This window comes from Scyliorhinus canicula, chromosome 3, assembly GCF_902713615.1.
Source record: "Scyliorhinus canicula chromosome 3, sScyCan1.1, whole genome shotgun sequence".
Taxonomy (NCBI): Eukaryota; Metazoa; Chordata; class Chondrichthyes; order Carcharhiniformes; family Scyliorhinidae; genus Scyliorhinus; species Scyliorhinus canicula.
In genome coordinates, this window is record NC_052148.1 from 189,423,604 (window position 1) to 189,679,580 (window position 255,977).

Sequence of the window (255,977 nt, forward strand, 5' to 3'; positions counted from 1 at the left end):
GAGTGTCAACCCACAACAGATTATGTACAGCAATCAGCAAGTTCAATATAACAGTGTTGGACCATCTCCTGTATCGGAAGCCTGTTTCTAGTTTCACTGCATCCAGTTGCAGTCAAAGTTGAACTAACTCACTTAACACATCACCCACCACCACCACCACTTATTAGGCCACTATGCTGGGATCATGAATATTCTGTCCATATCTTTTATAATCTGTACAAATCTGTCAATATGATATCCCTGTCCACACATTTTCTCACCATAATTTGTTTTTGTTGCATTTATACTCAGTAGTTCTGAAGTCATTAGGCGGCACGTATTTTGTAATTTTCAAAGACAATTCAACACATATAATTTTATACATTGTGAATATGATATTAAATAAATTGCAAAAGACCGCACAATTAATTTTTGTGAATGTTTATGTAAAAAATATATTTTTTTAATGTCATTGTTTTAGCTCAAGTTTTATTTAAGAATCAGACATTTAAGTCAGAAATTTAAGGGCAGCACTGTGGCGCAAGTGGGTAGCACTGCACCGAGGACCCAGGTTCGATCCTGTCTGCATGGGTCTCAGCCCAACAACCCACTGATTTGTCGGGTCGGTGGATTGGCCATGCTACCTTTCCCATTAATTGGAAAAAAGATAATTGGGTAAATTAAATTTATATTAAAAAAAAGAATCAGACTAAATGCTGAAATAATAGCACCGACAAGTGGGGAAACCCAGTCACCTGATCCAGTAAGTTATGGGGAGCCCACAATTCATGAATTCCCCACACCCTCTTGGGTTTTATCTCAATAACCTGTCAGAGATATCATTGCTTGATTTCCTCCATGGATGCCAGCGTAACTGATAGGTTGAACTACCAGTCAGGTAGAGAGCAGGTCAGTGAAGGCAACAACAACAAATCAGTATGCAATCAGATACTGGGAGTGGGAGTCAATTGGGTGCGGGAGGGGGGTGAATCGGGGATGAGAAGTTTTAGGGAACTCAAGGCCTCATGGTGGTGGAGAAAGTCTTGGGGAGGACTGCCAGTGCCCAATTGTGGACACCCTTCAGACAGGCACCTGGATCAAGAGGCAGGATGGGATACTATCTCCTGAATCCATCAAGCGCTTGGAAAATTTCCTGGACAAGGCAGCCAGGTTTGCCAATGTGTGGGTGTTAAATACCCTAAAATTGATTTGGGATCAGAACCCTGCTGTTATATCACGCTCTTTTGAGTATCCCCAAGGGATCAGTTTGGATCTGGCTGGAATTGAATTAAGGGAACTCAGAAGACAACTGAAAGCTTGAATTCTGACATTCCCAGACAGGGCACTTGTTCCCCAGCCTGTCAGCAACTCTCCCAGATAACCAAAATAAGTGCACAGTGGGAAAAGCTTTTTCATTGAAACTGACAGCCTGGAAAGCTTTGCTCAGTGCAACGGACGGGCTCCAGCCATGGCCAGGTGAGAGGCTCCTGCTTGACAGGGGATTGACAACCATCAGTCACTCTTCCCTGCAGCCAACTTTCAGTGTGGCATAATGGGAGGCAATAGCAGAAGCCATACCACCAACATCAGTTCCATCAGCAACAGCACCAGTTGCCTTGTCCTCAAACATCTTCCTCTCCACAGGGAAGATGGTCCATCTGGAAGGAGGTGTTATCCCCTCAACCAAGGGCCTACAGGCAGAAGACTAGTTATTCCAATATGTGTGAACACCAGTGCTTCAGGGGCCTCAGAGTCTCAGAGCAGGTCATTGCTAACATCTGCAGCTTCCTGGAACCAGCCACATTCTTGGTGGAACAAGTGCATGGAACAAGTGCACATGATTTGCCAGTGGCCGATAAAGTGACTCTAGCTGTTCAGATCGGGATTTGAGGTGTATTGATGTTTGGGAATGAGTGCAGCTGCTCGGTGTTTTAACCTGATGGATACTGTGCAGGAGGATGCTGAACAAGTCAGAGTGTGGGCTTGACACCTGTAGGCATTATGCTACTCACCTGTAATGCCCTCCTGAGGTCCTCGAACTTTTTGGTGCACTGTTGTGCTGACTTCCTCAAACACTTCAATCCACTCCTGCTTAGTTGGAGGGGTCATAGAGGTTAACAGCGCAGAAAAGGCCCTTTGGCCCATGCATTTGCACCAGTCAAAAACAACCACGTAAGTATTCTCATCCCAGTTTCCAGCACTTTGCCCATAGCCTCGTGGGCCTTGGCATTGTAAGTGCACATTTAAATATTCCTAAATGTTGTGAGGGTCTCTGCCCCCACCACCCTTTCAGGCAGTGAGTTCCAGACTCCCACCACACTCTGGGTGAAAACGCTTTTCCTCACATCCCCTCGAAACCTCCTGCCTCTTATGTTAAATCTGTGCCCCTAGTCATGGACCCTTCCACTTAAGAGGAAAGGTTTCTTCCTATCTACTCTATCTATACCCCTCATAATTTTATACATCTCAATCATGCCCCCTCAGTCTCCTCTGCTCCAATGAAAACAGCCCCATGGAGAATCTTGACTTCTACTTTCCTCGATTTGACCTATATTCCAGCCTAGAATACTTGCCGGCTGGATGCTTGGACTCGAACATCTAGCACTAAATTAAAACTGTCATCCAGTTGGAAACGAAGCAAAATCAAATGATAGTTTTGTTTGGAGAGACCACTCACTGAAGTCCCAGCCTAGGATGTCAATTTATGTTTACATCCAGGAGCAGGGGTTGAGCCCACAAGATTGTGCCTCAGAGGGTAGGTTGTTACCAATAAAGCCAAATTGGCATTCAGAGATTGCATTTTATATTTTCTGCTTATAAACATACTTCCATCCATTCTAATCCCATTACTCCAGGGAAGTAGCAAAATCTTTTTGGATTTAACAAACATAACAGGCATTATATTTGGTCCTACTTGAAATTATGGGCGCGATTCAGCCAAAACATTTCTAAATGTCATTTTATGTGACTTTGACCGGCTGTTTCTCGCTGGAGTTTTGGGTGAGATCCACACCGGTATTCACGTTGGGTGTGATCTAACCAAAAAATTCAGAGTCCATTCTGGGCAGGATTAGCAGGGTCACCCTGTTGCTATTTCGTGCCCTGGTGGAGAATGGCCCAGAGGCCGCACTTAGCCGAGCTCCTCAGTGCAGGATGCCATTTTTACCAAGATGCTAATGTGGCACTGCCACCTGGTTCCCAGATGCCAGGGAGAGAGCCGGGGGTCCTCGACCACCCAGAGGTCGCCAATGGCCTGGGAAACTCCCCAGGTGCCGTTAGGTGTGGACAAGTACTAAATGGCGCCCGGCCCAGGTCTCGCTGGGGAGGCCATTAGACCCCGGGTGCAGGGAGAATCTGGCGCAGACATATTTAAATGAGCCTAATGGCTCATTTAAATCTGCATATCTGCATCTTACCCAGTGAGGATGAGATCCAGATCGCGACATCTTGCGAGGCTCAGATGAATCTCGCGAGAGGTCTCATTGCGTCACCAAGGCGGGAGTGATGAGGCCAGTAAATCACGTCCTACATTTCCCAATGTTGTTCTCCTCCTCTCCTGATTTTATTGACTCATTGTACAGTTCCAGTTTTTCAGGATTTCCACACAGACAGATGCATTGCATCAAACATTACTACAGGAATCACCAAATGTTATTTACAAGGAGACCAGAGACAGGTACCACAGACACACAGATTCATAGAGGTTGATCTACTACATACTCAAACTCTGGTATCTTAACTACGTTTAGTTAAGATACCAGAGTTTGAGTATGTTCATCAATGAGGCAATGGTAAATGTTAATGAGCTACCTCATAGTGATCATGAATGTAATCCTGGCCTGACTGAGGAACCAAACAGGCTTCCAGCAGATCAGAAGGAAAGAAGGAGATGTATTCATACCTTAGGGTATTCCAAAACACAGTTTAACCAATGGATATTTTTTTGAAACGTAGTCCTTGTTGTAATGTGAGGAAACTTGGATGATTTTTCCCATCACTAACAGGTGCTTTTACGGCTTGTTCGACTGAGATCATCGAACTCAACATAATCAGAGGACCAAACGTTGGACCTTCCTAATCTGTACAGCTTCAGAGGCAGACGTTGCCAGTGGAAATGGAGAATCACCCAATCTTACAAATACCTGTTCATAACAGCATATTATGAGCAGAATCCTCTTGCAACAGTGAGTGTTGTGACAGCAGGACTGAAAGTGACTGGGATTTCCACTCAGAGGCCTGTCTGGTAATGTGCAGTTATGCTGTGGCCAGAAAATTAGCTCTGCACAGCCAATTGTATGAAATGAAAATGAAATGAAAATGAAAATCGCTTATTGTCACGAGTTGGCTTCAATGAAGTTACTGTGAAAAGCCCCTAGTCGCCACATTCCGGCGCCTGTCCGGGGAGGCTGGTACGGGAAGGGGTCAGGTAGAAAGTTGCTGAGCCAGTCTTACCTCATGGGGTCAATATTTAAACAGCACCGGGAGAGGTGCCTACTCCCTGCACACCAGCAACATCAGTCTGCCTGTCTTGAGAATAGCATTTTGATATTGAACTCGGGACAGCCTTTCCCACCTGCCACATTTGGATCCCTGGAGTTGCTGCCACTCCAATGCACCTGTGGATCCAAGTCACCTGCTGTCACCCCACTCAAAACTCCATTCAACTCCCCGCAGGTCCTCTTCAGGCCATTCGGGAATGGCTTGTGGTCCCGTTTCCCAGTGATGGCATCAGGAGAGCCTCCTGTCTGACCTTTGGTCTGGACATAGGTGGCAGTGGAGTTTGGCAAAACTGGATCCAGTGCTGCAAAAAGTCAACAACCTCCTAAAGGATAAATGGCATGGTTTAGGCACTACAAAGTGGCACTCATGATGGTGTCAAACAATTTGGATATGCAAGTGGAGACATATCCAGACAGCAGCTTGGGTTCTAGGCCTCAGCACCAAATGGAAGATGTGGACTGTATGTGTGGGTGCCAATTCATGCTGTGATAGTTGTACCAGTTGTAGGAGAGTGCATGTGTAGAACACCTGTTAGGTAGGTGACATCAGCTGCTAACGGCCTGCAAGTTCTTAAAGGAGTTTGCTGTCCATTCAGATAATACGCATTCCTTCTGTCTGTCTTTGGAACAAAAGAGTGCATAGCTTCAGGGAGTGTTCAAAGATCGGACAGACTCATATTTAGCCCTGCAGGGGAGGAGGTGGTTGACTAGGCCATGCAGCAGGACAGATGTTCAGTTGCAGATAGCAAGGCCGGAATGTCAAGTCAACCAAGTGATTATGTCTACAACCTGGTGTTGACTACTCTGCATACAGGAGGCAAACATGGCACAGTAGGCGAGGACAATGAGGGTGCACCTGCACTCCCTAGGCCTCGGAACACCATATGACAATTGCCAAGATTATTTCAGGTAATGGGGCATAGCACTCAGCAGACTCTCGCCATCTCAGCTGGAGATGTAGATTTCCTACGGGAGTAGGAAATGTAAAAACAAAATGACACAAATGTGGCATGGGTGTCCAATCATGCTATGACATTGTAAATTTGTGAGTAAGTATATAGTTTGGAGTGCTTTATTCATATGTGTTGAATGGTCATATTATTGAAACTTTTAATGGTTTTGATGCTTTTAAAGGTTTGGCAATTCATTGAAAATCAATGATGATTGATGTGGAGACAACGGACATACCTTTTATTGTTCAGTCTCAAACGTGGTGGAAAATCTGAGCTTTCTGACATTGTGAGTTTTACGTTTGTCAACCTTTGTTGGATCGGGGGCAGTGTGGAGTTGGAGCCTCACTGACAAGCCAGCTTATCCCCTTATCACCCCTCTGAAGCTGCTGTCTTTAGCAATGTCTGCAGCTGAGACAATTCTTATTTTACAGGTGACTGCATGGAGTTTTGAGCCAGGATTGGAGCAGATATGACTGAGTCATTTGCAATCTCCTTCCAAGTCAAAATGTGTAGGCTTGTTGATCCCAGGAGCCTAAAGGGTTCCCTGTTCATTGCCACAGATTGTAGGCCTATAGGTTGGTCTGGAGCGGGAATGCCGGAAGTGGGCGTACTTCAACAGTTGACATTTCTTGAGGCGGAAATCAAGAGATTCGGCAAGGGTCTCACTCTGGCTGAAATTGGGTTGTAATGACGGTCTCACGGTCCTGTATTTCTCATTGCCTCATTGTCCTGGCCTCTACAGCTGGAGCCGCACCGTGCATCACCTCAGGAGTTTCTGAATCATCCCCTTCATCATCATCTGAGGATGAATGCAGCTCTTCCATCTCTTTGGCTGGCAGTTCCTCTTCACTGTGCTGCACTGGTTTATGTAGGGTGCAGCAAACCACAATGATCTGAGATATTCTACGGTGCATACTGTTGCACTCCATCTGAGCAGTGCAGGTCGTGAAACCTCACCTTCAGCAGTCCAATGTTGCATGTTGCCCTTATTGGGACATGAGCAGCATGATAACTCTTCACTGCTGGGCTTTGTGTGTTCTGCACAGGTATCATGAGGCAGATCTTCTGAGGATGTCTCGTCACTCAGGAATCATCCCTGCATTTGCTGAATGAGAGCAAATAGCGTGAATGAGAATGAGAGCTCCCTGGAAGCAAGCACACAGTTGCAGGATTCATTTTTGATGATCATAGACCAGCTGTACATTGAAGGAACATAATCCCTTTCAACTTATGACCACTGCTGGCTGTTCCCAGGGAGCTCTTAGTACCTCATGTACTCCCTCCTTGACCTGGTCTCCAGCTACCATTTGCATCTGTCACACCTATGTATCTAGATATTCCCATTCTTGACACTGAAGCTGCATGCCACCACCCTGCACTCCCCTCGGTCACCTTTGATCTTACCTTCAACACCCTCAACCTTCACTCCATTAACCATTTGTGATCCTCGAGCCACCCACCATCACCCTTGATTCTATCGATCGATCTAGAGCTGCCCCATATCACCCTCAAGCTGGTCCATGCCACCATGAACCTGCCAGCTGAATCTCCACCCCTCCCTTCATCACCCTTGACCTGTCCTCAGTTACCACTATTCTCAACCTCACCATTGACCCGGCCTTAACCATTCTTGATCGCCACTCTATCATGCTTGAGCTACCTTCAATAGAGATTGACCTTTGTTCTGTCATTCAGCTCCCTCCCTCTGCTCCCTACCATTCTTCTTATGTCCACCACAATCTGACCTCCCTCACTAGGACAGCTATGTTCCGACCTCCTTGGACAGCTGCCACCCTCCCTCAGAAAGCCATGCCCTGACCTCCCATCACAGATGCCACCCTCCCTCGGAAAGCCATGCCCTGAACACCCAGCACAGATGCCACCCTTCCTCGGAAAACTATGCACAACTGCTTTGCACAGCTGCCATCCGTGCTCAATTAACCCACTCAGCCTCCTCTCCCCAGTCCAATATTGTTTTCTATACAAGAAAATCAGTTCCTACTCACTCCAAATCGATGAAGTCTATCTCGCCTGCTGCATTGTCTCCTTTAACCAGTTGCGAATCCGAAGCCATTTGTTTGCTGCTGATTTAATTGTAAAAATATAATCTTGCAACCTTGTGTTTTAGTGAGTACGCATATATAAAGGTTCCCTCTGGTTACCATTGGGAATTATAATCAACCTTGAATCCTCCAATTTCCAGGGCAGCACGGTGGCGCAGTGCATAGCACTGCTGCCTCACTGTGCCGAGGTCCCAGGTTCGATCCCGGCTCTGGGTTACTGTCCGTGTGGAGTTTGCCCATTCTCCCCGTGTTTGTGTGGGTTTCGCCCCCACAACCCAAAGATGTGCAGGATAGGTGGATTGCCCCTTAATTGGAAAAAACGAATTGGGTACTTCAAAATGAAAAAAGAAAATCCTCCAATTTCCTTCCCAATTTTCATCTCACCATCAGGAAGCTGCCATCTCACCTCCCGCACAATCAAGTGCCTGATCTCCCGCTCCTGGGATTTTCAATAGATTTTGCCCTTTGCTTTTTTAAGTGTCTCTGAGAATTGCAGTAATACAATCAAAAAATATTGATTCCTGTACAGCTTTCACCTATCAATATATTAACATCAAACATGTACAGGCTTGGGTATACTGAGTACTCTCCAATAAGAGAACATCGTAAAACAACCTTCCCGTGAGTCATGTAATCACACATAAATCTAACAAAATAAACTTAATTTTGGTGCATCATGCTTTGGCACCGTTTCACTGTCAGATATTTTTTTCCTCTTTGCGTCAATGTAAGTCTGGTTTGTTCTGGCAGTGGTATGTTAACCCTTATTAAGTAGCTCTTATTGAAAAATATTAACTAATACAGTATTCCTTTCCAATCATTTTCATGCATCACATTTACACGAACATAACAATACTGGCAATATCATTACACAATTTACTGGCAAAGAGACAATGGTTATCACACAAAATTATTAAACTTATTGGAACAAACTGCAATTTTTTCTTCATGACTTAGACCAGGCCTTTGAGGTTGGCCAATTGGAATATGAGTTCCTTGATTAGTGCACCAATCAGGGAACCTCTTCTTTGTACATAACAGGGAGTGTCAGATCCTCCGCACACCCAGTGTAGACAGCAAGCTGAATGCACATGGTCGTACTGCTGTTGGTTTTGTTAATAAAAGGGATTCCGTTGAAGGGACTTCGGCCTTGTGGACCTATTACAGTACATAATAGCAGTAAACTTGCACAAGGAAAGACACGTTACTTGTAAAATTAAGTGCTTTCTGAAATACATTCCCCTCCTTTACATTTCCATCATGAACTGTCTGCTCAAAAGAAACAATACAATCCTTCCAGTTCTCTGCTGCTGGAGGCACATAGGTTCAGAATGGCCCTGCCTAGAAGAAAAGCTAAAAACTTCCACGTCATTCCTCCTCTCACAATTTGGTTGAAAAGACCATCACTGTGAACTTTATACTTTCAGACACTTTTGAAACTAAAACACATGCAGCTTAAATATAATTTAACTAAAGTTACCGACGGGCAACTAGAGGTAGGCAATATAGTGGGGTGTTGCCCAAGTCTCCCTTATCCCAAGTGCAAATAAAGAGTTAAAAGTAGTCAGGAGTGAAATTTCTGTATGCCAGCAAATGTTCTTGTAAAGTCTTCTCCAGAGCAAGGACAGCTTTACTTACAATGGAATTTAGATCAAAAATCAAGTTAGGAGGAATTTCCTATTTAAAAATTCGACTAAAATCTCATGGTCCTTAAACTCATAATTTAAGTGTGACTCTTTGTCAGTATAATGGAATGATCTTTTCTGATGCTTGGTTGCTTCAGCCAGGTGAACCAATTGCTGTTTATTCTGTCGGAGCAGGATTCTGGAATCAATTCATCTCAAGCAATCTGTGTTGTTTGTTTCAGAGAGCTCTTGGAAATCTCCGTCTGCATGGTTGACATGGCAATTGCTTCATAGTCCTCCTCTCTGGGGCTACATTTGCAGTAATGGAGAATTGAACGCAAGTCCCTCTGAAAGTTTTTATTGAGGAACCCATAAAAGATGGGGTTTGTACAGGTTGACAGCATGGCTGCCAGATGACATATGGAGAAAACCAGGTTGTGATGGCAAATAGTAATGGCCTCATAGTTCCAATCAAAAACAGCATTGAAAATGTTGAGGGGCAGCCAGCAGACTGCAAATGCTACCACAATGGAGATTAGCATAATTGTGATTCTTCTGTTTTCATCTGCCCTGTATTTATTCTCTCTCATCTTGTCCATCATGTTGTTTCTCCTCCTTAGGCGTACATATATCTTTTGAAGGAAAAAAAAGCAAGATCATTTTCAGGTTATATTTAGACATTCATGCATGAGCTCATTGTAATACAATTTTCTTTTCTGGAAATCAGCTAAACTTACAGTAATCACAAAGCTCCCCCATCATTGGCTAATGTACTGCAAGCTAAGCCACACAGACTGGGTCATATCAAGCTATGGAAGGAAACATCAGCAAGGTTCTCCACTCCTGGTTACTATCCAACAATCTGTGCTGGATTCCAGTACTTCCCTGGAGCAGAGAAACTACGACATATTCTTCGCAGCCTTCAACTCGTCATCGATGAAGATGAACATCTTGCCAAAGTCATCCCCACACCCCCACTGCTTGCCTTCAAACAACTGTGCAACCTCAAACAAACAACTGTTGGCAGCAAACTACCCAGCCTTCAGAACAGCGACCACGACACCACACAACCTTGCCATGGCAATCTTTGCAAGACATGCCAGATCATCGACATTGGTACCACCATTACACGTGAGAACATGACCCACCAGGTATGTGGTACATACTCGTACGACTCGGCCAACATTGTCTACCTCATGCGCTGCAGAAAAGGATGTCCCGAAGTGTGGTACATTGGCGAGACCATGCAGATGCTGCGACAACGAATGAACGGACATCGCATGACAATCACCAGGCAGGAATGTTCCCTTCCAGTCAGGGAACACTTCAGCAGTCAAGGGCAGTCAGCTTCTGATCTTCGGGTAAGCGTTCTCTAAGGTGGCCTTCAGGACAGAATCAGCGCGACAACACAGAATCGCCGAGCAGAAACTTATAGCCAATTTCCGCTTTACTTACAATGGAATTTAGATCAAAAATCGGGATCTTGGATTCATGTCGCATTACATTCACTCTCCTACCAACTGTCCTGGCTTGAAACAATTCACACCTCTTTAACGTGTGATTATCCCTCTGTCCAGTTGCTCCATCTGGACCTGTAAAGACTTAATTAACTGCAAAGACTCGCATTCAAAGTAGCGTCTTGAATCTTTGACTTTGCCTATATATATGTTTCTGGAACCCACCTCTTCATTCACCTGAGGAAGAAGCAGTGTTCTGAAAGCTAGTGATTTGAAACAAACCTGTTGGACTTTAACCTGGTGTTGTAAGGCTTCTTAAAGGTTAAAGGAAATGGGCAAAATAAAGGCGGTGACTGTTCAGTGTGATCATCAACATCTAATAATGATACAATTCTTTTTTTTCCAACTAAGGGGCAATTTAGCGTGGCCAATTCACCTACCCAACCCATCCTTTTGGGTTGTGGGAGGTAAGACCCATGCAGACATGGGGAGAATGTGAAAACTTCATACGGAGAGTGAGCCAGCGCCATGAGCCAGCAATGCTAACCACAGCGTCACTGCCCAGACACAGGTCAAGTTACTGTCAGCAAAAGAAAACCCGTCACTGAGTAAAATCATCCCACCGAGTTTATAGTCTATGTCATAATAAGTGTAATGCTACATATATAAGCCATGCCTGACTATTAAACCAATCAGACTGTATTACCATATACTGCTGTTGCTTCAGGCAAATCATGTCCCAGAGGCCTGACCAATCAGGCCAGAATTAAGCAGCACCAGTGAGTTAAGCACATAGGTTAGATAGAACAGTACAACACAGAACAGGCCCTTCGGCCCTCGATGTTGTGCCGAGCAATGATCACCCTACTCAAACCCACGTATCCACCCTATACCCGTAACCCAACAACCCCCCCCCCCCCCTCTTAACCTTACTTTTTTAGGACACTACGGGCAATTTAGCATGGCCAATCCACCTAACCTGCACATCTTTGGACTGTGGGAGGAAACCGGAGCACCCGGAGGAAACCCACGCACACACGGGGAGGACGTGCAGACTCCACACAGACAGTGACCCAGCCGGGAATCGAACCTGGGACCCTGGAGCTGTGAAGCATTTATGCTAACCACCATGCTACCGTGCTGCCCTGGGTTGAACAACACCGCAAAAATCTACAATTTTATGGATTCTATGGTTCCATAAATACCTTGAACTGATTTATGTGACAATTAAAACAATTTAAGTTCACACTGCTTACTGCATTAATTAAATTGCTTGATCAGATTACACCTTGGAAACATCCCACATATGTGACCCAATATATTTTAAAGTATAAATTGTGTAAGGAAGCATAGAGGATAATCAGTTGAAATTAGTAACCATTGTTAAAATGGTACAAGGACTTGAAATCCTCTCCATTTCCTTGTCCATTTGTTTCATTATTTACTTTCTTTCTTCCTCTCTATGTTCCCTGTGGGATGAGGGTTCCCCTGATCTCTCTGTACGGTAACAATCTACATCTTCAAACCATAAGCATTTCCTTTTTGTGTGTTTAGGATGTCACTAGGATTGAATGATGTGGAGATGCCGGCGTTGGACTGGGGTGAGCACAGTAAGAAGTCTTACAACACCAGGTTAAAGTCCAACAGGTTTGTTTCAAACACGAGCTTTCGGAGCACGGCTCCTTCTTCAGGTGAATGGAAGCTCCTCTTCTTCAGGAGACGCGACAACGCAAAATTGCTGAGCAAAAACTTATAGCTAAGTTCCGCACGCATGAATGCGGACTCAACCGGGATCTGGGATTCATGTCGCATTACATTCGGCCCCCACCAACAAGCCTGGACTTGAAGAGGCCTACCGACTGAACTGGCTTGGGACAATTCACACCTCTTTAACCTGGAGTTACCTCTCTCTCTGCATCTTTGATGATTTGATTGCCTGCAGGTGCTCGCATTCCGGGGCATCTCTGACTGTGTCTATATAAACATTTCTGGAACAAGCCTTTCCATTCACCTGAAGAAGGAGCCGTGCTCCGAAAGCTCGTGTTTGAAACAAACCTGTTGGACTTTAACCTGGTGTTGTAAGACTTCTTACTAGGATTGAAAACCAGCAGAAATCTTCGCAAGCACGTTTATAACTGTGAGCAGAGTAATTCTTATCTCATTCCTTCTTTCCCTTGCCTGCATTTTCCATACCTCATTCATCACTTTCTCTCTCTTCATGCTGGAGGACGTTAGTACTGGGGAACACAATATTTGTCTGCTTGCAGACCACTGCAATCAAGCAGTCAGAGACAGTGGGAGATGGTCACAAAATAAAGTCATGAGACAGTCATGACACCTGATTGGATTTAATTTGATACTAGTTTCAAGACTGTACAATCCTACTGCATCACCGAGGTTCCTCTTGCTCTTCCCTTTTCATGGCTACTATTTATCTCTGTTTTCTGGCTGTTCTCTCATTTCTCTCATGCTTTGCTCTCCTCCTCCCTCTTCAATGCAGCCAGACTTGAGAACAGTAACCAATTGTCAAAGAACCCAGTGATTTGGCAGCATTCCATTATCAAACAGCCAATTCTCAATTGCTTTGTTCCACCCTCCAAACCTCTCATATAAATCACTGTCACAAGTTTAAGCATACTGAAAGATGCAGCTTTGACGTTGAGTTTTAGAAAACGTTTATTGCTGGATCATAAAAGCATATTTTGGAAACTTTTCCAAAAAAAATCAATGTTTCTCTTGTTCATTTTACTCAAAATATCTTGTTTATATAACTGTAAGATTAAGGCAAGCGACCACGAGGAAGCAATGTTAGATTGGAACAAAAAGGTTTCATAAGACTTACCTATGCTCACTACTCCCTGAAGGGTCTCCCAGCGCCCGTTGGGCCAAGGTTTTATGTCAAGGCTTCCCTGGTTAAGGATTTGACCCCCTCCCCCACCTCATCGGGGAAGATTGTATTCTGGGGAACCTAATGGTCCAAACCCCATGGCCTCCGGTTAAGTTATAACACCCCTCCCCCACCAAATCTGACACATCATCAATTTTGATGGCTGGAGGAGCCTGGTCCTTAGTCCATTTTGCCCTGGGCTGCCTTGTGGGCATCAATTGTGCTGGATCTGGAGGCCAGAAACGCAAGGAGACCGGCATTTTCAGGCTGAGAGGCGGTGATTACAGTCGGCTCCATGTCAGACTCCGAGGCTTCCCGCCTTACCCTGTTGTGGGGCGTGCACACCTCAGGAGATAGTAACAGCTGCTGTGTCGGTGAGGAGGCAGCACTGGCCTTGGAAAATCTGAACGACTTTTGAGTACCTCCTGGGCGTGGCTACAGAGGTGGTCCGTGACCTTTTGGCCCTTGTCTGGGGGGAGGGGAGGGATTCCCTAGGATATGTAAGACTATCTTACAGTAAGGACGGCATGTGGGAGGCCTGGCCTTACCGAACCTCCTATTCTACCACTGGGCAGCAAACGTGGTAAGGTGAGAGGGTGGCAGAAGGAGCCAGAAGCGGACTGGGTCTGGATGCGAGACTTTCTCCGTAAGGAGACAGGAATGTTCCCCCAGCTACCCGGACACACACTCTTGGATATAATGGTAGGGCTGGACTGGTGGGGTGGACGACAAATGTGGCGTCATTTGCAGATAACTTCGAGGAAAGGTCACGACCCTGTCATAATATACACACAGGTATATGATGGTGCACAGACAGGCAGTGATTGACACACAGGATGACCAGTGAACACAAAGAACACAGCAGCCAATCAATAGACAGCACACGACCACAATGAAGCCAGAGGGCACTAGTTTTCCTGCTCTCTCGGGATCCAGCCTCTGAGACAGTCAGTGCTCGTGAGCAGCAACTAGAACATACACCATGTGGTAGTAAGATAGCCTGGTCAGGTTAGCCTCAGGTCTCCAGTCAAGTCAGCATAGTGTCAACCCACAGTTAAAGTATGTATGATAGTTACAAGTTACGGGATCCTATACTCCAGCGGGTCATGCGACATCTCATGGATGATTGGAAAAAGGGGCAGTGCCCCCAGTTTTATAATGTAAAGGACGATCTAGCGGTAGTGGGCAGCATACTAATGAAGCTGGACAGGATAGTAATCCCACAGAGCATGCGAGAGCTTGTCCTCGGCCAAATCCACGAGGGTCAACTGGGGGTTGAAAAGTGTCGCCGTCGAGCCCGAGAGGCAGTATATTGGCCAGACATCAGCCAAGATATTGACAACACGGTCCTCAATTGCCCAAAGTGTCAAAGGTTCCAGCTGGCTCAGCCTAAAGAGACTCTACAGCCACATGAACTGGTGCCCTCCCCATGGTCAAAAGTTGGTGTTGACCTCTTTCATGCAAAGGGCTGAGACTATGTCCTCCTAGTGGACTACTTTTCCAACTACCCCGAGGTGGTCAGACTTACTGACCTCACGGCAGCAACGATAATCAAGGCATGCAAGGAGATTTTTGCCCGGCATGGCATTCCACTTACAGTTATGACTGATAATGGCCCTTGCTTCTTCAGCCAGGAGTGGACGGATTTTGCCCGACTGTACAATTTTATGCACATCACTTCAAGCCCCCACTACCCCAGTCGAATGGGAAGACTGAAAAGGGGGTCCACATCATTAAAAGACTGTTGTGCAAAGCTGCTGACGCGGGTTCGGATTTCAACCTGACGCTGTTAGCCTGGGAACCTGGCCTGTTCCCAGCGCAGCTCCTAATGAACCGCACGCTGCGAACGACGGTGCCGGCTATCTACATTCCGGACCTTGACAACTTCCCGGTCCTGCAGAGAATGCAACTGTCTCGGGCCCAATGCAAGTCGGCGTATAACGCCTACGCCACAGATCTCCCTGCTCTGGTCCCTGCTGGACAAGTTCGTGTTCAGCTACCTGACGGTGGCTGGTCAGTCACAGCTGTGGTGGTTAAGTAAGTGGCCCCGAGATTGTTCCTCGTTTGCATGCCTGATGGCTCCTTTCTTCGGCGTAATAGAACAAAGAACAAAGAAAATTACAGCACAGGAACAGGCCCTTCGGCCCTCCCAGCGTGCACCGATCCAAATCCTTTATCTAAACCTGTCTCCTATTTTCCAAGGTCTACTTCCCTCTTTTCCCGCCCGTTCATATATACCCGTCTAGATGCCTCGTAAATGATGCGATCGTGCCCACCTCTACCACCTCCGCTGGTAAAGCGTTTCAGGCACCCACCACCCTCTGCGTAAAAAACTTTCCACGCACATCTCCCTTAAACTTTCCCCCTCTCACTTTGAAATCGTGACCCCTTGTAACTGACACCCCCACTCTTGGAAAAAGCTTGTTGCTATCCACCCTGTCCATACCTCTCATAATTTTGTAGACCTCAACCTCCGTCTTTCCAATGAAAACAATCCTAATCTACTCAACCTTTCTTCATAGCTAGCCCCCTCCATACCAGCCAATATCCTAGTGAACCTCCTCTGCACCCTCTCCAAAGCATCCACATCCTTCTGGTGATGTGGCGACCAGAACTGCACGCAGTATTCCAAATGTGGCTTAACCAAAGTCCTATACAACTGTAACATGACCTGCCGACTCTTGTACTCAATACCCCGTCCGATGAAGAAAAGCATGCTGTATGCCTTCTTGACCACTCTATCAACCTGCATTGCCACCTTCAGGGTACAATGGACCTGAACTCCCAGATCTCTCTGTACATCAATTTTCCCCAGGACCCTTCCATTGACTATATCGTCCGCTCTTGAATTTGATATTCCAAAATGCATCACCTCACATTTGCCTGGATTGAACTCCATCTGCCATTTCTCTGCCCAAACCTCCAATCTATCTATATTTTGTTGTATTCTCTGACAGTCCTCCTCACTATCTGCACCTCCACTAATCTTTGTATCATCTGCAAACTTGCTAATCAGAACACCTATACCTTCCTCCAGGTCATTTATGTAGATCACAAACAACAGTGGTCCGAGCACTCTCCATTTTGAGACACTCCCTTCCACCACAACTCTCTGTCTCCTGTTACCCAGCCAGTTCTTTATCCATCTAGCTAGTACACCCTGAACCCCATACAACTTCACCTTTTCCAAAAACCTGCCATGGGAAACCTTATCAAACGCCTTACTAAAGTCCATGTATGTGACAGCTACAGCCCTTCCCTCATCAATTAACTTTGTCACTTCCTCAAATAATTCTATTAGGTTTGTAAGGCATGACCTTCCTGCACAAAACCATGCTGCCCATCACTGATAAGTCTATTTTCTTCCATATGTGAATAGATCCTAACCCTCAGTATCTTCTCCAACAGTTTGCCTACCACTGACGTCAAGCTCACAGGTCTGTAATTCCCTGGATTTTCCCTGCTACCCTTCTTAAACAAAGGGACAACATTAGCAATTCTCCAGTCCTCCGGTACCCTCACCCGTGCTCAAGGATGCTGTAAAGATATCTGTTAAGGCCCCAGCTATTTCGACCCTCGCTTCCCTCAGCAACCTGGGATAGATCCCATCCGGTCCTGGGGACTTGTCCACCTTAATGTCTTTTAGAATATCCAAAATTTCCCCCTTCTGTATGACAACTTGACCTAGAGTATTTAAACATCCATCCCTAGCCTCAACATCCATCTTGTCCCACTCCTTTGTGAATACCGATGCAAAGTACTCATTAAGAATCTCACCCATTTCCTCTGAGTCTACGCATAAATTCCCTCTTTTGTCTTTGAGTGGGCCAATCCTTTCTCTAGTTACCCTCTTGCTCCTTACATATGAATAAAAGGCTTTGGGATTTTCCTTAACCCTGTTAGCCAAAGATATTTCATGACCCTTTTTATCCCTCTTTATTGTGCGTTTGAGATTCATCCTACTTTCCCGATTCCTCCAAAGCTTCATCAGTTTTGAGTTGCCTCGATCTTATAAATGCTTCCTTTTTCATCTTAGCTAGTCTCACAGTTTCACCCGTCATCCATGGTTCCCTAATCTTGCCATTTCTATCTCTCATTTTCACAGGGACATGTCTGTCCTGCACTCTAATCAACCTTTCCTTGAAAGACTCCCACATTTCAAATGTGGATTTACCCTTAAACAGCTGCTCCCAATCCATATTCCCTAGCTCCTGCCGAATTTTGTTATACTCTGCCTTTCCCCAATTTAGCACTCTTCCTTTCGGACCACTCTTGTCCTTGTCCATGAGTATTCTAAAACTTACGGAATTGTGATCGCTATTCCCAAATTAATCACCGACTGAAACATCAACAACCTGGCCGGGATCATTCGCCAATACCAGGTCCAGTATGGCCCCCTCCCGAGTTGGACTATTTACATACTGCTCTAAAAAACGCTCCTGGATGCTCCTTACAAACTCTGCTCCATCTACGCCTCCAACACTACACGAATCCCATTCAATGTTGGGGAAGTTAAAATCTCCCATCACAACCACCCTATTACTCCGACATTTTTCTATAATCTGTCTGCATATTTGTACCTCTACTTCATGCTCGCTTTTGGGAGGCCTGTAGTAAAGTCCCAACAATGTTACTGCACCCTTCCTATTTCTTAGCTCCACCCATATTGCCTCAGTGCTCGAATCCTCCATCGTGCCCTCCTTAATCACAGCTGTGATATCATCTCTGACGAGTAATGCATCTCCTCCCCCCCTTCTACCTCCCTCTCTATTCCTCCTGAAGCATCTATACCCTGGGATATTTAGTTGCCAGTCCTGCCCTTGCCTCAACCAAGTCTCAGCAATACCAATAACATCATATTCCAAGGTACTAATCCAAGCCCTAAATTCATCTGCCTTACCTGCTACACTTCTCGCATTAAAACAAATGCACCTCAGACCACCTGTCCCTTTGCGTTCATCAACTCTTCCCTGTCTACTCTTCCCCCTAGTCACGTTGAGTTTATTATCTCATACCTTCCTGGCATTAGTTGCCGCTTCTTTACTGACCTCTAACTTCCTAATCTGGTTCCCATCCCCCTGCCACATTAATTTAAAACCTCCCCAACAGTGTTAGCAAAAGCACCCCCTAGGACATTGGTTGCAGTCCTGCCCAGGTGTAGACCATTCGGTTTGTAATGGTCCCACCGCCCCCAGAACCGGTTCCAATGTCCCAAAAATCTGAACCCCTCCCCCCTGCACCATCTCTCAAGCCACGTATTCATTCTGACTATTCTTGATTTCTACTCTGACTGTCCCGTGGCACTGGTAGTAATCCTGAGATTACTACCTTTGAGGTCCTACTTTTTAACTTATCTCCTAACTCCCTAAATTCTGATTGTAGGACCTCATCCCTTTTTTTACCTATATCGTTAGTGCCTATATGCACCACGACAACTGGCTGTTAACCTTCCCCCTTCAGTATGTCCTGCAGCCGATCAGAGACATCCCTGACCCGAGCACCCGGGAGGCAACATACCATTCGGGAGGCAACATACCATTCGGGAGTCTCGCTTTCGACCACAGAAACGCCTGTCTACTCCCCTTACAATTGAATCCCCTGTGACTATAGCCCTGCCAGTCTTTTTCCCGCCCTTCTGTGCAGCAGAGCCAGCCACGGTGCTATGAGCCTGGCTGCTACTGCCATCCCCAGATGAGACATCTCCCCCAACAGTATCCAAAACGGTATACCTGTTTTGGAGGGAGATGAATGCAGGGGACACCTGCACTGCCGTCCTGCTCTTTCTCTGCCTTTTGGTCACCCATTCCCTATCTCCCTCAGCAATCCTAACCTGCGGTGTGACCACCTCACTGAACATGCTACCCACGACCTCCTTAGGCGGGCACAGAGGCTACTTCCACGCCCGCCACCTGAACGTGATGTCCCGCCTCGCATGCTGGTTCCTCAGGATGCGCCCTTCCACGAGGCCACCGATCTGCCAGTTATTTTACCAACCTCTACATTGGCGGCAGTTCCACCTGTTCAAGTGCAGGCGGCCCCAGACCCACCCTTGAGGCTGTCAACCTGAATTTATAGACTGCATGTTGCATTACCTTGTGATCCGTTTATATATCTGTACATATTGTTTTTTTTCCCAATTTGTTATCTGCTCTCTATCTGCACTAGACACCTTCCCATGTAAATGCGTTAACATACTTCATATATAGTCAGGTCCCTGTACACACACACTCACTATTTATTGACCTGCACATTTTTTTAGAAGTAAAAAATAAAGGGGGGGAGATGTCATAATATACACACAGGTATATGATGGTGTGCAGACAGGCAGTGATTGACACACAGGATGACCAGTAAACACACAGAACACAGCAGCCAATCACCAGACAGAACACGACCACTATAAAGCCAGAGGGCACTAGTTTTCCCGCTTTCTCGGGATCCAGCCTCTGAGACAGTCAGAGCTCATGAGCAGCAACTAGAACATACACCATGTGGTAGTAAGATAGTCTGGTCAGGCTAGCCTCAGGTCTCCAGTCAAGTCAGCATAGTGTCAACCCACAGTTAAAGTGTGTATGATAGTTAAGAGTTCAATAAAATCGAGTTGCATTTCTTCAAGTGTTGGAAGCCTGTCTCTCTCGCTGCTATGGTAAACGCAGTCCTCGTAGACCCAGCTTACCCAACACATCAGACCCCACTGGACGAGGCCAGATGGAAACGGGGGGTGGAGTTGGGCATGGCGATATGGGGAGGACTCTGGATTGAGGCACTACACAAGATCAATTCCACCTTCTGCTGCGCTGGTCTTAGCCTGACGCAACTCAGGTGGTTCACAGAGCACACCTTACTGAGATATACATCAGCGGGTTTGCCCCAGAGGTGGAGGGTATGTACAAGCAGTGTCAGGGAGATCTGGCCCACCACACTCACATGTTCTGGTCTTGCCCCAGACTCTGGGCGGCCTTTAAGAGGCCATGTTCAAAGTTGTGGGGGTAGAGATGGAGCCGGGCCCTTCTGTGGCAGTCTTCGAAGTGTCAGAGCATCCAGTGCTCTGGACAGGGAATGGGCAAACGCTCTGGCCTTCACCTCACTGATCAACAGGCGGAAACGCCTGCTAACCTGGATGTCGGCAGTGCCACCCAGGGCCTCGGTGTGGCTCTCAGACCTGGCCGAATTCCTGAAGTTAGGGGTCCGAGAAATTTCATGACACTTGGAAGAAGTTCACGAACCTCTTTGAGGACTTGTTCACAACCAACAACTAATGAGGGTGGGGTGGGGCAGAAAGGGAAGGTGGGCCAGGAGCACCGCCGGGTCAGAAGGGAGCTTGCGTGCAGCAGATGAGAGACGGGGAAGGAGGCCATTAGTCGAGGGAGGGGGGACACACACAGACCCCCCCCCCCCCCCCACACACATGGAAAAAGGGGAGGCGGATTATCCTAACCTCCCACAAGAACACAATAGGGGATTAGGACTCCCTATATCAAAATGAGAGCACATATTTAAAAAATCAAGAGTTTTGACACTGGCTTTAAATATGAATGTAAATAACAGAATACATGCATGGGAATCTTGGTCATAGGCAAAGTGACAACAATTTTATAGATGTAAATGCAACTATTGTTGCCTAGTTTCTTTGTTTATATATTTGCCAATGGCACTGTCTTGTATATATATATATATATATATATATATATATATATATAAAAATAATAAATAAGGACATAAGAACTAGGAGCAGGAGTAGGCCACCTGGCCCCTCGAGCCTGCTCCACCATTCAATGAGATCATGGCTGATCTTTTGTGGACTCAGCTCCACTTTCCGGCCCAAACACCATAATTCTTAATCCCTTTATTCTTCAAAAAACTATCTATCTCTATCTTAAAAGCATTTAATGAAGGAGCCTCAACTGCTTCACTGGGCAAGGAATTCCATAGATTCACAACCTTTTGGGTGAAGAAGTTCCTCCTAAACTCAGTCCTAAATCTACTTCCCCGCATTTTGAGGCTATGCCCCCTTGTTCTGCTTTCACCCGCCAGTGGAAACAACCTGCCCGCTTCTATCCTATCTATTCCCTTCATAATTTTATGTGTTTCTATAAGATCCCCCCTCATCCTTCTAAATTCCAACATGTACAGTCCCAGTCTACTCAACCTCTCCTCATAATCCAACCCCTTCAGCTCTGGGATTAACCTAGTGAATCTCCTCTGCACACCCTGGAGGGCCAGTACGTCCTTTCTCAGGTAAGGAGACCAAAACTGAACACAATACTCCAGGTGTGGCCTCACTAACACCTTATACAATTGCAGCATAACCTCCCTAGTCTTAAACTCCATCCCTCTAGCAATGAAGGACAAAATTCCATTTGCCTTCTTAATCACCTGTTGCACCTATATAAATATTTAACTAAATTCCAGTCAAAACATTTTTTTGAAAAAGGAGCACTTTATGCCACCTACAAAAAGGGACACATGTTTTCATTGTTTAATTCCTACGGAACTAGTTCCTGTCGGCATTTGTCTCCTGGCTCTCTAAAGGTCCTGCAAGCTTTTGCTGACACACGCACCCCACCCTATTTCACCTCCTGACCTCTTCAGAGTTGGTCTGAATTGCTGAGGCACCAGTGGTGTCCACAGTTCACCAGGTCCATGCAGATGAAGACCAAGGCTTAATTCAAATCTGGGTCCAAATCATTGTCTCTGAACGTATCATACCACCATGTTGCAATGGAAACATCTGACAGTTGAATTTCTCTACTGGTGGTTTTATAAATCTCATTCATTCATGAGAGTTCTTAAAAAAGAATTGCACAGGATTAATTGTGATTACAAACTGAATTACTCCCCCCACTGAAATGATATAAATTGATTTTAGAAAGTGAAAAAAAAATAAAGATTACAGTAACTCTTGAGGTGAAGCTCTGGCTTCCCACTGATTCCTCAAGATGCAATTTACTTTTAAGCAACTAATTGAGTTATTTACTGCTTTCATGAACGCTTGAATAAAATTATTTACTTCTGTTTTTCAAGTTCATTTTCTCACAGTATTCTGTGACAGCACGGTTTCTAATTACATACTCCTCAGTTAATCGAATCTAAGCAAAATAATTTAAGTACTGTGCAGTATTCTATTAAACAAATTTCAATTTCAAAATGAAAAAAGAAATCAGTATTTTGTAAAATCAAAACATATCAAATTTGTCACTTACAATATTTTGGCACTGCAACTCTCCATTGCAAAAAAGCAGGAGCAGAGAATTTCCATTTTGCCGTGAAAGTCAAAGGTTTGTTGTTCTGTTTTTCTTTCTCATGCCACTCCAAGTCAAGAGAGTTGGCAGAGATTGTAATCAGTTCTGTTAGATATTCAAGTCTCAAGTCACAACAATTGTCTGCTACAGTGAATAAGGCAATCCAAATCAAATGAGTTTTTCTTGCTCATTCACTGCAATGTTAAACACAACAGTTCAAATTTACTGCAAGATTAAATTATATGTCAGATCGGATTATTAAAGAAAATGGAGAAAGGGTAAGGAAACTCATTAGAGTAGATGGCTCCCTCATGAGGAGCTCTTGTGCAGGCATAATGGGGAAAACAGTGTTACATTAACCCCTTGTGTATTTACAGTGATGCATATCACCACAATGGCGAACCCGCCCATTGCCTCCATGAGGATCCAGAGATGGGCTGCCTTGAATATTCTTTCGAACATCGCCCATGGACCCAGATAGCAAAGGCCGATGCACTGAGCCATTTGCCTTTATCAACTCGCACCACATCACCCTGTTCTCGCAAAGGTTCAATACATTTGTGTTGTAGGGAGGTCAGCATCAACAGCTACCAGGCGCGTTATGAGTGTTTTCATCCAAACTGTCTGAATTTAGTGTGGAGGATGGTATACTGCTATGGGGCCAAAGAGAAAATGCTGGAAAATCTCAGCAGGTCTGGCAGCATCTGTAGGGATAGAAAAGAGCTAACGTTTCGACTCCAGATGACCCTTTGTCAAAGCTTTGACAAACAGGGCCGAAGGGCCTGTTCTGTGCTGTACTGTTCTATGTTCTATGTTCAAGGTCGGATCATGCAAAAGCACCTTGATCATATTTGGTCCAGGCAACCACTTCTTCGAAAGCTTCATCGGGAACGCAATGCCTTCATTCCTCATGTGAAGCAGGCAGACAATTGGCTCTGAGGATCGGCATGGTGGCACAGTGGTTAGCACTGCTGTTCCACAGCTCCAGGGACCTGCATTCAATTCCAACCTTCGGCGGCCATCTGCGTGGAGTTTGCCCTTTCTCCCTGTGTCTGCGTGGATTTCCTCCAGGTGCTCCAGTTTCTACCCACAGTCCAAAGATGTGCAGGTTAGGTGGATTGATCATGATAAATTATCCCTTAGTGTCCAAAAGATCGGATGGGGTTGCTGGGTTACGGGAATTGGATGGTGGCGTGGGCTTAAGTAGGGTGCTCTTTCCCAGGGCAGTGCAGACTCAATGGGCCAAAAGGCCTCCTTCTGCAATGTAAATTCTATGATTCTATTCAGCCACTTCTGATGTTACAGCAGCCTGTCATGGGACCCCAAGATGGTCAAGACGCCAAGATGATTGAGGTAGTGGACACCGATTCAGAAATGGAAACTCAAGCATTGGAAATCTCTGATGGGGAGTTAATAGTTTGACAGCCACCGGAGAAGTAACCACCACGACATTCAAAGCGGAATTTCGCTTTCCAGGTTCACACTGCCCGATATGGCACCTTGGATGCGTAACATCCAGCCAGACGCAAAGAGAGTCCAGCACCCTCCTTCCCCACAGATGTCCGAGGATTCTTCAGATTTTGGGGGAAGGGGTGGGGTGGAGGGATGTTATAATCCGCAAGTATCTTACGGGATGGGAACAAATAAACTTACCCGTGAATCCTGTAGAAGACGAGCTCCCCTGTTAAGGGGTCGGGGAACTACTCGGTGTGGACTCCTTTGTGGCTTTATAAAATACAGTTGATTTTTTAAAATGGTGTGCCCTTTTATGCTGGATTTAAAAAAAATATATTTCTTTATTCTCCTTTTTTGCATTTACTCCCAAATTTACACCCACCAACAATAAACAATAATCAGTAACAAATATGTCAATCCCCATATCAATAACAACGATCCCATCCTCCCACTAAACCCAAAACATTCGCCCACATGTTCATATAAACAACTGACAAAAAGGAATCAGGAATCCCCCATAGCTCCCATTAACACCCATCGCCCCCCCCCCCCCCCCACCCCCCCCCAGCCCTCCCTCCCACCCCCCCCAACTAATGTTCAATGTTATCCAGTTCTTGGAAATGCATAATGAATAATGCTCATGAATTGTAGAACCCCTCTGTCCTGCCCCTCAGTTCAAACTTAACCTTCTCAAGAGTCAAGAATTCCAACAGATTTCCCCGCCATGCCAGGGCACAGGGTGGAGAGGTTGCTCGCCAACCCATCAGGATCCGTCTTCGGGCGATCAATGAGGCGAAGGCTACAACATGTCTCCGCACCCGTTTATGCTGGATATCTTTAATACCCTGAAAATGTCTGACAGAGCAACAAGGAAGGTAGAATTCATATTGCTTCATGCTCCTGGTGAAGCAGTGCATGCTGGGAGCATGCAAAAAGAAACATCTGTGATTATGGGTCACTTTAATCTGTATATAGATTGGGTGACTCAAATTAGTCACAGTACAATAGAGGAGTACTTTCTGGAGTGTATACAGGATGGTTTTCTGGACCAATATATTGAGGAACCAACAAGGGAACAGGCCATCTTGGACTGGGTGTTGTGCAATGAGAAAGGATTAGTTGGCAATCTAGTTGTGAGAGAACCCTTGGGGATGAGTGACCATAATATGGTAGAATTCTTTATCAAGGTGAAAAGTGAGGTAGTTGATTCGGAGACCAGGGTCCTGAACCCCAATAAAGGTAACTATGATGGTATGAGGCATAAGCTGGTTACGATGGACTGGGAAACATTACTGAAAGGAAGGACAGCGGATAGAGAATGGCAGGCATTCAAGGAACGAATCAGTAAACTCCAAAAGTTCTTGATTCTGATTTGGCACAAGAGTAGACAGGGCACTGTGGTCAAACCATGGCTTACAAGGGAAGTTAAAGATAGTATTTGATTCAAAGAAGAGTGTTACAAATTAGCAACAAAAAGCAATAGCCCAGAGGATTGGGAACAGTTTAAAACTTAGCAAAGGCAGACCAAGGGATTGATTAAGAAGGGGAAAATATAATTTCAAAATAAACTGGCGGGGGACATAAGAACTGACTGAAAGTATTTCTCGATATAGAAAGAGAAATAGATTGATAAAAACGAATGTCGACCCCTTACAGTCGGAAACGGGGAATTCATAACGGAAGAAAGAAATAACTGAGGAACTAAATTCATACTTTGCTTCTGTCTTCACAAAGGAAGACATGAATAATGTATCGGAAGTTCTGAGAAACACAAGTTTTAATGAGGAGCTGAAAGAAATTAGTATTAGTAAAAACAATGTTTCTTTTGGAAATTAATGGGATTGAGGGCGGACAAATCTCCAGGGCCTAATAATTTTCCTCCCAGAGTACTTGAGGAAGTGGCCCTAGAAATGGTAGATCCATTGGTGGTCATTTTCCAAAATTCTTTGGACACTGGAATGGTTCCTGCAGATTAGATGGTAGGGAATGTGACCCCACTGTTCAAAAAGGGAGGCAGAGAGAAAACAGGGAACTATGGACCAGTGTGCCTAATGTCGGTTGTAGGGAAGTTGCTGGTGTCATTATCAAGGATTTCATCGCACAGCATTTGGAAAGCAGTGGTGTAATCAGGCAAAGTCAGCATGGATTTACAAAAGGAAAATCATGCTTGACAAATCTACTAGAATTCTTTGCAGACGTAACTAGTAGAGTTGACCAGGGAGAACCGGTGGATGTGGTTTATTTAGACTTGCAGAAGGCTTTCGACAAGGTCTTGCATAGAAGATTAATGTGTAAAGTTAAAGTGCATGGGATTACAGGTAGTGGCTTGAGATGCATAGAAAGCTGGTTAGCAGACAGGAAGCAAAAAGTTGGAATAAATGTTTTTTTTCTGATTGGCAATCTGTGACTAGTGGGGTACCGCAGGGATCTGTGCCGGGACCCCAACTGTTCACGTTATATATTAATGATCTGGAGGAGGGAACTGAATTTATTATCTCCAAATTTGCAGATGATACAAAGGAGGGTGGGAGGGTGAGCTGTGAGGAAAATGCAGAGATGCTTCAGCAGGATTTGGACATGCTGAGTGAGTGGGCACACGCATGGCAGATGCAGTAAATTGTGGATAAATGTGAAGTTATCCGCTTCGGTAGCAAAAATAGGAAGGCAAATTATTATTTGAATGTGTGTAAATTGAGAGAGGTGGATACTCAGCGAGACCTTGGTGTCATTATGCATCTGTCAGTGAAAGTAAGCGCACAGGTACAGCAGGCAGTAAAGAAGGCAAATGGTACGTTGACCTTCACAGCGAGAGGATTTGATTCCAGGAATGGAGATAGAACATAGAACATAGAACAGTACAGCACAGAACAGGCCCTTCGGCCCTCGATGTTGTGCCGAGCAATGGTCACCCTACTCAAACCCACTTATCCACCCTATACCCGTAACCCAACAACCCCCCCCTTAACCTTACTTTTTAGGACACTACGGGCAATTTAGCATGGCCAATCCACCTAACCCGCACATCTTTGGACTGTGGGAGGAACCCGGAGCACCCGGAGGAAACCCACGCACACACGGGGAGGACGTGCAGATTCCACACAGACAGTGACCCAGCCGGGAACTGAACCTGGGACCCTGGAGCTGTGAAGCATTTATGCTAACCACCATGCTACCGTGCTGCCCACTATGTTTTACAGCAATTGTATAGTACATTGGTGAGGCCACACCTTGAGTATTGTGTACAGATTTGGTGTCCTCATCTGAGGAAAGATCATAGAATCATCGAATTTACAGTGCAGAAGGAGGCCATTCGGCCCATCGAGTCTGCACTGGCCCTTGGAAAGTGCATCCTACCCAAGCCCACAACTCCACCCTATCTCCGTGACGCCACCCAATCTTTTTTGGACACTAAGGGCAATTTAGCATGGCCAATCCACCTAACCTGCACATCTTTGGACTGTGGGAGGAAACTGGAGCACCCAGAGGAAACCCACGCAGACACAGGGAGAACGTGCAGACTCCTCACAGACAATGACCCAAGCCGGAAATCGAACCAGGGACCCTGGAGCTGTGAAGCAACTGTGATAACCACTGTACCGCTGTGCTGCCCTTAATGTTCTTGCTATGGAGGGAGTGCAACAAAGGTTTATCAGGCCGATTCCTGGGATGGTGGGACTGTCAGATGAGGAGAGACTAAAACAGTTAGGATTATATTCATAATAAGGGGAACTCACAGAAATTTAGAAAATTCTAATCGGATTAGACAGGGTAGATTAAGAAAAAATGTTTCCGATGGTGGGGGAGTCCAGAATTCGGGGTCATAGTTTGAGGATGAGGGGGTAAACCTTTTAGGATTGAGGTGAAGAGAAATTTCTTTACCCGGAGAGTAGTGACTCTGTGGAATTTGCTACCACAGAAAGTAGTTGACGCTAAAACGTTGTATAATTTCAAGAAGGAATTAGATATAGCTCTTGTGGCTAAAGGGATCAAGGGATATGGGGGGAAGGGGGAAGAGCAGTGAATATACTTGATATACCGTCAATTACCACGGGACGAGAATGGTAAAACAATCGAGGCTCTATTGCACAAGATGTTGTGCCTCCTGCAGCTGGAACCAGAATGGGAGCAGCGCAGGACAGCATACACTTTTATACGCTGCCTGCTGGGAGGAGCCGGCAGGCTGGGACTTACTGTGGTACCTGTAATACAGTGGCATTGCCATAATACATGCAATGTGTTACTAGTGGTGTTTACCACATTCACCCCCTGTTTAAAAAAAAGAGCCCGGCGGAGGTGAAGAAAAACAATGCAGATTGAGTCTGTCGGGGGCTCTGATCCTCTGCTGCAATCGCCTCAGCCCTGGTGGTGATGTGGGCGCCGTCGTGGTCACTTGCGACTCCGGGAGCGTGTTGTCCTCTTCTTCGTCACCCCTTCATCGATCCAGTGAGGGAACGGATCCTGCTGGGGTGGGGGCCGCGGTGAGGTCGCTGGTGGGAGATTGAATGGCGCAAGGGTGAATGAGGCAACCGGGGGGGGGGGGGGGGAAAGGAGCGGTATCAGGTTGGGGGTTGGGGGTGGGGACCCAGCGGGCGCCCGTTGGGTGTGCCATGTAGGCGTACTGCGCGTTTGCATGGTGGAGGTGGACTTTGTCAACCAAGGGATCCGACTTATGGCCCCGCACATGCTTCCAGAGGAGGATGGGTCCAGGAACTGTCAGCCATGTTGGGAGCGAGACCCCGGAGGTGGACTTCCTAGGGAAGGCAAACACACATTTGTGATGGGTCTCATTAGTAGTGGTGCACCGGAGCGACCAGATGGAGTGGAGCGTTTCGGGGAGGACCTCCTGCCAGCGGGAGACCGGGAGATTTCTAGACCGAAGGGCCAGCAGGACGGCCTTCCAGACCGTCCCATTCTCCCTCTCCACCTGCCCGTTTCCCCGGGATTGTAGCTTCTCGTCCTGCTCGAGGCGATGCCCTTGTTGAGCAGGAACTGACGCAGCTCATCACTCATGAAGGAGGATCCCCGATCGCTGTGGATATAGGTGGGGAAACCGAACAGAGTGAAGATGCTGTGCAGGGCTTTTATGACCGTGGCAGAAGTCATGTCGGGGCAGGGGATGGCGAAAGGGAACCGGGAGTACTCATCAATCACGTTGAGGAAGTACGCGTTGTGGTCGGTGGAGGGGAAGGGCCCTTTGAAGTCCATGCTGAGGCGCTCAAAGGGGCGGGAGGCCTTCACCAGGTGTGCTCTATCTGGCCGGTAGAAGTGCGGCTTGCACCCTGCGCAGACCTGACAGTCTCTGGTGACGGTCCTGATCTCCTCAATGGAGTGGGACAGGTTGCGGGCCTTGACAAAATGGAAGAACCGGGTGACCGCTAGATGGCAGAGGTCATAGTCTCCGGAGTTGGTCCACTTGTGCGCTGGCACATTTACCACGGGATAGGGCATCAGGGGGCCCATTGAGCTTCCCCAGGCGATACAAGATCTCATAGTTATAGGTGGAAAGCTCGATCCTCCACCTCAAGATCTTGTCATTCTTGATCTTGCCCCGTTGTCTATTGTTAAGCATGAGGGCAACCGACCGTTGGTCAGTGAGGAGAGTTAAGGCCTCCAATGTGGCACAGCTTCCACAGTGGCTTGGGCCTCCTTTTCGACAGAGGAGTGCCAAATTTCAGAGGCATGGAGGGTACGGGGAAAGAAAGCCTCGGGTCTGCCCGCCTGGTTGAGGGTAGCAGCTAGAGCTACGTCTGATGCATCGCTCTCCATCTGAAAGGGGAGGGTCTTGTCGACTGCGTGCATCGTGGCCTTGGCGATGTGCGCCTTGATGTGGTTGAAGGTCTGGCGGGTCTCAGCCGCCAGGAGAAAAACTGTGGACTTGATGAGTGGGCGGGCCTTGTCCGCATAATTAGTGACCCACTGGGCGTAATAGAAGAAAAACCCCAGGCATTGTTTCAGGGCTTTGGGGCAGTGGGGGAGAGGGAGCTCCAGGAGGGGGCGCATGCAGTCAGGGTCGGGCCCCAGGACTCCATTTTCCACTACGTAGCCAAGGATGGCTAAGCGGTTGGTGCGGAACACGCATTTCTCCTTACTGTAGGTGAGGTTAAGGAGTTTGGCAGTATGGAGGAATTTTTGGAGGTTTGCGTCGTGGTCCTACTGATCGTGGCCGCAGATGGTGACATTATCCAGATACGGGAACGTGGCCCACAGACCGTACTGGTCAACTATTCAGTCCATTTCTCACTGGAAGACCGAGACCCCATTGGTCTCGCCGAAGGGAACTCTAAGGAAATGATAGAGGCGGCCATCTGCTTCGAAGGCAGTGTATTGGCTGTCCTCCGGGCGGATGGGGAGCTGGTGGTAGGCGGACTTCAACTTTACTATGGAGAAGACCCGATACTGCGCAATCTGATAGACCACGTCAGGCGGGGCCTCACGGTAGCATGGTGGTTAGCATCAATGCTTCACAGCTCCAGGGTCCCAGGTTCGATTCCCGGCTGGGTCACTGTCTGTGTGGAGTCTGCACGTCCTCCCCGCGTGTGCGTGGGTTTCCTCCGGGTGCTCTGGTTTCCTCCCACAGTCCAAAGATGTGCGGGTTAGGTGGATTGGCCATGCTAAATTGCCCGTAGTGTAAGGTTAAGGGGGGGATTGTTGGGTTACGGGTATATGGGTTACGTGGGTTGAGTAGGGTGAGCATTGCTCGGCACAACATTGAGGGCCGAAGGGCCTGTTCTGTGCTGTACTGTTCTATGTTCTATGTTCTATATGCGTGGGAGGGGGTATGCGTCGAGCTGCATGTACCAGTTGATGGTCTGACTGTTGATGCTTCTCCCCAGTCTTCACTACCACCCCCTGAGCTCTCCAGGGGCTGTTACTGGCCTCAATGATCACCTCCCGCAGAAACCGTTGGACACCTGACTTGATAAAGGCCCTGTCGTGTGCACTGTACTATCTGCTCCTAGTGGCGACAGGCTTGCAGTCCAGGGTGAGGTTTGCAAACAGTGAAGGTGGATCGACCTTAAGGGTCGTGAGGCCGCAGACGGTGAGGGGGGGCAGGGGTCCGCCGAATTTCAAAGTAAGGCTTTGGAGGAGGCATTGAAAATCAAGACCTAGTAACAGACAATGCAGAGATGGGGGAAGACGTAGAGCCTGAAGTGGCTGAACTCTATGCACTGGACGGTGAGGATTGCGACACAGTACCTCCGGATTTCAACGGAATGGGATCCGGAGGCCAGGGAGATTTTCTGGGTGACGGAGAGTACCGGTCGGGAGCAGCGCCTTACCGTAGGGGGGTGGATGAAACTCTCTGTGCTCCCGGAGTCAAAGAAGCAGGTTGTCTCGTGCCCATTGATCTTTACCATCGTCGTAGCGGTTGCGAGGTTGCGGGGCCGAGAATGATCCAAAGTGATGGAGGCGAGCTGCGGAAGATGTTGGGAGGTCCCGGGCTGATCAGTGGTGGTGGTGGTATCAGCGGTCAGCGAACGGCCCGACGAGCAGGGGTCCTGAGGCGCGGTCCAAAATGGCACCGGAGATGGCAGCGCTACGGTGCGTACATGGCGGGCTGCGTCAAAGATGGCAGCGCCCACGGGCCTCACGTGGCTTGCGGTGGAGAAGATGGCAGCGCCCCTGGATCACACGTGAGGGGTGTACCAATGCCGGGCCTGGAAACAGAGGCAACCGACCGGGCCTGGCAAACGGAAACAAAGTGGCCCTTCTTCCTGCACCCGTTGCAGGTCGCGCTCCCCGCCGGGCAGCCCTGCCTGGGATGTTCGTTCTGGCCACAAAAATAACTTTTGGGCCGTCCAGAGTTGGCTGGCTGCTGCGTGGCGCAGGCTTGCGGTGTACTCGAGTCGGCAGCTGGTGGGGCCCACGAATCCCACGAGGGTGCCGAGCGGTCAGACGTGTAGGCCTCCAGATTACGGGAGGCCACTTTCAGGGAATTGGCAATCTGCACAGTTTCTGCAAGATCGAGCGTACCCCTTTCCAATAGCCGCTGGCGAACGTACGTAGACTTAACGCCCGTGACATAAGGGTCTCTGATTAATAGTTCGGTGTGTTGGACTGCCGAAACTGCCTGGCAGTCACAGTTCCTACTGAGAATCTGTAGAGCCCACAAGAAATTGTCCAGAGTTTCCCCCGGGAGTTGCCGTCTCGTGGCCAGGAGGTGCCTGGCGTACACTTGATTCACTGACTAAATGTACTGTCCCTTTAGTTGCGTCATCGCTTCTGTTTAGGTGGGCGCATCTCAGATGAGGGGAAAATTTCAGGGCTCACCCGTGAGTAGAGGACTTGGAGCTTCTGTGGGTCCGAGAGTTCTTCAGTGGCTGCTCTGAGGTAGCCTTCAAAGCAGGCTAGCCAGTGCTCGAACGCGGACGTGGCATCGGCTGCGTGAGGGCTCAGCTGCAGGCAATAGGCTTGATCAGGGGATGCATCTTTTATAATCTTGTGCAATAAACTGATGTACCATCAATTACCACAGGACGAGAATGGTGAAACAATTGAGGCTTTATTGCACAGGATGTGTGCCTCTTGCAGCTGGAACCAGAATGGGAGCAGCGCAGGAGAGCATACACTTTTATACGCCGCCTGCTGGGAGGAGCCAGCAGGCTGGGATTTACTGTGGTACCTGTAATACAGTGGCATTAATGTAATACATGCAATGTGTTATTTAGTGGTGTTTACCACAATTCTCAAAGCTGAGCTAGACAGATTCTGATTGACCAGGAGTCAAGGGGAACAGGCAAGAATGTGGAGTTAAGGCCACAATCAGATCAGCCATGATCTTATTGTCTGGCAAGTTAGAAACATTATTATTAACTTGTTAACTCTTTACATGCCAGCCAATATACATATCTTACATGGTAGAGCAGGCTTGATGGGCTGAATGGCCTGCTCCTGCTTCTATTTCTTATGGTCTTATGAAAGTTACAACAATCCCTTCTCTGTTCAAAATTTTTGTGAGAGTAGTATAAAAATACATTGCGGGAAAAACTGCACGAAAAACTGTTAAACTGGAGATTTTTGAGCAACAGGAGAGAATTTCTTCGATTTATGATGGTGTAAAATTTTCCATGATAGATGATATACAAGTGGTTATGGCATATCAGAAAATCCTATAACAAAGGACATGCCTATTTAAAGTATTTTGGAAGAAAATGCCAAATCGATATTTCGCCTTCCATAAATAAGTGGCTGTATTCTCTGAAAATGGGACTATGTCCCCACACCGGTGTAAAAACGGTGGGGTTTTACTCCCGAGATTCCTTGAAAAACATTAGACAAATTCAATGCCTGGCAGGGGGCTAGCAAGGACCCGGAGTGAATCTCGCAACTTTTGCTGCAGATGTGGGCCCCCGAACTTCCGGGTCAGAGGCTGCACATGCAGACTCGGACCGCTGAGCCAGACAAAAAAAATAAACCCCATGATCAGCCTCGAGCCTGCTCCGCCATTCAATGAGATCATGGCTGATCTTTTGTGGACTCAGCTCCACTTTCCGGCCCAAACACCATAACCCTTAATCCCTTTATTCTTCAAAAAACTATCTATCTTTACCTTAAAAACATGTAATGAAGGAGCCTCAACTGCTCCACTGGGCAAGGATTTCCATAGATTCACAACCCTTTGGGTGAAGAAGTTCCTCCTAAACTCAGTCCTAAATCTACTTCCCCTTATTTTGAGGCTATGTCCCCTAGTTCTGCTTTCACCCGCCAGTGGAAACAACCTGCCCGCATCTATCCTATCTATTCCCTTCATAATTTTAAATGTTTCTATAAGATCCCCCCTCATCCTTCTAAATTCCAATGAGTACAGTCCCAGTCTACTCAACCTCTCATAGAATCATAGAATGTACAGTGCAGAAGGAGGCCATTTGGCCCATCGAGTCTGCACCGGCTCTTGGAAAGAGCACCCTACCCAAGGTCAACACCTCCACCCTATCCCCATAACCCAGTAACACCACCCAACACTAAGGGCAATTTTGGACACTAAGGGCAATTTATCATGGCCAATCTACCTAACCTGCACATCTTTGGACTATGGGAGGAAACCGGAGCACCCGGAGGAAACCCACGCACACACGGGGAGGATGTACAGACTCCGCACAGACAGTGACCCAAGCCGCAATCTAACCTGGGACCCTGGAGCTGTGAAGCAATTGTGCTATCCACAATGCTACAGTGCTGCCCATAATCCTCATAATCCAACCCCTTCAGCTCTGGGATTAACCTAGTGAATCTCCTCTGCACACCCTCCAGTGCCAGTACGTCCTTTCTCAAGTAAGAAGACCAAAACTGAACACAATACTCCAGGTGTGGCCTCACTAACACCGTATACAATTGCAACATAACCTCCCTAGTCTTAAACTCCATCCCTCTAGCAATGAAGGACAAAATTCCATTTGCCTTCTTAATCACCTGTTGCACCTGTAAACCAACTTTCTGTAACTCATGCACTAGCACACCCAGGTCTCTCTGCACAGCGGCATGCTTTAATATTTTATCGTTTAAATAATAATCCCGTTTGCTGTTATTCCTACCAAAATGGATAACCTCACATTTGTCAACATTGTATTCCATCTGCCAGACCCGAGCCCATTCACTTAACCTATCCAAATCCCTCTGCAGACTTCCAGTATCCTCTGCACTTTTCGCTTTACCACTCATCTTAGTGTCATCTGCAAACTTGGACACGTTGCCCTTGGTCCCCAACTCCAATCAGCTAGGGTTGAGATTCCAACTCAGATTGGGAGCCAAATGCAACAATGTTATAGTTATCGACATGACTCTTTCACAAAATTCTTACTTTCAGTGTTATGATGATTTTTGAAAATGAGGTGAAGGCAATGAAGGGAAATTAGCATGGAAGTGTGACATGTATACAAACGGTGAAATTACCAGTATCCAATAGTGTCAAACTTGCACGTCCACTAGAATTATGTTAATAATAGTTAAACAACACAATCTTCAATTGGAATATAACTTATCAAGCTCAGCCTACTTAAAATTCTTGATTGGATACTGCCAACTCTTCAAGCGGTTTACTGTGTTCTGACAGCATACATAATAACTACCTGCTACTCTCTTCAAAAATTAATGGTGCTCTTTTAAAATTTGATCATTATTTTAAACATCGGGCTGCACATTATTGAAATACATCAATTGAACCAAAGGTTTGAAATGCAATCATGCAGGATTCAAAACCAAGGCGGCAACCGGGGGTGGGGGCAGGGATGGTGGGGCTGCCATTCCGTAGGACAGGGACTCACTTTAGGTATCTGGGGGTGCAGGTTGCCTGGGAGTGGGGAAGGCTTCGCAGATACAACATCACTAGTTTTGTGGGGAGAGTGAAATCTGACCTGGCGAGGTGGGATGGTCTCCCTCTGTCACTGGCGGGTCGCATGCAGGCGGTTAAAATGAATGTGTTGCCGCGATTTCTGTTTATTTTTCAATGCCTACCGATTTTCCTGCCAGTCTTTTTTCAGGGAGATTGAGGGGAGGATTACCTCGTTTATATGGGGAGGGAAGGTGGCCAGAGTGAGGAAGGTGCTGCTACAGAGGGGAAGGCAGGCAGGGGGTTTGGGTCTCCCGAACCTGATGTACTACTACTGGGCGGCGAATGCGGAGAAGGTACAGAGCTGGGTCAGAGGGGTTGATTCCCAGTGGGTCAGAATGGAGGAGAGTTCGTGCAGGGGGTCGGGGCTGAAGGCACTAGCAACAGCGCCGCTCCCGATAGCTCCGGGGAAATACTTAGGGAGTCCGGTAGTAATAGCTTCATTGAAAATCTGGAGGCAGTTTCGCCAACACTTCAGGTTGGGGGCAGGGTCGAGAGAAATGCTGATCCGGAAGAACCACAGATTTGAGCCAGGGAGGTGGGACGGAAGCTTTCGGAAATGGGAAGAGAAGGGGATTAAGACTCTAAAAGATTTGTTTCTTCGGGGTCGATTTGCAGGATTGAGGGAGCTGGAAGCGAAGTATGGGCTGGAGCAGGGAGAAGTGTTTAGGTACATGCAGGTTCGGGACTTACCGGAGGAACCGGCCTCCACGTTGTTGGAGGAGGTGCTAGCGGCAAGTGGACTGGAGAAGGGGACAGTGTCAGCGGTATACGGAGCTATGTTGGAAAAGGATAAGGCGCCACTGGAGGGGATCAAAGCGAAGTGGGAGGAAGAATTGGGAGGGGGTCTGGTGTGAGGTGCTCCGGAGAGTGAATGCCTCCACCTCGTGTGCGAGGTTGGGGCTGATACAGCTGAAGGTGGTGTACAGGGCACACCTCACGAGGGCAAGGATGAGCCGATTCTTTGAAGGGGTAGAAGATGTGTGTGAGCGTTGCAGGGGGGGGGGGGGGGGGGGGGGGGGGGGGGGGGGGAGCACTAATCACGTTCATATGTTTTGGTCCTGTCCAAAGCTTGGGGAGTTCGAGAAGGAGGTGTTGAGGGTAATTTCCAAGGTGGTGCATGTGAAGCTGGACCCGGGTCCCTGGGAGGCCATATTCGGGGTGTCGGATCAGCCAGGGTTGGAAATGGGTGCGGAGGCAGATATCATAGCCTTCGCCTCGTTTTTTTGCCTGAAGGCGGATCCTGCTGGGATGGAGAGCGGCATCTCCACCCTGTGCCCTGGCGTGGCGAGGGGACCTGTTGGAATTCTTGACCCTTGAGAAGGTTAAGTTTGAACTGAGGGGAAGCTCGGAGGGGTTCTACAAGTCATGGGCACTATTTATTATGCACTTTCAAGAACTTGATAACATCGAACATTAGTTGGGGGGGGGGGGAGGGTGGGGGGGGTACAGGGGGAGGGGGGCTGTGTATGTTGAAGATGGCTATGGGTAATCCCTGATTCCTTTTTTTTTTCTTTGTCATTTGTTTATGTTAACATGCGGGCTGATGTCTGGGCATGGTGGGAGGATGGGATCGTTGTTACTGTTATGGGGTTTGAGATATTTGTTGTTGGTTATTGATTGTTGTTGGGTGTAGATTCGGGAGAAAAATTGTGAAAAAGGATGAGAATAAAAAATTTTTTTTTTTAAAACCCAAGGCGGCTTTTGTCACAAGCAAATTGACCAGATTAACATAAAACCTAAATATTTTTTCCCACTTACTTTGAAGTAGCAGATGAATATAAAGCAGAGAGGAGCGAAGTACTGCATTACCAGGAGACATGTAGTGTAAACCAGCCTTTGATTTTCAGATGGCCACTGGTCAATGCACAAGTACTTTCCAGCAAATTCCTTTGAGTATTTCGGGTCATATTGGAACTGCTCATCGGTCAGGACGTGAAAAAGAGGGAAAGGCAGAGACGTGAGCAGTGCCAGTGCCCACATGATGGTAATGCTTAGATAAGCATGCTTGTTAGTTGGCCTCCAGCCTCGGGGGTTGATTATCAACTGGTGCCGCTCAACCGCAATCAGCACTAAGGAGAAGATGGAGACCGTGATGGAGATACACTGGATCATGGAATTTAGCTTGCACATGGCCTCCCCAAAGATCCAATGGTCCATAAAAGTGTAGACAAACGTGAAGGGCAGGGACATGACACTGATGAGCAGATCAGAGACGGATAGGTTGACAATCAGAATGTTTGTAACGTTATGCATTTCTTTCTGTTTCATGACAATGGTGATCAGTAGCAGATTGCCAAATACTCCGAGGATAATGATGGCACTATAAACCAATGCTAACACAAATATCATGGCAGTCGGAGAGTAGCACTGGTCATAATGGCCCAGGGTAAAATTTCTCTCAGAAAAGTTAAAGAGATTGGAAAGATTTCCGGCATAAATGAAAGCTATCCCATCCATTCTGTCTCCAGACAGTGTTCTCTTAGTGCAAGATGTTGCAGGATAGAATGTTTTGATTAAATAGACTTCTGGAGAGTGTTGGCTTCACATTTCACCTTACATCTGATCAGTAGATTCAATATTAATCACCGTTTCATGTTTTCCTTTTAAGTACGAATCTTCCTGCAATTGAAAAGAAATGTTACAATTACGGTGAACATAAAATACACAAATAAAATACACAATGCATTAAAAAACTACTGCTCTAACCACCTGGGAGCATGCTGAGAAAATGAAGTCAATGGGTTATTTAATTGCTTATCAAAATTTAATGCAACCAAATAGTTGGGACTGACATCTATATAGCCCATTTGTAGGAAAAAATTGGATAAAAACAAATTACTGCGGATGCTGGAATCTGAAACGAAAGAGAAAAAGAAAAAAGAAGAAAAAAAAAGAGAAAATCCTGGAAAATCTCAGCAGGTAGAACATAGAACAGTACAGCACAGAACAGGCCCTTCGGCCCTCGATGTTGTGCCGAACAATGATCACCCTACTCAAACCCACGTAACCCGTATACCCGTAACCCAACAATCCCCCCATTAACCTTACACTACGGGCAATTTAGCATGGCCAATCCACCTAACCTGCACATCTTTGGACTGTGGGAGGAAACCGGAGCACCCGGAGGAAACCCACGCACACACGGGGAGATCGTGCAGACTCCACACAGACAGTGACCCAGCCGGGCATCGAACCTGGGACCCTGGAGCTGTGAAGCATTGATGCTAACCACCATGCTACCGTGAGGCCCCATAGGTCTGGCAGGTAGGGCGAGAAGTAGCAGTTTCTCTCCTTCCAGATGCTGCCAGACCAGCTGAGGTTTTCCAGCATTTTCTCTTTCGTAGCCCATTTGTAGGTCTGTGGTTCTCATCAGATAACCAATCTTTCATACACCTGGCATCGCAAGTTAGATGTTAATCGGTAACAATGTTTTTGTGAACTGATGTTCTGGGACAATGTGGAGAATACCTGTGAATTTTTGTTCTTAAAGTTGAAAATCAAACCATTGTTTGCATCTGTGGAATTGGTCTATACAGGTGATTTAAACTTTAGCATGATCAAACACACCATCCTTAAATATCTCTCCTGTGTAGTGTAGTGAATCTGCCCTTTCTCGTTTCATTCTTACCGACCCAATCATCACAAGAGTATCTCCAGCAATAATTTCTCTGCATGATCCTGTGGCATTATCTTTAGCCAAGGAGCAATCCTGCACCCTTGACTGCCCCTCTTCTTCTTCATGCTGTACTTTGGCAATATCAGTCAAAGACATTGGGTTAACCTCTGTTAACAGTGACATCTACCTCTGCCTTTCCACCACTGCTTTCAGACCCCCAAATTCGTAGAATTTACAGTGCAGAAAGAGGCCATTCAGCCCATCGAGACTGTACCGGCCCTTGGAAAGAGCACCCTACTTAAGCCCCACAACTCCACCCTATCCCCTTAATCCACGTAACCCAATAACCTTTTTGGACACTAAGGACAATGTAGAATGGCCAATCCACCTAACCTGCACATCTTTGGTCTGTGAGAGGAAACCGGAGCACCCGGAGGAAACCCACGCAGACACGGGGAGAACGTGCAGACTCCACACAGACAGTGACCCATCAGGGAATCGAACCTGGGACAATTGGAGCCGTGAAGCAACTGTGCTAACCACTATGCTACCGTGCTGCCACCAGGACAGATGGGAAATTACCTTGGTACTGTCAAACTGCGCATCTTGGATGAGCTATCATCCCCTGCCCCACCCTTTTCACATTTGCCACCAACTATGTTCCCCATCCTGACCACCGTCTAAGTTTGAATCAGATTGTTTTCACCCTCCGGTGCTCTTCAATCCCAAGCTGAACCCTGACACCATAGCCTCTCATTCAAAAATATTATCTACTTCCACCTCAATAATATTGTCTGCCTCCATTCGTGTCTCTGCCTCTTTTCTGCCCAAACTCACATCCATATTGTTGCCACATCCAGACTATCTATTCCAATATTGTCCTATTGGCCTCTTATCTTACAATGCATTCTGTAAACCTCAACGTTTCCAAATCTCTATTGTCTATAAACTGTCCCACAATAGTCCCACTCATCCACCATTCTTCACATTCCGGAACTACATTAGTTCCTGGTCCCCAACATTGAATTTCTCATTCATGTGTTTAAATACTTACCTGGCCTTACATCTCTTTATCTCTGTAACCTCTTTATCCTATAATTCCTCTTGAATCCTCTGTTCCTCCAAATGTTGCCTCTTCTGTACCCCACAATTTGCCATGGTTTCAACTGTCCAGTTCCCCAACCCTTATCCTGCCTGAGGCCCAAGCAGAGTAACCTGCTGGGCTTCCCCCACTCCTGAACTCCTCCCTCATAATTGAGGCCAGGTGGGAAAGTATGAATAATTGGCCGCTTCAGGGCCTGACCTGGGGTGAGGGCTATAGGCCTCACCTACTAAAATGTAAAATTTAATGCAAGTCAGTGGATAGTCCACCCCCAGGGAATGTTATGCACCCCCGTTCCACCACCTCAAGCTAGTGGGAGACTGTAAAATTATGCCCATTATAACCTTGCAGTCTCGCAAACCAATCCAATATTACTCTTAACAATGTCTTTGCTTTCTTCCATAGCTCCATGTAACTTTGTATAATGGACTTGTTGCATATATTTCAGTACCATTTAATCATAATTTGTGTATATGCATTAATTTACTAAATGTACAATGGCTAAATCAGATAGGATGAAAGGATTATCAGTTAGTTAATCTGAATTATTACCAGAGGTTGTACACGTCTTTTGCAACTACTTCTTACAATTTTTAAAGAAACTGTAATAAATTTGAAATTTCTTTGGACTGTGTGTTCAATGGTTCAAATCTCACTCTATATTGGGAACAGCTATCTGGGGCACAATTCATCCAAAAAATGACTATGGATGCGATTTAACAGGAAACAAATCAGAGCCTGTTTTTCGGTGGGTTAAGCGAGTGTTTCTCTGCACTTGAGCTAGGCGCGCCAGTCCAGGAAGAGTATTCACAGATTGGGTTGGATATTTTGACCCCTCTCAGCATCCCCACTGTGGTCTCCAGACTTCCCCACAGCACCCAACTTACCTCTTCTGGGGTTCTTGAGCCCCTCCTCACCCCGCCTCTTAAGGGGAAGGCACCATGGGCCTGACCACTGGCCCGGACAACCTGGTACCCAGCCATCTTGGCGCTGCCAGCCAGGCGCCCTGGCACATTAGCAGCATCAGGTTGGCACTGCTAGGGTGCTCAGATGTCAGTGCCAAGCTGCCAGGCTGGCAGTGCCAAGGTTCCCAGGTGCCAGCAAGTGCCAGGATGCCACCTTGTCCAGAGCCTGACCACCCAGGGAACTCCAATGGCTTGGGAGATCCTCCCAGGTGTTGTTATGATTGGTCCATATTTGTGTGGACCATTACTAAATGGTGCCTGGTCGAGATTGTTTGGGAGGTCGTTAGTTCCGGGGCCCCAGGAGAATATAACGCAGACATATTTAAATGAGCTGAATGGGTTCTTGAGGAGTCCGATGCACTGCTCAATGACAGCCCAGGAAGCTGCATGAGCCTTGTTGTATCGGGTCTCGTCATTGGTCACTGGCCTCTGTATCGGTGTCATTAACCAGATCCTTACCAGGTCCTCAGCAGGTAGCCCTTATCCCCCAAGAGCCAACCAGCTATCCTGGGGTGGGCCTCGAAGAGGCTGGGGATGTCCGACTGCCCCATGATGTAGCTGTCATGTGCACCCTGGGAAGAGTGCACACACGTGCATTATCTTCATATGGTGTGTCATAATTTATACCAATATATCATGGTGCAGACACACACTGATGGACACACACAGGGACCAATCAACATGTACAAACACCGCAGCCAATCAGCAGTTAGAATACACACACTATAAAGGCAGAGGGCACCACGGTTCCCGTTCATTCTGGGTGCTGCCTCTGAGTATAACAGGAACTTATTCAGCCCAGCACGGACTCACACCACGTGCTGAGACAATCAACTGGTTCGGACAAGGCTTAGGTCTCTAGTTCAAGTTACCATTATTTCGACCCACAGTCATCGTGTGTTAGTTAGTTAGAAGTAGTTAATAAAATTGAGAAGTAGTTAATAAAATTGCCCTTAGTGTCCAAAATTGCCCTTAGTGTTGGGTGGGGTTACTGGGTTATGGGGACAGGGTGGGGGTGTTAATCTTGGGTAGGGTGCTCTTTCCAGGAGCTGGTGCAGACTTGCTGGGCCGAATGGCCTCCTTCTGCACTGTAAATTCTATGTAAAACACATCATGATACCAGCTCGCACTTCTGAGACCTACCCTTCAGTGATCTGCCTTCCACCAGTCTCTAGCCATCATCCGCCTCCCCACATTGCAGGGAACCTGGGCTCCAACTGGAAACTTTTCAAACAGCGCTTCCAGCTGTACCTTGAAGCCGGGGACCCGACGCTCCGGCGTGCGGCAACTGCGGCTCCGCCCACTTAAAGCGGCAATGTCCCGCAAAGTCCCGACGCTGCCTGCAGTGTGGCAAACGAGGTCACTACGCTGCAATGTGCAGATCTTCCATGCCTGCTGCTTTTCAAAGGTCCACCCAGCCCCACAGAGACGTCAAGGCTATCCAGCCTGCCATCAATGAACCTACTCTACACCTTGATTCCGACTATGCCTGCAATGACCCACAGGTCCTGTTCCAAATCGGCATCATTACTACCAACAGGATGTCCCCCAACCGTGGCACTGAACTCGTCCACATCCACAGCGTCAGCCAGGATGATCAGTGGTGTGCTACCCTTACGGTCCCCTGTCAGGTTCCACCCGGACACTGTCTAATCTCATTGTGTCATCTGATTTCCGCAAGCTCTGCATACAGCCTGCTGTCCTGCCATCCGCGTGTAAATTGCTGGACTACAATGGCAATGCCATTGCCGCCAGTGGCTCCTGCCACCTTGAGGTGACACATCGTGCTCACACAATCATTCTCCCATTCGAGATTGTTGCTGCCTCAAAAGCCTACTTGCTTGGTGCCCAGGCATGCAAGCTGCTCCACTTAGTGCAGAGAGTACACTCTCTCTCTTCAAGCGACACACCTGCATCCTCTGGCACAGACTTCAGGGCGCAGCTCGACTCCATCATCCAGCAATACCATGATGTTTTCGAAGGCATGGGCACGCTTCCTTACACGTACAAAATCTTACTCAAGCCCAACGTTCACGCACCTCGCAGAGTCCCAGCGCCACTCAAGGACCGCCTCAAGCTACAGCTCCAGGACCAAGGAGTCATCTCTAGGGTCACGGAACCCACAGACTGGGTAAGCTCCATGGTCTGTGTCAAGAAGCCGTCCGGCGAGCTGCGGATCTGTATTGATCCTAAAGATCTGAATCAGAATATCATGCGGGAGCACTACCCGATTCCGAAACGTGAGGAGCTCACGTCCAAGATGGCCCACGCCAAACTATTCTCAAAACTGGATGCCTCGAAGGGCATCTGGCAGATCCAACTAGACGAGTCAAGCAGGTAGCTGTGTACGTTCAACACACCCTTTGGCAGGTTCTGCTACAACCGGTTGCCATTCGGCATCATTTCTACGTCCAAAGTTTTCCACCGGATCATGGAGCAGATGATGGAGGGGATCGACGGCATCCGGGTATATGTAGACGATATTATCGTCTGGTCAACCACTCCGCAGGAACACATCGTCCGCCTTCAGCTGTTTTCAGGCGCATCCACGAACACGGCCTCCGCCTCAATAGGGCCAAGTGCTCCTTCGGACAGTCAAGTATCAAGTTTCTGGGGGATCACATCTCCCACCAGGGGGTGTATCCGGACGAGGACAAGATGCAGCAATCACGTCCATGAAGATGCCCGAGGACAAGAAAGCGGTTCTCCGGTTCCTGGGGGATAGTAGATCACAGATTTACAATGGCTCCCTGCTCACGAGCGTGAACAGCAGGAGCTGAAGGCCAAGCTTTCCACGGCCCCAGTGTTAGCTTTTCCCGACAAAAGAGACCACAATCTCTACTGATGCCAGTCAGTCGAGCATTGGTGCCGTGCTCCTGCAACGAGACGAGGCCTCGTCATGGGCCCCCGTTGCATATGCGTCGCGGGCGATGATTCCAACAGAGCAGCGCTATGCGCAAATCGAGAAAGAGTGTCTCGGCCTTCTCACCAGAGTCGTGAAGTTCCACGACTACGTCTATGGGCTTCCGCAGTTCACGGTTGAAACAGACCACTGCCCCCTTGTAAATATTATCAAGAAGGACCTGAATGATATGACGCCTCGCCTCCAGCGTATCCTACTCAAGCTGCGCAGGTACGACTTTGAACTGATCTATACCCCTGGCAAGGACCTTGCCGTTGCCGATGCTCTCTCACGGTCGTTCACAACTCCATGTGATCATGACGGCTTCATTTGCCAAATAGAGGCTCACATCCAGTTTGCAGCCTCTCGTTTGCCAGCTACGGATGCACGACTGATGCAAATTCGCCGCGAGACAGTGGCCGATCCACTTCTGCAGTGGGTGATGCGCCTAATGTCGGACGGGTGGCTCAAGAGCCAATGCCCGCAATTTTACAACATCCGCGATGACCTGGCGGTTGTCGACGGGGTGCTCCTGAAATTGGATCGCATCGTCGTCCCACAAAGCATGTGCCAGCTAGTGTTGGAGCAACTCCACGAAGGGCACTTAGGGATCGAGAAGGGCCACAGAGGCCGTCTACTGGCCGGGCATCAATGATGGCATCGCCAATGCAGTGCTCAACTGCTTCACCTGCCAGCGTTTTCAGCCCACCCAACCACAGGAGACCCTGATGCCCCATGAGCTCGTCACATCGCCTTGGACCAAAGTGGGCATCGACTTGTTCCATGCATTGGGCAGGGACTACGTCATCATCATCGACTACTTCTCCAGTTACCCGGAGGTCATCAGGCTGCACGATCTCACATCCTCGGTTGTGATCAGGGCGTGTAAGGAGACATTTGCCCAACATGGCATTCCGCTGACGGTCATGTCGGACAATGGTCCCTGTTTTGCGAGCCAGGAATGGGCTGGCTTCGCCCGACACTACAATTTCCAGCACATAATGTCCAGTCCCCTATACCCCCAATCCAATGGGAAGGCGGGAAAGGGGGTCCACATCGTTAAGCGGCTCCTCAGCAAGGCTGCCGACACCGGCTCAGATTTCCATCTTGCTCTGCTGGCCTATCGCTCCGCCCCGCTCTCCACCGGCCTGTCGCCTGCTCAGCTGCTAATGAACCGCACCCTCAGAACGACGGTGCCATCAATTCTCACTCCCAACCTCGATTATGTCCCCGTGCTCCACCGCATGCATATGTCTCGACTGCAGCAGAAAACGTCAAACGACTCACGGGCTGCTGACCTTCCTGACATCCATCCACGCGACAAGGTTCGCATCCACCTCCCGGATGGTGGCTGGTCTGCGCCTGCTAGCGTTCTAAAGCAGGTGGCCCCCCGCTCCTTCCTGGTCCGCTTACCGGATGGATCCATTCAGAGCCGCAACAGGCGTGCTCTTGATGGACACACACAGGGACCAATCAACATGTACAAACACCGCAGCCAATCACCAGTTAGAATATACACACTATAAAGGCAGAGGGCACCACGGTTCCTGCTCATTCTGGGTGCTGCCTCTGAGTGTAACAAGAACTCATCCAGCCCAGCACAGACTCTCACCACGTGCTGAGAGAATCAACTGGTTCGGACAAGGCTTACGTCTCTAGTTTGAGTTAGCATTATTCAGACCCACAGTCATCGTGTCTTAGCTAGTTAGAAGTAGTTAATAAAACTGAGTTGAACCTTCATCTGTGTTGGAAGTGTCTGTTCATCTCTCAAGCCTACACATCATGGTGGTCATACACAAGTTGGATGTTGAGGGAGTGGAAACCCTTCCTGTTGATGCCGGGCAGAAGGCGACAGGTGTGCCTTCAATTACCCCTTGGACCTGGGATATCTCGTCAATGGTGGAGAATCCTGCTGCCCGGTTATCTGGTTAGGCCTGGTCCATGTCAAAGTTTATATAGTTCGCTGCCCGGGCAAACAGGGCACCCGTGACTTCACAGATTCACTTGTGGGCTCTAGCTTGTGAGGTGCCACACAAGCCCCTGCTCGAGAGTGATCCTGAAGCATAGAAGCTCAGGGCTGCGGTGACCTTGACGGCAACCAGGAGCGGGTATCCTCCTCATGAGGAAATGACACAGGTGGCGCATCATCACCTTGTTGAGGCGGAGTCTCCAACGGCACACTCTGTTCATCAGCTGCTCGAAAGACCAATGACACCCGTCACCGGCCTCGCCAACTGGGACCCTTCCTGACCTGATTAGAGGCTGGAATCCTCAGGTGTGGTGCAGGGCCCAGTACTTGTGCTGCCACCTCGAGCCTCTGTCGATGATGCTGCCGCTGCCACCTGCAGCATCTGGCCTCTCAGCAGCACTTCATGAGCAGCTACCATAGGGTCCAAGATATCGTCCATTGAGTGTAATATCTGTAAGGAATTGGGAGAGGGTGAAAGACTGACAACCAGCAGTGTCCTCCATCCTGGGACCCTCCATGTCCCCCATAGCCACCACCCCCATTGCTTCCCCGTCCTCCATTCCCCAATTGCGCCGCATCCCCCCATTGCCCCCCCCCCCCTCCCCCCATATCCTCTGCCATTCGACACGCCTGCCTATGCACCCCCAACCGCTCACCGGAGCCCACACCCTGTACTCCAGACACCCCACATAATGGTACCTGGATCAGGTGCAGTCCCCTCCCAGTGCACACGCCCACACCCTGGCCATCAAAATGTCCCAGGTGCTGGGGCCCAGTCCCTGGGTGTTCGGATGTTGGCCGCTGTGTCCATGATGTTGCCTCCGGCAGTGTTCAGGCACAGTGTCCAGGCATCCCGGTCTGATTGGGATGCTAGGCAATAACCCCTACATGCTACATGGTACACCTACCCATGGGAACCCACTTGGGAGCTGTGAAGTTCTTACTTAACTGTGATTGCCAATTCCCAATAAGCAATAGCCATTAGCCTCGCAGCCAGAGGCCTCCGTGGTCAGTGGAAGTTCTGGATGGTCGGTGGGGCTGGAGTTGCCCCAGGAATGAGAACACACGATCCAGGGAGTGGCATGGCAGACCCATGGGTGCTGAGGTGCCCATCTCCACCCCACACCCCAAGCCGAGGCCATGGGCAGCCATCCGCTTTGCTCCACAATCCCCTCCAACAAAGGCGGCCCCGATCATGGCTGGCTTCCCAGGGGTTCCCCCACCCCACTGCAAGCACCGGGACAGCAAACCCAGTGCCCCGGGTTCATTGTCTGAGAGGGAAGATCGCTACTCACATCCTCTGGTCCCCACAGCAGCCCTTCCGCCAACTTCATGGGTGGGATTCTGTGATCCTGAGGCTATGTGTTGTCGCCGCCGCCGGAAACACCGTCGCCAGGGACGGGGCCAGCATGGCACTGGAGTAGCCCACGCTGCTCCAGCTGCTGATCCTGTCATGAACTGGGCGCCGCGGGATCCGTGCATGAGCAATGGCACCGGCACTAACGCGCACATGTGCAGTGGCACCAGCACCAACGCGCGCATGCGCAGTGGCTCCCTTTAATGCGCCAGCCCTGACGCATCATGTCGCAGGGCTACAGGGGCGGAAGAAAGGAGGCCCCCACCAGAGACACCAGCCCGCCGATCGGTGGTCCCCGATCGTGGGCCAGGCCACGTCGGAGGCCCCCACCTAGCGTTGGTTTGCTTTTTTAATGGCCTTGCTAACCTGTACTCAACTTTTAGTGAGTGGTGTATTTGTACTCTGAGATCCCTTTGTTACCTAGACATGCACCTCCCAAGTAATAAATGGCCTCCCTGTTCTTCCGACAAAAAATTACTGTCTCACATGTATCTGTATTAAACTTCACTTGCCAAGTATTTTTCCATTCTGCAAGTTTAATAATTTGCTGCAATCAACTTCAGCATTGACCAATCCCCATTCCCCACCTCCCCTGCCCCAACCCTAATTTGGTAACATCCACAAACTTTAAAATTGTTTGATTACAAAGTCCAGGGGCGGAATTCTCCGACCCCCGCAGGGTCGGGGAATCGCCTGGGGCCTTTGTAAATCCCGCCCCCGCCGTGGCCGGAATTCTCCGCCACCCGGGAATCGGCGGGGCGGGAATCACGGCGCGCCAGTCGGCGGGCCCCCTGAGGTTATTCTCCAGCCCGCGTTGGGCCGAATTCCCGTCGCTGACAGGCCTCTCCCGCCGGTGGGAATTGGAGCACCTCTGGTGCCAGTGGGAAAGGCGGTGCGAGCGTGCCCTGGGGTCCTGGGGGGGCGCGGGGCGATCGGACCCCGGGGGGTGCCCCCATGGTAGCCTGGCCTGCCATCGGGGCCCACCATGGTGGAGGCGGAAGAGACCCCCCCTACCGCGCATGCACCGGGATGATGTCAGAGACCGCTGACGCTTCGGCGCATGCACGGCCTCACGCCGGCCGGCGAACGCCTTTCGGCCCGCCGTTTGCGCCGGCTGGCGGGGCGGAAAGGCCGTTCGCGGTAGCCGACGGGGAGCCAAAGGCCACTCGTGCTGGTCGGCGGGGCGCCAACCCTTCCGCCGCGGGCCTAACCCGTAAAGGTGCTAGAATTCCGCACCTTTGGGGAGGCCCAACGCCGGAGTGGTTGGAGCCACTCCGGTATGCCGAGACTCCCCGCCCCGCCTGGTAGGGGAGAATACCGCCCCAGATCAGTAATGTAAATTATGAAAAGCAATTGTCCCAGCACGGATCCATTTGGAAGACCACTTCCCATCTTCTGCCACCCTGAATAACTACCCTTCATTCTCACTGCCTGCTTTCTGTCTGGATGCAAGTTAGGAATCTATCTGCCACATTTTAGAATAATCTCTATTGTCACAAGTAGGCTTACATTAAGACTGCAATGAAGTTATTGTGAAAAGCCCCTAGCCGCCACATTCCGGCGCCTGTTCGGGTACACAGAGGGAGAATTCAGAATATCCAAATTACCTAACAGCACGTCTTTCAGGATGTTTCCTGACCTCACATACTCTAACGTTATTCATTGGTTCATTACAGGACACCTCACAGAATGCCTTTTGAAAATCCCGATAAATTAAATCGACTGCATTCTCATTATCTGTTACACTCTCTGTCACCTCCTCGAAACAATTCAATTTGGCCAGCCAAGCAAGGTTTTTCCTTTGAAATCCATATTAACCATTCATTATTATATTTCTAATTTCCAGATATTCATCCATTCTCCTCTTTGGTAAAAATTCCATTACTTTTCCTACCACTGCTGTTAGCTGACTGGTCTGTAATTCCTGGACACAGTTTGACCCCTTTTTAAAAATAGGAATTATATTAGTTATCTGTATATCCACTGGCATGGCCCTACGTTTTTTTCTGACAATTTATTAAATAATTGTAATCCCTCTGTTATCTCTTCCCTAAATTATTTTAAAATACTTGGATGCAATCCATCCAGACCAGGGATTTTAAACAAAAACAGAAAATGCTGAACAATCTCAGCAGGTCTGACAGCATCTGTGGAGAGGAGGGAGCTTACGTGACTTTGACAACTTTTAACAAAGAGGCATCCAGACTCGAAATGTTAACTCAATTTTCTCTCCACAGATGCTGTTGGACCCACTGATTGGTCCAGTATTTTCAGTTTTTGTTTCTGATTCCAGCATCCACAGTAATTATCCTTTTTGTGTTTGTTTAGTTTATTCCATAAGTCTCCATATTTTCATTTAAAATGCACTAATCTCATAAGATACTGCAAAGGTAATGGGTCCTGACAACATTCCGGCAATATTACTGAAGATCTGTGCTCCAGAACTAGCCGTGCCCCAAGTACAACTACAACACTGGCATCTACTCGGCAATGTGCCACAATGTGGCGACTAGGGGCTTTTCACAGTGACTTCATTGCAGTGTTAATGTAAGCCTACTTGTAACAATAAACATTATTATTATATGGAAAAAGCAGAACAAATCCAACTCAACCACTTACTACCCCATCAATCATCAATCAGCAAAGTAATGGAAGGTTGATTGATAGTACTATCAAGCAACACTTACGTAGCAATACCTGCTCACTGATGTTCAGTTTGGGTTCCGCCAGGGCCACTCAGCTCCTGACTTCAATACAGCCTTGGTTCAAACATGGACAAAAAAACTTAATTCTAGAGGTGAGGTGAGAGTGACTGCCCTTGATATTAAGTAAGAAGTCTTACAACACCAGGTTAAAGTCCAACAGGTTTGTTTCAAACACGAGCTTTCGGAGCACTGCTGCTTCTGAAAGCTAGTGTTTGAAACAAACCTGTTGGACTTTAACCTGGTGTTGTAAGACTGCTAACTGTGCTCACCCCAGTCGAACGGCGGCATCTCCACATCTTGATATTAAGGCAACATTTGACCGAGTATGGCATCAAGGATCTCGAGCAAAACTGGAGTCAAGGGAATCTGTGGGAAAATTCTCCACTAGTCCATTTATATGTGAGACAAAAGAACATGCTGTGGTTGTTGGAGATCAATCATCTTAGTCCCAGGACATCACTGCAGGAGTTCCTCAGGGTAGTGTCCTCAGCCCAACCATCAGCCCAACCTTCAGCTGCTTCATCAATGACCTTCCCTCCATCATAAGGTCAGACGTATAGATGATTGCACAACCTTCAGCACCATTCGTAATTCTTCAGACACTGAAGCAACCTGTACCCTTATGCAGCAAGATGTGGAAAACATTCAGGTTTCAGCTGAAAAGTGGCAAATACCATTCCCACCACGCAAGTGCCAGGCAATGACCATCTCCAACAAGAGAGAATCTAACCATCTCCCCTTGATATTCAATGGCTTTACCATCGCTGAATCCCCCAATATCAACATCAGGGGGTGGGTTACCATTGTCCAGAAACTGAACGGGACTAGACAGAAAGTACTGTGAGTAACCCACATCTTGACTCCCCAAAGCCTGGCCACCATCTGCAAGAAACAAGTTAGGAGTGTGATGGAATACTTTCCAATTGCCTGGAAGAGGACCACATCAACAACAACTTCAACAGCACTTCAGAAGCTCATGACCATCCAGGAGAAAGCAGTGCCTCCACCCTACCAACACCCTGTACACCATCATAAACATTCACTCCCGACGCCACCAATGTACAATGACAGACACGTGTGTCATATACAAGATTCACTGCAACAACTTAGAACATAGAACAATACAGCACAGAACAGGCCCTTCGGCCCTCGATGTTGTGCCGAGCATTGTCCGAAACCAAGATCAAGCTATCCCATTCCCTGTCATTCTGGTGTTCTCCATGTCCCTATCCAATAATCGCTTGAAAGTTTCTAAAGTGTCCGACTCCACTATCACAGCAGGCAGTCCATTCCACACCCTAACCACTCTTTGAGTAAAGAACCTACCTCGGACATCCCTCCTATATCTCCCACCCTAAACCTTATAGTTATGCCCCCTTGTAACAGCTACATCCACCCTAGGAAATAGTCTCTGAACGTCTACTCTATCTATCGCCTCATCATCTTATAAACCTCTATTAAGTCGCCTCTCAGCCTCCTCCGCTCCAAAGAGAAAAGTCCGAGCTCCCTCAATCTTTCCTCATAAGACCTATCCTGCAAACCAGGCAGCATCCTGGTAAATCTCCTTTGCACCCTTTCCAATGCTTCCACATCCTTCCTATAGTGAGGTGACCAGAACTGCACACAATACTCCAAATGTGGTCTCACCAGGGTCATGTATAGTTGCAGCATAACCCCACGGCTCTTAAACTCAAGCCCCCTGTTAATAAACACTAACACACTATAGGCCTTCTTCATGGCTCTATCCACTTGAGTGGCAACCTTCAGAGATCTGTAGACATGAACCCCAAGATCTCTCTGTTCCTCCACATTCCTCAGAACCCTGCCATTGACCCTGTAATCTGCATTCAAATTTTTTCTGCCAAAATGAATCACCTCACACTTATCAGGGTTAAACTCCATCTGCCATTTTTCGCCCAGCTCTGCATCCTATCAATGTCTCTTTGCAGCTTACAACAGCTCTCAACCTCATCCACTACTCCACCAATCTTGGTGTCATCAGCAAATTTACTGGCCCACCCTTCAGGGCCCTCCTCCAAGTCATTGATAAAAATCACCAATAGCAGAGGGCCCAGAACTGATCCCTGTGGTACACCACTGGTAACTGGTCTCCAGTATGAACATTTTCCATCCATCACCACCCTCTGTCTTCTATGTGATAGCCAGTTACTTATCCAATTGCCAAATCTCCCTCTATCCCACACCTCCTTACTTTCTTCATAAGCCGACCATGGGGAACCTTATCAAACGCTTTACAAAAATCCATGTATACGACATCAACTGCTCTACCTTCATCTACACACTTAGTTACCTCCTCAAAGAATTCAATCAAATTTGTGAGGCAAGACTTACCCTTCACGAATCCATGTTGACTATCCCGGATTAAGCTGCATCTTTCAAAATGGTCATAAATCCTATCCTTCAGGACCTGTTCCATTAACTTACCGACCACTGAAGTAAGACTAACTGGCCTATAATTACCAGGGTCATTCCTATTCCCTTTCTTGAACAGAGGAACAACATTCACCATTTTCCAGTCCTCTGGCACTATCCCCATGGACAGTGAGGACCCAAAGATCAAGGCTCTGCAATCTCATCCCTTGCCTCCCAAAGAATCCTTGGATATATCCCATCTGGCCCAGGGGACTTGTCGACCCTAAGGTTTTTCAAAATTGCTAATACATCCTTCCTCAGAACATCTACCTCCTCCAGCCTACCTGCCTGCATTACACTCTCATCCTCAAAATCATGGCCTCTCTCCTTGGTGCACACTGAAGAAAAGTATTCATTCAATGCCTCTCCTGTCTCTTCTGACTCCATGCACAATTTCCCACTACTGTCCTTGACCAGCCCTACCCTCACCCTGATCATTCTTTTATTTCTCACATAAGAGTTTTCCTTGATCTGACCCTTAAAGGACTTCTCATGCCCCCCTCCTAGCTCTCCTAAGCCCTTTTGTTTTAGCTCATTCCTTGCTACCTTGTAACCCTCAAGCGACCCAACTAAACCTTGTTTTCTCAGCCTTGTTTTCTCATACATACGCTTCCTTTTTCCTCTTGACAAGACATTCAACCTCTTTTGTGAACCATGGTTCCCTCACACGGCCATTTCCTCCCTGCCTGACAGGGACATACCTATCAAGGACACTAAGTATTTGTTCCTTGAACAAGTTCCACTTTTCATTTGTGCCTTTCCCTGACAGTTTCTGTTCCCATCTTATGCTCCCTAATTCTTGCCTAATCGCCTAATAATTACCCCTTCCCCAATTATAAACCTTGCCCTACCGTATGGCCCTATCCCTCTCCATTGCAATAGTGAAAGACACCAAATTGTGGTCACTATCTCCAAAGTGTTCTCCCACAATCAAATCTAACACTTGGCCCGGTTCATTACCCAGTACCAAATCCAATGTGGCCCCCCACTCTTGTCGGCCTATCCACATATTGTGTCAGGAAACCCTCCTGCTTACACTGTACAAAAACTGCCCCATCCGAACTGCTCGACCTATAGAGTTTCCAATCAATATTTGGAAAGTTAAAGTCACCCACGACAACTACCCGGAGACCTCCACACCTATCCATAATCTGTTTTGCAATTTCTTCCTCCACATCTCTATTACTATTTGGGGGCCGATAGAAAGCTCCTAACAACGTGACCGCTCCTTTCCTATTTCTAACTTCGGCCCAGATTACCTCAGTCAGCAGACCCCCTTTGAACTGCCTTTCTGCAGCCGTTAAACTATCCTTGATTAACAATGCTACTCCTCCACTTCTTTTACCACCTTCCCTACTCTTACCGAAACATCTAAAACCCGGAACTTCCAACAACCATTCCTGTCCCTGTTCTAACCATGTCTCCGTAATGGCCACAACATCGTAGTCCCAAGTACCAATCCACACTCCAAGTTCACCTACCTTATACCAGATACTCCTTGCATTGAAGTAGACATACTTCAACCCACCTTTCTGTCTGCCGGTACACTCTTGCGACCTTGATACCCTCCTCAGTACCTCAGTACTATCAACACTGGCTTCTGGACGACAGCTCGTTTTCCCATCCCCCTGACAAATTAGTTTAAACCCCCCCCCCCCCCCCCCCCCCCCCCCCCGAAGAGCTGAAGCAAATTTCCCTCCCAGGATATTGGTACCCCTCTGGTTCAGGTGCAAACTGTCCTGTCTGTACAGGTCCCACTTTCCCCAGAATGTGCTCCATTATCCACGTAACTGAAACCCTCCCTCCTACACCATCCCTGCAGCCATGTGTTTATCTGCATTCTCTCCCTGTTCCTCAACTCGCTAGCACGTGGCACTGGCAACAAACCAGAGATGACAACAAACCAGAGATGACAACATGGTTTGTCCTGGCTCTCAGCTTCCACCCTAGCTCCCTAAATTCCTGTTTTAAATCCCCATCCCTTCTCTTACCTATGTTGTTGGTACCGATGTGTACCACAAATTGTGACTGTTCCCCCTCCCCCTTAAGGATTCTGAAAACACGGTCCAATACATCACAGATCCTGGCACCCGGGAGGCAACATACCATCCGTGAGTCTCTTTTGTTGCCATAACTAAATAACATAACTGTCCCTCTAACTATTGAGTCCCCAATAACTATTGCTCTCCTGCTCTCCCTCCTTCTCTTCTGAGCCACAGGGTCGGACTCAGTGCTGGAGATCCATTCATCATGGCTTACCCCTGGTCGGTCGTCCCCCTCAACAGTATCCAAAACGGTACACTTGTTACTGAGGGGAACGACCACAGAGAAACAGTTGAGGAACAGTGGAGATCCTTCCAAGCGATTTTTCACAGTGTTCAGCAAAGGGTTATACTAACAAAAAGGAAGGACGGTAGAAAGAGGAAAAATCGACTGTGGATATCTAAGGAAATAAGGGAGAGTATCAAATTGAAGGAAAAAAGCATACAAAGTGCCAAAGATTAGTGGGAGACTGGAGGATTGGGAAAAATAAAGAAGAGTATGATAGATTACGAGAGTAAACTTGCTCAGAATTTAAAAACAGATAGTAAAAGTTTCTACAAATATATAAAACAAAAAGAGTGGCTAATGTAAATCTTGGTCCTTTAGAAGATGAGAAGGGAGATTTAATAATGGGAGATGAGGAAAATGCTGAGGAACTGAACAGGTTTTTTGGGTCGGTCTTCACAATGGAAGACACAAATAACATGCCAGTGACTGATGGAAATGAGACTATGACAGGTGAGGACCTTGAGATGATTGTTATCACTGAGGAGGTAGTGATGGGCAAGCTAATGGGGCTAAAGGAAGACAAGTCTCCTGGCCCTGATGGAATGCATCCCAGAGTACTAAAAGAGATGGCTAGGGAAATTGCAAATGCACTTGTGATAATTTACCAAAATTCACTAGACTATGGGGTACTCCTGGCGGATTGGAAATTAGCAAACGTGACACCACTGTTAAAAAAAGGAGGTAGGCAGAAAATGGGTATTTATAGGCCAGTTAGCTTAATTTCGTTAGTAGAGAAGATGCTGGAATCTATCATCAAGGAGGAAATAGCGAGGCATCTGGATGGAAATTGCCCCATTGGACAGACGCAGCATGAGTTCATAAAGAGCAGGTCGTGCCTAACTAATTTAGTGGTGTTTTTTGAGGACATTACCAGTGCAGTAGACAATGGAGAGCCAATGGATGTGGTATATCTGGATTTCCAGAAAGCTTTTGACAAGGTGCCAACAAAAGGTTGCTGCATAAGATAAAGATGCATGGCGTTAAGGGTAAAGTAGTAGCATGGATAGTGGATTGGTTAATTAATAGAAAGCAAAGAGTGGGAATTAATGGGTGTTTCTCTGGTTGGCAATCAGTAGCTAGTGGTGTCCCTCAGGGATCAGTGTTGGGCCCACAATTGTCCACAATTTACATAGTTGGAGTTGGGGACCAATTGTAATGTGTCCAAGTTTGCAGACGACACTAAGGTGAGTAGTAAAGCAAAAAGTGCAGAGGATTCTGGGAGTCTGCAGATGGATTTGGATAGGTTAAGTGAATGGGCTAGGGTCTGGCAGATGGAATACAATGTTGACAAATGTGAGGTTATCCATTTTGGTAGGGATAACAGCAAAAGGGATTATTATTTAAATTATAAAATATTAAAACATACTGCTGTGCAGAGGGACCTGGGTGTGCTAGTGCATGAGTCGCAAAACGTTTACAGGTGCAACAGGTGATTAAGAAGGCAAATGGAATTTTGTCCTTCATTGCTTGAGGGATGGAGTTTAAGACTCGGGCGGTTATGCTGCAACTGTATAAGGTGTTAGTGAGGCCACACCTGGAATATTGTGTTCAGTTTTTGTCTCCTTACCTGAGAAAGGGAGAAAGGACGTACTGGCGCTGGAGGGTGTGCAGAGGAGATTTACTAGGTTAATCCCAGACCTGAGGGGGTTGGATTATGAGGGGTTGAGTAGACTGGGACTATTTTCGTTGGAATTTAGAAGGATGTAGCGGGGCGGGGGGGGGATCTTATAGAAACATGTAAAATTATGAAGGGACTGGATAGGATAGATGCGAGCAGGTTGTTTCCACTGGCGGATGAATGCAGAACTAGGGGGCAGAGCCTCAAAATAAGGGGAAGTAGATTTAGGACTGAGTTTAGGAGGAACTTCTTCACCCAAAGATTTGTGAATCTATGGAATTCCCTGCCCAGTGAAGCAGTAGAGGCTCCTTCAATAAATGTTTTCAAGATGAAATAGATAGTTTTTTGGAGAATAAAGGAATAAAGAGTTACGGTGCTTGGGTCGGAAAGTGGAGCTGAGTCCACAAAAGATCAGCCATGACCTCATTGAATGGCGGAGCAGGCTCGATGGGCCAGATGGCCTACTCCTGCTCCTAGTTCTTATGTTATGTTCTTTCCTTTTAGTGGACTGTAGTTTCCCTATTTAATTTTTAAAATAATCTTTATTGTCACAAGTAGGTTTACATTAACACAGCAATGAAGTTACTGTGAAAAGCCCCTAGTAGCCACATTTCGGTGCCTGTTCGGGTACACAGAAGGAGAATTCAGAATGTCCAAATTACCTAACAGCACGTCTTTCAGGACTTGTGGGAGGAGAACGGAACACCCGGAGGAAACTCACGCAGACACAGGGAGAATGTGCAGACTCCGCACAGATAGTTACCCAAGCCGGGACTCGAACCTGGGACCCTGGCGCTGTGAAACCATAGTGCTCACCACTATGCTACCGTGCTGCCCTTTCTCTTCAACCACCTCTTCTTTCAAATTATCAAGATAGTTGAGATCCACCATGATTATTATTCTCAATCCCCTATTTTGCCTGCATATGTCTTCCACCTCCCTTCCCCTACCAGGTTGTCTGTAGACTACAACTATTAGTGCTGTTGATCCTTTATTATATTTTATCTATCTATATGAATTCTATTTTTGTCTTGTTGACAGCTATTTTCACATTTCTACTGCCATTATGTTATCCTGAATAAGTGCAGCTAGCGTGGCTTTCTATCTATCTTTTCAAAGTATGATATAAGCTACAATGTTTAATTCCCCATCTAGATTTTTCTGTAACCATGTCCCAGTAATCTCGACCATGCCTATTTCCTTTCAGTGAAAGATTGCCTCCAGCTGCCCTGTTGTATTACACACACTATTGCTATAGAAACATTTAAAACTCATTAAGTGGGGCTTTCTCTCACTTTATGTTTAAGCATATTTTTAGACTTCCATTTTATAACTCTACTTACTCCCTTACTATCAAAGTCCTCCATAATTTAGTTTTTCCCGATGTCCTCCTGCTGATATTTCTTGCAGAACTGTCCCTCCTCCCCATTTACTAGTTTAAAACATTTGTCACCTGCCCATTTACCCTTTGTGCAAGACATGGGTCCCATGACATCAGTACAGCACCTTCCTGTCTTAGAACTGCTGCCAATGCCCCACGAAAAGGAACCCCTCTTTCCCACATCAGCTCTTCAGCCACGTTTACAAGGTTATCACACTCTCGTCAGATATATTAATCATTTCATATTGTGCTGTTGTCAAGTAATTGAGCATGTGTGAGACCCATACTTTGGTACAGCTTCATCATACATTCTGCATGCTAATCACTTCACAGGTAACAAATCACATTTGCACATATACCTGTAACCCAAAATTGTACCACACGTGCCATCTGAAGAAAAAACACTCCTGTGCTTTCAGGCGATCTGATACAAGGGTTGCGGTGCCTGGAGATATTTGCTCCTTTCCCCCGTATAGTCTGATATCTGGTAGCCGGGCAATCATGTACAGATTCTCATTGTTCATTGGCAAGGACATAAATACGTTGTTAGAGGAATCAATTTACTATTCCCAATGAGACTTTCCTGGATTTCACTAGAATATGTCAGTCTGATATCTTTTGGTGAATTGTGTCCAATTTAAGTTCAACCAAGACAAATTATTTTGAAAAACTCACATTTGGTGGTATAAGTAGGGAATCCTAAGTAAGGATGGTACAATGGTTAGCATTGCTGCCTCACAGCGCCAGGTTCAATTCCGACCTTGGGTAACTATCGGTGTGGAGTTTGTGAGTTCTCCCAGTGTCTGCGTGGGTTTCCTCCGGGTGTTCCGGTTTCCTCCCACAGTACAACAATGTGCAGTTTAGGTGAATTGGCCATGTTAAATTGTTCCTTAGTGTCCAAAGGTTTAGGTGAGGTTACGGGCAGGTGGGACTGGGTAGGCTGCTCTTTCGGAGGGTCAGTGCAGTCGATGGGCAGAATGGCTTCTTTCTGCACTGAAGAGATTCTATGATTCTATGATCTCATTTGCCTTATTTGTGAGCTCTGGAGGAACTTTAATGCTTAATATTATATTTTCACATCACCATTTCTAAAAAAAAATTTTAGATTAAATTTCTTTTACATTTTTAGCAGTTTTCAAAGTACTTTCCAAATCCACGATTTCTAAGATAACAACCATTTCCCTAATTCTAACATGTGAGAAATATTTCTAAGCTAATAAAGCTAATAAAGCTAATAAAACATGTGAGAAATATTTCTAAGCTAATATAGCACTCCCTATCTTAAATTATAATCCAACAAGCTTAATACTGAAAATAATGAAAGGGAATCATTTAACAACTTATAAAATGTAGCAGACAGTTCAAAGCAGTGTATCTTTGCTGACATTAACTTCAGAAAAAAAGCATAGAAATCATAGAATCAGAGAATCCCTACAGTCCAGAAGGAGGCCATTTGGCCCATCGAGTCTGCACCACCATTCTGAAAGAGCACTATACCTAGGCCCACCCTATCCCCATCACCCAACCTGCCCTTTTGGACACTAAAGGGCAATTTATCATGGCCAATCCACCTAACCTGCACATCTTTGAACTGTGGGAGGAAACCAGAGCACCCGGAGGAAACCTACGCAGACACGGGGAGAAAGTGCAAACTCCACACCGATAGTCACCCAAGGTCGATCCCTGGTGCTGTGAGGCAGTAGTGCTAACCACTATGCTACCGTGCTGCCCTTACAATCTACATACCTAGTATAAAGGCTATCTCATCTTAGCAGTGTGAACAAGTTACTGGTGTGGATATTATAATGTGTTCACGAGTTCCTTATAAAAGGTCTAATTTTTAGAAATATTTGTTCATGGGAAGTGGGCGTCGCTGGCTGGGTCAGCCTTTATTCTCCATCCCTGAGGGCATTTAACCATGTTGCTGTGGATCTGGAGTCACAATTACCGGCCTATTAGTCTACTCTCCATGATCAGCAAAGTGATGGAAGGAGTCATCAACAATGCTATCAAGCGACACTCACTCAGCAATAACCTGCTCACGGACGCTCAGTTTGGGTTCTGCCAGGGTCACTCAGCCCCTGACGTCATTACAGCCTTGGTTTAAACATGGACAAAAGAGCTGAATGTCAGAGGTGAGGTGAGAGTGACTGCCCTTGACATCAAGGCAGCATTTGACCGAGTGCGGCATCAAGGAACCCTAGCTAAACTGGAGTTAATGGGAATCAGGGGGAAAACTCTCCGCTGGTTGGAGTCATATCTGGCACAAAGGAAGATGGTTGTGGTGGCTGGCGGCAAATCATCTCAGCTCCCGGACATCACTGCAGGAGTTCCTCAGGGTAGTGACCTAGGCCCAACCAATTCAGCTGCTTCATCAATAACCTGTCTTCCATCATAAGGTCAGAAGTGGCGATGTTTGAGGATGACTGCACAATGTTCAGCACCATTCGCGACTCCTCAGATACTCGATCAGAGCATTTACAAATGCAACAAGACCAGGACAATATCCTGGATGGCAAGTGGTAAGTTACATTTGTTCCACACAAATGTCAGGCAATGATCATCTCCTACAAGAGAGGATCTAACCACCACCCTTTGACATTCAATGGCATTACCATCACTGAATCCCTCACAGTCAACTTCCTGGGGTTTACCCTTGATCAGAAATTGAACTGGACTAGCCACATTAATACTGTGGCTACCAGGGCAGCTCAAAGGCTAGGAATCCTATGATGAGTAACTCACCTCCTGATCCCTCAAAGCCTGTCCACCATCTACAAGGCACAAGTCAGGAGTGTAATAGAATATTCTCCACTTGCCCAGGTGAGTGCAGCTCCAACAACACTCAAGAAGCTCAACATCATCCAGGACAAAGCAGCTCGCTTAATTGCTCCACCTTCCACAAATATTCAAACCCTCCACCACCGATGAACAGTGGCAGCCGTGTGTACCATCTACAAGATGCACTGCAGTAACTCACCAAGGTTCCTTCGGCAGCACCTTCCAAACCCACAACCACTGCCGTCTAGAAGGACAAGAGCAGCTGATACCTGGGAACGCCACTACCTGGAGATTCCCTTCCAAATCACTCACCACCCTGACTTAGAAATATATCGCCGTTCCTTCACTGTTGCTGGGGCAATATTCAGGAACTCCTTCCCTAACAACATAATGTGTGTAACTACACCTCAAGGACTGCAGCGGTTCAGAAAGGCGACTCACCACAACGTTCTGAAAGGAAATTAGGGATGGGCAATAAATGCTGGCCTAACCAGCGAAGCCCACATCTCGTAAATTAATTTTTAAAAAACTGTGTCCTTCAGTTGAAATAGCAAGAGACAAAATCAAATAGTTTGATTTCAATTCAACGTTTTCAATTGTTGTAACCTTGAAAGGAATTAGCTATTCATTTTGACATGCTTCTTATTCAAATCTTTAGAATCTTTTTAGATTAAAAAAAAATTACAATATTTGGGTAATTTTTCTTCAATAATCTTTTTCCTGACCTCAGATTTTCAAAAGTAGAACATGGTAAAATTAGCTGTCACAATTTTCAGGTTAAAAAAAAATCCAAACTGCTCCCAACCAGAAAATCTCAGATTTACTTGCATTTAATCAGCAGCACAGTCTTGATTGAATTGATTTGAATGAATAGAACGTTTAGTGGTTCGATCTCCACATCTGAATTCCTGAAAGGATATTTTAGCACGTGAATCTCTGCGTTTGAGCTTGACTTTTAATATGTGTCATTAAAGTATTTATTAAACACGTAAAATACATTTATAGATTATAATGTTCATTGTTTACATGCATCAATCATCTCTCCCCCCAACATCAGCTTCCCTCAGCCAATGGTATACAACAGGGACAACTGAAGATACATCTACATCGACACACTGGGGTTTATCGAGCTGAATTCCAATTCTGGAATTCTTCCCTGAGGCCTAACAAAATCAGTTCCACAATTCTTCCTCTATCCGCATGCACATCAAACATATTACTGAAGACGGTGTATGAAGAGGTGGACAACTGTCCACATTGTAATGGTTACTTAAGAATCTAATCCTCAATATTAAAACAAATCAGTAGAAAAGTACATACTCTAATGGAAGATTGAAGAATCGGGGTGGGAGGTCAAGTAGTGATGCTGAAACTGAGGATTAAAAATATGGAGGTGCTTATACATAAGAAAATAGCCTTTTATGCTCAGAGTACAAGAGAAACCTCAAGGAAAGATGTGTGAGCTACACAATGGCAGCAAAAAGTCAACAGTAATTGGACAGGGGCATCTGATCACCATAGTATTGATTAAATATTAAAATAATTTTACAAAGAATTAGCTTCTAATTTCATCTTTCAGGGTACTTTAATTCTGTTATGTTACAAGGGGCAATCTATTTAAATGAGATCTGATCTCATTCGGAATTTCCGAGGAAGAATTGAATAAGCAGTTTTTAAAAAAAACAAGGAACAGGTACACATATAAAAGGTGCCAAGCGAAGTGTTTTAAGCCTGTCGATCACAATCCCTTTAATTCGTTGGGCACTGTCTTGCTGCTCATTCACACAAGATTTGCTGTTTGCTTCAGTTTTGATCTTTGTTAATTAAATCTCAGGATGTGCGGAATGCTTAGAAGTGAAGCAACGTTGATGTCCAGCTCATTAATAATAAATATAGAGATGAAAGGCTGTCATTAATACACTAACTGACTGAGTCCTTCTGTAGCTACAGTATTATTCGCTTGTTATGTGAGAAAGAATGTGATAAAACTCAAAATCTTATTAGGTTACCTCTGTCCATCGACCAATCCCCTCTCCGACCGCAGATATCACTTGATTCCTGTTGATCAATGATCCATCTCTCCAACACATTGTACCCGCACATTCAACCTGTTTGACTCCGACTTCTTTCTCTCCGGCTCATCCATCACTCTCTCTCTCTCTCCTCCCCCATCTCCCTTTGCTACAGCTCTCCTCGTCTCTTTTTTCTGTAACTGTGCCTCACCCGTGTTGGCTCAGCTGTCTTCCTCTCTGCTTGCTGTAGCTTTCACACTCTCCCTGGCTCATTTCGCCCTCTTCCCTCGCATGCCCCATCTCCGCGATCTCATCTTTGCTCAAACTCTCAATTCTATCGTTTTCAGTCCTCTCCCCATTTTCCTCTCACATTGGCCTTTTTTCGCCGAAATATCGATAATATTTGTTTAGAAGAATGGATAGATTACTATTTTAAAAAAAACTGACACAAACAGCTTTGCAGCAAGCACCAACGTCCCTGATAAGTCGTCATGATGAATGCTGGAAACTGCATTTTAAGGGGGAAATCAAATCTCTTTGATACTAACGTTCCTGCAATGGCTCAAACAAGGTGCATAAAAGTTGCGTCAACCTAACAATTAGAAAACAACTTTAAAACATGATCTCGTTTAATTATCTGATTCAGTAAACCGAGTGTTATTATTTCCTATATTAAGAAACACGGCTAAATAAAAGTGCTAAATAACTAAATAAAGGGACATGCCTGCAGAGAACAGCCGGCTATTTTACTTTCAATATCTATTCCTCTTGAAACGTATAAAAAGCAATAACTGTTCTCTCTAAAAGTTCGTGAGAGGTCCTCTAGGGTTGAAAGCTTCACTCACATCGACTGAGTTGTATTTTCTCTCGATTCAGGACTGGACACAAGTGGAAACATCAGGGAGGTAAGCTCACCTCTTGCCAACTCACCGCTCATACCCTCACCGAGAGCAAGGCTAAAAAGCAGCATCACACATTGCCATTTCTGACTGAGCCCCCCCCCCCCCCCCACCCCCAAAAAAACATATGGGGGCTGTTTCCTCTGCCAGAAAGCGAACCGTTGCCTTCCGAAAACATATTGCTGGGTGGACCAACACAATACTTACGTAAGATCCATCTCCCAAACCCAGCCGTGCCTCTTATGATAGCCAGACAGCACTCTGAACAGGACTCTGAGGATAAGCAGACTAAACCCACTGAAGGCTCAGAGAGTGCTGAAGATGCCTTTTGAACCCTGCTATTGAGTGAATAATTCATCAATGCGAGTTGCTCCCTTATTTCCTACAGCGGAGGCGGATCTTTTGAGATCAGCTCCTGTCAAATATCACTATCAAGGGTGGGGGCTCTAACATATATATCTATATATATTTATTAAATCCCACAGAAACCCAGTTAAACTGAGAGAAGACACGCAACTCCCGAGTACAAAATAGCCCCCCCCCCCCCCCCCCCAAAGTCCTGGAGCGGCTCCGGACTTACAGCAGCCTACCCACAATAAGTGGTCTTCTGGGTTGTTGCTGCCGCCTGCAGGATATGCTGCTGATATCAGCGGCTGCTCCGGTCCCTGTGGACTTCACTGAATGAGATCTGGCACTGTTGTCAAAAGACGAGCTTCAAAGACGCTAGAATCCAACTGCTCATTAAAAGCTGAGTGGGAGGATATTATTCAGCCGGTGACACTTCCTTACGATGCACGTGTCTCTCTATATCATTGCCACAGACATTCAATGCCTCGTTCCATGGAGTGAAACGGCCAGGATGATTTGATTTGAGTGGATAATGAAGAAGCTTCTTCTGCAGTTCTGAAATCAACAACGATACAAAGGGCGTGCGATCTAGCTTCAGCCTCTTCCCACCTAACTGAGTGTAAATCCAAGGCTAGTGAGACATTAAGGGGGAGATTTCGATTTGGAGGGAGCGACTCCACAGCTTCTGGGAAGGAAAGAAATTACCAAAGAGGACGGAGGTGGGAATCCCACTGGAGGACGAGGGGGTGGGAGGGAGGGAGCTGGGATGAATTCAATGAAGAGGACAGCGGGAAATAAACAGCCTTCCTCTGTGCCAGCATCTCACACTGAGAACAAGGACACCCACCGCCGAGTCACAGCCATCGAAATGGTCATTTCCACAGCTCTCCAAACTGAACCAAGTGAAGATTCGATGGACCGAATGGCCTAATTCTGCTCCTATGTCTTTTGGTTTGAGAAACTTCAGTAAATCAATCTGTAATCACCCCCCCCCCCCCCCCCCATGTGATCGAGGTGCTTAAATCCAGGAGCAAGGACATGTCGATGAATTCACGAAGAAATTGATCATTGTGCTTCGGATTTCAGGTACCCAATTTCCCATGTTGCTCTTTCCCTAACAATACATGCATGCGATCTTTAAACGTGCCCTGTGTGGGTACCGAGTCAATGCTGCATGGCCATGCGTTCAGCTCCCAGCTTGATTTCATTCATGTAAGAATGTATTAGTATTTCACCTGCTTTGTATCTCTTTGCTGTGAACCGGCTGTGCATGTATGTCTGCTCCGTGTAAAGACAGCAGCATTTAGGACGTTAGCTTCTGTTCGGATCACTCGACCTTATTCTCCATTAGCAAGCGTTTAGACTATTCCTGGAGCGGAGCAGGTTTACAATAAAGAATCCACGCAGTAACTGCATGCTTTTCGTGGTCACTTATCAGAAAAACACGAAAGAAAATGGCAAAAAAATCCTCCTTATTTCCGGAGTCAAGAATGCGTTCATTTATCGGCGTTTCACTTGCGGGGACCTATAAAAATGATAAGTTCGAGTGGAAATAAACATTGCTTTATATAATCGACCAGCTGCCCGGTTTGACCCAGTTACTGAACGATAAAACAAATACAGCTGCTTCCATAGTTGTCTAAGTTCTGCATGGTAACAACAAAAAAGTTTTAACATTTTACGTATTTGTCCAACAGCAGGATTTAGTTAAGGTCATAATTTTGTGCTGGGATTCTGCCATCAGATGCAAGTTAATGTGCCCAGTAAGAGAGGTTAACACAGGGACAAAACATTGCATAATCCAGATCAGTGTATAAGAAATAAATAAAAGTGCCAAATTCAACAATAATATACCTTTCTTAACAATGTTTGTGTTACCACTGCAGCTGACCAAATCACTTATTTAAATATTAACAATAGAACACAGAACATCATAGCATTTACAGTGCAGAAGGAGGCCATTCGGCCCATCTAGTCTGCACCGGCTCTTTTGAAAGAGCACCCTACCCAAGCCCAAACCTCCACCCTATCCCCTGAATCCAGTAACCTCGCCCACTGTTTTTGGACACTAGGGAAATTTAGCATGGCCAATCCACCTAACCGGCACATCTTTGGACTGTGGAAGGAAACTGGAGCATCCGGAGGAAAACCAAGCAGACATGGGGAGAATGTGCAGACTCTGCACAGACAGTGATCCAGACAGGGAATCGAGCCTGGGACCCTAGCGCTGTGAAGCCACAATGCTATCCGCGGTGCTACCATGCTGGTTTAGCTCACAAGGCTAAATCGCTGGCTTTTAAAGCAGACCAAGCAGGCCAGCAGCACGGTTCGATTCCCGTACCAGCCACCCCGGACAGGCGCCGGAATGTGGCGACTAGGGGCTTTTCACAGTAACTTCATTGAAGCCTACTCGTGACAATAAGCGATTTTCATTTTCATTTCATTTTTTTCATGCTGCCCTAATAGATTTTCTTTAAATGGTCAAGTGACAACGTAATTGGTCTCTGACCTTGGGAAACAACCAAAAACAAATCTGAAATGTATAGCCTCGCCCTCTTTAAAGAAGCAAAATAAATACATTCCCTCTGTAGTTATTCTGAAAGTATTCTCTTGGGGAAGTGTCTGGATCCCATGATTTCTCAGATGTGGGTCCCCAACGCCTGCTCAGCTGTCGGGGAGAATATATCCTGTTTAAATCAGCAGCTTCTACTCAGCATTGAAGGAAGGGCAGCAATTTGATAGGAATCGCCTGAAGCCATCCTCATTCACATCCTGAAGGGCATCTCTAGAGAGACACTGGCATTAATTGCCAGTGCATACTTACAGGCTGGGTATAATATGGGGAGGGGGAGGGGAGAGAAAAAGGACAAGGGAACTAAGAATAAAAAAATTGAGCAAAAGGATTGATAAAATCGCCTGCTTCTTTATATCACCTTTAAAAAACACAGAGCTGTTCTTTTTACGAGAACTTATTAAGTAGGCAGACAGTTCAAAGGGCACCAAAGATTTGTCATTAGTGACTTACTCATAGTTGAAGAATGGAGTGATGCAATTCTAAATTGTGTTTGTTAGATAAAGTAATTTTACAATTTTGATCAAGGTCCTTGGTTAGCATCCAGTGTTCCTATTTGGTTCCTTCACGTTACTGTGTTCAGTCTTCTGGCCGTGAAATACCATTATGACAAACATGCATCAGAACGATGAAAGATAACGAGAAAGCCTTGAAGCAAGTTTTTTTGCAGCAACAGACAGTTGACAAAATAAAGAGAATGTGAGAGGGACATGAAGATTTAAAGAGGGAGTGAAAGAGAACTGATCGGGAAGAGAATGAAAACTCTTGAAATAAATAAGTTTAAATATTAATCAAAGTTTTATCTGATACACATATTCCAAATGATAGATTGTGTGGCAAGTTGCTTTCAGTACACATCATTTTATTTTGTTGCTGGGCTACCCACTGTCTTTGAGGGTTTATCTAGTGAATCATAGAATCTCTACAGTGCAGAAGGAGGCCATTCAGCCTATTGAGTCTCCACCGCCCCTCTGAAAGAGCACTTTACCCAGGCCCACTCTGCCATCACCGTAACGTCAATAACCTACACAGCTTTGGACACTGAGGGGCAATTTAGCATGATCAATCTGCACATCTTTGGACTGTGGGAGGAAACTGGAGCACCCAGAGGAATCCCACGCAGACACAGGGGAAAGTGCAAAGTCCCCACAGATGGCCACCCAAGGCCGGAATCGAATCCGGGTACCTGGCGCTGTGAGGCAACAGTGCTGAGCACTGTGCCACTGTGCGGGTTATAGCTGAGTATAACCAGGAGTCTACACGTGTGATCCCAAATTAGTTAATCTCAGATGTAGCAATTCTACAGCTGATTTTGATGCAATGAGTTGGCGTGGAAATGCTTTCTCTTGTTTGATACACGATGACACCTGGAAGTGTATTTCTGTAAATGTCAAACAAGATTGAGATCTGGCAGTGCTATGACATCCGTCCATGGTAGAATAGACTGACTGGCATCACTCATTGTCAAGGCACAAATGTAGTACAGCCAGTTGGGTGTCATCCATTGGTAAGTCGATGAACCATAGGATCATACTCCCACAAGGAGTCCGCACCTCTACCATCAGGAGGAATTAGAGGGAGAAAATTGGTCGAGAAACAAATAGGAAAATAGATGCAACTGCATTATAATAGTATAATAATAACAACTTTATATTTGTATAGAACCTTTAACTTGGTACAATGTTATAAAAACTTCAGGGGAGCTTTGTCAAAAAATATTTGATATCAATCTGCATAACAAAGTATTAGGGAACGTGACCAAAAACCTGGTCAAAGAGGTAGATTTAATAAGAATCTTAAAGAAGAAAAGAGAGGCAGAGAGGTTTAGAGATGAAAATTCCAGAGCTAAAGGCCAGTCCACCAGTAATGGAGCAATTAGAATCAGGGATTCTTGAGGGATCAGAATTGGAGGTGTGTAGTTATCTCAGAGGGTTGAAGTGGTCACAGAGATCGGGAGGATAAGGATTCAAAAACAAGGATGGAAATTTTAAAATGGAAGCATTGCTTATCTGGGAACCAATTTTTTTAAATCTTTAAAATCAGTGGGAGAGGGGTTGATGGGTAATTGGGATTTGATGAACAAGTTATGACATGGGTCGCAAAACTTTGGATGACCTCAAGTTTATGAAAAATGGAAATTAGGAAGCCGATCAAAGTGCATTGGAATAGTCAAGCCTCAAGATAGGAAAGGCATGGAAGATAGTTTCTGCAGTAGATGATTTGAGACAAGAGGTTCAGTCAGGTGATGTTATGGAGGTGTAAATAGACCGTCTTAATGATGACACAGATAAGTCTCCAGAGGTTCATCTCTGGGCGAATTATGACATCACAATTGAAATTAGTTGAATTCAGCCACAGACCATTGCAAGGGAGAGGGGTGGAGTTAGTGTTTGGGAATGGAATTAATCGCAGGGACCAAATATTGAATATTATCAATTCATAATCTGATCAAATAGAAAAGGTCTGGTGATAGTAACAATCAGTTTAACTTGGTATGACTACATTACTACATTGGGTTTAAAGATAAATACTGCATTTCTTCCCTTTACACTTTCTAAATGTGACTTGAAACTCATTTCATAGTTGCCAAAACAAGAAGTTAATATTTCAAATGTTTGGCATTACTAAAGTAAATTAATTTGTTCTGTGCATTGAGGTGCAGTATATTTCTGCATCAGCATTGAACATACGGGAATAAACCTTGTTTCATTTAAATTGCTTCAGGAAGATTACATTAGTGCTCTGACCTTGCACATGATGCCATTTTTGCTTGTTCAATGAAATGAAATGAAATGAAAATTGCTTGTTGTCACGAGTAGGCTTCAATGAATGTTACTGTGAAAAGCCCCTAGTCGCCACATTCCGGCGCCTGTTCAGGGAGGCTGGTACAGGAATTGAACCGTGCTGCTGGCCTGCCTTGGTCTGCTTTAAAAGCCAGCGATTTAGCCCAGCATGCTAAACCAGCCCCTTTTTACTTGTTAAAGCAATTAAAAGGCTTGCCCCTAAATTTTGCACTTTTAATGAAAACAACAATATTGACGCTTGTTCCAGCTAATTAGGAGGGATTCTAGGGATCACAGCACAGGAAGAAATGGATAGCTGTGCAGAGTAACACAAACCATCAGGTCGGCAAGAAAACAGAACAGAGATTTGTATAAGTGAGAAGGTGAATGTAGAAAACTTCAGGTGCCCTGCATATGGCAAAAACACCTTCATGTGGCATTGAAGCCATGTGTTCAGCAGTAATGTTCACAAATACAGAATATCTGCATTTAAAGAAGGCAATATTTAAGGATGGTAACAATGTTCCAGTTTAAATGTGAACAGGCATTGTGAGTGGTTGTGTATTCAGGACTACTGGAATTTACTGCAATCTGCTATTAACATTTTTTAGTCTTCCATGCAAGCTATTTTTATTAAAATTCAGCAAGGGATATTTATAATTACATTACATATACATATTGCCATTAATCTACTGCAACTCCCATGGTACATTGGGTTTCCCACGGTTTCCCTGAACCAATCAGAATAAAAAGAACCTGAGGCATGCACACAGAGCACAGGGAATCAGCCAACCTTTACAAATTCTCAAAACATACATATGCTTAACAGCTTACTAAGTGAATCATTTGCATTATCCAGATGTTTATTCATTATAATGCATCCACTGGTTCAGAAGTGCAAAATTAACCTTCCCAGTAAAATTAATACCTCTTTATAGTACATGTGACTGCTCCAAGAGGAAATAAGCTGACAAAAAGTGCAATTAGGAGAAATCAGTCGATCCACAGACAAATCAGTGCTTTGTAACAAAAGGCACCAGTTTATGTTGCTGTATTGTAAAAGAATGACTCTTGTTTGTACTAAATCCCATGTTGCTGATGTGACTTCTGAACCAGTTCAAAAGAATCTTTTTTGACATTTCCTGGTGGAGAAAAAGTCATACGTTCAACAGAGAAAATTTCATTTCTCCAGCCCTATTCACCACCTCACAACACCTCCACGCACCTCCCCAGCCTATTGAGGATTTCAAATGCGGTCACTATTGTAATGTAGGAAGCACAACGGCCAATCTGCACACAGCAAGATCCCACAACTGAAAAAAATGGCTGTATTGGAATACGCAGTTATATTTAGGGGTAGCACAGGTGAGGGTTTCAGCAGTAGATTAGCTGAAGCAGGGGCAGAGGTGGGCAATGTGACAGATGAGGATGTCAGCTGACACCACAAGATTTTGTGTCTGATACTTCAACTACGTTTATCATATAATCCAAATCAATTTTTCCTCTGTCAAGTCTCAAAATCCTAGGTTCCTTGCTATTAAATTGCAAATTCCATTTCTTCATTTGGTGATTGAGTTTGTCAAGATGATTTTTCAATTTGGGGACATTGATATTCAGTATTTTCCATGAGTCCATAGCTTGTACATATTCATTCTCCGCCTGAGAATAAGTTTATAATAATGCAATACCAGCCCAAATGTCATATAGATGCAAACAAAATTATAGTGCTCAAATTTTCATTAAAATGAATATTTAATTCAGCTGCATGATAAATGACCTTAGATATGTTTCACAATGAGAAAAATAACTATCTTTAAGTTCAGTGTATGTATATTCCACAAATAATATTTATTGCAACATAATATGTGCTGGACCATACTTTTTCACACTAATTTCCCATAAAGCTGACAATCAAGCTACCAATTACATCATGTCACTTGACTTGCGCTTTGAATCTAAACATGAAGAATGAACACACTGAGCAATCCATGTTGACAGAGACAACTGCTTGCCACACAAATAATAGACCAGTTTCATTTGTTCACAAGTCAAATGAAAACATTGTACATCTTATAAGTGGCAATAGCTACTAAACATTGATTTCAAGTGCATATTTAATCGAACAGATTGCTTATCCTATAATTTATCCTGTACCCCAGTTTCATAAAGTATAATTCTGCATTTTCTATCATAGGATTTTAAACTAGGGCCAGGAGAAGGGATGGTTCATCACTCCAATCTACGATACCCAGTCCAAGATGGTCCAGCCAAATATGGGGCATCTACACATTTAAGATAGAAAATCAAATGGGTGATAGGAGAATTATGTTTTACACAATGGATTCTTATGATCTGTAGGGGTAATGGAAGCAGATTCATTTGTAGCTTTACAAAAATAAATTGGATATACATTGTAAAAATAAAAAAATAAATGCAGAGTCATTGAGAAAGACCAGGGAAGGGACATTATTTGAATTTCCAAAGTGCGCAGAGACACAATGGGCCCAAAAGGTTCCTCCTCTGCTGAAAACTCTATGACCACGTTTTGTAATCATAAATCATGCAACATAAAATTCTATTATCTCTTGGTTCATCTGGAATCTCAGTAATCCACACATCTCTGGCCACTGGACCAGAATCTGTAATGCAGCTTTGAGCTTCAAATCCCCCACACAATGAAATTGCTGATCCCACCAATTTTGTCGGGTGAAAGTGGAGCGGGAAGGTCAGATTTTGTAATGGGATTTCAGAGGCAGAGCTAAGACTGACTTCGTACTTGTGCAAGAGCAGAAACTATTGGCCACAATCTTAGTCACAAACATTGAATGCCAGAGAGAGGTCAACTTCTGAAAATGACAGCAAAAGCAAGTAGGATGTAGTGCAATGATGATTTAATCTAAAACAAAATGTATATTGTGGTCACAATTCAGCAAAAAAGTTTCAAAGTGCCCTTTTAATGGGGTGTTTCTTAGTGGTCACGTTGGCAAGATTGCGGCCTGTATTCAACGGCTCTCAGTCCCAAAAATGAGCCCCCACGTGAATCGCGACATGTCTGGTTCACTCGACGAGTGATTCGCTTGACTTGTGCCTGGCCGCTAACAAGGAGAGCTGGTTTGTATCTATTATGGTACTTGGGGTGAATGGGATCAGGGGTGAATGGGGAGAAAGCAGGATTAGGCTATTGAGTTGGATGATCAGCCATGATCATGAATGGCAGAGCAGGCTCGAAGGGTCAAAAGGCCTCCTCCTGCTCATATCTTCTATATATCTATGTATCTATGAAACACTCCCCCACCACTCACTCCCAGTCAACAAACAAGGATGGGAGTGTGCAGACCTCCTCCTCGCTTTGGGGATGCCAACCTGACTAGGCTTCTCAATGCTGTTGATGACAAGCAGGACACCCTGGGTGGGATTCTCCAATAATGGGGCTACGTCCCCACACCAGCATGAAAAGTGGCGCCAACCACTCCGGCGTCAACAGTCCCCGATAATGGAGAATGCTCCCCCTCCTAGGGGCTAGGTTGGTGCCAAAGTGGTGGCCGCAGCACCAGGCAGCGCGGAACGGCCGGCGCGAGTACGCGTATGCGCGCTACGGCCGGCGTAATGCCGTGCATGCGCTGGATGGCCAGGCATGATACCCTTCTCCGCGCCGGCCCTCGGGCAATATGCCAGAACCCTACAGGGGCCCGGCATGGAGGAACATAGGTTCCCACGGAAGCAGCCCGCCTGTCAATCGGTAGGCCCCGATCGTCTGCCAAGCCACCGTGGGACCCTCCCCCCGGGTCGGATTCTCCAGGACGGCCCCCGCAGACTCACCTTCCAGGTCCCGCCGTGTGGGACCTGAGTAACCCACGCCGGCGGGACAGTCTGAACTCGTCGGCCACTCAGCCCACTGGGGCCCGGAGAATCGCCGGGGGGCCGCTTTCGAACGGCCCCCAACCGGCGCGGCGGGAATCCTGCAGGCGCCCGAGAATCGGCGGGGGAGAATCGGGAATCCGGCGGCGGAGCGCGCTTCTCGCGTCCCCCCCGGGATTCTCCAATCCGGCGCGGGGTCAGAGAATCCCAACCCCTATTCCCCCGAGAGGGTCAGAGGACCAGCAGCAGGGTCAGCAATGCCACATGGAAGGCAGTGGCAGCTGCAGTGAGTGCGGGAAGCCTGACCAGGAAGACCGCCGTCCAATGTCACAAGAAGACAATAACAATAACAATAATAATCTTTATTATCAAAAGAAGTTACTGTGAAAACCCCCTACTCGCCACATTCCGGCAACTGTTTGGGTACACAGAGGGAGCATTCAGAATGTCCAAATTACCTAACAGCACTTCTTTCGGGACTTGTGGGATGAAACAGGAGCACCCGGAGGAAACCCACGCAGACACGGGGAGACAAATGACCTGCGATGAGCTGCAAGCGTAATTTGCCATCTCTCTCCTGGCATCAGTCCCGCTGACTACCCATCAAATTTGCAATACCCCCCCTCCTCCTCCCAATCAACTGGCTGACACCTCGCATCCTCTCAACATCCGATCTTCAAGCTTGTTCCTCTGAATCCCCTGTACCCACCAGCACAACCCCTTCAAGTCTAGGGGTGGTGGCCACACATGCCACCTGTTGTAGACCATCCGAACCATGAAGTGTGTGGCTCACAATGCCCTCTCGTTGCAGAAGATAGCCACACCCACTATGAGGAATGGGCCGTGGAGACCGCAGGTTTGACTGAGAAGAGAGCAGTCACTGACAGCGAGGTTGGCCTGCTCCAAGGTGAGGATCCACTATCTTTTCACCCAGATGACCTGAAGTGAGTTGTTGATATCTGACAAAATTATCCTTACCTTTCACTGACCACATTTCCATTGTCTTGCAGGATCGCCATCTGAGGAAGCCGGGACATCTGGAGACATACCAACCCCTGCCACTCAAAACAAAACCTCGGAGGTGAGTTCCGAGGAGAACATCGGTGATGCGTCACAGCTATCACCCGCACCTTCCACCAGCACAGACACACATACCACAATGGGCAACATTAGGGGGCAGGCTTCAGAGGCAATATCTGGTGAGCAACAAACAGTTGCTGATGCACAGCAGGTGGAGGAACAGACATCCAAGAGAGACAGCAGTTTTCTTCATCCCAGGACTCATCTAGGTCCCAGCCAGATGCCTTGCCTCTGGACAAGGTTCTCCCAGAACAGATGCACCTGAAAATGAAAATTGCTTATTGTCACAAGTTGGCTTCAAATGAATTTACTGTGTGTGGTGAATGTAATATATGAATGTATATATACTAATTCACACTGTTATTGTAAGCGCAAAAGCGCCATCCTACCACTAGGGGGAGTAGTACTGGGAGCACTTAGGAACTTGTACTGGGCTCCACCCTTGGTTCCGCCCACGACTCCTCCCCCTAGTGCAGCTGTATAAGTGTCCGTGTCCAGAGTCAGCCTGTGTCACTTCGAGTTCATCAACGGGTAACAGGCTGGCTCTGAAGTAAGTCGATTAAAGCCTAGATTCACATCGGAAACACGTGTCTGGTGAATTGATCGTTCCATCAATTTAATTGACTTAAGAACAGTAAGATCGATTATGGAATCGGCCCTCAAGCCTGGACGCCTGGAACTCAACCCGCAGGATGCAGAGGCTCCCATTGGATCCGGTGCTTCAAGGCCTAACTGGTCGAAGCAAGCAAAGCCAAAACTACAGAAGATCAGAAACTGAGTCTACTGCACGTGAAGGTGAGCCATAGAATCTCAATGCAACTAAACTCGGCCAGTTCATATACTGCGGCGCTAGCAGTTCTCGAAAAAATGTATGTAAGGCCAATTAATGAAGTTTACGCTCGCCATGTGTTTACAACTTGCCGTCAGCGGCCTACGGAATCACTCGCCGAATTCCTAAGAGAACTTAACAATTTGTCCAATGACTGTAATTACCAAGCGGTTACCGCGGCTGGACACAGGGAATTGGCGGTACGCGATGTTTTTGTAGCGGGCCTCAGATCTAACTATGTGCGCCAACGACTGCTGAAAAAGGGGGCCCAGGACTTCGAAACGACTGTGGAAGCTGCGACCACGATGGAGGTCTCCTTCCGCAGCCTTAACTCGTTCCCCGCGGACCCCGCGACCCCATCATGGGCCCCCGACCAGCGACTCCCCCAGGCCCATGCTACGCGGCCGCCCAGCCATCATGCTGCCCCAGCCAGCCACTCTGCTGCTCCAGCCAGCCACTACACTGCTCCAGCCTCCCATTTCTGCGGCCAGAACCAGCACCCGCGGCAGCACTACCCGGCCCGCAACGCGACCTGGGGCAGCTGCGGGCGAAAAGGGCATTACGCTAGAGTGTGCCTCGCAAAAAGGGCCCCAGCTTCCAACTCCCCAGCGACTCGCTGTAACCGCTCCCCGCACTCTCAGCCCCGCGGGGCCCGAAATGCTGCGGCCTATATAGAACAGTACAGCACAGAACAGGCCCTTCGGCCCTCAATGTTGTGCCGAGCCATGATCACCCTACTCAAACCCACGTATCCACCCTATACCCGTAACCCAACAACCCCCCCCCCCCATTATGCCGCGACTCCGCCCCCTCCAGCCACGTGCGATTCATGGGGGCTGCCATCTTGGAAAACCTCCACCACGTGGTCGGCCACGTGCGACTCATGGGGGCCGCAATCTTGGACGCCATCTTCCTCGCTGCCCGCCACGTGCGACTCATGGGGGCCGTCATTTTGGACGCCATCTTCCTCGCCACCTGCCACGTGCGATCCACGGGCCCGATCGGCATCTCCGCGCTCGGACAACTCTGCGGAGGAATTCGAACAAGACTACAAAACTCAGAGGGCAGTCATCATGGGGCCACTCCAGCACAGCTGATCGAGCCACCGACTACCCACAATTCAGCGTGGTCACCCTAGACCAATCACAACCGAAGAACCTACAAAACACGATGGCAGAGGTCCATATCAACAGGTACAAAACGCCATGCCTCTTCGACTCCGGGAGCACAGAGAGCTTCATACACCCAGACCTGGTAAGACGCTGTTTGCTCTCCATTTTCCACGTGCAGCAAACTATCGTGCACGCTTCAGGCTCCCACTTGGTCCAGATCCAGGGGCACACCGCCGCGACACTCACAATCTGAGGCGCTAATTACTCGAAGTTTAAACTCTACGTTTTGCCCGAACTCTGCGTACCACTCTTATTAGGCCTAGACTTCCAGTGTAACCTCAAGAGCCTCACCCTCAGCTTCGGAGGGCCCCTGCCCCCACTCACGATCTGCAGCCTCGCTACGCTGCGAATCCCTCCCCTCCTCTCTTTGCCAATCTCACTAAGGACTGTAAACCCGTAGCCACTCGTAGCAGGCGGTATAGCCTGCAGGACAGGGTATTTATCAGAGCAGAGGTCGGAAGGCTACTCAGTGAGGGGGTTATAGAGGCCAGCAATAGTCCCTGGAGAGCTCAGGTGGTGGTCGTTAAGACGGGGAAAAATTCCGTATGGTGGTCGACTACAGTCAGACTATAAATAGATTTACGCTCCTCGACGCGAATCCCCTCCCCAGGATGGCAGACATGGTAATTCAGATCGCCCAGTACCGACTCTTCTCCACAATGGATCTGAAGTCTGCATACCACCAGCTCCCAATCCGCCCGGAGGACCGCCACTACACGGCATTCGAGGCCGATGGCCGCCTCTTCCACTTCCTCCGGGTCCCCTTCGGCGTCACTAATGGGGTCTCGGTGTTCCAACGAGCAACGGACCGAATGGTGGACCAGTACAGGCTGCGGGCCACGTTTCCGTACTTGGACAATGTCACCATCTGCGGCAGGACCACGACGCCAACCTCCACCATTTTCTCCAGACGGCACAGAAACTCAACCTAACGTACAACAAGGAGAAATGCGTTTTCCGCACATCCAGACTAGCCATCCTCGGCTATGTCGTGGAAAACGGAGTCCTGGGGCCTGACCCGGACCGTATGCAGACATGGTAAATCAGATCGCCCAGTACCGGCTCTTCTCCACAGTGGATCTGAAGTCTCTAAGAACTCCCTCCCCCTCATTGTCCCAAGGCCCTCAAACGGAGCTTGGGATTTTTTTCTTACTACGCCCAGTGGGTCCCACATTATGCGGACAAAGCCCGCCCACTCTTTAGGACCACACGATTTCCCCTGTCAGCCGAGGCACGCCAGGCCTTCGATGGCATCAAGGAGGACATCGCCAAAGCGGCCATGCGGGTGGTGGATGAATCCACCCCATTCCAGGTAGAGAGCGACGCCTCAGAGGTAGCTCTAGCAGCCACACTAAATCAGGCAGGGAGACCAGTCGCATTTTTCTCCCGTACCCTCTCCGCTTCAGAACTCCGACACTCCTCAGTCGAGAAAGAAGCACAAGCCATTGTGGAGGCTATCTGTCACTGGAGGCACTACCTCGCAGGTAGGAGGTTCACCCTCATCACCGACCAAAGATCGGTTGCCTTCATGTTCGACAACTCGCAAAGGGGCAAAATAAAAAACAATAAAATTCTGAGGTGGAGGATCGAACTCTCCACCTACAATTACGATATCAAATATCGACCCGGGAAGCTCAACAAGCCTCCGGATGCCCTATCCCGCGGGACATGCGCCAGCGCGCAGATCGACCGATTAAAAAGTATCCACAATGACCTCTGCCACCCGGGGGTCACCCGGCTCGCCCACGACATCAGGGCCCGAAACCTGCCTTTCTCCAACAAGGAGGTAAAAGCGGTCACCAGGGACTGCCCGATCTGTGCGGAGTGCAAACCGCACTTCTATAGACCAGACAGGGCCCACCTGGTCAAGGCTTCTAGGCCCTTTGAACGCCTCGCGATTGATTTCAAAGGGCCACTCCCCTCAACTAACAAGAACATCTACTTCTTAAACGTAGTAGACGAGTCGTCCCGCTTTCCATTCGCTATCCCGTGCCCCGACATGACTCCCACACAGTCATTAGGGCCCTGCATAGCATCTTCACCCTGTTTGGTTTCCCCAGGTACGTACACAGCGACCGGGGTTCGTCCTTCATGAGCGACGAGCTGCGTCAGTACCTGCTTGAAAAGGGCATTGCCTCGAGCAGGACTACCAGCTACAACCCCAGAGGGAATGGGCAGGTGGAAAGGGAGAACGCGACGGTCTGGAAGACCGTCCTACTGACCCTCCGGTCTAGAAAGCTCCAAGTGTCCCAGTGGCAGGAAGTCCTCCCAGACGCGCTCCACACTATTAGGTCCCTCTTGTGTCCGGCGACCAACCAGACCCCTCACGAGAGGCTCTTCATTTTTTCCAGGGGCACTACCACGGGGGTCTCACTTCCGGTATGGCTGAGGACGCTGGGCCCCGTACTCCTGAGGAAACACGGCAGGGGGAACAAAACCGACCCCTTGTTGAAAAGGTGCGCCTGCTCCACTGCAACCCCCAGTACGCAGACCCGCCGGGTCCAGCAACCCCTCTGCCCCCACAGAAGGATCTCTCACCCTACACCCCATGCTGCCGCCCCCTTGCCCTCCCGAGCCCACGGGCTTGCTTCACCAGTTCCGTGCCCCCGCGCCGGCCAGCCCCCAGCGCCCGGTCGAACCAGGAGAGTATGAAGCTCGAATACAACCCTCCCTGGAGTCCGCCATTGTACCCCAACACACTACACCCGTCCAGCCACCGCAAGAGGCTGCAACCCCGGTGCTCCGCAGGTCTCAGCGGACAATCCGACCGCCGGACAAATTGACGTTATAGACTGGACTTGTTTTTTTTGCAGGGGGTGAATGTGGTGAATATAATATATGAATGTATATATACTAATTCACACTGTTATTGTAAGCGCAGTAGCGCCTTCCTACCACTAGGGGGAGTAGCGCTGGGAGCACTTAGGAACTTGTACTGGGCTCCACCCTTGGTTCCGCCCACAACTCCTCCCCCTAGTGCAGCTGTATAAGTATCCGTGTCCAGAGTCAGCCTGGGTCACTTCGAGTTCATCAACGGGTAACAGGCTGGCTCTGAAGTAAGTCGATTAAAGCCTAGATTCACATCGGAAACACGTGTCTGGTGAATTGATGGTTCCATCACTGTGAAAAGCCCCTAGTCGCCTCATTCCGGCGCCTGTCCGGGGAGGCTGGTACGGGAATCGAACCGTGCTGCTGGCCTGCTTGGTCTGCTTTAAAAGCCAGCGATTTAGCCCAGTGAGCTAAACCCACCGGTTTAATATACCAGAGCTGTGAAATTCAGGAAGGGGCATCGGCAACATTCCAGTAACTGCAAGGCCAATTGGGGGAAGTACAAAAACCTTCAGACACAGGAGATGCTGCAGACAATGTGTGGAACTCAGGCCAACACTGCAAGGGTGGCGACCACAGTGGAAAAACTGGAGCACAGGGTCAGCGCCTTGAGCGGTGGTGTCCAAGGCATGGCTCAGTCTGTGATGACTATAGCAGAGGGTCCCAGTTGATAAGGGACATGTCCCAGACAGAGGTGGGCATTGCCGAGGCGATCCAGAGAGGAGATGCTAGAGCCCAACCATCGGTCTTCTACCAAGGAGACTACGGCAGTCTCCTGTTCTTCTGAATCCCCTGTTCCTGACACCAGTGCATCTCAAGGGCACTGTGATGCCTGTGACACTGGTACTCAGCTGGGGCCCTCAGGCTCCAGGCCCACCAGAGGATGTCTGCCATGGTATCAAAGATCACAGTTAGGAAGAATTCCACAGTTCTGATGTGCATCCTGGGGACACACCTAGAAGACCACGGAAGATCAAGAAGTGTGTGGAGCACTAAGTGAACACTGGTGAGGTCACTATGTGCAGCAAGCCGAAATGGAAATCTGTCACTGTAAATTATTCATTATTAAAACATGTCACACCTCATACATCATAGAATCACATTATAGAATTTACAGTGCAGAAGGAGGCCATTTGGCCCATCGATTCTGCACCGGCCCTTGGGTACAGCACCCTACCTAAGTCCACACCTCCACCCTATCCCGGTAACCCAGTAATCCCACCTAACCTTTTTGGACACTCAGGGCAATTTAGCCAATCCACCTAACCTGCGCATCTTTGGACTGTGAGAGGAAACCGGAGCACCCGGAGGAAACCCACGCAGACATGGGAGATACAGACAGTGACCCAAGCCGGGAATCGAACCTGGTACCTTGGAGCTGTGAAGCAACCATGCTAATCACTGTGCTACCTTGTCACCCACATGTGAAGCCTCTGTCATGTTAATCTTCACAGCCGGCCTGCCTGCACTCCACCCCCGGGAACAATGGTCAAAGATCAAAAGCCCCCAATGCAGACTCCATCATGAGGATGGGTGTGAGCGCGCTATCAGATGAAAGACAGGAGTCAGACATTAGGCTTAGAGTGCTGGATAATTTAACTCAACTCAGTTCTCACTGTAACCATTCTCTTCGGAACCTAGGCTACTGTGAATCCTACTTGTTTCTACTTTGTTTTTCATGGTTAAGCCACGTAAGGTCAGAGCATAACCTTCTTTGAGAAATTCCCTCGTTTACCATACAGAGTTCAATTTATCAAGCATGGTGGCGCAATGGTTAAAACTGCCACTTCACGTGACCTGGGTTTGATTCCCGGCTTGGGTCACTGTCTGAGCGGAGTCTGAACGTTCTCCCCGCGTCTGTGTTGACTTCCTCCAGGTGCTCCGGTTTCCTCCCACAGTCCAAAGATGTGCTGGTTAGGTGGATTGGCTATGCTAAATTGTGCCTTAATGTCCAAAGGTTGGGGGGGCTTACAGGGTTGCAGGGGAGTGGGCCTAGGTTGGGTGCTCTTTCAGAGGTTCAGTGCAAACTGGATGGGCGAATGGCCTCCTTCTGCACTCTAAGGACTCTATCGCCCTACAATAGATTAGAACGGTGGAATTTAGATCAAGGCATGGATGGGTTTTCTGTAGAATTTGATGTTTTGTTCAGCTTGGGAGTCTTAGTTTTCTTGGCACCAGTGCTTATTGTCGGGATGTTCTAATTTAAGCTGGACACTTAAAAACAAATCTAACGTGCAGCCTAGTTGTTTTTATTAGGAGAATTTCTTAAATGAGTTGTTCCATTCCTCTGATTTGTTTTCTTATATTCTGTGTTAGGAATGTTGTAAAAGTCTGGAATGATTCATAGAACATTGTGCCTGAAGACCTACAGATCCACAGCAGGAAACAACATTTATTGCCACTCCAGAAGGCTCACTGGTATGGGGCAGAAGGCCATTTCATTCCACATGTCTACCCTGGAAATCATTAAACATTGCCAAAATAAGAAGACATAAACACCTGTGCCAAATTTACAAATTCAAACAAGTTGCTTAAACTTTTGGATGAGCTTTTCAACCGTTCAAAATTAAATTACTATGTTGTGGCAAATGTGATGTAACTGACTTGTGTTATAACTGACATATAACTTGTGTGCTATGTTGGTACTCAGTAGGCACTTGAAGTATTTTGTCTCATGTGCCCACTGTGCATGTTTACTGCTGAGACAGATTATGATTGCATCATGTCATTTGAGAATCTTACACTGCATTGGATTTTATTTAATAATGCAGGTGTTGTTGGCCAATGACAGCATGTTACAGGACTAATGACAATCCAGATCTTGCATGCTTTCCATTTTTTCCTGGGGCACAGTATCATCCTTCGTATTTTAACTGATTCTTCCTAATTATGCGCACCTTTCTTTTTAAAAACACCAGTTCTGAATATTTCGAAATTCAGCAGCCCAAAATGGATCTTGAAGGTAACAATAAAAGTAATGTCACTGTTACTTGGGATAATGGCGATAATACCACAGCATATGGATTTGGTTTCCCTTCTTGGGATGACTACAATGGAAGTATCCATGATATCAGATATTTACTGGTTGGAATTTATACATTTATTACCGTTCTAGGGCTTCTTGGCAACTTCTTTGTTGTATTTGCACTGTGTAAAAACCTAAAACAGAAATCAATGGTTAACTTTCTGATTGGAAATTTAGCCTTATCTGACATTTTAATTTTGTTGTTTTGTTCACCGTTTACACTGACTTATGTTCTTCTCGACCAATGGATCTTTGGGGAGATCATGTGTTATATAGTACCATTTGTTCAGTGTGTGTCGGTCATGGTTTCTATACTCATGCTAATGTCAATTGCCATGGTTCGGTATCACATGATAAACAATCCATTATCTAACCATTTTACCATAAATACGGGATATTTGGTAATGGGAACAGTGTGGATTATTGGATTTACTATTTGCTCACCATTACCTATCTTTCATAAAATCATAGACCTAAGCGAAACTGTTCACTTGGAGTCTTTAAAAAATAAATACTTATGTATCGAGTCATGGCCATCTGACACTTACAGAATTGCCTACACATTGTCCTTGTTAATCATTCAATATATTTTGCCAATAGTTTGTCTAACAATCAGCCATGCTAGTGTTTGCAGGAAGATAAGTGCCACTGTTCCCAGCAGACAAAGGAGATCCGAGGAGAATGAAATGATCAATTTAACTATACACCAGCCTGCTAATAAACAACTTCAAGCACAACACTCAAAGATGCAAGGATGGAACTATTCCTTTCTGAAAAAACACAAGAAGAGATATAGCAAGAAGTGTGCCAGTGTCATGCCTGTTGTGGCCAATGTCCACAAGAATGGCCAGTCTCGCAATGATCTCTTAGTAATCCATGGTTCAGAGAGTATCCAGCCTTTACCAACTTTATTTTTACCAGGTGTACCTGTCTGTTTTGAATTGAAAGCTACGGAACCTGAAGAGCACGCCGATTCACAAAATGTTTCAGTGACGCCAAAATCTATCACCAGGTTGAGGAAACGATCACGCATTGTTTTCTATAAACTCACCATAGTAATTGTTGCTTTTACTATCAGCTGGATGCCTCTGCACATTTTTCACCTTTTAACTGACTTCAACGCTAATCTGATTTCAAACAGGCACTTCAAGCTGGTGTATTGCATCTGTCACCTGCTGGGTTTGCTGTCCTGCTGCTTGAATCCTGTGCTATATGGGTTCTTGAACAACGGCATCAAATCTAGTTTACAATCCTTGGCCAAACGCTTTTGGGTAGAATAATACCGAGAGAGGACCATATCGGAGCTTGACAGCATGAAAAAAACAACTGGACAATTTTGTCAGCTTCCATGAGGCCGCTAGATTCGATGTGCCATTGTGATCAATATCTACTCCTGAATCTTTCAAACTCATTCAATAATGATCTACTCGAAAGGCATGCTTAGAAAAACTTCACTACCTTACCTCTTGCTGAATGAAATAGAACATAGAACATAGAACAGTACAGCACAGAACAGGCCCTTCGGCCCTCGATGTTGTGCCGAGCCATGATCACCCTACTCAAACCCACGTATCCACCCTATACCCGTAACCCAACAACCCCCCCACCCTTAACCTTACTTTTTAGGAAACTACGGGCAATTTAGCATGGCCAATCCACCTAACCCGCACATCTTTGGACTGTGGGAGGAAACCGGAGCACCCGGAGGAAACCCACGCACACACGGGGAGGACGTGCAGACTCCACACAGACAGTGACCCAGCCGGGAATCGAACCTGGGACCCTGGAGCTGTGAAGCATTTATGCTAACCACCATGCTACCGTGTTGCCCCTAAATCTCAGTAGAAAATAAAGTTTTTGCTGTGCAATATAGTGATGGTAAATAGAAAATAACAATTGTGTTTATATTAATTGGTATATACTTACAAACCATGGAAAAATGCTGGGCAGGATTCTCCGTTTCTGAGACTAAGCGTTGACGCCAGGGCAGAATTCACGGACTTTCACGACAGCAAAACTGGTGCCGCACCTGGATCAAATCAGCGACTGATCAAATCAGATCACCAGCGTCACATGGAACACAATCGATTCCAATGTAAAACGGTTCGGGATTCGCCAGGTCTGTGATTGACACTCGGGAGGTTGACAAGCTGCAGCCGCATATACACATTACGATCCCCACACACACTCTTCTCAGCCAACAAGATAGCACTGGTGGCACTGGAGCATGCCCATACAGCTGATGGGTTGGCTGGGACCAGCGGGCACCTGGAGGGGGGGGGGAACCTATATAACCTGTGGCCCTAAGTTCACAGTGAACTGTCAGTGGCATGCACAGCTGCAATATTGCCTTGCTGACTGCGGCAATAGTGTTCTGTACCCGTTCACCCCGACCCCACAGCCTACCTCCTGGCCACCCCTGCTACTCCCCTCGGCCCTGACAGAAGTTTCATGGCCAGCAGCGCAACTATGGCGATGCTGGAAGCTATCTTTACCACCTCTCTCTCCCTCAGCAGCCACAATTCCGGGCTAACGATTTTAAAAAGCACAAGTGAATCTCGCCATTGTGAACTCAGCCTATCGGAGGGGGAACATTGCGGAGGCTCCAGAGAATACCTGGTCTGGCCCACTAATGACATGCAAATGGTGTTTACTGTACTTCCGTTCCGGACCACATTGATACCACTGTCGAGGTGACGGAGACTTGCGATGATTTTGCCATCAGAACCTATTCTCCACCCAAACGCGTTTTGCGATTTTGGAGTCCGCCAACAGAGAATCCCACCTGCTACATTCTGAAAATGTATTGATATAGGAGAGGGGAATTTTTATTCACTGATTCAATCTCATGGATTAACATCATTTATATACACAATATATTCTTATATTTTGTGGGCTCTACCAAATTGATCACTGTTCTAGTTTTATTTAAGTCTCTGATGTCACCACCTACCTTTTCTCAAAAGTATATTTTGATTTCACACAATCTGAACCAAAGAGGAATCACTAACACAGACAATTCTACATCCCAAGCCTTGATGCACTGTCTTAACCTGAAAAGAGGCCATAAATTCAGACAGTACTTAATATATATCCCCTGCCACTAATTTATCATCAAATAAAATGGCCTCAATCAGCGTTTTAAATTGCTTTTTTGCAAATTAAAGCTTCCTCACCCAAATTAATTATTGAAAATATCTTGTATATAGCATCTAAATAATGTTTTGTATGCTGTTGAAATGTTTTGTGTATGACATGTAATGTACTTACTTAATAATAAATTCTAAAATGAGTACAGTATGAAAATTCATTCAGGAAAATATTTTGTTTATGCTTGTATACGTTGAAATGTACCATCAATCAAGTAAGTGATGGGATACGATTAAAATTATAGATTTATTTTTGGTTTCAACTCATTTCAATGAGAATAGAATTGGGAAATGATTTGTTGTCAATGTTTTCATCCCACTGATGTTTCACAATCTGTGATGACTTTGTCTCTCCAGCCAAATGCCTGTGAAGGGGAAAATATAGTTTTGATTGAACAAATAGTTTATTTTGCATAACTGTGTAACTCTGATTTAAAAAAAAACTATAATAATAATAATCTTTATTACTGTCACAAGTAGGCTTACATTGACACTGAAATGAAGTTGCTGCAAAAATCCCCTAGTCACCACATTCCAGCGCCTGTTCGAGCACACAGAGGGAGAATTCAGAATGTCTAAATCACCTCACAAGCACATCTTTTGGGGCTTGTGGGAGGAAACCGCAGCACCCGGAGGAAATTCACGCAGACATGGGGAGAACGTACAGATTCCACACAGACAGTGACCAAGCCAGGAATCGAAACCCAGTCCCTGGCGGGTTGAAGCAACAGTGCCAAATGTAGCTTTCTGGGCTGTCAGGTTTAAGCAACCATTGAAGGGGATATTGTTTATTAAGACCCATCACAATGAAATGTAGCATCTCAGCAATTCATCCAAAGGAGTACCAAATGACAAACTTCACATTCAAAACTGTCATGTGGCTTAGTTCTGATTGTGAAATAATGCAGAGAGCCAAATGATGAATTGAATTGAAGCAGGTTAAAATAAATATACAATTATTAAAACTTGGAAAATATTTAACAAAATGGGAACAGAATAAGGCATTCAAATTATTATATCCTTTTATATTTGTATAGGCATCACAGATGCATGTACTAGTTTAATAAATATGGATATCGTGATTTAATTCTCCAGCTTCCTTAACTTTGATGAATCATTAAGCGCCAAGTCCACATTCTCTGGTATGGGGCGAAATTCTCCGACCCCCAGCAGGGCCAGAGAATCGCCTGGGGGTGCCTAAAATCCCGCCCCCGCCGTTGCAGAGATTCTCCGCCACCCGGGAAGTGGCGGAGGCAGGAATCTCGCCCCGCCGATCAAAGAGGCCCCTGCGGCGATTCTCCGGCCCGGATGGGCCGAAGTCCCACCGCTGGGAGGCCTCTCCCACCGCCGAGGTTTAAACCACTTCTGGAACGGCGGGCTCAGCGGCGCGAGCAGGCCCTCGGGGTCCTGGGGGGGTAGGGGGGCGATCGAACCCCGGGGGCTGCCCCCACGGTGGCCTGGCCCACGATCGGGGCCCCCCGCTCAGACTGCGGGCCAGTGCCCTGGCTGCACTCTTCCTCCTTCGCGCGCCACGGCCTCCGCCGTGCCGGAAGCGGAAGAGAACCCCGCATCGCGCAGGCACCGGCAGTGACGTCAGCGGTCAGCTGCCGCTGACGTCACTGCCGGCGCATGTGCGGACCGGTGAAAGCCTTTCGGCCAGCCCAGCACCGGGGCGCCGGTTTTTTGTGCCAGTCTTCTGGTGCTAACCGCTCCGGCGCGGGGCTGGCCCCCAAAGGTGGGGAGAATTCCCCACCTTTGGGGAGACGCGACCCCTGAGTGGTTGGCGCTACTCCCCTACTCCGGGTCCCTCCGTCACGCCGGGTAGGGGAGAATGCCGCCCCGATCTTTACTCATATACTGAAGAGAGCATGAAATTACTGGCTGTTTTCTGTTTGGAGAAAATAAAAAGAACAAATAATGCGTGAAATATGCAAGTAATATGCATTCTTGTTGGCTTATCACTTAGATATTTCAGACATGATTTGTCTTTATTACATTCCAGCTTTTTGTTCTGCTAAACATGTTCCTGCGGGTTATTCTCCAGTGTGTCCTGCCAAGCAGAAGAGGTTTCAAAGTGAACAACTCACAAGTGAGAGTCAGATTTGTTACTGAAGTGTATCAAATGTCAGGAGGGTGTCAGCTTGCAGAAACAATTCTCTCACATTTAAATATTGTTTGGAAGTGTGCACATTATTTCTGTCATTCAATGAAGAGTGATATCATTTAAATCTATAGCGCGCATTCTTTTATCATGATATTGTGTGAATAAACTGAAAATTGATGACTTCTGTTTCTGAATTTTAATGTATCATATACTTTTCCTATGAATAGCATTTCGTGAATGATGTGAATGGGGAGAGGCCAGTTATCTCCAGTTGCAATCACGGTTCAAAAGAATGCATAGGGGGTAGGGATGGGGGTGGATGGAATCTCTTGTTCAAAGGCTTTAAGTGCCTGATCGAAGGACACAACTATGGGAAGTGGTTAACCACCAAAACCCCTGCTTTGCTGCATACCTCATTCCCCTCTCCCATGACCTCCACCATGTAAGCCATTTCTAACTATCATTCACCTGAGCTTCGGATCCCCTTGACCTTGGGTGTAATATTTGCAGCAGCCACCACACTCCCATTGTCGCTGCTGAGTAAAGAAGAGCTGGCCTCTGACACGCCAGCAGCTCTTGGCTGTGCAGGACTTGCACTCCTGGGATCTTTGATTCCCTAAATTGCCCCTTCGTGTCCAAGGACGTGCAGGTTAGGTGGGGTTACAGTGTTAGAATCATGGAATCCCTACAGTGCAGATGGAGATAATTTTGACTGGGTGCAGGAAGGTGGGATTAGAAATTATACCTGGGAGTCCACGGGCTGGCATAGACAAGATGGGTCGAATAGCCTCCTCTGTGATGTAACTTTTCTATGATGCTATTTGGCCCATCAAGTCTGCACCGACCATTCGAATGAGCACTCTGCCCGTTTACAAGTGTCCACCCCGCCCTATCCCCGTAATCCCATATCCTAACTGGCACATCCCTGGACATTAAGGGACAATTTAGCCATGGCCAATCCATCTAACCTCCACATCTTTCGACTGTGGGAGGAAACCCACGCAGACATGGAAAGAACGGACAAACTCCACACAGCCACCCAAAGTCAGAATTGAACCAGGATCCCTGCTGCTGTGAGGCAGCAGTGCTAACTACTGTGCCATCGTAGCCGGTTACAGGGATATGGTGGGGTAGTGGGCTTGGTGAAGGCTTGATGGGGCAGTGCGGTAGCATTGTGGTTAGCACAATTGCTTCACAGCTCCAGGGTCCCAGGAACGATTCCCGGCTTGGATCACTGTTTGTGCGGAGTCTGCACATTCTCCCGTGTGCATGGGTTTCCTCCGGGTGCTCCGGTTTCCTCCCACAGTCCAAAGATGTGCAGGTTAGGTGGATTGGCCATGCTAAATTGCCCTTAGTGTCCAAAATTGCCCTTAGTGTTGGGTGGGGTTGCTGGGCTATGGGGATAGGATGGGGTTGTGGGCTTGGGAAGGGTGCTCTTCCAAGAGCCGGTGCAGACTTGATGGACCGAATGGCCTCCTTCTGCAGTGTAAAATTCTATGAACACGATCTTCCTAGGCCCTCCCCGCTGATGTAATCAGGTTCATGACCAGAAAGGGCGGAAACTTGACTTGAATGCATGTGAATCTATTTGAATGTAATTAGCAAGTTTAAAGTCAGACGTTCCGGCCTCACTGAATCTTCCCGTCCACCAGTGGGCCGTCATGCGGGTGCAAATTACTACTGCTTTTTTTAAAAAGGGGACAAGGTGCCATGGACCCCGAGAGAGAGAAAGGAGATCAGATTCACTCTCCACCTTGTACAACAGTGCGCAAGAGGAATTAACCACTGGACAGCTGGGGAGGGGTGTCGTTCAAGGTTGGTGGGGTTTGGGCGGGGTCGGGCTGGGGGTGAGGGGCAGATCGTGGGTCTCCCCATGCTGGGAGTCACTATTAAGCCTGCTGATTGTCTGTTGTCAAACCCTCCACAGTACAGAGTGAGTGAAGGGTTCTTTGTTCACAACGATTACAGAGCAACGCTTTTTGCCTGAAATCCTTTTTACTGCCATGAATGAATCTTAAGCTGTTGTACCAAAGTGAGAATTAACTCACTGACAGCAGTTGCCAATAGCTTGGGTGTCTGGGCTGACTGAGGGAATGAGGTTCATGAAGTGGCGTGACAGAGAGTGATGAGACTGAAAGTTGCCAGTCTAAGGGGTTAGCTGGATGTGACCCCGAGGGAGTAGACAGGACAGCGATGATCAAGCTGGGGGGTGTGTAATCACCCAATTGATCTCCCCATGGGGTTCATGGAATACAAGCACCTCTGGTGAGGGGCAGAGGCCTAGCAGCTAGGGCTCGTGAACCAGATACTTTTTTTAAATAAATTTAGATTAGCCAATTATTTTTTCCAATTAAGGGGCAATTTTAGCGTGGCCAATCCACCTACTCTGCACATTTTTGGGTTGTGGGGGCGAAACCCACGCAGACACAGGGAGAATGTGCAAACTCCACATGGACAGTGACCCAGAGCCGGGATCGAACCTGGGACCTCAGCGCCGTGAGGCGGTTGTGCTAACCACTAGGCCACCGTGCTGCCCTGTGAACCAGATACTTATAAGCCGGCAAAGATGGGAACCGGCAAGATCGGTAGTCCTGGCCTGGATTTATGTGCTGTATGCTGAGTTGCAGTCTTTACTTTTGTTTGCTTAAATAAATCTTTGTTGTTTGACTTTCCTGGGACCCCTGGCAATATACTGGCAAAAAGGAAAAACCACAGCTGTGATTCTGGACATCCGGACCATGTTTGAATTCCTCAGCACAAGAGCTTGGTTAGAGCAGGTTTAAAAATGCCACTTTTTTGGAGACTTGAGGCTTTTGACACAGGTGTGGAAGATGGGGCCCAGTATGCTGAAAGGATGCGGTATTTTTTTCAGGCGACTGCAAGGGGCTGGTTTAGCTCACCAAGCTAAATCGCTGGCTTTTAAAGCAGACCAAGCAGGCCAGCAGCACGGTTCGATTCCCGTACCAGCCTCCCCGGACAGGCGCCGGAATGTGGCGACTAGGGGCTTTTCACAGTAACTTCATTGAAGCCTACTCGTGACAATAAGCGATTTTCATTTCATTTTCATTTCAAGTACAGGAGACAACCTTGACAGCCTGCGGAACCTCAACGTTTAGTGTCATCGAAAAGCTTTACCTACCTGGCATCCTCAGATTCAAAGACCTTTAATGAGCTGGTAACACTTATTGCAAAGCATTATGACCCCAAACCGTAGTTGATTGTACGGAGGTACAAGTTCAACACGGCTGGGCGAACCCCAGGAGCGTAGGTCATGGACGTGCCTATGTATTTGTTGAGCATTGTAATTATGGGCCTTCCCTTCCAGAGATGCTGCGGGACCACATCGTGTGTGGCATAAACAACATGGAGACCTAACGTAAGTTGTTGGCAGAACCTTCTTTGGACTTAAAAAAGGCCATAGAATTATCCTTCTAACATAAAAACATGGAGAAGAGAGTCCAGGAACTCCAGAGCTCTATGGATGTGAGGTAAATAAGACCATAAGATATAGGAGCAGAATTGGGCCATTTGATCATGGCTGATATGTTTCTCATTCCCATCTCCTGCCTTCTCCCCATAACCGCTGATCCCCTTATTAATTAAGAACCTATCTAACTCTGTCTTAAATACGCGCAGTGATTTGGCCTCCACAGCCTTCTGTGGCAAAGAGTTCCACAAATTCACCACCCTCTGGCTGAAGAAATTCCTTCTCCTCTCAGTTTTAAAGGATCGTCCCTTCAGTCTGAGACTGTGCTCTCAAATTCTAGTTTCTCCAACTGGTGAAACCATCTTCTACATGCCACTCTATCTAGGCCTCTCAGTATTCTGTAAGTTTCAATAAGATACACACCATCCTTCTAAACTCCAACGGCCCAGAGTCCTCAACCGTTCCTTATGCGACAAGTACATCATTCCAGGGATCATTCTTGTGAACCTCCTCAGGATCCTCTCCAAGGCCAGCACATCCTTCCTTAGATACCGGGCCCAAAACTGCTCACAATATTTCAAATAGGGTCTGACCAGACCCTTATACAGCCTCAACAGTACATCCCTGCTCTTGTATTCTAGCCCTCTCGACATGAATGTTAACATTGCATTTGCCTTCCTAACTGCCACTGAACCTGCAAGTTAACCTTAAACGAATCCTGAATAGGACTCTGAAGTCCCTTTATGCTTCAGATTTCTGTGCCTTCCCCTTTTAAAATAGTCTATGCTTTTATTCTTCAACCTTACACTTTTCCACATTGTATTCCAACTGTCACTTCTTTGCCCATGCTCCTAGCCTGTCCAAATGAAAATAATGAAATGAAAATCGCTTATTATCATAGAATTTACAGTGCAGAAGGAGGCCATTCGGCCCATCAAGTCTGCACCGGCTCCTGGAAAGAGCACCCTACCCAATGTCAACAACTCCACCCTATCCCCATAACCCAGTAACCCCACCCAACACTAAGGGCAATTTTGGACACTAAGGGAAATTTATCATGGCCAATCCACCTAACCTGCACATCTTTGGACTGTGGGAGGAAACGGGAGCACCCGGAGGAAACCCACGCACACACGGGGAGGATGTGCAGACTCCGCATAGACAGTGACCCAAGCCGGAATCGAACCTGGGACCCTGGAGCTGTGAAGCAATTATGCTATCCACAATGCTACTGTGCTGCTTATTGTCACGAGCAGGCTTCAATGAAGTTACTGTGAAAAGCCCCTAGTCGCCACATTCCGGCGCCTGTTCGGGGAGGCTGGTACGGGAATCGAACTGTGCTGCTGGCCTGTTTGGTCTGCTTTAAAGCCAGTGATTTAGCCCAGTGAGCTAAACCAGCCTCCCCATGTCCTCAACACTATCTGTCTCTCTGCATATCTTTGTATCATCTCCAAACTCAGCAACAATGCCCTCAGTTCCTTCTTTCAGATTGCGAATATATATCATGAATTATTGTGGTCCCAACACTGACTCCTGCGGAAAACCACGAGTCACCGGCTGCCATCCGGAAAAGGACCCCTTTATCCCCTCTCTCTGCCTTCTGCCAGTCAGCATATTCTCTATCCATGCCAGTACCTTGCACTAACACCATGGGCTCTTATCTAATTTAGCAGCCTTCTGTACAGCACCTTGTTAAAGACCATCTTAAAATCCAAATAGATCACGTCCACTGGTTCTCCCTTGCGAACGTCCTCCTTACCTCCTCAAAGAACTGTAACAGATTTATCAGGCATGACCTCCCCTTGACGAAGCCGTGCTGACTCAGCCCTATTTTTCCTGGACTTCCAAGTCCTTCATAATCTCATCCTTAATAACAGACTAAAATCTGAAGTCAGGCTAACGGCCTATAGTTTCCTGTCTTCTGCCTCCCTCCCTTCTTAAAATGGGTGTTACATCAGCCATGTTCCAGTCCCCTGCGACCCCCTCCAAACGACTACAGTGATTCCTGAAAGATCACCACCAATGCCTCCACAATTTCCTCAGTTATCACCTTCAGAACCCTGGGATGTAATCCATCCAGTGTTGGTGATTTATCCACCTTCAGACCTTACAGTTTCCCCAGCACCTTCTCCTTAGTGATGGCCACTTCATTCACCTCAGCCCCCTGATTCTCTTGAAGCTCTGGCATCCCACTGGTGTCTTCCATATTGAAGTACCTATTCAATTCCTCTGCCATTTCTTTGTTTCCTATTACTACTTCTCCAGCCTCATTTTCCAGTGGTCCAATGTCCAGTCTTGCCTCTCTCTTACCTTTTATATATTGAAAAATATTTTATTGTACTAGCTAGTTTACACACATATTTCATCTTCTCCTCCCATATTGCTTTTTTAGTTCTCTGCTTCCTTTTAAAGGTTTTGTATGCTTTTTCTTTTGCTTTTATCCTGTCCTTGACATCCCTTGTGAGCCATGGATGCCTTGTCCTCCCTCAGCATGTTTCCTCCTCCTTGGGATGAATTTCCGTTGTGCCTCCTGAATAACCCCCAAAACTCCTGTCATTACTATTCAATCATCTTTCCTGCGAGGCTCCTTTTCCAATCAGCTCTGGCCAGCTCCTTCCTCATGTCTTTGTAGTTACCTTTATTAAATTGTAAAACCTTTACATCTGATTGCAGCTTCTCCCTCTCAAACTGCAGGGTAAATTCTATCATATTGTGGTCACTGGCCCCTAAGGGTTCCTTCACTTTAAATTCCCTAATCAAGTCTGCCTCATTACACATCATCAAGTCCAGAATTGCCTGTTCCCTAATGGGCTCCACCACAAACTGCTCCAAAAAACCCATCTCGTAAACATTCGACAAATTGCTTTTCTTGGGATCTGCTACCAACCCCATTTTCTCAGTTCACCTGCACATTGAAGTTCCCCATGGTTATTGTAATATTATTGCCTTTTCTATCTCCTGATTTATTTTCTGCCCCACATCCTGACTACTGCTGGGGAGCCTGCACATAACTCCCATCAGGGAGTATATTCCTTGATTCCTTCACACTATCCAGACAGATTTTATGCCTTCTGACCCTATATTATTTCTTGCCATCAATTTAGTTTAATTTCTTACTGACAAGGCAACCCCACCACCTCGGCGCTTCTGCCTGTCCCGTCGAGAGGCAGTGTCAATGAACTGTGGTGAATGTATAAATACTGTGTTGCATTATACCATGCTATTAACCAATGGGCTCCATCTGTGGGCCACTGTGTGGCTTCACCCACAGGGGGAGATGTGGAGCATGTATGGGCTCCACCCATGGCTCCGCCCCTTATAGGAAGTATAAGAGCAGCTGACCTACGGGACCGCCTTCAGTATTGTACCAGTCACAGGCAGGCAAAGTTGTAAACTGATTAAAACCACTGTTTACTTCGACTCGAGTCTCCGAGTGAATTGATGGTCGCATCAATTTAATCAGCTTAAAGAACTACTATGGTGTCAGCCCTCAAACCGACAGACTGGAACTCGATCCACAGGCCGCGGAGGCAAAAGAAATTTTTTCACATTGGCTTCGGTGTTTCAAGGCCTACCTGGCCGTGTCACGGACGAACAGAAATTGAGTCTTCTCCATGCACGGGTGAGCCATCGCATTTCTGCCAACTCGACGAAGCTACCTCCTATACTGAGGCCCTCGCGATACTCGAACGCATCTACGTGCGGCCTGTGAATGAAGTCTACACGCGACATATCTTCACTACTCACCGCCAGCGCCCCGGGGAGTCGCTAGATTACTATCTGCGCAACCTCAAAGCCCTCGTGCGCAACTGTAACTATCAGGCCGTTACAGCCACTCAGCACATGGAACTCTCAGCTGATCACGCAACTCCCTCATGGGCCCCCGATCAGAGACTACCCCAGGCCCGCGTCGCTCGACGCATACGACCTGCATGGACAGTCATTGCGGGGTCGCCCCAGCACTGCCGACCACGCCGCTAACTACCCTCAACTCAGTGCAGTCACCTTGGACCAGTCGCGACTGAAACACCTCAGGAGCTCCATGATGGCCGTCCGGGTTAACGGATACAAGACACCTTGTCTGTTCAACTCCGGGAGCACCGAGAGCTTTGTCCATCCGGATCTGGTAAGACGCTGTTCGCTCCCGTTATTCCCGACGCAACAAACAATCTCCCTCGCCTCTGGGTCGCACTCAGTACAAATCCAAGGGTGCACTACTGCAACCTTAGCGATACAGGGCACCGAGTCTACTAATTTTCAATTGTACGTACTCCCAGACCTCTGCGCCCCTCTCCTCTTAGGACTCGATTTTCAGTGCAATCTCAGGAGCCTAACTCTTAGTTTTGGCAGACCCCTGCTCACCATATGCAGCCTCGCAACCCTAAAAATCGAGCCCCCTCCCCTCTTCGCTAACCTCACCGCGGACTGCAAGCCAGTAGCCACTCGAAGCAGGAAAGTGTGCAGGATAGGGCATTTATTAGGTCCGAGGTCTGGCGTCTCTTACGGGAAGGAGTCATAGAAGCCAGCAATAGCCCCTGGAGAGCTCAGGTGGTGGTCGTCAAGACCGGGGAAAAGTTCCGGATGGTGGTTGATTACAGCCAGACCATTAATCGGTTTACGCAACTTGATGCATACCCCCTTCCCCAGATGGCAGACATGGTGAATCAAATTGCGCACTACCGCGTGTTCTCCACGGTGGATCTGAAGTCTGCATACCACCAGCTCCCAATCCACCTGGAGGACCGCCACTACACAGCGTTTGAGGCAGATGGCCGACTCTTTCATTTCCTCCGGGTCCCCTTTGGCGTCACGAACGGGGTTTCGATGTTCCAACGAGCGATAGACCGAATAGTGGACCAGTACGGGCTGCGGGCCACGTTTCCGTACTTGGACAACGTCACCATCTGCGGCCATGATCAGCAAGATCACGACGCCAACCTCCATCGATTTCTCCAAACCGCCTAAAAACTTAACCTCACTTACAACAAGGAGAAATGCATTTTCCGCACTACCAGGTTAGCTATCCTTCTATGTCGTGGAAAACATGGTCCTAGGGCCCGACCCTGACCGTATGCGCCCCCTCCTACAACTCCCGCTCCCTCACTGTCCCAAGGCCCTCAAGAGGAGCCTTGGATTTTTTTCCTATTACACCCAGTGGGTCCCCCAGTATGCGGACAAAGCCCGCCCACTATTTAAGGCCACCCTTTTCCCACTGTCAGCCGAGGCTCGCCAGGCCTTCAACTGCATCAAGGTGGACATGTACAAAGCCACCATGAGTGCGGTGGACGAGTCTGTCCCCTTCCAGGTGGAGAGCGATGCATCAGAGGTCGCTCTCGCCGCCACCCTTAATCAAGCAGGTAGACCGGTAGCGTTTTTTTCACGCACCCTCACCACCTCTGAACTTCAACACTCCTCGGTGGAAAAAGAAGCCCAAGCCATTGTGGAAGCCGTGCGGTACTGGAGACACTACCTTGCTGGTAGGAGGTTTACCCTCATCACTGACCAAAGATCGGTTGCCTTCATGTTTGATAATTCGCAGCGGGGCAAGATCAAAAATGATAAGATCTTGAGGAGGAGGATCGAACTCTTCACCTATAATTATGATATAGTATATCGTCCTGGGAAGCTCAACGAGCCCCCAGATGCCCTGTCCGCACATGCGCCAGCGCACAAGATGACCGACTACAGAGCTCGCCCATTACATCAAGGCCCACAACCTGCCCTTTTCCACCGAGGAGGTCAAAGCTGTAACCAGGAATTGCCAAATCTGTGCGGAGTGTAAACTGCACTTCTATCGACCAGATGAGGCCCACCTGGTAAAGGCTTCCCGGCCCTTTGAACGCCTCAGTATTGATTTCAAAGGGCTCCTCCCTTCAAATAATCGCAATACCTATTTCCTTAACATTATAGATGAGTTCTCCCGTTTCCCGTTTACCATCCCATGCCCAGACATGACCACCCCCACTGTTATCAGAGCCCTGCACAGCGTCTTCACTCTGTTTGGTTTCCCCAATTATGTCCACAGTGACAGGGGCTTGTCCTTCATGAGTGACGAACTGTGTCAGTACCTGCTCAGTAAGGGCATCGCCTCGAGCAGGACTACCAGTTACAACCCCAGGGAGAAACGGGCAGGTGGAGAGGGAGAACGCGATGGTCTGGAAGACCGTCCTAGTGACCCTACAGTCCAGGAATCTCCCGGTTTCCCACTGGCAGGAGGTCCTCCCCGATGCGCTCCACGCATTAGGACCCTCCTTTTCACGGCCACAAACCAGACTCCTCATGCCCGCTTGTTTGTCTTCCCTAGGGGAACTACCACTGGGGCCTTGCTCAGGACCCATGTCTCTGAGATGCCCACAATTTAATGCTGTCCATGAGGCTTTGCGATTTATCTCCTTAGCCTTGGAGACCTCAGGTGAGTGCCGTTCAGCACTGGCCCCCACAAACAGGGACCAGACGGAATGGCACTCGTGGGGATCTCCCAGGGGATAGGAGGCCCCCAGCTGCATTGCCTTTGGCAGGATGGTTCCCTGGCAGTGCCAGCTTGGCATGCTGACAGATGACATTGCCATCTGGCATGTGCACTGCCAGGGTGCCAGGTTGACACCGCAAAGCTGGCATTTCTTTGCACGCGATTGGGTCGGGGTGCCCTGGGGTGGGGGGGGGGGGGGGGGGGGAACGGACGGCTGAGAATACCGGGGCCTGTCCTCCTTCAGAAACAGTTTTGGACCCATAAGACTGACCCCTGGTAGAGAGGGTCCAGCTCCTGCACTCGAACCCATACTATGCACATGTCGAACACCGCGATGGCTGGCAGGATACCGTCGCCCTCCGAGACCTGGCGCCCACAGGCTCCTCCACCTCTACCACTAATGTACCCCCCACACTATATCTCGGCCAACCCCCCGTGTCCTGCGCCCCCGCACCTATTTGGTTTCCGTGCTCCCTTCCACCCGGCACACCAGTCCGCAGGAACGAAGCTCCGGAAGAACCGCCCCCAGAGTCCACCCCCGGGCCCGCACCGGACCCACTTCCACAGCCACCCGAAATGGCTGCGACACCAGTGCTTCGTCGGTCACAGCGTATGGTCTGGGCGCCGGACCGACTGAATTTGTGAACCCGTCAGCCCCGCCGGACTTAATTTTTTTTACAGGGGGTGAATGTGGTGAATGTATAAATACTGTTAATTCACCAGTATACTGTGTTGCATTATACCATGCTATTAACCCTGTGGGCTCCATCTATGGGCCACTGTGTGACTTCACCCACAGGGGGAGATGTGGAGCATGTATGGACTCCACCCATGGCTCCGCCCTTTAGAGGAAGTATAAGAGCAGCTGACCTGCGGGACCGCCTTCAATATTGTACCGGTCGCAGGCAGGCAAAGTTGTAAACTGATTAAAACCACTGATACTTCGACTCGAGTCTCCGAGTGAATTGATGGTCGCATCAGAAACAAATGGCGAGTCAACGTGACTTGCGTTGCAGAAAAGGCCTCAATGGGGAACCTGCATCCGAGGCTGCACATAATCCTGTTTTGTACAATTGGGAGCTCCACCCGCCAGAGCTCCCCAATGCAGTGAGAGATCGGGATGCCATTCGTAAATGGCAGCCTGATATCTGAGGCCCCCCAAGCAATCCCCAACCTTTTCCCCAACCTGAATGCACTATAGGCAGGTCCCAATACGCCCCTACCCCCCCCCCCCCCCCCCCCCCCCCCCAGGGCACCCCGACCCAATCGCGTGCAAAGAAATGCCAGCTTGGCGGTGTCAACCTGGCACCCTGGCAGTGCCCATGCCAGATGGCAATGTCATCTGTCAGCGTGCCAAGCTGGCACTGCCAGGGAACCATCCTGTCAAAGGGCATGCAGCTGGAGGCCTCCTATCCCCTGGGAGATCCCCACGAGTGCCATTCCGTCTGGTCCCTGTTTGTGGGGGCCAGTGCTGAATGGCACTCACCTCAGGTCTCCAAGGCTAAGGAGATAAATCGCAAAGCCTCATGGACAGCATTAAATTGAAGGGGTTGATCTTAGATTCGGATAAGTGGTCGGCACAACATCGTGGGCTGAAGGGCCTGTACTGTGCTGGACTGTTCTATGTACCTCGGAAATCTACACATTAGTGTGTAGCTCTAATATGCAGATTTGCCAAAAAGTGATCCTGCCCACAGTGGGTGAGATTTACACTTCAACGTATCATGAGATCGCATTGGATGATGTGAGGCGTTGCGAGCTGGATCCCAGGAGCAGGGTCTCCCGGCTTTTATCGAGCATGCTGTGCCTCAGCAAGCTGCTTTTCTAGTGCAGCGTGGCCATTGGATCTCACCATTATCCTTGGATATTTAGATCCCAGTCCTGATCCCCTGATCCCATGTCTCTGAGATGCCCACAACATCGTACCCACCAATTTCAATGTGCGCAACAAGCTCATTTACCTTCTTTCGGAGACTGCGGGCATTTAGATACAACACCCTCTGACAGCATTGGGCAAATGGCATTGGGCGTCCCCCCATTCCAGCGTGTAATGCCCCCCAAGAGAAGACCCAGTTTCCATCCGAGGAAACTTGTGGTCAGACCCATTGATGAAGAGCCACTGCAGCCCGGCAAGACATCTCTCCTGAGCTCCAGGAGGAAGACTCACAATGGTGCTGCACTTGTGATCGCAGGGACCAGAAATACCAGAACTGTGAGCAAATGCATCACCCCAATAAGGGACACCTCTACCCAGAGCCAGGGCTTTATACTTGACACAACTTGATGGCTTGCAACTAAATTGCATTACAGCACCCAAGGTATCCTCCATCAAGATCACCATCCAGGTAAATGGCACCCACTAGAGGAGAAATAGACACACGAGCTGCAGTCTCAGACATTGGACAAGGAACATACCAGAAAGTCCATACAGAGATCCAACTCCACTGGTGGCTGCCCAGGAGTGTTAAGTGTTAAAGCATGACAGTAAAAAGCAAATGGGACGATGAGGCCTGAGTATGAACTGCACGTTTTAATGTAGCCTTTCCCTGCCTCAGAGAGTAGTTGTGTCCTCTAACATTCCTAAGAGTCTTGCTCATCCAACCAATTGTCCATCATCATTTGACCCTCACCAATGCCAGCTGCCCACAGCCTCACAGTTAAGGTGAGGGGTTGAAACCTTAAGTGCTTTCAACTGGTGGACAGTGCCCGTAGGCATGTTTTGCAATTCATGGGATTTTTCTCAGCCCCTTCCATGAATAAAGCTATTTCAATCACCCTTTTCAGTGCCAGCTCCGGTTCCGCCAGCAACCTCTTCTGAATAGCTGTGTTATTCCCACACACCAGCCAGTAACATTCATTCAAGGATGTCCCAAAATCACAATATTCTGCCAACTTCCTCAAGCTGGCCATAAAAACCGCAACGGTTTCACCTGGGGCCATCCCCATTGAATTGAGCTTGTACCACTGAAGGATAATAGAGTGTTTCGGGTGATAATGACCTCGGACTCAATCCATGACATCATTAAATGATTTGGAATCAGGGGCCTCAGGGTAGGTCAGGCTTCTGATTTCTCTGCCGTTCTGGCTGCCACAAGCTGTGAGCAAAATCATTTTTTGCCTTTCATCCCTTCTCTGCTGCTTGCTCTGAAAAAGTAACGCACAAGTTCCACATACGGGGCGGGATTCTCTCCTACCCGGCGGGGCGGGGGGTCCCGGCGGGATGGAGCGGCGTGAACCACTCCGGCGTTGGGCCGTCCCAAAGGTGCGGAATCCTCCGCACCTTTAGGGGCCAAGCCTTCACCTTTAGGGGCGAGGCCTGCACCGGAGTGGTTGGCGCGCCACCAGCCGGTGGGAAAGGCCTTTGACGCCATGCCAGCCGGGGTCGAAGGGACTCCGCAGGCCGGCGGAAGTCCACGCATGCGCAGGAGTGTCAGCGGCTGCTGATGTCATCCCCGCGCAAGTGCGGGGGGGTCACCTCCGCGTCGCCCATCACGGAGGTTGATGGCTGACGCGGAGGGGAAAGAGTGCCCCCACGGCATAGGCCCGTAGGGGCACCCCCCGGGGCCAGATCGGCACCACACCCCCTCCCCCCACAGGACCCCGGAGCCCGCCCGCGCCGCCTGGTCCCACCGGTAAGGGAGTTGGTTTTATTCACGCCAGAGTGACCGGCATTACGGCAGCGGAACAGATGTGGCCCATCGCGGGAGGGGGTCAGAGAATGCCGCCCAAGATGTGGAAAGATGTGCAGGTTAGGTGGATTGGCCATGCTAAATTGCCCTTAGTGACCAAAATGATTAGGAGGGGTTATTGAGTTACGGGGATAGGGTGGAAGTGAGGGCTTAAGTGGGTCGGTGCAGACTCGATGGGCTGAATGGCCTCCTTCTACACTGTATGTTCTATGTTCTATATTGCATCCAATCTTCCTCATCTGCATTGAAAGGCCTCATGATGGTGTTACCAAAAAGCCTCATGATGGTGTTCCTTCTGCCAGGCACTGGATAAAACTACCGTGCACCTCCTGCAATTGGGACCTTCTACCTCGTCGCCAATGTAGTAACAGGAACTCCAGGCACCATAAACAGTAACGGACAGTTTATTTAGAGCAATTTACAGAAGATATAAAGGAACATTACAACACCAGCCAGCAATGCCAACTTTTCTCCTTGACTGAATCTGTTCCGCTGGTTTTAAAGGCCCCAAGCCTGCTGGATTTGTGCTCCCTTTGCCCTTATTGACTGCTATCATGTGGCATCCGAGCTTTGTCGATACCTTGGTTGGGGAGGTTATATGACCCCCTACGTCTGCCACACCAGCTGGACTGCCACAGGCCCAGGGGGCTATCGATGGGACACATGTGGTCCCGCGAGCACTGTTGCATTAGGGAATGCCCTTTGTCAATCGCCACGGGTTCCATTCCCTGAATGGGAGTGTGCATGACAGTTTCATACTGGGGCGCACGCAGATTCCTGAAGCCTTGGAGGACCACTTCAGACTGCAGCGAAGTCTTGTGGTAGACGAGGAATACTCATTGAGGTCTTGGCTGATGACGCTAGTGTGGAGGCCTCAGACCGATACAGAGTCCCGGTGTAACGAAGCACACACTGCCAACTGGTCAGCTATAGAGTGGTGAATTGGGGTCCTGAGGATACGCTTCTGCTGCCTTGGTTGGTCTGGAGGTGCACTTCAATACAGCCCTCAGATGGTCTCCCACATCGTTTTCATGTGCTGTGCCCTCCACAACTTGGTGCGACAATGGGGCGGCATGCTGGAGGAGGACGAGGAGCAACTTGCCACTTCCTCTGATAAGGAGGAGGATGAGGAGGGAGTAAAGGGAAAAAACGAGGAGGACCCGGAGGAAGGAGAACAAGTGGTGGCCAGGGTGTGCCAGGGCAGGAGGACCAAGAATGCCCTCATTGCCTCCAGGTTCATCTATGAGGAGGCATGCTGTCCAGCAGCTCCACAACACCCTAACTGCAACCCCATCCACCCCAGAGGGTTCATTGACATTGCACCAGGGTGATAAGCCTGGGTTGTCTGTATGATGGAGTCGCAGGAGGGAGATGATGACTCGCGATGAGGAAAGCTGTGAAGCTCCTCAGGTTCTGCTTATGTCTGACTCATGTCTATTTGCTGACTGCACACTGATTCCTGGATTCATGCCTAAGTGAGCATTTGTCCCACAGATCCAAGGGGGGAGAAAGGGCAAGGTGAAAGGTTCACTGAATGGTGACAAGGCCATTCCAGGATGACTGTGACTGTGGGTCTCATCAGGTGTCACTGCTGGCACTGATTGGAGGGCCGGTAGAAGGAGCTGAGTTCAGATGGGGAGATGACCTTTCCCTGTGGGAGAGGCATCAAAGACAGAGATGTTAAGGTTTTGAAGAACAAAATATTTAATTTAGTGAGTAATGACAGTGATACTTTGATAATAATAATAATAAATAGAACATAGAAGATAGAACGATACAGCGCAGTACAGGCTCTTCGGCCCACGATGTTGCACCGACATGGGAAGTCAAAAACTAAAGGCCATCTAACCTACACTATGCCATTATCATCCATATGCTTATCCAATAAACTTTTAAATGCCCTCAATGTTGGCGAGTTCACTACTGTTGCAGGTAGGGCATTCCACGGCCTCACCACTCTTTGCGTAAGAAACCTACCTCTGACCTCTGTCCTATATCTATTACCCCTCAATTTAAGGCTATGTCCCCTCGTGCTAGCCACCTCCATCCGCGGGAGAAGGCTCTCACTGTCCACCCTATCTAACCCTCTGATCATTTTGTATGCCTCTATTAAGTCACCTCTTAACCTTCTTCTCTCTAACAAAAACAACCTCAAGTCCATCAGCCTTTCCTCATAAGATTTTCCCTCCATACCAGGCAACATCCTGGTAAATCTCCTCTGCACCCGTTCCAAAGCTTCCACGTCCTTCCTATAATGAGGCGACCAGAACTGTATGCAATACTCCAAATCCGGCTGTACCAGAGTTTTGTACAGCTGCAACACGACCTCATGGCTCCGGAACTCAATCCCTCTACCAATAAAGGCCAACACACCATAGGCCTTCTTCACAACCCTATCAACTTGGGTGGCAACTTTCAGGGATCTAGGTACATGGACACCGAGATCCCTCTGCTCATCCACACTACCAAGAATTTTACCATTAGCCAAATATTCCGCATTCCTGTTATTCTTTCCAAAGTGAATCACCTCACACTTCTCCACATTAAACTCCATTTGCCACCTCTCAGCCCAGCTCTGCAGCTTATCTATGTCCCTCTGTAACCTGCAACATCCTTCCGCACTGCCTACAACTCCACCGACTTTAGTGTCGTCTGCAAATTTACTCACCAAACCTTCTGTGCCCTCCTCTAGGTCATTTATAAAAATGACAAACAGCAACGGCCCCAGAACAGATCCTTGTGGTACGCCACTCGTAACTGAACTCCATTCTGAACATTTGCCATCAACCACCACCCTCTGTCTTCTTTCAACTAGCCAATTTCTGATCCACATCTCTAAATCACCCTCAATCACCAGCCTCCGTATTTTCTGCAATAGCCGACCGTGGGGAACCTTATCAAATGCTTTACTGAAATCCATATACACCACATCAACTGCTCTACCCTCGCCTACCCTCGCCACCTTCTCAAAGAACTCGATAAGGTTTGTGAGGCATGACCTGCCCTTCACAAAACCATGCTGACTATCCCTAATCATATTATTCCTTTAATCGTATCTCTTATAATCCTCTCCAAGACTTTACCCACAACAGACGTGAGGCTCACCGGCCTATAGTTACCGGGGTTATCTCTACTCCCCTTCTTGAACAAAGGGACCACATTTGCTATCCTCCAGTCCTCTGGCACTATTCCTGTAGCCAATGATGACCTAAAAATCAAAGCCAAAGGCTCAGCAATCTCTTCCCTGGCTTCCCAGAGAATCCTAGGATAAATCCCATCAGGCCCCGGGGACTTATCTATTTTCACCTTGTCCAGAATTGCCAACACTTCTTCCCTATGCACCTCAATGCCATCTATTCTAATAGCCTGGGTCTCAGCATTCTCCTCCACAACATTATCTTTTTCCTGAGTGAATACTGACGAAAAGTATTCATTTAGTATCTCGCTTATCTCCTCAGCCTCCACACACAACTTCCCACCACTGTCCTTGACTGGCCCTACTCTTACCCTAGTCATTCTTTTATTCCTGACATACCTATAGAAAGCTTTTGGGTTTTCCTTGATCCTACCTGCCAAAGACTTCTCATGTCCCCTCCTTGCTCGTCTTAGCTCTCTCTTTAGATCCTTCCTCGCTTCCTTGTAACTATCAAGCGCCCCAACTGAAAGTTCACACCTCATCCTCACATAGGCCTCCTTCTTCTTCCTCTTAACAAGAGATTCCACATCTTTGGTAAACCACTGTTCCCTCGCACTATCCCTTCCTCCCTGCCTGACTGGTACGTACTTATCAAGAACACGTTCCTTGAACAAGCTCCACATATCCAGTGTGCCCAACCCTTGCAGCCTACTTCTCCAACCTACACATCCTAAGTCATGTCTAATGGCATCATAATTGCCCTTCCCCCAGCTATAACTCTTGGTGTCACAAGTAGGCTTCAATGAAGTTACTGTGAAAAGCCCCTAGTTGCCACATTCCGGCGCATGTTCGGGGAGTCCTGTACGGGAATTGAACCCGCGCTGCTGCCTTGTTCTGCATTACAAGCCAGCTGTTTAGCCCACTGTGCTAAACCAGCACAAGATCTAACTACCAGTGCTTAGCTTGAGCCGTGTCAATTCCGTGCACCTATAACTCCTTAGTCTTATGACATACACCATTACGCCAAGTGAGTCCCCAGGCTGCACATCAGAGGTGGAGGCAGCCTGCCACCTTCCATGTTCTGAAGCCCGAGATGGTGGGAATCCTTTGGAGGTCCAGGACCTAGAGGGACACCGCCGACCTTCAGTTGTGATTGGTTTAGCCACATCACTCTGTTCTGCCTGCTACACCTGAGATGCGTGTGTGTCAGGAAGAGAAATTCAGAAAGGCTCGGGACAGCCAGTGGCTCGTTGGTGGAAGGCCCCAGGATGGGCTCCAGTGCTTCCTCCTGCCTCGGGGTGCATGTGGATGCATTTGTTACTCCATGCGATGCAGGGCCAGCTGAAGTGAGCTCCAATAGCCTGCATGTCACCTGGCACTGCCAGTCCTGGCTCCCCGCCATTGTCTGCACCATGGGGGTCGAGGCCCTCACTGATAGAGGTCTGTACTTGGACCAAGGTCTGGAGCCCTTCAGCAATGGATCTCTGTGTCTGGGCCATGCTCTAGAACCCCATCAGCCATTGTCCTCAGAGTCAGAGCAATGCCTTGGATTCTGCCACTCATGGCTTAATCATCCTGCTGTAATGCACCAGGGTTTAGAGAACCCCAAAATGTATCATGGAGTTCACCTGACCCATAACTTTTAATAGATTGTGGTATGGGGAGCGCACGGCCCACTCGACAGGTGTAGTAGAGCAGAAATGGAAAAGTATTTTTAAAATCAAAACAATGTTTATTCTATGAACTCAAGTAAATCTTTTTAAAATATACAGTGAACATCTTAGCAACCATCAATTCAAATACAACCCCAAAGAATACAACATTAAATAATCCTTAATAACTTCCCAAACAACATCCAGAAGACAAAAGAAACATCTTTTAACAGAAGCACATTAAGTTTACACTCATTACTGAGAACATTTATAATTCTGAATTCACCAAATGATCAAGAGATAGTCTTTTCATAGCAGAGAGATCAACAGTACACCTGTTCTGCCTGGCTTCAGTTCTAGCACTGAAAATGAAACTAAAACACACCCTGCAGCAAACAGCCTAAAACGAAACTAAAACGCTTGCAGACAGCCCAGCTCCACCCACCGTCTGACATCACTGCAGTGGTCAACACCCATTTCTTAAAGGCATTCTCACTACAGATATGTATATCCGCACCCATTTATAAACACCCATTTCTTAAAGGTACTCTCACATGACACCTCCCCCCAAGAAAAAAATATAAACCATCAACTTCAATATGGTTTAATTTTTCACTTTTTCACCATCCTTTAAGAACTGCACACTGTGACTATACTTTTTTGTTTAAAAAAAACACACAAGCAAACAGGTACAATTAGAAAGACCATTTTTCTTCTTCTCCCTCCAACTGAAATCCTTCCTGATTGACAGTCTCTTTGAACAAGATGGTCGCTGCATGATCCACCCATTTCTCTACACCTCGGCATTTCTCATTAAAGTCAGATACTTTAGTTCAATCTGATCGCAGAGTCCCTTGTAATTCTCCAACACAGGAGCATTGGTTATCACAGCTTCCAGGCCGTCAAATGCCTGTTGAAAGTCTGCTGTCCACTGACATTTTCAACGTTTCTTCAGCAAGTCCATCAGTTGAGCAATTGCGCTACAAAACCTTTGCACAAATGTTCGATCAAATCCACTCATGCCAAGAAATCGCATTATTTCCCTTCGTCTTGAGGGTATCGGAAACACCTCAAGGAAAGTAACTTAGGCTTTTCCAAATTCACTTTTGGCTAGGTTTATCACCAAACCCGCCTCCTGAAGTAGATCAAATAACTCCCTCAGATGTTTCAAATGTTCTGTCCATGTCTGGCTGAAAATTACCAGATCGTTGATGTATACCGCACAATTGAGTAATCCTGAAACAACTTTGTTAGTTAACCGTTGAAATATGGCTGATGCGTTTTTCATGCCAAATGGCATAACTTTGAATTGGTATATACCACCTGGAGTCACAAAAGCTGAAAACTCCTTTGCCCTTTTGGATACATGTTTGGAAATGAAAGCTGGTTGTCCCACTTTCTCAATGCAATCCTCCAAACGTGGGATAGGATAAGAGTCCGTTCTTGTAACTGCATTAACCTTTCTATAGTGCATACACAACCGTTGGGTACCGTCTGGTTTTGGTACAATCACTATGGGTGAGCTCCATTGGCTGCAACCCACTTCAATCATGCCATTTTTAAGTATGCTCTCAATCTCTTTGTTAACCTGTGCCAATTTTAAAGGGTTAACTCTGTATGGATGTTGTTTGATTGGAACAGCATTTCCCACATCTACATCATGTATAGCCATTTCAGTACTTCCCAATTTATCTCTACAAACTTGCCGACGTGATATCAATAACTCTTTCAGGTCAGTCCATTTTTCCTCTGGAAGGTACCTCAACAATTTATCCCAATTTTTAAGAACATCCTCGTTTTCCAATTTAATTTGAGGTATGTCAAATTCCAAGTCATCTGGAATTGGTTTGCCACTTTGAGTTAGAATCGTTAAAACCTCCTCCTTTTTCTCTCCTTGCCTTTCAAAGTACCTTTTAAACATATTCACATGAAACATTCGGTGAGTCTTCCTTCCATCTGGTGTTTTTACCACATAATTCACCTCACTTAATTTCCTTTCAACCTGATACGGTCCACAAAACCTAGCTTTTAAAGGCTCCTCTACCACTGGTAACAACACTAAAACTTTATCTCCACTGACAAAACTACGAACGTTGAATTTCTTGTCCGCTACCTGTTTCATCACATTTTGTGCAACTTTTAAATGTTGTCCAGCCAATTCACCTGCTCTTTTTAATCCTTCCCTAAAATTTGGCACGTAATTCAATAATGTAAGTTCTGATTTCTCAATCATTACCTCATGACCAAACATTAGTTCAAAAGGACTAATTTTGGTTGACTCATCAGGTGCATCCCTAATTGCAAACAGTACGAATGGAATTCCTTCATCCCAATCCTCTGGATAATCTTGCCAATACGCCCTCAACATTGTCTTTAATGTCTGATGCCACCTTTCTGATGCTCCCTGCGATTCTGAATGGTACGCAGTTGATTTAAATTGTTTTATTCCTCAGCTATCCGTAACTGCTTTGAAGAACCTTGAGGTAAAATTTGATCCTTGATCCAATTGTATTTCTGTGGGTAGTCCATATCTAGTAAAGAATTTAAGTAACTCCTCCACAATCTTTTTAGCTGTAATATTATGTACTGGAATGGCCTCTGGAAACCTAGTAGACACATCCATTATTGTCAAAAGATATTGATTCCCACTTTTTGTTTTAGGAAGCGGTCCTACGCAATCAATTAGGACCCATGTAAAAGGTTCCTCAAATGCCGGAATGGGCATTAAGGGCGCTGGTTTTATCACTGCTTGAGGTTTCCCTGTCACTGGACATGTGTGACATGATCGACAAAATTTAACTACATCTTTATGTAGTCCAGGCCAATAAAAATGTTTCTGGGTTTTAGCTTGGGTTTTCCTTATTCCCAAATGACCTCCCACTGGTACCGCATGTGCAACTCGCAACATCTCCTTTCTATACCCTGTCGGCAATACTACTTGATGAACTTCTGCCCACTTTTCATCCACCTGCATCTGTAAAGGTCTCCATTTTCTCATCAAGCCATCACTTTTATGGTGATAACATTCTGATATCCACTCAGATTCCTCTTCCGTGTATGCTTGCTGATAGATCCGTTTTATTGCTACATCTTTCTGTTGTAACTCCGCCAATTTTCCTGAACTAAAAATATCTGCCGCATCCTCCATCTGTTCTTGTTCTTTTTTGACAAACTGATCAAAAATTGTTTCTGATAAGTGCACTTCAACTTCATCTTCACTCTTTGATTTCTCCTCTTGTCCTAACCTGTGACTTTGTGACCTTGTTACTACACAATCCGGAAAAATTATTCTGAGGTACACTCTCCTTATTATCTCCCATCAGATCACCTTTGCCTCTACCACTTGAGTATTTCCCATGTCCCCTGTTTCTATCCCTCACAGGCTGAAACTGATGTTGGAAACCAAGTTTTGATTTGTGAACTAATTCATAATCATCTGCCATTTCTGCTGCTAATCTTGCAGTTTTAACCCTCTGTTCTTCCACATGAGTTCTCACTACATCAGGAATTAAATTTTTAAACTCCTCCAAAAGCATAATTTCTCTGAGAGCTTCATACATTTGGTCTATTTTCAAACCGTTATCCACCTATCAAAATTATTCTGTTTGAGCCTTTTAAATTCCATGTATAGAACATAGACATAGAACTATACAGCGCAGTACAGGCCCTTCGGCCCTCAATGTTGCACCGACATGGAAAAAACTAAAGGCCATCTAACCTACACTATGCCCTTATCATCCATATGCTTATCCAATAAACTTTTAAATGCCCTCAATGTTAGCGAGTTCACTACTGTTGCAGGTAGGGCATTCCACGGCCTCACCACTCTTTGCGTAAAAAACCCACCTCTGACCTCTGTCCTATATCTATTACCCCTCAATTTAAGGCTATGTCCCCTCGTGCTAGCCACCTCCATCCGCGGGAGAAGGCTCTCGCTGTCCACCCTATCTAACCCTCTGATCATTTTGTATGCCTCTATTAGGTCACCTCTTAACCTTCTTCTCTCTAACGAAAACAACCTCAAGTCCATCAGCCTTTCCTCATAAGATTTTCCCTCCATACCAGGCAATATCCTGGTAAATCTCCTCTGCACCTGTTCCAAAGCTTCCACGTCCTTCCTATAATGAGGCGATCAGAACTGTACGCAATACTCCAAATGCGGCCGTACCAGAGTTTTGTACAACTGCAACATGACCTCATGGCTCCAGAACTCAATCCCTCTACCAATAAAGGCCATCACACCATAGGCCTTCTTCACAACCCTATCAACCTGGGTGGCAACGTTCAGGGATCTATGTACATGGACACCGAGATCCCTCTGCTCATCCACACTACCAAGAATTTTACCATTAGCCAAATATTCCGCATTCCTGTTATTCTTTCCAAAGTGAATCACCTCACACTTCTCCACATTAAACTCCATTTGCCACCTCTCAGCCCAGCTCTGCAGCTTATCTATGTCCCTCTGTAACTTGCAACATCCTTCCGCACTGTCTACAACTCCACTGACTTTAGTGTCGTCTGCAAATTTACTCACCCATCCTTCTGCGCCCTCCTCTAGGTCATTTATAAAAATGACAAACAGCAACGGCCCCAGAACAGATCCTTGTGGTACGCCACTCGTAACTGAACTCCATTCTGAACATTTGCCATCAACCACCACCCTCTGTCTTCTTTCAACTAGCCAATTTCTGATCCACATCTCTAAATCACCCTCAATCCCCAGCCTCCGTATTTTCTGCAATAGCCAACCATGGGGAACCTTATCAAATGCTTTACTGAAATCCATATACACCACATCAACTGCTCTACCCTCGTCTACCTGTTCAGTCACCTTCTCAAAGAACTCGATAAGTTTGGGAGGCATGACCTGCCCTTCACAAAACCATGCTGACTATCCCTAATCATATTATTCCTATCTAGATGATTATAAATCGTATCTTTGATAATCCTCTCCAAGACTTTACCCACCACAGATGTTAGGCTCACCGGCCTATAGTTACCGGGGTTATCTCTACTCCCCTTCTTGAACAAAGGGACCACATTTGCTATCCTCCAGTCCTCTGGCACTATTCCTGTAGCCAATGATGACCTAAAAATCAAAGCCAAAGGCTCAGCAATCTCTTCCCTGGCTTCCCAGAGAATCCTAGGATAAATCCCATCAGGCCCTGGGGACTTATCTATTTTCACCTTGTCCAGAATTGCCAACACTTCTTCCCTACGCACCTCAATGCCATCTATTCTAATAGCCTGGGTCTCAGCATTCTCCTCCACAATATTATCTTTTTCCAAATTCTTACCTTAAATTTCTAAACCTTTGTAACCTTCAGGCACTAGCTCATACGTCTTTCACCTCTTCATACGTCCCAGATACCAACACCTCTAGCAAACACTTCACTAGCTCTACTTACCAGCTTTGTTTGAATCAGTAATACCCATATGTCCCGCGGCCATTTCATTTGTTTAGCCACCTTCTCAAATGAAATGAAAAAGGATTCTACCTCCTTCTCGTCAAACCTTGGCAATGCTTGGACATATTTAAATAGATTCCCACCAAGCATTCGATTTTGATGCTCTTTCTCACTATCCTCATCACTATCATCCAACTGTAAGTTTCACTTTAAGTCTGCCAATTTTATCTGACTGTCATGTTTCATGGCCATTTTCTGAAGTTCAAACTCTCGCTCTTTATCTTTTTCCCTCATCTGTATCTCCCTTTCTCTTTCTTCTTGTTCTGCTCGGCTATTCTTTCTTTTCTCCTTTCTTCTCTCTCCCTTTCTTTTTCCTCTCTCTCTCTCTTTCTTTTTCCTCTCTATCTCTTTCTTTTTCCTCTCTACCTCTTTCTCTCTCTCTTTCTTTTTCCTCTCTCTCGTATTCAAGCTGTTTTAATTCTTTCTCATGGTCCATTTGTTTTATTTGTAACTGAATTTTCCAATGAGTCAAACTGTATCTCAGGCAACTTTAAATGCTTAGCTGCCGCCATAATTACCTCACCTTTTGCATTTTGTCAGGTCATGTTAACTCTAATGTTTTTGCTAAATCTAACATCGAGTACTTTAGATGGATCCGTTTTTGTCCAATGTGTGCAGGAGGGTTTCCTGATGCAGTATGTAGATAGACCAACAAGAGGCAAGGCCGTATTGGATTTGGTACTGGGTAATGAACCAGGACAGGTGTTAGATTTGGAGGTAGGTGAGCATTTTGGTGATAGTGACCACAATTCGATTACGTTTACTTTAGCGATGGAAAGGGATAGGTATAAACCGCAGGGCAAAAGTTTTTGCTGGTGGAAAGGCAATTATGATGCGATGAGGCAAGACTTAGGATGCATCGCCTGGAGAGGAAAACTGCAGGGGATGGACACAATGGAAATGTGGAGCATGTTCAAGGAACAGCTACTGCGTGTCCTTGATAAGTATGTACCTGTTAGGCAGGGAGGAAGTGGTCGAGTGAGGGAACCATGGGTTACTAAAGCAGTTGAAGCACTTGTCAAGAGGAAGAAGGAGGCTTATGCGAAGATGAGACGTGATGGTTCAGTTGGGTCGCTTGAGAGTTACAAGTTAGCCAGGAAGGCTCTAAAGAGAGAGCTAAGAAGAGCCAAGCGAGGACATGAGAAGTCTTTGGCAGGTAGGATCAAGGATAACCCTAAAGCTTTCTATAGGTATGTCAGGAATAAATGAATGACTAAGGTAAGAGTAGGGCCAGTCAAGGACAGTAGTGGGAAGTTGTGCGTAGAGTCCGAGGAGATAAGAGAGATGCTAAATGAGTATTTTTCGTCAGTATTCACACAGGAAAAAGACAAAGTTGTCGAGGAGAATACTGAGATACAGGCTACTGGACTAGAAGGGCTTGAGGTTCATAAGGAGGAGGTGTTAGCGATTCTGGAAAGTGTGAAAATAGATAAGTCCCCTGAGCCGGATGGGATTTATCCTAGGATTCTCTGGGAAGCTAGGGAGGAGATTGCTGAGCCTTTGGCTTTGATCTTTAAGTCATCTTTGTCTACAGGAATAGTGCCAGAGGACTGGAGGATAGCAAATGTTGTCCCCTTGTACAAGAAGGGGAGTAGAGATAACCCCGGTAACTATAGACCAGTGAGCCTTACTTCTGTTGTGGGAAAAGTCTTGGAAAGGTTTATAAGAGATAGGATGTATAATCATCTGGAAAGGAATAATTTGATTAGAGATAGTCAACATGGTTTTGTGAAGGGTAGGTCGTGCCTCACAAACCTCATTGAGTTCTTCGAGAAGGTGACCAAACAGGTAGATGAGGGTAGAGCAGTTGATGTGGTGTATATGGATTTCAGTAAAGCGTTTGATAAGGTTCCCCACGGTAGGCTATTGCAGAAAATACAGAGGCATGGGATTCAGGGTGATTTAGCAGTTTGGATCAGAAATTGGCTAGCTGATAGAAGACAAAGAGTGGTGGTAGATGGGAAATGCTCTGACTGGTGTCCAGTTACTAGTGGTGTGCCACAAGGATCTGTTTTGGGGCCGTTGCTTTTTGTCATTTTTATAATTGACCTGGAGGAGGGCGTAGAAGGATGGGTGAGTAAATTTGCAGATGACACGAAGGTCGGTGGAGTTGTAGATAGTGCAGAAGGTTGTTACAAGTTACAGAGGGACATAGATAAGCTGCAGAGCTGGGCTGACTGGTGGCAAATGGAGTTTAATGCAGAAAAGTGTGAGGTGATTCATTTTGGAAGGAATAACAGGAAGGCAGAGTACTGGGCTAATGATATGATTCTTGGTAGTGTGGACGAGCAGAGAGATCTCGGTGTCCATGTCCATAGATCCCTGAACGTTGCCACCCAGGTTGAGAGGGTTGTTGAGAAGGCGTACAGTGTGTTAGCTTTTATTGGTCGAGGAATTGAGTTTCGGAGCCATGAGGTCATGTTGCAGTTGTACAAAACTCTGGTGCGGCCGCATTTGGAGTATTGTGTGCAGTTCTGGTCGCCACATTATAGGAAGGATGTGGAAGCAATGGAAAGGGTACAGAGGAGATTTACAAGAATGTTGCCTGGCAGTGAGGGAAGATCATATGAGGAAAGGCTGAAGGACTTGAGGCTGTTTTCGTTAGAGAGAAGAAGGTTAAGAGGGGACTTAATTGAGGCATACAAGATGATCAGAGGATTAGATAGGGTGGACATCGAGAGCCTTTTTCCTCGGATGGTGATGTCCAGCATGAGGGGACAAAGCTTTAAATTGAGGGGAGATAGATATAGGACAGATGTCAGAGGTAGGTTCTTTACTCAGAGAGTAGTAATGGCGTGGAATGCCCTGCCTGCAACAGTAGTGGACTCGACAACACTAAACGCATTCAAATGGTCATTGGATAGGCATATGGACGATAAGGGAATAGTGTAGAGGGACTTTAGAAGGGTATCACAGGACAGTGCAACATCGTGGGCTGAAGGGCATGTACTGTGCTGTAATGTTCTATGTTCTATGTCTGCTTTTTTCTCTGTCCGTAAGGTACTGCGTGAATCCGTCTCCACCCCCAAAACTTCATAGCCTATGAAAGAGCCATTGTCCACAACACACTCCTTACTTAATCTAGAATACCACACCTGATATGCAACCACAATATGCTCACTCCTCACTGTCTTTAAGTTCACGAAGCCAATCCAATAGATCAACTTGTATCCCCCTTGAGCCCCCAATTTGTTATGGGCCAGGGTTTAGAGAACCCCAAAGTGTATCATGGAGTTCACCTGATCCACAACTTTTAATAGATTGTGGTATGGGGAGCACACGGCCCACTCTACAGGTGTGGTAGAGCAGAAATGGAAAAGTATTTTTTAAATCGAAACAATGTTTATTCTATGAACTCAAGTTAACCTTTTTAAAACATACAGTGAACATCTTAGCAACCATCAATTCATATACAACCCCCAAAGAATACAACACTAAGTAATCATAGAATCATAGAATTTACAGTGCAGAAGGAGGCCATTCAGCCCATCGAGTCTGCACCGGCTCTTGGAAAGAGCACCCTACCAAAGGTCAACAACTCCACCCTATCCCCATAACCCACTAACCCCACCCAACACTAAGGGCAATTCTGGACTCTAAGGGCAATTTATCATGGCCAATCCACCTAACCTGCACATCTTTGGACTGTGGGAGGAAACCGGAGCACCCGGAGGAAACCCACGCACGGGGAGGATGTGCAGACTCCGCACAGACAGTGACCCAAGCTGGAGTCGAACCTGGGACCCTAGAGCTGTGAAGCGATTGTGCTATCCACAATGCTCCCAAACAACATCCAGAAGACAAAAGAAACATCTTTTCACAGAAGCACATTAGGTTTACATTCGCTGCTGAGAATATTTATAATTCTGAATTCACCAAATGATCAAGAGATAGTCTTTTCATGGCAGAGAGATCAAGAGTACACCTGCTCTCTTTGGCTTCAGCTCCAACATTGAAAAATTAACTAAAACACACCCTGCAGCAAACAGCCTAAAACGAAAGTAAAAAGCTGAACTACAGCCCAGCTCCACCCACTCTCTGACATCACTGCAGTAGTAAAAACCCATTTCTTAAAGGTACTCTCACTACAGATATTTATATCCACACCTATCTCTAAACACCCATTTCTTTAAGGTACTCTCACACGACACTGCCCCAGGCTTTCCACTGTGGAAGTCACCCTGGCAGTGTTGGCGTGGGTGCCATTCAACTCTGGCAACATCTCCTGCTCCTGAAGGCTTTGGAACTCTCCAATCGGTGTTGCAGTTGCAGGTTTGTCACTGACAACCCCTTTGGTGTTCCCAGCTCTGCCTTTTGCACCTCTAGCAGTTGAAGGAGGAATCCATCCACTTTCACGGCATGGCTGGAACACAGCTGAGTCCTGTGATCCAGCCGTCCTCTCCACCCGTCCAATCCCTGGGATATTCCCGTGTCCACCTGGTGTGCATCAGAAGCACTGTGGTTCTCACCAGACAGTGACCACAATGGGTTTCTCTCTCAGTCCTGGCTCATTTGGTGCTGCTCTTGCCTCTGGATGAGAATTCCCTGGGTTCAAATCCCACTCCGTAATAATCTATAATCTTTATTATTGTCACAAGTAGGTTTATATTAATGCTGCTATGAAGTTAGTGAAAATCCCCATAGTGGCCACACGCCGGCGCCTGTTTGTGTACACTGAGGGAGAATTCAGAATGCCCAATTCACCTAACCAGCTCATCTTTCGGGACTTGTGGGAGGAAACTGGAGTACCCGTAGGAAACCCACGCAAACACGGGGAGAACGTGCAGATTCTGCACAATCAGTGACCCATGCTGGAATTGAATCTGGAACCCTGGCGCTGTGAAGCAACAGTGCTGACCAGAGAGACTTTCCAAAAGATCTAGGCTGGTGCTTCAGTGTCAATATTGAGGGAGTGCCACATTGTTTGAGTTGCTGTCTTTCAGATGAAATCGTAAACGGGGAGCGGCTTGCTCTCTAAGAATGTTTTAAAAGCACCCATGGTATTGTTTCAAAGGAGAGTTTTCACTAACTCCTCAATCAAGTTCACGAGAACAGATGATCTTATCATACTGGCGTTGGTGGGAGCTAGCTGTGTGCATTCAGTCTGCTGCCTGATAGGCTGAGTGCTTCCAGTATCTCTGTTTCAGTCTTTGATTGTAATCATTTGCAGTTTGTTGCATTTGATGCATTTGCTCTAGTCACTTTTTTAAAACTGGTACATTTGTCACAATGAATCAAGGCACACTGCCGCTTTTCTATTTGTGTAATGAGACTGTGAAACGATTAAAAAATCTAATGAAACCAGGTTAAAAATTAATCATTTTAAGATCAGTTAAAATGGCTTTATCCATAAGACCATAAGACATAGGAGTGGAAGTAAGGCCATTCAGCCCATCGAGTCCACTCCGCCATTCAATCATGGCTGATGGGCATTTCAACTCCACCTACCAGCATTCTCCCCGTAGCCCTTAATTCCTCGCGACATCAAGAATTTATCTATCTCTGCCTTGAAGCCATTTAGCGTCCCGGCCTCCACTGCACTCCGTGGCAATGAATTCCACAGGCCCACCACTCTCTGGCTGAAGAAATGTCTCCGCATTTCTGTTCTGAATTTACCCCCTCTAATTCTAAGGCTGTGCCCACGGGTCCTCGTCTCCTCGCCTAACGGAAACAGTTTCTTTGCGTCCACCCTTTCTAAGCCATGTATTATCTTGTAAGTTTCTATTAGATCTCCCCTTAACCTTCTAAGCTCCAATGAATACAATCCCAGGATCCTCAGCCGTTCCTCATATGTTAGACACGCCATTCCAGGGATCATCCGTGTGAATCTCCGCTGGACACGCTCCAGTACCAGTATGTCCTTCCTGAGATGTGGGGCCCAAAACTGGACACAGTACTCCAAATGAGGCCTAACCAGAGCCTTATAAAGGCTCAGTAGCACATCGCTGCTTTTATATTCCAACCCTCTTGAGATAAATGACAACATTGCTTTCGCTTTCTTAATCACGGATTCAACCTGCATGTTTACCTTTAGGGAATCCTCGACTAGCACTCCCAGATCCCTTTGTACTTTGGCATTATGAATTTTCTCACCGTTTAGAAAGTAGTCTATGCTTGGATTCTTTTTTCCAAAGTGCAAGACCTCACATTTTCTCACGTTGAATTGCATCAGCCATTTCCTGCACCACTCTCCCAAACTGTCTAGATCCTTCTGCAGCCTCCCCACTTCCTCAGCACTACCTGCCTGACCACCTAACTTCGTATCATCGGCAAACTTCGCTAGAATGCCCCCAGTCCCTTCATCCAGATCATTAATATATATGGTGAACAGCTGTGGCCCCAACACTGAACCCTGTGGGACACCGCTGGTCACCGGTTGCCATTCCAAAAAATAACCTTTTATCCCAACTCTCTGCCTTCTGTCAGACAGCCAATCCTCAACCCATGCCAGTAGCTCACCTCGAACACCATGGGCCCTCACCTTACTCAGCAACCTCCTGTGTGGCACCTTATCAAAGGCCTTTTGGAAATCCAGATAGACCACATCCACTGGGTTTCCCTGGTCTAACCTACTTGTCACCTCCTCAAAGAATTCTAACAGGTTCGTCAGGCACGACCTCCCCTTACTAAATCCATGTTGACTTGTTCTAATCCGACCCTGCTCTGCCAAGAATTTAGAAATCTCATCCTTAACGATCGATTCTAGAATTTTACCAACAACCGAGGTTAGGCTAATTGGCCTATAATTTTCCATCTTTTGTCTTGATCCTTTCTTGAACAAGGGGGTTACAACAGCGATCTTCCAATCGTCCGGGACTTTTCCGGACTCCAGTGATTTTAAAAGATCTCAACCAACGCTTCCACTATTTCTTCAGCCACCTCCCTCAGAACTCTAGGATGTAGCCCATTGGGGCCAGGAGATTTGTCAATTTTAAGACCTTTTAGCTTTTTTAGCACCATCTCTTTTGTAATGGCAACCATACTCAACTCAGCCCCCTGACCCTTTATAATTTTGGGGATATTACTCATGTCTTCCACTCTGAAGACAGACGCAAAGTACTTATTAAGTTCTCCAGCCATTTCCTCGTCTCCCATCACTAGCCTTCCAGAATCAGTTTGAATTGGCCCAATGTCTACTTTGGCTTGTCGTTTGTTTCTTATGTATTGAAAGAAACTTTTACTATCATTTCTTATATTACTGGCTAGCCTGCCTTCATATTTGATCCTCTCCTTCCTTATTTGTCTCTTTGTTAACCTCTGTTTGTTTTTGTAGCCTTCCCAATCTTCTGATTTCCCAGTGCTTTTGGCCACTTTATAGGATCTCTCTTTTTCTTTGATACATTTCCTCACCTCCTTTGTCAGCCATGGCTGTCTAATCCCTCCCTGGATAATCTTTCTTTTCTTGGGGATGAACCTCTGTACAGTGTCCTCAATTATGCATACAAACTCCTGCCATTTTTGCTCTACTGTCTTCCCCACTAGGGTCTGCTTCCAGTCGATTTTCGCCAGTTCCTCTCTCATGCCCTCGTAATTACCTTTATTTAACTGTAACACCATTACATCCGATTTTGCCTTCTCTCTTTCAAACTGCAGACTGAACTCAACCATATTATGATCGCTGCTTCCTAAGTGTTCCCTTACTTTAAGATCTTTTATAAAATATGGTTCATTACATAGCACTAGGTCCAGAATAGCCTGCTCCCTTGTGGGCTCCATGACAAGCTGTTCCAAAAAGCCATCTTGTAAGCATTCCATGAATTCCTTTTCTTTGGATCCACTGGCTACGTTATTTACCCAATCCACCTGCATATTGAAGTCCCCCATGATCACCGTGACCTTGCCTTTCTGACATGCCTTTTCTATTTCCCGGTACATGTTGCGCCCCTGGTCCTGACCACTGTTAGGAGGTCTGTACATAACTCCCATTATGGTTTTTTTTGCCTTTGTGGTTCCTCAATTCTACCCACACAGACTCCACATCATCCGACCCTAAGTCGTTTAGTGCCATAGATTTAATTTTGTTCTTAACTAACAAGGCAACCCCACCCCCTCGGCCCACCTCCCTGTCTTTTCGATAGGTTGTATATCCTTGGATGTTTAACTGCCAGTCCTGAACCCCCTGCAGCCATGTCTCTGTGATGCCTACCACATCATAATCATTCACGATGATCTGTGCCATTAGTTCGTCTACTTTGTTACAAATGCTACGAGCATTCAGGTAAAGTGCCTTAATGCTAACTTTCTTATCATTACAGATATTGGAAGTCCTAAGATGTCCAAAGTTATTCTTCCTTTTTGTTGCATTCCTAGTCTGCCTCAAGCTTAAATCCACCTGCCTACATGTTATCCTCCTGCGTATCTTGCCATTTAACTCCATGCTCCCTGTCGCTTTCACTTTCCCTTCCCCCCAACTCAGAAGTTTAAAGTCCTACTGACCACCCTATTTATCCTCTTCGCTAGAACACTGGTTCCAGATCGGTTCAGGTGGAGACCATCCCAACGGTACAGATCCCCCCGGTTCCAAAACTGATGCCAATGTCCCATGAAGTGGAATCCCTCTTTCCCACACCAATCCCTTAGCCACGTGTTTACTTCCCTAATTTTCTTATCCCTATGCCAATTGGCACGTGGCTCGGGCAGTAATCCGGAGATTATGACCCTTGAGGACCTGTATTTCAATTTTCTTCCTAGTGCTTGATAGTCCCCGAACAGGTCCTCCACCCTAGCTTTACCTATGTTGTTAGTCCCAACGTGGACCACAACAACTGGATCCTCCCCCTCCCGCTCCAATATCCTTTCAAGCCGGTCAGAGATGTCCCGCACCCTGGCATCGGGCAGGCAACACACCATGCGAGATTCCCGATCCGGCTTGCATAGGATACTATCTGTCCCCCTAATTATAGAATCCCCTATAACAACTACTTGTCTTTTTACTCCCCCCTCTTGAATGGCCTTCTGCACCATGGTACCGTGGTCAGCTGGCTCATCCTGTCCAGAGCCCTTTTCCTCATCCATACAGGGAGCAAGAGTCTCATACCTGTTGGACAAGGTCAAGGGCTGAGGCTCCTGCACTCCTGAACTCAGGTTCCCCCTGCCTGCCTCACTTACAGTCACACTCTGATGTCCCTGATCACTTACTGAATGTGAATTACTTAATCTCAATGCATAATCTCCCAGGTGTGACTGCCTCCTGAAACAAAGTGTCCAGGTAACTCTCCCCCTCCCGGATGTGCCGCAGTGTTTGAAGCTCAGATTCCAGATCATCAATTCTGAGCCGGAGATCTTCCAGCAACCAACACTTGCTGCAGATGTGGTCATTGCCATTCACAAGGGGAACAGCCAGCTCCCACATCATACAGCTACAGCACGTCACCTGCCCAGCCATCTCTGATTAGTTAATTACTTTATTACTTTGAATAAATTTCAGTAAAAAAAACCTATTTAAATGATAGAATTATTGCATCCATCTTCTTAAAGTTTGTTTTATAGCTGATTATCATTCAAAAATAATCCCATCATAAATACCCTGTTCAATTATTTCTGAATTCATACAAAACTTCTGTATTTCTATCATAACTAAGTGTGTTGTACTTGGATGCAGAGTGTCATACATATGCGATAAATATGATTGTATTGAAGATCAATATATAGACAGTGTGCACAACGGCCTTTGGCGCCACGCCATCCTGGGCCGAAGGGACTTCGCCGGCCGGCGGAAGTCCGCGCATGCGCCGGAGCGTCAGCGGCTGCTGACGTCATCCCTGTGCATGCGCAGGGGAGGGGGTCACTTCCGCCTCACTTCCGCCTCTGCCACTGTGAAGGCCATGGCAAAGGCAGAAGCAAAAGAGTGCCCCCACGGCACAAAGGGTTCTCAGGGAAACGTGTCTGAGACTGAGAAACAAGACTGAAAAGTCTCCGCACCTTTAGGGACCAAGAAATTGTAATTTTTTTTGTTCTTTGGTGTCAGTTACAAGAGGTCACGATTTCAAGGTGAGAGGAGGAAAGTTTAAGGGAGATGTGCGTGGAAAGTTTTTTACGCAGAGGGTGGTGGATGCCTGGAACGCTTTACCAGCGGAGGTGGTAGAGACGGGCACGATAGCATCATTTAAGAGGCATCTAGACAGGTATATGAACGGGCGGCAACAGAGGGAAGTAGACCTTGGAAAATAGGAGACAGGTTTAGATAAAGGATCTGGATCGGTGCAGGCTGGGAGGGCCGAAGGGCCTGTTCCTGTGCTGTAATTTTCTTTGTTCTTTGTTAAGCCCTAACTTTGAGGGGCTAGGCCCGTGCTGGAGTGGTCGGCGCCCCGCCGGCCGGCGGGAACGGCCTTTGGCGCCACGCCATCCTGGGCCGAAGGGACTTCGCCGGCCGGCGGAAGTCCGCGCATGCGCCGGAGCGTCAGCGGCTGCTGACGTCATCCCTGTGCATGCGCAGGGGAGGGGGTCACGTCCGCCTCTGCCACTGTGAAGGCCATGGCAAAGGCAGAAGCAAAAGAGTGCCCCCACGGCACAGGCCCGCCGGCCGATCGGTGGGCCCTGATCGCGGGCCAGACTACCATGGGGGCACCCCCCCAGGGCCAGATTGCCCCGCCTGGTCCCGCCGGTAAGTTAGGTGGTTTGATTCATGCCGGCGGGACCGGCATGACAGCGGCGGGACTTCGGCCCATCGTGTGAATTCTCCCATCGAGTATCCGAACAGGTGCCAGAGTGTGGCAACTAAGAGATTTCATCAGTAACTTCATTGCAGTGTTAGTGCAAGCCTACTTGTGACAATAATAACGATTCTTTTTTTTAAAATGACCTTTGGTAGTACAGTATCATGCATATTAACATCCCAAACAGCATCAATCATATTACCGGTGCCCCCCACCCCCCAATGCAATATGAGGTAATGTTAAACAAAATTACATTTAACTTATTTTATGACTCCACTTAAAAGGTAAAATGCCATAACTGAGCATCAAATCAGATTGAATAAATATTGGTAAGTTAAAAAGAGCTATGACAAGAGATTATTCTTTTTATTTAAATTTGTAAACAAATTAAGCTGAAATATTCAGATTAGCTTAGAAGTGATGGATTCTTTCTCAATCAAATAAATTCAATAAACTCAAATAAATCCTTTGTTGTCTGTGACAGACTGAAGCTCTGGAGGAATGTAATGACTTGATACAAATCACAGGAACGTCAGTATGCAGTCGGATTTTAATCATTGAAACATCAGCAGACTCTGCCAAAATTACAGATGGCTTTGGCATTAAGGAAAAACATTTGTGAGTGATGGTAACATTTCCTTGCTTATATATAGATCAACAGCGGAGCCAATCACAGTATGAAAACACATTTTCAAACAACTGTCCAAGACTTGCTGATGATCAGTGAGCTTTCCAGCCATGCACAAACATTAATATGATCATTCTATTTTGAAAGGCTGTGAGAACACACTTTGCAGAGAAGGAGAGGTGATAATGTCATTGACAACATGCAGAGCTGTACACCCAGCTTCTTGAGTTGCTGTTTACATATGTTCACACTCTTTCCCAGGAGAATAATGTGAAGCACTGGGATGTTTCACAGCACAGTTAACAGTTTGACAGACCCCGACCGCTTTTATAGCAGCAATCTATAGCAGAGGGGACATGAGGAAGGACATTTTTTTTTACACAGAGGGTAGTGGGTGCCTTTAATTCACTGCCCGAGTTGGTGGTGGAGGCAGAAATCCTGAACTCTTTTTAGAAGAACATGGACCTGCACCTTAAGTGCTCTATGATACAGGACTATGGGCTGGGTGCAGGAAGGTGGGTTTAGAAAGGGTGTCTTCGGGCAGGCATGGACAAGATGGGCCGAATATTCTCCTTCTGTGCTGTAACTTATCTATGATACAATGATTCTATGAATTGGGTGCTTAGTTCTATACATCAAGAAGGTTTGACGTGCATCCATAACTCCTATGATGAGTGGTTCACATTATTAATAATAATAATAATTATCGCTTATTGTCACAAGTAGGCTGACGGTGTGGGGCTGCCCACAACGGGAAACCCCATTGGTCAGCTGGCTAGACGGAGAATCCCAGGGATGGGCCGGAGAAATCTGGTGCGGCGGGAAGGAGAATCGCACCCCATATCAATATTTGCTGCCCAGTCGTAAAGTAATAGATTAGTTAGCGCCAAACCCCACCGACTGCCTATCCCTTTTCAAAAAGTGTCCTATGAACCCGAGGATTCTTACCAGCCCAAACAAAAAGCACATATCAATAATTAACGCTGCAAAAGAAAGCCTTGGGAAGAAAGACTGGGAGACACTGGAACAAAAGCAAAACCCTCGGAAGAATATTCATCTTCACCGTCTGTACCCTTCCCGCTAAGGTCAAAGGGCATCTCACTGATTCAAATCGGCTTTCGCCTCATCCACCAGACTAGAAAAGTTAACGTTATGGAGCAAGGCCCAGTCATGGACCACCCGGGTTCCCAGATACCGGAAGCTAGTCCTAGCCGGACAAAACAACAATCTCCCCAAATCAGTTCCCTTGTGGCCATTAGTTTTGACAGAAAGTACATTTTGCTTACCATTAGTTCTTGGCCACTGTCTAGACGAGGCTCTGCCAGAATCCTATCTGTCAAAAGATAGTCTGCGACTCCACATTATGCATCCTTGTTCACATGACAATTCATTACAATGCTTGTGGAATGGTTTCAGTTCCCTTTCTCCACACTGATCAAAGTCTGTCCAACCATTCTGAGTTCCAGTCACGACTTCACTTGGTATGATTGGAAAGTCAGCATTTATTACACCTGTTGTGAAGATTGCACCTTCACAGCCTCCATCTGAGTCCTGATGCGATAAATGCGACAGTGCATTAATGATAGCATTTTCTTTCAAACTGCGCTATTTGATGTTGTGGTGGTACCATGCGAGCAATGTAATCACTGCTATATCCCTGACAATAACATTTGTCAGTATTGCAGACTATGGCTCCAGAATAGATACTAAAGGTTTATGATCTGTTGCCAGAGTGAAGTTTCGACCTTGCAAAAGTTGCAAAATATTTTGATTTGGAATATAATTCCAAAGTCTTTCTTTTCTATCTGTCTGCAGTTGCATTCACACTTGGTTACTCGGCTGCATGAGATGAATGTCATGGGCGGATTTCCGTTGGTGGCATGTGGGGAGAGGTTTTACACTGGGTAGCTCCCACAAAGGTACTTGTTTTTTGGCCCTTTTTGCCCAGTTCCTGGGGTGTTTTGCTGGCTAAACACTTCCCATCTGAAATTATAAGGAGCCTATTTCTGAAAAATGTCAAGAAAGGCTGGAGGAAATAAACCTGCAGACAGAAATTCGTTGAATAGCTCAGGGGCTTTGCGAGGCTCCTCAGTAGAGAAGGTGGCGGCAGGGACTCCAGTGGTTTGGGCCACTCCAATCACGACAGACATGTTGACTGGGCTACTGGCAACTGAGTTTAATAAGCATTTCGAGAGGCAATAGAGAGTGATGTCTGAAACCCTTAGATGGTTGATCGAGGAGGTGCTGGGTCCTGTCTGAGAAAGTTGGAAAAACTTTGGAGATGATGAAGGGGCATGGCGAGGTGTTGAAGGAGATGGCTCTGTTGAGCCACAGCTAGCAAATTTCCTTGCTGGAGGCTAAGATCTCGTTGGCTGCAGAAAAAATAAGAGTCTGAGGGCAAAGGTCAACGATCCTGAGATCCGTCCAGGAAATAAAACCTCATAGTCGTGGGGTTGTCGGAGGGTGTGGAGGGCCTGAATCCTAATGCATGTTTCTCGCACATGTTCGGGAAGACGATGGAGGAGGGTGGACTTGCATCCCCTCCAGAGCTAGATAGGGTGCATTGCACACTTTGGCAGAAGCCTCAGGCGAATGAACCACCATGGGCAGTTGTTGTATGATTTCATAGCTTCCAGGGGAAGGAACAGGTCCTGAAGTGGGCCAAGGACCAACGTGATTTGAGGTGAGAAGAGAGCCTCATTAGAATTTATCAAGATAGCGGAGCGGACCTTGCGAGGAGGCGGGAGGCCTTCAATAAGGCTAAGGCCATATTGTACAAGAATGAAGTGCAGTTTGGACTGGTGCATTTGGTGACACTGGCGGGTTACTTATGAGTCAAATTTCTATTATTTCAATAATTGGGAGGAGCCTGATGTTTTTGTTAAAGACCATACACTTGGATCAAGTTAATCTGGGACATTGATGTTTGTTGTTGGGAAGTGGTTTTGGGTTATTTTGTATATATTTGTTATTCTTTGTTTTTGGGATGAAATGGGGGTGTTTTGCACATGTTATATGATTGCGGATGTGGGGTTCACTGTTCTTTGGGGCATTGTTTAAGTCAGTGTTTTTCAAACTTTTTTTTTCCAGGAACCCTTTTTTACCAACTGGCCGACCTTCGTGACCCATGCCGGCCAAACATCCCGACCCACTCTGGCTGACCTACCCAGCCCACGCTGGCCGACCTTCACGACCCATGCCGGCCGACCTTCGCGACCCACAGCAGCTGATCTACGTGACCCACGCCGGCCGACCTTCGCGACACACCTTTTCGCTCATCATTTTAAAAAATATTTTTATTTAGATATTTGCAAGTTTTTATAATAATAACAATAACAGCGACATAAACATAGTACAATAACCATTTCCACCCCCATCACAATCATCACACACCCCAACCATAAAACAACAATCTGCACCCCCCCCCCCCCCCCCCCCCACCCCGCCCCTTTGGCATTCTGCTTCTGCTGACATTTAAATTTTCCCCGAGAAAGTCGACGAACGGCTGCCACGGTTGGTGAATCCAACCATTGACCCTCTTAAGACTGAGACTTGAGGCTGAGAAACCCAGCCATGTCACTAACCCAGGTGTCTACACTCGGGGGCTTTGAGTCCCTCCACCTTAACAAGATCCGTCTCCGAGCTACCAGGGAGGCAAAGGCAAGACATCGGCCTCTTTCACCCCCTGACCTCCCGGCTCTTCCGACACTCCAAAGATCGCCACCTCCGGACTCAGGCACGTCCAAAACAGGTGGACATGATTTGATGCGCTTCCTGCGCATCTCGCACACCTGTCCTCCACCCCAAATAACTTGCTCATCCAGGCCGCCATCATGTGTGCCCGGTGGACTATCTTGAATTGTATCAGGCTAGGCCTGACACATGATGAGGATGTATTAACCCTGCTTCAGGCATCCGCCCACAGACCCGCCTCTATCTCTCCTCCTTGCTCATCTTCCCACTTGCCCTTAAGCTCCTCCACCGGAGTTTCCTCCAATTCCAAAAGTTCCTGGTAGATATCTGATACCTTCTCCTCTCCCGCCCAGGTACTCTATCCTGTATCTCCCGTGGCGGTAGCAGCAGAAAGGCCGGAACCTACTTTCTCAGGAAGTCTCGCACCTGCAGATCCCTAAATCCATTCCCTGCTGGCAATTCAAATTTATCCTCCAAAGCTTTCAAGCTGGGCAAGCTTCCATCTAATAAATAGATCCTCCATCCTCCTAATTCCTGCCCTTTGCCATTTCTGGAACCCACCATCCAGCCTACCCGGTGCAAACCGATGATTATTATAAATTGGGGTCCAAACCGATGCTCCTTCCACTCTCTTATATCTCCTCCACTGCCCCCAGATTCTCAGAGCCCTCACCAAACCCAAACCTTCCCAGCGCCTCCCACAGGTGCAGGTCCATTCCACCCGATCAAAAGCCTTCTCCGCATCCATCGCTACCACCACCTCCATCTCCCCTCTTTCTGAGGGCATCATAATAACATTTAAAAGCTTTCGAACATTGGCCGCGAGTTGCCTGCCCTTTACAAATCCCGTCTGGTCTTCCCCTTGTGGACAGTATCTTAGCCAGCAGTTTGGCATCCACATTCAATAGAGAAATTGGCCTGTATGACCCACATTGTTCCGGACCATTCTCCCGTTTCAGGATCAATTAAATCGAGGTCTGTGGTGTTGTTGGGGGGAGCACCCCCTTCTCTCTTGCTTCATTAAAGCTTCATTGAGCTTCATTGAGCAGTGGGCTCAATATCTCTGAATACGTCTTATAGAATTCCACCGGATAGCCATCCTGCCCCGGGGCCTTGCCCGACTGCATGCCCTCCAGCCCCTCAATTATTTCCTCAACTTCAATTGGGGCTCCCAGCCCTTCCACCAGATCCTCATCCACCCTCGGGAACCTCAACTGACCCAAAAACTGCCTCATCCCCTCCATCCCAGCCAGGGGTTCCGACTCGTATAATTTACTGTAAAAGTCCTTAAACACATCATTCAGCCCCACTGGGTCCAGGACAGTATTACCGTCTCTACTCTTTACCTATCTCCCTAGCCGCTGCTCTTTTCCTGAGCTGGTGCGCCAACATTCTGCTTGCCTTTTCCCTGCACTCATAAATCGCTCCCCTTGCATTCCTCAACTGTTCCACCATTTCCCTGTAGTCAACAGCCCAAACTCCACCTGTAACCTCCGCCGCTCCCTCAATAGTCCCGTGTCCGGGGCCTTTGAGTATCTCCTGTCCACCTGGAGTATCTCCTCAACTAACTGATTATCATAGATTATCATAGAATTTACAGTGCAGAAGGAGACCATTCGGCCCATCGAGTCTGCACCGGATAGAGCACCCTACCCAAGGTCAACGCCTCCTCCCTATCCCCATAACCCAGCAACTCCACCCAACACCAAGGGCAATTTTGGACACTAAGGGCAATTTATCATGGCCAATCTACCTAACCTGCACATCTTTGGACTGTGGGAGGAAACCGGAGCCCCTGGAGGAAACCCACGCACACACGGGGAGGATGTGCAGACTCCCCACAGACAATGACCCAAGCCGGAATTGAACCTGTGATCCTGGAGCTGTGAAGCAATTGCGCTATCCACAATGCTACCCTGCTGCATAATCAATTACGACGAGATGAGAGTAGAGAGTAATCGAGGCTTTATTACGCAGAGATTTGCAGCCTCCCACAGCTGCTGCCGAAATGGCTGCAGCTTGGAGAGCCCACACATTTATACTCCACCCACTGGGCGGAGCCAGCAGGCAGGCATCTACCCCCGTATCTGTAGTACAGTGGCATTACCGTAATACCCTCGTATGCAGTATATACAATACAACAGTGGTGACCACCACATTCAACCCCTGTTAAAAAAATGTCCAGTGGGGGTGGTGGAAACTATTTACATACAGGTTGTTTTAAAAAAAAATACAGGTCGTTTAAATGTTAAGAACGAGGTCACAAATTTAGACGGTCGGGCGCGTTGGTCCGTCGTTGAGAGCGACGAAGTTGATTCAGGATGATTCAGGCATCATCGGTTCAGTCGTCGGGGACTCCAGGAGTGTGTCAAACTCATCTTCATCCATGGGTGGGACCAAGGGGAGGGCGGATCGTCCTGGAGCGGGGGCTGAGGTGGGGTGCATCGGGGGGAGGGAGGGTGGCGCCGGGGCAGAGGGGGGGTGTGTGGGGACCCAGCTGGTGCCATTTCCCGGAGGGAGACTATGTCTTGGCGGCCGTCGGCGTTCCTACGTAGGCGTACTGCGGGTTCGCGTGGAGTAGCTGTACCCTCTCAACCAACGGGTCCGCCTTGTGGAGCTACACATGCTTGTGGAGGAGAACGTGTCCTGGAGCTGCCAGCCATGTTGGGAGCGAAACCCCAGAGATGGACTTCCTAGGGAAGACAAAGAGACGTTCATGGGGAGTTTCGTTAGTCGCAGTACACAGGAGCAACCGAATGGAGCGTCGGGGAGGACCTACTGCCAGCGGGAGGCCGGGGGATTTCTGGGCCGTAGGGCCAGCTGGATGGCCTTCCAGACCGTCCCATTCTCCCGCTCCATCTGCCCATTTCCCCAGGGGTTGCAGCTGGTTGTCCTGCTCGAGGCGATGCCCCTGTTTAGCAGGTACTGGCGCAGGTCATCGCTCATAAATGAGGATCGCCAGTCGCTGTGGACGTAGGCGGGGAAACCGAACAGAGCGAAGATAGCGTTGAGGGCTTTGATGCCGGTGGCAGACGTCATGTCAGGGCATGGGATAGCGAAGGAGAATCTCCAGTACTCATCGACCACACTGAGGAAGTACGTGTTGCGGTCGGTGTAGGGGAGGGGCCCTTTGAAGGCCACGCTGAGGCGTTCAAAGGGGCGGAAGGCCTTCACCAGGCACGCACGGTCTGGCCGGTAGAAGTGCGGTTTACACTCTGCGCAGACCTGGCAGTCTCTGGTGATAGCCCTGACTTCCTCGATGGAGTAGGGCAGATTGCGTGCCTTTATGAAGTGATAAAAGTGGGTGACCCCTGGGTGACAGAGATCGTCATGCAGGGTGCATAGTTGGTCCACTTGCGCGCTGGCACATGTACCTCGGGATAGGGCATCGGGGGCTGGTTGAGCTTACCGGGGCGATACAAAATCTCATAATTGTAGATGGAGAGCTCGATTCTCCACCACAAGGTTTTATCATTTTTGATCTTACCCGGCTGTGTGTTGTTAAACATGAAGGCAACCGACCGTTGGTCAGTGAGAAGAGTGAATCTCCTGCCGGCCAGGTAATGCCTCCAGTGCCGCACAGCTTCTACGATGGCTCGGGCCTCCCTTTCGACAGAGTAGTGCTGAATTTCGGAGGCATGGAGGGTGCGGGACAAGAATGCCACGGGCCTGCCTGCCTGGTTGAGGGTGGTGGCCAAAGCGACGTCTGGTGCATCGCACTCGACATGGAAGGGTAGCGTCTCATCGACCACGTGCATCGCAGCCTTGGCGATGTCGGCCTTAATACGGTTGAAGGCCTGGTGAGCCTCGGCCGTTAGTGGGAAAACAGTGTAGTGAATGAGTGGGCGGGCCTTGTCCGCATAGTTTGGGACCCACTGGGCGTAGTACGAGAAGAACCCCAGGGGGAGGGGGAGTTCCATGAGGGGGCACACGCGATCGGAGTCGGGCCCCAGAACTCCGTTCTGGACCACATAGCTGAGGATGGCTAATCGGTCCGTGCTGAACACACTTCTTCTTGTTGTAGGTTAGGTTGAGGAGTTTGGCGGTGTGGAGGAATACAGAAAGGTTGGCGTCGTTGTCCTGCTGGTTGTGGCCGCAGATGGTGACGTTATCCAGGTACGGGAAAGTGGCCTGCAGTCAGTACCGGTCAACCATTCGGTCCATCTCCCGTTGGAAGACCAAGACCCCGCTAGTGACGCCGCAGGGAACCCTAAGGAAATGGTAAAGGCGGCCGTCTGCTTCGAACACAGTGTATGGTCGGTCCGCCTTGCGAATGGGGAGCTGGCGGGAGGCAGATTTCAGGTCCACTGTCGAGAAGATCGGTACTGTACAATCTGATTCACCATATTGATGCGACCATCGATTACCATAATACCCTCGTATGCAGTATACACAATACAACAGTGGTGACTACCACACTAACCTATCCCTCTCAGCCCATTCCGCCTTTTCTCTGTGGGCCCTTATCGAGATTAATTCCCCTCTGACCACTGCCTTCGAAGCTTCCCAAACCGTCACTGCAGAGACCACCCCATATAACTTGTTTCCAGGTAGTTTTGGATGGACTTGTTCACCCACCCACAGATCGCTTTGTCTGCGAGCAACCCCACATCCAGTCTCCATAGAGGGCGTTTTCATCTTTCCAAACTAAACCATAGATCCACCCAGTGTGGGGCATGATCCGACACTGCGTTTGCCAAGTACTCAGTATCCACCACCCCTGGCAATTGAGCCGTGCTCAGAACAAAAAAGTCCATGTGGACAGATATCGAAAGCTCCTTCCTACCATTCTAAACGGCAGCTCTCCCAGTCTCCTCTCCTGCCTTCTTGCCTGGATCACGAACATCTCGCTTTTCCCCATGTTCAATTTATACCGCGAAAAATTACCAAATTCCCCAAGGAACTCTCCCCCCACCCCCCGCTGACTAGCCATCACCCTTTTTAGGCCAGCCTCCAGCTCGCGCTCCCGGCTTCCTCGAGCCCCCCTTGGGTATTCGCTGTCCCCGACCTCCCATTTGTCCCCTAGTAAAAGTTCTTCCTCTGTCAGCAAAGCAGCTTCCCGCCCCGTCCCTCCCCCCCCGGTAATAGCCTTTTCGCTTACCTTTAATGTGACAGGAGAACCTATTTGATCTTCACAATCTCACTTGCTTTGTCATTTAATTTTACATTTTTGCTAAGGACTACCGCTGGTGATTTAAGTTCTCGCTGCATCCTTTGAAAGAAAACAAGAGGTTTGTCTTCGAAATCGCCATGCTCAGTCTTCAAATGCCTCTGAAGTTTTGGGGGTTTTAAAATGTAAGTTGCCATTACTTCACTGTATAGAACACACATGGGTTTTGCACCCTAATGGCAAAATTAACAAGGTCATACCTCAAGAAATCATCTTTCTATGGCTTTGTTCCCGATTTTAGTTTCTTCTTAATGAATTGTTCACTAGAGGCCCAGGAGTGCTGGATACAGTTCACGTCAGCACTGCTTCGTTCTGCTGTGGATTCTCCTGTAAAGTTCCCTCCAGCTCCTTCATGAGAATCTGGCCTGTTTGTGTCTCGGTCCCTCTCTTACTTATTACAAAATAATCCATCTTCAGTTCTTCACACGGTCCTGTTGCTTGCTTGCTGGCAGCTACAAAATGGAGGAATCTCTCCTCCGTGATTTTGTGCCAAAAGCTCAGACCAACAGGACAAGTTTACATGCCGTGGCGTGCTTTCTGCCGCCGCTTCTGGCACGAAGACTCCATCGTCATTCGCATTTAAAAGCCGGTTGCGGCCGGCATTCACAAAAGCTGGTCTCAGCCGTTTAACGTTTCTCCCTCAATCGGGAACACCATGACCCATCGTTCCAGTAACCTCGCAGCACCCACCCGCGACCCACCCGCAGGTTGTGACCCCGTGTTTGAAAAACCCTGGTTTAAGATATTACAGTTGGAAATATATGGCTCCCAGTGGGAATTTGGTCATTGTTGGATCTTGTTTTTTGTAACTGGTCGGGTAGTTTATTGAAGGGAGGTTCGCAGGTATGGAGGAGTTATTGGAGAAGTTCCAATTCCCGAGATCAAACGTACTTAAGTATTTACAGGGTCGCAAGGTGGTTCCTTCACTTCCCCTGGCACCGTCACCCTCACTCTTGCTTCGGGCCGCGTCTAGAACGATACAGCGCAGTACAGGCCCTTCGGCCCTCGATGTTGCACCGACATGGAAAAAAAACTAAAGGCCATCTAACCTACACTATGCCATTATCATCCATATGCTTATCCAATAAATTTTTAAATGCCCTCAATGTTGGCGAGTTCACTACTGTTGCAGGTAGGGCATTCCACAGCCTCACCACTCTTTGCGTAAAAAACCCACCTCTGACCTCTGTCCTATATCTATTACCCCTCAATTTAAGGCTATGTCCCCTCGTGCTAGCCACCTCCATCCGCGGGAGAAGGCTCTCGCTGTCCACCCTATCTAACCCTCTGATCAATTTGTATGCCTCTATTAAGTCACCTCTTAACCTTCTTCTCTCTAACGAAAACAACCTCAAGTCCATCAGCCTTTCCTCATAAGATTTTCCCTCCATACCAGGCAACATCCTGGTAAATCTCCTCTGCACCCGTTCCAAAGCTTCCACGTCCTTCCTATAATGAGGCGACCAGAACTGTATGCAATACTCCAAATGCGGCCATACTAGAGTTTTGTACAACTGCAACATGACCTCATGGCTCCGGAACTCAATCCCTCTACCAATAAAGGCCAACACACCATAGGCCAAGTTGGGCGAGGGGAGGATTTCAGATATCTATTGCTGGATCCTGTTGATGGAGCAGGCTTCATTCGAGGAAGTAAAGAGAAAGTGGAAGGGTGAACTAGGTCTGGTTTTTGATAAGGGTTGTGGAGTGAAGCTCTTCACAGGGGCAACTCCACTTCCCCTTGTGCTAGTCTCAGCTTGCTGCAGTTCAAGATGGTGCACTGGGCACATTTGACCAGGGCGAGGATGAGTGGTTTCTTCTCGGCGGTGGAGAATAAACGCAAGCGTTGTGCTCAGGGACCGGCGAATCATAAGCACATGTTTTGGTCTTGCCCTAAACTTGTGAGCTTGTCATTCTTCTTTTTTTAGCACCATGTCGGGGATTATGGGTATTCAGCTGGAGCTGTTGGTGTTTAATATTAGTGTATCAGACTAATTGGTGCTGCAGATGGGCGTGAAGGCGGATGCCCTCACCTTCACCTCGTTAATAAGCCAGAGGTGAGTTCTGCTCAGGTGGAGGTCCTCGGTACTGTCCAGTACCTTTGGCCTGGCTAAATGATCTGATCGAAATTTTGTATCTTGAGGAGGTCAAGGATGTCATCAGGGGGTCAGTGGAAGAATTCTACTTGAGATGGCAGCTTTTCATTTCCTTTTTCAGGGAGTTGGTCACTGCCAGTTGCTGGATGCGGCACAGCAGTACAGTGGTTAATGCTACTTCCTCACACCACCAGGGCCTGGGTTCAATTTCTGCTTTGGGTGACTGTCTGTGTGGAGTATGCATTTTCTCACCGTGTCTGCGTGGCTTTCGTCCAGGTTTCCTCCCACAGTCCAAATAAAGCAGGTTAGGTGGATTAGCCATGCTAAATTGCCCCAGATGTGCAGGTTGATGTGTTAGGCAGCTTGGTTTGACGTTGACTGCAACTGGATGCAGGGAAGCTAGAAACAAACGTCTGACACAGGAGATGATCCAACACGGTTTTATTTAACTATGGACTGCTGTACATGTTCAGCTGTGGGTTGACACTCTTACTAAACTAACTGGTGACATCTTACTGGCTTGACCAGACTTACTAGCTACCGCATGGTGATAGCGCTCACTAGCTTGTGCACTCTGACTATCTCAGTAGCTGGGTCCTGAGAGAGGGAGAGTCTTGATGCCTATGGGCTTTATCATGGTGGTGTCCTGTCTGGTGATTGGTTGATCTGTGTTGTGTGTTCATTGGTCATCCTGTGTGTCAATCACTGCCTGTCTGCATCTCATTATATACATGAGTGGATATTACGACACAGGTTAGGTGGGGTTATGTGGATAGGTTGGGACAGCGGGCCTAGGTAAGGTGTTCTTTCAGAGAGTCGGTGCAGACTCGATGGGCCAAATGATCTCCTGCATTGTCGGAATTCTACGGTTCTAGGAGGGGGTATGGGTTTTTTCAAGTTTTGGTTTGTCTAGAGGGTTGGGTTTGGGGGAGGTTGAAATGGTGTTTGCTGTATGTTATTGCTTTGCTTGTTATAATGATGAACTTTTCTGAATAAAAATATTTTTTTAAATATTGATTTGTTGACGTATCGCATTGAATTTGGCAAATTTAAGGGATTTACCCTCATATTGGACATTGATTCCCTTTGTCCACATGTTTCCAACTGTATCAGTTAGGGGTATGGCACTAAACCTTCTCTTTTACATTACTAATTATAAAGGAATAATCTGCACTTTGATGCATTGTTCATTTCCCAAAACCTTTGTACATTTCATTGATTGTTATTTGCATGAATACAGTAGAGCCCTAGCTCCTGTTGACTTAAGCAATTTGGATTCACTTCAAGATGGGCGGCATGGTAGCCTAGTGGTTAGCATTGTTGCTTCACAGCGCCAAGGTCTCAGATTCGATTCCCCGCTGGGTCACTGTCTGTGCAGAGTCTGCACGTTCTCCCTGTGTCTGAGTGGGTTTCCTCCGGGATCTCCGGTTTCCTCCCACAATTCCTGAAAAACGGGGGGCTGGGTTCTCCCAAAATGGGACTGTATTCCCACGCCGGTTTAAAAACGCTGGAGTCTTACTCCAGAGATACCTGGAAAACAGATCAGCTAATTCAATTCCCTGCAGGGGGCTAGTAGGCACCCGGAATAATTCTTGCAGCTTTAACTGCGGATACGGGCCCCAGTACCTCCGGTTTGGACTCCCTGTATGTGCACGGTGACGGCCTTGCCGAGCTCCATGGCGGTTTCAGACCGCGGAGGCAGACAGAAAACTTAGAACGCCCCCCCCCCGATCGGCCGCGCCCCCGATCATCTAACTGCACGGATATAACCCCTGGCCACCGCTAAGGCCTCCCCACACCCCACCAAGACAGCCGTGGACTGAGTCTGCAGCCGCCTCGTGAACATCTCGACTGGCAATGGCAGGTCTGTCCCACGGCGTCGGGAACTTGGCCATCGGGAGCAGAGGATCGCTGGACTGCCCTCTGTCCCCCCACCGCGCGGCGTACTCCGCATTCACACAGATTATCGGGTCCTGGAGAATCGCCGGACCGGCTCTGGGCCCGATTTCGGGGTGAAAGTGGATTCTCCGCCCCTACGCCAAAATCACGTTCAGTGCGGGAGCGGAGAATCCAGACTTGCAGTTAGGTGATTTGGGCATTCTGAATTCTCCCTCCCTGTACCCGAACAGGTGACTTGGGGCTTTTCACATTAACTTCATTGCAGTGTTAATCTAAGCCTACTTGTGACAATAAAGATTATTATTGTTAAGATTATCATAGATTATCATAGAATTTACAGTGCAGAAGGAGGCCATTCGGCCCATCGAGTCTGCACCGGCTCTTGGAAAGAGCACCTTACCCAAGGTCAACACCTCCACTCTATCCCCATAACTCAGTAACCCCACCCAACACTAAGGGCAATTTTGGACACTAAGGGCAATTTATCATGGCCAATCCACCTAACCTGCACATCTTTGGACTGTGGGAGGAAACCGGAGCACCCGGAGGAAACCCACGCAGACACGGGGAGGATGTGCAGACTCCGCACAAACAGTGACCCAAGCCGGAATCGAACCTGGGACCCTGGAGCTGTGAAGCAATTGTGCTATCTACAATGCTGCTGTACTGCCCATTATGAGTTCCATTCTTGTGAAATTGCTGTTTTCCATTACCCGAGGAATCATTTTGGCCTTTGCTCAGCAAGTAGTTGCTATATGGCCTACCTTTTGACAATTAAAATATGTGACATCACTATCTGGACTGCCATGTGGTTGTTATCATAATGATAACAAGTCACTAAATTTCTATCACCAACATTCTTATAATCATGAATCACCAACTTTGCAGAAGCTGTGCACGCCACTTGCATGGAATAAAACTTCTCAACATTCTTCGGCAGGATAGGTGGATTGGCCATGCTAAATTGCCCTTAGTGTCCAAAAGGTTAGGTGGGGTTACTGGGTTACGGGGACAGGGTGGAGGTGTAGGCTTAAGTAGGGTGTTCTTAGGGCAGCAAGGTGGCGCAGTGGTTAGCATTGTTGCCTCACTGCGTCGGGGGCCTAGGTTCGATCCCGACACTGGGTCACCGTTCGTGTGGAGTTTGCACATTCTTCTTGTGTTTGCATGGGTTTCTCCCCCACAAACCAAATATGTGCAAGGTAGGTGGATTGGCCACACTAAATTGCCCCTCAATTAGAAAAAATGAATTGGGTATTCTACATTTATAAAATACAAGTAGGGTGTTCTTTCCAACGGCCGTGCAGACTCGATGGGCCAAATGGCCTCCTTCTGCACTGTAAATTCTATGATTCTGTGCCATCGCCAAGCATTCTTACACTGTAAGCACAAAGATTTTGGACGTTTAGTAACTTGGATTGAATTCTTTCATTAACCATTCTATACATAAATCTGTCTTAGAACATAGAACAAACAGTGCAGAACGAGATGTACGAGTGCTGCCTGCATGGTAATGCTGTCTTGTAATGCATAGTTTAAGAATGTGTTAGTTGCAATGTAATGATAAATTCTCGACTGTCGCAATGTATTCACCAACTATTTTGGTACATTTATGATTCAAATTTTGAAGTTTTCTGCTATCTCTAATGGCTTTGAGTTGAAGTGTTCCTCAAGTTTGGTGATAGAACAAAACAAAGAAAATTACAACACAAGAACTGGCCCTTCGGCCCTCCAAGCCCGCACCGACTATGCTGCCCATCTGAACGAAAACCTCTACACTTCATGGGTCCGTATCCCTCTATTCCCATCCTATTCATGTATTTTTCAAGATGCCTCTTAAATGTCATTATCGTAGCTGTTTCCAATACCTCCCCGGCAGCTCCCACCACCCTCTGAGTAAAAAACATGCCTCGTACATCTCCTTTAAACCTTGCTCCTCGCACCTTAAACCTATGCACCCTAGTAATTAGCATTTCCGCCCTGGGAAAAAGCTTCTGACTATCCACTCTATCCATGCCTCTCATAACCTTCTCGACTTCTAGACTTCTATCAGGTCGTCCCTCAACCCCTGTTATCCCAGTGAGAACAAACCAAGTTTCTTCAACCTCTCCTCATATCTAATGCCCTCCATACCAGGCAACATCCTGGTAAATCTCTTCTGCACCCTCTCCAAAGCCTCCACGTCCTTTTGGTAACGTGGCGACCAGAATTGAACACTATACTCCAAGTGTGGCCTAACTAAGGTTCTATAAAGCTGCAACATCACTTGCCAATTTTTAAACTCAGTGCCCCGGCCATTGAAGGCAAGCATGCCGTATGCCTTCTTCACTACCTTCTCCGTCTGCGTTGCCACTTTCAGTGACCTGTGTACCTGTACACGCAGATCCCTCTGCCTGTCAATATTCTTAAGGGTTCTGCCAATTACTGTATATTTCCCATCTGTATTAGACCTTCCACAATGCATTACCTCACATTTGTCCAGATTAAACTCCATGGTGATTGTTTTGAATGGCACATCTTTTCCTCGATAGGAGCATGAAGTTTTGCGAGCTTGCGATGGACTTCAGAGTCACTCTTATGAGCAAAAATGTCCATTCTTTCAATAGATGAACGGAATGGTTCTCTAACTTTCTCATATATTCTTCGCCTTCTGCTGTATATCATCCCATATCAAATGCAACAGTGACACATTAACTCTTCACTCTGGCTGTCTGAAATAGTTAGTGGGGTGGACTCTGCGCCACCCGCCAATGGGAGTAGGGTTCCCAATGCGGCGGAGAAGCGAGTCTCGGGCTAAAATCAGAAGTGGCGCCTGTTCCGATGCTTCAGACCACCACTAGCAGCGGCAGCGAGCAACACGCCCTGCGTCGGATGGAGGATGCAAATGGATCAGTTGCAAATCAGTTCAAATGACCAATTTGCAACTGATCAACAGGCTGGAAGCTCGATTAAACAGCCTCCGTGATGCTGTGGCCGTCTTGGCCGGGATTCATGCGGGCGTAGATTTTAAAGCTTGGTTCTGATTTGGTGGACACAAGGGTGGGTCAAGTGGCAAGTATGTAACATAGATGCGCCCAAAGTTCATCTGATGGCCTCCCTCCCCCTCACTATGAAAATCCTATCTAACACCCACCCCCAGCACTCCCAGCCCCTCATCAGATCCTCAACAGAGACCCCCATCACATCCCCCCATCAGATCTCCTCATATCAGAGATCCCCCATCAGATCTCCTCATATCAGAGAACCCCACATCAGAGGGCCCCATGTCAGAGACCCCCATCAGAGACTCCAGTATCAGAGACCCCCTATCAGAGGCCCTCTCAACAGTGATTACCTCCTAACAGTAATTCCCCCCATCAGTAATTCCCCCATCAGTGATCTCCCCATCAGTGATCTCCCGATCAGTGATCCCCCATCAGTGATCTCCCCCATCAGTAATCCCCACATCAGTAATCCCCCATTCAGTGTTCCCCCCATCAGTGTTCCCCCCATCAGTGATCCCCCATCAGTGATCCCCATCAGTGATCCCCCATCAGTGATCCCCCCATCAGTAATTCCCCCATCAGTGATCCCCCATCAGTGATCCCCCATCAGTGATCCCCCATCAGTGATCCCCCCATCAGTGATCCCCCATCAGTGATCCACCATCAGTAATCCCCCCATCAGTGATCCCCATCAGTGATCCCCCCATCAGTGATCCCCCATCAGTGATCCCCCATCAGTGATCCCCCCATCAGTGATCCCCATCAGTGATCCCCCCATCAGTGATCCCCATCAGTGATCCCCCCATCAGTGATCCCCCCATCAGTGATCCCCCATCAGTGATCCCCATCAGTGATCCCCCCATCAGTGATCCCCCATCAGTGATCCCCATCAGTGATCCCCATCAGTGATCCCCCCATCAGTGATCCCCCCATCAGTGATCCCCCCATCAGTGATCTCCCCCATCAGTGTTCCCCCATCAGTGATCTCCCCCATCACTGATCTCCCCCATCAGTGATCCCCATCAGTGATCCCCCCATCAGTGATCCCCCCCATCAGTGATCCCCCCCATCAGTAATTCCCCATCAGTGATCCCCCCATCAGTGATCCCCCCATCAGTGATCCCCCATCAGTGATCCCCCCATCAGTGATCCCCCCATCAGTAATTCCCCCATCAGTGATCCCCCATCAGTGATCCCCCCATCAGTAATTCCCCCATCAGTGATCCCCCCCATCAGTAATTCCCCCATCAGTGATCCCCCCCATCAGTAATTCCCCCCATCAGTGTTCCCCCATCAGTGATCCCCCATCAGTGATCCCCCCCATCAGTGATCCCCCCCATCAGTGATCCCCCCCATCAGTAATCCCCCCATCAGTGATCCCCCCCATCAGTGATCCCCATCAGTGATCCCCCCATCAGTGATTCCCTCATCAGTGATCCCCCCATCAGTGATCCCCCATCAGTGATCTCCCCATCAGTGATCCCCCCATCAGTGATCTCCCACATCAGTGATCTCCCCCATCAGTCATCCCCCCCATCAGTGATAAAGAGCAGTCCACGCAGAAATAGTGAAAAATCATTGCCTCTTCATTTACAGTCCCATTGCATTTTGTGGAGGGGGGGGGGGGGGGGCACCAGGGATCTGGCCGACCACTCAAAATGGTGGTTCGATACCAGGATTGTGATGGAATCACGTGAGCTCCCTGCCACGCATACATTTACATGGAAAGGGAGATATATTTGCTCCTGGGCTCTGCTTCTAGTGCAGACCAGAGACGAGCCAACTCAGGTGGGGGCGCTTAGTCTCCCAAATGGAGAATCCTGCCCAGTGATGCAGAGGCTAAGTCAGCCTCGGCATAACAAACTCACCCAAGGCCAGCCTTAATTAGCAGTTGTATTAGATGGACACAAGGCCCCTGGAACTGCCCATTTGACTGGGTGTGGCCTCACAATATCAGGCTCAGCACAGCCCAACTGAAATTTCCACCATTGGTGCAAGTTGTTTACTGGGAGCCAACTGATCTTGTTTATCATGGTCGCCACTGCTATTTGCTGCCAATAGCGTTACATAGAACAGTACAGTACAGTACAGGCCCCTCAGCCCACGATGTTGTGCCGACCATTTATCCTATTCTAAGATCAACCTAACCTACACCCCTTCAATTTACTGCTGTCTATGTGCTTGTCTAATAGTCACTTAAATGTCCCCAATGACTCTGACTCCACCACCTCTGCTGGCAGTGCATTCCACACACCTACCACTCTGTGTAAAGAACCGACCTCTAACATCTCCCTATACCTTCCTCCAAACACCTTAAAATGATGTCCCCCTCGTGACAGCCATTTCCGCCCTGGGGAAAAGTCTCTGGTTATCCACTCTATCCATGCCTCTCATCACCTTTTACGCCTCCATCAAGTCATCTCTCTGCCTTCTTCGCTCCAGTGAGAAAAGCCCTAGCTCCCTCAACCTTTCTTCATAAGACATGCCCTCCAGTCCAGGCAGCATCCTGGTAAATCTCCTCTGTACCCTCTCCAAAGCATCCTCATCCTTCCTATAATGGGGCGACCAGAATTGGACACAATATTCCAAGTGTGGTCGAACTAGAGTTTTCAAACTGCAGCAAAACCTCACTGCTCTTAAACTCATCCCCCTGTTAATGAAAGCCAACACACCATATGCCTTCTTAACTACCCTATCAACCTGGGTGGCAACTTTGAGGAATCTATGTACTTGGACCCCAAGATCCCTCTGTTCCCCCACACTTCCAAGAATCTTGCCTTTAACCCTGTACTCAGCATTCAAATTCGACCTTCCAAAATGAATCACTTCACATTTATCAAGGTTGAACTCCATCTGCCACTTCTCAGCCCAGCTCTGCATCCTGTCAATGTCCTGTTGTAACCTGCAACAGCCCTCGACACTATCTACAACTCCACCAACCTTCGTGTCATCAGCAAACTTACTAACCCACCCTTCCACTTCCTCATCCAAGTCATTTATAAAAACCACAAAGAGCAGAGGTCCCAGAACAGATCCCTGCAGGACCACTGGTCACCGACCTCCAGGTGGAATACTTTCTGTCCACTACCACTGTCTTCTTTTGGCCAGCCAATTCTGTATCCAGACAGCCAGATTTCCTTGTATCCCATGCCCCCTAACTTTCTGAATGAGCCTACTATGGGGAACCTTATCAAATGCCTTACTGAAATCCATATACACCACATCCACTGCCCGACCTTCATCAATGTGCCTCATCACATCCTCAAAGAATTCAATGAGGCTTGTGAGGCATGACCTGCCCCTCACAAAGCCATGCTGACTATCTTTAATCAAACTATGTTTTTCTAAATAATCATAAATCCTATCTCTCAGAATCCTTTCCAATATTTTGCTCACCACAGATGTACGACTGATGGATCTGTAATTCCAGGGATTTCCCTATTCCCTTTCTTGAACAGGGGAACAACATTCGCCTCCCTCCAATCATCCAGTACTACTCCAGTGGAGAGTGAGAATGCAAAGATCATCGCCAACGGCGCAGCAATCTCCTCCCTCGCTTCCCGTAGTAACTTTGGGTATATTCAGTGAGGCCTAGGGGACTTATCTATCCTGATGCTTTTCAAAATTTCCAGAACATCCTCCTTCTTAACCTGGTTCACACTGTTCTCACGAGCAACAAGGTCCCTCTCTCGTGAATACTGAAGCAAAATATTCATTTAGTACCTCCCCTACTTCCTCAGTGTGGAAGGGAAATTAATGAGTTGGCAACTTAGAAGCATACTGGGAAATGCTTGACTATATAGTTTAACACTGTTTTTGAATGAAAATAGAACATAGAACATAGAACAGTACAGCACAGAACAGGCCCTTCGGCCCTCGATGTTGTGCCGAGCAATGATCACCCTAATTAAACCCACGATAAGTAGGTCAGGTAACAGAAACAAAACACTGCTTAATATTTTTGGTCTCGGCTTTTTATGATAACACATTGTCCTCTGAAAGATAACAAAATGTGTACTTAAGTTGTTTTCAGCCAAGGGAAAGAACATATGTACTACGTATTTCATCTAACGTACTTTACAAGGTCTATTTAATATAAACTTGGCTGTTTACTTCCAGCTGTTAGTTCAGACTGTAAAGATATGGGGCGGGATTCTGCGGAAATTGGTGGGGCGGGCAACAACGGGCACGAAGAAGTGGTGTGAACCACACCGGCGCCGGGCCGCCCCGGAGGTGTGGAATCCTCCGCACCTTCAGGGGCTAGGCTGGCGCCGGAGTGGTTTGTGCCGCGCCAGCTGGCGTGGAAGGTGCTTGGCGGTGAAGGGCCTCCGCTGGCCTACGCTTGTTGGCGCAGGCGTGGGAGCGCCAACATGTTCCGGCAGCAGAGCACCAGCACATGCGCAGAGGGGTTCGTCTCCACACCGGCAAAGGCCGACCGGTACAGCAGCCGGTGCGGAGTAATAGAGTGCCCCCACGGCACAGGCCCACCCACGGATTGGTGGGCCCCGACCGCGGGCCAAGCCACCGTGGGGGCACTGCCCTGAGGACCCCGTAGGCCAGCCGCAAAGCCAGGTCCCACCGGTAAGTACCAGCTCTAATTTATGCCGGCTGGACTGGCCTAAAATGGGCGGCCGCTCGGCCCATCACTGGCCGGAGAATTCGGGCGGCCCTGGGGCCCATAGCGTCGCACCGGTCCTCGCCATTCTCCAACGCGGGCGGCATGATTCACGTCAGTGGGGTTATTTGGGGGCCGGAGAATTTGGCAGCCAGCAGGGGTGGGATTCACGCCGACCCCCACAATTCTCCGACCCGGCGGGGGGGCGGTCAGAGAATCCCACCCATGTGAATCTCAGAGTGTGGTGCACTGGCTATGCAGCCAGAACACTCTCTCTCCACAAATGTATTTGTGTAAATAAATTTCCTTAAATTGAACCTCAAGGAATTTATCTTTGTTATAATTTCCACGACAAATTGGCGTAGTCGTTGCAGTTCCCCTAATTTAATGGGGCATAAACCCCGAAAGGACTCTATAAATAAGATTCTCTCAGCTGAAAAGGAGAGAGCCATAGCGCGACCCCAGCTGAAAGGGGGGGGGGGGGGGGGGGTGTGGCTCGCGCATGGCAATTTTGGACACTAAGGGCAATTTATCATGGCCAATCCACCTAACCTGCACATCTTTGGACTGTGGGAGGAAACCGGAGCACCCGGAGGAAACCCACGCACACACGGGGAGGATGTGCAAACTCCGCACAGACAGTGACCCAAGCCAGAATCGAACCTGGGACCCTGGAGCTGTGAAGCAATTGTGCTATCCACAATGCTACCGTGCTGCCCACGGTAAAAATTTCAAAAATTCAGTTACAAATTAAACAAATGGAACATGAGAAAGATAAAGCAGCTTGAATACGAAAGAGAGGAAAAAGAAAGAGAGCGGAAAAAGAAAGCGAAAGAGGGGAAAAAGAAAAGGAGATAGAAGAAAGAAGAAAAGAAAGAATAGCCCTCACAGAACAAAAAGAAAGAGAAAGGGAGATACAGATCAGGGAAAAAGATAAAGAGAGAGAGTTTGAACTTCAGAAAATGGCCATGAAACATGACAGTCAGTTAAAATTGGTAGACGTAAAGGGAAACGTACAGTTGGATGATAGTGATGAGGATAGTGAGAAGGAGCGCCAAATTCGAAGGCATGGTGAGGATCTATTTTAATATGTCCAAGCATTGCCAAGGTTTGACGAGACGGAGGTAGAAGCCTTTTTCATTTCTTTTGAGATGGTAGCTAAACAAGTGAAAAGGTGAAAAATGAAACCATCTTGAAGTTGATGGGGTTTTTTTTCTTGGGGGAACTGCAAGAAGTCTTACAAAAGATTAATGACCCTTGGGCACAACTATTAAAACACCTGATAGAGTCCAGACGAGAGAATATAGTGACCCATTGCTCATGAGGATGAGCAGGCATACAATTTACAAGCGTAATGTCATTTAGGAAAGCAGACATCATTGCATGTCACTCCTTTCTCTTCTTCGGTATTGTGGGATTCGGAATGTTAGCACAGTTGATCCATAGTCAGAAGGACCTTATTAGGATGGGTTTAACTTCAGAACCCCATTTAACATTGGCCGTAAGACATCCCGCTAAGGCAAAGCAAATAGGAGAACTGATCAAAGAGGCCAAAGGAAAAAGGTAATACATGGGATTTATATTGAAATGGACGGGCAAAATTGCCTGATAGAATTTTATGGCAAACAGGAGGGCAGAGTGACCTGGAAAGAGGAGTAATGGCCCACTGCATTTGAAAGACAACAACCTCCCCGAGAGAGCCATCATTTACTCCCTTCAATCCTGGCCCAGGTACTGGCACATCTATGGGCCCTACATAAAAATAATTTTGGAAAAGTATATTCTACCCCAGTGCATAGGGTGCAGTTACAGAAGAACATTGCCCTGCCCTGCTTAAAACTATATTGGTTGGCACTGGAAGCAGAAAAAGGGATAGAGGGAGTGATCAATGCACTATTACAGCGTGGGGTGCTGAAGAGAACACAAAGCCCCTGTAACACCCCTATATTCCAAAAGTAGGAAGACCCAATGAGTGGTGCTTTGCGCAAGATCTCGGAACCATCAATCAAATTGTTATCACTATTACTCGATTGGTGCCGGACGTAAATGTCTTTTTATTTTGTATACCACCAACAACAGATACTTTCTCAGCCTTTTTCTCCATACCATTGTACCCGGAAAGTCAATATCTATTTGCTTTAAATATCGGAATTAACAGTATTAAAAGAGACTTGGACGAGTGCCAGTTGTCTGCAGGCTCAACATTCCCTCAATATGATGACGATTTATTGATAGCCTCAGAGGGAAGGCTAGTTTGTCAACAGAATACCCTTTTGTTATTATCACATCTGGCAGAAAGAGAGCATAGGGTCTCAATGGACAAACTGCAATTCTGTCAGGAGACAGTTCAGTATTTGGGATTTCAGCTGCAGCAAGGACAGCAGAGGCTTGGGTCTGAAAGCGTACAGGCTGTAGCAAGGGTTCCAACCCCGCGCAAGGAAAAGGAGACCCTTACCTTCCTCAGCATGGTGGGCTATTGCAGGCAGTGGATACCAGACTATCGAGAGATGGACGCAGTGCTGTGCAAGGCTACCCTGCAGGACGCCCCTTCAGTTGTTACCTGGATCCCAGAGAGGGAGCAAGCATTTTGTAACTTGAAACAAACCTAGATTAGCACCCTTGCCTTGGGACTTCTTAATTTCAGCAAGCCCTTTACTCTTTATGTGAATGATGCAGGGGGATTTGCAACAGGGGTCCTGGTGCAAGAGCATGGAGGAGGGAAAAGACCCCTTGCCTAATTACTCGGTGGCCCTATATTAAAGGGTATGCCAAGTTGCTTAAGAGCAGTAGCAGCCACAGCCGCCAGAGTAGAAAAATCAGTTTTGCTGCTGCTTAATTCATCCGCATCGTAGCATTTTACTGCGGCTCGACGCACTGGGTACAAAGTAATTTTCTCTGAAACCAACTTTACCGACAAGCGAGCACCAGCTGTCAATCCTGCAACACTCTTGCCCGCTCCCTCGGAAGCAGAACATATGCATGATCATGGCTGTTTACAATTGGTTGAAGCCACCACAACCCCTCAACCTGATTTATTGAGTCACCCACGAAAAAATCCAGACATCATCTTTTACACCAATGGGTCCGTAAACCAACCAAATGACATGATCCTCCTGGCCGGCTATGCAATAGTAACTTCATTCAAGGTTGTGGAAGCTTTTGCTCTGCCTTCGGGAACGCCTGCTCAAGCGGCCCAATAGTTTGTATTCTCGCTAAAAATAAAACAGTCAACATTTATACTGATTCCCGATCCGCTTTGGGGTAGTACATGATTTTGTCCAATTATGGAAAAACAGGGGATTCGTAACTTCCTCCGACCTACCTATTAAACATGCTAATTTTGTTTTAAATTTACTAGATGCTGTTCAGCTGCCCAGCAAGATAGCCGTTTTAAAGTGTGAAGAGCATACTACCGCAGACGATGAAGTCTCATGTGGCAATAGATTTGCTGATAAAATAGCAAAAGAAGTGGCTCTCAACAGCAGCCACAACTTCAAGCTGCTGCAGTAGAACTGTCCACAATAACAGAACCAAAGTTAAAGCAGGCACAGGAGCAAGCCTCACCACAGGAGTTTCGCTCTTGGCTAAAAGCGGGTTGCTATCAAAACAATCATCAAATCTGGATCCACCCAGATACCAGCACAGTATGCCCAGATTTCTGTTTTTGCCATTATATCGCCTTGCCCATGGGAAGGCTCATGTGGGCAAAGGAGGGATGACACATTCCATATGTCAACAATGGCATATACCAGGTAGTACGGTAACAATTAAAAAAGTAGCCCGCACATGTACGAATTGTCAGAGGAATAATCGGGGTAAAAAAACACCCGCTGTCTTTGATCATCTACCACAGCCCGAAACGTCTTTTGAAAATTTGCAGATAGATTTTGCACACATGCTGATGGCTAAAGGATTCAAATACATGTTGGTGATAGTGGACATGTTTTCCTGCTGGGTAGAGGCTTTTGCAACCAAAAGAAATGGGGCGCGATTCTCCGCAAATGCGGCGAGTCGTAAAGGCTGCCGTGAAACTGGCCGTGTTTCACGGCAGCCTCCGCACCCCCTCCTGGGACCCGATTCTCCCCCCCCCCCCCCCGGGCGGGGCTAGCAGTGGGGACCCGTGAAGCACGGCATCGTGGGCTTAGCGACCGTCGCTAATTCCGCGCGTCAAGCGTCACTCCGGCTGACACGCACGATGGCGTCAGCAGCGCATGCACGGATTGGACGGCTCCAACCCGCGCATGCACGGGGCCGTCATCTCCCTCGGCCGCCCCACGGACTGATCCTGCGGGGCGGCGGAGGGAGAAAGAGTGCGTCCGTTACAGACGCACTGACCATCGATCGCGGGCCCATGCCCCCCTTGGCACGGCCGTGGTACTGCCGTGCCAATCGGGGCCCTGGATGCCCAGAACGGGCATGTTGCAGCTGTTTTTACGACGGCAGCAAGCAGGTGTGTTTGCTGCCGTAAAACGGTCGTAAAGGCCTGGGAACATGGCCCATCGGCCTGGGGAGAATCGCTGTTCGCCGTAAAAAACGGCAAGCAGCGATTCGTGTCGTGGGGCGTCCGTGGAGGGGGGTGAATAGCAGGAGGGCATGAAAAATGTCGGGGACGCCCTCCCGCTATTCTCCGACCCATCGTGGGCAGCGGAGAATCGCGCCCATGATGCTAGAACAGTTGTAAATATTCTGTTGATGGAAATAATACCTAGGTTTGGGATACAAATGGGTATTAACAATGACAGGGGAACTCATTTCACTAGCAAATTGACCAAAGCCCGAACAGAAGCCATGGCATTTGTTTGGAAATTGCACATACCATATCAGCCACAATCCTCAGGAATGGTGGAAAGGGCGGATGGAATAATTAAAGCAGCAGTTACAAAACTGTGTCAACGCAATGGACTGCTATGGCCAGATACCCTACCCATAGTAATGTATGCCCTGAGAAATCAGAGGAATTGTAATATGGGTTTAACCCCACCTGAGATATTAATGGAATGCCCCATGACAACTGGAATTAAACCCCCAATGACCCCAGCGGCAGTAGCCTTAATATGGGCAGACGAGGCATCACTAAAATATGCCCAGGACATGTGTGAAACCGCTGAAAACAAAAACATGAAAAGGTGCGACATGCTCAGATGCATCCAAAAGAGAGAAATACACACCCCTTTAAACCTGGAGATTAAGTATATGTGAAAGCACTAAACAAAGATTCTTTTTCTCCTCGGTGGAATGGACCCTACCAAGTGCTGCTAACAACCCGAATAGCCGTTAAAGTAAAGGAAAAGCCAGATTGGATCCACGCAACTCGTGTAAACTACATCATTCGGAACTTTGAGAGTACTAGCGAAACGCTGACCTGGAGAGAATGACGGTGCTACTGTTCATATGTATTATCATATTAATCCAACATCATGTAGAGGGTATACTGCGTACCTTAATACACATGTCTCACTCATACGCAGAGAGGGTAAATAAATTCAGTTGTTGGGTTTGTACACAAATTCCCAGATGCTCAGGGGAGGGCATCCTTGTGCGACCCATCCCATTCACCAGTAAAGAGATAGCAGAATGGGCTCTAAGAAAAAATAGTATAGGACATGGTGAAGATACGCAGAATATCTTAGATTGGAGATTAGCTGGATACGACATGAATAAGTTTGAGGAATGGTGGGGGCCTAGGTTTAATGTAACACGTCAACCGCCCAATTATACTGGAGTCCCAAAAGGAAGTATATGCTTTAAGAATCATCAAACATATGGGACCCACTCAGTCGGCACGAGTCAGTGTGATCAGACCTTGAATTGGCAACCCCCTATGTTCCACCTTCCAGCTAAAGGATTATTCATCTTTGATTGGTCAGGAGTTGAAAATCAAACTAGTGGAGGCTCCTGGGAAGGGGATCCGATTAGACTAATGAAATGAAATGAAATGAAAATCGCTTATTGTCACGAGTAGACGTCAATGAAGTTACTGTGAAAAGCCCCTAGTTGCCACATTCCGGCACCTGTTTGGAAAGGCTGGTATGGGAATCGAACCATGCTGCTGGCCTGCTTGGTCTGCTTTAAAAGCCAGCGATTTAGCCCAGTGAGCTAAACCAGCCCCTGGTTGACTGATAGTAAAGGAAACCTGACCACGTATTTTATCTGTGGCCATAAGGTTACCATAAAATTGGGAAGGCTCCTGCTATTTGGGATACGTAGTCCCTTATGTGCATCACGTTCCGCAATTGCAGACCATCCCCATCACAGGACGACACAAAGTATTATGACATGGGCACAAATGCTGGGAATAATGATCCCACCATTAGGAATAGCCACTAATGCATACAAACTACGCGAATTACGCGACATCCTTGAGCAGGTAGCTATTGACACTGCAGAAACTGAGATAGTTGCTATAAGAGCAGTTGCCCTGCAGAATAGAATGGCCCTTGATTTCTTGTTAGCTGAAAAGGGAGGTACTTGTGCCCTGATTGGAAGTGACTATTGCACATCCATCCCTGATAACTCAAGAGAAAATTGATAACCTGGTGGATCGCATTCGTAGAGAGATAACAAGATTACATGAAAATAAGAGATGGGACTTTGGCTTTGAATGGTAGGATCGTTAGGACAGAGGATTGTGTTCTGGATTATAATCACCATTGTAATCTTGATTGTCGTATGGTTACTGTTTTAATGTTGCGCAATATATTTTTATTGTACTAACACGGGATCAGCCCGAGCCACGTTGCCTCCTTGCTACCAGGCTCATAACACGCAGGGAACTGTCATACGTCCGTTCCCCTTACAGTATAAACCATCCTTCTCTACGGATGACACGATAATTTACCAAAAGGTGTTGATCAAAGATCAACAAGGAGTGAACTGTGGAAGGGATATAAATGAGTTGCCAACTTAGAAGCATGCTGGGAAATGCTTGAATATATAATTTAACACTGCTTTTGAACGAAAATAAGTAGGTCAGGTCACATAAACGAAATACTGCTTAAGATTTTGGTCTCAGCTTTATTATGATAACACATTTTCCTCTGAAAGATAACAAAATGTGTACTCGTGGTGTTTTTAGCCAAGGGCAAGAACATACGTACTACGTATTTCATCTTAAGTACTTTCCAAGGTCTATTAAATATAAACATGCCTGTTTACTTCTAGCTGTTATTTGAGACTATAAAGATATGCTTCCTTCAATCGAAGAGTGCGGTGCACTGGCTATGCAGCCGGAACACTCGTTCTCCGCAAATATATTTGTGTCAATAAATTGCCTTAAATCGAACCTCGAAGAATTTGTCTTTATTATAATTTCCACAACACTCAGACTCAAGGCACAAGTTCCCTTCACTATCTTTGATTGGCCCTACTTTCACTCAGATCATCCTCTTATTTCTCACAGAAGAGTAGAACGCCTTGGGGTTTTCCCTCATCCTTCCCACCAGGGCTTTTACATGCCCCCTTCTAATTCTCCTAAGTCCATTTTTGTGTTCCTTCCTGGCTGCCTTGTAACCCTCTTGAGCCGTGCCAGATCCTTGCTTCCTCAATCTTACGTCAGCTTCCGTCTTCCTCTTGACTAGAAGTTCCACTTCTCTTGTCATCCAAGGCTCCTTCACCTTACCATTCCATCCTCGTCTCAGTGGGACATAACTATGCAGCACTTGCAGCAAGTGCTCCTTAAACAAATCCCACATTACTGTTGTGAATTTCCCCAAGAACAATTGTTCCCACTTTATGCTCCTCAGCTCCTGATGGCAGTATAATTTCCCCTCCCCCACTTAAATACCTTCCCATAGGAAATGAAAATGAAATGAAAATCGCTTATTGTCACAAGTAGGCTTCAATGAAGTTACTGTGAAAAGCCCCTAGTCACCACATTCCGGCGCCTGTTCGGGGAGGCTGGTACGGGAATTGAACCGTGCTGCTGGCCTGCCTTGGTCTGCTTTAAAAGCCAGCTATTTAGCCCAGTGCGCTAAACCAGCCCCTCTGTTTGTTCCTATCCCTCTCCATGACTATGTATGGTAAAGGTCAAGGAGTTGTGGTCACTGTCACCGAAATGCTCTCCCACCGAGACATCTGACACCTGGCCTGGTTTGTTGCCGAGCACCAATTCCAATATGGCCTCCCTCCCTAGTCAGCCTATCTACATATTGAGTCAGGAATCCTTCCAGAACACACCTGACAAAATCTGCTCCATCCAAACCATTTGCACTAAGGAGGTTCCAGTCAATATTAGGGAAGTTGAAGTCACCCATGACAACAACTCTGTACTTGCGTTGTACTTTCTTTCCATCTCAACACCAAAACCTATGGGAAAGCAGTTGCAAAGAAAAACAGACACCAAGATGGCCAGTACATGCGTTGCACACAGTATGTGCTCATTGCATATAGGGTGTATTACAATGACTTGTAATTTGTTTGCTTGTAAACTTTAACTTATTCAACTGAAATGTGTGAGGAAAACAATACATTTTAAAATTTCTTATTACAACATCACAAACATGGCAGCACGGTAGCATGGTGGTTAGCATAAATGCTTCACAGCTCCAGGGTCCCAGGTTCGATTCCCGGCTGGGTCACTGTCTGTGCGGAGTCTGCATGTCCTCCCCGTGTGTGCGTGGGTTTCCTCCGGGTGCTCCGGTTTCCTCCCACAGTCCAAAGATGTGCGGGTTAGGTGGATTGGCCATGCTAAATTGCCCGTAGTGTCCTAAAAAGTAAGGTTAAGGGGGGGTTGTTGGGTTACGGGTATAGGGTGGATATGTGGGTTTGAGTAGGGTGATCATTGCTCGGCACAACATCGAGGGCCAAAGGGCCTGTTCTGTGCTGTACTGTTCTATGTTCTATTCCGTTTGAAAGTCTTTGGACTATATGGCAACGAGCAATATTTACAAGCCCTCTACTCATCATAGGATTGTAGTTTTCTATCTGATGTGAAGTCGCTCGAATAAAACAACTTTCAGTTTTGAAATGTTTAGAGGTCATTTTAAAATATTGCTTTTTTCTGCAAATGGCATTGCTGAACACAATCTGGAACCAATTTGGAGAATGAAGATATATGAACCACTCATCATATTTGGCTGGGGCAGGCTGCCAGGCCACATTGAGTCTTCTTCAGACGTCAGTTCTGGAAAGGCCAATCCAGCATTTATATTGATGAAAGTTAAATTGAATGGGCAGTACAGTGTGACAAGACATCTGTTTCATAATTCTCATAACGTAAGTCAATAGCTTCTGAGTTGCAGATCTAAAACATGAAATTCGAGGGTGATTCATTACATACACGTCAATATTTGCCTAGCCGTTAGTATTTGTAGCACCTTACCCCACTGGGTGTTTGAAAAGAATACTTTAAATCTGTTTCATCAAATAAATATCCATCAAATTTCTGGATAATGTATCTTTCAGTGTACTTAAAATTTATCTGACTCTTCGTGCCAATGAGATCATAGAATTTACAGTGCAGAAGGAGGCCATTCGGCCCATCGAGTCTGCACCGGCTCCTGGAAAGAGCACCCTACCCAAGGTTAACACCTCCACCCCATCCCCATAACCCAGTAACCCCACCCAACACTAAGGGCAATTTATCATGGCCAATCCACCTAACCCGCACATCTTTGGACTGTGGGAGGAAACCGGAGCACCCGGAGGAAACCCACGCACACACGTGGAGGATGTGCAGACTCCGCACAGGCAGTGACCCAAGCTGGAATCGAACCTGGGACCTTGGCTATCCACAATGCTACCGTGCTGCGTGAGTATCTTAAAAATAATTTTCTTATGATTTGACATGAACTCAATGAAAATGTAATGTCATTGTAACTGCTACAAAAAATAACGAATATCTTTAGTGAAAATTGCATTTCCCAAACTGGAACGTGCCAAAAATAAAAAGCAACATACTGTTTGGAAGAGTGAGTCCCGACAATTTTGAGCTGTTCGGAAAAATTCAAATCATGGAGTTGGATTGGATTGGATTGGATTTGTTTATTGTCACGTGTACCGAGGTACAGTGAAAAGTATTTTTCTGCAAGCAGCTCAACAGATCATTCAGTACATGGGAAGAAAAGGGAATTAAACAGAATTCAAGAAAATACATGAGAATACATAATAGGGCAACACAAGATATACGATGTACTACATAAGCATTGGCATCGGATGAAGCAGACATGGGTGTAGTGTTAATGAGGACAGTCCATAAAAGGGTCATTTAGGAGTCTGGTGACAGTGGGGAAGAAGCTGTTTTTGAGTCTGTTCGTCCGTGTTCTCAGACTTCTGAATCTCCTGCCCGATGGAAGAAGTTGGAAAAGTGAGTAAGCCGGGTGGGAGGGATCCTTGATTATGCTGCCTGCTTTCCCCCGGCAGCGGGAGGTGTAGATGGAATCAATGGATGGGAGGCAGGTTCGTGTGATGGACTGGGCGGTATTCACGACTCTCTGAAGTTCCTTGCGGTCCTGGGCCGAGCAGTTGCCATACCAGGCTGTGATGCAGCCCGAGAGGATGCTCTCTATAGTGCATCTGTAAAAGTTGGTAAGAGTTAATGTGGACATGCCAAATTTCCTTAGTTTCCTGAGGAAGTAAAGGCGCTGTTGTGCTTTCTTGGTGATAGCGTCGACATGAGTGGACCAGGATAGATTTTTGGTGATGTGCACCCCTAGGAATTTGAAACTGCTCACCATCTCTACCTCGGCTCCGTTGATGCTGACAGGGGTGTGTACAGTACTATGCTTCCTGAAGTCGATGACCAGCTCTTTAGTTTTGCTGGCATTAAGGGAGAGATTGTTGTCGTTGCACCACTCCACTAAGTTCTCTATCTCCCTCCTGTATTCAGACTCGTCGTTGTTCGAGATCCGGCCCACTATGGTCGTATCGTCAGCAAACTTGTAGATGGAGTTGGAACCAAGTTTTGCCATGCAGTCGTGTGTGTACAGGGAGTAGAGTAGGAGGCTAAGTACGCAGCCTTGCGGGGCACCGGTGTTGAGGACTATTGTGGAGGAGGTGTTGGTGTTCATTCTTACTGACTGTGGTCTGTTGGTCAGAAAGTCAAGGATCCAGTTGCAGAGCGGAGAGCCAAGTCCTAGGTTTTGGAGCTTTGATATGAGCTTGGCTGGGATTATGGTGTTGAAGGCGGAGCTGTAGTCAATAAATAAGAGTCTGATGTAGGAGTCCTTGTTTTCGAGATGCTCTAGGGATGAGTGTAGGGCCAGGGAAATGGCGTCTGATGTGGACCGGTTGCGACGGTATGCAAATTGAAGTGGGTCAAGGCGTTCCGGGAGTATGGAGGTGATGCGCTTCATGATCAGCCTCTCAAAGCACTTCATTACCACTGACGTCAGGGCCACCGGGCGGTAGTCATTGAGGCACGTTGCCTGGTTCTTCTTTAGTACCGGTATGATGGTGGTCTTCTTGAAGCAGGTGGGGACCTCGGAGTGGAGTAGGGATAGGTTAAAGATGTCTGTGAAAACCTCTGCCAGCTGGTCCGCGCAGGTTCTGAGTGCACGACCAGGGATCCCGTCCGGGCCCATCGCCTTCCGTGGGTTCACTTTCAGGAAGGCCGATCTGACTTCGGAAACGGTGATGGTGGGTATGGGTGAATTATGGGTTGCTGGGGCACTCGATAGCGGGTTGTTGGTTACCTGCTCAAACCGAGCATAGAATGCATTAAGTTCATCGGGGAGGGGTGCACTGCTGCCAGAGATACTGCTCGGCTTCGCTTTGTAGCCCGTTATGTTGCTTAGTCCTTGCCACAACCGCCGAGAGTCTGTCTGTGACTCTAGCTTAGTTTGATATTCTCTCTTGGCATCTCGGATGGCTTTGCGGAGGTCGTACCTGGATTTCTTGTATAGGACAGGGTCGTCTGCCTTGAACGCCTCAGATCTGTCCTTCAGTAGGGAGTCAATCTCGCGGTTGAGCCATGGTTTCCGGTTGGGGAACGTACGTACTGCTTTCTTTGGCACGCAGTCGTCCACACATTTGCTGATGAAGTCTGTGACGGTGGTGACATACTCATTTAAGTTAGTCGCTGAGTTCTTAAATATGGACCAGTCCACTGTCTCCAAGCAGTCACGTAAGAGCTCTTCTGTCTCCTCAGACCAGCACTGCACAACCTTCTTAGCTGGATTCTCCCGCTTGAGTTTCTGCTTGTAAGCCGGGAGAAGGAGCACAGTCTTATGGTCTGATTTCCCAAAGTGCGGTCGGGGGATGGAACGGTAGGCGCCCTTGATTTTTGAGTAGCAGTGGTCAAGAGTGTTGTCGACCCGGGTGGTACAGGAGATGTGCTGGTGGAATTTTGGCAGTACACTCTTGAGGTTGGCTTTGTTGAAGTCTCCGGCCACAATGAACAGGGCCTCCGGGTGTTCTGTTTCATGGTTGTTTATGACTGTGTACAGTTCATCCAGCGCCTTCCTCACTTCTGCCTGGGGTGGGATGTAGACCGCTGTGATAATGGCTGAAGTGAACTCACGTGGAAGATAGTATGGGCGGCACTTTACGGTCAGGTATTCCAGGTCTGGGGAGCAGTAGGTCGCCAGGGTCACCACATCCAAGCACCAGGAGGAGTTGATGAGGAGGCAAACCCCTCCACCCTTCGCTTTGCCTGAAGATGCCGTGCGGTCTGCCCGGTGAATAGAGAAGCCTTCAGGTTGTATGGCACAGTCCGGTGAGGCGGGGGTGAGCCATGTCTCTGTGAAACAGAGCACACAGCAGTCTCTTACTTCCCTCTGAGAGGTAAGTCTGGCGTTAAGTTCATCCAGCTTGTTTTCAATCGCTTGGACGTTTGCTAGGAGTATGCTGGGGAGAGGGGTCTTGAAACCGCGTTCCTTCAGTCTAACCTGCAGACCGCTGCGTTTCCCTCGCTTTCTCGGTCGGCGGCTGCTGCTGGATGATCCTGGGATCCGATGAGAGACGTCAGCCCTTGTGGAAGGTAGGTGGTTGCGTCTGGCAGGGTCCAGGGCGCTGGCGGGATCCAGGGCGCTAGCGAGGTCCAGGGCGCTGTTTACATTTCCGGGGTCGCGTCTGGCAGGGCCCCGGGCGCTGGTTGAGGTAGAGGGGTTGCTGGGGGGGTGAGTCTGCGATCCGGATGGGTCCCGGCGTTCTGCGGGCGCGGGAATACCTTGCAGCGTGTTCGGGTCCTCGCGCGCGGTCTCCGTTGTTTCTGCGGTCCTGGGTCGTGGGCAGGGGCTTCCAGGGGCAGATTGGGCTGGGTCCCATGGTCTGTTCCCTTCCTGGGTGCTCCTGGGATCGGATCTTGAAGTCGGCACGGTGGGGCCTCCATGTGGATTTTTCTTTCTTCCATCACCAGGGAGGTCGGGTTGCTGGGCGGGCGTCTCCGGGTCGGGTCGCTGGGCGGGTCTCTCGGGGTCGCGCTGAGCCGTGTCTTGCCGTCGGGGGTCGGGTCGGGAGCTCCGGGGACAAGGCCGGGCGATCCGGGGGCTTGCGTCGGTTGTTAGGCCGGGTTTGGAGCTCCGAAGCCCGGGTCGGCTCCAAATCGAGGTCGGGGCTTCACTTCCGGTTTGGGCCCAATCTCCTTCCAGGTCACGGAGGTCAGGTCGGGTCGGGTCACAAGGTCTCCAAGGGACTCGGAGGATCTTCAGGCCTGCAAGACAGGATAAAAGACAGAGGTTAGTAATAATGTTAGCTTTAGAATTAATTTTTAAAAGGTTAGAACGAGTATAAATAAAGTTAAAAGTGGATCTGTTGGGGAGAGCCTGCAGAGAGTCGCCTCGCTCCGGCGCCATCATCTGGGAAGTTGTAGAATGGTTACAGCACAAAATGAGGCCATTCAACACATTGTGTCTGGCATTCTGAAGCAGCAATTCACTGAGTGCCATACCCCTGAGTTCCCTGTGGCCCTGCAACTTTTTCCTTTTCAGATAATATCACAATTACCTCCACCATATCCAGGCAATGCATCACAGATCCTAAGTGTTTCTTTGATTTGACTTGATTTGTTATTGTCACATGTATTAGTATACAGTGAAAAGCATTGTTTCTTGCATGCTATATAGACATCGCTTGCCATACATAGGGAATGAAGGAGAGGCTACAGAATATAATGTTCCCTGCATGAAAAAGATTTTCCTCACGTCACCATTGCTTCTTTTTCCAATTACCTTAAATCTGTGCCCTGTTCTCAATCTCTCCACTGATCCTCCCTATCAACTCTGTCCAGGCATGTCCATCATTTTGAATACCTCCATCAAATCTCACCTCTACCATCGCTCAACCTCCAGGCGACACGGTGACACACTGGTCAGCACTGCTGCCTCACAGCTCCAGGGATCCAGGTTACATTTTGGCTTCGGGTGACTGTCTGTGTAGAGTTTGCACATTCTCCCTGTGTCTGTGTAGGTTTCCTCCGGGTGCTCCAGTTTCCCCCCACAGTACAAAGATGTGCAGGTTAGGTGGATTGGCCTTGTTAAATTACCCATTTGTGACCAAAAGGTTAGTTGGGGTTACAGGGATGGGGTTGAGGCATGGGTTTAAGATGGTCTTTCCAAGGGTCAGTGCGGATTCGATGGGCTCAATGGTCTCCTTCTGCGCTGTAAATCCTATGATTCTCCAAGGAGAACAGTCCCAATTTTTCCAGTCTTTCCACATAACGGAAGTTCCTCATTCCTGAAAGCATATTGCACCTGTTCTGTATCCTCAGAATGAACGATATCTTACATATTTTATAAGGAGTCCACACCGAGTAGCTCAAAGATACTTTATTTTTTGGGCGGCATGCAGTGCAGTGGTTAGCACTGGGACTCCAGCGCTGAGGACCCGGGTGCGAATCCTGGTCCTGGGTCACTGTCCGTGTGGCGTTTGCATGTTCTCCCCATGTCTACGTGGGTTTCACCCCCACAACCCAAAGATTTGCACGTTAGGTGTATTGGCCACGCTAAATTGCTCCTTAATTGGAAAAGAAAATAATTGGGTACTTTAAATTTATTTAAAAAAAGAAACTTTGCTTATTTACAATGACTATTATATACATCACACGGTAGATCCCTACTGGGTCTCTCCCTTGCCGGTGCCGAACTGGCTGGCTTTCTATTTGGTACAACTATATATTGTTCAGAGGTCCCCTGCCCCCCTTACGGGCTGTATTCTGCAAGGTTCACGGGAAAGTTAATTGTTCCCACCTGTTATTGAAAATATGGAAAGATGTGTCATTTGAAACATGGAAGTCTGGCAATAACTGGTCTGAGAGAAACATGAGAGGATACAGGGAAAGATCCCACAAAGGGATACTAGCAGCTGCAAAAAGCAGGATTATAAAATGCAGATTCTTTCTCCCAAGCAGGACACACAGGATTTTTGTATGAAGCTAAAAACAATGTTTCACACCTTCATTGAAATTAACTATTTTAGTAAACAGCTGGAAATGAAAGGATGAGGTTCAGTTGAATTTGGTGACAATTCTAGGTGTGAAGTTCTGCTGATATCAAGTAAATTAAAGAAAACTGGAGACTATCAGTCTACGAGAAATATAATTTAAAGCCAAAATCAAAAATATGAGCTGGGGACACAATTGGAAAATAAAACTATAGAAATGACAGGAACCAAACCAAAATTCACGCCTCTATTGAAACCAAAGCATTTTTGAACATCACAAAGGAAACAATGTAATCAGAGACCTGAGAGGTGAGGTCATGTCAAAATGAATACTTAATTAGAATGTTTAGATCAAAGATACTTTTTACAATCAAAGTGAAATAAGTTACTTTACAATAAGGTCATAAAAACTTAACAACTGTTAGAAAGAGAATATAAACCCAGAGACCAGAGCAGGAACCACCAGAACCAGAACCAGAACTCAGAGAGAAGGAGAGAAGGAACAAGAGAAGCAAGCAGAGTCAGCTCGGTCATGGGAAAGATAGGACATAGCAGCCGTGCTAAAACAGCTAATACATCTAAGGGAGACTAGAATTTAAGGGGGAGGCAGAGTCAGCTCAGAGTCAGCTCAGAGATAGCCAGTAGAGCCAGCTCTCATAGTTCAGTACATGGAATCGACAAGACATAGCAACCGAGCTAACCAGCGAATACATCTAAAGACCAGACTTTAAAGAAGATTGATTGTCAAGTTGGGCCTGAAGGTCCCTTCAACCAACCAGAAGGATCCAGAAGTAAGATCTTTTTACCTTTCTGTAAAGAAAGTGATTGCAGTTTGAAAGAAAAAATATAATAATAAAATAACTTAATTTAACCTGAAACAGTGGTTATTCCTAAGTCTACTTTGCTTACTTAGCAATGCGGGACCCAGGACCGATGCTACTAAGTGGTAAGTAGATTAAATCTTCGGTGAAGGTATGGGTTATACCGGGGGATAACTTGAAAATATAGTTTGACCTGAATAGCACCCACCGAAGCCTGCATTGGAGTCAGGGAGTGAGAATCCCTGTTCACCATTTAGAATGTCGGCCCTTTTTGGTATAAGAATAGTGAGGAGTTTTCAACAACACACCCCGTAAGATACTTGTGGGGTATAACATCTCATCCTCATCGCCAGTTTTATGAGGCCACAAAGGAGTCCACACTCAAATAAACTTTGTTTACTTACAATAACTATTATATTTGAGATTATTCATGAAAGCCTGCCTTCTCAGCATTGCCCCTCACCTGAGGTGTGGTGATCTGCAGCTTAAACCACCACCAGTCAGTTCTCTCCCTCAAGGGGGAAAGAAATCTATGGCCAACTGGGACTATGGCAACTTTACCTTATATATATCACACGGTAGATCCCAACTGGGTCTCCTTGCTGGTGCCTAACTGGTTGGTTTTATATACCATATGACATACATATTCTGAAAGGATCACAAGAAGTTAAGTGGTCCCACCCCGTAAGGTGAGTTATAACAACATCCTAAAGTGTGTTGACACAATCGTTCAGTTTGAGGCCAAATCAGTTTCATATTGATTTAACCTACACTTCTTGCTTTTATATGCTATGCCCGATTGATAAAGCTCAGGGGGCCTCCTTGCACAGAGGGCAAGGCCCTGGGGGCCTCCAATGCCCCCTGGGAGATTCCCACAAGTAACGTTCTATCTGGCCCCCATTTGTGGAGACGAGCACTGAACAGCACTTGACTGAGGTCTCCAAGGCAAGGGGGTTACATACAACGCTTTGGGTAGATCACAATGGCCAGGATTCACATCACAACATCTTGCGAGATTGTATTAGATCTTGTGGGGCGCAGTGAGCCGGGTTGATCCCGCAAGTGGGATCTTCCGGCACCTACCAGTCGCATTGCGCCGCCCTGCCATTCGGGCGTAACAGGGTCGGTAGATCTCGTCCACAATGTTTTAGCTTCAACTGATTCCTGTGGTAAGAATTTCGCAGGCTAAGCATTCTCTGGGTGAAGAAATTCCCCCATCTCAGTCCTAAATCCATAGAATCCTTAGAATCCCTACAGTTCATAAGGAGGTCATCAAAGTTGCACAAGCCCTCCGAAAGAGCAATGTAACTAAGTGCATTTTTAAACATTTTTTAAAAATTAATTTACGGGATGTGGGCAACGCTGGTTAGGCCAGCATTTATTGCCTATCTCTAATTGCCCTTCAGAAGATGGTGGTGAGTTGCCTTCTTGAACCGCTGCAGTCCTTCAGGCGTAGGTACGCCCACAGTGCATTCGAGAGGGAGTACCTGGATTTTGTCACAGCGACAGTGGAGTAAATTGGATTCAGAGATAGAGAGACTGCAAGGGTCGAAACATCAGTTGGAAGTGGCTATGATATTTTAATGAATAGAAAGAAGCAAGAGGAATGTATAAGAACTTAACTAAGGCAGTGACAGAAATAGTTTTAAGTGGTTTGTTTAAGTTCAAAGGGGAATATATACAAGTTTTTCTGATTGGCAGGCAGTGACTAGTGGGGTACCGCAGGGATCTGTGCTTGGACTCCAACTGTTCACCTTATATATTAATGATCTGGAGGAGGGAACTAAATGAATCATCTCCAAATCTGAAGATGAAACAAAGTTAGGTGGGAGGGTGAGCAGTGAGGAAAATACAGAGATGCTTCAGTGTGATTTGGACAGGCTGAGTGAGTGGGCACATGCATTGCAGAGGTAGTCTAAATGTGGCTGAATGTGAAGTTATCCACTTCGGTTACAAAAATAGGAAGGCAAATTATTATTTGAATGGGTGCAAATTGTTTGTACATCAGTCGCTGAAAGTAAGTGCGCAGATACAGCAGGCAGTAAAGAAGGAGGCAAATGGTATGTTGCCGTTCATAGCGAGAAGACTTGGGTATAGGAATAGAGAGGTTTTACTGCAATTGTATAGGGCATTGGTGAGGCCACACCTGGAGTATTGTGTGCTGTTTTTGTATCCATATCTGAGGAAGGATGTACTTGCTTTGGAGGGAGTCCAGCAAAGGTTTATCAGGCTGATTAGTGGGATGGCGGGACTGATCAGAAACTAAATTGGTTAGGATTATCTTCATTGGAGTTTAGAAGAGTGAGAGGGGATCTCATAGAAACTCACAAAATTCTACCAGGAATAGACAGGGTAGATTCAGAAAGAATGTCCCCACTGGTGGGGTAGTCCAGAACTAGGGGTCATATTTGAGGATGAGGGGTAAACATTTTAGGACTGAGGTAAGGAGAAATTTCTTCATCCAGCAATTGGTGAATCTGTGGAATTTGCTACCACAGAAAGTAGTTGAGGCCAAAACGTTGAGTAATTTCAAGAGGGAATTAGATGTAGCTCTTGGAGCTAAAGGCATCAAGGGATATGGGGGAAGGGGGGATCAGGGTAATGAATTTGATGATCACAATCTGCAATTTAGCTCACTGGGCTAAATCGGTGGCTTTTAAAGCAGACCAAGCAGGCCAGCAGCACGGTTCGATTCCCGTACCAGCCTCCCCGGACAGGCGCTGGAATGTGGCGACTAGGGGCTTTTCACAGTAACTTCATTGAAGCCTACTCATGACAATAAGCGATTTTCCTTATCAATGAACGGCGGAGCCGGCTCGAAGGGCCGAATGGTCTCCTCCTGCTTCTATTTACTTTGTTTATAAGTTTTTATGTAAGTAAATGAGGCAAAGATATGAGAAGTTTACTTTTTTTAAATATAGGAGCTATAAAGTGAACGAAAGGAGTTGACCAATTCTGGCAAAAGGAATCTTCTGAGAGACTGTGTGAAACAAGAGATGATCGAAAGATCAAATGGAAAGAACACATTTACGAAAACACTGAGGTCGGTTTGAGATGGTAGCTGCTTAGATCTCTCTCAGAAGACAGCGAGCCACCTGGTCAGCTCTCCCAGAAGACATTGTGGACATTGGTGATATCTCCAAGCAGATAGTGTGGTGGCTGGTGATAGGTAAGAGAAGACACTGTGTAGACACAGCCAGATTTGGAGAACCAGTTTGCTGTCACCATCAGAAACCCCCCACAAGAGCAATAGGGCATTATGTAGTAATGACACTGGAATCCTATAGATTTAAAATTCTATAAGGACTGTTGTCATCAGAAAAAGGAAGGTTAACTCTTGAGTATAGTTTCAGCTCAGATCTTTTTGGAACTATTTAAAAGTTCTGTTAACTGTGTGAATCCATTCTTGTATTTAAGTTTTAAAAATGTATTTGATTTTCACTTTACTTTCTTGATGTTTACTTTAATATAAAATCATCACAGTTGGTTGGAGACATTTCCTGATTTCAGAAAACTGTCTCATAATCTACAAATTGCAAAACCTGTTTTGGCAGCTATTTCAAGTTTCTCTTTGGGATTTGGGCAGCACAGCATTTACCATTAGCTGTGTCTTAACACTTCTTCAAAGGCAATCCATTGCTTACATACAATTTTGCCTTTGAATCTTGAATTCCAATTTATCTGGGCCAGATCCACCTCAGTGAAGTTGGTTTTCCTTATTCTTTATTATTCTATTTCTAGATTATTCTTATTCTAGATTTCTCCTTTTCTATAGCCAACCTAATCCTAATGATATAATGATTACTGTCCCCTAGGTGTTTCCCTACTGGCACATGATGAACTTGACCCATCTCACTCCCAAAACCCAGGTCCATCAGTACTTCCTTTCTCTTTGAACGGGAAACATACTGATATAGAATTTTTTTCTAAACATACTCTAAAAAACTTTGCCCCTCTCTGCCATTTCTGCGACTATTATCCTAATCTATATTTAGATCATTAAAGTCCTCCGTTATAACTACTCTATGATTCTTGCATTTCTGTGTAATTTTCTTGCAAATTTCTTCCTCTACATTGTTCCTACTGATTGCCACTACACCAAGCAATGTAATTGTATCTTTATTTTCCTTAGCTCTAACTAAACAGGTTCTCCTCTTGACTCCTTTGTGATATCTTCTCTCTCCAGCACTGCAGTGTTCCCCTTAATCAATACTTAAGTTAAAAAGTAGGACCTCAAAGGTAGTAATCTCAGGATTGCTACCAGTGCCACGGGACAGTCAGAGTAGAAACTCAAGAATAGTCAGAATGAATACGTGGCTTGAGAGATGGTGCAGGAGGGAGGGGTTCAGATTTTTGGGACATTGGAACCGGTTCTGGGGGCGGTGGGACCATTACAAACCGGATGGTCTACACCTGGGCAGGACTGCAACCAATGTCCTAGGGGGTGCTTTTGCTAACACTGTTGGGGAGGTTTTAAATTAATGTGGCAGGGGGATGGGAACCAGATTAGGAAGTTAGAGGTCAGTAAAGAAGCAGCAACTAATGCCAGTAAGGTATGAGATAATAAACTCAACATGACTAGGGGGAAGAGTAGACAGGGAAGAGTTGATTAACGCAAAGGGACAGGTGGTCTGAGGTGCATTTGTTTTAATGCGAGAAGTGTAGCAGGTAAGGCAGATGAACTTAGGGCTTGGATCAGTACCTGGGAATATGATGTTATTGGTATTACTGAGACTTGGTTGAGGGAAGGGCAGGACTGGAAACTGAATATCCCAGGGTGTAGATGCTTCAGGAGGGATAGAGAGGGAGGTAGAAGGGGGGGAGGAGTTGCATTACTCATCAGAGATGATATCACAGCTGTGATTAAGGAGGGCACGATGGAGGATTCGAGCACTGAGGCAATATGGGTGGAGCTAAGAAATAGGAAGGGTGCAGTAATGTTGTTGGGACTTTACTACAGGCCTCCCAAAAGCGAGCATGAAGTAGAGGTACAGATTATAGAAAAATGTCGGAGCAATAGGGTGGTTGTGATGGGAGATTTTAACTTCCCCAACATTGAATGGGATTCGTGTAGTGTTGGAGGTGTAGATGGAGCAGAGTTTGTAAGGAGCATCCAGGAGAGTTTTTTTAGAGCAGTATGTAAATAGTCCAACTCGGGAGGGGGCCATACTGGACCTGGTATTGGTGAATGATCACAGCCAGGTGGTTGATGTTTCAGTCGGTGATTACATTGGGAATAGCGATCACAATTCCGTAAGTTTTAGAATACTCATGGACAAGGAAAAGTGTGGTCCAAAAGGAAGAGTGCTAAATTGGGGAAAGGCAGAGTATAACAAAATTCGGCAGGAACTAGGGAATGTGGATTGGGAGCAGCTGTTTAAGGGTAAATCCACATTTGAAATGTGGGAGTCTTTTAAGGAAAGGTTGATTAGAGTGCAGGACAGACATGTCCCTGTGAAAATGAGAGCTAGAAATGGCAAGATTAGGGAACCATGGATGACGGGTGAAATTGTGAGACTAGCTAAGATGAAAAAGGAAGCATTCATAAGATTGAGGCAACTCAAAACTGATGAAGCTTTGGAGGAATATCGGGAAAGTAGGACGAATCTCAAACGCGCAATAAAGAGGGCTAAAAGGGGTCATGAAATATCTTTGGCTAACAGGGTTAAGGAAAATCCCAAAGCCTTTTATTCGTAGTCATCCCCACACCCCCAATACTGGCCTTCAAACAACCGCGCAACCTCAAACAAACCATTGTTTGCAGCAAATGACCCAGCCTTCAGAACAGCGACCACGACACCACACAACCCTGTCAGGGCAATCTCTGCAAGACATGCCAGATCATCGACTTGGATACCACCATTACACGTGGTAACACCACCCACCAGGTACGCGGCACATACTCGTGCGACTCGACCAATGTAGTCTACCTCTTACGCTGCAGGAAAGGATGTCCCGAAGCGTGGTACATTGGCGAGACCATGCAGACGCTGCGACAACGAATGAATGGGCATCGTGCGACAATCACCAGGCAGGAATGTTCCCTTCCAGTCGGGGAACACTTCAGCAGTCAAGGGCATTCAGCCTCTGATCTCCGGGTAAGCGTTCTCCAAGGCGGTCTTCAGGACATGCGACAACGCAGAATTGCCGAGCAAAAACTTACAGCTAAGTTCCGCACACATGAGTGCAGCCTCAACAGGGATCTTGGATTCATGTCGCATTACATCCACCCCCCACTATCTGGCCTGGACTTGCAAAATCCTACCAACTGTTCTGGCTTGAGACAATTCACACCTCTTTAACCTGTGATTATCCCTCTCCCTGGATCTGTAATGATTTGATTACCTGCAAATGCTCGCATTCCAAGCAGTGTCCAGCATCTCTGACTTTGTCTATATAAATGTTTCTGGAACATACCTCGCCATTCACCTGAGGAAGGAGCTGCGCTCCGAAAGCTCGTGTTTGAAACAAACCTGTTGGACTTTAACCTGGTGTTGTAAGACTTCTTACTGTACAAAATTATGAGAGGTATGGACAGGGTGGATAGCAACAAGCTTTTCCCAAGAGTGGGGGTGTCAGTTACAAGGGGTCACGATTTCAAAGTGAGACGGGGAAAGTTTAAGGGAGATGTGCGTGGAAAGTTTTTTACGCAGAGTGTGGTGGGTGCCTGGAACGCTTTACCAGCGGAGGTGGTAGAGGCGGGCACGATAGCACATTTAAGAGGCATGCAGACGAGTATATGAACGGGCGGGAACAGAGGGAAGTAGACCTTGGAAAATAGGAGACAGGTTTAGATAAAGGATCTGGATCGGTGCAGGCTGGGAGGGCCGAAGGGCCTGTTCCTGTGCTGTAATTTTCTTTGTTCTTTGTTCATCCTCTTTCTTAAATTTTAAACAACCTGTGTGAAAATAGCTTCCACCACCCCCGCAGGACAGGGATTAGAACATAGAACATAGAACAGTACAGCACAGAACAGGCCCTTCGGCCCTCGATGTTGTGCCGAGCAATGATCACCCTACTCAAACCCACGTATCCACCCTATACCCGTAACCTAACAACCCCCCTTAACCTTACTTTTTAGGACACTACGGTCAATTTAGCATGGCCAATCCACCTAACCCGCACATCTTTGGACTGTGGGAGGAAACCGGAGCACCCGGAGGAAACCCACGCACACACGGGGAGGACGTGCAGACTCCGCACAGACAGTGACCCAGCCGGGAATCGAACCTGGGACCCTGGAGCTGTGAAGCATTTATGCTAACCACCATGCTACCGTGCTGCCCGTAAGATTCTGTCGAACCATTTCGGCAGCAGCTGCGGCAGGCTCCACATCTCTGCGTAATAAAGCCTCGATTACTCTCTACTCTCATCTTAATTGATAGTGCATCACACATACCACATATTCACATACATGTAGCGTAACCCTAATATAGGCTTTTATACTTCCCTTCTGATACTGAATTCCCCTAATAGCTTACTATTTCCTACTCTTGTCCTCTCTGTTTCCTCCAATATTTTTGACACCTTGGTGTTCCCATTTACTATTATCTCCTTGTTCCCAGAACCCTGCCAAGTTTGCTTAAATCCTCCCCAATAGCACTAACAGATCTTCTCACAAGGAAACTGTCCCTGACTCTGTTTAGATGCAACCCATCCAGCCAGCGATACTAATATAGGTTTACCATATTATGTGCTTGAACAGTGCTATACTAATCAAGCAAAATTCAAAACATTCGTCAATCTTAATTTATCAGACCAGATCATCAATGCTTCTGCTTTTAAAGAATAAAGCAAGATATTTCTTGTGTGTTCATAGAAGATCATAGATCGTAAATTTACATTGCAGAAGGAGGCCATTTGGCTCATTGAGTCTGAACTGGCCCTTGGAAAGAGCACTCTACTTAAGTCCATGCCTCCATCCTATCGCCGTAACCCCATCTAACCTTTTGGACACTAAGGGACAATTTAGCATGACCAATCCACCTAATTTGCACATCTTTGGACTGTAGTATTTACATACCCCAAATTTAATCTCTCCATTTCCTTAATTGTTCCATATTTAGTTGCACTATCTTACTTTGATCTATGCTGGAGCTTTGATGATGAAAATTCATCAACAATTATCACATATATTGATGCTTTGTCAAACTATATATTAAAATCCATAAGAACTAACTCAATAAGGCAACAATATATGAAGAAGCTGACGCATATAAATCAATGAGTCATAGTTGAAAACAAGCACTGTGAGGTAAATGAACAATCTTCCTCATATAGCATTTCCTAAGAGCTGCAGAAGAAATCTTTTGCAAAGTTACTTTCCAGAGGATTATTCCATGGATGAAATAAATTATTAACCACAGTGCAAATAACTGATTTTCCAAAAATTTCATCAACAAGCCTTCCTTAAGGAAGCCTATGTAGTAAGATCTTGATGTGCTAAAAAGAGTATTTTTTTAAAGAAAATATTTTATTAAAGCATTTATAATTTCCACAGTTTAACAAATTTAACAAGTTAACTTTCTAAACAACCTAGCGGCGCACATCACAATAACATACCAATCTACCCTTCCACCCTCACTCCTTACTACCCGTATATTAGATTCCCTGTCCTTATTTTACACTGATATGCTTCCCATTCTTTCCCCCCTTTTCCGCTCTCCACCCCTATCTGCTGACGTTCAGTTTTCCTTAAAGAAGTCGATGAATGGCTGCCACCTCCGCGGAACCCCCAAGGCGAACTTAATCTTCTCCAGACTGCGAAACCCTGCCATATCGCTGACCCACAATCCTGACTTTGGAGATTCCGAGTCTCTCCATCCCAGCAAAATCTGTCTCCGTGCCACCAGGGAGGAGAAGGCCAGGACATGGGCCTCCCTCCCCCTCCCCCCCCCCCCCCCCCAACCCGGGCCCCCGGACCTTCCGATACCCCAAGTATTGCCATTTCTGGACTCAGAGTCACCCTCCCTTCCAGGACCTCTGACATGACGTCCGCAAATCCCTGCCAGAATCCCCTCAACTTTGGACACGCCCAGGACATATGCACATTAGGGCACTTGAGAGTTACAAGTTAGCCAGGAAGGACCTAAAGGGAGAGTTAAGATGAGCGAGGAGAGGACACGAAAAGTCATTGGCGGATAGGATCAAGGAAAACCCTAAGGCTCTCTATAGGTATATCAGGAACAAAAGAATGACTAGAGCAAGATTAGGGCCAATCAAGGATAGTAGTGGAAAGTTGTGTGTGGAATCAGAGGAGAAAGGGGAAGCGTTAAATGGAAATTTGTCATCAGTGTTTACACTGGAGAAAGACAATGTTGTCGAGGAGAATACTCAGGTTCAGTCGACCAGGCTAGATGGAATTGAGGTTCACAAGGAGGAGGTGTTAGCAATTTTAGAAAGTGTAAAAATAGATAAGTCCCCTGGGCCTGATGGGATTTACCCTAGGATTCTCTGGGAAGCCAGGGAGGGGATTGCAGAGCCTTTGTCCTTGATCTTTATGTCGTCTTTGTTGACAAGAATAGTGCCAGAAGACTGGAGGATAGCAAATGTTGTCCCCTTGTTCAAGAAGGGGAGTAGAGACAACCCTGGTAATTATAGACCTGTGAGCCTTACTTCGGTTGTGGGTAAAATGTTGGAAAAGGTTATAAGAGATAGGGTTTATAATCATCTTGAAAAGAACAAGTTGATTAGTGATACTCAACACGGTTTTGTGAAGGGTAGGTCATGCCTCACAAACCTTATTGAGTTTTTTGAGACGGTGACCAAACAGGTGGATGAGGATAAAATGGTTGATGTGGTGTATATGGATTTCAGTAAGGCGTTTGGTAAGGTTCCCCACTGTAGGCTATTGCAGAAAATAAGGAAGTATGGGATTGAAGGTGATTTAGCGGTTTGGATCAGTAATTGGCTAGCTGAAAAAAGACAGAGGGTGGTGATTGATGGCAAATGTTCATCCTGGAGTTCAGTTACTAGTGGTGTACCGCAAGGATCTGTTTTGGGGCCACTGCTGTTTGTCATTTTTATAAATGACCTGGAAGAGGGTGCAGAAAGATGGGTTAGTAAATTTGCAGATGACACGAAGGTCGGTGGAGTTGTGGATAGTGCTGAAGGATGTTATAGGATACAGAGGGACATAGATAAGCTGCAGAGCTGGGCTGAGAGGTGGCAGATGGAGTTTAATGCGGAAAAGTGTGAGGTGGTTCACTTTGGAAGGAGTAACAGGAATGCAGAGTACTGGGCTAATGGCAAGATTCTTGGTAGTGTAGATGAACAGAGAGATCTCGGCATCCAGGTACATAAATCCCTGAAAGTTGCCACCCAGGTTAATAGGGCTGTTAAGAAGGAATATGGTGTGCTAGCCTTTATCAGTAGGGGGATTGAGTTTCGGAGCCACAAGGTCATGCTGAAGCTGTACATAACTCTGGTGCGGCCGCTCCTGGAGTACTGCGTGCAGTTCTGGTCACCACATTATAGGAGGGATGTTGAAGCTTTGGAAAGGGTTCAGAGGAAATTTACTAGGATGTTGCCTGGTATGGAGGGAAGGTCTTATGAGGAAAGGCTCAGGGACTTGAGGTTGTTTTCGTTAGAGAGGAGAAGGCTAAGAGGTGACTTAATAGAGACATATAAGATAGTCAGAGGGTTAGATAGGGTGGGCAGTGAGAGTCTCTTTCCTCGGATGGTGATGACCAACACGAGGGACATAGCTTTAAATTGAGGGGTTGTATATATAGGACAGATGTCAGAGGCAGTTTCTTTACTCAGAGAGTAGTAGGGGTGTGGAACGCCCTGCCTGCAACAGTAGTAGACTCGCCAACTTTAAGGGCATTTAAGTGGTCACTGGATAGACATATGGATGAAAATGGAATAGTGTAGGTCAGATAGGCTTCAGATGGTTTCACAGGTCGGCGCAACATCGAGGGGCGAAGGGCCCGTACTGCGCTGTAATGTTCTATGATTCGCCGGACTTCCCCCGAAGCGTCCGCACCTGTCCTCCACTTCCTCGAAAAACCTACTCAACCGGGCTACCGTCTGGATCAGGCTAAGCCTGGCACACAACGAGGATGAATTGACTCTCTTCAAGGCCTTCTCTCATAGTCCGTCTTCCAGCCCCCTCCCAACTCTTCCTCCCACTTCCTCTTCACCTCCCCGATTGGAATCCCTTCCCACTCCATTAACTCCTTGTATATCTCCAAGACCCTCCCCTCCCGAACCCCCGTTTTTGACATTACCTTATCGTGTAGTCCCCTCAGAGGGAGGCGAGGAAAGCTTGGAACCTGCCTATGAACAAAGTCCCGTACCTATATGTACCGAAACCCGTTCCCACCCGGCAACTCAAACTCCTCCTCTAATGACTCCAGGCTCGGAAAGCCCTCCTCAATGAAGAGATCCCCCAATCTCTCAATCCCCACCCGCTGCCAGCTCCTAAAGCCCCCATCCAGCCCCGCCCCGGAACAAACTGGTGATTATCACAAATCGGTCAGAACACTGACTCCCCCTCTAATCCCGTGTGCTGCCTCCATTGTCCCCACACCCTCAGGGCTGCTACTATCACTGGGCTTGTGGAGTACTGAGCCGTCAAGAACGCCGTTAGCAAAGCCTCCAAACTCGCACCCTTACACAATGCTGCCTCTGCTCGCTCCCAAACCGACCCCACCCCCACTACCCACTTCCTTACCGTCGATATGTTGGCCACCCAGTAATAGTTCATAAAATTCGGAAGGGCTAAGCGCCCCTCCCCGCGCCCCCGTTCCAAAAGTACCCCGTTCCAAAAGGTATAGGGTGACTAGTGGTGTTCCACAGGGATCCGTGCTCGGACCACTGTTGTTTGTGATATACATAAATGACCTGGAGGAAGGTATAGATGGTCTGATTAGCAAGTTTGCAGATGATACTAAGATTGGTGGAGTTGCAGATAGCGAGGAGGACTGTCAGAGAATACAACAAAATATAGATTGATTGGAGAGTTGGGCAGAGAAATGGCAGATGGAGTTCAATCCAGGCAAATGCGAGGTGATGCATTTTGGAAGATCTAATTCAAGAGCGGACTATATGGTCAATGGAAGGGTCCTGGGGAAAATTGATGTACAGAGAGATCTGGGAATTCAGGTCCATTGGACCCTGAAGGTGGCAACGCAGGTTGATAGAGTGGTCAAGAAGGCATACAGCATGTTTGCCTTCATCGGACGGGGTATTGAGTACAAGAGTAGGCAGGTCATGTTACAGTTGTATAGGACTTTGGTTAGGCCACATTTGGAATACTGCGTGCAGTTCTGGTCGCCACATTACCAGAAGGATGTGGATGCTTTGGAGAGGGTGCAAAGGAGGTTCACCATGATGTTGCCTGGTATGGAGGGTGCTAGCTATGAAGAAAGGTTGAGTAGATTAGGATTGTTTTCGTTGGAAAGACTGAGGTTGAGGGGGGACCTGATTGAGGTATACAAAATTATGAGAGGTATGGACAGGGTGGATAGCAACAAGCTTTTTCCAAGAGTGGGGGTGTCAATTACAAGGGGTCACAATTTCAAGGTGAGAGGGGGAAAGTTTAAGGGAGATGTGAGTGGAAAGTCTTTTACGCAGAGGGTGGTGGGTGCCTGGAACGTTTTACCAGCGGAGGTGGTAGAGGCGGGCACGATAGCATCATTTAAGAGGCATCTAGACAGGTATATGAACGGACGGCAACAGAGGGAAGTAGACTTTGGAAAATAGGAGACAGGTTTAGATAAAGGATCAGGATCGGCGCAGGCTGGGAGGGCCGAAAGGCCTGTTCCTGTGCTGTAATTTTCTTTGTTCTTTTGTTCTTCACCCTCAGGGTCTTACCTTCCAATCAAAACCTGAGAGAGCCACATTCATCTTCCTGAAAAAAGCTTTAGGGATAAAAATTGGAAGGCATTGAAAAACGTACAGCAACCTCGGGAGGACTGTCATCTTCACAGTCTGTACCCTCTCCGCCAATGACAGCGGGAGCATGTCCCACCTGTGCATGTCTCTTTTCATATGCTCGACCGACCAGCCCAGATTTAACTTATGGAGATGACCCCAGTCCCGAGCCACCTGAATCCCAGGGACCTAAAACTCCTACCCACCACTTTGAACGGTAACTCCCTCAGTCTCCTCTCTTGTCCCCGTGCCTGGATTGGGAATACCTCGCACTTACGCATATTTAACTTGTTGCCTGAGAACCAACCAAATTCTTCTAGTATCTCCATAATTCCAGCCAGTCCCCCAGCGGGTCTTTTATGCACAGGAGCAAATCGCCTGCGTAGGGCAAGACCCTATGTTCCATCCACCCTCTCACTATCCCCTGCCAAACATTCAATGACCTAAGGGCCATTGCCAAGGGCTCTATGGCCTGGGCAAACAGTAGTGGGGAGAGGGGACACCTCTATCTTGTTCCCTATGCAAACTAAAGTATTCTGACCGGACCTGGTCAGTCCTTACATTCGCCACCGGTGCTTGGTATAGCAACCGGAGCCAGTCAACAAATCCCTGCTTGAACCCAAACCTTCCTAAGATATCCCACAAGTACTTCCACTCTACCCGGTCAAAGGCCGTTTTTGCATTCATGGCTACTATCACCTCAACCTCATGCCCCTCCGTTGGCATCATTATAACATTTAGGAGCCATCTAATGTTGGACGTTGATGGATTATCAATTATGACGAGACGAGAGTAGAGAGTAATCGAGGCTTTATTACGCAGAGATGTGGAGACTCCTGCAGCAGCTGCCGAAATGGCTGCAGCTCGGAGAGCCCACACATTTATACTCTGCCTACTGGGCGGAGCCAGCAGGCAGGGATTTACCCCCGTACCTGTAGTACAGGGGCCTTAAAGTAATACCTGTTAAAAAAGAGTCCAGCGGGGGTGGTGGGAACTATTTACAAACAGGTTGTTGGAAACTATTTACATACAGGCCTTCATCCGCCGTTGCAAGTGCCGCAGGTGTGGTGTTGATGCCGGCGTTGGTTCGGTCGTTGGTGACTCTGGGAGCGTGTCGACCTCATCTTCATCCACAGGTGGGACTGAGGGGAGGATGGTGCCGGGGCAGAGAGGGGGGGTGACCAGCTAGTGCCAGGTCCCGAAGGGAAACTGTGTCTTGGGACCGTCGGGGTACTGTGGGTTCGTGTGGAGTCGCTGTACCCTCTCAACCAATGGGTCTGCCTTGTGTAGCCGCACGTGCTTACGGAGGAGAATAGGTCCTGGAGCTGCCAGCCATGTTGGGAGCAAAGCCCCAGAGGTGGACTTCCTAGGAAAGGCAAAGAGACATTCATGGGGAGTTTCGTTAGTCACAGTACACAGGAGCGGCCGAATGGAGTGAAGGGCGTCAGGGAGGACATCCTGCCAGCGGGAGGCCGGGGGACTTCTGCCTGTTTCCCCGGGGATTGTAGCTGGTCGTCCTGCTTGAGGCAATGCCCCTGTTGAGCAGGTACTGGCGCAGGTCATCGCTCATAAATGAGGATCCCCGGTCGCTGGGGATGTAGGCGGGGAAACCGAACAGAGCGAAGATGGTGTTAAGGGTTTTGATGACGGGGCAGACGACATGTCGGGGCATGGGATGGCGAAGGTGAATCTCGAGTACTCGTCGACCACATTAAGGAAATACGTGTTGTGGTCGCTGGAGGGGAGGGGTCCTTTGAAGGCCACGCTGATGCGTTCAAAGGGACGGGAGGCCTTCACCAGGTGCGCTCGGTCTGGCCGGTAGAAGTGCGGTTTACACTCCACGCAGACCTGGCAGTCTCTGGTGATAGCCCTGACTTCCTCGATGGAGTAGAGCAGGTTGCGGGCCTTTATGAAGTGATAAAACCGGGTGACCCCTGGGTGACAGAGATCGTCGTACAGGGTGCGGAGTTGGTCCACTTATGCGCTGGCACATGTGCCTCGGGATAGGGCATCGGGGGGCTCGTTGAGCTTACTGGGACGATACAAACCCTCGTAATTGTAGGTGGAGAGCTCGATCCTCCACCTCAAGATTTTATCATTTTTGATCTTACCCCGCTGTGTGTTGTTAAACATGAAGGCAACCGACCGTTGGTCAATGAGGAGAGTGAATCTGCAGACGCAGGCCACTGAACGAGAGGAGGAGGCCGTGGTCCTCGTGAGTAAGGTGGAGGGGCACGAGGCACTCCACAAGAAGTGGCAGGAACACTTCGAGGAGCTTGATCACCGCATGAGGCGGAAAAACCTGCGGATCTTGGGCCTTGCGGAGGGGCTGGAGGGGTCGGACCTGACAACCTACGTGGCTGTAATGCTGAACTCGCTAGTGGGGGCTGGGTCTTTCCACCTGCCCTTGGAGCTGGAGGGAGCACACAGAGTACTGGCCAGGAGGCCTAAGGACAATGAACCCCCGCGTGCGGTGCTGTGAGGTTCCACCGGTTCAGTGATCGGGAGTGTGTGCTGCGCTGGACCAAGAAGGTGAAGAGCAGCAAGTGGGAGAATGGGGTAGTACGGATCTACCAGGATTGGAGTGCGGAGGTGGCTAAGCGGCGGTCCGGGTTTAATCGGACGAACGAGGTGCTTTACAGGTAAAAGATAAAGTTCGGAATGTTGCAGCCCGCGCCTGTGGGTAACTTATTCGGACCGGCATTATTATTTCGATTCCCCGGAGGAGGCGTGGGCCTTCGTGCGGACGGAGAAACTGGACTTGAACTAGGGGTTTGGGGTTGCGGGGTCGGTTGTAATATCTTAGCGCTGGATTCTGCTGTTGCTATGTTCTTTTTTTTTGTACTTTTGCAATTTTGATATGGTTATTTATGGGGGTGTTGTTCTGCTATGTTTTTTTCTGCTGTGGGGCATTGGTTGAGTTGTGTATCTTGCGGGGAGGGTTGGGGGGGTTTGTTGTATTCTATGTCGGGCTGGGGGTATGGAGTGGGGCTGTTATTTGGGAGCTGCGTCAGAAGGGTGTGGTGGGGCAGTGTGAAAGCGCGGGCTTTCCTCTGGTTTCCCGCGCTGCGGGGCTGGGGGGCGGAGACGGTGACGGGGGGGGGGAGGCGGGGCCTTAACTGGTTCTTCCCCACGCTGGAGCGGTGCCTGGAGGAGGGATAGATTGGGGGATGATCCCACTTTGGGAGGGGTCGGGTTATTGGCGGGAGTTTCCGGGGTCAGCAGAAGTAAACGACCCACGGAAGTACAATGGAGGACTGTTCGCGGCTGGGAGGGTTCCTAGCCTGGGGGGGAAGGGAGGGGGGGAAAGGGGAATACCGGGTTGCTGCGGGTAGGGTCAAGAAGGAGCTGGGGGGGGGCTGGGGGGACAGAGGAGAGGTGTTGTCGCTGTGGGGACTGGGTAGGGCAGGGGGTGCTGGCCTGGGGCGGGCAGTCAACGGGCTATGGCTAGTCAACGGGGGAGGGGGGCGGGACGCCCTCTGATCCGGTTGGTCACCTGGAATGCGAGAGGGTTGAATGGGCCGGTGAAGCGGTCGAGGGTACTGGCTCACCTGAAGGGGCTAAAGGCAGATGTGGCAATGCTTCAGGAGACCCACCTGAAGATGGCGGACCAGGTCCACCTGAGGAAGGGATGGGTGGGGCAGGTTTTCCACTCTGGGTTGGATGTGAAGAACCGGGGAGTGGCGATTCTTGTGGGGAAAAATGTGTTGTTTGAGGCATCGGAGGTGGTGGCGGATAAGGGGGGTAGGTATGTTATGGTTAGGGGCAGGCGACAAGGAGAGAAGGTGGTACTTGCTAGTGTGTATGCCCCAAATTGGGACGATGCAGGCTTTATGAGGCGTATGTTGGGACGGGTCCCGGATCTGGAGGCGAGAGGTCTGATCATGGGGGGGGGACTTTAATACGGTGTTGGATCCTTCACTGGATCGGTCCAGCTCTAGGACGGGTAGGAGGCCGGCGGCAGCCAAGATAGTGAGAGGGTTTATGGATCAGATGGGTGGGGTGGATCCATGGAGGTTTGTGAGGCCAAGGGCACGCGAGTACTCTTTCTACTCTCGGATAAATTTCTTCGTGGTGAGTAGGGGACTGATTCCGAGAGTGGAGGAGGCCGAGTATTCGGCCATTGCAATCTCCGACCACGCTCCGCATTGGATAGAGTTGGAGATGGGGGAGGTGCGGGACCAACGTCCGTTGTGGCGGTTGGATGTGGGGTTGTTGGCGGAGGAGGAGGTGTGTAGGAGGGTCCGGGCAAGTATTGAGGGGTACCTCGAGGTGAATGATACGGGGGAGGTTCAGGTGGAGATGGTCTGGGAAGCCCTGAAGGCAATGATTCGTGGGGAGCTGATATCCATCCGGGCACACAGGGAGAGGAGCGAGAGGAGTGAGAGGGATAGACTGGTGGGAAAGATGCTGGAGGTAGACAGGAGGTATGCAGAGGCACCAGAGGAGGGACTGTTGGGGGAGAGGCACAGCCTGCAGGCTGAATTTGATTTGCTGACCACTAGAAAGGCGGAGGCACAGTGGAGGAAGGCACAAGGGGCAGTGTACGAACATGGTGAAAAGGCGAGTTGGATGCTGGCTCATCAGCTCCGCAAGCGGGATGCGGCTAAGGAAATTGCTGGAGTGAGAGACAAGAGTGGGAATGTGGTGTGGAAGGGGTTAGAGGTGAATGAGGTCTTCAAGGACTTTTACGGGGAACTGTACCGGTCGGAGCCAACGGGGGAGAGGAGGGGAATGGAGAGGTTCCTTGACGGGCTTTCTTTCCCGAAGGTGCAGGAGGAGAAGGTAGAGGGGTTGGGTGCGCCGATTGAGCTGGAGGAGCTAGTTAAGGGGATTGGGCAGATGCAGTCAGGGAAGGCACCGGGGCCTGATGGGTTCCCGGTGGAATTTTATAAAAATTTTGTGGACCTAGTGGGCCCCTTGCTGGTGCGGACACTCAATGAAGCGTGGGAAGGGGGGACTTTGCCCCCGACGATGTCGCGGGCGCTGATCTCGTTAATTATAAAGAGGGACAAGGACCCCCAGCAGTGTGGTTCATACAGGCCCATATCTCTCCTCAACGTGGATGCTAAGGTCCTGGCAAAAATCCTGGCCACCAGGATAGAGGACTGTGTGCCAGGGGTTGTGCACGAGGACCAGACAGGTTTCGTGAAGGGAAGGCAGCTGAACACGAATGTGCGGAGATTGTTGAATGTCATCATGATGCCGGCGATTGAGGGGGAGGCAGAGATAGTGGTGGCACTGGATGCGGAGAAGGCCTTCGATAGAGTTGAGTGGGGTACCTATGGGAGGTGTTGGGGAGGTTTGGATTTGGTGAAGGGTTTATTAGATGGGTAAGGCTGCTGGATTCAGAGAGGTGGAGAGGCTTGGTGCGAGGTGGAGAGGAACATAGGGTGTCGTTGTATGCCGATGACCTGTTACTGTATGTGGCGGACCCGGTGGGAGGGATGCCGGGGGTGATGGAGCTGCTAGCTGAGTTTGGGACCTTTTCAGGTTATAAATTAAATTTAGGCAAGAGTGAGGTGTTTGTGGTGCACCCTGGAGACCAGGAGGAAGGAATTGGTAGGCTCCCGCTTAGGCGGGCAGGGGAGAGCTTTAGGTACCTGGGGGTGCAGGTGGCCAGGGACTGGGGAACTCTTCACAAGCATAACTTCACCAGACTTGTAGATCAGATGGAGGAGGAGTTCAAGAGGTGGGACATGCTGCCATTATCGTTGGCGGGGAGGGTACAGTCCGTCAAAATGACGGTGCTTCCGAGGTTCTTGTTCCTCTTTCAGTGCCTGCCCATCTTTATCCCCAGGGCCTTCTTTAGGAGAGTGACTAGCAGTATTTTGAGCTTTGTGTGGGCACATGGGACTCCGAGAGTGAAGAGGGTGTCCCTGGAGCGAGGGAGGGAGAGAGGCGGGCTGGCGCTGCCCAACCTTCTGGGGTACTATTGGGCAGCCAATGTGTCAATGGTGCGGAAATGGGTGATGGAGGGGGGAGGGGTGTTGTGGAAAAGAATGGAGATGGCGTCATGTAGAGGTACGAGCCTGGTAACGGCACCGTTGCCGCTCTCCCCTAAGAGGTTTACCACGAGCCCGGTGGTGGCGGCGACCCTAAGAATCTGGGGACAGTGGAGACGGCATCGGGGGGAAACAGGGGGCTCGATGGAGGCTCCACTGGGTGGCAATCATCAGTTCATCCCGGGGAACAAGGATGGGGGATTTAGGGGGTGGCAAAGGGCGGGCATCAGCAAATTGAGGGACCTGTTTATTGGCGGGAGGTTTGCGGGCCTGGGGAAACTGGAAGATAAATTTGGCCTTCCCCAAGGGAACATGTTCAGATACTTGCAGGTAAAGGCGTTTGCTAGGCGACAGGTAGAGGGATTCCCTCTGCTGCCGTCGCGGGGGACGATGGACAGAGTGCTTTCGGGGGTGTGGGTCGGAGAGGGGAAGGTGTCTGACATCTTTAAGGTAATGCAGGAGGTGGAGGAGTCGTCAGTGGAGGAGCTAAAGGCTAAATGGGAGGAGGAACTTGGGGAGCAGATAGAGGACGGGACTTGGGCGGATGCCTTGGAGAAAGTCAACTCTTCCTCCTCATGTGCGAGGCTTAGTCTCATCCAATTCAAGGTGCTGCACCGGGCCCACATGTCCGGGACTAGGATGAGTAGGTTCTTTGGGGGTGAGGATAGGTGTACCAGATGTTCGGGGAGTCCAGCGAACCACGCCCATATGTTCTGGGCATGCCCTGCACTGGAAGAATTCTGGAAGGGGGTGGTGGGGACGGTGTCGAGGGTGGTTGGATCCAGGGTCAAACTGTAGAAGTGGATTTCATTTGGAACTTAACTGATAGGGTTAATATAACAGTTCTGAAAAGCTCTGTGAAAGAGATGTCAACAGGTCAAGGGATGAAATAAAGGGAGTGTGTCTGACCGGCATCTGTAAAAGCAAAGATGTCAGAAGGTTATGGGATGGAATATAGGGAGTGTGGCATTGGTACTAATTAATGTTCTGACCCGTATCTGTAAAAGCAGAGAGGTCAAAAAGGCAAAGAATGGAATGAATGGGAACCGTTACTTTATTGCAGAGATAACATAATTAAGCTCGTTTGACCAGTTGGAACAAATAAACATTGACTGTCTTTGGAGGGAGTTGACCCATATGGCCATGGGATACAAAAACCTTTGTATTAATATTGATAGTGACTTGTGCTAATGATTATGTCAAAAATAACCTCCCGACCTCGAAGAATAATTCCATATATGTACATGTTCTGGATCCTTGCCAAATCATAGGTGTATCTAGGAATTTAAAGGGACCACCCCTAAGCTGTAAGATGTATAAAGATACCGTCCATATTTTGGACTTTGGCACTTCTCGAAGGTGGTTACCCGACTGCTTAGAGATTTGTCCCGGCCGTAAATAAACGAATATTCGTTACTGACGTGTTCGAGTGTTTTACTTCTGGACTGACGATCAGATACGTGAAAGCGCAATTCACAAAACCAGGGTGGGGACTCGCGATTTTTGGAGTTGCGGTAGAGCCGGGAGTGCAGGAGGCGAAAGAGGCCGGTGTCCTGGCCTTTGCGTCCCTAGTAGCCCGACGAAGGATTCTGCTGCAGTGGAAGGATGCAAGGCCCCCAAGTGTGGAGACCTGGATCAGTGACATGGCGGGATTTATAAAATTGGAAAGGGTCAAATTTGCCCTGAGAGGATCAATACAAGGGTTCTATAAACGATGGCAGCCTTTTCTGGACTTCCTGGCTCAAAGATAGGTAACTTGGTCAATAGCAGCAGCAACCCGGGGGAGGGGTGTTCCTTATTGTAGTGTCTATTCTGTAACTTTATATTGTGTTAATTTGCGTTGTTGTTAAAATGCTGTGTTGTTCATGGAGGTGGGGCGAATGTTTATGATTGTTAATATTATTGTTATTTTTGGTATTTTACTATGGTGCGTTATTGTTGTATAAATTCAAAATTTTTCAATAAAAATTATTAAAAATAAAAAAAATGAGGAGAGTGAATCTCCTGCCGGCCAGGTCATGCCTCCAATGCTGCACAGCTTCTACGATGGCCTGGGCCTCCTTTTCGACAGAGGAGTACCGAATTCCGGAGGCATGAAAAGAATGCCACGGGCCTGCCTGCCTGGTTGAGGGTGACGGCCAGAGCGACGTCTGATGCATCGCTCTCGACTTGGAATGGTTTTGTTCCGTTGACTGCGTGCAACGGGGCCTTGGCGATGTCAGCCTTTATACGGTTGAAGGCCTGGTGAGCCTCGGCCGTCAGTGGGAAAGCGGTGGAGTGAATGAGTGGGCGGGCCTTGTCCGCATAGTTAGGGACCCACTGGGCATAGTATGAGAAGAACCCCAGGCATCGTTTGAGGGCCTTGGGGCAGTGGGGGATGGGGAGTTCCATGAGGGGGCGCATGCGATCGGGGTCGGGCCCTAGAACTCCGTTCTGGACCACATAGCCGGGGATGGCTAATCGGTCCGTGCTGAACACACACTTCTCCTTGTTGTAGGTTAGGTTAAGGAGTTTGGCGGTGTGGAGGAATTTGGAAAGTTTAGCGTCGTGGTCCTGCTGGTCATGGCCGCAGATGGTGACATTGTCCAGGTACCGGAAAGTGGCCCGCCGTCCGTACCAGTCAACCATTCGGTCCATCTCCCGTTGGAAGACCGAGACCCCGTTAGTGACATCGAAGGGAACCCTAAGGAAATGGTAAAGGTGGCCGTCCGCTTCAAATGCGGTGTATTGGTGGTCCGCCTTGCGAATGGGGAGCTGGTGGTAGGCAGATTTGAGGTCTACTGTCAAGAAGACCCAGTACTGTGCAATCTGATTGACCATATCAGATATGCAGGGGAGGGGGTACGCATCGAGCTGCGATTGATGGTCTGGCTGTAGTCAACAACCATCCTGTTTTTCTCCTCAGTTTTTACCACTACCACTTGGGCTCTCCAGGGGCTGTTGCTGGCCTCGATGATGCCTTCCCGCAGCAATCGCAAGACCTCAGACCTGATGAAGGTCCTGTCCTGGGCGCTGTACCGTCTGCTCCTGGTGGTGACAGGTTTGCAATCCGGGGTGAGTTCGCAAACAGGGAAGGTAGGTCGACCTTAAGGATCGTGAGGCCGCATATAGTAAAGGGTTGTCGGGGCCCGCCGCATTTCAAGGTTATGCTCTAGAGGTTGCACTGGAAGTCCAGGCCGAGTAAAGGCAGCGCAGACATTGGGGAGGACGTAGAGCCGGAAGCCGCTGAACTCTCCGCCCTGGATAGTGAGGGTGGCAGTGCAGTACCTCCGGATTGCCACGGAGTGGGATCTGGAGGCCAGGGAGATTCTCTGGTTGCTGGGGTGGACCATGAGGGAGCAGCGTCTTACCGTATCAGGGTGGATGAAGCTCTCAGTGCTTCCGGAGTCCAGAAGGTTGTGCAGTCGTGTCTCGTCGATCGTAACAGAGACCAGACGTGGCTGGTCGGCGGTGTTTGCAGGCGATGAGCAGCCCGATGAGGTGTCCAACGAGCAGGGATCCTGAGGCGAGGAAGATGGCGGAGCCCACAGGCCGCACAAGGTCTGCGGTGAAGAAGATGGCGGCGCCTGCAGTCGCACATGGGGCATCGCCGGGGCAACAGCGGTGACCAAGCGGGCCTGGCACACAGCAGCAAAATGTCCTTTCTTGCCGCAGGCCTTGCAGAACGCGCTCCGTGCCGGGCAGCGTTGTCAGGGGTGCTTTGACTGTCCGCAGAAGTAGCACTTGGGTCCCCCGGGGTTGTGTGGTTGCCGCACGGCGCAGGCCTGGGGTTGGCTGGGTGCGGTCGCTGACGGGGTGCACTGTAGGGCGTTCGCTAGCAGGGTCCACGGTGTCCAGGAGGGGTGGGCTGCACAGTCGGGGCATACATTTGAACATTGCGTGAGATGACCGTGAGCGAGAGTGCTAGTTTTTTGGTCATCATGAGGTCGAGGGTAGCCCCTTCTGAGAGTTTCTGGTGGATGTAGGCTGACTCTATGCCTGTAACGAACTCATCTCTAAGTAGCCATTCCGAATGTTCAGAGGCCGAAATGGCCTGGCAATCGCAGTCTCTCACTAGGAGTTGCAGGGCACGCCAGAAATCCTCCACAGACTCACCGGGGATCTTGTTGGTCTGCTGCGTGTATGTCTCCTTCAGTAGTGCCATGCCCTCAGCATATGCCAGCGCGTCCCGGATGAGGGGGAAGATAGAACATAGAACAGTACAGCACAGAAAGGCCCTTCGGCCCTCAATGTTGTGCCGAGCCATGATCACCCTACTCAAACCCACGTATCCACCCTATACCCGTAACCCAACAACCCCCCCTTAACCTTACTTTTATTAGGACACTACGGGCAATTTAGCATGGCCAATCCACCTAACCCGCACATCTTTGGACTGTGGGAGGAAACCGGAGCACCCGGAGGAAACCCACGCACACAGGGGGAGGACGTGCAGACTCCACACAGACAGTGACCCAGCCGGGAATCGAACCTGGGACCCTGGAGCTGTGAAGCATTTATGCTAACCACCATGCTACCCTGCTGCCCCGAGCTCAGCCGCGTGTAGAGGATCTGGAGCTTCTGTGCCTCGGAGGGTGGTTCTGTCGTAGATTCTATGTATGCCTCGAAGCAGGCTAGCCAATGTGTGAAGGCTGACTTGGCGTTGTCTGCTTGAGGATGCAGCTGCAGGCGATCAGGCTTGATGCGGAGATCCATCGTTTAAAAATCTCTGCGTAATATATTGATGTATTATCAATTACGACGAGACGAGAGTAGAGAGCAATCAATGCTTTTTTACGCAGAGATGTGAAGTCTCCCGCAGCTGCTGCCAAAATGGCTGCAGCTCGGAGAGCCCATACATTTATACTCCACCTACTAGGCGGAGCCAGCAGGCAGGGATCTACCCCCGTACCCTGTGCTACAGGGTCCTTACCGTAATACCCTCGTATGCAGTATATAATACAACAGTGGTGACTACCACAGACGTCAAGTGCCGTCCCTTCACAAATCCCATCTGATCCTCCCTATTACCTCACGACACAATCCTCTATACGTGTGGCCAGGATCTTTGCCAGAAACTTCGCATCAACATTCCAAAGAGCGACCGGCTATACGATCCACAGCTCTCTGGATCCTTATCATCGCCCCCAGTCCATCTATTACCTCCCCAAGCCCAATTGGGCCTCCCAAGCCTTCCGCCAACTCCTCGTCCAGCCTTGGGAACTCCAGCCTGTCCAAGAATCTCTTCATACCCTCTTCCCCAGCTGGAGGTTCCGATGTATAAAGTCGGCTATAAAATCCCCGGTGGTAAGAAGAGTATTGAAGTATCAGCAGTATGTTCGTCACAGCGACCAGAGAGATTACCTTTTCATCACTATTTGTCCCCATGATACTGCCAAAAATGGTCAATGTACTTATGACCCTCCACGTCTGATCGAACGCAGGCTGCACAGAGTTCATATTCTGACATGTGAGGCCTTGTAAGCCTGTGATGGGTGATAAAATGGGATCACCTGCACATTCTGGTTGACCTGTTCTTATTCACAATGTGACTTTCGAAGAGGCTTCCATCTGAGAAACAGCCTCCTGTAGCTCAAATGTACGTCCATGGGTTTCCCTTGTACTTGGTGTTTGTTCCAGATGTTCTGTTTCGCTGCCTCATCTAAATGCTTGTGCTGCTCAGATACCTTCCTCTTCATCCTCCTCATAGGATACAATAGCTCACATTTCTTTTGATCTGAAGGCAGGTGACGTGGATGTATCATTCATATAAACATAAGATGGAATCATCTTTGGTCTCTTATGAATTCAAAGATGACAACTTAAATTGACCACGGGACTCGACTTCCGGGCGGCGAGCGAGGAGGTCGCAGGGAGAGGGGCTCCCGCAAGCGCCAGGAAGGAACCCCCCCGACAGGCCGGACGGCGGAGGAGGAGCGGGCGGCAACGGCAGAGGAGGAGCGGGCGGCAACGGCGGAGGAGCGGGCGACAACGGAGGAGCGGCGGGCGGCAGCGGCGGGCGGCAGCGGCGGGCGGCAGCGGAGGAGGAGCGGGCGGCAGCTGAGGAGGAGCGGGCGGCGGCGGAAGGCGGAGGCGAGGAGCGACGGCGACAGGGAGGCCCAGCAGCGGCAGGTCCAACCCCTCTCTCCCCCCCCCCCCCCCCCCCCACGACGCGGGCCGGGAACGGTGCGGTAGCGGCGGGCCCTCTCCCCCCCCCAAACCAGCAGCGGGACACCACCTTCCCCCCCCCAATCAGCAGCGGGGACACCAACTCCCCCCCCCCCAACCAGCAGCGAGGACACCAACCCCCCCCCCCCCCCCCCAACCAGCAGCGAGGACACCAACCCCCCCCCCCCCCCCCAACCAGCAGCGAGGACACCAACCCCCCCCCCCCCCAACCAGCAGCGGGGACACAAACCCCAACCCCCCAACCAGCAGCCCCACTCGCCCCTCCCCCTCCCCCCAACTGCAGTGACCACCACGTGGCAAGGACAAAGGGGGACTCTCTCTCTCTCTCTCCTGGGCGAGTGGAGAGAGAAAACAAAAGAAAAAAGAGACTTATATTTCTGTTCCTTTTTTTTTAAAATAAAAACCCAAAAGAAAACTGGTAAAGAGAAAAGGGGTGAAATAAAGGGGTAAAGGAAAGAAGGGGGGAAATAAATTTTTCATTTAAAAAAAAAAAAATATATACATATATTTTTATATATATATAAATAAAAGTAAAATAGGGTGCGGAAAAGGGGGAAAAGAAGAACAAGGAGAGAAGAAACGATGAAGGGGAAGGGGGAGAAAAAAATGCCAGAAGGGACCCAAGAGAAAGGGGGCACCGGAGGTGGACGGGGCAAAGGGCAAACCAGCTTGGGCGAACGAGTCAACACGCGAAGCAGCGGGAAGAATGTATCGCCGCATCCAAAAGGGCTGGACGGGCGGGCAACCTCTCCCCTGGGGTTAGAGGGGGGCGTGAATTGGAAGGAAGCCATTGCAGAGGTGGTGAGGGAGCAGCTGCAGGCAATCAAGGCAGAGTTAAAAGCAGACACAGAGGCCGCAGCACAGGCAGCAATGACCAGGGCCATGTCAGGGGTGCAGCAGGCTCTGACCAGAATAGAGGAGAAAGTGGATGCCCAAGGGAAGATACTGGAAGCCCAAGGGAAGATACTGGAAGCCCACGGGGCAACCATTAAAGAGCTGGAGAAGGCAGCGACTGACGTGAGCGACCGGGTCATGTCCCTGGAGAGGGAAATGGCGAAACTGAGTGCAACACAGGGGAGCCTGAAGGGCAGGGTAGACGACCAGGAGATCAACTCGAGAAGGCAAAACATTAAGATAGTGGGCCTGCCAGAGGGGATAGAGGGTAGAAATCCCACAACATTCGTGGCTGCGATGCTGGGCTCCTTAGTGGGGCGGGAAACTTTTCCCACCCCACCGGAAATGGACAGAGCTCATCGGTCACTGCGCCCGAAGCCCAAGGAAGGGGAAAAACCGAGAGCAGTTATAGCCAGACTGCACCGGTACCGGGATAGGGAGACAATCCTGCGCTGGGCCAAGGAGAATAGAGCCTGCAATTGGGACGGGCACGCCATCAGAATCTACGAGGATTTTGGAGCGGACATAGCTAAGAGACGGGCGGAGTTCAACAGAGCGAAAGCAGCTCTCTATAAGAACAAAGTACGTTTTGGTATGCTGTACCCAGCAAAACTCTGGGTCACATACCAACACAAGGAATATTTCTTTACAGCCCCTGCCGAGGCGAATAGATTCGTTGAGGAGCACGGGCTGGAAAAACGCCATGGGAAGTAGGGACGAGGGGCCCATGGCAAGGAGATACGTCATGCCGACGGGGGGGTGGGGAGGGGCGAGGCAAAGCCAGCCCCCTCCCCCCTGGCAGGAGCACCCAGGAAAAACAACCCAATGCCCAAGGGCCCGCTCCAGGTGGGAGGCCAGGCCCCGGCACGAGGGAACGGGAGTACTGGAGAGGGGAGAGGGGAAGGGGGACAGCAACCTCCGAGCGGGGAGCCACCGTGCTAGCAGGAAAGCTAGCGAAGGGGGCGCGCAACAGAGCAGGGCCGCAGCGCACCCCCAACAGGGGGGAAGGCGCCAGGCAGGGGAGGGGGGGGATCACCCATCAAAGGTGGGAGAGCAAATGGGGACAGGAATGGGGGAGAGAGGGGCAATGGAGGGGTACACAGGGGTATCCCCGAAAGGGATAGAGCGGGGGGGGGGGGCACTCGGGGGGCGAGAGACCAGGGAGGGGAAATGCAGGGACGAAGGGACAAAAGAGGCCAGAAAGGGAATAGGGCCACAAAGTGCCACAGACAAGGGCTCGAAACAGGGAACTGCTGCAAACACCCACCCAGTACGGTCTGTGGGTGAAGGGGCCCCCCGGAGTGCAGGGGGCTACCCGCGTGGCGGACACACAGTGGACGGCCATGGCGGGTGTCCCCGGGACAAGGGGGAACCCCGGAGCGCAGGGACCCGACCGCATGGGGAGAGCAGTGATAGTGGACATCCTGGACGGCCCCCTAACAAAGGGAAACCCCAGAGGGCAGGGGCGCGTCCACCGGACAAATATGGTTAACCCCACAGGAGCAAGGGGGCAGAAGCCCCCCACCAGAATAGTCACCTGGAACGTAAGGGGACTTAATGGCCCAGTGAAGAGATCTAGAGTCCTCACCCACCTTAGAAACATGAGGGCCGACATAGTCTTCCTCCAAGAGACGCACTTGAGGGAGCAGGACCAACTGCGGGTAAGAAAGGGCTGGGTGGGACAAACCTATCATTCCTGTTATGGGGCAAGGGCCAGGGGGGTGGCGATCCTGATTGGCAAGAGGACAATGTTTAGGGCGACAAAGACGGTTACGGACCCAGGGGGACGGTATGTCATGGTCAGCGGGGCCCTGGATGGGGCGCCGGTAGTCCTAGTTAACGTGTATGCGCCCAACTGGGACGACACGAGCTTCATCCAAAAGACCATGGCAGAAATCCCGGACATAGCGACGCACCGACTAATCATGGGGGGGGACTTCAACTGTGTACAGGACCCAACGACGGACAGATCAAACCCCAGAACGGGGAAAACCTCAAACATGGCAAGGGAACTCAGTCACTATATGGAGCAGATGGGAGCAGTAGACCCCTGGAGATTCGCCCACCCGGGGGAGAAAGAATTCTCTTTCTTCTCCCCAGTACACAACGTGTACACCAGAATTGACTTCTTTGTGGTGGGGAAAACGGTGCTTCCAGAGATAGACAAGGTGGAATACTCCGCAATTGTGATATCAGACCACGCCCCACACTACATGGATGTGCGGCTAGAGACGGGAAGGGCCCAGCGCCCCAAATGGAGGTTGGACGGTGCCTTACTAGCTGACAAGGCCTTCAGCGAAAGGATAGCGCGGGCCATAGCGGAGTACACTGAGATCAACCAAAACGGGGAGGTCTCACCCTCCACGTTCTGGGAAGCGCTTAAGGCCGTACTAAGAGGGGAAATCATAGCCTACAAAGCGCAAAGAGATAGGGAGGAAAGGGTGGCTAGGCAGAAGCTGGTCGACTCCATACTGGAGGTAGACCATAAATACTCCGAGGCCCCGACCGTAGAACTCCTGGCGGAGAGGAAAGAATTACAAAGGAACTTTGACCTGCTCTCCACCAGGAAAGCAGTACACCAACTCCGCCAGGCACGCGGGGCCCTATACGAACACGGAGACAAAGCCAGCCGCCTGTTGGCCCACCAGCTGAGAAAGCAGGCAGCCAGCAGAGAAATTGCGCAAATCAGAGATACCAGAGGCACGTTGGAAACAGAACCAGAGAGGATTAACAAAACCTTCAAGGCCTTCTACCAAGAGCTGTACACCTCAGAGCCCCCAACGGGGAAGGCTGGGATGAACCGGTTTCTTGACGGACTGGACATACCAGTTGTGGGAGAGGGCAGAAAACGGGATCTGGAAGCACCACTAGCACTGGGAGAGATCATGGACAGCATTAGCTCCATGCAGGCGGGGAAGGCGCCGGGACCGGACGGATTCCCGGCGGACTTCTACAAAAAATTTGCGACAGCGCTGGCCCCGCACCTGCGGGAGATGTTCACAGACTCGCTAGCTAGGGGCACATTGCCACCCACGTTAGCACAGGCCTCAATCTCGCTGATACCTAAGAAAGACAAAGACCCAACGGAATGTGGGTCATACAGACCCATATCTCTGCTGAATGCAGACGCCAAAATACTGGCCAAAATCCTAGCCAAGAGGCTAGAAGACTGTGTACCTGAGGTGGTCACAGAGGACCAGACGGGCTTTGTCAAAGGTAGACAGCTTACCGCGAACATCAGGCGCCTGCTGAACGTGATAATGACCCCCTCCGGGGAGAGAACACAAGAGGTGATCGTCTCCCTGGACGCAGAAAAGGCCTTCGACAGAGTCGAGTGGAAATACCTCATAGAGGTACTGGAGCGGTTCGGGCTTGGAACAGGGTTCACCGCTTGGGTAAAGCTCCTGTACAACGCACCCATGGCGAGTGTACAGACCAACAATACCAACTCCCAATACTTCCAGCTGCACAGGGGCACCAGACAAGGATGCCCACTGTCCCCGCTGCTGTTCGCACTAGCAATTGAACCGCTAGCAATCGCGCTCAGGGCAGCAAAAAATTGGAGGGGGATCCGAAGGGGAGGTAGAGAGCACAGAGTCTCACTCTATGCGGATGATCTGCTCCTCTATATCTCGGACCCACAAAGCAGCATGGACGGAATCATCGCGCTCCTGAAAGAGTTTGGAGCCTTCTCGGGCTACAAACTCAACATGAGCAAAAGTGAGATCTTCCCAGTACACCCGCAAGGGGGGGGGGGGCAGCACTAAAGGGGCTGCCGTTCAATCAAGCCCGACATAAATTCCGCTACCTGGGGATCCAAATAGCCCATGACTGGAAAGGGATCCACAAATGGAACCTCACCAGCCTGACGGAGGAAGTTAAAAAGGACCTGCAAAGATGGAACACACTCCCGCTCTCCCTCGCGGGGAGAGTTCAGACGATCAAAATGAACGTACTGCCCAGGTTCCTCTTCCTGTTTAGATCCATTCCGATCTACATCCCCAAGGCCTTTTTCAAAGCGCTGGACAAACTCATCATGGCGTTCGTATGGGGGGGTAAAAATGCTAGGATCCCAAAGAAGGTCTTACAAAAAACAAAAACCAGGGGAGGGCTAGCCCTCCCGAATCTACAATTCTACCACTGGGCAGCAACAGCCGAGCGAGTAAGGGGATGGATCCAGGAGCCAGAGGCTGAGTGGGTGCGTGCGGAGGAGGCCTCCTGCATGGGAACCTCCCTCCGGGCCCTCGCCACGGCAGCACTCCCATCCCCACCCAAAAAACACTCCAGCAGCCCAGTGGTGACAGCCACCCTCCAATCCTGGAACCAACTGCGGCAGCAACTTGGCCTGACCAAAATGTCGAACAGGGCTCCCATCTGCAACAACCATAGGTTCACGCCAGCACTGACTGACGCCACCTTCAAAAGGTGGAGGCAGGACGGGGGGACACTGACAGTCAGGGACCTATACACGGACGACAGGATCGCAACACTGGACGAACTGACAGAGAAGTTTCAGCTAGCTGGGGGGAACGAGCTACGGTACCTGCAGCTCAAAAACTTCCTACGAAAGGAGACAAGGACGTACCCACAACCGCCACGACAGACACTACTGGAAGACCTACTGGACGCAAGTATCCTAGAGAAAGGGAACTGTAGTGACATGTATGACCGACTGGTAGATAGGGACGACACCGTACTGGACGCAACAAGAAGGAAATGGGAGGACGACCTGGGGATGGAGATAGGGTGGGGACTCTGGAGCGAAGCACTGCATAGGGTCAACTCCACCTCCACGTGCGCAAGGCTCAGCCTGACGCAACTAAAAGTGGTACATAGAGCCCACTTAACAAGAACCCGTATGAGTAGGTTCTTCCCGGAGGTGGAAGACAGATGTGAACGGTGCCAAAGAGGCCCGGCCAACCACGCCCACATGTTCTGGTCTTGCCCCAGACTCGTGGAGTACTGGACAGCCTTCTTCGAGGTTATGTCCAAAGTGGTGGGAGTGAGGGTGGAGCCATGCCCGATAGTGGCGGTCTTCGGGGTTTCAGAACAGCCAGATCTATTCCTGGGGAGGAGGGCGGACGCCCTTGCCTTTGCCTCCCTGATCGCCCGCCGTAGAATCCTGTTTGGCTGGCGGTCAGCAGCACCGCCCAGAGCTGCGGATTGGCTGTCCGACCTCTCGGAATCTCTCCAAATGGAGAAAATCAAATTTGCCATCCGAGGGTCGGACGACGGCTTCCACAGAACGTGGGAGCCATTCATGCAACTGTTCCGGGACCTATTTGTGGCCAATGTACAAGAGGAAGAATAGTCGGGGGAAGGTAGCGGGAGGGGCTACAGGTTCGGTACGGGGGTTCGATGGCTAGCTAAGGCCCAAAACCAAACTAAATAAACATGTTGGGGGGGGGGGGGGGGGCGGGCGCAGTTACTACTACGAAGATGCTTACCTGTAAATATGTATGTTAATTTTTGCGTGTTTGTTTGTTGTTTTTTTTCTTTTTTTTTTTTTTTTTTTTTCTGTTCTTTTTCTCTCCTAACAATTTGTAATTTGTTCAATATAAAATATGAAAACTGAATAAAAACATTTATAAAAAAAAACTTAAATTGACCACATTTTGAATTCATAGCATAATAGAATTTTACAGCAAAGAAAAGGCCATTGGGCCTATTGCATCCAGGGTGGGGGCATGCGCCATTGAGCAGCATGAAAGGTTGGCACTGTGGTGGGTAGGAGACCTTGTGAAGATGCATTCTTGACAATTGATGTAATGTCTCCTGGCACCACTGCCAGGTCCTCACAGCTAAACTCATGAAGTTGATTCTCCTGGCCACCAGCCTCCCTTTTGGGGGGGGGACCCCTCCAACATGGACATATGGGGCGGGATTCCCCGTCCCGCTGCACCCATTTTCCAGTTCGACACGCCCGCGCCGGCAGCGGGATCCTCCATACCGCCAGCCAGCCAACGGGGAAATCCGCTGGCGTGAGTGCACTGCTGGCGAAATGGAGGATCCCGCTGGCGGAGAATCCAGCCCATGATGTCTCTTCTCCTGTACACTTGCAGCATCATTTCACACAACCCTACCTCCATCACAATTGCTTCACAGCTCCAGGGTCCCAGGTTCGATTCCGGCTTGGGTCACTGTCTGTGTGGAGTCTGCACATCCTCCCCGTCTGTGCGTGGGTTTCCTCCGGGTGCTCCGGTTTCCTCCCACAATCCAAAGATGTGCAGGTTAGGTGGATTGGCCATGATAACTTACCCTTAGTGTCCAGGGGCCTTACAGCAGTCCAGGGGTTTATGCCTGTGCTACAGGGGCCTTACCGTAATACCCTCGTATGCAGTATATAATACAACAGTGGTGACTACCACAGACGTCAAGTGCCGTCCCTTCACAAATCCCATCTGATCCTCCCTATTACCTCACGACACAATCCTCTATAACGAGGTGAGCTTTTACAACAATTAATGATAGCCTCATGGTAATCACTACTGACATCTGTTTTTGTTTTCCGTACATATATTTTTTTATTTGAATTTAAATTCCACCATCCGCTAGGGTGGAATTTTGAGACCATTTCCCCAGGGAAATTTTCTAGGCCTCTGGATTATTACTCCAGTAGCATTACCACTACAGCACTCTCCACCTAATTTAGGGCAGCACGGTAGCATGGTGGTTAGCACAATTGCTTCACAGCTCCAGGGTACCAGGTTCGATTCCCGGCTTGGGTAACTGTCTGTGTGGAGTCTGCACGTTCTCCCTGTGTGTGCGTGGGTTTCCTCCAGGTGCTCCGGTTTCTTCCCACAATCCAAAGATGTGCAGGTTAGGTGGATTGGCCATAGTAAAATTGCCCTTAGTGTCCAAAATTGGCCTTATTGTTGGGTGGGGTGACTGGGCTGTGCGGATGGGGTGGGGGTGTGGGCTTGGGTAGGGCGCTCTTTCAAAGAGCCGGTGCAGACTCAATGGGCTGAATGGCCTCCTTCTGCACTGTAAATTCTGTGATATAACTTGGACAAATATTGTGGTAAGGTGGTGTGCTTGTGCTGTTAGGAAGAGATTAATCTAGCTTGGTAAAGGGTTGGGAACCTGAATGTACATTCAGATGTAAGTGAATCAAAGCTGGAAATCAAAGGCAGAAAATTAGCACTTGAGCATGAAAATGAGAGGAAACGAAGACTAGAAATAAATTAGATAAAGGAGTTTGGCAGCGCTTAATGATATATTCTTCAATGCAAGGAGTTTAGTGAATGAGGCTATTAAGATGCCTTCCAAGGGTATCCAGTTGTAAGTATAGTTATTACTGAAACATGACTTAAAGAAGGGCAGGGATGGCATCTGAATAATCCTGGATACAGGGATTTTAGATGAAATGAAGGGAGAGATAGTAATCACAATATTGATTAAATAAATAATTGCAGCTGTGAGGAGAGTGATATGCGAGAAGGATTATTTTACAAACAAAGCTATATGGGTTGAAAGAAAGGGGGGAAAATGAGGTTAAAGACCCTCTAACAGTCAGAGGGAGATATAAGAACAAATTGTTGAAACATGTGAACGTAATAGGACAGCAATAGTGATTTCGGCTACCCGAATATTCATGAGCTAAAATCAATGTAAGATGTCCAGAGGTTGCAAATTCGAAAGAAAAAAAACATTTAGAGAACAATCAAAAGGATAATTCTGGACTCTTTAGGAAACAATGCTGAGCTGCTGGATGAGCTGTCTGTGGGAGAGTATTTTGATGGTAGTGATTACATTTCAAGTTAGATTAAACATTGCACTGAAAAAGGACACAAATAAAGATTTAAAAATTTATACTTGAGAAAGGTCAATTTAACTAAGTTGAAATGTGATTTAGCAAATGTGTATTTAGGAAATATACATTCTCACAAACTGCAACTCACCTCCTGACTCACCAAAGCCTGTCAAGGTACAAGTCAGGATGGAATACTTACTTACCCAGGTAACTGGAGAACTATGTTCTGTCATTTTATTACTGTATGAGAACCAAGTCTTTGTAAAATGCACAGGGCCTGTGCAAAATAGGCCCTAAGGTGAGGTGAGCATTTGACCAAGTATGGCATCAAGGAGCCCTAGCTAAACTGGAGTCAATGGGAATGAGGGGGAAAGCTCTCAGCTGTTTGGAGTCTACCTGATACAAAGGATGATGGTTGTGGTTGTTGGAGATCAATCATTTCAGCTACAAGACATCACTGCAGTGTTCCTCAGGGTAGTGTCTGAGATCCAACCATCTTCAGCTGCTTCATCAATTACCTCACTTCCATCACAGGCAGCACGGTAGCATAGTGGTTAGTGTAGTGATATGTATCACTGTATATCACAAGGCGTTAATGTAAATACACTACAACTAAGTAACCACCAGAGGGAGCACCAGAGATGTCATGACATGCAGACACGCAACCAATGGGTCATTAGAACAGGACACAACCAATGGGTAATCAGGACTCTGCCTCTTCCACTGGCATAAACCAAGAGAGCCAGACAGGGTTGATGAACAGCATCATCACATCCCAGCACGTGGTCAAGAGCAAGCATGTATAGTCAGCGGAATAGACTGAGTTACTAGAGAGGCAGATTAGCAGAGTGTCAAACTCATTTAGGAGCATTGTTAATCGTTCAATAAATACGTTAAACTTATCTCCAAGTCTCGAGCATCTTTTAGCAAATCCTACATCAAGTAGCAGCTTATGTTACTCGCAATAACATAACACAACATGGTACAGGAGTGACTGCTCAATCTCCCTAGTTCAACTCATCAAGGTTAGAGACAACCAGCAACCGAATCCAGGCACAAGATTCAGGCTCCTCATCAACTCAGGACCACCGATAATCTTAGTGCTAGCTGGCCTTTGTTGAAACAAAAATTCCAACTCTACATGGAAGCATCCAACCTGAATGGCGCGACCGATGCTCGGAAGATAGATCTTCTACTCACCATTGCGGGTGAACATGCGATAGAGATCTTCAACTCCTTTCAATACTCAGAAGGGCAGGACAAAATGAAATACCAGACCATCCTGGACAAATTCGACAGCCACTGCGAGGTGGGCACGAACACAATCGGTAAAAATGGCGCGAATACTCACCACGAGGCAGAGGTAGGGTTGAAACAGAAGACGGCAGTTTTGAATGGCAGCCATCTTGCGCGTGTGCAGTCTGACCAGTTCGCCCATACGCACTTCCCTAAACGGCGCAAACCGGAAAACCGGTGTTTTGCACATGCACGAGAAGCCACGCATGCACAGTTGCAAAAAGAGCGCACAGTAAAGGAACCTCGGCATGCGCATGAGCAATTGAGTCCTACGCATGACGTCACGAGTGTCATGACGTCAGATTCCCCGGACCATGCCCACTTAAAGGGGAAATGTCCGGAAATTAGAAAGAGTTTTAAAGCCACATAACACAATTCTTTCAACTCGAAAGACAGAATAATGCCTGAACTTCTACCAGACGTTGAAAATAACCTCTGCGGCACCCTGGAATAAGCAGTTTGCACCATCCAAAGTGAAGAGCACAATGACAAATCCGAAACCAAAGAAGATGATTTGTTCATTGAACAAGAAAAAAACGATGCCACCCAGCAAGTACTGAATGGTTTCGTTAGCATCCAGGAGTGTGCGACACCAAACGCATGACTCTGATCAAGGCAGTGCTACAGATCCAGACGATGGCTACCTGGATAATGCATACCGAGTAGGCATCATCACGAAGTGTGAATATGCCACACCAGGCACATTGCAAGTCCTGTCAATCCTTGCCGTGGATTTCGAGGACGAATGGAATTCAGTGATGGATGTCAACAAATGCCCCATCCAGTTCAAACTGCACACAGGTGCCTCCACCAACCTGATCTCGCAGTCGGACTTCACGAGAATCAAGAAGGCTCCCAAGCTCCTTCCAGCTGCCTGAAAACTCCAGAACTACACTGGCAATGCAATTAAGGCACTGGGGTCCTGCCACCTGATAGTGTCCAACCGACACATACAGACAAGCCTACGCTTTGAGATTGTTCATCCAACAGGGCATCCCTGCTAGGTGCGCACGCCTGCAAGCAACTGAACCTCATCCAACGGGTCTACACCATGATGCTGTCTCATCCGGATCCTCAGGCCAGCATCGACGACATCCTGACTCAGTATCCAAATGTCTTCAGCGGGATGGGCACATTTCCGTACGAGTACAGGATTCTACTGCGGCCTGACGCCAAACCAATGGTTCACGCACCACGAAGAGTCCACAACTTCACACAGAGAGCGATGAAAGACTCCACAGCGAGACCACTGCGCGACTCCACACAGAGAGTGACGAAAGACTCCACAGAGAGAACGATACAAGACTCCACAGAGAGCTCATTGACAGACTCCTCAATGGAAGCAACTCAAGACTCCATAGCGACGTCCATGCATGAACAAGACCATGAAGGTCTATCAACCTTACCTGAGCAACCAGCAGCAGACTATGAAAGTCCACCCAGCTCATTTAACCAACAAGAAGACACTGAATGTCTGCCCACTGTATGTGAGACAAGTGACAAAGAAATCACAATTCCCGTACAGGATGTGCAAGATCACAGTGAGACTGACAGATCTCAGCTCGTACATACAGAGGCACTCAACAATCAAAGTGAAACTGCTCTGGAGTTCAGTGAGACCACGTCAATTAAAACCACATCCACTCGAGTCTATCCACAAGAAAATGAAATCTTGACAATTTTGCCTCCAGACGAGGAGCATCAATAAACCAATGATGATTCAAGTGAACCAGAAATGACTCCAGAAAAGGAGCACCAAGGAATCAAAGAGGAATCACATCAACCACAAAGGAGTGATGTCACCAAGATTAATGCAACATCCGGTCATTCTCACAATCCTCAAGAAGAAACCCTCAATGAAGGATCAGATACCACAAAGGACAGTGACACAAGTAACTGTGAGGATGACTCAAATTATCCACATGGAACAGTCATTGGGCACGACAAGCATGACTAAAACAACAAACACAACAACAATAAAACAACAACTTATACAACATGGTACAACTCTGCACAACTCTACAAGCTAGCACTTTTCCAGGAGACACATCCGGAGTGAGACTCATCCAGAGTGGGGATTGAAACTTGGTAATTTGGTGCAGTGAGGTACTTTGGTGCAGAGTGTGAGGAGGTGCTTTTTAACCCTGGTAAGTGACTGGTAAGTAGTCTCTCTTTTTCTTTTCATTGTCTAATTTATTTATTTTTATTTTGAAATTGTAGTTGTTTAAGTTTACCAAGGGTTTAAGACATGGCAGGAGATCCCAGACCCGTGTCATGCTCCTCGTGTGCGATGTGGGAGCTCAGGGACACGTCCACTGTCCCTGGCTCCTTCACGTGCAAGAAGTGTGTTCAGTTGCAGCTCTTGTTAGACCGCTTGACGGCTCTGGAGCTGCGGATGGACTCACTTTGGAGCATCCGCGATGCTGAGGAGGTCGTGGATAGCACGTTTAGCGAGTTGGTCACACCGCAGGTGAAGGTTACTGAGGGAGATAGAAAATGGGTGACCAAAAGAAAGAGCAAGAGTAGGAAGGCAGTGCATCTCCCTGCAAAACAGATATACCGCTTTGGATACTGTTGAGGGAGATGGCTCACCAGGGGAAGGCAGCAGCAGCCAGGTTCATGGCACCGTGGCTGGCTCTGCTGCACAGCAGGGCAGGAAGAAAAATGGCAGGGCTATAGTGATAGGGGACTCGATCGTAAGGGGAATAGACAGGTGGTTCTGTGGACGCAATCGAGACTCCAGGATGGTATGTTGCCTCCCTGGTGCAAGGGTCAAGGATGTCTCGGAGCGGCTGGAGGACATTCTGGGGGGGGGGGGGGGGGGGAGGGTGAACAGCCAGCTGTCATGGTGCACATAGGCACCAACGATATAGGTAAAAAACGGGATGAGGTCCTACAAGCGGAATTCAGGGAGTTAGGAGTTAAACTAAAAAGTAGGACCTCAAAGGTAGTAATCTCAGGATTGCTACCAGTGCCACGAGCTAGTCAGAGTAGGAATGTCAGGATAGATAGGGTGACTGCGTGGCTCGAGAGATGGTGCAAGAGGGAGGGATTCAAATTCCTGGGGCATTGGGACCGGTTCTGGGGGAGGTGGGACCAGTACAAACCGGACGGTCTGCACCTGGGCAGGACTGGAACCAATGTCATAGGGGGGTGTTTTCTAGAGCTGTTGGGGAGGGTTTAAACTAATGTGGCAGGGGGATGGGAACCGATGCAGGAAGTTGGAAGGTAGTAAAACAGGGACAGAAGCAAAAGGAAGTAAGGGGAAAAGTGCAAGGCAGAGAAGACATAGTCAAAAATCTAAAAGGGCGACAGTACGAGGTACAGTGACTGAGGGGAGCTCAGTGAATAGGCCCAGTAATAACAAAAGGAATAAAACTGGAGATGTTAAGATTCAAAACAGAGGTAAAAAAACCAACATAAGTGTACTTTACCTGAATGCTTGTAGTATTCGGAATAAAGTAAATGAGTTGATGGCACAAATCATCGTAAATGACTATGATTTAGTGGCCATTACTGAAACATGGTTAAAGGATGGTCACGACTGGGAGTTAAATATCCAAGGGTATCAAACTATTTGGAAGGACAGAGTGGATGGTAAGGGAGGTGGTGTTGCTCTGTTATTTAAGGATGACATCCGGGCAATAGTAAGGGATGACATCGGTGCTATGGAGGATAAGGTTGAATCCATTTGGGTGGAAATCAGGAATAGTAAGGCGAAAAAGTCACTGATAGGAGTAGTCTATCGGCCACCAAATAGTAACGATATGGTGGGGCAGGCAATAAACAAAGAAATAACTGATGCATGTAGAAATGGTACAGCAGTTATCATGGGGGATTTTAATCTACATGTCGATTGGTTTAACCAGGTCGGTCAAGGCAACCTTGAGGAGGAGTTTATAGAATGTATCCGCGATAGTTTCCTAGAACAGTATGTAATGGAACCTACGAGGGAACAAGCGGTCCTAGATCTTGTCCTGTGTAATGAGACAGGATTGATTCATGATCTCATAGTTAGGGATCCTCTTGGAAGGAGCGATCACAATATGGTGGAATTTAAAATACAGATGGAGGGTGAGAAAGTAAAATCAAATACTAGTGTTTTGTGTTTAAACAAAGGAGATTACAAGGGGATGAGAGAAGAACTAGCTAAGGTAGACTGGGAGCTAAGACTTTATGGTGGAAGAGTTGAGGAACAGTGGAGAACCTTCCAAGCGATTTTTCACAGTGCTCAGCAAAGGTTTATACCAACAAAAAGGAAGGACGGAAGAAAGAGGGAAAATCGACCGTGGATATCTAAGGAAATAAGGGAGAGTATCAAATTGAAGGAAAAAGCATATAAAGTAGCAAAGATTGCTGGGAGATTAGAGGACTGGGAAATCTTTAGGGGGCAACAGAAAGCTACTAAAAAAGCTATAAAGAAGAGTAAGATAGAGTATGAGAGTAAACTTGCTCAGAATATAAAAACAGACAGTAAAAGTTTTTACAAATATATAAGACAAAAAAGAGTGGCTAAGGTAAATATTGGTCCTTTAGAGGATGAGAAGGGAGTTTTAATAATGGGAAATGAGGAAATGGCTGAGGAACTGAACAGGTTTTTTGGGTCGGTCTTCACAGTGGAAGACACAAATAACATGCCAGCGACTGATAGAAATGAGGCTATGACAGGTGAGGATCTTGAGAGGATTGTTATCACTAAGGAGGGAGTGATGGGCAAGCTAATGGGGCTAAAGGTAAACAAGTCTCCTGGCCCTGATGGAATGCATCCCAGAGTGCTAAAAGAGATGGCTAGGGAAATTGCAGATGCACTGGTGATAATTTACCGGAATTCACTAGACTCTGGGGTGTTCTTGGTGGATTGGGATTTAGCAAACGTGACGCCACTGTTTAAAAAAGGAGGTAGGCAGAAAGCAGGAAATTATAGGCCAGTGAGCTTAACTTCGGTAGTAGGGAAGATGCTGGAATCTACCATCAAGGAAGAAATTGCGAGGCATCTGGATAGAAATTGTTCCATTGGGCAGACGCAGCATGGGTTCGTAAAGGGCAGGTCATGCCTAACTAATTTAGTGGAATTTTTTGAGGACATTACCAGTGCAGTAGATAACGGGGAGCCGATGGATGTGGTATATCTGGATTTCCAGAAAGCCTCTGACAAGGTGCCACACAAAAGGTTGCTGCATTAGATAAAGATGCATGGCATTAAGGGTAAAGTAGTAGCATGGATAGAGGATTGGTTAATTAATAGAAAGCAAAGAGTTGGGATAAATGGGTGTTTCTCTGGTTGGCAATCAGTAGCTAGTGGTGTCCCTCAGAGATCCGTGTTGGGCCCACAATTGTTCACAATTTACATAGATGATTTGGAGTTGGGGACCAAGGGCAATGTGTCCAAGTTTGCAGATGACACTAAGATGAGTGGTAAAGCGAAAAGTGCAGAGGATACTGGAAGTCTGCAGAGGGATTTGGATAGGTTAAATGAATGGGCTAGGGTCTGGCAGATGGAATACAATGTTGACAAATGTGAGGTTATCCATTTTGGTAGGAATAACAGCAAATGGGATTATTATTTAAACGATAAAATATTAAAGCATGCCGCTGTTCAGAGAGACTTGGGTGTGCTAGTGCATGAGTCACAGAAGGTTGGTTTACAAGTGCAACAGGTGATTAAGAAGGCAAATGGAATTTTGTCCTTCATTGCTAGAGGGATGGAGTTTAAGACTAGGGAGGTTATGTTGCAATTGTATAAGGTGTTAGTGCGGCCACACCTGGAGTATTGTGTTCAGTTTTGGTCTCCTTACTTGAGAAAGGACGTACTGGCGCTGGAGGGTGTGCAGAGGAGATTCACTAGGTTAATCCCAGAGCTGAAGGGGTTGGATTATGAAGAGAGGTTGAGTAGACTGGGACTGTACTCGTTGGAATTTAGAAGGATGAGGGGGGATCTTATAGAAACATTTAAAATTATGAAGGGAATATATAGGATAGATGCGGGCACGTTGTTTCCACTGGCGGGTGAAAGCAGAACTAGGGGGCATCGCCTCAAAATAAGGGGAAGTAGATTTAGGACTGAGTTTAGGAGGAACTTCTTCACCCAAAGGGTTGTGAATCTATGGAATTCCTTGCCCAGTGAAGCAGTTGAGGCTCCTTCATTACATGTTTTTAAGGTAAAGATAGATAGTTTTTTGAAGAATAAAGGGATTAAGGGTTATGGTGTTCGGGCCGGAAAGTGGAGCTGAGTCCACAAAAGATCAGCCATGATCTAATTGAATGGCGGAGCAGGCTCGAGGGGCCAGATGGCCTACTCCTGCTCCTAGTTCTTATGTTCTTATGTTCTTATGAAGCACAATGTGATAGCACAGCTGAAAACAATGGTAAGAGTACAAACATACCATGGCATGACAACAAATGTCACCAATTCACATTTGCTCCACTACAAACAAGCAAACCAGCTTTCGAAAAAGATGACATACAGAATCGCTACCACAAGCATAGAAACAAAAAGTGTAAATCAGATAACAAAGTGATTCGACCATTCGAACACCTCATGATGACTTCTTGGTTCCTTAAACAAAAGAACACTGATGATGTTCAAAAAGAAATGACAACATCAACATCACCACTTCAACAACAGAAGAAGAAAGCAACTTAGAACATAGAACAGTACAGCACAGAACAGGCCCTTCGGCCCTCAATGTTGTGCCGAGCCATGATCACCCTACTCAAACCCACGTATCCACCCTATACCCGTAACCCAACAACTCCCCCCCTTAACCTTACTTTTATTAGGACACTACGGGCAATTTAGCATGGCCAATCCACCTAACCCACACATCTTTGGACTGTGGGAGGAAACCGGAGCACCCGGAGGAAACCCACGCACACACGGGGAGGACGTGCAGACTCCGCACAGACAGTGACCCAGCCGGGAATCGAACCTGGGACCCTGGAGCTGTGAAGCATTTATGCTAACCACCATGCTGGTGCTATGTCTTTTCGTCCGACGTCACTTCGTCCAACGACACTTCGTCCACGTCTTTTGGTCCAACGTCTTTTTGTCCGCCCGTCTTTTGGTCCAACGTCACTTCGTCCAATTATCCAATTAACTCCGTATAAAACCATTTAATTGATAAAATGCAAGTACAATACAGCAAGTGAATTTAATTGCTAAAATGCAAGTAATTGATTAAATGCAAGTAAAATGCAAGTTGAAAAATGCAGTTTAAAAATCTAAAAATGCAGTTAAAAAATCGTAGATCTTGTAGAACACGCTGATTATAACTATAACTATCCTTTAACGAGGCTCGTTAAAGGAAAGAGACCGGTAATAAAATCCTTTATTGCATAAAAAGTTAATGTGGGGAGTGGAGTGGAGTGCTACAAGTTACAAAAAGTCAAGTTACAAAAAGTCTTTGATAAAAAAAATTATTAGTAAACTTTTAGATTTTTTAACTGCATTTTTAGATTTTTAAACTGCATTTTTCAACTTGCATTTTATCAATTACTTGCATTTTCGCAATTAAATTCACTTGCTGTATTGTACTTGCAATTTATCAATTAAATGGTTTTATACGGAGTTAATTGGATAATTGGACGAAGTGACGTTGGACCAAAAGACGGGCGGACAAAAAGACGTTGGACCAAACGAAGTGTCGTTGGACGAAATGACGTTGGACGAAAAGACGCGACACGCACCATGCTACCGTGCTGCCCCTAACTCTACCGTACAAATTCATAAGATTGGACTCAGATATTAATTGGTATTGTCCAATCATCAATATCATCACAACTTGTACATGACATCATTCATCGACCTGTTTTGTACAATTTTCTTCAACTAAGTACAGAAAATATGTTACACAAAAAAGGGGGATGTAGTGATATGCATCACTGTATATACACAAGGGGTTAATGTAAATACACTACAACTAAGTAACCACTAGAGGGAACACCAGAGGAACTAATGGGTCATTAGAACAGGACACAACGAATGGGTAATCAGGACACCCAGAGACGACATTACCACACTATATGGGTACTACACGACCCATATAAAAAGGACAAGGCATACAGGCTCTGCCTCTTCCACCGGCAGAAACCAAGAGAGCCAGACAGGGTTGATGAACAGCAACATCACATCCCAGCACGTGGTCAAGAGCAAGCATGTATAGTCAGTGGAATAGACTGAGTTACTAGAGAGGCAGATTAGCAGAGTGTCAAACTCATTTAGGAGCATTGTTAATTGTTCAATAAATATGCTAAACTTATCTCTGAGCCGCGAGCATCTTTCAGCAAAGCCTACATCACGTAGCAGATTATGTTACTAGCAACAACAACACAGCAATTAGCACAATTGCTTCACAGCTCCAGGCTCCCAGGTTCGATTCCCGGCTGGGTCACTGTCGGTGTGGAATCTGCATGTTCTCCCCGTGTCTGTGTGGGTTTCCTCCGGGTGCTCTTATTTCCTCCACAGTCCAAAGATGTGCGGGTTAGGTGGATTGGCCATGCTAAAATTGCCCTTAGTGTCCAAAATGGTTAGTTGGGGTTGCTGGGTTATGGGGATGGGGTAGATCAGGGGCTGGTTTAGCTCACCAGGCTAAATCGCTGGCTTTTAAAGCAGACCAAGCAGGCCAGCAGCACGGTTCGATTCCCGTACCAGCCTCCCCGGACAGGCGCCGGAATGTGGCGACTAGGGGCTTTTCACAGTAACTTCATTGAAGCCTACTCGTGACAATAAGCGATTTTCATTCATTCATTTCATTCATATGAGGGCTTGAGTAAGGTGTTCTTTGTAAGGGCCTGTGCAGACTCGATGGGCTGAATGCCCTCCTTCTGTACTGTAAATTCTATGATAAGGTCAGAAGTGGGGCTATTTGCGGATGACTGCACAATGTTCAGCAACATTTGCGACTCCTCAGATAATGAAGTATCCATGTCCAATTGCAGCAAGACCTGGACAATATCCAGGCTTGGGCTGACAAGTTACATTCACACTACACAAGTGCCAGGCAATGATCATCTCCTACAAGAGACAATCTAACCACTGCCCCTTGACATTCAATGGCATTACCATCGCTGAATCTCTCCCAATCAACATCCTGGGGGTTGCCATTGATCAGAAACTGAACTGGACTAGCCATATTAATACTGTGGTTACCAGGGCAGGTCAAAGGCTAGGAATCCTATGGCGAGTAACTCACCTTCTGACCCCTCAAAGACTGTCTGCCATTTACAAGGCACAAGTCAGGAGTATGTTAATATACTCTCCACCTCCCTGGAGGAGTGCAGCTCCAACAACACTCAAGAGGCTTGACACCATCCAGGACAAAGCAGCCCGCTTGATTGCTCCCCCTTCCACAAATATTCAAACCCTCCACCGCCAACGAACAGTGACAGCCATGTGCACCATCTACAAGATGCGCTGCAGTAACTCACCATGGTACCTTAGAGAACACCTGCCAAACCCACAACAACTAGAATCCAAAAGGACAAGAGCAGCAGATACCTGGGAAGTCACTCACCATCCTGACTTGGAAATATATCACCGTTCCTTCACTATCGCTGGGTCAAAATCCTGGAACTCCCTCCCTAACAGCACAGTGGATGGACCTACACCTCAAGGACTGCAGCAGTTCAAGAAGGCAGCTCATCACCACCTTCTGAAGGGCAATGAGGGATGGGCAATAAATGCTGGCCTAACCAGTGACGCCCATATCCCGTAAATGAATAAAAAAACCTTTCCAAGGCTCAGCATTGAAAACTTCCATAGATTTATGTTCCACTAACTGTAGTACAGTCTTCACAAACAATATTACCACTCCACATCCACATGTATTTCCGAATTTGTTTCATGGTTTACTGGGGCTCATGGGCAGCACAATAGCACAGTGGTTAGCACTGTTGCTTCACAACACCAGCGACCCGGGTCCAATTCCCACCTTGAGTCACTGTCTGAGCAGAGTCTGCATGTTCTCCGTGTGTCTGTGTGGGTTTCCTCTGGTTGCTCCGGTTTCCTCCCACAAATCACGAAGGACATGCTTGCTAGGTGAATTGGACATTCTGAATTCTCCCTCAGTGTATCCGAACAGGCGCCGGAGTGTGGCGACAAGGAGATTTTCACAGTGACTTCATTGCAGTGTTAATGTAAGCCTACTTGTGACACTAATAAAGATTATTTAAAAATGTATCCATTTTACACCAATCCTGAATATGACTGTCCTGATGCCAGCTTGGTTGAATGGTTTTTCTTTTTTTAAAACCAAACATCGCTTCCTATAGCTTTTTAAATCATTTAGCTCTTTTCGGGTCTGATTCAATTATATTCTCTATTGATGCACATGTAACTACTTGCAACTGATTTCAGAATCAGTCTGGGTAGAACTAAGAAGCAACAAGGGGAGAAAATGTGAGTGAGAGTTGTCTATAGGCCTCCAAAAGAGTTGTCTGTAAGCCTCCAAACAGTATGGTATGGTAGGAAATGGCATTTAGCAGGTAATTGGAGATGATTGGAACAATGATGCTACATTAATCATGGGTGACTTTAAACTACATATGGATTGGGCTAACCAAATTAGTAACAATACTGTGGCAGAGAAATTCATGTAGTGTATCCAAGATGTTTTTTTAGACCAGTCCATCAAGGAACCAACCAGGGATTAGGCTATCCTAGATTTGGTAGTCTGCAATCAGATTAGGTTAATTAATAACCGGATAAAAGAGCTTTGACAAAGTGTCACCTGAACTCGAAATGTGGCGTACTGCAGGGATCAGTTCTGGGTCCTCTGCTGTTTGATTTTCATCAATGACTTGGATGAGGCAATTGAAGTGTGAGTCAGTAAATTTGCAGACGATACGAAGATTGGTGGAGTTGTGGTTATTGAGGAGGGCTGTTGTCAGCTGCAAAGAGACATAGATAGAATGCAGAGCTGGGCTGAGAATTGAAAGATGGAGTTTAACCCTGACAAGTGTGAGGTTGTCCATTTTGGAAGGACAAATATGAATGCGGAATTCAGGGTTAACGGTAGGGTTCTTGGCAATGTGGAGGAGCAGAGAGATCTTGGGGTCTATGTTCATAGATCTTTGAAAGTTGCCACTCAAGTGGATAGAGCTGTGAAGAAGGTCAATGGTGTGCTAGCGTTCATTAGCAGAGGAATTGAATTGAAGAGCCTTGAGGTGATCATGCAGCTGTAAAAACCTTGGTAAGGCCACATTTGGAGTACTGTGTGCAGTTCTGGTCGCCTCATTTTAGGAAGGATGTGAACGCTTTGGAAAAGGTGCAAAGGAGATTTACCAGGATGTTGCCTGGAATGGAGAGTAGATCTTACGAGGAAAGGTTAAGCGTGCTAGGCCTTTTCTCATTAGAACGGAGAAGGATGAGGGGCGACTTGATCGAGGTTTATAAGATGATCAGGGGAATAGATAGAGTAGACAGTCAGAGACTTTTTCCCCGGGTGGAACAAACCATTACAAGGGGACATAAATTTAAGGTGAATGGTGGAAGATATAGGGGGATGTCAGAGGTAGGTTCTTTTCCCAGAGTGTAGTGGGGGTATGGAATGCACTGCCTGTGGAAGTAGTTGAGTTGGAAACATTAGGGACCTTCAAGCAGCCATTGGATAGGTACATGGATTACGGTAGAATGATGGGGTGTAGATTAATTTGTTCTTAATCTAGGACAAAAGCTCGGCACAACATCGTAGGCCGAAGGGCCTGTTCTGTGCTGTATTTTTTATGTCTATGTTCTATTCCAGTACCTCTGAGGTACTTCCAGTCGACTCTGTCAAAGGCCTTTTCTGCATCCAGTCGGGTCGGTGTCCTTTTTGGGTATCAGCGATATTGAGGCTTGTGTCACTGGCCGTGGCAAGGTGCCTCTTACTAGTGGATTAAACCACCTACCTCACCAGCGGGATTGGCAGCGCGGGTGGGCGCCGGGGTCCTGGGGGGGGGCGCGGGGCGATCTGACCCCGGGGGGTGCCCCCACAGTGGCCTGGACCGCGATCGGGGCCAACCGATTGATGGGCGGGCCTCTGCCGTGGGGGCACTCCTTTTCTTCCACCTTCGCCATGGTCTTCACCATGCGCATACGGCGCTGACGCTCCGGCACATTCGCGGACATACGCCAGCCGACTAAGTCCTTTCGGCCCCGGCTGGTGTGGCACCAAAGGCCGTTCACGCCAGCCAGCGGAGCGGGAACCACTCTGGCGCGGGCCTAGCACCTCAATGTGAGGGCTAGACCCTAAAGGTGCGGAGACTTCTGCACCTTTGGGGCCGTCCGACGACGGAGCAGTTCACGCCACTCCGACACGCCGGGGCCCCCGCCCCGCCAGGTAGGGGAGAATCCCGGCCCTAATCTCAGCTGGGAATCAGAAGCAAATTAATTTAAATGAGGGGTTAAACCAGAGATAAGAAATCCGGCATGACGGCGCTTCCGCGATTCTCCGTTGGAATAGGCCCCCGCGGCGATTCTTCACTGTCGACCGGCCGCACTCCTGTCGGCATGGTTTACATGTGGTACCACCCAGCGGGAGCTGAGACCCGCGGCCATGGTGGTGGTGCTGGTGGGGGGCGGGGGTGTCTGACTCTGGGGGGGGGGATCAACAATGGCCAGGCCCGCGATCGGGGGCCACCGAACGGCGGGGCATCGCGATCTAGGAGGGACCAACCTACCTCCGTATGGGCCAGCTGTGTGGCTCCACCATGTCGGCGGTCTAGCTGGAAGGGCCCCGCCGGCAGCCAGAGCTGTGTGACAAAAGCCGGGGCTCTGCTAGCCCCCTGGAAAATGAAGAATCACGTCGGACCTTCAAGGAAAAAGTCCGGAGTGATTCTCGCCCATTTCCGGCGGGCATGGGGACTTAGTCCACAGAAGGGAGAATCCTGCCCAAGAATTCCCTTAAAAGTAGGACCTCATGGTCAAGGTCTTTGTTCCTGAATTCTTGATCTGAATGTTTGTGTTAAAGTGATTTCCTTTTGTGTTTTATGCTTTTTGCCATGTGCTTGACTTTTTTATAAATTGTTTGATATTTTGTTTGTTTTATTCAGTTCGTATTCAATTATATTCATAAGACCATAAGACCATAAGACATAGGAGCAGAATTAGGCCACTTGGCCAATCGAGTCTGCTCCGCCATTCAATCATGGCTGATATTTTCTCATCCCCATTCTCCTGCCTTCTCCCCATAACCCCTGATCCCCTTAATAATCAAGAATCTATCAATCTCTTTAAGTGTGTAATTAACAATAATAAAGTCGTATTTTTATCACCAGCCACCAACTGGACTACCGATGATTATCAGAAGGTAAAATAAGAGTGCCACAATTTCACTAGCCAGCCAGGAGTGCTAGAAGGAAGAGACTGAACACCACACTGAGGCATTGGGCGTGGGTTCACTGCCCCCATCTGTTCCATGAAAACATTCACTTCCTTTGCTGTTTGATTTTTTTCCCCTAGACTTGAGGTTTTATCTGTCTGTCTGTGGGTCCTGTATGTAGTTAAAGTCCACCCCCCCAGCACAGTTAAGGGGAAACCCCGCCCCCAATTACGCAAAAGGGCGCCAGGTCATTTCAAATGAGCGACCTGGTTCAACTTCAAAATATCACCTCAGGCCCACTGTGGCAAGCTGATTCGACTGCGTCCCAATGTAGGCCCGTGTCTTACATAATGAGTAATAATGGCAGGAGTCTCAAGAAGCAGGTTGACCATTTGAGGGGCCAGGGGCAGTAACCCCCATTCCAGAACAGTCGGGCCCCACCAGCATTGCCAACCCTGCTGTGGCAGGTCCTGAGCAGAGGGAGCCGAGAACTCCTGAGTTTGCCTCACCAGCTGCGTGGGCGGGAAGCTGATGAAGCCTGCGGCCCTACAGAAGAGATGGTGCCTCCTGAACCGTCATCTGCCACAGGTTGTGCTAGTGGGTGGACTGAGGAAGTCTGCGAGGACTCAAAGGTCCCCGGACAGACTGACTCTATGATGAACTCTTTCCCCTGATGTCTCTTGACCTTGTATACCCCACTTGTATATTGTTGATGTGTGACTTAAGCGGAGAGAGAATTCAGAGCGTGGCTCTTTTAAGGGGGTGGGTTTGGCAGCCCACATGACTGGCTCTGGGCTAATTGCACAGCGCGTGCAAACCCCGACCAATAGCGAGTAAACCTGGTGCCCCAGAAGGAGCGGCCGGGGCAGAATCTCTAGCTTCCTGAGCCAGAGAATCAAGACCTAGATTTCGTGTTCTGTGCCTGTACATACTGTGGTGATCGTAGAGTTGACTAGATGCAATACAACTGAGCAAACACTAGAGGGAGCACGGGAGAGCTATAAATACACCGGGACAGGAAGTGAGGCCACACTTCATGGAAGGCAGAACTGAAAGCAGCACACAGACACAAGCAGGCAGCATTTGAGGTAGCCGTAAGTTAAGCTCTGAAGAGAGAACGAATTCACAATAAAGCATCTTCTCCACATTTGAGACTATGAGCTTTATTAAGACACGAGGAACAACACATGGTACCAGGTTTGGCTTCAGACGCTTACTACAGGACAACTCAGCTGCAGACACAGAAAGAACAAAATGGCATGGAAATCTCCTACTGGACATTCGACTTGGGAAGACATCGCTGATTGGAGGATGTGCCTTGGATACCCACCTCAGCTGGACACGACTGGCAATGTAAGAAATGTCTGGAAAATGTTTAAACAAGGGTTCGATTTAGATATCATGGCTAATGATGCAGCAGCAGCCTCAGACGAAATTAAAATAGCAATGCTCATCGCAGGACATGAAGCTAGGAAAGTTTGTAATGGATTTAAATACTCAAAAGGTGAAGACAGAAACAGCTTACAAACAATACTAAACAAATTTGAAGAGTACTGTAAGAAATTTGAACACAAGGCATGCTCAGAGGCCAACCTGCACAGAGACTGAGTGATGCAAAACTTTAAAAATCACGAAAAGAACAAGAAATCGTGAATGAAAAGTACAGATCAAGAAGAAGAAATAACTTGAATTTTTCACACAGCCCCAACGCTGAAATCCAGTCCAGATTGAAAGGAAAAGGTAACTTACAACTTTTAGAAAGAAAAAACGCTGAAATCCGCGATAAAATGGCGTCGGACCACATTTTGCAGTCTCGGGCACACAAAGAACTACAAACTGCGTCTGCGCATGCGCAGGAAACGGAAGCCGCGCATGCGCAGTTTAAAAAAGTTCGCGTTGCCGATCGTTATGCGCATGCGCAATGGACACAAAACCGCACAGTGAAGGAAGGCCGATTTGTGCATGCGCAAGTCATTCCTACGCATGACGTCACGAGCGTCATGACGTCTGAGCATTCGGACCACGCCTACTTAAAAGGGAAATGCCCGAAAATTGAAAACAAGTTACTTAAAGTGGTAAAACCATATTTTCTTGCCTCAGAACACAAAAAAACGCCTGAACTTAAACCAGCAGTTAAAAACAACTCACACAACACCCTGGAAAAAGCAGTCTGCATCACCCAAAGTGAAGAGAACAAAAAGAATTCCAAAACAACAAAAGATGATTTGTTTTTCGAAGATTACTACTCAGACATGGCTGAGTCAGTCGGATATGCTTATCACAGCATCAGCGACACGGTCGCAAAGTTCAACACGAATCAACTCGTGGTAGATGAATCCAACCAAGATGATTTAGTTTTCGAAGAATACTACTCAGACATGGCTGAGTTAGTCGGACATGCTAATCACAGCATCAGCGACACGGTCGCAAAGTTCAACACAAATCAACTCGTGGTAGAAGAATCCAACCAAGATTATTTGCTTTTCAAAGAATACTACTCAGACATGGCTGAGTTATTCGGATATGCTGATCACAGCATCAGCGACACGGTCGCAAAGCTCAACACGAATCTACTCGTGGTAGATGAATCCAACACCATGATGCCATGGCAGCTCGTTGATACATTGGATGACAGCAACACCCAAGACGAAGACGACGCCACACAGAGAGCACAGAAAGACTCCACAGAGCGAGCGATGACAGGCTCCACAGTGCGAGTGATGAAAGACTCCAAAAGGGACGCAAGCAAACACTCCCTGGTGAACACCATGCATGAACAAGACCATGAAGGTAAACCCGCTGTATCTGAGCAACCGCAAGCAGACTATGAAAGTCTACCAAGCTCACATGAACAAGAAGAAGACAACGTACATCTACCCACTGCATGCGAAAACAGTGACAAGGTGATCACACTCGACGTACAGGATCACAGCGAGACTGACAGTTCTCAGCTTGTCTGTGCAGAAGCACAGAGTCGGGCCACCCAACAGTCCAGAGAGACAACGCCAAAATAAACCATGCAGACTTTCACTCCAGAAGAGGAGCACCAAGAGTCCAGAGAGACCATGTCAAGTGAAATCATGCAGATTTTGACTCCAGAAGAGGAGCGCCAAGAGTCCACAGACACCATGTCAATTGTAATCATGAAGTTTTTGACTCCAGAAGAGGAGCGCCAAGAATCCAGAGAGACCGCGTCAAATGAAATCGAGAAGAATTTGACTCCAGAAGAGGAGCACCAAGAAAGCAAAGATGAGGAATCAAATCCTCCACAAATGACTGATGTCACCAGCATCGATGCAACATCAGATCATTCTCACCATTCTCGAGACGAAACGTTCAATAACTCAAATTATCCACACAGGACACTCATTGAGCATAACAAGAAAAACAAAAGCCAAAAGAAGCGTAGCAGAAACGAGAACAACAACAGCAAGAATAAAAGCAACATGAAGCGCGACAAGAACAACAACAATAGCAAGAAGCACTGCAGAAACAAGAACAACAACAGCACCAACAAAAACTACAACAACAACGACAAAAACTACAAGAAGAACAACAAAACCAACAAGAAGCATAACAAAGATAGCGATGACAACAAAGACAGAAACGACAAAAACAGCAACAAGAACGGCAACGAAAACAACAAAGACAGGAACGACAGAAACAACAGCAATGAAACAACGACTTGTACACACTGGTACTACTCGGCACATGAAGGACAATGCCACAGCACACTGCAAAACAATGATAAGACTACAAACATGCCATGGGATGACAACGAATCGCACAAACTCACATCTGCTCCAGAACAAGCAAGCACACCAGCTTTCAAGGCAGATGAGATAATAAATCGATACCACAAGCACAGAAAAAAGTCCATGTCAGTCAACATCAGTGATTCGACCATGCAAACACCTCGGGATGACGCATTGGTTACTTAAAATAACAAGGAACACCAACAACATTCACAACTGATTTGCAATATCAATATCACCACGTCAGCAACAACAAAAGAAAAAACTCTGAACAAATTCATCAACTTTGGACTCATAAATGTTTTTATTGACTGGACTCATAAATATAAATTGGCTTTGTAAGATATGCAATAGCACCATCACTTGTATAGATATACATATCATAAGTAACTGTTTTGTACAATTTTCTTTAACGATGTACAGAAAATATGTAAAGAGAAAAAGGGGGATGTGGTGATCGTAGATTGACTAAATACAATACAACTGAGCAAACACTAGAGGGAGCACGGGAGAGCTATAAATACACCGGGACAGGAAGTGAGGACACACTTCACGGAAGGCAGAACTGAAAGCAGCACACAGACACAAGCAGGCAGCATTTGAGGTAGCCGTAGGTTAAGCTCTGAAGAGAGAACAAATTCACAATAAAGCATCTTCTCCACATTTGAGACTACGAGCTTTATTAAGACACGAGGAACAACACACATACATCCCTTTGAGTAATGCCATAAAACCTGTTATGACCCCCTTGGGGGCCAAGAACTGTGCTCTATACGATTCCCCCTTGCACCTCAGAGTATTAACACCCCCAGTAATTGAGGGGGGCTTCCCCTTAACAAGGGGGAACCTTGTAGCCACCTGGGGTGGCCACGTCCCGATTACAAAATGGACACTTGCAGAGAATGAAGGGAAAAATGGACAATGCTGAGAAAGCAAGCAGGTGCAAGGTTTGTCTGTTGATTGGAGTTTGCAGCTCCCAGACAAGACCGATACTGCAATGAAACAACGACTTGTACACAATGGTACTACTCGGCACATGAAGGACAATGCCACAGCACACTGCAAAACAATGATAAGACTACAAACATGCCATGGGATGACAACGAATCGCACAAACTCACATCTGCTCCAGAACAAGCATATACCAATACTAGTATGGTAGCATACTAATGAGCCATCTCCGGGGACAAAAGAGAAACATTTAAGCAAATGATACCAAAGCAGACACCCCGGCGCCAGAGGAGACTAGAACAAGGCAGGCCAACGGCCAGCTGGGGCCCGCCCAGCAATCAGGGCAGCCAATCAATACCAATGATCAGGATATGGTCCAATTAATTGGGACCAAGTTCAAGGACCGCCCAAAAGCGTGCAAAGCCCCCTTTGAGTATAAGAGGAAGCCCCCAAGAGAGAATCGTTCTTCTTGGCCTTGGCTCTCAGCGATGAGAGGCCTGCCTAGCAGCTGCACCAGACAAGTAAGTCCAAAGTCAACGCATGCTACGAGATAGACGCTCCTAGCTACCATTCCGTACCAGCTCGACCCCAGCAGCCTCAGAACCGGACAACGGCCATTGTTCCTCTGACTGAGTGGGAGCCCGAAGCTAAGTATAGGCTTTAGTAGTAGTGATAGTTTAGTTGGTAGAGTTTGTGCATGAGTATAATTAACTGTGTGTAAATAAATGAGTATTGATTTTGAACTTACTAACTGGTGTATCGAGTCTTTGATCAGTATTCGGTTTTGAACCTTGTGGCGGTAACGAAAAGATACCTGGCGACTCTTGAGCAAACGTAATTAGAATTAAGGACGGCGACCATATTAACCGCCATAAACAGAGCCAATTAAGGAGAGAGCATGGCGAGCAACAACCTCTCAGTATAAAATCTCTGACCTCGATGCAGGTCAAGGAGGGTGGCCCTTTGAGGGGAGGATTTGGTAGTTTTGTGATTTTGCGTGTACCATAATGAACATTTGTTGTTACTGGAAGTCTCCAATGTATTGTCACGAACCACCACAAAAGGCCAGCTTCAAAGGCTCATGGCTCATCTGCCCATGGCTGTTCCATGTTCTGAGGCAAGTTGTTGTATATCTGCCTGTGATCAGACTTAACAGCACACTATTGGAAGTAATGAGAACAGTCTGCTGCTTTGGATCTACAGTGACAGAAACCTATCTCTTGATGAAGGGTTCAATACACACATTGGATAGATAGCTACCAACGTTGGCCGATTAACATTTTGGGCATGAAATAACAGCAGACTAATCCACAGCATCAATGTGCTTTTATCTACTGTTGTGTATTCTCTGTACATTGCTGTGTGACAGCACAGCCTGGACAATTTGAGCCACAAAGGAAAACAGCTCAATAGTTTCCATCGCCGATGCCTGTGACATATCCTCAGCATCACATGGAAAGACAAACTCACCAATGAAGCTGTCTTTTCTTGGCCAAATAATTCAAGCATTCGAGCACTAATCAAGCAAAGAAGGCTTTGTTGGATTTGGCATGTACACATGATGGAACAGGGCTACATCCACAATGATATGCTATACGAGGACGTAGCCCATACTATGAGATCAGAATTTAAAGTTTCAATTCAAGAATGCTGTCAAAAGAGACACGAAAGCCCCTCAACATCAATCACAACAAGTGAGAAATTCTAGCAGGAAATCAATGAAAAAGGTGACAGCAGCTGCGAACAGGACTTCCCCCACCACCACGACATGTTGTTTCAGAAGCTCCAAAGCAGATGGCAGCTCTGAAATCAAGGCATCAGCAGAGGTCATCCTGCACCACCTGTGGCGGTCTTTGCCCTTCCAGAATCAGGCTGTCCAACCAGCAAAACAAGTGCAGTGGATAACCTAATTTAACCTCACCACAGTGGTGAGGCTGCATTCCCATCATCTCTCTTAGATTGAAGGATGGCACCTTTGAGGTCTTACTGTTTTTTACTTTTTAATCTCTCAGCTCACTAAAATCTGCCTGCAGGACCACATCCCTCTTTCTGCACGTCATCGGTAACAATATGGACCAAACCTCCAGCTGTTCACCCTTGTCCTCCGAGTGCCCTTCAGCTTCTCAATGACATCCTTGACTGAGGCACCAGAAAGGTAACATGCCATCCTGGAATCCAGTGAAAGATCTGTCTGTTCTCCGAACTATTGAATTTCCTGTTGCTTATCAGTAGTTCTTTACTCATAGAGTGGTTAGGGTGTGGAATGGACTGCCTGCTGTGATAGTGGAGTCGGACACTTTAGGAACTTTCAAGCGGTTATTGGATAGGCACATGGAGCACACCAGAATGACAGGGAGTGGGGTAGCTTGATTTTGGTTTCGGACAATGCTCAGCACAACATCGAGGGCCGAAGGGCCTGTTCTGTGCTGTACTGTTCTATGTTCTATGTTCATCTTTTCCCCTCTACACATTGGTGCCAAAGACTGGGCTCTGGCTGTAGTCTTGATGGCAGCACTCCAATTGTCTGGAGAACACAATTACCAGAACGCATCAATGATGTTTGTTAGGAGATTGCACTGATAGATTTTAATCTATTAGCTGTAACGGGCCTCACGGTAGCATGGTGGTTAGCATCAATGCTTCACAGCTCCAGTGGTCCCAGGTTCGATTCCCGGCTGGGTCACTGTCTGTGTGGAGTCTGCACGTCCTCCCTGTGTGTGTGTGGGTTTCCTCCGGGTGCTCCGGTTTCCTCCCACAGTCCAAAGATGTGCGGGTTAGGTGGATTGGCCATGCTAAATTGCCCGTAGTGTAAGGTTAATGGGGGGATTGTTGGGTTACGGGTATACAGGTTACGTGGGTTTAAGTAGGGTGATCATTGCTCGGCACAACATTGAGGGCCGAAGGGCCTGTTCTGTGCTGTACTGTTCTATGTTCTATGTTCTATAACTATGCCCGAGGCCCATGAACCCAGTATTTGAACAGTGTTATTCTGTTATGATCCAGAAACCTGTGCATAATTTGATCAGAGAAGCGCAGGTAGTTATTTACAACCTCCGATTAATCACAACCTCTGATTCTAAATGCAAAACCAAATAATAAAGATTTGGGTAGTGAGGTATGGAAGCTGTAGCAGGAACAGCAGCAAGAAACTGAATAGAGATTGAATCATTATGGGAACTTGATGAGGCAATGTGTAATGTGTGGAAAGGGCTGCCCCAGGGACTGATCACTCAAAGTGACCTTACGTAAAGGACTAAAAGCAGTGTAATCAGTGAGGGAATTAATAGATGTTCTGGAGAAGCTAAAGGATGAAATCAATAATATGTCAAACTGACTAATGTGGAATATTGGGACCAGAAGATGTTCACAGAATCACAGAATTGTTACAATGCATATGGAGGCCATTCGGCTCACTGTGTCTACACTGGCCTCCGAAGGGAAATGGCACCTTCTCCCTGTAACCCTGCACATTGGGCCTTAATACCCAAGATCAAAGGCATACCCCAAAGAAACGCTAGGGAATCTCATAAAGCCTGAAAGCTTTAACTATTCTCTCCACTTGTCCTGTCAACTTCAATGATCTATACCATTAGACCATCTGACGATAACACATAAGAGCAGAACCAATATTTGGTCCATCGGGTCTGCTCCGTCATTCAGTGAGATCATGTCTGATCTGATGTGATAATCCTCAACTCCACTTTCCTTTTTTTAAAATTTAGAGTACCCAATTAATTTTTTCCAATTCAGGGGCAATTTAGTGTGGCCAATCCACCTACCTTGCGCATCTTTGGGTTGTGGAGAAGGCAGCACGGTGGTGCAGTGTGTTAGCACTGCGGCCTCATGGCGCCGAAGTACCAGGTTCGATCCCGGCTCTGGGTCACTGCCCGTGTGGAGTTTGCACATTCTCCCCATGTTTGTGTGCCGCAACAGAGCATCCCCCATCTCTTGCAGATCCACACCCTGCTGCTTTATCACAACGTTCACCTTAACCAGGGTCCCTCAAATTGAGGAGATTGCTGGCTCAATTGCCTTCTCATGGTCTCCCGAGGCCTTTCGGTGCAATTTTGCAATTCCACAGCTAAGATTTAAATGGTGTTTTCCAGCCTCATGAGCCCTGAAGACCCTCACATAGTGAGGAGGGGGGGGGGGGGGGGGGGGGGGGCACGAGTGCAGTGTGAATGAACCCCCACACTCAGGCAGTACTGTGAAGCCAGAGGGCATGAGCTCTATCCTCATAGGGCGTCAGACATCTCAGCTTGCGCATTTTGTACTAATGTCAGTTCTGTTCCAGTTTATCCTGCAATGAGACAAATGGGGAGAGTGTAGGTGGTAGTCCTGCCAGGTCAGGTGATGATGAAGTCTGGCCTGTTGGGACATGAGTGCGAGCTAAATGTGAGGAGCAGATTATCTAATGGGGGAATATGGGGAGTGGGGGATGCAGTGTGGGTGGAGGATGTCATGAGAAGTGTTGGGAATCGGTGAGGTGGCTGGGTGAGAGATCCCCGTGGAGGTGTGGACAATGTGTGAAGGGGATGCAGCAATATAATTCAGAAGGTAGACTTACCCTAGTGATTAAAGAAGGTGATTCATCACCTTTTGGCACTGTTGCCCCTTCCACTTATGCAATGAGCTGGCACTCACTATCACGTCTATTGCCTCCCAGGCAGGTGTGGTGACCTTGGCTGATGCACGTGTGCGGGATTGCGGGTAGTGGGTGCATGCCTCTGCTCCACACCTTCCAGGGATTTGGTAACTCTTCCTCTGAAAATCCTGATGTTGCCTTCCTAGAAGTTATCCTCCCACTAGACTTGGGACAAGTACTGGGGAGGCGTTTAAAAGGAGTGCCCCACTGATTGCTGAGATTATGTTTTCCCGGGGTGGGCAAATCAGAGGCAAGCCACCACGAGCATGGTGTGAATCATGTGGGGGAAAACAATGATTAATGGGACTCAAATCCAATGAGTTCCCGGCCACTGGCATCGGCGGGATTCTCACCGGTTTACTCACCAGAACTCGCAATTCGAAAAAAGCATGGTAATATTTCACCCATTTTCCCCATGACAGATGTTAAGCTAACAGGCCTGTTGTTTCCTGTTTTCTGTCTCACTCCCTTTTTGAATAATTTGCTATCTTTGAATCTAATGATATTTCTTATAAGACCGGAGGAGGAAATCCATTAGGACCTGAGCTCTTGCCAGCCCATGGCTCCAACAATTTACTCAGTACTGCTTTTGTATGAATTGTAATTTTCCTGAGTTGCTCCCTTCCATCCATTTCCTGATTTGTAGCTGCTTCTGGGACGTTACTTGTATCCTCTGTTGTGAAACTGGTAAAAAAATACCTGTTTAATTTGTCTGCCATTTCTTTGTTTTTCATTATCAAATCTCCAGACTCACTTCCTGAAGGAACATTGCTCACTTTGTTAACTTGTACCTTTTTCAAATGCTTATACAAACTCTTACTCTCTGTTTTTATATTTCTGGCTAGGTTTCTCTCATACTCTAATTTTTCCCTCCTTGTTAATATTTTTGCCATCCTTTACTGTTCCTTATATTCTGTCTAATGTCCTGACCTTCCACTTATTTTTACATAATTAATATTTTTTCTTTAAATTTGATTTGATATAATCTTTAACCTTTCTAGTCAACACGGATGATATGTCCATCTCTTGGACTTTACCTTACTTGTTGGAATGCATCTATTCTGTGTATTCCGAAGTATTACAGGGGCTGGTTTAGCACAGTAAGTTAAACAGCTGGCTTGTAATGCAGAACAAGACCAGCAGTGTGGGTTCAATTCCCGTACCGGCCTCTCCGAACAGGCGCCGGAATGTGGCGACTAGGGTCTTTTCACAGTAACTTCATTGAAGCCTACTTCTGATTATTATTATACCTTAAATGTTTGCCACTGCATCCTTATTGACCTAACCCTAAACCTAACTTGCCAATTCACTTTAGCCAGCTCTCTGTTTTCATGCCCTCATAATTGTCCTTAATTTAGTTTAAAACCATAGATTTGGATCCACTCCTCTCTCCATCAAACTGAATGTAAAATTCAATCATTTATGGTCACTGTTACCTAGAGGCATACTCACTATGTGATTATTAATTACTCCCATCTTATTGCACAATACCAGGTTTAGTATCGCTTGTTCTCTGGTTGACTCTGAAGCATGTGTTCTAAGAAACTGTTACCTAGGGGCACACTCACTATGAGATTATTAATTACTCCCATCTCATTGCACAATACCAGGTCTAGGATAGCCTGCTCTCTGGATGGCTCTAGAGCATGTGTTCTATGAAACTGTCCCAGAAACATTCTCGGCCAGCTTTACCATTTGACTTTTTCCAGTTTATATGAGATGAAAATCCCCCATGATTATCCCTTGCCTTTCTGACAAACTCTCACTATTTTTCAGGCTGTTGCTTGACTAGTCTGTGAGACAGCTCTCCCAATTTTGGCACGTTTCCGGATGTTAGCAAAAAGGACTTTGCAGGGTCAACAGGGTTCACCATTGTCATTTCTGGTACATCGGTACGAGGTGGTCCATTTGGTTTCATTGCTTTGGAGACTTGTTTAACAGTTTGATATATTTAAATGTCAACCTGATTGCCGTGTGCGGCAGTCACAGAGTAAGGACGGCCGGTTTCCTTCCCTAAAGGATGTCAGTGAACCAGATGGCTTTGTATGACACTCAGTAGACTTTTAATAGCAGATTTTTAACATTTAATTTGGGTTCCTAGGGCATTACATTGGGTCTCTGGATTACTTGTCCAGTGACAATACCACCAACCCCTCCTTCCCAATTGGTAACCGGACTCAATCACTTCCAATCATTGAAAACTTCTATAGATCTATGTTCCCCTAATCATAGTCAAGTCATCACAAACTCTACATCTCACGTGCAGTCCAGGATTGGTTTCATGGTTTACTGGTGCTTAATTTACACCAATCCTGAATATGACTGTCCTGATGCTAGCTGATTAAATGGCTTTTAGAACATAGAACATAGAACAGTACAGCACAGAACAGGCCCTTCGGCCCTCAATGTTGTGCCGAGCCATGATCACCCTACTCAAACCCGCGTATCCACCCTATACCCATAACCCAACAACCCCCCCCTTAACCTTACTTTAATTAGGACACTACGGGCAATTTAGCATGGCCAATCCACCTAACCCGCACATCTTTGGACTGTGGGAGGAAACCGGAGCACCCGGAGGAAACCCACGCACACAGGGGGAGGACGTGCAGACTCCACACAGACAGTGACCCAGCCGGGAATCGAACCTGGGACCCTGGAGCTGTGAAGCATTTATGCTAACCACCAAGCTACCCTGCTGCCCCTTCACAAAACTGCACAACTTTGTGATTTCTGAATCATTTAACCCTTTTTGGATTTGATTCAATGACATTCTCCACTGATGCGCCTGTAAATGCCTTCAACATCTTCTGGTCCAAATACTGTGCATTAGCTAAATTGATAATATCATTGATTTTTATCCTTTAGCTTCCCCAGAACATCTATAAATTCCCTCACTGGTTAAACTGTTTGTAGTCCTTCACGCAAGGTCACTTTGTGTGATCAGTCCCTGGGGCAGTTCTTTCTACACATTGCCTCATCAGGTTCCCATAATGATTCAATCTCTACTCAGTTTCATGCTGCTGTTCCTGCTACAGCTTCCATATCTCACCACTTACCCAAATCTTTATTACTTGATTTTGCATTTAGAATCAGAGGTTTTGATTCAGCTAAATAACTGCCTGCATTTCTCTGATCAAATTATGCACAGGTTTCTGGATCATAACAGAATAACAATTATCGTATAGGGGTTCTATAGGCTTTGGGCATAGTCACAACTGATTGATTAAAATCTACCAGGTGTAATTTCCCGATAAATGTCACATACAAAGCTTGATGGTGTCCGATAACTGTGTTCTGCAGACAACTGGAGTGCTGGCATGGAAAGTACAGCCAGAGACAGGTCCATGGCATCATGGCCACCTCCATTGTACAGAAGGGGAACGGAGAATGGTCAGATAAGAAACAGTGATGGGAGATTCAAGTTAGGTGAACGGTTAGGCATTTCTGAGGCTTCAGTATGATTCCAGGATGATATACTGCCTCCCTGGTGCCACGATAAAGGATGTCATTAAAAGGCTGTGGAATATCCTCAGGGAGTAGCGCAAACAGCCAGAGGTTGTGATTGGTATCAATGCCAATAATATAGACAGTAAAAGAGATGAAATCCTGCAGGTGGATTTTATGGAGCTAGGAAAGAATTTAAAAAGCAGATCCTCACAGGTTAGTGTAATTTCCAGATTACACTCAATGCCATGCAGGAGTGCAAGGACAGAAACAGGAGATAGCACAACTGAAACAGTGGTACTGTAGTTAGCACTGCTCCTCACAGTGCCAGGGACACGGGTTCAATTCCGGCCTTGGGTCACTGTGTGTGTGTGGAGTTGGCATGTACTCCCCGTGTCTGCCTAGGTTTCCTCCGGGTGCTCTGGTTTCCTCCCACAGTCCAAAGATTTGCAGGTTGGGTGAATTGGCCATGCTAAATTGCCCCTTTGATGAGCTCTGCCTTGGGTAGATGGTGGGAGTGCATATTAGAGTGAGGCGTGACGAGCCAGGTAGATCCCAGAAGAGGAATTACCCGAAATCTACTGGCTGTGCCGTGCTGCCTTTAGGGTGCAACTGGGCCATTAGATCTCGCCCTTAGTGTCCAAGGTTGTGCAGGTTAGGTGGACATACGGGGATAGGATGGGAGAGTGGGGTGCTCTATCAGAGGGTGGGTGCAGACCCAATGAGCCAAAGGGCCTTTTAAGGACTGCAGGAATTCTATAAATGCATGGCTGAGAGCCATGTTCAAGATTCCTGTTGCATTTTACGAGCTCTGGGAGAGCTGGGGAAATCAAACTTTTCCCTCAATGAGCCTAAGACCAATATTGTGATCGTGCCATTGTGGAAGATTTTAGCTGAATTGATAGGGGGATGGGAACCAGAATATAGACTGGAAGGGGAGGAAGCAAAACTAGAAACAGAAGGCAGAAAATTAGTTGGCGAACTTTGAAGGTAAAAGAAACAAAGACTTAGAAGTCTTTCAAATAGGGGCTGGTTTATCACAGTGGGCTAAACAGCTGGCTTGTAATGCAGAACAAGGCCAGCAGCGCGGGTTCAATTCCTGGACTGGCCTCCCCAAACAGGTGCCGGAATGTGGTGACTAGGGGCTTTTCACAGTCTCTTCATTGAAGCCTACTTGTGACAATAAGCGATTATTGTATTATTATTAAGTGAAAACATTGATGGTTGACAGTTCTTCATCATAAATTCTTCAATGAAAAGAGAATAAGACAGATGTGTTGACTTCCATGACTAGGCACTTAGGTGTATGATGTTGTAATTGCTGAAACATTGCTGAAAATGGCAGTTCAATGTTCCTGGGCAAAGGATTTCAACTACTCTAGCTTGGATGTGTTGTAGTACATTGGGCAGCATCCCTCCCTCTGAGCCAGAGCTCTAGGCTCAAGTCCCACCTCAGGACTGGCTTGACCACGAAAGTTTGATTGTCAACCTGTAAGTCCCTCCAATTAACTTATGGCAGGCAGTAATATCGGGACAGTCTCCTGATAAAAATGCTTGATATGGAGTGGTGACCCTCCACCTATATCCTCTGGTGATAGTTTTCTACAGAAACAGTACAGATGGTTTAGAGGACTTATCATTCTTAGAAAGCATTTAGGAGGACATTTTTGTGCCAGTACTTAGCAAGTCCAACAAGCCAAGGAACAATTCTGGAGTCAGTTTTAGGAATTTCTGCCAAGCAGGTGAAAGGGATATCTGTGAGAGAGCATACAATACTGATCACAATTCAGCCCGGCTTAACATTGTCATGGAAAAGGACAACAATAGATTCAGAGTAAAAGTTTTAAATCGGATAGAGTATAATTTTATTAAGCTGAGATGCAATTTTGCAAGATAAGAGCAAATTACTGCAGATGCTGGAATCTGAAACAAAAACAAAGTGCTGGACAATCTCAGCAGTCTGACAGATTCTGTGGAGAGAACGGAGCTAATGTTTCGAGTCAGGATGACACTTTGTCAAAGAGTGATGAATGGTCATCCAGACTCGAAAACGTTAGCTCTGTTCTCCCTCCACAGATGCTGTCAGACCTGCTGAGATTTTCTAGCATTTTCTGTTCTTGTTTGGAATTTAGCAAGTGTGGACCGCAGAAAAGGTACTAGAAGGTCAATCGGTGTCAGAGCAGTGCGAGGAAATCAAGGAGGAAGGTCGTGAGAGCTTAGAACAAATATGTTCCCACAAAGAAAAAGAGTGGGACTTCCAAATTGCTTGTCCCTTGGACATCACTGAACATTCAGGGTAGTGCAAGTCAAAAAAAGGAAAGTTTATGTTAGATATCTAAGACACCAATATTGCAGAGAGCCTCCAGGAGTATAAAAAGTGCTGGGGTTAAATTTAAAAAAGGAATGAGGTAAACAAAGAGCAAACATTTTAAAAATCGGCAAGGAATACCAAAAGATGTGTTGTAAATATATGAAGGGCAAGAGGCTAATTAAGCAAAGGGTAAGATCTATTAACGGCCACCTTAGTGGAGGTAAGACATATATTTATTAATGAACACTTGGTGCCTGTCTTCACAAAAGATGCAGACCTTGTAATTAAGCAGGAGTGTGAAATAGTGGATGAGATAAACAAATTGAGAGAGGAAATATTAAGTGGAGCTGAGTCCACAAAAGATCAGCCATGATCTGATTGAATGGCGGAGCAGGCTCGAGGGGCCAGATGGCCTACTCCTGCTCCTAGTTCTTATGTTCTTATGTATTATCTTTCAAAGTTGATAAATTGCCAAGCCCAGAGAAGATGTAGGGGAGAGCAGAGGCTCATTTCCCAATCCACTCTGGTCACAGTAGGGCCACAGAGAGATATTATGATCCCCGGTATCCCTCCCATTTCTGGGCTCCTTATTCCACTCTACACCCCACCTCCCTCTGCTCAATCTAACCCGCCCACTCATTCATGCATTATTTTTTTTCCCCCTTTCAGGATTTACCAATCATTTCACAAAACAATCACAGAAATGTCCCAGTAACATGACAGCGCCTATGGTTAGAATCTGGTTACAAATATTGTCCAGTATATATGTAACATGAGTCATTAATGTTAAGAGCAGCAACAATATAATGTGGTGTTAGTTTGTCTGCCCCAGAAGTGATCCCAGTGTGACAAACCAGAGAGTAATTTTACTTTTAACAGAATCATGTAATTTTGGTAATTTGATTGGAAAATATCCCATTAGTTATTTATAATACTCTGCAGATGATAACATAGGTTTGGGTGACTGCTTCAGCCTTCATTAACATGTTCTGCCCATTACACCATATGAACATGGTGACAGTAAATTCAGATTTGGGGAAATATTCAATACTTACTGTGGTGAATCACTGTTACTGTAGTTCCACTGTTACTTACAGCGCTGTATATATTCTCTATTACTGTTTGTTCCATTGTTACTCACTGTGTTATATATTGTTGTTCTTCCGTGGCTCCGCCCCACTGGGTGTTGGAGACAGTTGACTGATCTGTAGCCCTGTCTCCAGTCTGGGTTCAGCATCAGACAGGCTACATCTGAGAGTACTAAAACCATTACTTTGTTTTCTACAACTTGCCTCGTGTGTATTTGATGGTGTAGCACCTAAAATTTAGATAAATTGCACAAGACCTTTCCCATTCTGTGCAAGAATTAGATTACATTTTTCTGCCTGGGTACATACTATTATTCAATATAATTATTTCACACAGGATTCTATTTTATCGGTAATCTCACAGAGTAGAAAGATTAAATGTCTCTTGTTGATTCGAAGTGGACTGATTGAGGAACATAGGTCTTCACTGTCAGGAAGAAGTATTGGAGTCCTTGGGTGTCTCTGTCAGACACAGTCTCTAAGAGGCCAAGGGACAAAGACTGAATGCTCACAATTCTATCTCTCTTTTCGTGATCAGCAAGCTGAAGATTCCACTGATTGCTACTTTTCACTACAATATTGCTTTCAATATCTATTATGCAATATCATTTCATCCGTCGAAAAACTCACAAAAGCACAAGGATAGAGTGGGTTAATAAGCAAGCAGACAAAAGGGCAATATTGAAGTCAATGGAAAAGACTTAATATTGTGCAGTGTAACACAGGTTACTGATTCACTATCAGCCTATGACACATTTCTTTTCAATTTCATCCCACAAAGTCTGCTCACAGTAAACCTCTATGACCAACAAAATAAACAGAATTCCAGCTATGATTCCACCCTCTGTTCATAAGATAATTATGGATGACAAAGGCTGTCTTGCTCAGATCATCTCATCCACTCAGAATGACATACATTTGACTCCCCTTGGGCCTGCTCCACCATCTGATAATGTTACCTACCTTATGCCAGTTGTCATGAATGTTTTAATCACGGAAAATGATTCATCTTCAAGAACTAAGAACATTCTGGAAGAATCTGTTTTTTAAAAGAAGACACGGGGGTAAATTTTCCAGTCCCGCCCGCTACAGGAATCGTAGCAGGTGGGACTGAAAAGTTGACGGACCATTTAAAGGTCTGTTAAATTTGAGCAGGAATTGCCAGTCTCGGTGTGGGTGTGACCGAAAAACCCCTCCCACTATCCCCTAAAGGGTTAATGCAAGGACTCTTCTGGTGTTCCTGGAAAAGGTAGCATTTTATAAGAAAAGGTGATTAAGCAGTTTTAAAGAATCTGGGCCAGGATTCTCCCCGCGGGGCGGGGGGGCCCGACGGGACGGAGTGGCGTGAACCACTCCGGCGTCAGGCCTCCCCAAAGGTGCGGAATTCTCCGCACCTTTAGGTGCCAAGCTCTCACATTGAGGGGCTAGGCCCGTGCTGGAGTGGCTCCCGCTCCGCCGGCCGGCGCGAACGGCCTTTGGCGCCCCGCCAGCCGGGGCCGAAAGGCCTTCGCCGGCTGGCGGAAGTCCGCGCACGCGCCGGTGCGTCAGCGGCTGCTGATGTCATGCCGGCGCATGCGCAGGGGAGGGGGTCTCTTCCGCCCCCGCCATGGTGAAGGCCATGGTGAAGGCCATGGCGCGGCAGACGAAAAAGAGTGCCCCACGGCACAGGCCCGTCCGCCGATCGGTGGGCCCCGATCGCGGGCCAGGCCACCGTGGGGGAACTCCCTGGGGTCAGATCGCCCCCGGACCCCGGAGCCTGCCCGCACCGCCATTCCCGCCGGTACCAGAGGTGGTTTAAGCTTGAGGCAGACTAGGAATGCAACAAAAAGGAAGAATAACTTTGGACATCTTAGGACTTCCAATATCTGTAATGATAAGAAAGTTAGCATTAAGGCACTTTACCTGAATGCTCGTAGCATTTGTAACAAAGTAGACGAACTAATGGCACAGATCATCGTGAATGATTATGCTGTGGTAGGCATCACAGAGACATGGCTGCAGGGGGTTCAGGACTGGCAGTTAAACATCCAAGGATATACAACCTATCGAAAAGACAGGGAGGTGGGCCGAGGGAGTGGGGTTGCCTTGTTAGTTAAGAACAAAATTAAATCTATGGCACTAAACGACATAGGGTCGGATGATGTGGAGTCTGTGTGGGTAGAATTGAGGAACCACAAAGGCAAAAAAAACCATAATGGGAGTTATGTACAGACCTCCTAACAGTGGTCAGGACCAGGGGCGCAACATGTACCGGGAAGTAGAAAAGGCATGTCAGAAAGGCAAGGTCACGGTGATCATGGGGGACTTCAATATGCAGGTGGATTGGGTAAATAACATAGCCAGTGGATCCAAAGAAAAGGAATTCATGGAATGCTTACAAGATGGCTTTTTGGAACAGCTTGTCATGGAGCCCACAAGGGAGCAGGCTATTCTGGACCTAGTGCTATGTAATGAACCAGATTTTATAAAAGATCTTAAAGTAAGGGAACACTTAGGAAGCAGCAATCATAATATGGTTGAGTTCAGTCTGCAGTTTGAAAGAGAGAAGGCAAAATCGGATGTAATGGTGTTACAGTTAAATAAAGGTAATTACGAGGGCATGAGAGAGGAACTGGCAAAAATCGACTGGAAGCAGACCCTAGCGGGGAAGACAGTAGAGAAAAAATGGCAGGAGTTTGTATGCATAATTGAGGACACTGTACAGAGGTTCATCCCCAAGAAAAGAAAGATTATCCGGGGAGGGATTAGACAGCCATGGCTGACAAAGGAGGTCAGGAAATGTATTAAAGAAAAAGAGAGATCCTATAAAGTGGCCAAAAGCACTGGGAAATCAGAAGATTGGGAAGGCTACAAAAACAAACAGAGGTTAACAAAGAGACAAATAAGGAGGAGAGGATCAAATATGAAGGCAGGCTAGCCAGTAATATAAGAAATGATAGTAAAAGTTTCTTTCAATACATAAGAAACAAACGACAGGCCAAAGTAGACATTGGGCCAATTCAAACTGATTCTGGAAGGCTAGTGATGGGAGACGAGGAAATGGCTGGAGAACTTAATAAGTACTTTGCGTCTGTCTTCACAGTGGAAGACATGAGTAATATCCCAAAAATTATAAAGGGCCAGGGGGCTGAGTTGAGTATGGTTGCCATTACTAAAAAATGGTGCTAAAAAAGCTAAAAGGTCTTAAAATTGACAAATCTCCTGGCCCCGATGGGCTACATCCTAGAGTTCTGAGGGAGGTGGCTGAAGAAATAGCGGAAGCGTTGGTTGAGATCTTTCAAAAATCACTGGAGTCAGGGAAAGTCCCGGACGATTGGAAGATCGCTGTTGTAACCCCCTTGTTCAAGAAAGGATCAAGACAAAAGATGGAAAATTATAGGCCAATTAGCCTAACCTCGGTTGTTGGTAAAATTCTAGAATCGATCGTTAAGGATGAGATTTCTAAATTCTTGGAAGAGCAGGGTCGGATTAGAACAAGTCAACATGGATTTAGTAAGGGGAGGTCGTGCCTGACGAACCTGTTAGAATTCTTTGAGGAGGTGACAAGTAGGTTAGACCAGGGAAACCCAGTGGATGTGGTCTATCTGGATTTCCAAAAGGCCTTTGATAAGGTGCCACACAGGAGGCTGCTGAGTAAAGTGAGGGTCTATGGTGTTCGAGGTGAGCTACTGGCATGGGTTGAGGATTGGCTGTCTGACAGAAGGCAGAGAGTTGGGATAAAAGGTTCTTTTTCGGAATGGCAGCCGGTGACCAGCGGTGTCCCACAGGGTTCAGTGTTGGGGTCCGCAGCTGTTCACCAATATATTAATGATCTGGATGAAGGGACTGGGGGCATTCTAGCGAAGTTTGCCGATGATACGAAGCTAGGTGGTCAGGCAGGTAGTGCTGAGGAAGTGGGGAGGCTGCAGAAGGATCTCGACAGTTTGGGAGAGTGGTGCAGGAAATGGCTGATGCAATTCAACGTGAGAAAATGTGAGGACTTGCACTTTGGAAAAAAGAATCCAAGCATAGACTACTTTCTAAACGGTGAGAAAATTCATAATGCCAAAGTACAAAGGGATCTGGGAGTGCTAGTCGAGGATTCCCTAAAGGTAAACATGCAGGTTGAATCCGTGATTAAGAAAGCGAATGCAATGTTGTCATTTATCTCAAGAGGGTTGGAATATAAAAGCAGCGATGTGCTACTGAGCCTTTATAAGGCTCTGGTTAGGCCCCATTTGGAGTACTGTGTCCAGTTTTGGGCCCCACATCTCAGGAAGGACATACTGGAGCGTGTCCAGCGGAGATTCACGCGGATGATCCCTGGAATGGCGGGTCTAACATATGAGGAACGGCTGAGGATCCTGGGATTGTATTCATTGGAGTTTAGAAGGTTAAGGGGAGATCTAATAGAAACTTACAAGATAATACATGGCTTAGAAAGGGTGGACGCAAAGAAACTGTTTCCGTTAGGCGAGGAGATGAGGACCCGTGGGCACAGCCTTAGAATTAGAGGGGGTAAATTCAGAACAGAAATGCGGAGACATTTCTTCAGCCAGAGAGTGGTGGGCCTGTGGAATTCATTGCCAGCGGAGTGCAGTGGAGGCCGGGACGCTAAATGGCTTCAAGGCAGAGATAGATAAATTCTTGATGTCGCGAGGAATTAAGGGCTACGGGGAGAATGCTGGTAGGTGGAGTTGAAATGCCCATCAGCCATGATTGAATGGCGGAGTGGACTCGATGGGCCGAATGGCCTTACTTCCACTCCTATGTCTTATGGTCTTATGGTCTTATGGTTTAAATCACGCCGGCAGGAAAGGCCTGTCAGCGGCTGGGCTTCGGCCCATCGTGGGCCGGAGAATCGCCGCGGGGGGCCCGCCGACCGGCGTCGCGCAGTTCCCGCCCCCGCCAAATCTCGGGGGACGCGAAGAATTAGGTACACGGCGGGGGTGGAATCCTCTTGACCCTGGTGGACTGTTTACAAAAGAGCCACATGATGGTTTCTCGCTTTGAGAAAATAAATACCTGGAAAATAGCATTTCAACAGCTGGTAGACTGGTTTTGCTTTGGGGGTAAAACAAGAATGAGCCATTGCTTGGGTAAAGAAGATAAAGCTCCTGAAACTCTTGACCCAGTCCAAAGAAACACGTGAATGGAAGTTGCTCTACTCACTGATATTGAGTGTCTGCAAACTTTCCTCAAAGTCTGACTGAAAGATAGTCCAAAAGTGATCAATTGTTTCGTTGGCAAATGCTGAGAAATCCACTGTGTTGCCCTGATGCCATTTTAGGGACACTATCATTTATCCATTCCCTTTTCAGCCATTGACCTTTAACATTTTGGCAGAATTCCTCTTTTTTATTCATTTAGTTTTGGTGTATGCGAGCGAGAAAGTGAGAGAGCGAGAAAAAGAGAGAGAAAGAGAGAAAAAAAGGATGGAATTTTCTGTTAGGGCGAGATTCTCCGCAAATGCAGAGAGTCGTAAAGGCTGCCGTGAACCTGCCCATGTTTCACGGCAGCCTTCACGCCCGTTCCCGGGACCCTGATTCTCTTCCCCCCCCCCCCACCCACCAAAATCGGGGCTGGGAGCGGGACCCTGGGAATCACGGCATTGCGGCCTTAACGACCGTCGTTAAGGCCGCGCGCCAGGCTGGCTCCAACCCGTGCATGCGCGGGTGACGTTATGACGCCATTGACGGAACCTTCCTCCACCGCCGCCCGACAAGATGTGGCGGCTCGATCTTGTCGGGCGGCGGAGGGGAAATAGTGCGTCCCTTTTGGACGCAGGCCCGACGATCGGTGGGCACCGATCGCGGGCCTGTCCCCTCCCGAGCACAACGGTGGTGCTCCCGCCCCAAGCGTCTGTTTTTACGACGGCAGCAAGCAGGTGTGTTTGCTGCCGTGAAAAAACGGGCGTAAAGGCCCAGCCGCTCGGCCCATCGGCCGCGGAGAATCGTCGCTCGCCGAAAAAACGGCGAGCGGCGATTCGTCACGTGGGTCGGGCGAGGGGGGGGGAGAACAGCGGGAGGGCGCAAAATATGTCGGGAGGCCCTCCCGCTATTCTCCCAACCAGCGTGGGCAGCGGAGAATCGCGCCCCATGTGCTCCCGCCAGCGGAGGAGAATCAGGACTGTGTCCTGCTCGAATTAAGAGCATAGCCGAGTATGTATTTCATACCCTGACTATGCAAGATGCATGGTGGCGAACACACTGGTTTCCTTGCATTGGTTTCCCTGCAATGCAAATGTTTCACCACCCCGCCCCCCCCCGCCCCCCCAGCTGACAAGGGAAGGCCCCCCCAACCTCTCACCAAGGAGAGGCATCCTTCCCCCACCACAGAAATAATGTGTCACCCTCCATACCAATCACACATGAAAGGTACCAGACCCCTCCACCAGCCCCCATCTTCCCAACCCCACAATGACCACCTCAGCCATCCACCTTCAGGCAACCATTCAGACTCCTAGAATTGCCAGCAGTGCAGTGCCCCCTGGCATCATGACAGTAACACCCCAGGCTGGCGCACTGGATCCTGAGGGGGCCAAGGAGATTGGCCCATCACTCATGTGCCCCTCTGCCGCTGCCAGGTTGCAGAGGGAGGGTCCCCCAAGAGTCCTGGGTGCCGAGTGGCCTTGGGTTGTGGGTAAGGGGATGACCTCAGGACTTCCTGGGTGGGGGGGGGGGGGGGCGGAAAATCCTACCTTTTTTCTTTTTTTCATTACACCTGCATGCACAGACAGAGCAAATGTAGCAATGATTAATTTGGACGGCAAATGTTAATTCTGTAAGAATTATTAATCGCAGATCAACTAACTGATGTTACGAAAGTGGCTACAAATAAATCACTATATTTACAAACCAATGCAACCTTACCATTCTGACTTCTCTGGCGCCAACCCACAATATAACATAAATGTCATCTGTCCCTTTTATGCCAATGACATTATTCCCAAGACTTATTCATTAGACATTTACCAGCAGCTCAAGAAAAATGTAGATTGAATTGGTGATCTGAATTTTTCAGAAAAGAATGATGCACAGTCAAACAATTAAGAATGGCCTTATCTCAAGTACTATTTGTTACCCTTCCTGGAAGCTGTCATACAGATTGTGTTATATACTGTGAATTTAAAACCCATTTCCAGGTACTGTATGATGTTGCATTACTTTCTAGTAAATAAATGTGAAAATGTTATCTTGATAAAATTGTAATTGTTGCTTTTGGTGTGAGAGTAACGTACAAATAACGTGGAAAAATGTCATTACTAAATGATAACCTCCAACAGCAAAAAAGTATGACAGCAAAATCCCAAAAGAAACCATTTCTAGAAGTGCTTAACTCATAGGATTAGGTTTCTATGAAGATCCTTTCTGGGGAAAGCCCATGATGCGGTTTCTTTGGGATTGCAATGGATTTTTTTGGCCAAAGTTACAATCGATGATCAGGAATCCTGCCCCAAGAGAAATTACTATTTATATGCTGGTTTAAATTCAAAAGAGAATATTGAGAAGTGCATAGTGTTTAATTTTGTGGTATTAACCCTTAAAAGATGACACCTCACCTCCCCAACCTTTCCCCCACCCATGCCACAACTTCCCCCCACACCACCCAACACCCTCTTACCTCTCGCTCACCCCACTGCCAAAATCCTCAACCTCTCACCCACCCCACCCTTAACCCCACCCCTCCAATAGCGAGGAAGAAAGCTGTATACAGCAGGAAGATATCAAAGGTCCAGTGAAGTGAGGTAGCCATAAAAATATAAATGTACTTCAATCTAGAGAATATTGAGGTGCTATATTTGGGAAGGGCAAACAAAGCAAGGGAATACACAATAAATGGTTGAATGTAGAGAAATGTAGAAGAGCAGAGCGAACTAGAGGTTCATGTTGACAGACCTTTGACTGTAGGGCGACAGATGTTTAAAAAAGGATAGGGAATAGCTTTTTTTTAAAAATCGGCTGAGGTATAGAATATAAGAGCAGGAAAGTTATGCTAGAACCCCTTCGAAAACCATAGGTGGGATTTTATGATCCTGAGGCTAACTGTTGACGCCTTCAGAAACGGCATCGTGTTTCTTGATGGCGTTAGCACGGCCTCAGGATCAGCAATTCTTGCCCCTAAAGGGGGCCAGCACGGCACTGGAGCGGTTCACGCCGCTCCATCTCCTGATCTTGTCGTGAACTGGGTGCCGCGGGACCCACGCATGCACAGTGGCACCGATGCCAACGCGCACATGCACAGTGGCTCCCTTCAACGCACCAGCCCCGACGCAACATGGCGCAGGGCTACAGGGGCCGGCATGGATGAAACGAGGCCCCCAGCCAGAGAGGCCAGCCTGCCAACCGGTGGCCCCCGGGGGTTGGACCCCCTGCCCCCCACAGCCACAGCCCCCCTCCTTCCCCCCCCCCCCCCCTCCCCGCTGTTCCCGCTGGCTGAGAGCAGATATGAATAACACTGGCAGGCTTTTTTATGATGACCGTTCGGCCCATCCTGGGCTGAGAATCTGCGGGAGGGCCGCGTAGAGCGGCCCCTGACCGACGCTGCGCCAACCATGCCGGTGCCAATGGCGCCGATTCTCCGCTCTGTGGAGAATCATGTGCCGCTGTTGGGGCAGCGTGGCGTGATTCGCGCCAGTCGCGGGGATTCTCCGGCCCCAGGCTGAGAGAATCCCGTCTAGTATTTGGGCCAAGCTAGGTCACTGCATACAGTCCTGGTTACCATGTTATATCCAGGATCTATCCGAAAAAAAGAGAGATTCAGGAGGATATTGTCAGAAGTGGGGAGATTTAGGCTGAGTAAAGATTGGATAGGTTGGGTTGTTTTCTTTTGAAGAGCGGAGAATGAGGCTGCATTAATTGCAGTGTCTAAAATTGTGGGGATGGGATGCTTAACCAGAATGGATGGGAAGGGCTTTTCTCTCCACTTAGAATAGAAGTGGAGAGAAGGGAAGAGTCCAGGAAAGTTCAGTGAGAGGTGATAGATTTAAAGAAACTGCTGGAAGTGTCAGACAGGGATTGAAGAGGAACCTTTCCACCCTGAGGGTAGAGGGCTCTGGATCTCAATACCTCAAGGGAGGTAACACAGTGGATGAACTTAGTGGCACAGTGGACCCGGTGGCACAGTGGACACGGTGGCCCCGGTGGATTCCAACCTTGGGTGACTGCGTGGAGTTTGCACATTCTCCCCGTGTCTGCATGGGTTTCCTCCGGGTGCTCTGGTTTCCTCTCATAGTCCAATGATGGGTAAGTGAGGTGGATTGGCCATGTTAAATTGCCCCTTAGTGTCCATAAATTAGCTGAGGTTACAGGGATAGGGTGGAGGAGTGAGCCTAGATAGGGTGCTCTTTCAGGGGGCGATGCAGACTCGATTGGCCGAATGGCGGCTGTCTGTACTGTAGGGGTTCTATGAAAAGCTTTCATTGTGTTTAAAAAGTATATGAATATGCCCCTTGAAAAACTGCATCTGACAAGGCTATGAACGAAGAGCTAGAAGTTGGCATTAGGCTGGACAGTGTCATGTGAGAGTACCTTTAAGAAATGGGTGTTTTTGAGATAGCTGTCGTGGGTGTACCTTTAAGAAATGGTGTTTATCGGATGGCTGCAGTGATGTCAGAGAGTGGGTGGAGCTGGGCTCTCTGCTTTTACTTTCGCTTTGGGCTATCTGCTACCAGGTCTGTTAGTTTTGTTTTAGACTTGGAGCTGCCTCCAGGAAGACAAGGTGTGATTCGGATTTATTTCTGCATCATAGAATAGATTATCATACAATTTACAGTGCAGGAGGCCATTCGGCCCATCAAGTCTGCACCGGCTCTTGGAAAGAGCACCATACCCAAGGTCAACACCTCCACCCTATCCCCATAACCCAGTAACCCCACCCAACACTAAGGGCAATTTATCATGGCCAATCCACCTACCTGCAAATCGTTGGACTGTGGGAGGAAACCGGAGCACCCGGAGGAAACCCACGCACACACGGGGAGGATGTGCAGACTCCGCACAAACAGTGACCCAAACCGGAATCGAACCTGGGACCCTGGAGCTGTGAAGCAATTGTACTATCCACAATGCTACCGTGCTGCCCCGAAAGGCTGCATGAAAGGAATGTCTTCAAATCACTTGCTAGTTTAAAAGTTATAACTGCTCTCAGTAGTGAATTTAAACCTAATCTTTGTGTTTAAAAGGGTCTTTTGTCTTATGGATGTTAATAAGAAAAGATTAAGGTTTACTTATGGAATATTGTATCTGTGGGGAGGATTGGTGTTGATAGTTATTAATATGTTTACTGTGGGTTTCTAAAGTGTCAGCTGGTTTCATAAATAAACATTGTTTTAATTTAAAAGTACAGTAGACTGGGGCTGGTTTAGTTCACTCGGCTAAATCGCTGGCTTTTAAAGCAGACCAAGCAGGCCAGCAGCACGGTTCGATTCCCGTAACAGCCTCCCCGGACAGGCGCCAGAATGTGGCGACTAGGGGCTTTTCACAGTAACTTCGTTGAAGCCTACTCGTGACAATAAGCGATTTTCATTTCATTTCATTCCTGTTACATCACACCTGTAAGGTAGTCCCGTGTGCTCCCCATACCACAATCTATTCAAAGTTGTGGGTCAAGTGAACTCCATGATACACTTTGGGGTTCTCTAAACCCTGGCCCATAACAACAGTTCTTTTTTGACTAGCGCAGACGACAATGGACCAAATGGCTTCCTTCTGTACTGTAAATTTCTGTCACTCTTTGGAAAGAGATCATTAGCAAAAAAAAAGCACTGGATTGAGATAACTCGATGACATACTTCTATAATTGTTTGGGAGATCTGATAGTATAGGAATAAGGAGGGTGTGACAAATGATGTTTCCTAGGGCTCTATACCAGCCCTCAGCTTTTCACCATAATAATAATAATCATCTTACATTAACACTGCAATTAAGTTACTGTGAATAGAAAGTTATCAAGGTAGGCAGAAACAGGCTGGGAGTTTCAAGCTCAAAGAACCATGGATGACCAGAGACATTCAGGATATGAGAGAAGGAAAGGCTTTCAGCAAGTACAAGGAGAGCAAATCAACGGAGTCATTAGTGGGGTGCAGAGGGGATCTGAGAAAACTCTGGCTGGTAAAAGTAGGGTAAATCTCAAGATATTCTATAAGCATATCAATGGGAAGAGGATAACCAGGGAAAGAGTAGGGTCCATTAGGGAACAAGGGGGAAATCTGTGGGTGGAGCCAGAGGATATTGGTCGGGTGTTGAATGAATATTTTGCATTTGTCTTTACTATAGAGAATGAGGAGGTAGATAAGCGACTCAGGGAGAGAGACTGATATGTTCTTCAGCAAATTATCATAGGGAGTGACAAGGTATTGGAGGTCTTGGCAGGCTTAGAAGCGGACAAATCTTCCGGTCCGCATGAATCATAGATCATAGAATTTACAGTGCAGAAGGAGGCCATTCGGCCCATTGAGTCTGCACCGGCTCTTGGAAAGAGCACCCTACCCAAGGTCCACACCCTCAACCCCATCCCCATAACCCAGCAACCCCACCCAACACTAAGTCCAATTTTGGCCACTATGGGCAATTTAGCATGGCCAATCCACCTAACCCGCACTTCTTTGGACTGTGGGAGGAAATCGGAGCACCCAGAGGAAACCTACGCACACCGGGGGAGAATGTGTAGACTCTGCACAGACAGTGACCCAGCCGGGAATCGAGCCTGGGACCCTGGAGCTGTAAAACAATTGTGCTATCCACAACTACCGTGCTACCCCAAATCACATCCCAGGATGCCTTGAGAGGTAAGGGAGGAGATTGCAGGGGCTCTGACTCAAAGTTTTAATTCCTCTCTGGCCACGGGGGAGACGCTGGAGGACTGCAGAATAGCTAATGTGGTCCCATTATTTAAGAAAGGTTGTAGAGATAGCCAGGGAACTACAGACCAGTGAGTCTGTAGTAGGGAATGGTAGGGAAACTGTTGGAGAAAATTCTGAAGGACAGAATCTATCACCACTTGGAGAGGCAAGGTTTGATCAGGAATACTCAGCATGGCTTTGTCAGAGAGAGGTCATGCCTAACAAATTTGAGCATGTGACCAGGTGTGTTGCTGTAGTTCACATGGATTTCAGCAAAGCCTTCGACAAGGTCCCACAAGGAAGACTTATAAAGAAGGCAAATGCATATGGGATACAGGGTAACTTGATGAAGTTGATTCAAAATTGGCTTAGATGTAGGAGACAGAGGGGGTTGACAGGCAGCTGCTTTTGTGACTGGAAGTCAGTGTCCAATGGCATACCACAGGGATCAGTGCTGGGTCCCCTATTTTGTCATTTATATAAAACAACATAGGGAACCGGAGGAAACCCGCCCAGCACTATACTGGAGGGCCAGAGATCTCCAGGTACTTGAACCACATCCTCTATCAAGCCTCTAGTTGCTGTATGGGCGTCTTCGTAGCAGGTCTCCATGGCAGTCTCTGGCCACTGATAGAGACGTCAGCCACGGCCGCAATGGATAACCCCTATCACCCAGGTGCCATCTGCTCAGATTGGGGGGGCAGCGCCTCAAAGAGGTCAGGAACCGTCAAGTGTGCCTGGATGAAGACATCATGCACACTGCGTAGGTATCGGGCGCAGATGTGCATGATGCGCATCTCATGGTCACACACCAGCTGCACGTTCATCGAGTGAAATCCCTTTTGGTTTGTGAAGATCGAACTGTCATCTACAGATGCTCATAGGGGGAATGCATCCCGTTGATCACCCCTTGGACTCGTGGTATCTCGGCATTGGCAGCGAACCTCACTGCCCAAGGAAATTGGTGGGCTCGGTCCACATTGAAATGGATGTATTGATCCGCCTGGACATATCAGGTCTCCATGATGGCACGGATGCACCTGTGCATCGAGCTCTGTAAGATCCCCGACAGGTCCCCACTTGGCGCCTGGAAGGAGCCCATGGCATAAAATTTCAGGGTGACTGTTACCTTGACAGCAAGCGGGAGCAGGTGTCGTCCCCCATGCTGTCAGATGTGCCATAATCCAATAAATGTCACACTGTCTCCTTCTGCACTGTAAATTCTATGATTCTATGTTCAGCCGGTTTTTGATGGCATGCCCTGTCCGGCAGGTCCTCAAGTGACAGGCATTGCCGGTACACACGAGGCCTCATGCTGCACCTCCGTTGCACCTCCTCCTTAGCCTGTTGGGTGGCTGGTTCTCCATCCTCAGCAGCTGCTTTCTGTTCCTCTGGGGCAGGCTCCACTGTTGTAACCTCCACGTTCTCCTCAAACAATTCCAGTTCGTACAGCCACAGTGCATCCCCCAGAGCTCTGGCAACTTGCAAGAAGGCCACCATTGCTGGCGTTGGCTGGCTCTCCCCTTGCCAGTGTTAGGATCAGCAACCCATGGTCGTGCCTTTCCATGTCCTACCTCCTCTCTCTTCTCCCTCATCAGCCATGACATCTGTTTCCCGACCTATAAAAGCACAAGTGAACCTCGTCACTGGGAATTCCCCTCAGTGAAAGCGGAGAATTGCAGAGGCCCCAGAGAATACAGGGTCAGGCCTGCTAATGATATGCAAATGGCGTTTATTGTACTTGCAGAGTGGAACGCAGTGTTGCCGCTGTCGAGGCACCGGAGCATTGTGACTTGTTGTGAATCTGGCATCTACCATGTTTTCGGCGTCAAAACTGATTCTCCACCCAATCCCCTCTCCTGATTTTGGCATTGGCGGACGGAAGAACATGCCTGGGGATATTATCTCAGGATAAAGCGTGAGGAATAAAGACTGAGATAAGGATGCTTGTGAATATTTGGAATTCTCGGCCAGGTCTGTGGATGTTGAGTTGTTAAGTATCTCCAGCTCAAAGGGAATCCATGGAGTTAGGATCAGGGCAGGACAGTGGATTTGACAAAGAAGATCAGCCATAGTTTTACTGAATGGCACAGCAGGCTTTAGCAGCCAAATGGTCCATTGGTGTTGCTACCAATTAAGTTGTTATATTATTAAACTGGTAGGTGGCAGATTGATAACCAGGGGACACAGATTTAAAATCATTGGTGAAAAAGTTGAATTGGGGGATTGGGAGGTTAAATGGGGAGAATGTTTTATTAACCACATGTGATTATGATCTGGAATGCATTGCCTTTAAGGGTGGCAGATGTAGTTACAATGGAAGCATTTGAAAGGAATTGGATACTTAAAAATGATAAATTAGAAATTTGGGAAATAGCGGCTTTTCTTCCTTCATTCTTTCAAGTGGACATCGCTGGCAAGACCTGCATTTGTTGCCCATCCCTAATTGCCCCCGAATTGAGTAACTTGGTGGATCATTTCAGAGGGCAGTAAAGAGCCAACCAGATTGCTGTGGGTCTGGAGTCACATGTAGGCCGGACCGGGTAAGGACGGCAGATTTCCTTCCCTAAAGGACATTAGTGAAGCAGATGAGTTTTACGACAAATCAACGATAGATTCACGGTAACCATCATTGAGACTAGCTTTCAACAAATTTTATTAATTGAATTTAAATTCCACCAGCTGCCATGGTGGGATTCAAACACATGTCTCCAGATAATCCGTCCCTCTGGATGACTAGTCCAGTGGCATTACCACCACCCCAGCACTGTCTCCCCATTGTCCCTTGTGGGACTAATTGGACAATTCAAAAGAGGTGGCACAGTTTATAGTGGACCGAATGTACTCCTTCTGTGTTGTATGATTCTTGAAAATATCAATTGTTGCAGCATCCACTAATTTTAAAGGAAAATATTTCAGTTTTCTACTGCCCTTGTGTGAAAAATGCTTCCTGATTTCATTCTGGAAAGTTTATTTCATGCATTCTAACTGAATGTAGGTCCTTCGCACCTATTATTATTCTGGTGCTTGCTGACCTACATTGTTTCCTGGTCCAACATGTTTCCTGGTCCAACATGTATTGATTGAACAAATCTCATCTTTCTTTTCAAATCCCTGCATAGTCTCAAACTCTCCAAATCTCTGTAACCTCTTTTAGTTCAACTAGTCCCACCACAGCAGTTCAAAGGCTGGGAATTCAGTGGTGATAATCCACAAGACACGAGTCAGGAGCATGATGGAATACTCTCCACTTCCCTGGATGAATTCAGCTCGAACAGTACTCAAGAAGCTTGACACCATCCAGGACAAAGCAACTCACTTGATCACAACAGTTCATCCACCATCTTAAATATTCACTCCCTCTACCATCAATGCTCAGTGGCAGCAATGTATACAATCTACAGGGTGCATTGCAGAAACTCACAAAGGTTCCTTTAAGGAATTGCCTCCTTATTTCTTTCCCATCTTTCTCTACTTCCTCTCCTCCTTGAAGATGCACCTTAAAACATAGCTCTCTGACCAAGCTATTGAAGGTGGATGGAGTTAGCATTAGATTGGATAGTGATTGATGGACATGCAGCAGGAGGAATTACTGCGATCAATATAAACGTCCATGAGGAGCTAGAAAGCTTTAATCTATTCTATCAATCATTCTTTCTCAGGAGAACTGTGTTTAGTGGAATAATATTTTGCACTGTGCATTGTTAAATAATGTAGTGTCTCTCTTGGTGCACAAATGTAGTTTGGCGACTCACTTGTCAGTGCCTTACTTAAACAGGACAGTTGATTTTAGATAATAAATCATTAATTACTTCAACTAAATTCAAGCAATTAAAATAGAAGGAAGTACACATTGATTAACATCAAAATTAGTTATACAAATCAGACCTATCACAGCTAATCTGGAAAGTATAATTGGCAAAGCATTTCCTCACTATTCATTTAATCTGCTTGCAGGTTATATCCACAATTCAATACTTCATTTTAGAATGCCCTTACAGTGATGCAGCTCAAAGTGCTTAGCAGTTTGAAGAGAGTGATGATAAGTCTAAAGTGAGAATTCGAATCTCACTACAATGTGCCACAATATGCTGATGTTATGGAAAATTGCTTCTCTTTTATTTACTTTCTCAACGAATATCTTTTCGGGCGACATGGAGTGTTCTGTTAATATTCATAAAACAAGAATGTTTTTTATTTATTCTTGGAATGTGCGTGTCACTGCCAAGCCAGCATTTGTTGCCCGTCCCCAATTGCCCTTGAGAGAGTGCTGATGAGCTGCCGTCTTGAAACATTTCCGTCTTTGAGGTATAGGTACACCTAGTGCTGTTATGAAATGAAAAAATGAAAATCGCTTATTGTCACAAGTAGGCTTCAAATGGAGTTACTGTGAAAAGTCCCTAGTCGCCATATTCTGGCATCTGTTCGGGGAGGCTGGTACAGGAATTGAACCTGCGCTGCTGGCCTTAGTCTGCTTTACAAGCCATCTATTTAGCCCACTGTGCTAAACCAGCCCGAGGGAAGTTCAAGATTTTGACCCAGCGACAGTGGAGGAATGGCGATATAGTTCTACGTCAGGCTGGTGAGGGGCTTTGGTAGGAAATTGCAGGTGATGGTGTTCCCTTTGCAGCTACTGCCCTGGTCCTACTAGGAGGTGCAGGTCACTGAGCTGGAAAGTCTGGCAAAGGAAACTTCACAAGTTGCTGCAGTGAATCTTGTAGATTGTATGCATTGCTCCCACTGCCTACCATTGGTGGAGGGAGTGAATGTGTAAGGTGGTGGATGGAGTACTGATCGAGCGGGCTGCTTTTTCCTGCAGTTTCTTGAGCACTGTTGGTGCTGCGCTCATCCAGGCAGGTGGAGAGTATTCCATCACACTCCTCACTTATGCTTGGTAGATTATGGACAGTCCTCAGTGAGTGAAGAGGTGGTTACGTGCTGCTTTTTTCAGCTTCTGACCTACTTTTGGAGCCACAGTCATTTAAATGTTGGATCCAATCAATTGTTAGTAGTGATCTCCTGGATATTGGTGATGGAGGATTCAGTGACGGTAATGCCATTGAATATCAAAGGGAGATGGTTAGTTTCTCTCTTGTTAGAGGTGGTCAGTGCCTTTGTTAATAATTGAGAGCAGACTGATGGTCAGTAACTGGCTGGTTTGGATTTGTCATGCTTTTTGTGGATAGGCATACCTGGGCAATTTTCAACATTGTTGTAACTGTACTGGAACAGCTTACCTAGAGGCACAGCTATTTTTGGAGCACATGTCTTCAGTACTATTGTGGGGTCGCCTGCTAAATGTGATAATGAACCCATCTGGGGAGAGAACACCAGAGGTGATCATCTCGCTGGATCCAGAAAAGGCCTTCGACAGAGTTGAATGGAAGTATCTCGTTGAGGTCCTGAAGCGGTTTGGGCTGGGAATAGGGCTCACCTCCTGGGCGGGACTCCTGTACAACTTGGCGAGCAAACGGACCAACACCACCAGCTTTAAATACTTCCAGCTGCGCAGGGGCACAAGACAGGGATGCCCACTGTCCCCGCTCCTATTTTCCCTGGCAATTGAGCTGCTGGCGATCACCCTCAGAACAGCGAAAAATTGGAAGGAGATCTAGAAAGGGGACAGGGAGCACAGAGGTTTGCTCCATGCAGATGACCTACTCTTCTACGGCTTAGACCCACAAGGCAGCATGGAGGGGATCATGAAGCTCTTGAAAGAGTTTGGGGCCTTCTCGGGCTACAAACCCAACCTGAGCAAAAGTGAATCTTCCCAGTGAACCCGAAAAGGAGAGGGGCAGAGCTGGAAGCGCTGCCGTTCAAGCAAGCCCAATGCAAATTTCACTACCTGGGGATCCAAATTGCCCATGACTGGATATAAATCCACAGAAAAACCTGACCAGCCTGGTGGAGAAAGTTAAAAAGGACCTGCAGAGGTGGGACACACTCCCACTCTCCCTTGTGGGGAGGGTGCAGATGACCAAGTTGAACATGCTGCCCAGGTTCCTCTTCCTGTTCAGATCCATATTGATCTACATCCGCAAGACCTTCTGTAACACAGTTGACAAATTGATCATGCCATGGCCTCATCAGCAGAAACCACAGTTTTGCGCAACCATGATGGATACCCACTTTAAGAGGTTGAGACAGGATTGGGGGGGACGGGGGGGGGGGGGGGGGGGACGCTGACAGTTAGGGATTTCTACACAGATGACAGACTAGCAACGTTAGAGGAACTGATGGAAAGGTTGCAACTGCCCAATGGGAACGAACTGTGACACCTGCAAGTCAAAAACGTCCTCCGAAAGGAGACAACATCATACCCATGGAAACTGAGTCACTCAATGGTAGGGGAACTGTTCGACATGGGCGGCTTAGGTGGGGGAACTGCGGGGACCTGTATGGGCGACTATTAGAGGGGACATGGACGAGATATGGGAAAAATGGGAATAAGAACAAGGCATAGATGTTGGGTGGGTGAAGCACTGAACAGGGCCAACTCCACCTCCACATGCGCAACTGGAATTGGTGCACAGAGCACACCTAACCAGAACCCGAATGAGCAGGTTCTTCTTGCAGGTGAAGGATAAATAAGAACGGTGCCAGGGAGGCCCGGCAAATCACACTGACATGTTCTGGTCATGCTGCAGACTTGTCGGGTTCTGGACAGCCTTCTTTGCAGCAATGTCCAAGGTTGTGGGGTGAGGGTGAAGTCAAGCCCGAAAGTGGCAAGCTTCATGGTATTAGACCAGTCAGAACTATTCATGGGGAGGAAGGGCGTCGCCCTTGCCTTTGCTCCCCCTAATCACCTGCTGATGAATCCTGCCCGGCTGGCGATCAGCAGCAACACCCAAAGCTGCAGGCTGGCTGTCCGACCTGCTGGAATTTCTCAACCTGGAAAAAAATCAAATTCGCTATCCGGGCGTCGGAGAAGAGGCTCCACGAGATGTGGAAGTCATTCACCAACTTGTCCCTGGACCTGGTAGAAGCGAACAGCCAATAGAGCCGGCGGGGAGGGTTGGGGGGGGGGGGGGGGGTGGCTTTCCACAGAGGGGTCACAAAAGCGCCAAAGAATAAAGGGGAGAGAAGAAAGAAGAGGAGGGGGGAGGGTGTGACGGAAACCGCCGAGGCAGACAACGTGTGGCCAAAAACAAGGCCACAAAGAGAGGAACCCATGTCTCAGAATGGGGGAACTACAGGTCAAACCCACATCCCCCCCCCCCCCCCCCCCCCCCAGATGGAAACATGTCAATAAAACTGGCGGATGATGAGCTGAGCCAATGCACATGCAAAAGGGGGCCAAGGATAGAGAAGAGATTGTCTGGGTACCCTGCATGTAGCATCTCCCTCTTCAATTTTTGGAGGGTGCTGGCACATGCAAACACTCAAAAACAAATAATAAAATGCGAAACCAATAAAATAGTTCAACAGTTGGGGGGGGCTGGTGGTTAGCTGATATTGGTGTGGGGGGGGAGGGGGTTATTCCTGTTATTATATGTGATTGTATGGGTTTTTGTTTCCTCCTCTTTTAAAATTTCAATAAACATTTTTTTGTTAAAAATACGTTTGCTGGGATGTTGCCAGGGCCCATACCTTTGCAGTATCCAGTGCCTTAGCCATTTCTTGATATCCATAGAATCCCTAAAGTGCAAAAGGAGGCCATTCGGCCCATTGAGTCTGCATTGACCCTCCAAAAGAACATTCTACCTAGGTCCACTCTCCAGCCCTATCCTCTTAACTCCGTGCATTGATCATGGCCAATGCACCAAACTGCACGTTATTGGACTGTGGAAGAAAACCAGAGCACCCAGAGAAACCAGAATAGACAGTCACCCAAGTCTGGGACCGAACCCAGGTCCCTGGTGCTGCGGGGCAGCAGTACTAACCACTCTGACACCATACAGTGAATCAAATTGCCTGAAGACCAGTATAGATACGTTGTCCACTGACACTTCTGACTGAAGATTGTTACAAATGCTTCAATCTTGTCTTTTGTACTGTCTTTCTGGATTCCCCCATCATTGAGGATGGGATCATTTTTGGATCTTTCTCCTCTGGTTTGTTGTTTAGTTGTCCACCACCGTTTACAATTGGATGGGGCAAGACTGCAGAATTTTGATCTGATCCATCAATTGTGAGATTGTTCAGGTGTTTCCGAATTTTCAATTATCAATTTCCTGGCTCTAATTTTTAGATTTCAAGGGTCCCCAACCAGTGGAAAAAGTGGGTGGAAATTTCCAAAACTGTTTCCAGTGTCAGGCTCTGGCTGAAAGCCGGCAGATAGCTCTCCAGCTGCACAGCCAGGTTTTTAGACCAGATTTTATGTTACTCTGTAAAAACAAAGAGTGCGGTCAGCCTGGCGAGTTGGAGCTTGATAGATCCAGCAAGGCTGGCTCCATAGACGACTAACCCTAACCCTAACCCTAATCTGGGTGCCATCTTTAAAGGGCACCCAATCAGCACAGAAAGTAGGCAACCCCCCCCCCCCCCGCCCCCCAAAAATGCAGAGGACACCCTTCAGAAGCACTCGGTGCCCCCCTACCACCACAGCAAGCAACGAGGTTCTTCCCCCACAACCACAACGCCAATATCGCCCAACCATGCCCCCTGCGTATTGGGGATCACCTCTCTCTCTCCAACTCACAGGCATCAGGGCTCTTCCCTCTTCATGCCCCCTTCACCCCCATCAAGCATTGGTGCGACCCCCACCTCACCACTGTAGTCTCAGGGTCCTTTCTCCCCTCACAGGCATCACTCCTCCCCAACAAACATAAGGGGAATCCCTCCCATTGGGCAGTCTCGCGGGCCAACTCCTGACACTGCACTGTGGCACAGGTTGGGTTAGGGGGCCAAGGATAGAGATGAGATTGTCTGGGTACCCTGCATGTAACATCTCCCTCTTCAATTTTCGGAGGGTGCTGACACATGCAAACACTCAAAAACAGTGTTTTTGCCAGATTGGCAATCCCAACTTGTGCCAGGGCAGTGCCCAGGCATGCCCCTCTCCCATGGGCGATTTACTTACCTTGGTGCCCCGACGGGGTCCCCTTGACTGTTTCCCATCTTCATAAACCTGTTGTGAACCTTGACGTCACGTCGGGGAAGTTTAAATATTCTATGAGGGGAAAATAGGGAAATTAGGGAATGAGATCACACTGACGAGAATCACGTTTCCCGACTCTCATGGGATTTTGCGTCTGTGTCACCATTGTCGCTGACAGAGAGCGTGGGCATGAAATCGCCCAAGGTATCTCTCTTCCTACCCTATCTATTTCCCTTAGCATTTTGACAGCTTTGATCTACTACCTCTTACTCTTATAAATTCCTTAGAATATACTAGTTTGTTTAATTTCTCTTTGCAATTCAACACTTGAGTCAAGTTATCATTCTATTAAATCTACAGTGCCCTCCCTCCAAGTCCGATAAATCTTTCTTAATGTGTGGTGCCCAGAACTGCTCTCAGTATTCCACATGTGGACCAATCATTACTTGGTGTAGCTGAAGCATAATGTCTTCAGATATAAAGCCACTATTTCATCGTCTTGTGATTTTTTTTGCACCAGTCCACAATTTCTTAATGATCCTAACACTTGGACCCCAAATCTCTTCGGACTTCCACTATTTTGAGCATTAGACCATTTAGAAAGTACCCTGTTCTATCTGTTTTGGGTACAAATGGATGACTTCACTTTTGCCTGCATTAAAATCCATTTGCCATAGTTGGCCTATTCACTTATAATAACAATCTTTATTGTCACAAGTAGGCTTACTGCAAAGAAGTCGCCACATTCCAGCGCCTGTTCGTGAACAGAGAGGGAGAATTCAGAATGTCCAAATTACCTAACAGCACGCTCTTTGGGACTCGTGGGAGGAAACTGGAGCACCCGGAGGCAACCCACGCAGACACAGGGAGAACAGACAGTGTTCCAGCCGGGAATCGAACCTGGGACCCAGGCACTGTGAAGCCACAGTGCTAACCACCGTGCTATTGTGCTGCCCCTAATCTAGCAATGCCACCATTCTTTGTGACAGTGACAAATTTGGATATGCAATTTTCTCTCCCATTATCTAAGTCACTAACAAAGGCAGTTAATGTTTGAGGCCCATCATAGATCTTCACAGGACAGCATTAATCAGACCCTGGAAATTAAAGGACCCACCCATCACAAATTCCTCTCTCCTATTGCTCAGCCAATTTCCTGGTGAGGTCAATAATTTGTCTTCAATTCCATGGGACTTGACTAAAGTTACTCATTCTTATCAAATGCTCTCTGAAAGTCCATATAAACAACATCTATAGACATTCACTTGTTCACTACTTTTAACCCCTCCGTAAAAAATGTGATTAGGTTTTCAGGCAGTATCTATATTTTCACAGAATCATGGAAACGCTATAGTGCAGAAGGAGGCCATTCGTCCCATTGAGTCGACCTGCAAACCCCACCTAACCTTTGGACATGAAGGGGCAATTTTATCATGGCCAATCCACCTAACCTGCACATCTTTAGACTGTGGGAGGAAACCGGAGCACCCAGAGAAAACCCACGCAGACATGGAGAGAAAATGCAAACTTCACACAGTCACCCAACGCCAGAATCGAACCCGGGTCCCTGGCGCTATGCTCACCATAGACCCATAGAATTTATAGTGCAGAAGTAGGCCATTCAGCCCATCGAGTCTGCACTGGCTCTTTTTGAAAGAGCACCCTACCCAAGCCCACACTTCCACCCTATCCCCATAACCTAGGAACCCCACCCAACACTAAGAGCAATTTTGGACACAAAGGGCAATTTCGCATCGCCAATCCACCTAACCTGCACATCTTTGGACTGTGGGAGGAAACTGGAGCCCCCAGAGGAAACTCACGCAGACACAGGGAGAATGTGCAGACTCCGCATAGACAGTGACCCAAGCCGGGAATCAACCCCGAGACCCATGCGCTGTGAAGCAATTGTGCTAACCACTATGCTACCGTGCTGCCACTGTGACAACGTGAAGCCCAAAATCCATGCGGCCAGACGGAATTTAATCCTGAAAAGTATGAGGTGATATATCTTGGAAGGAGTAATTTGACAAGGCAGTATTCAATGGATGGCATGACACTGGAAAGTTCCAAGGAAAAAAGGGAGCTTGACGTATTTGTCCATAGATCTCTGAAGGCGGGGAGGGTAGGTTAATAGAGTCCTGCCATCCTTTATGTATTAATTTGCCTTGTTTATCCTGCCCAAGTGCTTCGCCACACATTTCATAGAATTTACAGTGCAGAAAGAGGCCATTCGGCCCATCGAGTCTACACCAGCTCTTGGAAAGAGCACCTTACCCAAGGTCCACACCTCCACAATATCCCCATAACCCAGTAACCCCAACCAACACTAAGGGCAATTTTGGACACTAAGGGCAATTTAGCAAGGCCAATCCACCTAACCTGCACATCTTTGAACTGTGGGAGGAAACCGGAGCACCCGGAGGAAACCCACGCACACACAGGGAGAACGTGCAGACTCCGCACAGACAGTGACTCAAGCCGGAAGCGAACCTGGGATCCTGGAGCTGTGAAGCAATTGTGCTATCCACAATGCTACCGTGCTGCCCTTTAGCTGGATTGTAGTCCATTCGCCACTGATCAGCACATCTGACCAACCCGTCTATAACCCCCTGTAATCCAAGACTATCCTCCTCACTATTTACCACCCCACCAATTTTTATATCTTCTGCGAACTTACTGATCAACACTGCTACCTTCATGTCTAAATCATTTATATAAACTACAAATAGCAAGGGCCTCAAGACTGATCGCTGCGGGACTACACTGGACACAGGCTTCCAGTCAGAAAAACACCCCTGAACCATCACCCACTGCTTCCTGCCACTCAGCTAATTCTGGATCCAATTTGCCAAATTTCCTTGGATCTCATGGGTTCTTACCTTCGCTAGCAGTCTCCTATGTGGGACCTGATCAAAAGCCTTCCTGAAGTCCAAGTATACTACGTCAAATGCATTTCCCTTATCTACACACCAGCTCACCTCTTCGAAAAATGTTTGGTCAGACATGACCTCCCCTTAACAAAACCATTGTGGTACTGAAAACAGGCTGACAAGACACACAGGCCAGGAACAGAAGCTGCCACGAGGTCCAGGCTGAATTGATACTGGCTGTCTGCAAGAGCATCAAGTCAACACTTGTGTATTAGGCTTGTGGATTTCAGTCCAAGTTTCTGATACTTGCCCGTCCGGTGACTAGATTGGACTGTGTGATCCGGTTTGCTTGATCGCTGGATCAAGAGATGGGACTGTGGTAATATGGTAAGGCCTGGATTTTGGGCACGATAAAATCGGACACTTTAAATTAAAATATTGGACATTTTAAATCAAGCTAGAGTCAGCGCCAGCAAACAGCCTGATGGGAATTCGAACTTGGCCAAGTTCAAATATACAAACTCAGACAAGTTGCCAGAACATGTCTGGACGTGCCATATCAATCACCCATCAAGAGCTCTATTCATCTAGTTGAGTAAATCAATCACGCATCAAGTGATCATCAGCTCTATTCATGGATTGATTGTTTGGAGTAAACAAGGTTACGTACAGACAATGTATCAGGAAATGGACCCCCAATGTCCTGCTGGGTTATCATTAGTAACTCCATTGGATGGTGCCACTCCCACCCTGTGATCTCACCAGCTGGGGGGCCAGAGAACATTCTGGAAAGGCACGGGGAGGGCTATAAGAATGAAACTCCTGGAGCTCCAATCAGCGAATACTCCATGCAACAGAGGCAGAAGGAAGTAGCTTGCAAGACACACCTTCACAGCACAGAAAGATGCTGAGGAAATCGAGACTCAAGAGAATCAGACGCTCAGTAGTGCATCGAGTTCATTGGCACAGCGGTATCATGAATCTTTGGACCTTTCGTAATATTTTGGGAGAATTCAAGGGTAACTGATTTTTTACTGTTTGTTGAATAAAGTTATTTAATTTATACACTTGCATTGTCCTTTGTTTGTCACATCAATAAAGACTTCTGGGTAAAACTTCTGATGAATACTCTGTCGAATGTATCTGAGATTTTCCAGATACAACACCATGCTGACTGTTCTTGATTAATCCCCGTCTCTCCAAATGCAGGTTAATTTTGTCTCTTTGAATTGCTTCCAATAGTTTCGCCACCACTGACTGGCCTGTAGTTTCCTGGTTTATCCCTTCATCCCTTCTTGAATAATGGTACTGCATTGGCTACCCTCCAGTCCTTCGGCACCTCTCCTGTGGTCAGAGAGGAATTGAAAATTATTGCCAGCACCCATGCTTTTCCTCTCTTGCTTCATTCAACAGTCTGGGATACATTTCTTCTGGCCCTGGATATTTGTATACTTTTAAGCCTGCCAGACTACTCAGACCCTCCTCTCCATATGTTAATTTCTTTAATCTTATCACAGCCCTTCTCCCTGATTCACATGATTCTACATTCACATTGTTCCTCTCACTGAACACTGACACAAAGTATTCATTTAGAACCCTGGGGGGCGAAATTCTCCGACCCCCAGCAGGGTCGGAGAATCGCCTGGGGCCGCCTAAAATCCCGCCCCCCGCCGTGGCAGAGATTCTCCGCCACCCGGGAAGTGGCGGTGGCGGGAATCTCGCCACCCCGATCAGCGAGGCCCCTGCGATGATTCTCCGGCCCGAATGGGCCGAAGTCCCGCCGCTAGGAGGCCTCTCCCGCCGCCGAGGTTTGAACCACCTCTGTAACGGTAGGATCAGCGGCGCGAGCAGGCCCCCGGAGTCCTGGGGGGGGGGTGGGGGGTGATCGGACCCCGGGGGGGTGCCCCACGGTGGCCAGGCCCGCGATCGGGGCCCCCCGCTCAGACTCCAGGCCAGTGCCCTGGGTGCACTATTTCTCTTCCGCGGCCGCCACGGCCTCCGCCATGGCGGAAGCGGAAGAGAAACCCACATCGCGCATGCGCCGGTGGTGACGTCACCGCTGGCGCATGCGCCGACCGGCGAAAGCTTTTCGGCCAGCCCCGCTGTCGGGGGCTCCGGTTTTTTGCGCCAGTCTTCTGGTGCAAACCGCTCCGGCGCGGGGCTGGCCCCCAAAGGTGGGGAGAATTCCCCACCTTTGGGGAGGCCCGACCCCTGAGCGGTTGGCGCTACTCCCCTACGCCGGCACCCTCCGTCACGTCGGGTATGTCCCGGATCCGGCTCCACACATATTACCATTGTGGTCCTTAATGGGTCCTACTCTTTCCCTAATTTTTAGCTTTTACCCTAAATGTACTTGTACTGGGCGGCAGAGTACAGGATCCTTGGTTCAATTCCCGGCTTGGGTCACTGTCTGTGTGGAGTCTGTTCGTTCTCCCTGTGTCTGTGTGGGTTTCCCCCAGGTGTTCTGGTTTCCTCCCACAAGTCCCGTAAGACATGTTAGGTGAATTGAACATTCTGAATGTTCCCTCTGTATACCCGAACAGGCGCTGGAATGTGGCGACTAGGGGCTTTTGACAGTAACTTCCTTGCAGTGTTAATGTAAGCCTACTTAATAATAATAATAATAATCGCTTATTGTCACAAGTAAGCTTCAATGAAGTTACTGTGAAAAACCCCTAGTCGCCACATTCCGGTGCCTGTTCGGGGAGGCCGGTACGGGAATTGAACCCGTGCTGCAGGCCTTGTTCTGCATTACAAGCCTTGAGGATATTGGAAAGAAACCCCCAATATTTTATTTTAACTTTGTAAGGCTGTGGGGAAATTGTATCTCTCTCCAGGAATGATCACACAAATAAATAGAGATATGGTATTTAAAAACAAAATTTATTACTAACACAGAATTAAAAGCTTTAACATCACTCCGGAAAATAGCTCATAATTACCTCTTATACAATACTACTCAATACAGCGATTACAACTCCCTTAACTGCTATCTTTATTCCATTTAACCAAGAAAACAATTACCTCAGCTCTCAATTCACCTTAAATATGACACAAAGGAATACTTGCTTAACAGAGTTCTTCTTTGAGAAAGAGATCTCTTGATACTGCTTTACAGAAAATATCTAACTCCGGTAAGACCCATGCAGAAACTCTGGCTGTATGTCTTCAAATGCTGTTTTAACTGGCTTGTTTCAGCTTCTTCTTGTCCTCAGACAAGTCTGCACTGTTTTAAAGCCTGTTCATCGTTTTTTAAATAAACTGCAGAGTGCAAAGCCTGACTCGTGGTCCCAGCTTCTTCCAGAACAGAATTGAATTGAACTGAGAATGCTTTCTTAATAAGCCTGATGCCTTAGCTCCACCCAGCGATGACATCATCCCACCAAGCTGAAAACTTATTAACTCTCTTTGCAGAATCATAGAATCCTGACAGTGCAGGAGGCCGTTTGGCCCATCAAGACTGCGTCGGCCCTTTGAATGAGTACACTGCCCATGTCCACTCTCCTGTCCACCCAACGCTATCCATGTAACCCCATAAGCTAACCTGTACATCCTTAGACACTAAGGGGTAATTTATCGTGGTCAATCCACCTATCCTGCACATCTTTGGTCTGTGGGAGGAAACTGGAGCACCCGGAGGAAACCCACGCAAACACGGAAAAAAAGTGCAAACTCCACGCAGACAGTCACCCAATGTCGGAAATCCACGAAGACATGGGGAGAATGTACAAACGCGACACAGGCAGTGACCCGAGGCCTGAATAGAACCCGGGTCCTTCATGCTGTGAGGCAGCAGTGCTAACCACTGTGCCACCCAGGGAACTCGCCAGGGAATCCCCTTAATCAAAACAAAACTGCATTAACCCAAGCTTTTTATGATGATTATTTGCACCTCTGGCTCCCATAAGTTTTGTCTTTCAACCTCAGAATCTGTAAAAACATGACTGCAGCAATCAAACACACTCTAACCCAGGCATTTAACCCTTACTGCAACAAATACCTATAATACAATACAAACAAAATTCCTACATTCATCACACTCCCCTACTTCCTTCTTGAATGCATCCCACTGTTGATCACAGAACAACTCATTATTAAAAATAAATCATCCCTACATGCTTTCTTTTGACAATTAGTTAAATCTATTTTTTCTCAGATTTGTTTTGCAATCTTTCATGAATTTGAACCCTCTATTAAATCTCCTTTAACTTTCTCTGCTTTAAGAACAACTGGAGTTTCTCTAGTCTCTCCTCATATCTGAAACACCTTGATTATTCCTGGTATCAATCCAGTAAATCGCCTTTACACTCTTTCCAATGGCCTGACATCCCCCCCCCCCCCCCCCCCTCCCCGCCGAGTAGTTTATTATTGACACAGGAGCCAACCTCGCATTACTGATAGTACATGATTTAGAGTTAGAGTCTAGAGATGAGTTAGAGTCAGGGAATTTATTTGGGTATTAACATGTGAAGGTAAAAACAGTTATCAACAATGGTGGACTAATCAAAATCATCCTTAATTTTCCAGTGTGATGTTGAAATTGAGTTAATAGTTATCATACTATTGTTATAGAGCTTCAAGAGGTTGGGCATGAGACACATCAACTCCATACTCCCAGAATGCCTTCAACGTGCATACCACCACAACCAGTCTACAGAAGACGCCATCTCCCTGGCCCTACACTCATCCTTCGAGCATCTCGACAAGAACTCCAAGTCAGACTCCGATTCATTGACTACAACCCCTCCTTCAACACCTTTATCCCAACCAAGCTCATATCAAAATTCCAAAACCTAGGACTTGGCTCCTCCCTCTGCAACTGGATCCTCGACTTTCTGCAGCATAGACCACAATCAGGATATATAACAACATCTACTCCACCCTAGTCCTCAATACAGGGGCACCGCCAGGCTGCGTAATCACTACTATATTCCCGATACACACACGGCTGTGTGGTAAAATGTGGCTACAACTCCATCATACATTTGCTGATCACACGGCCGTAGTGGGTCGAATCTTGAACAATGGTGAGTCAGAGGATAGGAGGGAGATACAGAACCTAGTGGCATGGTGTAATGACAACAATCTCTCCCTCAATGTCAGCAAAACTAAGGAGCTGGTCATTGGCTTCAGGAAGAGAAGTATCATACTCGATGGTGCCAAGATGGAGATGGTTGACAGCTTCAAATTCCTAGGTGTGCACATCAACAATCTGTCCTGGTCTACCCACATCGACACCAAGACCAAGAGCGCTTATACTTCCTTAGGAAACTAAGGAAATTCATCATGTCCACATTGACTCTTTCAAATGCACCATAGAAACCATCCGATCTGGCTGCATTACAGCCTGGTATGGCAACTGCCGGGTCCAAGTCTAAGAGACCACAGAGAGTCGTGAACTCAGCCCAGTCCATCATGAGAACCTGCCCCCCATCCATTGACTCTGTCAACACCTCCCGTTGCCTTGGAAAAGCGGGCAGCATACTCAAAGACCCCTCCCAGCTGGATTATTCTCTCTTCCAACCTCTTCCATCGGGCAGCAGACACAAAAATATGAAAACACGCATGAACAAGTTCAAATACTGCTTCTTCCCCACCGTTACCAGACTCCTGAATGACCCTCTTATGGACTGAACTGATCTCTTCACACATCTTCTCTACTGAGTAGAACTACACTCCGTATGCTCACACGATGCCTGTCTCTATGTATTTACATTGTGTATTTATGCATGTCTTATGTTTTTTCATGTGTTGAACGATCTGTACGCAGAACAATATTTTTCGCTGTACCTCGGTAAATCAAATCAAATGAATTATGAACTGTGAAGCTAATGAGTGACATGCAGCAGAGAGCTGCTCCGCCAAGTTACTGGGTTACGGGAATAGGGTGGGGACTTGGGTTTAAGTGGGTGCTCTTTCCAAGGGGCAGAGCAGACTCGTAGGGCCGAATGGTCTCTTTCTGCATTGTAAATTCTATGATTCTAAGTGCAGAGAAGATACAGTGTAGGGAGACTTCCGGTGGCGGCGATGACATAGGAAGCTGCACATTTGGGAGCTCCCGATTCAAACGGACTTTTCGGCTCTTTTTAGAGCCCAAAACGGAATTATTTTGACGTCTCCCAGTGGGAGACGGTGTGCTGATCGACTTTCTCCGCATTTCATGACTCGAACTCGGAGTTGAAAGGGGGAAAAAATGGCAGCAGCTCCCCAGAAAAAACGGGGGAAGGATTCCAAGATGGCGGCCGGCGGAGCACCAGAGGAGTGGAAGCAGTGGGCCCAGGAGCAGCAAGCTGCTCTCCTGCGCTGTTTTGCAGATTTCAAGGCTGAGGTGCTGAGCTCTCTGCAGGAAACAAATAAAAAGCTCTCGGAGATTCAGACGACCCAGGGTGCTGCCATCCAGGCGTTACAGGCGCAGGCCACTGAATGAGAGGAGGAGGCTGTGGTCCTCGTGAGTAAGATGGAGGGGCACGAGGCACTCCACAAGAAGTGGCAAGACCACTTCGAGGAGCTTGATCACCGCATGAGGCGGAAAAATCTGAGGATCTTGGGCCTTGCGGAGGGGCTCGAGGGGTCGGATCTGACAACCTATGTGGCCATGATGCTGAACTCGCTAGTGGGGGCCGGGTCTTTCCATCTGCCCTTGGAGTTGGAGGGAGCACACAGAGTACTGGCCAGGAGGCCTAAGGAGAATGAACCCCAGCGTGCGGTGCTGGTGAGGTTCCACCGGTTCAGTGATCAGGAGTGCGTGCTGCGCTGGGCCAAGAAGGTAAAGAGCAGCAATTGGGAGAATGGGGTAGTACGGATCTACCAGGATTGGAGTGCGGAGGTGGCTAAGCGGCGGTCCGGGTTTAATCGGACGAAAGAGGTGCTCTACAAGAAGAAGATAAAGTTTGGAATGTTGCAGCCTGCACGCCTGTGGGTAACTTATTTGGACCGGCATTATTATTTTGATTCCCCGGAGGAGGCGTGGGCCTTCGTGCGGACGGAGAAACTGGACTCGAACTAGGGGTTGGGGGTTGCGGGGTTGGTTGTAATGCTTTATTGCTGGTTTCTGCTGTTGCTGTGTTCTCTTTTTCTGTACTTTTGTAATTTTGATATGGTTATTTATTGGGGTGTTCTGTTTTTTTTGTTGGGGGGCATTGTTTGAGTTTAGTATCTTGCAGGGAGGGTTGGCGGGTTTGTTGTATTCTATATCGGGTTAGGGATATGGAGTGGGGCTGGTATTTGGGAGCTGCGTCAGAAGGGTGTGGTTGGGGCAGTGTGAAAACGCGGGCTTTCCTCTGGTTTCCCGCGTTGCGGGGCTTGGGGTTGGAGGCGATGAGGGGGGGGGGGGAGCGGGGCCTTAACTGGTTCTTCCCCGTGCTGGAGCGGTGCCTGGAGGAGGGGCAGGATGGGGGATGATCCCACTTTGGGAGGGGTTGGGTTTTTGACGGGAGTTTCGGGGGTCAGCAGAAGTTAGCTGACCCACGGAAGTACAATGGAGGACGGTTCGCGGCTAGGAGGGTTCCTAGCCTGCGTCAGACGGGGGTGGGGGGGGGGGGGGGGGTAAGGGGAATACCGGGTTGCTGCTGGCAGGGTCAGGAAGGAGCTGGTGTGGGCCGGGGGGAAAGAGGTGAGGTGTTGTCGCTGTGGGGACTGGGTCTGGCGGGGGGTGCTGGCCTGGGGCGGGCAGTCGACGGGCTATGGCTAGTCGACAGGGGAGGGGGGCGGGACACCCTCTGATCCGGTTTTTCACCTGGAATGCGAGAGGATTGAATGGGCCGGTGAAGCGGTCGAGGGTACTTGCTCATCTGAGGGGGCTAAAGGCAGATGTGGCAATACTTCAGGAGACCCACCTGAAGGTGGCGGACCAGATCCTTCTGAGGAAGGGATGGGTGGGGCAGGTTTTCCACTCTGGGTTGGACGTGAAGAACCGGGGAGTGGCGATTCTGGTGGGGAAAAATGTGTCGTTCGAGGCATCTGAGGTGTTGGCGGATAAGGGGGGTAGGTATGTTATGGTTAGGAGCAGGCTACAGGGAGAGAAGGTGGTACTTGCTAGTGTGTATGCCCCAAATTGGGACGATGCGGGCTTTATGAGGCGTATGCTGGGACGGGTCCCGGATCTAGAGGCGGGTGGTCTGATTATGGGGGGGGGGGGGGGGGGGGGGGGGGGGGGACACTTCAATATGGTGTTGGATCCTTCACTGGATCGGTCCAGTTCAAGGACGGGAAGGAGGCCGGCGGCGGCCAAGGTACTGAGAGGGTTTATGGACCAGATGGGAGGGGTGGATCCGTGGAGGTTTGTGAGGCCGAGGGCACGCGAGTACTCTTTCTTATCCCACGTACATATGGTTTGTTCTCGGATAGACTTCTTCTTGGTGAGTAGGGGACTGATTCCGAGAGTGGAGGAGGCCGAATATTCGGCCATTGCAATCTCCGACCACGCTCCGCGTTGGATGGAGTTGGAGATGGGGAGGTGCGGGACCAGCGTCCGTTGTGGCGGTTGGATGTGGGGTTGTTGGCGGAGGAGGAGGTGTGTAGGAGGGTCCGGGCAAGTATTGAGGGGTACCTTGAGGTGAATGATACGGGGGAGGTCCAGGTGGGGATGGTCTGGGAAGCCCTGAAGGCAGTGATTCCTGGGGAGCTGATATCGATCCGGACACACAGGGAGAGGAGCGAGAGGAGTGAGAGGGATAGACTGGTGGGAAAGATGCTGGAGGTAGATAGGAGGTATGCGGAGGCACCAGA

General features: G+C 47.7%; 2 protein-coding genes across 13 annotated transcripts; one reads left to right on the forward strand and one right to left on the reverse strand.

The window, feature by feature from the left end:
- Positions 1–8,020: 8,020 nt before the first annotated feature.
- On the reverse strand, positions 8,021–224,502 carry npy1r (neuropeptide Y receptor Y1). Of its 10 annotated transcripts, none has more exons than XM_038791900.1 (4): positions 64,141–64,644; positions 46,326–46,494; positions 37,248–38,108; positions 8,021–9,751 (listed from the first exon to the last, which is right to left on the reverse strand). In XM_038791900.1, the coding sequence occupies exons 3-4, from the start codon at positions 37,944–37,946 to the stop codon at positions 9,335–9,337; spliced, it is 1,116 nt and encodes a 371-aa protein (XP_038647828.1). In that variant the 5' UTR covers positions 37,947–38,108; positions 46,326–46,494; positions 64,141–64,644; the 3' UTR covers positions 8,021–9,334. The 10 variants fall into 10 exon arrangements, with proteins under 10 accessions (XP_038647828.1, XP_038647827.1, XP_038647833.1 ...); XM_038791899.1 differs by having other exon boundaries at positions 46,226–46,494; XM_038791905.1 differs by lacking the exons at positions 46,326–46,494; positions 64,141–64,644 and adding an exon at positions 224,480–224,502.
- LOC119963177 (neuropeptide Y receptor type 5-like) lies at positions 64,680–83,654 on the forward strand. 3 transcript variants are annotated; one of them, XM_038791894.1, is made up of 4 exons: positions 64,680–64,994; positions 73,933–74,028; positions 74,132–74,202; positions 81,348–83,654. In XM_038791894.1, exon 4 carries the CDS (start codon positions 81,921–81,923, stop codon positions 83,334–83,336), a length of 1,416 nt encoding a protein of 471 aa, XP_038647822.1. In that variant the 5' UTR covers positions 64,680–64,994; positions 73,933–74,028; positions 74,132–74,202; positions 81,348–81,920; the 3' UTR covers positions 83,337–83,654. The 3 variants fall into 3 exon arrangements, with proteins under 3 accessions (XP_038647822.1, XP_038647821.1, XP_038647820.1); XM_038791893.1 differs by lacking the exon at positions 73,933–74,028; XM_038791892.1 differs by lacking the exons at positions 73,933–74,028; positions 74,132–74,202.
- Positions 224,503–255,977: the final 31,475 nt, after the last annotated feature.

Excerpts from the sequence above, each read along its gene's own strand:
- npy1r (XM_038791905.1), bottom strand. The coding sequence starts at position 37,946 with ATGGATGGGATAGCTTTCATTTATGCCGGAAATCTTTCCAATCTCTTT. Across the intron at positions 9,752-37,247 it reads TATTCATCTGCTACTTCAAA|ATATATGTACGCCTAAGGAG; the intron begins GTAAGTGGGAAA and ends TTCCTTCAAAAG.
- LOC119963177 (XM_038791894.1), top strand. The coding sequence starts at position 81,921 with ATGCGCACCTTTCTTTTTAAAAACACCAGTTCTGAATATTTCGAAATT.